At 36.4% G+C, this 262,242-nt stretch overlaps 7 protein-coding genes and 1 pseudogene across 17 annotated transcripts; 5 read left to right on the forward strand and 3 right to left on the reverse strand.

The window, feature by feature from the left end:
* Window positions 1–17,469: 17,469 nt before the first annotated feature.
* LOC129237332 (hypoxia up-regulated protein 1) lies at window positions 17,470–21,704 on the forward strand. Its single transcript, XM_054872006.1, has 3 exons — window positions 17,470–17,615; window positions 17,762–18,241; window positions 18,551–21,704. Exons 2-3 carry the CDS (start codon window positions 17,850–17,852, stop codon window positions 21,093–21,095), a joined length of 2,937 nt encoding a protein of 978 aa, XP_054727981.1. The 5' UTR covers window positions 17,470–17,615; window positions 17,762–17,849; the 3' UTR covers window positions 21,096–21,704.
* Window positions 21,705–23,280: 1,576 nt separating this feature from the next.
* Window positions 23,281–75,403, forward strand: LOC129237238 (ubiquitin-conjugating enzyme E2 Q2). Of its 5 annotated transcripts, none has more exons than XM_054871827.1 (9): window positions 23,281–23,391; window positions 23,878–24,816; window positions 59,102–59,218; window positions 59,605–59,868; window positions 59,979–60,053; window positions 67,887–68,178; window positions 68,238–68,386; window positions 74,086–74,164; window positions 74,219–75,403. In XM_054871827.1, exons 2-9 carry the CDS (start codon window positions 24,655–24,657, stop codon window positions 74,248–74,250), a joined length of 1,170 nt encoding a protein of 389 aa, XP_054727802.1. In that variant the 5' UTR covers window positions 23,281–23,391; window positions 23,878–24,654; the 3' UTR covers window positions 74,251–75,403. The 5 variants fall into 5 exon arrangements, with proteins under 5 accessions (XP_054727802.1, XP_054727801.1, XP_054727800.1 ...); XM_054871826.1 differs by lacking the exon at window positions 23,281–23,391 and adding an exon at window positions 23,468–23,731 and having other exon boundaries at window positions 23,976–24,816; XM_054871825.1 differs by lacking the exon at window positions 23,281–23,391 and adding an exon at window positions 23,468–23,668.
* A 14,490-nt stretch (window positions 75,404–89,893) lies between these two features.
* Window positions 89,894–91,778, reverse strand: LOC129239187 (U3 small nucleolar RNA-associated protein 15 homolog). Its single transcript, XM_054874523.1, has 2 exons — window positions 91,555–91,778; window positions 89,894–91,496 (listed from the first exon to the last, which is right to left on the reverse strand). Exons 1-2 carry the CDS (start codon window positions 91,642–91,644, stop codon window positions 90,012–90,014), a joined length of 1,575 nt encoding a protein of 524 aa, XP_054730498.1. The 5' UTR covers window positions 91,645–91,778; the 3' UTR covers window positions 89,894–90,011.
* A 766-nt stretch (window positions 91,779–92,544) lies between these two features.
* LOC129238483 (protein kish) lies at window positions 92,545–93,101 on the forward strand. Its single transcript, XM_054873512.1, has 3 exons — window positions 92,545–92,672; window positions 92,736–92,845; window positions 92,911–93,101. Exons 1-3 carry the CDS (start codon window positions 92,670–92,672, stop codon window positions 93,014–93,016), a joined length of 219 nt encoding a protein of 72 aa, XP_054729487.1. The 5' UTR covers window positions 92,545–92,669; the 3' UTR covers window positions 93,017–93,101.
* A 4,903-nt stretch (window positions 93,102–98,004) lies between these two features.
* On the forward strand, window positions 98,005–169,877 carry LOC129239541 (6-phosphofructo-2-kinase/fructose-2,6-bisphosphatase 1). 6 transcript variants are annotated; one of them, XM_054875096.1, is made up of 2 exons: window positions 98,005–98,144; window positions 166,306–169,877. In XM_054875096.1, exon 2 carries the CDS (start codon window positions 166,757–166,759, stop codon window positions 168,992–168,994), a length of 2,238 nt encoding a protein of 745 aa, XP_054731071.1. In that variant the 5' UTR covers window positions 98,005–98,144; window positions 166,306–166,756; the 3' UTR covers window positions 168,995–169,877. The 6 variants fall into 6 exon arrangements, with proteins under 6 accessions (XP_054731071.1, XP_054731070.1, XP_054731075.1 ...); XM_054875095.1 differs by lacking the exon at window positions 98,005–98,144 and adding an exon at window positions 137,141–137,278; XM_054875100.1 differs by lacking the exon at window positions 98,005–98,144 and adding an exon at window positions 164,799–164,906 and having other exon boundaries at window positions 167,265–169,877.
* LOC129239540 (uncharacterized) lies at window positions 158,887–226,789 on the forward strand. The gene is made up of 8 exons (XM_054875093.1): window positions 158,887–158,905; window positions 197,863–198,190; window positions 198,278–198,354; window positions 198,433–198,662; window positions 203,127–208,813; window positions 210,330–212,172; window positions 216,459–217,757; window positions 226,330–226,789. The coding sequence occupies exons 2-7, from the start codon at window positions 198,024–198,026 to the stop codon at window positions 217,566–217,568; spliced, it is 9,114 nt and encodes a 3,037-aa protein (XP_054731068.1). The 5' UTR covers window positions 158,887–158,905; window positions 197,863–198,023; the 3' UTR covers window positions 217,569–217,757; window positions 226,330–226,789.
* LOC129238329 (jerky protein homolog-like) lies at window positions 179,557–182,782 on the reverse strand (annotated as a pseudogene).
* A 4,057-nt stretch (window positions 226,790–230,846) lies between the features above and the next one.
* LOC129239542 (probable isocitrate dehydrogenase [NAD] subunit alpha, mitochondrial) lies at window positions 230,847–243,509 on the reverse strand. Of its 2 annotated transcripts, XM_054875101.1 has the most exons (7): window positions 243,353–243,509; window positions 243,150–243,221; window positions 242,213–242,380; window positions 233,624–234,018; window positions 233,409–233,544; window positions 232,164–232,277; window positions 230,847–231,892 (listed from the first exon to the last, which is right to left on the reverse strand). In XM_054875101.1, the coding sequence occupies exons 1-7, from the start codon at window positions 243,377–243,379 to the stop codon at window positions 231,668–231,670; spliced, it is 1,137 nt and encodes a 378-aa protein (XP_054731076.1). In that variant the 5' UTR covers window positions 243,380–243,509; the 3' UTR covers window positions 230,847–231,667. The 2 variants fall into 2 exon arrangements, with proteins under 2 accessions (XP_054731076.1, XP_054731077.1); XM_054875102.1 differs by lacking the exon at window positions 243,150–243,221 and having other exon boundaries at window positions 243,353–243,504.
* Window positions 243,510–262,242: the final 18,733 nt, after the last annotated feature.

Below are 262,242 nucleotides of genomic sequence, written 5' to 3' on the forward strand. Positions count from 1 at the left end.
CAAGCATGGTGGTTCAGCCGGTTCGAATCTATCCCAATCTATTCCATTAAAATATTTGTCACTCTCGAAATTTATAAAATTATCCTCTTTCGGACCAAACATTTGACGAACACATCCATTAGCTTCTCTGCGGGATGCTAAGATCTTCGTGTATCCATCTGAACGTACGAATGGATCTGTAAGGGTTATCATCGATATCAAAATATTTTCTTAGTGCAGAAAGTATGAGTTATTTTTTATAATCGGACGGACAATATTTTGAATGTCTTGTGGCAATTGGCGAATCCATGTGATGTATTTGAAAACGTGACGACATCCGTGAATTGCAAGTGGTTGGTTTTTAACCACCAACCAGAAAGGAACATAAACTTTTACAATAAAGTCAGCAAGTGTTTTTAGTGTTATTGAGGGTTGCTCGCACGTTATATAATAGCGAAGAATTCGAGACGCTGTTGTCAGCCAACGGGCTGTACTCATAGCACCGAACTTCTCGCTTGTTAAACTCTCGTCACACTCTCCTGTATGAACAGCCCGGACCATACGATATATATAAATATAATTGGTAGCCCCGAATATTGAAGTCCTCAATATTATCTGGCATCTCTCGCATTGGAATGCGTTGGAAATTTTGTTTAACCTAACAAAACAAGTTAGAAAATATATTGATAACACTGTTATAGTTGAAAAATCCAACAGACGTGGTATGGATCATTTCTATATCATTTCGATACGATGAATTCAATGGCTTTAACCGGTCTGCAAAGTAAGCGAATAATAATAAATGTTTCCTTTGCGAATATTGAGGCACCTCCATGCTTATAAGGAAAAAATATTTTGTTTGACCTAACTTTGCAAAACAAATAACACCAATGAATTCAGCGCATCGATATGATATAGAAATGACCTATCGTCCGTCTGCGGACAAAAAAACTCAAAAAACTATAACAGTGTAATTTTAATGGTCTTATACGAATCACTTCTATGACGAAGATATAACCCGAAATTAATAATATCGCGTTTAGTTGGCAGTTGGTTTTTTAAATCACAATCAACAAAACGCATTTTTAAAGTTTTTGCAGTTTTTAACACGCACCAAGTAAAATGACAATTGATTATGATGTCAAGGGCAAAACATAAAACAGAAAAAAGTAGATAAACAATAGTCTAGTTAATTTATAAAAAATTAGGGGGAGCATGCCGAAAAATGTATAAAGAAAATAAGGCACCTAATGTATGGCTTTCAACTAAAAACAAAATTGGTTTTATTTCGAGTTCTACTGAATTAATTGAAGTACTTTTTTCGCAAAAGATTAACGATTTTTTATGGTCTTTAAATTGCTGTTATTAGATCGGTACATTAGGGTGGTAGCAACTGAGATATGGTGGGTAGGTACCACAACGGAGCGCCTGTGATCAATAAGCTTTTTTAGGAAAAAACCACTCCTTGAGGCAAAAAAATTGGTGTATCACACTTTAAAATCCGACAATAAATGCCAAAGATATGAAGAAAAATACAATTGGGCGGCATCTGGGGTTGCAGAAAAAAAATTTTTTTTTTTAAATGTTTTTCAAAAACACTTCATATGAGAGGAGGTACGGGCGACTTTTTTTTTTGCCTGTAGGGCGAGACGCTCTAATGTACACACATACCTACCTATATGAAGGTTATACAATTTACTAAAGTTTTCGTGTGTCATTTTTACTAGACATAATTATTAATTAAGTAGCTGTAAAGTTAAGCTAACATTTTACAAGTATATGTGTAGATGCATACATACATGCATACATTATAGTATATTACATTAGGGTGTCACACTTTTAGTGAATGAAAAAATTAACAAGTAAATAATATTTATTAAGTATGTAAACAAAGTATGTGCAATGAATCGATCAAAAATAAAAATTCAAATATATTATTAAATAAAAATAGTGGAGTAAATGTTAATGTAATTTGATTTGTGCTTGTTTTTATAACACTGTTCAACAGGGTTTTTTGAACAGAAAAGTAACCCTATTATACTGAAAGTACTTAAATCATAAATAGACCACTTTTGTGGAACAAAGCTATAATCTAGCACGCGTCAGTTAATATTTTACAGTGGCTCAAAGCTTCCCATGCAAAAGGTGTTATAAATCGATTTCTGGTAGGAAAATTACACTGCGTTTCAAAAACGAACTTTATTTCTGGCCTATGAACCAAATATACTTTTTCGGAAAGGGAAGAAAAAATAAAAATACACGTGTATCGGCGATTTTCATGTACACGTCAGAATTTTTTTTTATGTATAAAATATAGAGCTCGTAGTCCGTCTGTGTGAAAAACTTTGGATCAATTTTTAACCCTTTTTCCGTGATCCAATCGCGCTGAATTTCTGCAGGCAGACTCGTGGAAATGTTTTTACTATGTAAAATTAAAAAAAAAAAAAATTTTATCAATTCTCAGATTTTCTTGAATTTTTTTTTTCTAAAAAAAAAAATGTTTTCTAAATTTTCGGCATAACTTGAAGGGACTCCAAATTTTTAAACAACTTATTAACCTTTAATTTATTGTTTCATACAACACACTCTGTGCCGTTTGTGTGTTTGTCACAGTTCCGGAAGTTCCGATCATCTGACAGTTGCGCTACTAGGAGACGTATACTTTGACAATTGTTTTAAGTTCTGTTGCGCGAAAATGTCTTTCTGTATATTTCATCTTACGAAAAATGCAGTGCCCGAAACAGTGGTTAATTCGTTTCAGAAAATATTCAAGACTGCTTATGTTCCTTACTTGTGGTATACTCCGGAAGTGGTGTGCGACTATTGCTATAGAAATTTATGCAAGTTTGCTGATGGAAGATCAACAATAAAGTACTCTGTACCAACAATTTGGCTACCACGTATGGAGCACTGCAGTGAACTGTGCTACTTTTGCGTAACTTTTACTCAAACTAAAGGGTACCAATACTTTCGCCGCAACAAAATTCGCTACGCTATGTAGAATCGGTTATTCCAGCGGTTCTGTACTCACCAGAAGAACGTATAGCGGCTTCAATGGAGATTTTTGATGATGTTCCCGCAAAAATAAAAGGCCTAAGTTTCTTTAAAAGCATTAAAATTTTTAATGTAACAATTTTTAATTTTAATATAAAAAAATTAATAAAAAAATTCGGGGTTTTATATCTCTATTGTAATGTGGAGTGAAATACCTTTCTTTTGATACCCACATCGGCATATCTCATGCAATTTTTTTTTTAATTTCGAACAGGTGGCAACCCTGTGAAACATTGTCAGTGGCAACACATAGGTGAAAAGTTTAGAAATGTAATACACTATCTGTGTGCCCAATTTCATTCAAATATGTTAAGCTAATCCTGAGATCGTGTGGCTATACAGATATACATACAAGAATTGCTCGTTTAATGTTATAGAATACAAAAAAAAAATTCTGACGTGTACATGAAAATCGCCGATACATGTTTATTTTTATTTTTTATCCCCTTTCCGAAAAGTATATTTGGTTCATAGGACAGAATGTGTATAACGCGGTGTTATTGTCAATGTTTCACAGTAGAAATTCACAAGGATCATTTTTGTGAAACATTTTAACAACCTAACTGCCCTTTTTACGAATCCATTTTACACCTGTTCTAAGAAATGGCCAAAAAGTCCTTTTCGTCCTTCTCATCCGTCGGGGCGTGGACGCAAATGAGCGAGATTTTAAAAAATCGGGCTTTGATGCGGCCTATTGCGAAACGCTCGTCCACCGTAGTGAACGACAGTACTTGGCGACGAAGTCTCTCTCCCACAACAAATCCAACACCAAATTCCTGTTCCTTCACATGGCAGCTGTAGTAGACGTCGGAAGGTCCTATGTTTTTCTTGCCTTGCGCCGTCCATCACATCTCGTGAAGGGCAGAAGCTACCCAGAGGATACTTGGGATAACCCCGGAAGTTGTGAGCTGCTTGAACCATACATATACTTTGCCCACTTGCGTGGACTTTTGCATATGGAACCATCCTCCAGTTAGCTCCTAAGTGACAAAAATGGAAGGAAGAAAAATTTGTCTAGAGATATGGTCTAGGCTGGTGGTGCTCTTAGAATATTTATCGAACTCATTTTGCTTTAGAAGTTCTAGTCCGCAGCAAAGTACTTAGACTTGCCATAAATTCTGTGACAAATTTTACAATGCATACGGCGAGAACAAATTCGCGGAAAAAAATTCCGTTATTTATGCTTTTGTTCCTATACATTGTCCATTCATAAATTATACTCAGTTTCATGGCAAATTTTGCTTGTTAATAATGGAGTGGGGAGCTAAGTGGTCGTCCTCGCGTGATTCGACCAGTGCAGCCATAAAAGCCATTCGAGAAAGAATTCGCAGAAATCTCCTTAGGAAGCAGAAAATCATGAGCAGGGAAATAAATGTATCAACCAGATCCATGTCAAAGCATGAAAGCCTTCCGTCGCTCAACTGGTCATCTTTTGACAACGCGCATGAAGAAACTTATACTCGACAGATGCCAGCAGCTTCTTCAGTGGCGCGCGGTCGACGGCCATGAAAATATTCCTTTTGCAGATGAGAAAATTTTCACTGTTGAAGAAGTTTTTAATTAACTTCTCAAGACGCAAAAAATGTTGTTTCAAGTGTTCAGCGTGGCCACCATCCAGCCTCCGTAGTGGTTTGGTGGGGAGTGTCCTGTAAAGGCGTTACATCTCTTCATTTCTGCGAAAAAAGGGTTAAGACCAGGGCAAAAGAGTACTCGGAGGATGTCTTAGAAGGCATGGGGAAGCAGTTGACCAGTCAGTACTCTCTTCAATGGAGAGCGTTGGATCTTCCAGCAAGATTCCGCTCCAGCCCATAAGACAAAAACCACCCAGCAGTGGCTAAAAAACAATATTCCTTGGTTCATAGCCGCAGAAGGTTAGCCGTTCGGAAGTCCGGATCTGAAACCATTGGACCACAGTTTGTGGTCAGAATTGGAGAACATCGAATACCTCACAGAAATTTGAAGAGCCTCGCACAATGTTTGGTGCGAGCAGCGATGTCAACATCCATGGAAACCGTGCGTGCTGCCATAGCTGAATGGCCTAATCGTTTGAAGGCTTGTGTAAAAGAAAGTTTAAATATTTTTTCTTTAAGGGGGGGGTAAGGGATAAACGCTAAAAAAAAACACTTTTTTCATGAATTTATTGTAGCGAAACGGTTCAAGTCAGTTTATTAAAAGTTGTTGAATATTATAAAGTAACATTTCAAGAATATTTGATAAAATTTTCATGTAAAAATATTGCAAAATGAGCGAATGAGAGCACATTTACTGTACGTCTTTTCAAAAATACATTTTGCAGCAGTCAGCATATCTCAGCGTAGAATCATCTGAAATCAAAAAAATCGAATAATTTAGTTAAAGTATGAGTTAAACTTCCCCCCAACGTTTATTTTGACGATTTATTTTCATTTTCAGCCATTTGGTAGTCGTTTGAAGTAAAAAGTGATTTTTGACGAAAAAATGCCGCCATTTTGTAGGTGTAAAACCACCTTAATATAAAAAAAAAATGGAAAAAAACGTTGGGAGGAGGTTTTTTATATGTAAAATATGTGTGCAAAATTTCAAAAGGATCGGTTGAGTAGTTTTCAAATGCCAATGACTACGCACTTTAAAAAAAAAGGTTCGAGAAAACCGCGTTTAAAGTTTGTAACGGACTACGCGCGCAACTGCTGCGTCTCGGCAGATGTTTGAGGCGGCTCGGCTTTATGCTCTATAACTTAAAAAGTTTTGCTCGGATTGACTTAAAATTTTAACACGGTATTTTTGAAATGTTTTACTACAATAACATGCAAAAAAAAATCGATTTTTATAACTTCCCCGAAGTTCCTTTGGAACCATTTACCTATTGATGGAATAACTTTCGCAGTCCATCTGCCACTCAGTTTAGTGTCCTATCGGTGGTGCCAAAGGATGGTTTGGCATCTCCGTTCCGCGACGTTGGAGACCCACGCATCCATTCATTCCCGGGCCATGAGGTCAACAGGTATCTTCCCACTGATCACAAAGACTGCAGCGCCAGAGACAGTTCGGTGCGTTGAGCCAACTCTGAGTTCTAAGTAAGGGAACCCAACGATTGTTTTATTGCCAATAGGTTGCATGATAAGTAGATGATGGATAAGTAGAGAATATGCCAATGCCAGAAAATAGGATTCTCTGTAAGAGAATTAAAAAAGTATTTATCTAGACAACCTGCTCTGATTTTAGCTAGGGCTGGACAATTGCAAAGGAAGTGCTGAAGTGTGTCTTCTTTAACTCTGCAACTTCTGCAATATTCATGGGAGACAACTCCTAGTCTCGAGGAATGCCTGCCAAACAGCCAGTGACCGGTTAAACAAGCCACGACCTTCGAGATATTATCTCTTGAGAGGCTAAGGAATTCCTTTGTTCTTTTCTTGTTTATTTGCGGTCATAGTAGCCTAGCTGTTACGCATGTATCTTCATCTGACCTATTGGCCTCTTGAATAATGTGGTTTTTTATTATTAGTTTACTCGTGGTCATCGGTATTCCAATGGTACTTTTATCACTGAGCAGTTGGAGAGCAGTGCCTTTTCTGGCTAGCTCTACAGCTCAGCTTTACAGTTTTCCTCAATATCTCTGTGCTCTGGAACCCAAATAAGGCTGACCTTAAATACGACACTAATATCATTTAGGGCTGCCCGGCATTCCTGTGCAACCTTCGATCTTAGTAAAGCCGCATTCATTGATTTGTTGGCCGCTTGGCTATTCGCGAATATATTTATAGTCGTTTTTGTTACGACGTGCGTATTTAGATATGTCGCCCACTTCTTTTATAGCTAGTACCTCTGCCTGATAGACGCTGCAGTAGTCTGGTAGTCGAACGGATAGTTCCAGTCCTAATTCTTTCGAGAAAACTCCATAGGCAACCTTATCGTCTAGCTTGGAACCATCTGTATAAAAGTTTAATTCCCCCCTTCTCCGTGGTCTTGGTGTCTGCCACTCCCTTCTTGATGGCATACTCGTCTTGAAGAGCCTTTCAAAGGTGAGTCTAGGGATAGAGTAGTCTATTTCTTGTTTGTGACTATTCAGAGAGTGCAAAATAGAAGCGTGGCCAAACCACCGGTCTTACCATAGCGCCATACTTTTAAGTCTGAGCGCCGAGGCGGCGCACAGTGATTTAAACAATAGACAAAAATCAAAAAATTAAAAGCAATATTTTAGAAAAACTAAAATGGAAATAAAACCTTCATTATATTGCTCAAATAAAATCACCTTAAGTTTATTTTTATTTTTTGTTTCCTAATCAGTACCATAAAATTATGATAAAGTCTACCTAAATAAAATCCTGTTTTGTTTTTTTTTTTAGATTTGATCAACATTTATTATTATATGGTAGTTCGTTCTGAACGTTTCGATATTTTATAGTTCGACTCGTTTATTATGGCAAATATTCAGCAAGGTATGTAAATATTTTAATATATGTTTGGTATTTTTCTTAATTTTTTTTGTAAAGTAGTCATTATTTTTAGAAAACTTTATTTTTGGTAAAAGGTCCCAAAAGATGCCTTTCCAAATTTGTTGTTATTTGATATTTTAAACTATTCTGTTTTTAAAGGTATAGGTCCTTTTTTGCGCAAAGTTGGACTTTATTCCGAATTTTTATTTTTTAGGTACTTTGTCAAATATAAAAAATAAAGATTTGGTGGATACATGGATTTCATTGCCCAAAAAACAAAGGAAAAATAAGTTAGTTGAAAAGGTTCTATACCTAATGAGACTTCAGACTGTCACCAAAGCAACTAAGCGGGAATTTGAAAAATTTGTTGGCACTTTTGTGGAAAAATAAATATTAAATGGCAAAAAAATTTTCGCAGAAAAGAACAGTTTTTAGCCAAAGAAAGCAAATGGCTGAACTCTGAAATATATATGACTTCATCACTAAAAGCTATTTTAAGAAAACCAGCTGTTCCAGGTAACACTTTTGCTGAACAAAGCACTTCGCGTGGAAGACCTTATGTAGCTTTTGGGGAGTCAAGTGAGAAGACTAAAAAGAGGCGAATTGAAGAACTCGTCTCATAATACACCTTGGAGGAGCTTTCTTTTGCGGTAAAGGAATTATCTAAAAAAAAGTAATAGTCAGGTTGAGTTTAAGGAATTCAAAAAACATTCATTGACTTTACAGGAAACTTTAGCGCTTTATCTTCAGTTAGATCTTTCTCAGAGAAAATATAACTTACTTAGATCAATTATTAATAGTGTGCATTCAGAATTTTTGCCTAGCATCTATAAACTGCGACAGTTTCGAGACAGTTTATTACCAAAAGATATTATAACCACAGAACAAGGATCTGAAATAAATCTACAACAACTTCTTGATTATACATTTAAAAGCATTTTAAGGGTTTAGGGGTAGTCAGAGGCCCGAAAAAATGATGATTTTCACGAATTTTTTTTGCTACTTAATTAATTTATTTAACAAAAATAAAAACATAGCATAAAAACATCATGTTTTAACTTGACTTCACCAAAATTTCAAAAAAAAAATTAATAATTGCAAAAGTTATCGCTGTTTATGTGAAGCCCGTTTCTCCAGAAGTCCCTTGCGGTGAACATCACAAGTCCTTGCAGATTCATCTAAAACCAATCGGACAAGAAAAATTAGTTTTATTAATAGATAATCTTGTGCCTGATCGAAGCTTTTTTTTCAAAATGAACAAAATGGCGGCCTCAGAAAATTTTTTCCAGATTTTAGAAAAAAAACCAACAGTTAATTGTTAAAAAAAAAATCGAAATTTTTGAAAAAAAAAATCCTTCGATCAGGCACAAGTTTTTTATGTTTTTCAAAAGCTGTATAAATTTTATTGAAATCTACGTAGCGGTTTTTAAGTTACAGTGTTCACCAGTTTGAAAAACATAGTTTTGAGAAAAACGCATTTAAAGTTTTGCTATCGGCTCCGGAGCGGCCGAGCGCCCTTTGTTAATTGTTGAATAACTTGAAAAGTATTTGTCGGATTCACTTCAAATTTTTACACAATATTTTTAAAACATTATAATATACTTTAAGAAAATGCAAAAAAAATCGATTTTTTGAAAATTCTGACTACCCCTAACCCCTTAAAATCAATATTAGAAAAAGAATAAATAAAAAGTGAAACTTTAACTCTGTCATGTAAATACGGATTCGATGGAAGCTCTGGGCATAGCACCTACAAACAAGTATTTAGCTGAACAGAAATGACTGACGAATATTTATTTTTAGTTGCTATGTCACCCCTTAACTTGTCAGATGAAAAAGGTTATATTTTTTGGAATAATCCTCGCTCTTCGTCAACATTTTTCTGTCGACCAATTAAATTTATTTTTGTTAAAGAAAATTCCGATTTAGTTAAAACAGAAGGCTTGAGACTGCAGCAAGAAACAAACGATTTAAAACCTATAATTATAAATTAAAAAAAAAAACAAAAATTACACTGTAAGTTTTAAATTTCACTTTACAATGCTTGATGGAAGTTGCATTAACACCTTATCAGAGACTAATTCTACTCAAACTTGCTTCATTTGTGGAGCTACACCAAAACAAATGAATACAAAAGAAATTCTTAAACAACCAGTTAAAATCGAAAATTTTAATTTTGGGATGTCATCTGTCAACATGTTTATTACATATTGCTTATAGGCTTCCTTTTAGAAGCTGGCAAGTAAAAGAAAAAAATTCAAGACGACTTTAAAAGAAAATTAGGCTTAGTTGTGGATAAACCTAAGCCAGGTTATGGGTCCACTAATGATGGGAATACGGCAAGAAGGTTATTTCAAAATCCCAAAATAAGCTCTGAAATAACGGGCATTGATGAGAATTTGATTTTTAAATTTTCTCAAATATTACGTGTTGTGTCTTCTGGAAAGCAAATTAACATCGACAACTTTCGAGAACTTTTAAATAATACCAGAGAGCTTTACATTGAATTATATGACTGGTTTTATATGCCTTCCAGTGTCCATAAATTATTAGTTCATGGCGAAGAGATCATTAAACATTTTGATTTACCAATAGGGCAACAGGCAGAAGACGCACTTGAATCTAGGCATAAGGAGGTACGAAATAGTCGTCTTTATCATACACGAAAAAAAATAGAATAAACACTAATAAAGATATTATGACATATTTACTAGGAACATCAGACCCTTTTATATCTTCTCTGAGAAAGACTACCACTTCGCATTCTTTTAATTTTTCAGATATTAAAACCTATATTTTAGAGGAAAATGTAAATCAATTTGATTTAAAAAATATTTCAGATAGTGACTAACTAAATAATTTTCTTTTTCTTCCTTTCCTATGTTAAGTATATTTTTTTGTACTACTGAAAAATATTTTTTTTTTTTTATTATTTAAAGTTTATTATATTGTATAAAGTTGGTGAATGCGTTAAAAATATTCCTAGCTAATTAAAGAGGAAACATAATTTTGATTTTTTGAAATGTATAGCAAAAATTATTGTTTTAAATAAAAAAATAAATTAATATTATTAAAAGTTCAATTTTTAATATACTAAAATTATTCGTTTATACTTCCTGCCTCCTAACTTAGTCCAGAACTTTTTTTCATGCTACAGTTGTAACTCTATACATCGCACCCTAAATACAAAAGAGTCACAACTCAAAATTTTCCACACTCGAGCTTGACTTGTTTACAGTAGCACAGAAAACAAACTATGTGACATATCACGCTGAAATTTGCCATGTAAGCTTATAACAGTCCTACCAAAAAACAAAAAATTTATTTTTTCCATATGTCATCCGCGGACCGTTTTATTGATAACGTCTCGTTCATATTTGAGCAGAAGTACATTTTGAGTTGTGACCCTTTTGTATTTAGGGTGCGACATGAGCTACACAACTGCTTTTATTAAATTAAAATCGGTAAATTAATACAGGAGTAGTGATTTTTGCCCGATTAGCCCATATACCTGAATCACTGTGCGGCGGCCACGTGGTTATCACTTTCAGCGCTTTGTTTGGGGTAGTCCTTAAAGCGTCAGAGATACATAAAAAAGCTGTTCTTTGGACCTTACTCATGATTTTAGCGTAGGTCGCCTTTTGAGCAGACGGCAACCATGCAAGTATTCCATACATTAAGATTGGCCTAACTACAGAAGTATAGAGCCAGTGCGTAATACGAGGTGTTAGTCTCCATTTAATACGGAACGCTTTTTTGCAAGTATATAATGCAATGTTCGCCTTCTTTACTCTTTCTTCAATATCAGGTTTCCATGTGAGTTTCCTATGAGTCCTAGGTACTTGACATTCTCTTTCAAAGGAATTTCCACACCCTTAAAATTAGCGGGGAGATTATAGGGAGCCTATGTTTCTTTGTGAAGAGAATTATTTCAGTTTTTGAGGGGTTTATATCGAGTCTCCTGCTCTCAGTCCAGCTTCTAAGAGTGGCCGTGTTAGAGCGCAGAATATTCATAAGGGTGTTAGGATATTTGCCTTTAACGGCAATTGCTAAGTCATCTGTGTAAGCTGTGACGTGGCAACCCCCTATTTCCAGGCTCAGCAATAGGAAGTTTACTGCCAAATCCAAAGAAGAGGGGAGAGGACTCCGCCTTGCGGTGTGCCTCTGCAGACCTGTCTGCTTAGAGTAGTGCTGCCTAATTTAGCCGTTACCTTTCTTTTGACGAGTATATCTTCTATCAGGACTACTACGTATGGTTCAACTCCAAAATCTTCCATTCAATCTACTATAGCGTTTGCATTTATATTGTTGAAGGCGCCTCCTATGTCTACGAAAGCAACCAATGCAAACTCTTTGTCTGATAAACTTTTTTCCACCAACCCGACGAGTGAGTATAAGGCGGTTTCTGTAGACTTCCCTTTAGTATAAGCATGTTGCGCGGAGGGGAGCCTATTTAAAGGCACAATGCCCCGTATATATTTCTCCATTATTCTCTCCAGGATCTTCAGCAGAAAATACCATAGACTAATGGGTCTGAAGTCTTTGGGGCTAGTGTGTGATTACATACCTGCCTTGGGTATGAAGGAAACTTTTGCCTCCCTCCAGCCTAGCGGAATGTGGCCCATGTTAAGACAACTTCTAATGACAACTTTGATAAACGGTAATATAATGGCCCGTAATTGCTGCAGTTCAGCATTGTAGATACCATCTAGTCCTGGTGATTTATAAGGACCAAAAGTGTTAATAGCCCACTCGATCTTTGCGTTTGTGACTAAGAGACTTCCTAGGTCGGATTGCCTTTCATTTCGGCTTGTTTCCTGGGAAGTGTGTGTCTAGGAGAAGACCTAACGATTCCTCACTTGACGTAGTCCGTGCATTCCCTTGACCTTGTAGATAGCCTAGGTTGCATGGCGCCCTTGAGAGAATTGTTCTTAATCTGCCCGCTTCTGAAGTTTCTTCAATTTCTTTGCAATAATTTTGCCAAGATTCACGCTGCGCAGTTCTAACTACATAGGGGAGGGGGCCCAGTTGTGACGCGGGTTTTGAAAAAAATTAAAATTTTTTTCTCAGTTTCGCAAATTGAAAAATGAAGAAGTTTAACATTTAACTATTAACCAAACGCAACTTTTCTCCAAAGAAAGTATGTTTATTTGAGTTACTCAAAAAATTTTGGAACAAATTTTTTCAGGATAACTTTTTTTAATATAGGACAAAAAAAAAGTGGCCCAGTTGTGACGCACCTCAAGAAATTTACTGGAAATGAGAAAATATGAAAGGAATGTCACACCAATTGTTGTGATTTAATGATTTATTTATTTTGAAGGCTTTCAATGGCAAAAATAATGAAAAATACAAAAGAAAATGTCCTTCAATGGCCATAAATGACAACGATTTTTATTCATCATCGTCATCTAAATATTCCTAGTCGTCGTCCACGTCACTTTCCCAGTGTTTGCAAGTGAAATAACTTGCCTGCATGTTGGCGCACTTCAAATGAACTGGACGCTTGCATACGTTGCAATTGATCGAGTTGGCAGCGGTCAATTTCAGCGGCAACAGCTTTAAGCAAATGATGATATGATCGTAGTGCAAAAAAAAGGTGCGTCATAACTGGGCCACCCGCTGAGTCACAACCGGGTCACGATGCTATTTTGTGTATGACAAGCAAGTTTTTTATAGACACCACATAATCACATAAATCCATATAGAATCACAAAATATACGGCAAATACAATATTTTGATGCATTAAACTCGCCTTTTCACTGTTAATTTCACAAAATTTTGGTACTTTGAAAAAAATCAAAATAACTTTTTCGCACGATTTTCAACACGATGTTTGGTGCGTGTATACACAATGCGACTACTACCGTTGGTGTCTGCACAAAAACTGCTGAACGTCAAACGAACATGATTGGCAGGGCTCAAACTGTCATTTTCATACCGCATGTCAAAAATATTTAGCTGCGTCACAACTGGGCCCCCTCCCCTACTTTTTTATAGTTTTTTAATTCAGCCTTATAGGCTTGCCAGTCCTCTGACCTTCTCGTGGCCTTGCCCAGATTGAACAATTTTCTATGGAATTCTCGTGGCGGGGTTAGATGCATAGACCACCAAGATAGTTTAGACTTCTCTCTGAGTCGGAAAACCGGACAGCTAGCTGCTAAGGAGCTGTTCATTACTTTTTAGTTACCTGATTAACCAGTTTATCCAGCTCCCAACATGTAGTGGGCTCTTTGGGGGCTCTCTTTGGCAGTAGAGGGGTTAGAAAACATGTCGGAAGCCAGGATGATATCCAGAACTTCCTCTCTGTTTATAGTAATAAAAGTCGGCTCTGAGCCTAAATTCAAAACACTAATTTTATTTTCTAGAATAAAGTCAAGTAGCGACTCATCTCTAGCGTTAATGTCGCCAACCCTTCTGCAGTATCGCTGCGCAAGCTGACCTTATCACTCTCTTCATCTGAGTCCAAAGCTGGATCGTCGCTGCGATAGATTCGAATGGTTGCGTCAACAAACACGAACCTCACGACGTTATTTTTCTGCGCCAGTGGGGCGAGCGATTGTCCATTGAAGATGAGCATCACCTGTTGCCTACCTTCTACTGGCTCCTCTATTCTACCTACCTTCCAATTATGGGTTGGATTTGCAGGATTTGAAAATCTACTCAATTTTATTAGGCTCTGCCGGCTTAGCCGGAATCCAAGCTCGAGCTCGAGGCCTGTTTGGAATTTCATACTTACTGACCGCTTCGAGTTTGGCTCCCGACCTAACCTCTCCTACCTTACTTACGGCCAACTTGCAGAGCGTGGCTGATCTAGTGTCCTCGCAGGCGATGCGTTTAGTTCTATTAGGGGAGGAGATTCGGGGTTTTCCTCTAGGACCTGGATGTACACTTCGGCGATAGCTTCCTCAATCCACCTCCATTTTACTATAAGAATAACTCCTTCCTCTTCTCCGTGTCGATGATGGCCAGTATCTCACCTTTTGTCTTTTGGCGACCCTTTCTATTGTCTGCTCTGCAGACTGTTATCTTTTAGGAGTAGTACCCGCTGGTTTTCCCAAGTCGGATATTACTCCCTTTTCCTAATCTAGCTATTTAGCCTGGTCTAAATAAGACCCTATGGGCCGCCTTCTTCTCATAATAGTTCTGCTTGGAGGGACGGACATGTTAAGCCGGTCGAAACCACCTTTGTTGGTTTTTTGGGAGGACCGACCTCCTTGTAAATAATGTTTTTCCTGTTCGAATTCATTTTTGGTCCCACGATTGTCGGACAAGGGAGGTCCGCCTGTGCAGAGGTCCGTGTGCACAGGTAAGGCTAGATAGAACCGGAGGTCGCCAGGTATCCGGAGCACTCCTTTCGAGGCTGGGCTATTTTTGGTCTGGGACCACAGCTAGGCTGAACCTCGGCACGGGTCGTATAACAACTTGTTCCGACCCAGAGCAGAGCTTGGCCATCGTTCAAAAAGCAGCCCGAACCAAGGGAATGAGTGCATTCGGTCCATACTAAAATGTATTCAAGCGACTCCACTACCTTCCCATCCATTGGTAAAGTCTGATTAGTGATTCGACTAAGCCTCCGCACCAAGGCAAGGTGTCTGCCTTCATCTATGGCAGTATACTGGCAGGCCATAAAATGCATTCATCGGGTGTACCGCTCCCGAGTGTCGTCTTCAGAGTCTTTTTCCTGTGCCTACTATTAAATGGGATAAACGAAAGCGACCAATGACTTCACCGCGCTTAGCAGGACTCGGTAAACTACTAAAACAACAACCTGCACTGATACCACATTGAGGGACTTCGACATACGATGGCAATAGATAGACATTTGCCCCATGGTTACAATTCAAATATATTTAGTACTTATTGAAACATAAAATCAGCACGGTATTAAGGGGGGAAGCTGGTCTAGAATTTTGAAAAAATCGAAAAATTTTTTTTTGTCTTAAAAGGTGCTTTAGGGTCTTAGAAATAATATACCAAATGAGGGATGCCAGCAAAAATGTCTAAATGCCCAAATTTTTCATTCGACGGCAGTGCCTCGCAGGTATGCCCCGAACGCTATTTACAACTTTAAACGCGTTTTTCTCGAAATAACTTTTTTTAAACTGGCCGAAGACATAACTCGAACAAATCTTTACCGATTCTTACGAAATTTTGACAATACATTCGAAATACCTTTCTCCGGAGACGTACGTAGGATTTTTTATTTATATTACATAGTTTTTTTTTTAATCAACAATTTTATGTCGTTCTTTATAGTGAAAATTGTAACTTTTTGTTCAAACGTGCACCATTTCGCGAAAAAACAAAATATCGAAAAAATCCTACGTACGTCTCTTTCTGTTGTTATATAGAAACTAAAAAAATTTTATTTTTTGATCCAGGACAAAAATTAAGGAGTTTACATCTTCGGCAATGGACCCACTAGAAAAAAAGGCGCCTTAGGAGAACTGCTGGACAGCGGCCATTTTGAAATTAATTCAGACGAAAAATTTTGTATTTGCACCATGAAAGCTATATTATTAAACCTATTTCACAGATTTTCGATTGATTCCTTTGTTGAGTCAAAATAAATTCATAAAATATGCCCATTTTTTTGCGCTCTAGACCAGCTTCCCCCCTTAAACGCGTGCGTGCAGCAAACTCTTTCTTTATTTCTCATTAAAAATCCGCATTTGTGGCGTTAGAGTAACGGCATAGATAACTAGATGTGAAACTTCTTCATTTTGAGAGAGAGCGCGCCCATGAGGACGTTTAAAAACTTGGCAGCACTCACACATTATGGGATTTTGAACAGCTGATAGGCGAAATGGCAGACTGCCAGAAGAAACGCGCCGAAAATAACTGACGAAAACAGTTCGTTTTTGCTTAATGGAGAAATGACGTGTTGAAATGTTTATAATTATTTGTCTTAATATTAATTCAATTGCAATGTAATAATTTGAATTTAAGGGAGTTTGTAGAATCCAAAGCTCATTATATACTTTTCGACTTCTACTTTTAATTAGTCTTATGTGCATACATGTACTTTTATTGAAATCTGTATGTTGGTTTATGTCTGTAAATTTGTATATACGTAAATATTCTATGAGTGAAAAGCGTAGGTAAGGGAATTTAATTTAAGTTTGAGATATTTTATAAAGATTAAAAGTAATCTGCTTTAACTTATTCTGTTCGTTGTTTGAGAATTTTTTTTTTTTGTTACCCACTTTCTGTGTTATATTAAAAAATCGGAATAAGTCATGTTTTTAATTATAACTTATGTTTTTCGCGTTCATTACTTTATTATTATTAAATTACTTTTGAATTTCAGTTTTAAATAATTTCATTTACATATAAATTTTTAAATTTTTTGCTTATTTATGTACATATTTCATACGGATTGTGCTTATTTTTAGTATATGTAGGTGTTTACGAGTGATATAAGGCTATTGGGCAACCGCACACTAAATACTAACCTCAATGGTGGTATGGAAACTAAAAATTCCAGACCTTTGGTTCAAAAATACCCAACTCATGTTTCTACCGGTGTGGCAATATTGGAAAATGTTATAAAAAATGCACATTTTTCAGCGCTCTCACGAGAAAAAGAGTTTCACATCTAGTCATCTATGGTAACGGCTTATAACAATCCTTTGTTTTTTAAACGCCGACCAGAGAGGGAAATTTCTTGACAGCACTCGTGGCGAAGCCTGCGGTCAAACTCCTAGAGTAGATGACGGTGTTGCCACCCTCCCCCATACACAGCGGCATCTACATCTAAAATCATTAACATCTTATCAACTAGACGAGAACTGCATTATCTACCAATGCATCAACCGCAAAATTACAAAATAAAAAAATTATTAGCAAAGAAGTATTAATATTTTTTCATTAGTTATTAGATGCTACTCATATTGAATTTGTAAATAATTAACTTATTTCTACAAAATTCAAAGAAACGCATAAATTGTATGTCGTTCAATTTACAAACACCACAGCAACCCTATCAGTTGCGAAGAGCGGCAAACTCAGCTGAAAACCGAAAGCCTATAGAACACGTCAGTTATTTCGCCTGCTGTCACTTTTCTGATATATCCGTTCATATATAAAAGTGGGCGAAAGTTCTGGGGTTTTTTGCTACAATTTTACTTTTCTGCCCTCAGCATTTCAATAAAAAGAATAATAAGGTAACTTCCATTGTGTTGGTAAAAAGAAATGTGTTAATATTTATTACAAAAAATGTATTCGTTAAAACTAACCTAACTTGTTTTTTTTTTATTTTGTGCGGTACTGACAACAATTATTTATTGAAAACCACTAATTGATTATCCAGCTGGTAGGAAGCAGGATTACAAAAACCATCACAGTAGATTTTTAGCTACTGAAAGTAAATTGTCCATAAGCATTGACAACACGTCAACATGTTCGCCGACAAGCCTAACAAACAAAATACAACACACCGACGGCGGTGGAGTACCACGTCATTGGCATTTGTCTTACCCCTACTCACCACTGCCTGCCTACTATTTGTAGGCAGCCAAATACCAGGCACCAATGCTGCAGTTGTAATGTCTGTCGATTTAGGTACGGAATGGATGAAAGTTGGTGTAGTGTCTCCTGGTGTACCAATGGAAATTGCGCTTAACCGTGAATCGAAACGTAAAACGCCGGTAATACTCGCTTTCCGTGATGGTTTGCGTACATTTGGAGAAGATGCTGTGACAGTGGGTATACGCGAACCATCTGCCGCTTATGGGTACTTACTGGATTTGCTGGGCAAAACAATTGACAACCCAATTGTGGATTTATACAGGTGAGCGAGCCAGAAATTGTTATTACTGAAGACAATTCGCTTTCTTTATCAGCATACATACACGTGTATGTACATAGATGTGTATTGTTCGGTTAATTGAAAATTCATTATCTCTAGAAATATATGCCGTAATATAGGACGACTATGGCTATAAAATAAGATTAATCTCTTAATCCGACATATACGTGGATTTATAAATTAAAGAATTATTTTGCTCAATTTGGAATATCTGCGTGGTGTATTGAGGGATTGCGCAAATTTTACACTTCCATTTTTATATAATGAATCTCCTTCACTTTTTTATTTCAGAAAACGTTTTCCATATTATGAAATAATTGCCGACCCAGAGCGGAATACAGTTATTTTCAAGAAAAGCGATGCGGAACAGTTTTCTGTTGAAGAACTTGTCGCACAAATCCTCGTTAAAGCTAAAGAATTCGCACAGGAATCCACTTCACAACCCGTAACGGAATGCATTATTACTGTTCCCGGTTACTTTGCACAAGCGGAGCGTGAAGCTTTGCTAGCAGCTGCTGAATTGGCTAATCTAAAAGTTTTGCAGCTGATTAATGATTACACTGCCGTTGCACTTAACTATGGCGTATTCCATCGCGCAGAGATCAATGAGACCGCACAGTATTTCATTTTCTACGACATGGGTGCTTATAAAACTTCGGCAGCTGTGGTTAGTTATCAGCTAATGAAGGATAAGGTGACGAAAGAAACGAACCCTGTAGTACAGGTTCTCGGAGTGGCTTACGATCGCACTTTGGGTGGCCTAGAACTTCAACTGCGTCTGCGTGATTATTTAGCGGCCGAATTCAATGCCATGAAAAAAACTAAAACTGATGTGACCACCAGCCCACGCGCCCTTGCCAAGCTATTCAAGGAGGCTGGCCGTGTAAAGAATGTGCTTTCAGCCAACAACGATCACTTTGCGCAAATAGAGAACTTGCTAGAAGATCAGGATTTCAAATTACAGGTGACACGTGAAAAATTGGAAGAATTAGGTGCAGACTTGTGGCCAAGAGTTGTTAAGCCACTTGAACAAGCTCTAGCGGCATCTGGTCTTTCATTGGACACCATTTCTCAAGTTATATTGTTTGGTGGTGGCACCCGTGTGCCTAAAGTGCAAGAAATCCTTAAGCAAGCCATCAAACAAGAATTGGGTAAGAGTCTGAACGCGGATGAGGCGGCAACAATGGGCGCTGTATACAAGGCAGCAGATTTGGCAACAGGTTTTAAGGTGAAAAAATTTGTTGTGAAGGATGCTGTCATCTTTCCAATTCAAGTTACCTTTGAGCGCGATCCGGGTGATGGCGGCGCTGTGCGTCAAGTGAAACGAGTGCTCTTCGGGCAAATGAACTCATATCCGCAAAAGAAAGTCATCACATTCAATAAACATACGGAAGACTTTAATTTCGATGTCCATTACGGTGATCTGAGTCACCTGTCCGCTGAAGAGATTTCCTATATTGGTTCATTGAATATTTTACATGTGGAATTGACGAAAGTAAAAGAGTTGCTTGAGCAACACCAAAACGATGTGGTCGAATCCAAGGGTATCAAAGCTTACTTTACCTTGGACGACTCAGGTATTTTCCATTGCGTGGGTGTGGAGTATGTTTATGAAAAACAAAAAGAGGATGAGGGAACTCTTGCTAAGTTGGGAAGCACCATTAGTAAGCTTTTTACAAAGGATGAAGCCAAAGCTAATCTTGATAACGAAAGCGAGGGAGAGCACTCGGACTACGAGAAAATAGATCCTTCAAAGCCTGAGGCCGAAACAAGCGAGAAAAAGGTCAAAAAAGATACTAAAACCTCCAACAAAACTGAGGAAACTAAATCAGCAGATGAGAAAGACAAATTACTCGCTAAAAATGATACCATCAAACTAGTTACCGTTAAAGAGCCAGTGGCGCATATAGTAACGGAATTATTCACACGCACACTTGCGGGCGAATCTTATGAAAAATCTGTAGAAAAATTAACATCCATCAATGCTGCCGAATCTGACCGTAACCGCTTGGAATCCAGTTTGAATGCACTTGAATCACATGTCGTTGAAATACAACAAAAATTAGATGAAGATGAGTATGCCTCCTGTGCTTCGCCCGAGGAAAAGGAAAAGATTCTTGAATTGTGCGCTGCTATATCCGATTGGCTTTATGAAGACCACGAAAATCCTACACCTGAAATGTATGAACAGCGTTTAAAGGAACTAAAAAAACTGACAAACGTTTTTCTGTCACGTCATTGGGAACACGCTGAGCGACCAGATGCAATAAAGGCTTTGAATGGTTTGATTGATAGTGCGAAGACATTCTTGAAAAGCGCTAAAAATCTGACTAAAGAGTCCAACCCGGAAAAGGATATATTCACAGAAGTAGAAATCGAAACGCTCAGCAAAGTAATTGATGAGACCAGCGATTGGAAGAAGACTGAAAATAAGGCACAGCAGCAACTTAAACGCCACGAAGAAGTGCGCTTATCCGTAAAGGATATTACCGACAAGATGATGTTGCTCGACCGAGAAGTAAAGTATATGGTAAACAAATTAAAGATTTGGAAACCCAAAGTTAAGCCGACTAAGAAACCTAAGAAAGCAGCCAAAACTGAGGGCACTGATGAAAATAGTGAAGGAGGCAGCGGTTCAGAAGTTAACGCTGATGAGCCGTTAAAAGACGAGCAGTCAGAAGCAGAAAAATCTAGCAATGAGGGAGGTGAGCAAGTTAATATACCAGCTACTGATGGCAACAGTTTAGATGATAACGCTGACGCTGATGAATCTACAAAAGAAGAGCAGTCAACACCATCGGCAACGAATGATCACACTCCGCGCTCTGATTTGTAAGACTGTTGGAGCTGAGCAGTATGTGATAATTCATATAACACAGACCGTTAATTGGTCTCATAGTAATAAGCTAATGACTGCATTAACCGTATAAACAACGTAGTTTAAAATCCAGCTACTCGCATCAAGGTATATATAGCCAGAAAATAGAATGCAAGCATTTTCCATTCCACCACACACTCCTTTAAAATGCCAATATTACGTCTCTCTCTCTAGAACTCTAGAACTGAGCTATTTAGATCATCTTTAACAATCTTACGTCTAATATTTATCTCAGCAGAATTTCGTAATGTAATCAATATCAACCCTTCGGTAAATATAATACGTATCCATTAGTCCAACGCATTTTTTTGTATGCAGAAAGAGTCTATGTACTATAAAATAATTTTTTATAAAGAGAAATTTAGTTGATTTTTTATATTTCCCAAACAGGTATTTATGTACTATGTATCTAATTTATTTGAAAATATTTTTCAAAGAAAAATAAATAAATCAGCATGGCCTGAGCAAATTGAGTATGTACGAATACTTTTAACAGACAACTGTAATTTGGATTATAAGGATATAGCAACAAATTAAAAATTATATCTGTACATACAAAAACTTAAATCCGTAATTTTAATCAGTTTCTTGAAAAGAGACACAACAGAAGTTTAGAAAAAAACCCCGTCTTCGATTTGCCAATTCTCTGCTCGCTTGACGAAGTTATCGGGCAATACTTGCTATTAGCGAGTATGGTGATGCCTCATGAAACTGGTATTACTCACTATTATCAATGCTGCCAACACTCCTTTCTGACATTAGGCAAGTTTCATAACTACTCTCATTAAGTGCTTACAAACAAAGGCCAGTTTTGGGAGCTGTTGCAGCAGCATAAATATTCCTCATGTATGTCGTTACCGAAACCAGTAATATTCCCCAAAGATTTATTGGAAGTGTTTATGCTGTTACAACAAGAAAATAAGATATGCTCTCAATGACTCGGATTGATATTTTGTCAATGACTGTCCCAACAGCAGTGCTGCCCATAAATGAAAGTGTGCTTCCAAGTTTTGAGGATATTCTAAGTCGCATCAAGCCGTTGAACTTTATGTGAAGAATACAAAAAAAATGTTTTCTAACAAATTTGAATTTTTTTCAATAATCTTTAGATCTATTTCGTTTTTTTACGTACTTTAGATAATCTTAAAAGAATTACATTTCATCTTATTTCGAACACATTAAAACCATGATTCGATGATTTTCCTAAGTGGCAACAGTTGCAGCAGGCGTAAGTGTGCGTGTGTGCTCTGATTGTTTGACGCTTAAATTATTAGAGGAAAAAAATGGCAGTAAAGAAATAAAATATATATACAATGTTTTAACCATTTGGTTAGCGACGATATAATCCCATAATATATTGACAGCGGTGGTTTAAGTGTTGTGAAAAAATAATCTGCCAGCTTGAATTTGCTAGTGGATCTTGCACTGCATTACCCACATTTACTAATTGTTGGAACTTGCCTGCATAAAAACAAATGTGAATATATAATCGAGTGAATCCATGTTGCCATATTTCAAGTGAACAGCTGTTAAAATTTATCGATTAATTCATTATGAGTACATAAGTGTTTTCTATTATTAATTTCAATTAAAAGCTATAACTTAAAAAGGAGTTTGGCTTGCATTGAATACAAATATAGAAACGATTGAAAACACGTGTGTGACTGCATTTTTTATGAATTGAAGTGGAGTTCAGAACAAAATATAGCATAATGTGCCCAACTGTAGCGAAGTTGCTGAAGGCATTTTGAAGGCAAATTGAAATACTATAATTTATGGTATATTGGGTGCTATAAATTTGTTCAGACCCTTCCCAAGTTTCATTAAACAAATCATTATTCTTTGTCTAAAATTGCTCATGCGGTATTTCAATAAACCCAATACTTGAATTTGTCAAAAGATTCGCGTCAACAAAAGAGCAATGTTTTTGCGTGAATTACACCTATATGTTTGAAGTTTTATTTTAGGCATTATCCAATAGATTATTTTCTATTTTTATGATCTGCAAATAGTAGTCAATACATAATTACAAATTGTTAGGATGCGCAATGGCAGTGTTTAAAGAAATCAGTTAATTCGCTTTGGTTCCAATATGGCAAGGCCAATATCGCATCGCAATTGTCTTCATTTTCGTCTTTTGCTTTTGATTAATGTTTGCCTTCTGTTTCACTTTGCTTCTTGTATTTGTTGGCGAAAGTGATTTTTCGGTTTGGTTAATTTTCACAACTCTGCGAATTATTTGTGCTCTTATTAGGTAGAAACTTTGAGTGCGTGTGTGAATAATTAAAAGCGAATAAGAATTTTCAAGAAACAATAGTTAATCTGCAAATGAAAGAACTAAAACGAATTGGAATTTCGATAAATGTACGACAGAAAAGAAATCTTATTTCAATACTTTTATGAACAATGGAGATAGGATCCCGGACGGTGTGTGAGGGATAGACGTTGGGACTGTGGTTAAAGTCATCGTCAGCGGTATTGAAGTGCAAGGGACTGGTAGACCGCTGTGGCCAATTCCAAGTTTGTGCTCGGTAAATTTCTTCGATTCGGTTCGATTTCTTCACTGCAGATTATTTTTCCTCTGTTGTTGCAATGTAAATTTCATGTCGTCGTTTGTCGTTTCTCATTCTAATTTTGTGGCCGATTTTGAGTTTTCGATTTTATTTTATTCACTCCATACAATTTTGTAACTACAAATATGTACGTATTTTGCATTTTCCTGATCAAATTTGTCTATTAGAACAAGAAGCGATAAAAAACTGGAATTTTAGTAGAAAAAAAGCCTAGTTTACAATTTGCTAAATGTTAAAAGTGTGAATTATATATGTAAAATTATAGTGGTGTCAATGTGTTTAAAAGAACAAAGTTGTGAAAACTTAAAAGCGATAAACTAAATTTAAAAAAGTGAAATCCGCCCCAATTCGGCCTGTAACACCGATTTTTGACGACTCTTACTGCGCAGTCAGCAGAGATATCAGCGTTAAAGTTGGCGTTGCTGGTAACAACGGTTACCATTTCGGTGGAAAAAGTGCCGTGTACCTGGTTGCCCTTTACACCCGCACTACCAGTCAATCCATTGCTGCGTCCTTTCCTGTCTGATTTTGACAACTGATTTCGTGCGTTCGGTTAGTAAATTGAAGCGTCGGTGCGCCACTGCGTAGTGCTCGATAAGCGAGCAAAGCCGAGCATCCCAGCATCATCGCGTTCGCAATTTAACAGTTAATGCACCCAAAGTAACAAAACGGAATCAAAAGCACACATAAAACGACTGGGAAAAATTCGTCACTGCTGCAAAATAAAATAACTAACTGTGACAGCAAGTCTCTGTAGGCCTAGCATCAGCAGAATCATCCATATTGACGACAACGCCAACGCCAACGCCAATAAAGGGTAGACGAAGTGATTTTGTGGAAGGAAAGTGACTAAACACCCCCCTCTGTGGTGTGCTCCGTAGTGGGGACCATCACTTGATTTACCCAACTGCACAATAATACAAAGCTGACGCTGAAGTTTCGAGATGGCTTGTTTGAACACATTAAAATTGGAAATAAAAACGCTGGAAAAGATATTTACCAAGAATCACGAGCGATTTCAAATATTGAATTCGAGTGTTGACGAGCTGACATGTCGCTTCATCGGCAAAAATGGCAAGCGTTATGATATCCATGCTAACATTACGGTGAGTAGGGCAGGCAAATAGTTGTATTTATTTAAAACACTTGAGCCTGTACATACATATGTACATATGTCATTGCATTAGTAACGTAAGAAAATCTCTTATGCAAGTTAAGAATTTGAAAAATACAAGTTCTAAAAAAATTTTTTGTTATCGGTCCAACTGACCGCACTTTATTCACTCACAGCTCCATAACCAAAAAGCCGCTTAAACAAGTAAACTACTTAATTTATATTAAGGGGGGAAGCTGGTCTAGAATTTTGAAAAAATCGAAAAATTTTTTTTTGTCTTAAAAGGTGCTTTAGGGTCTTAGAAATAATTTTACCAAATGAGGGATGCCAGCAAAAATGTCTAAATGCCCAAATTTTTCATTCGACGGCAGTGGCTCGCAGGTATGCCCCGAACGCTACTTACAACTTTAAACGCGTTTTTCTCGAAATCACTTTTTTTAAACTGGCCGAAGACATAACTCGAACAAATCTTTACCGATTCTTACGAAATTTTGGCAATACATTCGAAATACTTTTCTCCGGAGACGTACGTAGGATTTTTTATTTATATTACATAGTTTTTTTTTAATCAACAATTTTATGTCGTTCTTTATAGTGAAAATTGTAACTTTTTGTTCAAACGTGCACCATTTCGCGAAAAAACAAAATACCGAAAAAATCCTACGTACGTCTCTTTCTGTTGTTATATAGAAACTAAAAAAATTTTATTTTTTGATCCAGGACAAAAGTTAAGGAGTTTACGTCTTCGGCAATAGACCCACTAGAAAAAAAGGCGCCTTAGGAGAACTGCTGGACAGCGGCCATTTTGAAATTAATTCAGACGAAAAATTTTGTATTTGTACCATGAAAGCTATATTATTACCTATTTCACAGATTTTCGATTGATTCCTTTGTTGAGTCAAATTAAATTCATAAAATATGCTCATTTTTTGCGCCCTAGACCAGCTTTCCCCCTTAATAAAAATAGTGGCGTGACTTAATTCTAGGAACTTAAATAAGCAATTTTATAATACATTCTGTTTTTATGCGGTTTTTAAAAAAATTCAAAAATTCATGTCGACCTATCGGGAGTTGTATAAACAAGATTCTAAACTAGCTAAGCAAAAACTCATCACGGATTACATCAGAAATGTTAACCCTACAAGTGTGGAATCGCCTGCATCACCATCTAGATCAGACGTGTACATTTCCTCAAGTGACGGAAGTGATTTTACGCCAAATCCTAAACGAATGCGCAACATGCGGGTATTGTCTGATTCTATTTCAGACGATGTTTTTCGATTCTGACGTTTCTTAACACGTTGAGTGCCATGTGAGTCCAGGTTGGTCTCACAGTGCGAAGAGACTTTCAGGCCTCGTGGTGACACTTGGTCTCGCGGTATAATGTGTGAGATTTTGGTTTGTGCTGATGCAGCTGCTTCATAGAGGCTATTAGTAGTAGTGTATTCACGCCATACTAGAGCCATTGCATTGTTTATGCTGCTTGGTCTATGGGTATGAGACCAATGTGGCATCATATGGCCTATTGAAAAATTCAAATATTCTATTGTATTATGTAAAAAAAAAGCGTGGCCGGACGAACCCCATTTTTTTTGTTGTATGGTGGCATTCAACGTGTTAAATAAAGATATAATTTTCAAAAATACAATTTTTTGTTTATGCGATTTTATTTAATTATTTCAAATTCATGCGGTCTATGGAACGTATCTATAGTTATAATATGGGACTAGTACCCTTTTTTATGCGATTTTATTACATTATTTCAGATTTATGCGGTTCTTAGCACTTTTGAAACCTATCTATAGTTTTACTATAGAACTGGTAGCTTTTTTTATGCTGTTTCTTGTGGACTGTATGTACCGCATAAAAACAGAATCTTCTGTACTTGCATTATAAGCTTATTGCAGAAATCAGTATGAAATTTGAATAAGCAATTTAATTAAAAAGAATAAATGAAAAATATAAGAAGCAAAGAGTTTGTTAACTTGGTTTGGGTTAACTCTTCCCTTCTCAAATCGATTGTCCGCAATCGAGTATTGAATTATGGTGTTTTAATTTCAAGAAATGGCCCAGCTTGGGTGTTTGGCATATGTTCGGTAGTTATTATTGATTGAGGTGATAAATACAGTTTTTGTCTATACTTAATATTGCAAGCGAGAATAAAAGTTGCAATAATAACTGAAAGTACAATAGATATATCTGAACTTAAGCTAATTACATCCATATTTTTTATTTTCATCTACTAAATTTCTAATGGTATCTTCATGTTGTATTTGTTTTAAGTATAGATTTTCAGTTTGTAAGTCCAATTTTGTAACATTTTTAGTTTCTTTGATTTTTGTGACTAAATTTGGTAATACAAATGTTTCGTACATTTTTAAGTTTACATTTGTATATGTTGTATTCAGAACATTAATATTACAATTTTCAAATTTAATGAGGAAGGTTCCTTCTTGTCTTATTTCTAATTTGTTACAATCGTGAGTTATTTTTCCTTTAAAATTCTTAAATATGAGTGTTCCTTGTACCATTTCTACTACTTCAGATTTTACTGAAATTTCCATTTTACATTGTGCTTCCTTAAGGGGTAACACCACTGTAGAAATTTCAAAAAATTGATTTTTTTTTATAAGCTTAAAAACGCTAAAAAAAACACTTTTTTCATGAATTTATTGTAGCGAAACGGTTCAAGTCAGTTTATTAAAAGTTGTTGCATATTATAAAGTAACATTTCAAGAATATTTGATAAAATTTTCATGTAAAAATATTGCAAAATGAGCGAATGAGACCACATTTACGTAGACGTTTTTCAAAAATGCATTTTGCAGTAGTCAGCATATCTCAGCGTAGAATCATCTGAAATCAAAAAAATCGAATAATTTAGTTAAAGTATGAGTTAAACTCCCCCCCAACGTTTATTTTGACGATTTATTTTCATTTTGAGCCATTTGGTAGTCGTTTGAAGTAAAAAGTGATTTTTGACGAAAAAATGCCGCCATTTTGTAGGTGTAAAACCACCTTAATATAAAAAAAAAATGGCGAAAAAAAAAACGTTGGGAGGAGGTTTTTTATATGTAAAATATGTGTGCAAAATTTCAAAAGGATCGGTTGAGTAGTTTTCAAATGCCAATGACTACGCACTTTAAAAAAAAGGTTCGAGAAAAGTTTGTAACGGACTACGCGCGCAACTGCTGCGTCTCGGCAGATGTTTGAGGCGGCTCGGCTTTATGCTCTATAACTTAAAAAGTTTTGTTCGGATTGACTTAAAATTTTAACACGGTATTTTTGAATGTTTTACTACAGTAACATGCAAAAAAAAATCGATTTTTATCCCTTACCGATCAAACTTTGTAGTTTTGTATTTTAGTATATAAGTAATAACTTCCCAAATCAGAGTGATTGTTTCTCCTTTCCTTCTATACAAAAAAATTCTTTAAAAATCGTGTTTATTTTACGCGTGTACAGTGGTGTTATCCCTTAAATTTTAAAATGTTTGCAATACATTCATTATCTAATGAAATCTAGTTTTTTTCTAATTTGTCTTTCACATTTATACTATAAATTTTATTAGAGTTATCTGTTAATATTTCTGATGGGTTCAAAAACACTGATTTGTTTGCAATATTTGGTAATGGTTCAAATTGGATTTTGGCTAGAGGACTAGGAGAGAATTGAGGTATTAGTAAAGTTAGGATAATGTTATTTTCCTGGAAAAGTACTACAATTTTCGTATTGCTATAGCTATCGTAGTCGTTAATCAAACTAAGTTCCTTTTGCATCAAAATGTCCGTGGGTATAACTCCCAGTTTGTTGGAAAATATAATTTGTCCTATGTTATCAACATGGTTATTCAAAAGCGATATGTCATTGTTTATACTATAAGTCTGTTCGATAAATCGGACTTCGTCTTCCAGCGTTTTGATTTTATTTTGTAATTTGTCATTTAGGTCTTGTATCCTCTTCAAGTTTTTTAATTTTTAATAATTTCGTGAATTTTTATTCCGAAATTAAACACCTCAATTTTTATATTTCTTTTTAATTTTTTTATTTCTCTTTAATTTTACAATTCGTAGGATCCACTCACAAATCTTTAATGCTTTACAATTTTTCGCTTAATATTTTAACTTATTTTTACACATTTGTGCGGCCCGTCGGCATAACCAACGATCAACAGTGGCGATCTTGCACTAACGCATGCTCTTTAATGTTCACAGTTTCACAAATATATACGCAAATTTCTTTCCTCTTTGAATGAAACCGCGATAAGAGTTCTTCTTATTTAAATTCAATTGCAAAAATTCCAGTGAGCCGTTTTTAGTTTATCAAATACCAACTACTGCGCGTATTGAATTCCATTCAATTTCACAGGCTATCGTGCGCCCACAATACGCACACAATTTATCGCGTAAATGAAAAAAAACATCGTCTTAAGCAATTTCACGCCATTCAGCCGCGAATAATTCTCGCGGTGTGTTATTTTAGTATTTAAACTTGTTTGCCATTATACTTTTGCTCTTTTGGTACTTTCACAGTACTTCCAAATTCGTTGCAATTTATGAATATCCAATAAATTTCAATATTTGCGCTCGCAAGTCCTTATTGATCACAATAACTCTCGCGGGCAATCGAATGTTTCGCGATTTAAATTTTATTTCAGTTAATTTTAGTTGATGAGTAATTTTATTTCTACAATTGTACGCATAAATCTTTGTGCTTTTGTGTTTTCTTATTTTTATTTTTTTTTAGAGATTTCCTGACATAATCACTTGTCGGTAGCGATCACTTGTGCCTTAAAAATTTATAGTCGCATAAATTAAACTATTTCCCATTCACGATTCCGATACTACTGAAATCATTCACCAATTACGATTTACTTTTGTTTTTGTTTTCTTTATTTCTTACTTTTCAAACTGATCGTAGACTTAGGGTAAATTCACACTATGGTGCCGATCACGGTTCGTTCTCGGTCTAGTCTCGGTTCGGTAAAATCTTTCGACATCTACATTTGTGTTCTTACATCGGTCCAGTCGCGATTCATCGTTCGTTGCGTGAACACGTAAAACAGATCTTGTGCATTTTTTCGCCAAAAAATGGCATTCAATTTTGATCTTGAAGACTTAGCCGTTATGGCTATCCTGCTCGACGAAGAAGACAAAGCAAATGTAAATAAATGGAATTTTCATTCACGTCATATTGATTACTTTATTATCTTGAATACTGATATTGATCGTTATTTTTTAGTTATTCACCATTTGAATAAAACTTCAAAATTTATAATAAATCCTGTATGCAATTACTTACCTTTTTCAAAAGACCAAGATTTTTCAGCTGTCATTGTAAAAACTTCGATCTGCACTCCTTTGCTATTGTCGAAAGACTGAACCGAGAACGCAACGTTATTCACACTATCAGTACAAGTCGCGGCAAGTTCGATCACGCTCCAGCAAAATATTCTTCGAACTTGATCGATGCTGGAGTGTGACTGTACCGAAACTTGAACAGCACGGATAGTGTGAATACAGTCATTGTTTTTCGTTTGTGAATATTTTACCGGACCGAGAGCGGACCGTGATCGGCATCATAGTGTGAATCCGGCCTTAGTATGCAGTGCTTTGTATATATACTACGTTTTACGCTTTTGTCCGTTGAAGTTTGTCCGTTCCAAACCTCTACAACATTCGACATCCGTTTTACTTAAAGTTCTAGAGATAAATGATATTGGTCCATCATTTTGTGAAAGGACTGCACCGATAGCAAAGTTTGAGGCATCTGTTACTAGCTCAAAATCTTTACTAAAATCTGGGTAAGCAAGTACTATTGTAAATCTTCTGAGGTGAGTGCATTCTTTATTTTGGCAAAAGATTCCTTAGCATCATCATTTAAACTTATTCGTAATTTTGCGGATTTATTTTTGGAAGCACGTAGGCTCGAATCTACTTGCATGAAACATCAAATAATAGAAAGATTTTTTTTAATATCTATATCAGGAAGGAAAATAGTCGGTCGCACTGCAGCCGGCATATTTTACTTTGCACGTTTTTAACCAAAAATTATATGATGTTTTTATTTTTTCGCAATAATATTGCATCAGAGCTGGAAAGTCTCGTGTTATTTTTCTCAAATTATGGCATTTTCTGCCCACTACAGCAGGAGAAGGCCAGCTTTATTATTTTATTTTTATTATATAATTTGTGAACAGGACGGAAAAAGACCAGACCGGGGTACCCAACCAGAGGCTTTAAAAAAGGTGTCAAAGGAGGGTTAAAATATTCAAATAATTTGTCCGTCCATATTACTTTCAATAAAAGTTAAATTTCCGATTCCTTCAGATGACGACCATTTCCATACCATTACGTATGCTCTTACGCCTGTGCTGCGCAGATTTTATGGTCGTAGCTCTGCATTTAGTTTTCTCCAAACAAGATTTTTGATGTCTGATCTAAAAAGGTTAAACTTACTTTCGAATTTAAAATTTGGCACCGTGATTGATTTTATTACCTAGGGATAAATATAATTTTTTTTTTTCGAAAATACATAATTATTTGATCGTCCAACCACAAATCGCAAGAAAAAAAGGGCGTGTAGCGTAGTCCACATAACAGAAGTGAAACTTTCAAGGCAGGCAAAGAGGGAGGGACCCGAGAAAGAATGAGAGAGAGAGAGGGAGAGAGAGAGAAAAGGAATATTTATCTAAATAAATTCACAACATTTGCAGAGAATACAATTAGACAAAATTTACAAAAAACGGAGAAGGGTCGATCGGTGTAGGTAAACGCCGGACACAAACCGTGACAACAACGCGCATTACTCCGAGCGTTTATTACCCGCACAAACGCAGCGATTCCAGGACTGCAGCAACGGCACAAATTATCGCAAGGCAATACCAATAAATCCGACGCCAGAATGGATAGCACTTTATAGTACGCACAAGCACTAGCCAGGAAACGGAAATAAGCGCCAAAAATTAGGCACCAAAAAAATTGGGACCAAAAAACGCCCCTAACAGTAGGCACCAAGGAAATATAACGCCAGAAAGTAGTCACCAAAGATATATTTCCTACAAGTTTGCACCAACAAACAAACGCCAAAAAGTAGGCAGTATTATTTCTCACTAGAAATTAGCAACCACAAGGAAAAAGTGTATCTAAAATATATATAAGGTAAAGCTCTCTCTCTCTCTCCTTTTCCTCTACGTTATATCTTATTTTCTCTCTCGTGGAACGAAAATGCCCAAAACGTTGCATGGCCTTGAAATTTTACTCTCCGTTCTCGCTCGGCCATCGACGCCTAAGAAGTTTCACTTCAAAAATAAAACAGCTGCTACAGCGAATTCACCTTATGTGAATTCGCCTTGGTCTGTGCTGTGCTATGGCTCTTAGAGCCACCAAATTTATCAGCAGTGTAGCCACTTGATTAATTTTTTACGTTTTTCTCAAGGTTTAGCAAAAATACCAATTCTTTGAACACAAATTTATATAAACAGATAACTTTCAAGCTTAATAAAATAATAATAATGTGAAATTCAAAATGAAAAAGTCGATTTTTGATATGAAAAGAAAAAATGAGTGATTTCAAAATTTACAAAAATTCCGAAAATGATGATTAAGCAAATGATCCTTTTGTTTTGTTTTATTAATTTTTGAACATCCCTAACATTATTTATACATACATATTTATGCATTTAAAAGAGATGCTATTTTTTTGAAAATATAAATGAACGCGTGAGCCAAGAAAGAGAGCTGTAATATGTAAATTTGAAAAATAGATCATAATAAGCATTAAGTTTTTTAGCAACAATCTGATATTTAAGATATTTACTGTTGAGTTAGATGAAAAAACAGAAATTACGCAAGTGTGCAACAAAACATTTTTCGTTTTAATTGAGGCAGCATTTTGTTAGTGCAGTTGACAATATTCGCCAGTTTGTGCAAAAATCATTGGGTTTCCCAGAAAAATATGCATAGATTATTCCATGCTTCTATCCAATAAATATTTAATTACTCAGCGAGAAAAATCGTTCAAGACTAATAACCTTAATTTAAAATAAATCTGGATGAATAGCTTGGATGATTAAGAGCAATACTGAAGGTAAAGTTGCATACACTGGATGCAACCCCCAATTTTTTAAACTAGTTTTCATGAGCTCCCACAAAAATACTATTTTGCGCCGGCATAGAATGCAATCTCGGACAATGACTTGTAGTTTTTACCACCACTAAAGTCACCAATTCACCAAAATCGGTACGACACTAAAACTTATATATATATAGGTATATATGTATAATTGGCGCGTACACCCTTTTTTGGTTTTTTGGCCGAGCTCCTCCTCCTATTTGTGGTGTGCGTCTTGATGTTGTTCCACAAATGGAGAGACCTACAGTTTCAAGCCGACTCCGAACGGCAGAAAAAATGTTTTTTTTAATTTTGGGGTTTCACCGAGATTCGAACCAACGTTCTCTCTGTGGCCTTATAAATATTACCCCAGCTTGATTTATTTGTATTCCCGCGAATAGCTGCAAGTTATAAAACTCCTCGTTGACTGTCAGATAGAAGTTTATATTTTCCCTATTGATATATACACTCATATTTATTTATTTTAATTTTATTTGCTGTGGCCACCTTCAAAAAATGGTCTTCCAAACAAAGGTAAGTCGCTGGTAGCACGGATGCCGGGAATCACAGGCATCTGAAGGCAAAAAGGTTCTGGTTCAATATGAATGCCGTTATCGTTATCGTGTGAACTATGGTCTTTAAAAAAAATTGACAAAATGGCGGACGTTCAACGATGAAAAACCGTTGCTTGATTGACTTAAAGGTCCGAAAAAATACTAAAAAATGTTTTTCCGAGGGATCGTAGTTCATACGACAACGACATCAATTCTACGTCATTTAAATTTTATTTCATCAAAATCGGTTCAGTTCTGTGTCCATTGTCCATGTGAAGACCATTTTTTGAAGACTGACAACTTTTTGAACGAACCTCGTATGGCCAAAAAAAAATTTATTTTTTAACAATGGATCAAGAAATAAAATACTGAAAACAAAAATAAAAAATCTTTTTTCGATACCGTTTTACACGCTTTTAAAGAAACACCCAAAAAACACCATTTCAAATGAGGCCAGGGCCTTTATACAAAGTTTGAGAATTTGAGTTATATGGTTTTTGTTCTAATATGAACTATATTTTTATAACAAAAGATTTGTTCTGAGTAATATAACTATTAGAAACTTTACAATATGTCGCGCGTCTATTATTTTGACCACTGGTGTATATGCGATAGTCCAACTACTTACATATGTTTGTAACATCCATATGTACATACATATACATATACATGAAGATTTTAACAAAACAACTCATTTGACTTTCACAATTTTAGCTTCTGAAAAATTTTAATATTTTAATTTAGTTCTCATTATAATACGTTCCTAATCCAAAGCAATGAATGATTAATATGTTTGAATATTGCATTAAAATACACCAGTGCAATGTTTAACTTATAGAAAGTGCTAAGTCGGCTTAAGTTGTTTTGTCAGATATGTAAATCTGTACAAACGTTGGCCTTATCAAAAAGGGATGTTACAACTAGCTGCTTACGTGTAAAGCTGCACGTCACGGCTACAATATATAAGTATTTGTGTGTAAGTTGTTGTACCTATGCACGTACATACAAAGCGGGCCGTTACATTCATGCATGCACTTGTTTGTGCACTGCCATGTATATTTTCCCGTTTTTATGGTATTGCATTCATAATAAAAAAACGCTAACAGTTTAATCATTTATTGATTTGTTGTAGTCTAGGAAGTATAATTTTGCTTATATTCTACATAGGCGAAGATAATTTGATTGGATATTATTTTAACATAGCGAGTTAACAACAATTTCAAATTATACAATAGTATTTTCTTCTTGGGAAGAAAATATAATTTCTTTATTAAGTGATATTTCGAAAATATTGCAGTACCTAAAGAGCCCTAAAGAACCCGAAATATCCAATACCTTCACAAATAATTTTATGGAATAATTAAAGTTCTCGCATAACTAACTGACTGATAAATGCAAATGAGGTGGACAATGCTCACCCTCAGAAATGGGGAGAATGCTGCACTTTTATCAAATCGAAGTGCAGAGCAGAATGAATACCAAATTATTAAGAGAAAAGAAACGCTATTGAATATATTTATTCTCTGAAAGATTCGGAGATTTATACTATTTATTTGTAGATTTATAATATTTTTTGGAGATTCATATATTTATTATAGCTCTCTGTTTACCTCTAATAAAAAAATTAATAATTCCGTAGGCTTCTTTGTAGAATATTAAAATAATGAGGAGTGAAAAATTAATGAATCAATCAGTAAATATTGAACAAAAACAGCGAATGAAAGCAAGTATTTGCAGTTCGGCTTTTTGCTTTTTGGGCAGGATATTTGCGTGCGGAATATGTCTGAACTGAACGTTTTGCACCATTCTTCGGAATAATTCGTTAACAAAAACTGTCTCTTATCACCAAGAACGAAATTATCCGCAATAAGTTTTTTTTTTTTTGTTTTGTTAAATTTTGAGAAAATAAATAATTTTGGTAATCATTAGAACAAACAGTAAAAGTCTTATCGACGTATTATGAACGCAAAGTATTTTGGGTACATCGCGCATTTCGAGCGGTGATGCAAAAGAGTAAAAGTAAATGTTTGTTTTAAAAACTACATCCGTTAAGTGACGTCGGATCGAGAATAAGAGATAAAATATCGTGAAGTTGTTTAAAACTGAAAAAAAATTTACAAGAAATCAAATAAGTGACGTTAATTTTTAACACATTTTTTATTGATAATTCGGTCATTTTTTTCATATAAAACCCATTTTTTATATGGATGAAAAGTTTAACAGAAAGCAAAAAAAAATCTACGTAATTTTCGATTCAAGGTGGAAAATTTTGATGACAATTTAATAAAGTTTTTTGAATTTCGTGCAAATTTTGGAACTTTTATTCGTATACCATTTGTTAAAGAATGAACTATACTTTTATTGTAAATTTGTTAAAATTAATAAATATTAAGAAAATGCAATGTTTAATAAAATTTTGTCGACGATGTATATCCTACTAATATTAAAAATTTGAAAGTTTTGGGTGTTGAGGCTCAATTACGCGAAAACAACTGAACGGATTTGCATGAGCGACGGTTGGATGGAACGATCCGGATTTATATCCGGCCAAGGATCTTCCCCCTTGGGGGGGGAGGGGGAAGACGACCGAGCCATGACTGACTTACGGTGATGTTACCGGCTTTGCACTGCTATATCAGCGTTCGTAGCAAAGAAATGAGAGCCAAGATACTTAAATCTTAGCCCTTCGAAAGGGTAGTTAAGGAGAAGGTGCTGATATGATTCCACCTCATCCTTCATACAACTGACGCAAAAAGGACTCAAAGTAAGGCCAAGTCACTCAGCATGTATACCTTACGGCCAATGTCCTGCAAGGGCACCCACGAAATTCGAGAGCTGAAATTTTGCTAACCTCAAGATAACCCGCGAGTGCCTCCGATTCACCCGTGGCCAGAAAGATTTCGCAACCTTACAAGTGTGTATACTTGCCCAGCGTTCGCTGAGTTGATGCAAAGCCCACCGCTCTAGGAGCAGACCGCAAATAGGCAACGCGATCCTAATCCTCTCGTTTCGTGGGTAACTACCTAACACATCCTCTGTCTAGTCAGCTCATCCGCCACGCAGTTTCCTGCAATGTCGCTATGACCAACTACCCAGATGAGTCTTATATTGAAGAATTCGGATGGGATCGAAATTGAAGTCAGGCATTCCCCAACCAGTTTCGAGTGCAGCATTATCAAGCTCAGGGCCCTGATTGCCGCTGGGCGTTCGGAGTAAATATTAACCTCCGTGACAGCTATTACACAAGTAAGGCTGCTTAATCAGCTGATTCTAAATTCGAGCCATTCGTTAACAGGTTCACCAGACCCTGCCTCCCAATGCTGAGCATTAATACAATTCAAAATACATAAGCATGGAATGAAACTTATTGTGTTTTGCAAATTTTATTATTATTCTACAAACTTCAGGGACTCCAAAACTCCGCCATAATTACAACCATTCAGAACTAAGGTTTGGGGAATGCTGCTAGATTGACAGTCTTTGGTGGGATATAGTACAACCGGGTCGTGGGTCGTTCGGATAACGTAGAATCGACTGCCATTTTTTGTTTTGGTTGGTTGATTCATTTTGACTTTTATTCAAATGAGCCATATAAACTATTTTTATAAGAAAAAATTTACATATACATTTTTTGGAGGCTTTGAATATGAAATTTAATAAGAACTAAAAATTCGGTAACAATTTTTTCTCACTGTTTAAATTTTCGTAATTAACCTACACCCGTCATATTGTTTCAGCTTTAATAGAAAAAATTGCTGTATTGTGTGTTTATTTATTTTTCTAAATATCCTTTTTGTTTTATTACGCGAGTCTGTTTTTGTATTTTTTAATTTTAACTATGCCGCGGAAAACAAAAATCTAAATCGAAAACAGTTAAAGCAGCGAGAGCTACGAAGATATTATAGTTACAAGTCAAGGATGATAGATTAACTATGGTGAATAAGAAAATTGTGCGGGGAACTTTGGCTGCCACTCACTTGGGGATTTGGCAGCCGAAATCTGCACGATAATTTCTCATGTATTCACACACTCATCAAATCAGTCGTTATTCAGACGGCATCGATGGGTCATTGGTTAATTTCTTTCGTATATCACCAAACAAATCTCAGTTTTTTTTTTTGTAAACACATCTCAAGTGACGTTAGCTCATCAGCTGGTTCTGTCAAATTCGCTCAGAGCCGAATAATAATAATTATGTTAAAGAGCTCACCTTAGAAGTGAAGAGATTTCCGCTTTCAGCGCAGCTGGGAAGGATTTAGCAAGTTAGACACCAAGCAATTGAAGCAGGCGGATGGCCAATGCCACCGATATACTGTGTCTATGACGTCCGGCTGTTGTGAAATGCCGTATCAATTACAGGTAAGGCGCGAGGAACAAGTTCAACGGTCGGTCAGTCTCAGAGTATTGAAATCTCAGAGCAAAAGAAACAATTCAAAAAGTTGGTGCTTGTGTGCAAGCACCAAACTGCCCTAAGCAGATTAGGAGGCAAAGCATAAATGAAAAATTTATGCCTTCTGTGGCTCACTACTGTTTCGTATATTCTGCTAGTATGTATGTGCGAGCGGAACTTTTTCCATTCATATTCCTTCAAGGGAAGAGTGGGTAGGGTGCAATATTTGGAGGCAGGGCATGGCAAACATGTTTACGGATGGCTCGAAGTTGGACGGTAGAGTTGGTGGGGAGTATTCTTCGAAGAGCTCCCCATCAAACACAAATTTAGGTTTCCGAACTACTGTAGTGTTTTCCATTTCATCCGAATACTTCAATATTAGGCTCATTTGGCTAGGCAGGAGGCTAGACAAGAAACCCTTGAGACGGCTTCGTCGCGATGGGAGAGGATTGGAAAGATAGGCCTCGCGTCAACTCAGCGAGTAGTAGATCCTTCTGGCCGCGGGTAGATCGGGGGCGCTCGAGAAGACTTCTAAGGCCAACAAAGCCACAGCTATCGAATGTGGTAGGTATCCTCACCGGACACAGTCCTTTAGGTATCCACGCGGTGAGGCTTGGGATTGCTTAAAGCCCTTTCTGCAGAAACTGTATGTAGGACGAGGTGGAATCATCTCAGCACCTTCTTCTCAGCTGTTCTCCACTCGTCGGGCTAAGGTTTAAACATCTGGGCTCTCACTTTTTCGCTACACCGGCGGATAATGATGGTTTAATATCACACATCTGATGAAATTCATCAGTAGTTTGAAGCGATTAATATAAACGTAAATCGCCACTGTTGGTCGTCATCCTCTAATCCAAGCCCCTTCTTCCTTTTTGTTTGTCCACCTGCCTGGTTCCTTCCCCACTCCTTTTCTCCTCCCCTCTTCTTGTACGGTATAACAACGGACAAATTTTAATTTTTTATCCAACTGAATTGACAGTTGGTTCGAGTCGTTCTGGTAGCCTAGAACCGAATGTTAGGGAAGGAGGACCCGATTTGCCTGTCTTGCTTAGAGGAGGCGGATAGCACTGAACATTTTCTCTGTGAGTGTCCTGCCTTTGCTAGAGCAAGGCTATGAATTTTCTGTTCCGATGTCATGAGAATGAGTAAAATTCGTTCTCTCAAACTGGAGGATATTTTGAGATGCGGAAAATTCTCCCAGGATTAGCTATCTCTGTCTCAATTCTATCCAAAATCGTTCTCTTTGTCACTTCTCTCTTTCCTCCTTGACTATCAAAGCTTTTACTTTCCAGAGCTTCGAATGCAATGGAAGTTTAAGGAGTTCCTATTCTCTCGGTGCTTCTTGCCTCGCCTTTTTCAAATTTCCATTTCAATTTTCAAGGGAAGCTATTTGGTCATTTGGAGCGCCGAAACTTCTCAGGTTGGGCTTTACAGAAGTTATGTCATGTCTTTAATGAAAACACCTTTAGAATAAACGCAGTTTATACTTTTAGCAGTTTTGTTTCCATTTTATCGCATTGAAGAATGGTGGTGTCAATTTAAGCCTTCCAAACGCATGAACGCATAAAAAAATCGATTTCCTTTCAATGCTTATTTTTTTATATTAATGCCATTTAATTTTAGATATTTTTAATGGCATTTCATTATATGCTTAAATCTATTCACACAATTTTGATTCACACTTGCTTTTATTTATTTTGTTTTTGTTTTTGTTTAACCTAACCTAGATTACGTTCGCACAGTTCTAACAATAACACATATGCATCCATCTAGGTAAATAGTGATATACACAAATTCTTGAAAAATGTGTTAAAAATGCGATATCTGTATAGATATGTGTGCATGTATGTGTGTGTGGAATGGACTGTAGACTAAAGCATGTGTGAGGTTGTCTGCAAGAATAAAAGCCTTTTTTTTATTTTATAAAACACTCGTTTTGTACGGGACATCAGTAAATAGCAGACATTCACCCAATTGCGTACATATACACGCACGCACACAAGTGTATAAATGTATGCATGTGCAAAAGTGCATAGGTGTGCTATGATATCGCAATGCCAAACGAAACAAATTGTATTATACGAAGGAAGTAGCATCCCTCAAACCAGCAGACTCAGTAGCCGCAACACTTGAAATGCATCAAACATCCACTTGGTTCGTCAACGACCTGACCACAAGCGTTTGCCTTGTTATTACACGCAGTACTCTCAAGCCCTTCCTACTAAGTTTTAGGAGAAAGGTGGCTAGTTTCCTTTCACTAACCAGTTACACTCAGCTGGAGACCAACTCTCAGACCAACGTCGTAGGCCTCATGAAGCCGTCAATCCATAGTTGAATCGATGCAGAATTGACACGTAGAAAGTGTTCATGGCCATACCACTAGGCTTGCAGAGCATTCATTAGCCAATTTATCAGCTAACTTGTTACCTGTAAAACCACAATGTCCAGGCACCCACATAAGACTAACTTTGTTGTGTTTTGCAACACTGTTCAGTTTTGTCTTACATTCACCGACTAATTTCGAGGAGCAGCGTAGGTTAGCAAGGGCTCTTAGAGCAGCTTGACTGTCACTACAAATTCCAATACTGCTGCCCCACCACTTTTTCTCAAATAGCCAGTATGGTACATTAAAGATGGCATAGACTTCCGTTAAGAAAACAGCTACCACCACTGGTTTTGAATCTGTCGGTGTAGAAAGTGTGCTGGAATAGGTTAATAGGTTCTCTGGACTTAATCATTATCAAAACAACATACTTCCTAACGAAGCTAACGTAAGGCAGCCGATTGTCCGCTGGTATCGAGAACGGTGTGAACCGCTCCGACAACTGGTGGTATATCTGACAGTATCCAGTGCTTTTATCATTTCTCCAGACTACCATTAGCTTGAACCTGTAAGTCGCCTTCATCACTTCCTTTCGGATTTGAAAATCTAGAGGTTGCAAGTTCAGGATGTCATTCAGGGCATCGCCAGATGTCGTACACATAGTGATACCCAAGCACACACTTCTCTGTAGTGTGGTTAGGGGTTTTACTCTGGAGTTAACCATAGTAGCCTTCCACCAGACTACAGAGGCGTATGTGATAATAGAACTAATCAGGGTGATGTACAACCAGTGTACTATCGCCGGTCTTTGACAGCATGTCTTATACTACCAGAAGATTTTCAGTGTTCGAGAGACCTTCTGCTCGACGTGCGTCTTCCAAGTCATCTTACTATCTAGGATTGCCCCTAAGTATTTGACTTCACAGTTGCAGTGTTACTCATTTCAAAGTGGGTAGTAATAGGCCTTCCATATTGCTCTTCCTAGTGAAAAGTTCGATGGTCCTTTTTATAAGATTCACCAAATGGTCAATCATGTTTAGAGCTATCTGCATTTTATTGCATATAGCTTCTAGTGACCGCATAAGCTTGGATGTGTGCAATTTCCTGCAGATTATTAAGGAAAGAGTCCACCACAAAGCATCAAAATAGGGGAGAGAGTACACCGTCTTGGAGGCAGTGTTGGCAAGTCAGTCCAATTAAATACAACTCTGCTCGAAAGCATAACCTCAGCAAGTCAGCGGAATGTAACTCTACGCAACAATCATTTTAATATTGGTCAGTTAAGAGTAGAGAAAGCACCAAATTTGTAACGCGCAGTGAAGAACAAAGTAAAGTAAAAATTAAAATGGCTTTATTGATTTCCAAAATATTCTCCATCCATCTAAGTAATAAAATACACTTCGGCATTCGCTTCAACCCCTATTCAAAGCCATTTTGCAACTCAGAAGTGGATACCTCCAAAACGAGCCGCTTAAAGATTCATCGGCTTCTTTAAGCGTTGAAAACGTTGACTTGACTTCTTCTTCTTGATTGGCGCGATAACCGTTTACACGATTTTGGCCGAGTTGAACAAAGGGCGCCAGTCGTTTCTTTCATGTGCTAACCGGCATCAGTTGGATACACCAAGTGAGGCCTAATTCTTAGCCACCTGATCTTTCCAACGCTGAGGACACCTTCCTCTTCCTCTGCTACAACCAGCTGGTGCCGCATCGGATAATTTCAGAGTCGGAGCCTTCGTCCACAGGCCGACGACAAGACCCATCCAATGAGAATCCGCTAGATCTTTATTTGCTGCACTATGTCTATGTCGTCGTAAAGTGCATACTCGCGTCGCCAACATCCAAAGTTCCGAAAAATATTCCGCAGAATCTCTCTCTCTCTCTCAAGCACTCCAAGGGATGCTTCATTGGATGACTCATTAATGAGATCTTTTAAGAGCTCAACAACTCTGTCTGAGTCCATAACTTTTCAAAAATAAAATAAAGGGGAGAAATATCAGGTCAGTCCATAAGTTCGTGCGTTTTTTAAAGGTGGTTTTAAAATTAATAAAAAAGATGTTTAAAGTATTTATTAATCAATAATTATATTTTCCTTCATTATTTACAATGTCTTCCTAACGTTTAGGAAAATTTTTAATTCCCTGCTCAAAAAATGTTTAGCCCATGGAGTCAAAATACGCTTCGATAACCCTTTTTATAGCTTCTTTTGAGGAGTAGTTCTTGTTACTCATATGGGATCGAAGTCCACGGAAAAGGTGCAATATCCGGAGAGTATGGTGGATGCGGCATTAGCTCCCATCCGAGCTAGTTCAGCTTGCCTAATGTTTGCCTTGCGGAATGAGGTCTTGCGTTGTCGTGGTGAAACAAAACTTTGCGTCTATTCACTAAAGACGGTCGATTTTTGTTAAGTGCCTCATACCGGCCATAACCCACCAAATAGACAGGAGAATCTTCTTGGGGTGAAGGCCATCTCTAGGGGCCGGTTCTGGTGTTTCATCTTTATCTAACCATTGGCGTTTGCGAACAAGATTCTTGTAAACAACCCATTTTTCATCACCAGGAACGATACGGTTCAAAAAACTTTCATTTTCAAGCCGTTGCAGCAGCTGAGTACACACATTCACTCTCTGCTGAAGGTTGACAACGGAAAGTCTATGCGGAACCCATTTCCCCAGCTTTGAAACCTTTTCCAACTGAACCAGGTGCCTGTGAACTGTTCCATGCGATGGTTTTAACCTCTGAGCTATTATCGACTGTCAAATTTGGCTCAGCTTCCACGAGTTCGAGCAAGGCGTCGGAGTTAAAGACTTCAGGACGACCAGCGCGCGGGGCATCCTCCACGTCGCAGTTACCACTTCGGAATTTTGAAAACCACTTTTGCACAGTCCTTACACTCACGGTATCCTCTCCGTGTTTATATCTGCAGCAGCAGTTGTTGTATTTTTACCACTTTTATAAAAAAAATACAAAATATGCCTCTTATACGCTTTCGAAGATTCCATTTTATTTTTTAACAACACGTGCTTTTATCCGCGATTAAAATCACTTGTTGAAGGCACAATATATCAAAGAAAATATACCTAAATAGTTCCGTTATATTCCGCGAATAGTTGTTTGTATGCAAAAATCGTACAAAAGTGATATCATGGGTAAAGTACGCACCAACTTATGGACTGACCTGATATCTGTAAGGAGTAACAAAATAACGAGTTCGGTACCACTAATGCGAAAAATTCAGTCTTGCCTTTGATCGAAATATCAAAAATTGTTAAATTTTGAGGTCTTAATGAGGTTTCTTGATTTCAATCTATTTATTTTCACTAGGTTAGCAGTACTTTTGTGAAATTTTGTATATTTAGTCTGTGGTTTGACCTTCCACTTATCCATTTATGTCAAATGGTTGTCACGATTCAGCTCATACTGGTACAAATCGTTTAAAAAATTCAAACACATATAGTTTTTTATTCCCTTGGCTATGGCTATGGCTCGACCCATGGTTTTCTAACTCCAAAGTTTTTCCAAATCATTCAATTAAATCGAACAAAAACTATTTTTTTTACATTTTTGAGAGAAAAAAAATCGTAGAACCGAAAATATTAACTAGAGAACGACCGAATATCAATGTTTAATGCTCAAACGAACATTTTTACGGGCTAAAGCAGTAAAAAAGCAATGACTTTTTAACTCTTCAATGGACACCTTCATTGACACCATTATCTATAATAGAAATATGTTAAATTCACGTCCAAAGTCGAAAAAGTCTGGCCAGTGTCCTTAAGAATCCATCTAACATCATAAAGCTGACGTGTAGCATGAACATCAAATAATAGAAAAAGTTATTCCCAATAGCGGTCGCCCCTCGACAGAAGTGTACGCGCCAATTATTTATTTTATCAGTATTTCGTTGTGAGCTCAATCGTTTTTTTTTCTATTTCGTTCTGAGAGCAGATGTCGTTTCTCCCAAAAAATGTTGCCCTTTCATTTCCATCTACTTGTTTCGTGTTGGAATCTAAAATAAGTATACTCCGGCGAGACAATTGCCAAAAATGCAACGCTCAACGACGGGAAAGATTTGTGAGGGGAGTTGGTTGCCCTGAAAATCAGCTGACTACTTAAAACGTTAATATTAAAAAATGCGTATGTCAGACAAAGATAGATGCATACTCGCAGCGTTTTGTGTTCTTTCTTGAGTAGGCAAAAACATGCATTTTACAGGGTTAAGTGCAACATGGAATAATTTGGGCAACACCATAAATTTGCGTGCGTCGGCGCTTTTCTGTGTAATTTTTTTACTTTTTTTTACAAAAAATTTCCTCGCTTTTTTTTTTTACATAGAACTGCTGGACCATCATAGGTCTAAAATGTACTGATGACATGTTGCGGAATTGCCATTAGGAAGTGCGAAATAATGAGAAATTTAACCATCCATAAAAAAAAATCAGACGTAAACTTTCAAATCGCCGATGCGGCTATCTATTTCTTTTTTTGCTTTTTGTTTCTACCAGGATTCACTGCAGAACCTTCTTATCTACGTAAATGAATTAAATATTGGTCAATATGCAGCGAAAATCCTGAGGAAACCAACTGCAAGGGCCACAAAATAAGAGAAGGGTATTAGACTTCGAACCGCAATAAGAGAGACTATAAAATCTTAAACGTGAATGGATTTTTGAAATGCAAATAGTGACGTCTAGCGGTTGCAAGCACAGCAGAACGGATAAATATAATATACAACATTTGATACTTAATCAAAAGGCACAAAAACACATACTGAGAGTGACATATGATCCGCTCAGTGCACACATCGATTAACTTCATAAAACGAAAAGTTGAGAAACGCGATGTATATTGTTTTTAAAAATTCCTCTGATAATATGAATTCAAATATATAATGTGGAATGCATAATTGCAGATATAGCTTTCATCTAACGGTATATAAAATTAATAAGAAAGAATAGCCAACAAACAATCGTCAGTAATGCTACAATTTTTATGTGACTGATGGAATTAATCGATTTGGCAACTGAAAAAAGTAATAAAGTTAAATTTAGTCTTTTCATTTTTAAGTTTTAATTACAGAAAAAGTTAGTTATTATAAATTTTTATCATAGCTTTTCCATAAATATGAATGTTGGAAGTTCGGTTATAAAAAAATTTTCGTAATTAATTTATAGCAGCTTTATGTCAGCGGCATTATTCTTTGGGATGATTCAGCAATATTATAAATAATGTCTTCTTCATCAGCTGTATGCGAGGATTTATTTCGATTTGTTGACAAGTTCTTATAGTAATCGTGTTTAACAGGAGGAATGAATTTTAGCAGGTCCATCATCAGTGTTGCCAGTCTATTACAATTGTAATAGATCTATTACATTTGTTCTCAGTTTATTACGCTATTACACTTCATATGAAATCTATTACAATTTCCAATTCTAAGAGGAAACAGGAAAAAAATTGTTCATGTTTTAAATTACAATTTCAGCCAAATTTTGAAAAAAAAATGTTTTATAAAAGACGTATTGGGAAACCTTCTTTATCCATCGCTGCTTATGTAAGTCCCATTGTTAACGAGAGAGGGCGAGCAGCAGCCATAAAAGTAAACATGATGTATACTAAAAGGACATACATATGTCTGGAGATATTTTTGTTTCATTCGCCCTTTTGACAATAATTTCTCCGCTACTGCACATCGTCAATTTTGAATATGTATAACAACACGATACAACACGTTGCAACTTGCAACGTGCGCATTGGCCATAAAGGCTTAAAATATTAAACCCGCTAATGTTGAAAGAATATATGTTAATTAGTGATATCCTGTGTTACTGACTGTGTTATGACGTTTATTTGACTTTGCCTTTCTGAATGAGCTTTACTGCTTTGTTAGAAGTTTATTCAGTTCGAGAATTGTCTCTGTGATGATAGTGAGTGTTTTGTTTTCGTTTTAGTGAATTAAATCCTGATACATCAGTATGGAAAGGTGAGTGTTTCTGAACATTTTCTCACGTGAAATAATTGCGGATTATTTTTTCAATGGACCATGAACAAGAATTTAATATAAAAGAATATCTACATGTATGTATAAGAAGGAATCCGTATTTTATCTTGCAGATTCATTATTAAACGAAAATTAGACTTCTGTTAGGTGTTTGGCCGAGCTCCTTTTCCTATTTGTGGTGTGCGTCTTGATGTTGTTCCACAAATGGAGGGACCCACAGTTTCAAGCCGACTCCGAACGGCAGATATTTTTTATGAGGAGCTTTTTCATGGCTGAAATACACTCGGCGGTTTGCCAAAAAATGTGCCATTTAACGGTGCTAATATTTATTATTCAGGAAAGTTATTATAAATATAAAAAGTTATGACCATACCAAGGGCTTTGACACCTAAATTTAAGATTTTTCAAAAAGTAGAGTTAATCGATGTGTGCATTGAGCGGTTCATATGTAAATATATGCATATGCACATAGGTACTTACTAGGGCGGGTCGATTTAAAAATCGCTCATTGCTCTGTGAAAATCGTATTCTAGGGATCAAAATAAGAAACTTTGCCGAAGGAACCATACCTCTAAAACGAATTCTGATGTCCCCCAATTTGGGTCGAACTTTTGGGCAGGGGCAAATTTTGAAAAATCCCACTTTGACCCATTTAGAGTGCTCCAATCGAGTCCAAATGTATGACCGACTCCCACTAACTTTGGACGGCCGATCCACCCATGCCAGTGGCACACCCCCTGGAACTCCCCTCGGGGGTTTCCCCATACAATCATTTCAAAATATCACCATTTTTGGCCTTTACATGAGAAAAGAAACTAAAAAGTTCGACCCAAATTAGGGGACATCAGAATTCGTTTTAGAGGTATGGTTTCTTCGGCAAAGTTTCTTATTTTGATCCCTAGAATATGATTTTCACAGAGCAATGGGCGATTTTTTTGCCTCCCCACAAATCGACCCGGCCTAGTACTTATACATGTATGTATGTATGTGCATACCTACGTATTTTAGTCTTTATGTTATTTGCCTACTGCACTGGCATTAAAATGTCGAGACAACGTTGCCCTTTATGGTGCCCCCTTTTCTTACACTTGCTTTCGCATCTCTTTTCATTTTCAAGCTCTTTCTAGTACAAACTTTTGCTGCTCACGCTCCTTGACATTGTACCCCAATATTTAGGTGTATGCGACCTGCATGCGACATATCCAATCCGCCCCGAAACCAAATCATCTGTCAAAGTGTGTGCTTAGCAATATTTTTTCACTCACTCAGTTGCCAACTCACTTTTGTAGGCCGCTCAGTTTGCTTTCTTCTTTCTTCATTTAATTGTTTTTATATATACATATATTGTTTTTTTTTCGCAATTCAATGCATGCGGGTCGGTCTCTCCATTGTGTAGGGCATTTGGTGCCATTCCAAGCGGCGTTTCATTTATTAGGTACGCAAGAAATGTAGGTGGCATTGCTTGTATTGCCACTTATCCCTCTCGCATACATCCTGCTCACAGCAAATAATACCAACCTGGGGCTGTCTCTTTTGAACTATTCGCATATACTCACAATTTTATGTTCTCCTGCCGCGTTCTCGGTTCGGTTGCCTGTCTCCCCCTCTGGCGCTGTTTTTTTTTTTTTGTTGTTTTTTTTTGCTTTGTTTTGTTTGCAATACAGTGCAATGTGCGTATTTGTATTGTTTTGTTGCTATTTATCTTGAACCCTTGTTTTGTTCGCACATTTCTTTTTAGCTCTTTTTTTGCTTTTGTTGTTTATTTATATGAATGATTCTCTTTTGTATGTCGATTTTTTCGCTCACCTTTCACAGTTCATATTCTCACTAACAGTTGTGTCATTGTATTGTCATTTTTGTTGCTACTTCTGCATTTGTTGTTGCGGCTTGTGTTTTTTATTTTTATTTTTTGTGTGTTCGTTTAATAAATTATGATTCGTTGCACTTTCTGCCTCGGCCCGGTTCAATGCTCCAATTAAAGGTTAAATTACTTTACACGTTTTTTTTCACTTTTGTTTTTCCCTCTGGTTCTGGTTTGTTGTGTGTGTCCTCATTCCTGTCTGCCAAATACAGAGCGCCATGTTTCATCTGAATTTTCTGAGCTTGGTCTCGTTGTTGAACTTTAAACATTTACATATGTATATAGGTACACGTGCATACATACATATATGAGTATAAACATACATGCATACATATTTTGACAGCTTTTGGGTATTAAGCTGGAATTTTGTAACTTAAGTAGAGTATTCAAGTTGACCAATCAGATGTGGTGACATTCCTTACCTCCAGCTGAAAGAGTTTTTGTGCATTGCAAAGATGTTGCGGATAGCGTTTTGTATTAGTGCGAAGGAAGCACTTTAAGGACTTTTTAAAAAAAAGTGTGATATTTAATATTCCTTTTGATGGCGTTCAGCTAGAAGAAGTTGAGAAAACTAAATTTTGATTGATGTGGTGGCGTAATAACCGCAACAGATGCCTACGAAAACCGTAAAGTTCTAAGCGTTTTGATATAGCCATTGGAACAAAGACTTTCTCAACTGGTTAGCCAACCGGCCCAATAAATGTCAGAAATTTGACTGAAGGTTAGCCATTTACAAAATTGATCGCTTTTGGCTTGAAGAAATGAAGTAAAGTGTGTTTGATTGAAGATGAGCTTTTTTTTTTTACCGAAAAATCATCATTTTACATGGAACTCTTTCACCTCGACGGCATTTACATTGAGCCCGAGTGTACCATTCGGGCGAGAGAAATGAAAAGTGAAGCCAAAACACGCATTTCAACGCATTCAAACAGAATCACAAAGCAAATGCGTGCCAAAGTGACATTTTTTTTTTGAACGCATCAAAAAACCAAAAGCTCTGCCTAAAGCTTTTGTTTACCTCATACATATGTATGTAACACATAGGCTAAAAGTCCCGGGCCGAACAAAGAAAACAACGTCATTTCCATTTTCCATTTCAACAGCTGGCTTAGTCCCAACTGAAAAAAGATGAATGCAATAAAACTAGTGCCATCTATGTGTTAGGCCTGGGTATTTTTATTTATTTACTTCAGTCTACAGAAAATGTTCTTACAGACTAATACACTTAACTAAATATGGTAAACAGATTAAGCTTAAATTTTACAATATTATCATTAAAATTAATGATGTTATAATAATTGTTACACAATCGCGCAGATTGCACAAGAGGTTGATTAAAGGCATAATTAGTGGTATTATTAGAAATGTTGAATAAGCGATTAATTCTTAGACTATAAAAAGAAATATGGCTTTGAATTTGACTTAATAACTCCTTACAATCGATATTACCATTAATGACAAATATTATTGAGAAGTATATTCGTGTATCATATAATGACTGTAAACCAGGTAATTTGCGGCGACTTATATAGGGTCCGCCATATAACTTTACGGAATTAAAATTAAAAATGCTATAAAAAAGAAACTACTCAATATTTTTCCAAACCGTTTTTTTTTATTTTGAAGTACAATCCTTCCGGTCAATGCTGGAACACAACTTCATTCATATGGCTGCCTGGCTGGTTTTTGTACGGCGTCATACCAAGGTCTTTACGCAAAATTCGTCTCAATGATGTCTCCGAAATGTCCAATTGTTGAGAACGACGGTGAACTGATGTTCCTGGTGATTCACGAACACTCTCGGCCACAGCAGCAATATTTTCGGGTGTACGCACGGGTTTTGGTCGGTCACGCGTTGATTTGTCAATAAGCAACCCAGTTTCTCTTACTTTTTTCGCAAAGTAACGCACATACGCTTCATTCGGTGCTTTTCTTCTTCCCATTGCCGTACGTAATTTTCGTACACATTCTGCAACATTACCATGATTTTCAAAGTAATGTCGCAATATTTCCCAGCGTTCTTTGAGCGTATACACAACCACTTTCGTTCAGCGGAAGAATAAAACTAATTTTCTGTCAAATCAGATGACAGCTAAGTGTTACCATTCTTCAAATAATACCTAGTTCAAATCCGTAACGATAGGTGGCGGGCCCTGTATAAGGGGCAGAATAATCTTGACATGGCCTGATGGGCGGAACTTCTGAAGGGTCTATCTCGTAGAATTTTATTCGGATCAATTTGAAATTTTAGGAGAATATTTTAAACATATTATACTATTTAATAAGACAAAAAAAATCGATTTTTTGAAATTTTCAAACCCACCTAACCCCTTAAGTTTAGAAATCGCTAGAAGCACTTCAACGTTACTAATCTCAAAGGAGCTGATAGTTTGCAAAGGTGAAGCTGGTAGGGTAGGAAATAACGTGATGTTATATCTATCATACATTTTCTGAAAAAATTGAGCAAATAAGTCACATGAACTGTGGGTATTATCAGAAACATTTCTATCAAATTCTAAACTAGCAGGATAACCCGTAGTTCTTCTTTTGGTTTTAATGTAATGCCAGAAACTCGATGGATTGGATTTTAGTCTCGTTTCAATAGAAAGCATACAGTTAGTAACATAAATAAGTATACAGGAGCCTGATTTATGGAATTGTTTGACGCTAACGCTTTCCTTAGTATATAATCAAAATATTTTACACATGGTAATTGAGTACTGGGATAAGCTTTCATATGCGCCTTAATTTAGCTGTAAATTTTAGGTACAGTTATCCACGCTTTGCTTTGTCTTTGATGCCAGCGAAATTTATGTCGCAAAAGTTAGTATACAGCAAACGATTGTTCATATAGCATAGCATTTATTTTTACGTATTGATTAAAAATGTTAAAGCTATTAAAAGCAAATAATTAAAGTGAGTATAAAAATTTAGGGAAGTACGTTTTGTATTAATTTTTGCGACATTTTTAGTAATGGTACCAAGAGGAAAAGAGCTTTCTGATGATTTAAAAAAGAAATCGCTCGTTTGATAGATAGGAGTTTTGTTACAGTTCAAAAGATTGTGAATAAATATAAAAGTGCGGGAAGCACCACTAATAAAGAGCGTTGTGGGCGTCCGCCGCTCTTAAGTCCCAGAGAAAAAAGCTTAGTCGTACGGAAAATCGGGACAAACCCCAAAATGAGCGCCCCCAAATTGAAAGCTGAAGTTGAAAATGAGACTGGAAAACAATTAAGCACCCAAACTATTCGCCGGGTTTTGCATAGTTATCATGGGTGCAGTGTTAGGAAAAAGTCCTTCGTGAGTAGTATCAATCGGAGTAAACGGATTTCATTCTCAAAAGATCATGAAAAATATGACGAAACGTTTTGGAACCAAGTCATATTTTCTGATGAGTGCAAGTTCAGTATCTGTGGATGTGATGGCCGTAAAAAAGTTTGGAGAAAAGTTAACGCGGAATTGGATCCAAACAATATGACCGACACTGTGAAGCATGGAGGGGCTCTGTGATGGTTTGGGGATGTATGTCTGCGAACGGGGTTGGAAACTTGGTATTTATCGAAAATATGGTTACTTAAATATTTTGAAAATATTTTAAAAGAAAGCGCTACGAAATTGGGCCTTGGAGGAACGTTTATCTTCCAGCAGGATAATGACCCCAAGTACACATCCAACATTGTACGAGAGTGGCTGTTATACAATGTCCGCAAACAGCTGAAAACACCCCCACAGTCCCCGGAAACCAACCCAATCAAACATTTATGGGAACATTTGAAGCGGAAAATACGTTAAGGGGGGATTCTACTGTAAAAATCAAATTTTCATGGATTTTGTTTTCATACTTGTATTAATTTAATTAGTAAAAAAAAGTTTAGGGTTACATAAACACAGGTCTTGAGTGTACAAAAAAATTTTTTAAATTTATTTTCATTTCAAAATGGCAGCTGTACAGCCGCTCCCCCGAAACGCCTTTTGAAATCTGCCCACACTGTCGCGCATTTAAAAAAAATCTGAAATGAAAAAAACCATTTTTTTTTTATTATATATCATTATTTTTAGTTGTTAAGCCTATTACTTTCAAAAAAAAAAAATTTTTGTAAAATTTTTGAAGTTTTTTAAAAAATCGACATTTTTTTGTTGTCATTTTGTTATTAAAAAAGGGGTTATAAATAATAAATTTTTTTCCACCATAGCTTTAAAAACTAGTAAATATTGTTAAAAATATACTATCAAAGTTTGAGCTTGATATGTTAATTTTTCACGGAGCTGTGATGTGGGCAATTTTGAAAACGTGGTTTCGAGAAAAACACGCTTAAACAAGCGCATTATCAAGCGCATATGACCGTAAACCGCTCGAGCGCTCAGTTTATACCTGGTTTGCTAAAACTTTTATAACTTGAAAACTATTCAAGATTTCTTTTTAAGATTTTCATGGAACATTCTGGAGTTGTTTCTGAGTATGTTTCAACAAAAAGTAAAAAATCGATTTTTTTTTAGTTTTACAGTAGAGTCCCCCCTTAACATCCCATTAGAAATAAGGAACAACTGAAAAACGTCCTTCAAGAGGAATGGAATAAAATACCACCAGCTGTAACTGAAAACTGGGTGAAATCAATGCCATCACGACTTAAAGCGATTGTAAAGTCTAATGGTTATCCTACCAAATACTAGGATTTGATTTTAATTATGTTTTTGATTTCACAAATTAATAATACGATGAACTGTATACTTACTTTTGAGACATGAATTTTTATAAAGTTTAATATAAAAAGCTATAATTTTGTTCCTTTTTAAAATTGTGTCATTATTTGGATTAAATATGATTTTTGCGTATCATTCATGTAAATAAAACACAATTTTGTTATAACTTAGGTTGTTTGAAGGAATCGATTGGGGGAAAATTGAAAACGTATCCGGTGTATACTTACTTCTGTTACTAACTGTATATTGCGTGAATAAAAAATTATTTGAAATTGAACTCCTTCCTCAACTTTAGAAATTGTGCGTAGTCGTCTTTTGAATTACTAGCCGTGGACTTTTTAAAAGCTTTGCTTTTTCTGTTTTTTAAGTTCACTAAACTAGGATTAAACCATGGTGGTTTATTATTGGTTACTGATTTCTTTAAAGGAATACGTTTTGAAACTGCATTTGAAAGTTTTCGACATAAAATCTGAAAGGAATCAGGAGGATCAAAAAGTTCCAATCGGTTTCATCAAAGAAACTCCTATAATCGGTCTTTAAATAATTGTGTTCTGCCACATCAACAGCTGTTTCAGTATCAAAATTATAAAATTTAAAATTAATACATAAAGCTATGTGATGGAGAGTATTCTTTGAAATTAGAGTGACACACTCCGTGCAAGTAATCTTCAAGTCATTGGAAGCAAGTACAAGGTCTAAAACTTGTTATGTGTTATGTAAGTTGAATTTGTTATCAAATTGTTTAACTTACTTCTACAGGGTGGGCCATGTAAAATTTGCTTTTTGAATCGGCTATAAAAACAAAAACTAATCAATATTTTTTCAAACTTTTTTTTTTATTTTGAAGACTGAACATTGTCATTTATGAATGAAAAATAATATCGTTCAAATGACTGCCATGACTGGCTTTACAGTAGGCCATTCGATCAACCCAATTTTTAAGCACATTTTCCATTGTTTGGGCTCCAATTTCATGAACGGCAACTTCGATTTCGTGTTTTAAGGGGGTCCTCTAGTTTCTCGTCTGTTTTTTTTCGGGTTTTTCAATAATTTTTAACGGGCAAACGATCAAAATAATAAATCTCATTGTGTTCACATAATCTTTAGTAACATTTAAATGAGCTTTACAAATTTTTTGAAGACAAAATATATAATAGAATAAAAGTTATAGTGGCCGACAAGAAGACATAAAGTAAAAGAGGTGCTTGACGGTGACCAAGATTGCGGCTGTTTGGCTTATCTGAAATCGAAAAACCAAACGACATTTTAATCTTCATATTTAAGACTAGCGATTGAACTAGAATGAATTCTTAATTACAAAAATTAATTTTTGTATACACTTTTGAAAATTAAATTCTATTTTTTACTTATTTTTTCTTAATTTTTTCGCTCATAGGAAAAAAACTATCGAAGCAATCATGATAATCCTAGTTCAATCGCTGGCTTATAATATATTAAAGATGAGATATATATTTGAACAAGATCGGTTCAGTAGTTTTTGAAATATCGTGGTCACTATTTTGAAAAATAGTGTTTCGAGAAAAGCGCGCTAAGTATACCTGCTCCGTTCAAGGCCGTAACTTGTGAGCCACTTCGAATATCGAAAAATCCTTCAGCACAAAAGTATCACACATGTTGTAAATGTGATTTATGAAAAAAAAAAAATTCGATATTTTCGACCCAAGAAACTAGAGGACCCCCTTAAAGCATCAATCGTCTCTGGATGGTTCGCAGAGCATTTGTCCTTAACGGTTCCCAACAAAAAATAGTCCAACGGGCTTAAATCACAACTCCGAGGCGGCCAATTGATATCGGAATTTCGCCTGATTATTCAGTTTTCAAAAACGGTAGCCAAAAGTTCGAGTGTAACTTTGGCAGTGTGACAAGTTGCACCGTCCTGTTGAAACCAAATGTCGTCCATGTCATCCTCTTCAATTTTTGGAAACAAAAACTCGTTGAGCATGTCACGGTAACGCTCGCCATTTACTGTAACCGCGGAAGAAGAAGAAGACTCACCACTTTGGAAATAGGTTTTCAATATTTCCCAATTTTGTTCAAGCGTATAGTGTCCCATTTCGTAAATGTCAAACCTTTAAGTAAATTGTGAACACATTTGACATGTCATTTGTGTTACCATTCTCAAAAAAATAGGTGATTCAAAAAGCAAACGCTATATGGCCCACCCTGTATATTCAAACTTCTTAAATTATTTGCTAGAAAAGTAAGGAAACTCAATGGTACAAAAGAGATTCAAAAATGAAATGTCAACTTAAATACGAATAAGGCCGTGTAAACCCTTTTAAATGAGTCACTTCAAATTACGCATTTATAATATTGAGTATTTTACCTTACCTGCTCCTTCCATATTGTGTGTGCCTCTTGATGTTATCGTACAGTTTTAAATCGCATCTGAGGGTTTACGCCTATTAGAAAACACCTTCTCTTTCATTTAGTGTTTCATGTCCACAATAGTTTTTTGCTGCTTTAGGATTTTATATTAAGTGGAATCGAGAATTAAAAAAACACCTGTGTTCCGGTTTAGTTATCCAAAGAGAAGTGAGTTAATTCCAACAAACCTAAGTTAGCTGCTCTGAAACACAATTTCAAAGGAAATTGGACGGAGGCCATCATTGGAGCATTTTTTCCATGCGAGCACGTTAACTGATTTTCTGTTTGGCGGAAGTAAAGACAGAAACTAGAGAATGGACACGAAAAAAAATAGGCGATTGTGTTTGCTCATCAGTTACGTAAAATTAACTGTAAATAAAAGTCTGTCTACATATTCATAGTGTTTGTTGTCATTATTATTAGTTTAGTGTATTAAATTTTTGTAACTAAATAACTACGTATTTTTCAAAATGTGTTCTCTTAATGGGGGGGAAATTGTGCCCAAAAAGCAAAAAAAGGTTATTTGTGGCCAAGGAAAAAGCTTTAAATTGCCCGAAAGGTACGGTAACTTATGTGTTAAAGCAGTTTGGAATGAAAGTTTGGTCTGGTAGTGGAAGAAAAAAAGGTTTGCATTGGAAACAAAAACCAAAGATTCGTGTCTTTATTTCGAAAAAAGCTGACCTTTCACTTCGAGATGCTGCAAAACAGGTCCATATGTCGAAATGTTACGTTCAAAAAGTGCGCACAAGTGAAGGTTCACGATTATGTAACAAAATTGTAGCACCCAATCGAAATGATGAACAAAATAAGAGTGCTAAAACACGTGAGCGAAAATTATACAGCCAAGACATCCATAAATATGTCGTTATGAATGAGGAAACTTGACGTATGTTTAGCCTTAACTCGACTTTAAGCAGATTCAGGGTGTTGCGTCTTATACTATGTACAATAAAGAGAGGAGGAGTCCTAGGTGCCTTTATGTTAAAAATATTGGACAAGTTCCCTAAAAAATATTTGGTTTGGCAAACCATCTGCGCCAGTGTAGTATGGAAAGCAAAACGTTCATTACCACGGACACTACTCGTATAAATCACGAAATTTATATGAATGACTGTTTGCAAAAACGCTTGCTGTCATTCATAAACCAACATCCGACCTCAGTTCTGTTCTGGTGCGATTTAGCATGGGGTCATTATAGCCGTCTTGCTATGAACTGGTATGAAAACCACGGCGTAAATATTGTTCAAAAGCACCACAACCCACGAAGCTGTTCCCAACTGTGACCCATTGAAAAATATTGGGCAATTGTTAAAAACGAAAAAGAAATTAAAAATGAGCAGCAGTTAAAAATGAACTGGCAGAGAGCATCCCAAAAACTGATGTCAATCGCCACATAATAAAAGTAGTAGTAGCCCAATAAAGAAGAAAATAAAATAAAAATTGTTTTGATCAAAATTCAAATTAAGGCTGGAAAAATGTTTCGTTATAAGAAAAAATTCGATAGCGAATGCAAATTCGTTATAAGAAGAACAAAATAACATAAAAGTAAAACGAAAAAGCAACATTCTTAAGATTGATTCGCAAGAGAGAAGATTTCGTTATTCAATAGCTCCTTATAAGATGCTTTCAATTCACCAGCCGCCAAACGAGTAGGGAATAAAACAAAAAATGTCCTTGAATGCAACGGTGCATATGATTTGGCAGCACTGCATTATATTCGTTTTGACAAACTGTTATGTGTAATCCCTGAAAGTATGCAAAATGATTTTATTCCGCCGTAGAATGATCAAAAGACTAGCGTCCTGCTCCTCACTATATACCGCTCAAACTGTTATGGAATTCCTTCAAAACATCCTGCCTGAATGTATGCAAAATATAAGGAAATATCGCTGCTTATATTTGGCAGTACTGGTCTAAGCATGTCGCTGGTAAGAGCTATAAACAAAGTCGCGTCATCATCGCTTAACTGTTGCTGCTTTCACATACAAATTTTTCGGTTGACAAGCGGTAGGATTTTATAGCAAGCAGGGAAGTGGTGAATCGAAAGCGGCAGTAGAGAAGTTTGACTATGTAAAGGGTGCGCAATTTAGAGGTATCAAATTTTAAATTGAAATAAAACAACGAAAATTCAAATTGATTGGACAATCTTTATTATTTTTCTCTAGAATCATTCAAGACATTTATTTTAAAAAGATTTTTTTTCCCTGTTCACTCCACTCGGAAGCATAGGGCCTCGACAAGACTCACTCTTGCGTTGTTTAATCTATTTTGATTTCTGAGAAGGTAGGTGATTAACCTACCGCTACCAGTCTTAAATAGTGGGAATGCCTACATGTCGTTGCTTAGGGATGACGCCTTCTAACTGTTTAGAACGCCATCTGTGTTTCACATTTTTCTGTCAGAAAGATAGCACAAATGGTTGAGGGCTTCGCTATGTCTACGCTATTACACCTCGGTTGCCACAATGCACAATGCAAATGCAATGCGCTAACTATTGTGCGGGAGCAAGGATGGAAAGGATAAGGTTTGGGGTCGAGATTTTTGGGGAGAAAATTTGGAAAAGTACGAGGACCGTGCTTTACGTGGGATTCGAACCCATAACCTTTGGGATGGCAGGCTAGTGACCTTACGCTAGACTACCGAGGCCGGTAGATAATGCCTTTTAAATGTTGCCCGCAACTGCGCCGTAATTCGGTCATCCGTAAACACCAATTTTGAATGCCTTGCTGAAGGACTTCGGTCGGTATCTCGTGAATAACTTTAATAATGCTGGCTTCCAGTGCCTCAATCGAAGCTGGTTTATCCACAAAGCATTTAGACTTTACATACCCCACAAACAAAAGTCCAAAGGTGTAATGACACACGATCTTGGTGACCAAACCATTGGTCCGAGACGAGAGATAAATTGGACACCGAAACGACGAGGCAGTAAATCCATTGTTTTGCGGGCTGTATGGCAAGCGCAAGTACCGTTGTTGTTGTTGGAACTAATTGGAACCAAATATTGTGAAGATCAATTGTTTGAATTTCTGGCATCAAAAAGTCATTCATCATGGCGCGATAACGTTCGCCATTCACTGTTGCATTGGCGCCAGCCTCGTCTTTGAAGAAATATGAGCCAATGATTGCTCCTGCCCAAACGGTTGTTTGCAATGGATGTAATGGCTGTTCTCGAATGGCTTCGAGTGACTCTTGCCAAATATGGCAATTTTGCTTATTGGTGTAGACAACAAGACAAAAATGGACCACCATAAGTTGGACTGAGTTCGCGATGAACACTTTTCACAAAGCGTCGATTTTGGTAATACAATTTAACGATTTGTAAAGGTTGTTGACGCGTAAGTCTTTCCATGATGAAATGTCAATGAATACTGAAAAAAATTATGTATATAGTTTAGTAGTAGTCACGCGTGATCTGTCATAAAAACCCTATTGGAAAAAGTTCCACCAATCTGATCATCAATAATTGGCGCGTATACTTCTCTTAGGTGTTTGGCCGAGCTCCTCCTCCAATTTGTGGCGCACATCTTGATGTTGTTCCACAAATGCAGGGACTTACAGTTTTAAACCGACTCTGAACGGCAGATATTTTTTTAACACGAGCTTTTTTGTGGCAGAAATACACTCAGAGGTTTGCCATTGCCTGCCGAGGAGCGACCGCGATGAGAAAAAACGTTTTCTATTATTTGATGTTCATGCGCAGAGATTCGAACCTACGCATTCCCAAATGATAGTCACGCACAAACGCATTCAGCTACAGCGGCCGTCTAATCTGAAAATTAGAAAAAAAAAAATTTCGTATTGAGTAATTTTACCGACATCCTGCCGCATCCTGTGGGGATATCTGCTGCTTAATGATAATTAACATTTATTATTAGCATTTCTTTAGTAGTTAAATTTCATTTTCGCATTACATATTTACAAGTGAATATTTTTTTTTTTCATTTCCAGGAAACGTATCCATCCTCACCGCCCGTTTGGTTTGCAGAGAGTGAAGAGACAAGCGTAACAAATGCCGTACAAATACTCAGCAATACGAATGGACGTGATAATCATGTTATAAATCAGGTGAGTGAACTTATCAGCAAATTCACACAGACCACCAGTAGCGCCTAGTTCACATCACGGCCATAGTGACAGCTCCGACCGCACACCGCCGATTGAAACCTACATTCATACAGGCACATGCATACGTACTTGACGTACGTCGATGTATATAAAATGAAAAAAAAAATAATAATAATAAACACCGAAACAGCAGCTGTGCTGGGTAGCGACCATTTATAACAGCGCAACAACAACAACAGCAATACTATGTACATTTTTGCTTTGGTGTTTATTTTTATTTTGTTCGTTCGTTTGTTTTATCAGTTCGGTATACTCTTCGCTTGACGTTTTCATAATGCAGTTATGCACTTGTTGTTTATGCTTGTTTGTTGTTGGTTCGTTCATAGGTTGGCATATTGTTACGTGAACTGTGCCGCCTGCACAATGTCCCACTGCCACCCGATATTGATAACCTCACCATACCGTTTCAATTGCCACCCCCAAGTGCGTCACCATTGCATCAACAGCCCGCAGCGCAGCACCAGATCGAGGACATCGATTCGGACCAAGATGAGGTGGAAGATCTGATTTGTGAGAGTGAACAAGAGAGTGAGGGCGATGAAGATCTGCCATTGGAAATGGACGACGGACGTAGCGCGAATAAAGTTGAGGTAACTATATTTAGTTTTATATCGCTTGCATATTTGTATGTATGCGTTTTTGGTTTGGATGTACATACATACATATTTGATTTTTTGTTTTTCTTTTTTGCATTTCACAGAAGGATGAAATGGAAGTTGAACACCTGGCCACATTAGAAAGACTGCGACAAAGTCAAAGGCAAGACTATTTAAAGGTGAGTTGAGTGGTTGCATCGGAATTGGTATTCTATTTTTAAATCTGGGGATGTATACAATTAAATCAAAAGAAATGGGGAAATGCAGTGATACAAATTTTATTAATGGAGTACGAATAATATTGAAATTGCCTGCTCACATTGCTTCGACCTTGAAAATGAAATAAGTACGTAAAATCGTGTTAAATTTATTTACATATCTTCATTCATGACATAAGACATTTACATTTAAGCTCGCATTGTGTGGCATTAGCCACATTTTATACTAAGTCAATGACTTCTATAATTAACTGAAATTCAAAAAACCGCTTTCAGGTTTTAATATTTCACGAGAAACAGTTCTGCCATTTTATATTTTCCTTGAGCAGGTTTTACGTTTAAAATGTGAGAATGCAAATTTTGAACTTCGAAACAGTTATAACTCAATTAGTGAAGGCTTAACTTAAGAAATTTGCAATAATTACTCAACACGCTTTTGTTTCTTCTGTTACGTCCATAGTTGCCAACTTGGGGCTTTATATAGATTAGTTAGGTTGGGTTTGGCAGCCGCATCGCACATAGAGACAGCGATGTCACTTACACCACGAAATGGGTCCGTTGTGAACCGCAGGTGCTGGGCTACATTTCCCCTTTCATATTAAAATGTATAGATTATATTATACACAGTAAAAATTTTAGTTTAATATTAATACCAATTTGGTGTTTATATATAACAATTCCAGAAAGTATAAGATTAAAACCATTCCGGTTTCAGAAAAGAGAGAGAGAAGTTAATTAAAATATTCTCTTTAAAAAACCAAGAATGAGACTAAATTATATACTTTTAAGGATTTAAAAATAAAGCTAAAATGGTTTTGACTTTATACGAGAATTGAAATAAATTTAATAATAATTAGAATTAAAGTTAATCCAAAATTGAATTGAATGTAGAACTTTCTTGGAATTGAAAGTAAACCCTTGAATGATATTTTAATTCCAAAAAGGAATTGAATCCAAACCAAAATTGTAGTAGATTTAGTACATTGTTGACGAATCCTCAAAACAAAATAAATTTTTTAAATAAAAATTTACGTTTTATTTAAAATGACATAAATTTATATACATAAGTGAAATAATAATACATATTTAAATTTTATTCTATAATTTCACATGGAATTAATAAAAACATTTTTGAACCTATTATATAAAGTACACTTCAAATGGTTTTACATTTTTAATGCTATTAACTTTAATTAGTTCTGAAAGATCTGTTGAAATAATTTCATAACACTGCAAAATGGAATTAAATTCCTTAGTGACAAAGATTTCTAAACTTAAGTAAATTTCGTTATCGACAACATATATTATATATAAGTGACCTCAAACTGTATATTAAATACGTAAAATGCTTTAAAATACAGGTCAAAAACTTGCCTAAATTCATAATGCTCGGGAACTGCTACCTTCTTACCATCAATTGTTATAAAATATTGGCAAATTGTGGCTTTGTATATTAAATACGTAAAATGCTTTAAAATACAAGTCAAAAGCTTGCCTAAATTCATAATGCTCGGGAACTACTATCTTCTTACCATCAATTGTTATAAAATATTGGCAAATTGTGGCTTTGTCTTGTCCAACTGCAACGATTGTGGGCTGACCAGACGTTATTTTATATTCTTCTAAGCTGTAAAAACAAATTTTTTTATTTATGCCCATTAAGAACAAAAAATTTATAGTAATTACGTTTTCAAAAATAAAACTGTCGACAGATTTTTGGAATTTTGCTTTTTTTTGTTCGCGTCCACTGGCAGTGGATGGCAGCAACTTTAAGAAAATCAAATAAGGTATTACTTCAAACGTCCATTCTGTACAGTTTCCCAAATTAGAACCGCCACTCGCAGCAATAAAAATTTGTTCCACACTGCTTTCATATTTCCAAAACATTCCACGCAGTTGCGATAAATTTTTGTCTCGATTTTAACGTTTCTCGCAATTTCTGCTGCACCAGATTCAGTTCGTCTTTAACTATGCAGTTTTGAAAAAAACGAAGATCTTCTTCAGAAATTACCTCGCTATCATCGCTTTCCTTCCGCGTGGTATTTCACTTTTAAAAACATGCTTCTAGAATAGTGGAAAAAATGACATTGAGAGTGAGTGAGTGACAGAGAGTGAGAGAATTTTTTAATACTTTCTTGGTTTTACTTTTAAACCAATAAATTTTAAATTGAATATAATTGAAACTTAAACTGAAACCAAAATAGCTTGAAACATTAAAGAGAGCATTTTAATGTTTTTTTGGTCTTACGTTAAATCTAATAGGTATTAAATTTCAAAAACGCAACGCTCAGCACCAATTAAAGTTTTGTTTTAAACCCATTTTGGATTTAAAATAATTGCAAGAATATTTCATCGTCTTAAAATAAAACTTTTTAGAATTAAAAATCAAATTTAATTTCAAAATTGTATAAATTCAATAGCAACTGGTATTAAATATAAACCATCATTTTTTACTGTGTATGTATTCATTAAGAAGTAGGATTTAGAGCCAGGCACGTGCAAAAAAGGTGTTGAATTGTTTCCAACTCCTCCTCTTTTCTGCAGCGACGACTGAAATCATGCATGTAACCGCCTAATCTCCTTGCATTATTTCTTATGAGACAATGTCCTGTGAGGGCCCCTACTAAGACCCTAATTTGAAGTCTACTCAATTGTAATATTCTTGAACAGACGTAGATTTAGCCTTGGCCATGTTTGCCTAGCAATTTCATAGGTATTGGCACTAATCCATCTTTGATTTACCGAACTGATTAGTGCGTCCATAACAAGAAGCTTACAAGTTGCGAGAGGTACCTCCATAAAATTACTTATGTTTGGCATACAAGTACCTTTTCTTACAAGTTAGTCAGCCCTACAGTTCCCTGGTATATCTCTGTGGCGTGAAACCCAGCATTAGATTGGCGTCAATGTAAGACACTTACTTCTTGATGTTATTTGGAATGCATTCAGGACTCATAGGGCAGCTTGGCCGTCTGAATGAATGCAGATATCTGTTGATGAGCCATTTTAAGGCTTCATGAATAGCGTTTATTTCCGCTTGAAAAACACTAAAGTGATCCGGTAGTTTAAAGAATTCACTGATAAAAAGCTCTTCGCAATATAACCCTGATCCTACACCGGTGTCCATTTTAGATCCGTCCGTGTAAATCGGAACGGGTGTGTTGGGTGATAGATTTTCTTGAAGCCATTCCAGTCTAGAAAGGATTGTCATTAAGAAATTTCTTTCGAAGCAGAGAATGGGAGGGTGATAGTCACAATCAGTGGGTATATCCGTATAGGAGTCTAGGATGGTTGAATGTCCATGTGTGAGAGTCTTCCATTGTGAGCTCGCTCTGAGTCTTAAAGCGGAACAGGCCGCTGAGTATTTTCAGAAGAGATCTAGGAGTGGCAGATGTAATATGATATCCAAAACCATGGATGGCGTGGTTTTCATGACGCCACATATTAATATACTAATTCCGCTGATCTCTGCACCGTATTCAATAAATTAGAATAGGTTTTTTTCTGCATAACACACCACCAGACAACGTTTCCATATAGAAGAATGCCAGTAAGCAACCTTAGGCACTAAATTTAGTTCTTTTTAAAAATTAGACGCCAAAAGAAAAAACGGTTTAGTGCATAGTGCCCTTTTTAGTGCTTGTTTTCAGAACACGAAGGCAATATACAGTGGCGGACACTGAAATCTATATACTCAAAAAGTCAATGTGTTTTATTATCGATATTTCTATTCGCCCACGTTTGGCTCCACCATGCTTGTAGCCAGCTTCATGCTATAGGCTCGTCTTCTTATGTCTCTGTTTGTAAGTTCTCGCTTTGTTGTACTGCCTCGAGGTCTATCTTTTTTCTCCGTAATACGCCTTCAACGTATCTTTTAACCGCATTCCAGTTATCCTCGCGCTGAAGCATCTTGCATCAGAGCATCTCTTTCCACGAGCCAGTCGTTGCAACTAAAGAACATGTGTTCGGCGTCATCGTTTGGTGCTTCGCAATATATGCATCTGGGGTCGATTACCTTATGCGGCAGTTAATTTTTCTATTTTGTGCCCAATATGTTGAGGTGTGATCAAGATCAGACCGTTAACTGGCTCTCAGCGAATTCGGAAGAATCCGTTGATGGGCTGACCTAACCGAGGTCATGGCAACGATTGGTTTAAAAAAACTGAGATTGTGTTGGTGATATAAGAAAAACATCAACACAGTCTTCGCTCACCTAGTTTCGTTGTCGTCTGAACAACGACTGACGGGCGATTGTGTGAATGCATGTGAATTCTGCTGGCGAATCGCCGATGAGGTGACAGCCGAAGTTACTCACTCAATTTCGTCTTTCCCCATAGATGATGGGTGATCTGTCATCCGTGATACAAATATACGTGCATTAGAAAGGGATGTAAAATCACACGTGCAGGATGGAATCCATCAGATTCGTTATATTGAGCTTTAGAACCTATTTTGATTTGATTTTCAAGATTTCTGTCAAATATCCTTTTTATGTGGTTTCTCCTATAACGAGGAGTGTTCTTGTAGGGTCGTAACATATCTGCAGTACCAGATTTATATTTGACAAAAAATTGCTACTCCAGCAGCAAACCCCAAAATTCTTTTTGGAGTGTTTTATGTTGTTGCAACAATAACTACAACACCAATTTTTTCAATACTATTTAAACTTCCCATCTTGTGGTTGTTGATTTGGTTGCGATTTTAGGTGGCTGCTGAAAATTATCCTCTATCAGGAGTTGAACTTCTACAACGATCTGTTACTGATAATTCGTTCACTAAAAACTTCCACATCCTCTGAAGTGAATCAATGGGTGCATCCCATTTTTTCTTTTATTCCCATAAATCAGGTAGTACGAGGGGTGCCTTTTATATTTCGGGATTTGGCAACCCTGGTGTTGCAATCTGCCAACTGACAGTTGTATCGCAAAGTTTGACATTTTTTGGCTTTTACGTACTCAGAATGTTTTGAAATACCAGCGCTATTTGTGTTGTTTACAGTAACTTAAAAGATTCATCTCGGTCCAAAAATGGAATTAAATCGTGAACATTTTCGTGCGATTATTTTTTACAACTTTCGACGTGGATTACTCGTAACTCAGCAACATTGCATGGATGAACTTAATTCATTTTTTGGCGATGAAGCTCCAACAAGGACCAGTGTTTATCGATGGTATGGTGAATTCAATCGTGGTCGTAGTTCACTCCAAGACGAATTTCGTGAAGATCGTCCAAAATCAGTTGTTGTTCCGAAAACCATTGATGCTGTGCGCGAACTGATATTGCAAGATCGTCATGTGACCTATCGTGAGATTGAGACAATCTTAGGCATTAGTGGGACCAGCATACATTCAATATTGCATAAACATTTGACTGTCAAAAAAATTTGTTCGCGTTGGATTCGACACAATTCGTCAATCGCTCAAAAAAAGGCTCGTGTCGATTGGTCGAAGGAAATGCTCAAAAATACGATCGCGGGGCTTCGAAACACGTCTATGACATCGTGACAGGTGATGAATCATGGATTTACGCGTATGAGCCCGAAATTAAACAGCCGTCAACTGTCGCCGGTTAGCACGAGAAAGAAACGACTGACGCGCTTTGTTAAACTCGGCCAAAATCGCGTAAGCGGTTATAGCGCCAATTAAGAAGAAGAACTGTATGGGTGTTTCAAGATGAGCCAAATCCAACAAAAGTTGTTCGCGCACGAAGCACTTCCAAGCAAATGGTCGCCTGTTTTTTTCGGAAAAACTGGACATGTCGCAACCGTACCACTAGAACAACGCAGAACAGTAAATTCTGAGTGGTAAACAACCATTTGTTTGCCAGTTGTCTTCCAAGAAATTAGGAAAACCAATCGCCAAAGACGGATCTCTCTTCACCAGGACAATGCGAGCTCTCACACATCCGCTCAAACAACTGCATTTTTGAACACCCAAAACATCGAATTAATGGGTCATCCGCCGTATAGTCCTGACTTGGCCCCGAATGACTTCTTTTTATTCCCGTACGTAAAAAACAAACTGAGAGATCAACGTTTTTCAACACCTGAAGAAGCGGTTGCGGCATTCAGAATGCATGTTTTGGAGGTACCTCATTCAGGCGGCAAAGTGCTTCGACAATTGGTTCAAACGCATGCAAAAGTGTGTAGATCTTCATGGAGAATATTTTGAAAAACAATAAAGTGATTTTCGATGATTAAAATTTGTTTTTGTTCTCTAATCCCGACATATAAAAAGCACCCCTCGTATTGGCTTTTGAGTGAACTGCGTAGTGCTAGCCAGCTGAAGCTCTTCGTCTGTAATGGATGGTAATTGGACTCCGATAACGACATTCGTTGAGCGAGACTTCTTTTCTCTGAAATTGAATTTTATTGAACCAAAAGAAAAAAATCTGTGAGAACTAAAACGCTTTTCTAAATTCTTTCGATTTTCTAATATACCGCCTTGAGCGCGGATTACACATCCGTTGAATTTTGGAAACTATTGAGTTTTTATTTACTATCGAAGGCTTTGCATATTTCAAGAATGAAATTTGTTTAATTATAATTTAAAGCAGATAATTATTTTTGAAAAAATTCAAAGAACTGTTTTTGGCTGTGCTTTCCATTTCTACCACGATATATTTGCTTATAATGTCTAAGTGCGTGGACCGATTTTAAAAATTATAACACGCAAATGTAGTCACTATATCAGCCTTTTGATTTATATTACTTTTTATAAATTAAAATCAAGAATTAATAGCAATATTTAACGTTAAAAATGCATCTTTTTTGCATAAGCTTGAAAAAATGCCCTATTACAATCGCTTATTTCACTTAAATATAAACACAGAAAAGTAACAAAATCACTTATAAACATTCTTTATTACATTAAGATTCGATTTAAAGCTATTTTTACTAAATAATACTCCAAATACTCTATTAAAATTCTATTATTACAAATGGTCTTCTAACCGTTTGTAATACCGTGCAGAATAAATTTGAGGAGCGAACTGTCAAACCAACGATGAGAGAGAGAAGAACAAAGCGAAATAAGAAAAACCCAGTCAACCAAAAGGGAACAATTCTTGTAGTATTATTTTTATTATTTATAAGGGCGCTTTTTTGATTTCAAATATACATATATATTACAAAAACAAATATTTTTAAAAATACTGAAAATTTGGAATAAAAATCGCGCGATTTTTAGTCCAAATTTTCGCCTGCGGCGCTTTTTTGATTTCAAATATTCATATATATTACAAAAACAAATATTTTTACAAAAAAAAAAAATTTATAAATAGTGAAATAATGAAAAATCGGACAATTTTGGCCTAAATTTTCGCCATTGGCACTCATAACTTTTACGATAAAGCAACGTTTTCATAAGTGCTATGAATTATAAAACCTAAATTAAATGCTTGCTGGGTTGACGACTGCTGTATACTCTTCTCTTGAACTGTATTTCAGTACAAACTGCAAACGCGGTCGGAAAAAACCTAATTTTTAAACTACTCCTGGGGGTTCTATAGGGACACTAGGAGGTTGGGACTTTCACAGTTATAATGGTGTGACCTTGCTCTTTCTAATGGGCCTAGTGGGTGGTGCCACGCCCCCTCCCCCTCCGCCCCCCATTCAAATATTATATATCGTGGTAGTAAAGGAAAGTTTTGCCCTGTTTTTTACTCTAATATCTTCATACTATTTTTGAAATGACTAGAAAGCTAAGGAAAATTGACTAGAAAACTAAAACTAAACTGTTTTTTTCTAATCTAGTAATATTCTCATTTTTTCTTCTAATTTCTTGAATTCTGCAGGGTTCAGTTTCCGGTTCCGTTCAAGCGACCGATCGTCTCATGAAAGAGCTGCGTGACATTTACCGTTCCGATTCGTTTAAGAGTAATATGTACTCAATAGATCTGGTAAACGATTCGATATACGAATGGAATATACGCCTGAAATCGGTGGATCCCGACAGCCCGCTACACAACGACTTGGTCATGCTCAAGGAGAAGGAAGGCAAAGACAGCATATTGCTGAATATTATTTTCAAAGAAACCTATCCATTCGAACCGCCATTCGTACGCGTCGTGCATCCGATAATATCAGGTGTGTGCGAATATAAATTAAAATTGAATATTTTACTTAAAATTGTGAACGTTTCTTAGGGGGTTACGTACTTGTGGGCGGTGCCATTTGTATGGAGTTGCTCACAAAACAGGGCTGGAGTTCTGCTTACACCGTAGAAGCTGTAATCATGCAAATTGCGGCAACACTAGTAAAGGGCAAAGCCAGAATACAATTTGGCGCCACGAAGGTAAGTCTCATGAGCAGTGGGTAGCCATTTTAATAGGGGCAGTACTCAGATTTGTATATTTTCTAGTTCAAGATTTTTGTCTAACATATGTATAACTGATACTCGAAGTGTATTCAGTTAAGCGGTGAGGGGCTACAAAGGAAAAAAATTTGAACTCCGAGTGGTTTTGGGAATAAAATTTCGTCTAGCCGGCAAATTCTGATTTATTTCATATCTTTAAATAACACAGTGATACGACATTGAGGCTCATGCCTCCGAATACATACAATTTAATGTTGTATAGTAGAATTATTTTCTATATAGATTCGATTATGGCATATTACTTTGAATTCTTTTTTTGTTTTTTGTAGCAGAACACTTTACTAATGCCTTCTAATATTTGATCCAGTAAACAAAATTAGTTATTTAAACGAACAACAACAAAACCAAAATGCATCATATTTTGCGCTGTCTCAACTCGACGAAACGTAAACAAAAACCAGAAACTTAACGGTACACTATGTATGTTTTTTGTATAATGTTGGTTGCTGCTGCACTTATGTACATTCGATGTGCCAGGTAGTAACAAGCATTCATACAGGGTGGCTGATGAATTTTGCTACATTAAGAAACTCAAATAACTTTTTTTTAGTGTATGGAATTCATTTTTTTTTTTTCAAGTTGAAGGGCATTAAATTTTATTAAATGTAGCTTAACTAGTTTTAAAAATAATTTAATTTAAATTCCCCCCATGCTCGTTGACACAAGTGCGGCATCTTAGTAAAAAGTTGTTCATTGCTGCTTTGAGAGTTGCGACAGGAATAGCCGCAATTGTTGCCCGAATGGATTGTTTTAGTTCATCCAAATTTGTTGGCTTTGTTTTATAAACTTCTTGTTTACATAAACCCCACAAGAAAAAGTCAGGTGCAGTAAGGTCAGGCGACCTGGGGGGCCAACGAAATTCGGAGTTTCTTGAAATCAGTTTATTGGGAAATTTTCGTCGCAACTCTGTCATAACAGTCTGGGCTATGTGAGACGTTGCCCCATCTTGTTGAAACCACACAGAGTTGAAAGGAATTCTCTTTCGGCGTAGTTCTGGATAGAAAAATTCTTTCAGCATTTTCAAATAACGGTCTCCAGTAACCGTAACGGTGTGACCATTTTCTTCAAAAAAATAAGGCCCGGCAATACAGCGTGAAGAAACCGCACACCAGACTGTCACGCGAAGAGGATGCAATTCCGTCTCGTGGAGTATCTGTGGGTTAGAAGTACTCCATATTCGACAATTTTGTTTGTTCACATTGCCGTTTAAATCGAAATGGGCCTCATCAGACATGAAAAGGCAGTTTAACATGTTTTGGTCTTTTTCCACCATTTGCAGGATCTTCTGGCAAAATTCCAAGCGAATCGGCAAGTCTGCTGCATTCAGTTTGTTAACCATTTGAATTTTGTAGGGAAATAAGTCTAAATCTTTGTGCATTATTGTTTGCAAAGACTGTCGGCTGACACCAAGTTGAGCAGATAAGCTTCTTGTTGAAACCCTTGGATTGCTTTGTATAGCTGCAGCTACAGCAGCGATCGTTTCCTCCGTCCGAACTGGTGGGTTTCGATGATAAGGCCTTCTTGCGACTGTTCCTTGCTCAGCAAAATTATTCACTAGTCTCATTATGGTCCATCTGCTCGGGGGATCGCCGCCAAACATCCGCCTGTACTCTCTCTGTACCAAAACTACGGACTCCAGTGCGTGATAGCGGCGGACTATCCAAATTCTTGTTTGCGTGTCCCAGTTATCCATTTTAATAAATTTTAAAGATCAATCTGCAAATTAAAACAAAAATGGAACAGATAACTTAAAAAGAAAAAAAGTTATTCAATTTTTTTTTGGTAGCGGCTTTCATCAGCCACCCTGTACTATTCATTACATCGCATAAATAAAAAAAAGTTTTTGCAATAATGCTGGGTTATCATGCGAGTGAAAATATTATACAATTGGTTTATTATAATTACCTAAATCCGCAAAACAAATGCCTGAAATGTTTTCTATTAATGCAAGGACAGTTACAGCATTAAAAACCGCCTAGAAAACGAAAATCGGTTAGAGTTAAAACTCTCCAGTGGCAGACCAGAAAAGCTCACACCAATAGTGGAAAGGTCAATAATGAAACAAAATTGACGAAAAACTACAGTGCAGCCTTAGAATGTTAGTCGCAGATTTGGCAGGCCACCAGGGTGTGAAAGTAGGGCACGAAACAAGAGTTCTCGTAAAACTAAAATTTTGTGGATTTCGAACGGTGACTAATTTGCGGTTGCGTTAGCCGCTTTATGTTGAAGTTCATCAGATTTTTGATATCAAGGCCTGCTATGACAGCAGGCGTAGGAAAGAAGTGAGAGCTGAGATTCTGTCACCCACCCTCAGAATATCCCTCTAACGCCTCCGATCCACATGCGGCTAGAAGGATTGCAGCGACCTTGCAAGTTGTGTATTTGCCCAGCATTCGCTGAGTTAACGCGAAGCCCATCTTTCCAGGAGTCAAGTGCAGGATGTCAAGGGCATCCCGATCCTCTCCTTTCGCGGGGGCACTACCTCACAGGTCCCTTGTCTGCCCAGCTCGTTCGCTTCTCAGTTTCAGGCGATGTCACTATGACCAGGTACCCAGATTAGCCTTATGTCAGAGAATTTTGCTGCAATTGTAAGTGAAACCAGGTATTCCCTGACTAGTTACGAGTGCACCATAATAGAGCCCAGGGCCCTAATCGCCGCTTGGCGCTCAGAGTAAATATTTACCTTCTTAAAAGTTATTACGCAAGTAAGTAACCAATCAGCTGCTTCTTTGATTGCGACTACTTCTGCTTAGAACACACTGCAGTGATCCGTTAACCTGAATTTGAGTGTGTTGGGGAGCTTTTTGCAGAATACTCCTCCTCCGACCCCATCGTCCAACTTCGAGCCATCCGTGAACAGGTTCGTTCACCAAACCCTAACGCCAAGTGTTGCACTTGCACCCAGTCCACTCCTCCCTTGATGGAATATAAGTGGAGAAAGTTGCGGGTTTCTAAGGATACTTGAGTGTCCGTAAGTGAGGTCGAGCCTGAAGCCCGAACCTCTCAACCTGATTGCAGTACGTGCAGCGGCAGTTTTGCGCGCGATGTCAGCTAACTCACGCAAGTTCACTTTTCGATAAATAAAACCGATTTTGTGGATTTTTTGTGAATTTTTCTAGTGTTACCGCCTCATTTGGACGTTCACTGCGTTGTGCATCTCAGGTGTCTACGACCACGTTTGGAGTTAGCAAACCATCGTTTTATTGTTGTTTCTCATGAAGCGGAGTCCCCATAACACTTTTCTAGCCATTGTTTCGCCAGAACGGTATTTTTCTCCATGAAGAAACAGTGTAAAATTAAAACGCGAAATTATTTTCGGTTCATTGTTTTGAAAATAACAAAGTTAGTACAATAACTCACGAACTAATGAATAGAATAACATGAAATTTTAACAGCTGTTTTTTTAAGGTTAGTACAGGGTGGGCCATATAGCGTTTGCTTTTTGAACCACCTATTTTTTTGAGAATGGTAATACAAATGGCATGTCAAATGTGTTCATAATTTACTTAAAGGTTTGACATTTACGAAATGGGACGCTATACGCTTGAATAAAATTGTGAAATATTGAAAACCTATTTTCAAGGTGGTGAGTCTTCTTCTTCTTCCGCGGTTACAGTAAATGGCGAGCGTTACCGTGACATGCTCAACGAGTTTTTGTTTCCAAAAATTGAAGAGTATGACATGGACGACATTTGGTTTCAACAGGACAGTGCAACTTGTCACACTGCCAAAGTTACACTCGAACTTTTGGCTACCGTTTTTGAATTCCGATATCAATTGGCCGCCTCGGAGCTGTGATTTAAGCCCGTTGGACTATTGATGCTTTAAAACACGAAATCGAAGTTGCCATTCATGAAATTGGAGCCCAAACAATCGAAAATTTGCTTAAAAATTGGATTGATCGAGTGGCCTTTACAGCCAGTCGTGGCAGTCATTTTAACGATATTATTTTTCAATGTTCAATCTTCAAAATAAAAAAAAAAAAGTTTGAAAAAATATTGATTGGTTTTTTTTTTTATAGCCGATTCAAAAAGCAAATTTTACATGGCCCACCATATATTAACTGAGCGCCTTAGCTTAGCAACCGCCGTAGCCGAATGGGTTGATGCGTGGCTACCATTCGGAGCACGTAGGTTCGAATCTCCGTGAAACATCAAAATGAAGAAAACGTTTTTTCTAATAGCGGTCGCCCCTCGGCAGGTAATGGCAAACCTCTGAGTGTAATTGTGCCATGAAAAAGCTCTTCATAAAAAATATCTGCCGTTCAGAGTCGGTTGAGAATTGTAGGTCCCTCCATTTATGGAGCAATAACACGACGCACGCCACAAATTGGAGGAGGAGCTCGACCAAAGTGAATGCAATAAAACTAGTGCCATCTATGTGTTAGGCCCGGGACTTTTCAGCCCATGTGTTATGAGACAAACTGTATTAAGGGGACTCGGTGGTCTAGAAATTTCACAAAAATCTTTTTTTTTTGTTTTTCGATATTTCGAAAGTATAGAGCATTAAGAATATACTGTGAAATTTTCATACGGAAATTCCCAATATTATAGCTTGTACAACCCATTAACTACATAGAGAGCGATCTGCGCGCTCCTGTACCTGAAATTTTAAACTCATCTCGAAACGACTTTTTTCGACACGGCGGGGATGAAAACAAAAAAACTATTCAACCGAATCACTTAAAATTTGGATATGTTGTTCACAACATGTATCGCTATCGTCGAAACTAGAATCATAATTTTATTTAAAAAATTTCCTATTTTTTAAACTAAAACACTAGTGAAAAAAACCCGATTTTACGAACTTTTTAAAATTTGGATATGTTGTTCACAACATGTATCGCTATCGTCGAAACTAGAATCATAATTTTATTTAAAAAATTTCCTATTTTTTAAACTAAAACACTAGTGAAAAACACCCGATTTTACGAACTTTTTTTTCAAAAGTGCGCCATTTTGTAAATTTTTTCATTTTTTCGATTTGTTCTAGTTCCGACCATAACTGCACTCTTTCTGATTAAGAATCTTGAATTTTGTGTTTCAGATGAGTAGAAGTCTCGAAATCATCTACGCCGTCCGGGTTCGATTTTTCGAGAGGGTCATCTTCAGCGTCATTTTTATAATAATAAATATTGTTTCAAAAGTAAAAAAAAAATTTTTTTGTATGCTCAATAAACGTGCAAAAAAAAAATCGTGAAAATAGGTGAAATTTTCGTGCTCTAGACCACCGGGTACCCTTAAAAGCCCAGATCTATGGGCTAAAAAATCTCTTAGGTTTTTTTATGCGAGATGTAAACTTTCATTAGATTTTGCTTGTTGTGGTTTCATCAAATACATAGAATCTGTTGTACTGCGTAATTAAATATATTTACGAAATATTTCATAGAATAATTTCGTTATTTTTGACTCGACTGTCTTGGGAACAAATAATAGTTGGTAATAAAATTTTCTAGTAGTAAATTACCCGAGCGTTACTTGAAACCGAACGTAAAACAGCCAATATACAAATATGAGTGCTGTCCCTAATAATTTGGCCACCCACTGCAGAGTTTTAAGTTATTAGTGAGATTTTGCTATTTTGTTCTTTGTTTTGGAATTTCTAAATCCCAACTTTAGGCCTTATCACAGGGTCAGTACAGCTTGGCACGTGCACAGCAGAGCTTCAAATCACTGGTGCAAATACACGAGAAAAATGGTAGGTTCAATGTGCTTGCATAATTCTATAAAAATTATTACATTTCTTTTACAGGTTGGTTCACCCCGCCAAAAGAAGATGGCTAAGCAGCAAACGTCATGGATGATTTTTTCTCTACCCTACATAAATAGAGTAGTTCGTCATACATATTAATACACGTTTTTATCATTTCCTTGGTTAAAAAAAAAAAACAAAAAAAACTTAACATAAAATATAAACCTTATAAATATACTTAAATTATAGTTGATATAAAACGCAAACAAATCTATCCATGTATACATAAAAGGCACTAAGCATGTAAGAAAACTAGAAAATATTAGTAAACACAACATTGAGGTGTAAGCAAATAATCATAAAAATGAAAACTCTTGGCAGGAAAGCGCAAATATTACATACACACATAATTTTTAAAATTACTTTATAAATAAATATTGTGCATAAATACAGTTGGAAGCATGTGACCACAAGACACGAAAACGAAAATAGCGTACAACATTTTTTACATAGAAATTTTCCGTTTATCATTTGTGAAAAGGCCAATATTCTTAAAAAAACTTCTATAAAAATGCATGTTGTTTAACTAAAATGTCATTAATTGTATTTTTAGTAGTAGAAATCACTGTTTGAAAAAAATCAACAACAAAAAACCATAACCATTTTGTTAGGCATTGATAAAAAAATTATAATTATAATAATTAAACATATTTTGTATAACTGTTGCATTGGTCATGAAATGAAGAAATTTTTCACGTATGTGCGAAAATAAACTACACATTTCATTTTGTTTCTATGCTTGTAGGTATTTTATTTTAGCAATTTCACGCAGCCCCAAATGTGGACTTTATGTTTTGCAAATTTTCTCGTACTAGCGTAAATTAGTGGAGTTGTGTGTGTTGTAATGCAGAACGAACGTAGTATGTGGGAATGTTTATTTACAAAAACAAAGCAAAAAATATATTAAAAATATTAAATGAAAAAATAAATAGGCAAGAAAATGAGAGTACGAAAACCAAGTTGTAATAAACGCAAAGCTTCTACTACTAATTTAATTAAAATATTAATTGTGCTTAAATTTCATTTAAAAGTGAATTGCGAAATCTAATTTTAAGGCTGTATATTTATAAAATTCACATAATATTAATTTTAAATAAAACGTGTAAGCATATAATCTCGCAACGGCAAAGCGTACATATAAATGTATAAATAATAAAGAGAGAAGGGAATATTGCGAAAGAGAAATCTGTGTTTAAACGAGTTTTTGAAGAGCGATAGGGAAATAGAAATAAATATCTTTATAATAACTTCTGCTCAAATATGAACTAGACGGTATCAATAAAACGGTCGGCAGATGACATATGGCAAAAATAAATTTTTTGTTTTTTGGTAGGACTGTTATAAGCTTACATGGCAAATTTCAGCGTGATATGTCATACAGTTTGTTTTCTGTGCTACTGTAAACAAGTCAAGCTCGAGTGTGTTCTTCGAATTTAACGATGGAAATTCAAAGAATTTGTTTGAAATTTTGTTATTCCAACAAAATTTCGGCTTCAGACGCCTTAAAAATGTTGCAGACAACCTATGGGGACTCTGCTCTATCGCGTGCACGTGTTTTCCAGTGGTACAAATCGTTCAAAGAGGGCCGTACATCAGTTGAAAACTTGCCTCATGAACGTCGTCTAGCAACATCAGTAAACGACGAAAACATCGGAAAAGTAAAGGAAATTGTGCTTGAAAATCGCACAAATCGCAAAATCGGTTAACGCTGAATATTATTTAGACGTTTTAAAGCGTTTGTGCGAGAACATTCCTCTTAAAAGGAAGGAATTGTGGGACAACAAGTCATGGTTCTTGCATCACGATAATGCACCAGCTCACACATCACGTCTTGTTCGCGATTATTTGAACAAAAATAATGTTAATGTCGTTCCGCAAGCACCGTATTCGCCTGATATGGCTCCACGTGACTTTTTCCTGTTTCCCAAGCTCAAGTTGCCGCTCCGTGGAAAACATTTTGAGACAATTGAAGTCATAAAAGAGAATTCGAAGAACACACTCGAGCTTGACTTGTTTACAGTAGCACAGAAAACAAACTATGTGACATATCACGCTGAAATTTGCCATGTAAGCTTATAACAGTCCTACCAAAAAACAAAAAATTTATTTTTGCCATATGTCATCCGTGGAACGTTTTATTGATACCGTCTCGTTCATATTTGAGCAGAAGATACAAGTTTTTCTATTTTTTTTAAAGCGATATGAAAAAAATATCTTTATGCAATAAAAAAAAATTAAATTTTTTTTTTGAAAATAAGGAAAGAAAAATGTCTGTAATACAATATTTTCTATTCTTTTTTAAAGTGATTGGAAAAAAAATATCTTTAAAAAAAATGTCAAATTCTTATTTGATAAAGGGAAATGTCTTTATAATACAAGATTTTCAATTTCTTTTTTTTTCGAAGCGATGGGGAAAAACAATATCTTTAGGAAAAAAAATTCAAAATTTTTTTGAAAAAGAAAAACCGATAGGGAAGTAGAAATATCTTTTTAATACAAGAATTTATATTTTTTCAAAACGATAGGGGAAAAAATATCTTTATGCAACAAAAAAAATTAAATTTGTTTTGAAAAACAATGGGGAGAGAGAAATATTTTTGCAAACAAAACCACTTTCTTTAAAAGGCAACTTTAACAGGAGAAACAGGAAAATGATAAGGTTGGAAAAAAGCAACTTTTGTATTAAAAAAAGCTGACAGTGAATTTTGAAAAACCTAAGGAAAAAGATGTTGAAAAAACATGGTGAAATTTATGTTTTTTTTTTGTTTTTTATTATTATTATTATTATTATATTATTATTATTTTTTTTTTTTTTTAGATATAAACATAAACTTTAAGATATAAAATGTGTTTCTTTCCCTTGGTTGTTTGGTTAGAGTGGAGATTCATCCAGAATCCAACTAGCGCTTCCGCACCATTTTGTTGCCACATCCTCGTTACCAACTTGTTTGCCAGTTTTTTACGGCATGTCAGTGCGGTTTAAGAACCTTATTATTAGGTTGTTGACATCTAAGCCAGACAGTTGTTCGAGACACTCGAACAGCGGTTTGACCCGGGTTTACATTCAGGGTTTCTTGCCTTTAAAAGCGTTATTTATAAATTACGAAATCGGATCGCCATTGTTTTTTTTTGTTTTTTGTAACCATTGGACGTTCTCTACTTGGCAACTTCTACAGGAGAAACAGGAAAAAGATAAGGTTGGGAAAAGAGAAATTTTTGTATGAGAAAAGGTTGACAGCGCCTTTTTAATGACCCAAGGGAAAAAGTGTTGAAAAGACGACGGTGAACTTTAGATGTTAATTTTTTTTTTTTTTTACTTTTAATTTTTTTTTTCTTTAAATATTTTTTAAAAACAATAGGAAAAGGAAATATCTTTACAAGCGAAACCACTTTGAACTGAACTTTCTTTAAATGGCAACTTTAACAGGAGGAACAGGAAAATGATAAGGATAATGAATAAATAATAATGAAAAAAGCAACTTTTGTATGAAAAAAAGCTGACAGTGAATTTTGAAAACCCAAGAAAAAAAGTTGAAAAAACAACGGTGAAATTTGTGTTTTTTTCAGATATAGACATAAACTTTGAGACATAAAATTTGCGTTTTACGCTTAAAAGCGTTATTTATAAATTACGACCTCGGATTACCATTGTTGTTTTTTTTTTTTTTTGTATTTGTATCTATAGAACTTAACTTTCTATAAATGGCAACTTCTAAGGTTGGGGAAGCGATTTTTTTGTAGGAGAAAAAGCTGACAGCGTCTTTTTAATGACTCAAGAGAAAAAGTGTCGAAAAGTGAACTTTAGATTTTTTTTAACTTTTTTTAATTTTTTTTTTTTTTTTTATTTGTTTTTTATTTTAAAATAAATTTGTATACCAACTAGTGAACTTTGGTAAAAATTTGTTTCTTACCCTTAAAAGAGTTATTTTGCAATTAACAATTACAAATTACAGTCAAGCATCGAACTCGAATTATGACAGGGGGAAAAAACTATGTTTATACTAAAAACAAAAAAAAAACATAGAACTTTCTTTAAATGGCAACTTTAGTAGGAAACACATAAAATAACATCTGACAGCGCATTTTTAATAACTCAAGGGGAAAAGTGTTGTAAAAGCAAAGGTGAACTTCAGATTATTATTATTATTATTATTTTTTTAAGATATTGACATAAGTAAATTTGATACCAACTAGTGAATTTTAATAAAAATTTGAATAAGAATTTCTTACGCTTAAAAGAGTTATTTATAAATTGCAGTGAAACTTCTATAATCGGAGCACTATTATCCCAGGAAAGTGTTCGACTTATGGAGACTGCCAGTTGTAGAAAATCATTATGTTTTTTTTTTTAAGAAACTGCAACCAAAAGTAAAAGTTACAATGCATACGTTAACATAATCTGAAATGAGTGGCTGAAAACCGAATTTGCTTTTGTAGTTTTCATTTAAAATAGTTCCTAATTTATTCAAAGCCTTATAGGAACAGGGACCGTTAGTTGTCATTCGTTTGCAAATATAAATAATTTCCTCCACTCAACTCTCATCATCACTTTCCCAACCACTGCTAAGGTACTTAATAATGTCGTCGTCTGTGGGAAAACCTGCTATTAAAACTGATTGGCGAATGTTACACAAAAAAGAAATATCAAAAAGCCAAAAAAGAAATTTTCGAATACCTTGAAAAAAAAATAAATAAATAAACAAGTATATAATTTGGAATGTTCCATAAATAATTCGACTTAGAGAAGCGTTTGCTCAAATTTTTATTCGCGTTAGAGAGAAATTCGGGTTAGAGAAGTTCTAGTTATGGGACTAAAATTTAGTCTTTATTGCTCACTAAAAGCTGTTGCCACTCGATTTAGTTCGAGTTATAGAAAATTCGAGTGATAGACGTTTGACTGTATATGAAAGAAAATTCAGACAATTTTTTCAAGATAAAATTGAAAATAAGTTTTTAAAAACTTAAAAGAAACAGATTTGAGTATATTTCTGTAACTTTCTACATAAATTTTCTACCAAATGGTTGGATTTGCAAGAAATTTTATTCTAAGGATAAACAAAAATAGGTTATAAATTATGTGAAAAAGTGTTGAACAAAAATTTTTTAGAATAAAATTTAAAGTGAGTTTTTTAAAAGCTGAATAGAAAAAAAATTGAGTGAATTTCTGAAACTTTCAACATGAATTTTGTACAAAATTGTTTGATTTGTAAGAAATTTCATTCTAACGATTAAAAAAGTTGGTTATAAATTATGAGAAAGAAAGTAAAAAAAAATGTTTAGGATAAAATTAAAAATCAATTTTTTATAAACTTGATAGAAAAAGAGTTGAGTAAATTTCTGTAACTTTCAACATAAATTTTATACCAAATTGCTAGATTCGCAAGAAATTTCATTCTAAGAGGGAAAAAAAAGTTTAAAAAAGTTGGTTATAAATTATGTATGTAAAAGGAAGTTGCGGAAAAATTAACAAAATTTAGCGGGTTTTTAAAAATTTTAAGGAAAAGCGTAGAGCAATTTTGTAATTAAAACAAAATAACCATATAACGGTACTAAATTTATATATAAGTTATATAAAAAAAATATGAGAAATTTTTTGTTTCAAGAAATAAACAATAATCTCGAAACGAAAATAAAGCAGTTAATATAAATTCTATACTAAAATTTTAACCTCGGCAAGAGAATTTGTAGCAAGGAGAAATAAAAAAATATTGGGAAAATACTTTGATAGGGCACTCTTATAAGATCAGTTTCTCTGCATAATGGCAAGAATAATAAGGTGGCGCGGATCGTGGTACCGCTACGTTACTCTCAACGAATTTGACAGTTGTACCAATTGTGCAATTTATTCGTGTGTTGTTTGTGTAATTTCTTCTTCTTGCATTCTTATTCGCGTTTTCACATCTCTCTCATGCACCATTATGACGTCATGCTCTCTCTGATGGGCGCAATCTTATTTCTATTATTCTTGATTTCCCTGCTACTCCCTCAAGAAAACAATGCAGAAGAGAAAAAACATAGAAACGTAGGAGATACTGCACATTCGTAAAACAAAGATAGATAGATAGATAATTGGCGCGTACACTCTTTCTGGGTGTTTGGCCGAGCTCCTCCTCCTATTTGTGGTGTGCGTCTTGATGTTGTTCCACAAATGGAGGGACCTACAGTTTCAAGCCGACTCCGAACGACAGATATTTTTATGAAAGAGCTTTTTCATGGCAGAAATACACTCGGAGGTTTGCCATTGGATGCCGAGGGGCGACCGCTATTAGAAAAATGTTTTTCTTAATTTTGGTGTTTCAGTGAGATTCGAACCTACGTTCTCTCTGTGAATTCCGAATGGTAGTCACGCACCAACCCATTCGGCTACGGCGGCCGCCCGTAAAACAAAGAAGTCGAGTCAAAATTGTGAGAGTAACTTTGGTTGTTACGTCATAGAGGCTTAGACACCGAGAGAGGCGACTGAAATGAAAATAAAATATGGAAAGTGAGGTTAGTTGAATACAATCAGTCTTCCAATCAACCGTTGTTCAGACGGCAACGAGGTAACATGAGCAGTGGTAGCCTTGATTTTTTTTTTATATCACCAACACAAACTCAGTTTAGCCGACGTTCGCTGCCACATCTCTTATTACGTCAGCAAATCAGCTGATTCCTTCAAACTCGCTGAGAACCGATTAAAACGAACTTTCCGTATTTTCACCAACGTGCCCATAAAGTGTAGACGATAAACATAGAAAAAGAAGGGTGAAAACTGAATATTAGTACAAATTTGCAAGAAAACTTCGTTTAAATGTTAATTAAGAATATAAAATGAACATTTGAAACAGGAAATTTCCCAAACTCATTCTGTTATATATATTTTTTTTTTAATAATAATTAATACTTGCAACATATATTTCGTTTTCTTTGAATTATTTAATTCAATTACATATTATATTTCCACAACTTTTAAAAGCTCAATTTAGCTCAAAATTATTTTTCGTGGTTTTTTTGGTCGAAAAAATTCTTTGTTAAGTGGCAACAATAATCAAATATGTAAAAAAAAACCATATAATATATTTGCTGGGAGCAAATTAATTTTGTTGCTTTAACACCACTTAATTTTTTTTATTATTCTTTTTCGATTTTGTTTTTAAATAGCTGAAATAATTTTTTTTTTTTTTTGATTTGAAGGATGGGTAGCACCACTTAATTTTTTTTTATTATTATTTTTATAGTTTTTTTTTCCTCAGAAAACCGTATTCCGTTGTAGGAAGTAGGAAGTCAGAATCCACTCTGAACTGAAATATTTTTAGGAATGCGTACCATAATTTAGGGGAAAATTTTTTTTTATTAGAAAAGAAATGCCTTTTCTCTCAACAGTAACCATTTTTATCTTTAAACTTTTTTATAGTAACTTCTAAAAACAGAAGAATAAGATGAGGATGAGGATTACTTACAATAGCTAAGTTAATTTAAAAATGGATTTTTTTATTAATTTAAGAATAAATACCTTTGTTTTTGCTGAAAATTTAAAGTTTGTGCTTGGTACTGGTCAGCCACACAAAATTGATTAACAATTTTTTTTTTTTTTTTTTCAATTTAAATTTTTAATTTTTTTTTTTCAACATTCAAATATGTCCCAATTACTCAGAGTGGCCGCAGAGCTCCTTCAATTTAATATGCCTCGCGTGTATGACTTTAGTAATACCATTTTTTAAAATTGATTTGACAATTGGATTATTTTTAAACTAATTTTTGATTTATAAGTACTTCAATATCGCTACTATAATTAAAAACAAACAAAAAATAAATAATTGGCGCATAAACTTCTGTTAGGTGTTTGGCCGAGCTCCTCCTATTTGTGGCATGCGCCTTGAAGTTGTTCCACAAATGAAGGGACCTACAGTTTTAAGCCCACTCCGAACGGCAGATGGTTTTTTATGAGTAGCTTTTCCATGGCAGAAATACACTCGGGGGCTTGCCATTGCCTGCTGATAATTACTATAATTACTTGGGCACATATTTTTCTATTTTTGTCCTTCCAAATTTTATTTATTGGATATGGGAATAAGTTTCCGCCCTCATAAAAGATAAAAGAGGGGTCGCTGCTGATACTATTTTTGTGTTTGCTCTAATAATATACTGGGGATTTGAAGGTGTGTATGTGAGGTCTCGATCGCAGTAGTTCACATTCGTTTGAAGCGTGAAAATCCTTTTTTATCTGACGTCAACTGTCTATGTTCGTCCCGAAAACACAAAATTTGCGGAAAGTCATGCTTCATTATTACCTTTACAGAAAAGTGCAGCTGAAATGTGTCGTATATTGATCAACATTTACGGTAATCACGCTCCATCAAATACAACTTTAAAGAGTGGCTTCGACGCTTCCAAAGTGGCAATTTCGACGTGAGTGATAAAGCTCGCGAAGGGCCGCGGAAAAAAAAAAAATCGAAGATACTCAACTACAACAATTATTAGATAAAGACGCATGCCGAACCCTTGATGATATATCTAAACAGTGGGATGTTGACAGATCAACCGTCGGTAAACGTTTGCACGCGATGGGAATGGTCCATAAAGCAGGTAACTGGATGCCACATCAATTGAAGGAGAGGGATATCGAAAGACGTTTGGTGACGTGTGAGATGCTTCTTGAACGGCAGAAAAGAAAAGGTTTTCTGCATCGCATCGTCACTGGCGATGAAAAATAGGTCTATTATGATGAACAAGGTCCATCGACAGCGAAAAAAAATATTCATGCTTCAAAGGTTATGTTGTGCATCTGGTTGAATCAGAAGGGTGTTATCTATTAAGAACTCCTTAAACCATCTGAAACCATCATTGCCGATCGTTATCGACTTACCGACTGCAGCTAATGCGTTGCTCTTTAAGATAAGCGCCCGGAATGGGACGGTAGACATGACAAAGTGATTTTGCTGCATGACAACGCGAGGCCACACGTAGCTAAATCGGTCCAGAATTATTTAGAGGGATGGAATTGGGAAATCTTGCCCCACCCGCCATTATTCCCCAGCACCTTCCGATCAATGCAGTCAGCAGTCAGCCCTTATTAGAGAGCGGTTCGCTTCTTACGAGAGCATCGCAAACTGGCTCAATGAGTGGGTCAAGTAAAAGGAGCTCGAATTTTTCGTCAAAGAAAACCATATGCTGCCTAAAAGATGGAGTAAAGTTGCAGCTTCCAAAGGCACATACTTCACATCATATCATGTATTATTTAATTGCTTAAATAATTCGTAATTTTGACTAAGAAAGGACGGAAACTTCTTATTCCCATACCCAATAATTATAATATTTTTTTTTTAAACGTTTTTTTTACTTATAATATTTTTTTTAAATATAATATTTTTTTTAATTTCATTATTTTTTAAATATAATATTTTTTTACTATAATATTTTTTTAATTGTAATAGTTTTTTTTTTACTTATATTAATATTTTTTAGTTATAATAATATTTCTTTTAATTATAATATTTTTATTTAATTAATTATAAATTATATTTATTTTTAATTACATTATTGTTTTTCTTAATTATAATATTTTTTTATTATAATATTTTTTTTATATTATTATTTTTTTTTTTATATTAATTATAATATTATTTTTTTAATTTCTTTTTTTTTATTATATATTTTATAATTATAATAATATTATTTTTTTAATTATAATGGGTTGGTTGGTTGGTTTAAGGGTGACCCCGCATCGGAGTGCCACATAGACCGCAAGTTGGGTCCGTTGTGTTGCCCTAGAGCTCATTATATTATATGATTTCCCCACCTAACCGAGATTTTTACTATAGATTTTGGTCCAAGATATTGATTCGTTTCGAGAATTTAATGAGAGATTTGATTTTCAGGTCCGAGAGTACTGAAAGATTGTCAATTGTTGGAGAGCCTAGAAGAGCGAGTCGACTTCTGGCTAGACCGGGACAACTGCACAGCAAATGCCTGCTTGATACTTCCTCATCTTCGTCCTCGCAGTATCTGCACAGGTCGTTTTGAGGAACCCCGAGCCGACGTGCGTGAGTGCCCAAAAGGCAGTGGCCGGTGATAAGAGATATTATATGCCTAAGTTCGTGTTTCGAAAGACTTATAAGGGTTTTTGTCTGTTTCAGATTGTAGGATGGCCAGATTTGTCTGGTCGTAACGCAAGTAGTTTCCACTCGCCACCTTCGAACAGCAATGCTGTGAAATTCTCGATCAATGAGCATTTTACATGTTGAGAGCGGAATGTGGATTGTGGGTAAGTTACTAACACTTGATTGCGCAGCTCCAGCTCTTGCGAGCTCATCAGCTTTGCAGTTACCTTCGAATCCACTGTGACCCAGTATCCAGATAACTGGGACAGAATTCTGAACACTTATCTCGTTAAGAGATAAGAGACAAGATCGAACCACATCTGAGTGGGTATAAGAGGAGCTGAGTGCTCGAACGGCCGCTTGACTGTCGGTGAAAAAGCTGATATCCTCTAGTGATATTCTATTTTCTAAGAGAGTTTTCGCAGCATACCAGATAGCGCATACTTCCGCTTGGAATACGCTACAGTAGTCGGGTAATCTAAATGATAGATTGATGTGAGGGGAATTGGAAAAGATTCCAAATCCCACTTTGCCGTCTTGTTTTGAACCATCTGTATATATAATCAGAGGGCCATCGATTTCGGTACTATTTTTTTAATTATAATATTTTTTTTTACTTATAATAATATTTTTTTAATTATATTTTTTTAATATTATTATAATTATTTTTTTTTTTAATTAATATATAATATTTTTTTTTATTATAATAATATTTTTTTAATTATAAATTTTTTTAATTATAATAATGTTTTTTTAATTATATATTTTTTTTTTAATTATAATATTTTTTAATTATAATAATATTTCTTTTAATTAAAATATTTTTTTTAATTTCTTTTTTTTTTATTATATATTTTTTAATTATCATAATATTATTTTTTTAATTATAATAATATTTTTTAAATTATATTTTTTCTAATTTTATTTTTTTTTTTAATTATAATATTTTTTTTTTTTAATTATAATATTTTTTTTTATTTTAATAATATTTTTTTGTAATTGTAATAAAAACTCGCTTAAATGCAAATTTCTCTCTTCCAAAAAACATCAATATTGAATATGTGCAACTAAGGTGTCCATATTTAAAAAAAGAAGTAAACAAATAAATAAATAATTCATTTAAGTTCATCGCACCTTAAATATAAATATAAATACTTACAACAACAGCAATGCAATAAAGAGTGTATTTTTAAGTGAAATATTTAATATAGTAGAATAAAGTGATTCAATTTGCGCCAATACGAAATGTAAAATTCATAAAACAAAACAAAACAAAAAAACAAAAACAAATCGATAAAAAACAGTTAGCGTTAATTCTTAATGTATAGTATTGCACTTTCTTTTGTCGAGCCCACATGCATATGCACGTACCGTGTGCTCTGTGTGTGTGTGTAATTGCTGGCAAATGCTTGTGCGGTACGTAAACTGAGAAGTGCTGTACATACACCTACAATAAATGTAGTTAAAACTAACAATTATGAAATTTTGCTAAATAATGCTTAAATTACTTGGAATAATAAACGAAAATTTTATTCAGTTCAGGTTAAAGGTAGTGAGAGTAATGAGTAATTGAGAATAAGTTAAAAACAAAAGGCAAAAAGCAAAAGGCAAAAGGCAAAAAAGTTACAGGCATACAACTATGTAGCTACGTAAATTGTGTACTATATGCAAATGGTATTAAGAGCGTAGAATGAGCGAAAGATATATATATATATATATATATAAATATACATATACATACTGTATTTTAAATTGTCGAAGTGTAATTATATATACACATATACATAAATAATAATAAACTGCATACCTAAATATGAGTAATGTAACTGCATTATAATTATTACAACTACGATTATAGCTGCATTATTATTATAAACTACAGGTATACTATATTTTACATTATTATATGGTATGTGACTCATTTCATTGATAAAAGATGTAAATGCGACAACACTACTTAAGTTCAAGTACATCAACGTGAATAAATCGGAATATCCAATTAAAATGGCAAATTCAGTTTTTTTGATATTTCTATGCTGGGTTGGGTTTTAGGTATAAGCAGCTTACTAGGTGCGCAACTAAGTTCCTAGATTTGACACATACCGCCTTGAGCAAAAAGTTCTCGGCACAACCGCCAGGTGACGTACTAAGTCAATTGATTTGAGTTCTGTTTTTGGTTTTGTTATGTTCCATGTTAACGCACGCTCACAAATACAAAAGCAGACTCTCTCAAATTCTTTCCAAAGCGAATTAAAATTAAGCAATTTAGTTAAAAGCTGGGTTAATGGGCCTTAGGGCCACCGAGCGTCTCGTCTTAGACAAGCAACCTGGCTAACTTAACCTAACGCTCTAGAAGACCAAAAAAAAATGTTCCTATTCTCATGACAGCCGGTTCTACGTATTGGAACAACTCGGATTTTTCCTATCCAAGGGCTGCAACCCCAGTAAATTAGCCGTGTTCAGTGCGCTGAACATCACCTCACGTTTATGGTCACTGGAGCAAAGCTGCGCCATAAATTTCTTTTAAGAGCTGGCATCGAGCCAAACCCTGAATGAGAAGTTTACTTCTGTTGCGTTTGCCAAAGGCGACTCAACTTCAGTTAGATGTAATCAGTCCAACGGGTGGTGCCATCTTAAGACAGTGAGTGAGCCACACGACTTGTGGCTACAGACTGCTCTCGTTATTAGACGCCTCAAGCCTTTAAGGTCCCCAAAGAGGTGTTCTTTCCCCGCTGCTGTGGTGCTTCGTCGTAGACTCTCTACTAGCGGAGATGCAGGAACTCGGTTTTCATGTCTAAGCGGACGATGTTTGTGCGCTAACTTCGGATAAATCCCTAAGGAGACTTTATTTCTGGCACGAAGACGGAACTTCGGGACACAGAGAAATCTTTAGGTTGCTATCTGAGCAGTATCCACTTTTTTTGGCACTTAAAGACGACCTGATACCCACAACTTCATTTGGGAGGAAATTTGATGTCAGATTTCCATTGCGTGAGCAATGGAGCAGTCCAGAATACATGCAGGGAGGTTTGACGGATATTTACTTTACCGATGGGTCCAAGAATGAAATAGGGTCTGGAGCCGGATGGTAGGTACTTAAACGTTAGTAATAAGTATCACTATGCTATGGGGGAAATGGCGACTGTTTTCCAAACGGAAGTTGTTGCCATCCTGAAATCCCACAAGGGCCAGAGCCAATAATCGGAATCAGTTCCGCAGGAATTTAAAATTGGATCAGCGATTATGTAGGCAATCTACATAAAGAGCGATGGTCCGGTGTAGAACGCTGCAAAATGTTTTGTGACAAGTCCGAACTGAAAACTTTCAAACTTTGTACTAAAACTTAGAGGGAAAGACGTTCGGTTGATGGTCGGTATCATTACAGGACACAACCCATTGGGTCAGCATATGACCACCATTGGAATCATTGAGGGCTCAATGTGCCTGTCGTGCTTGGAGGAGGCGGACAGCACTGAGCACTTTCTCTGTAAGTGTCCTGCCTTCGCTAGAGCACCGCTGCGAGTTTTGGGTTCCGATGTCATGAGAATGAGTAATATTTGTTCTCTAAAACTGCAGGATATTTACAGATTTGCCAAAGAAACTGGAAAATTCTCACAAGACTAGCTCTATCTGCACAGTATGACGAAGCACAATGACATCGGACCCGAGGCGATGCGCGACCTATTTTAGCCGACAATTTATACTGCGTCCTTCGGTTGACAGATGCAAACGTCGTGTTACCAAATGGCTGTACAAACTGCCAAACATAAGTGGACCGCTTGCTTTCTCCAGAGATGAGGTCCAAGTGACTATCAAAAAAACTGCATCTTTCAATGCCATTGGTTCCAACGGAATCTAATCCTGATGTTGGAAACACAAGAGTATTCATCCCATCCCATTGTCACTCCTATCATCCATGAAAAGTGGAAATTAGGGAAAGTAGTCCCACTCCTGAAACCTGGGAGACCAGCCAATTAAGAGGAATCTTATCGCCAAAAACATATCCTTTCCGCAGGAGTGAAGACACTTGAAGTCCTACTCCCGTTCTTCACAAAACATCTGAATCCAGTTACACATCAGCAAAGTGCAGAGTACCACCACAGCACTTAATGCAATTAATCCCTGGGAGTGAACGGTTCTAGTAGCGATGGTCCTATCGAGCTTTCGATGCAGTTAGCCATTCCCGCCGGGACTGAAGAGGTGGCCACCCGTCATCGGAGTTCAGCCACCACCCATCACTATAGCCGTCGTTTCCACGACAGTCGGTTCTACGTTACCGAAACGACCCGGTTTATATCCGGCCAAGGACTGTTACTCCGTATGTAAATATGGGGAATGTTTATGCTGCTACAACAACTACAGCCGTCTTCTTAGCACAATTACGTCAGGTTAAACCCCAGCCTAACCAGAATCGACATACTAATCATAAGTCCGACTAATGAAGGTACCCCGCACGATTCTAACCAAGTACCCCTTAAATCCACTCACCTAACAGCGCTCGCTCGTTGGACCCACCTAGTCGAAACAATATGTTTCTTGCGCCTATCGTAGTTGTTGTTGTTATTGGAGTCGCATAAAAATCGCCATACTTGTGCCGGGAATGCTGCTGAAGTGACAGTCCTTGGCCGGGTCGTTCCGGCAACGAAGAACCGACTGTCATGGGAACGTACGCCTACTGTCGTTAGGCGTCTTCACCGGCAAGCACAGGTGACTTCATCGTGCCTGGCAGGAACTGCTAGAACAACAACATCAAGAAGCTTCGGTTCTGTGCAGTTCCTTTAACAAAACTAGGGTGGCAAGCAGCACTAGGGTGGGTAGTGAACTATCCAAAAGGGCCAGTTTTTTAGTGCAATTTACTTCTGCTTTAGTTAAAATACTCAACTTTCCTACCTGACTCTTATTAGCAGATACGAGGTGCGATTGCAGCTACTTGTTGTTGTTGTTGTAGCAGCATAAACATTCCCCCTACCTACATACGGGGAATGCTGCTGGAGTGACAGTCCTTGACCGGATATAAATCCGGGTCGTTTCGGTAACGTAGAACCGACTGTCGTGGAGACAGCTACTTGTCTTTATGCGCTCTTTCTATTTTGTCGCTTAGCCGCCTTAAAAAAAAAAAAAAAGATTTATAAAGGAATTATTTGCTTTGGCCAACGCCTTCGAGGCAAAAGATTGTTTCTAAAAACAGAAATAATAAATAAATAATTGGCGCGTTCACCCTTTTTGCGTGTTTAACCGAGCACCTCCTCCTATTTGCGGTGTGCGTATTGATGTTGTTGCACACAGTTTTGAGTGCCGACTCCGGGAGCCAAATGGTTTTTATAAGGAACTTTTTCGTAACAGAAATATACTGAGAGGTTTTCCGATGCCTTACGAGAGCTACCGGCATGAGAAAAACGTTTTCTATTATTTGATGTTCATGCACGGAAATTCGATCCTACGCACTTCCCAATGGTAGTCACGCACCAAGCCATTCTGCTACGGCGGTCGCCGTACTGTTTCTACTTCCACGAATTTCGTTACAAATGGAATAAACATTTCCTCCTCGCGACTATCCGCAGCATAGTTAAAAATATGTTGATCGTAGCTTTGCGAGTGAATTTAAAATACTTATCTATTTATTTAAAATACATTTGTACAATATTAGAAAAATAATTGAAGCTTTAATCTATATTATTATAAGACACCTCTCACTTTTTGAACGAATCCAGTTGCTATACAGTTAAAATAGAGGACTCCTTTGCTTGAGCAGATTGTTTTAGTTGGTCACTTTCACCTTTCACAAATCGATGATAATCGTCATTGCTTTCCCCTCCTGCGGCAGCAGTTTCGAGTAGTTCTAAACCGCCTTGTAATTCCAGCAAATCGTATGTCAGGTTAATTTCACGTCGCAACACACCCGCAAGTCTTATGAAATCTTTTCCCAATTCACCCGTAAATTCATGGAAGGTTGCCGCATAGATATCCAGTAACGCCGCTGCAACATCAATCAGTATACGCATAAATCGATATTCGCCGATGTAGCGACATATAAACGAAATTAGTTGCGAAAGAAATTTATGGCTGCGTCCCGCCAACGCACGATGTAAACCCTTGCGGTGTATCAGCTCTTGCATAACACTGATTGTTATTTCCGGATTGGACTGCGCGTAAAACCGGGACATCACAAGATCCATGCATCTTACGTATTCATATTTACGCAAAAGCTGATCATATTTCTCTAATTTGGGCAGCCGTGTATCACTTACCACATGATCTATTTTCAGCGAAGTCACTCGTCGCCGACTGAGGTCAGTCGGCCCTTTGCCTTTTCCACTCTTTTTGCGGTGGATTTCCATGTTCTGTATTGAAACTAGGCCGTCAACCATGCCAGCCACAACAGTTTGATCACCCGGCGCCACAGCAAGACTTAGTACGGCATTGGGAAAGTCAAGTGTGTGTACAGTTTTGTATGTTGCAACATCATAAATCTTTACATGACGATCCAAGCTGCCAGACAATATACGTTTGCCTTTGGAACCAAGTCGCAAGCTTGTTATTGTTTTGTGGTGTTGTGATACTTTTGTTAAAAGCCGGCAACCAGCAAAGGCATCCCAAACACGCATTTCGGTACCGCCTGCGCTAATGAATATACCGCCCGTTGGCAGAAAAAGCAATGACTCAACTGGACTGCCATGATCAATGCTAAATGACACTTCTTTTGTACGTATGTCATACATCTTAATTTTTCCATCATAACCACCCGATATTAGTGTATCTGTGGACTTGGGGTTTATGGCACCTGCACGCACATAATCCTCATGTTCGGCAAATGTATGTAAAGTTTTCTCGGTGGCAATGTCCCATATTTTCACGCTACGATCGTCCGAAAAACTGGCAATATGCACGAGATCTTGTGTAAATTGTGCGCGATGTACTGGCGCCTTGTGCCCTTTAAATAAACGCAGCACGTTTTTGCTGGACGGGTCGAAGAGTTTCACCAAACCTTGCTCATCGCCAGCTACCAGCAAACTTCCATCTTGTCTGTATGTGCCTCCGTAAGCAGTCTCTTGAAAGCGCGACAAATTTTTCACCACCAATTTTGTGATAGGATTGTAAATCTGTACACGCACCGAGCAGGTCACAGCAAAGTAATGGGGCTCTATAGGACTGAAGTCTACATAGTCAATGGCACCAAATTCTTTTACTAGGGTTGGCACCTGCAAAAGCGAATTACTTTGATTAGTGTATCCGTGCGATAGTTTATTTAGAACTTACACTTAATTGCTTCCAGTATAGGGTGTCGGGTGTGACAACCTTCCCGGTCTTAATGTACTTTTTCGTATTTAGAGATTTAAACTGTGTCATTTTTTGTTGTTAATAAGATCTTGAGACAAATTTTAAGGAAATTGCTAGGCAGAAATGTAAACTAAATGCAATGTGATAAAAGCCGCATTCAAATGTTTTGACTTTTCTGGCACGTGTTGTCATCTCACAAACAGTGTTGCCTCAATTATATAAAAAAAAATAAAAATAAAACAAATTTAAAGGCCTTTTTATTCGCCACTTCTCTGCTCGACTGCCTTGACGAAAAATTGCATGTAAAAGCAACAATAAAGTTATCGAGTAAGATTCGCCGCTAGCGAGTATGGTTATACCCAAGGCGAATTTATTACAGGTGACAGCAAACACATATAAGCAAAACCCTACATGTATTTGTTGTTGCGTTTGGTCCAAGCATCACGTCAAAATCAGTAATCAAATGTAAACATACGAATGTGAACATACCAATACATACAAACAAAGCATATCATTTTGACGTAAGCCATACCTACGGCGAAAAATTCAGCTGGGTGAATGCTGTCACCTTAATAGATCCACCTTGGTTATACCTCATTAAACTGATATAACACACTATTTTACAAATACGTATTCCAGCGTTGCCAAGATATGTTATAAGAGCATACATATTCCCCACACATGTACGGGGCTATTGAAGTGACAGTCCTTGGCCGGATATAAGTCCGGGTCGTTCCGGTAGCGTGCAAGCGCCTGTCGTGGGAACGCGAAGATATATTCATTGATACCAGTTGCTTCATCTATTCGCCAGTTGCTAACGCTTGGCGAAAAGAAGAGCTCTAAAAATTCACAAATTTTGAGAGCAATATTGTTATTCAGCATAATAAAAATTTATCCCTCTTGGGTTCTCTTACAAACAATGAAATGGCACTATTGTGAATGCCTACTTTCTTCCTTTGCATTGAATTTGACATTTCAGCAACTAAACAAATTTTATCTTGTTACCCATGTAGGCACGTACGTCATCCTACAACAAACCATTATTTGCGTTTTTATTTTATTGTTATTAATTTAAGGAGATATAAAAACCCGAAATGGTAAGTTAAACATAAATTACACAATTGAACGCGATGACAATGTGGTAAATTTCTGTTTTATAGAGTGCGCTATTCAACTTTCAAAGTTTGCTATCAGTGATACTTCTATTGATTTGCACTTGTGCTTATTTACGTTCACTTTTCCCAAGTATAATAGACCGAAACAAGACGGGGTAAGTTTGGTTTATTGTTTTGAAATATTTGATTATTTAATTTAAAAATTATTCCCTGCTCGCAGGTTACTTGGGGTGTTTTGGAAACTAGCACGAATAGGAGAGAGAAAGTCACCATATGTGGCTGTGGCATGTGTGGTCATGGCGATATCGATATTATTCTGGACGTGATACTAAGAGTTTGTTTACTACTCAAGTTTGAATTGAATTGTGTTTCTGGTGTGAAATAAAACTGCATTTTTATAATTCTGTGAAATATTGTATTGTATTTTATGAAAATGTGCATACAATTGTTTGCATTTGAATACATGGAATGTTGAGGTGTTATTGGTGGCGGCAGTTTGAAGTGCCGGTACTGAGGGAGATAGCGCCGTTGAGGCAGCGGCCGCCAGATGGCGGGAGCAACACGTGGCCACATACCTTGTGGACCACTCCCTATGAGTCTTAAGGCCTAAACAGGTCTTAAGATGGCACCACCCGTTGCACTTAACCGAGGTGGAGTTCGGGTGGAGCCGTTTGCGGCAGATGCAGAAGTAAAATACCTCTGGTCCGGGGTTGGGTTCAACGCCAGCCCTTAAGAGAAGTATTCGGAGCAAACGTGCTGCAAGGGATTGCTCCTGTGACGAAAGATTGTGGGTGTGATACGGTACACTAGACAGGGCTAGTTTACTGGGGCGGCAGCCCTTGGTCGGGAAAAACCCGAGTTATTCCGGTAACGTAGAACCGGCTGCCATGGGAATGATTTCGGCAAAGTCTTACTCTATGATTGCATTCGTTCGACCCTTTAGCTTAGATTTCACTGATCCATATACACTTAAACTACTATTTACATCTCTGGAACGATTGAAATTATATTTCATATTATATTTGTCATATAAAACGGCTTGAGCGTGTTCAAAAAGAGGTTGTCTGTAAAGTCGGTTTACTGACGATAATTTAACGTGACAACGTCATAAGAAACTACTGATGGAATGGTTGCATTTTTTCAAAAGAAAATTTTAATTTTATTTGTTTGATACATATTTTGTATGGATATAGAGAAGGAGGTAAATGGAATCGCAATGGAATTGATCCAGTTACACTTACACAAAATTACGAAACATTTATAAAATTCATGAAAGAAATGTTCAATTTCGATTGTGCATCAGACGTTAAGAGGTCAACAACACTAAGAAGCACCATCATCGATTTGCCTTTTTCAAGACACTTTACACTCGAAACACTCCCTTTCATTTCCTACTTCTTCTATCGTCGTCCTATTCTCAACAGAGAAATGGTTCATTACCATGCACACAGGAAGAAGGCATATACAAACACAAATATGTGAATTTATATACATATGCGCATATACATACATATGTATATATGCTCACTCAAGTAGGAGAGAGCCAGATGTCGATCGTTGCCGAACGCGGGGGCCGATTGTGCCTCTTTGTCGATCGTTCCGCGCTCTGGCTTGCAGTTCAAGCAAGGTAACGACGCATGAGCAAGATAACGACGCATTTTTTGGTGCGTGCAGGCGGCTACATCGAATTATAAAAACTTATATATTCTTTGATCTTCGGTCGCTACTAGAATTATTCTATAACTGGCATTTATTTTTGATATAATAAGTGGTGAGATTTTTTCGCCATTCTTACTTGAATACATTCGTTTTAATACTCCATTTTGATATTTTTGTATAACATCGAGTAAAAGCAAAGGTGGAGCCAATAACAGACTATTCGGCTCTCAGCGAATTTGACAAAATCAGTTGAGGGACTGACGTAACTGGGGTCACGAAGTGGTTTGCTTACGAAAAAAGTACGATTGTGTTGGTGATATGCGAAAAAAATCAACACAATGACACTCCGGCCACATCTTTTCACCATCACTTATCAGTTAGCGAATCCCAGTGACGTGAAAGCCGAAGTTCCTCTCACAATTTTGTTTTTCACCATAGTTATTGGTAAAACCTTTGAGTAAGAGCAAAGAGCATTGCTAGAGCGATAATTATTATAAGATGTTACCAAATTCTTTTGACATAGATTTTTCTCTACCAAAATCTAGATTTCAGCAATTGCTGACCTATTTTAATTAGTAATTATTTCGCATTTGTTAACTATAAATAGTCTGGTAGGAAATTTTTATATTTTCTTAACTAAATCTAAATAAATAAACTTAAATTTAAAAGCCAAATGCCCGTTTCCGAAGGCAGAAAATACTCACGTCCCCCCAACTTTGCAAGTTGAACGTAGTAATTTTTATTAGCAATGGAAAATATCCTTGATCTCAAATGGTTTTGAAGTACTTAGTTGCTGCAATACCATTTCTCCATGTGTATATATGTAATAATTAAAATTATAGAAGTTTTATTCACTAATTAAATATAAATATAAACTATATACAATATGACCGGAGAAATTTTAGCTTGGGAGTCCAAACTGTATCGTCATGCATCTCTGGCCAAATAACAAAAATTCACAATAGCCTTTTTGGAAGTTGGGAACCTTTTCATCCATCAAGCGATTACTCTCCAACTTCCATAACATCATACCAGTCATCTCTTTTACGTGTAGAATGCAATTGCAAAGCGGTAAATTGAGTACATAACTGCTTTGCAATGATTTCATTCATTAAATTTAATCAAGTGTTCTGCAAACGTACACAAATGTGATTTCAAAGTACCAGAATAGGGCATATAGAATGAATAGTGAATATTTTATTGCTTTGTATGCGGCATATGAAAATGGTACTCAAATTAATTAGGCAACATTGTGGTCCCGAAAAGCTGCCGAGTGCGAAATGCATCGACATCAACGAACGGGCGTGTTAAAGTGTTGTCTTGCTTATGCTTATTGAGTTATATAGTCCCCTGGCGGGTCGTTGAGCCGATGAACGCGTTTTGACAGCACTGCTCTAGTATAGAAAAGTTTCGTATTTCGTGTTGGTCGTCAACAATTTTTCACAATGCAAAGACAATAAAATCGCCCACAAATTACAAGTGAATATTTACAGAATTGATGAAAAACTATCGTTGAATTGCATTTTATCGAATGATAATTAAAATTGGATGTGGTGATATAAATTAAAGTGTGAATTTATAATTTTCAAAAGTTGCTTAGTAAAATTGTGTCAATAGTGAGTTTTCATTTGATTGCCTTTTGTAAATGGAGTGAATGAAGGTCTGCGGGATCTTGTGTTCGCACTGTCGGGGATTGAATTCGAGTCCGCGATAGTAGCTTCTGTTGTGTTTGATCTGTGCGCGGAAGCTTGCTGCTGACAAGTTCTTTGGATGATAATAAAAACATTGTACGCAGAATGTAACGAGAATAGACAAAATGTTAAGATTAAAGTAATTAAAATAGCAATTGTGTGTCCATAGTGGTAAATTGAGTAGACGAAAATTCTTTGTATGCCTATAAAAAAAGAAAAAAAAAAAAAAGTTGCAACAGAGAAGTGGATAAAGTCTACTGTGAATGAGAACTGTGAAGACGGTGCGTTCTAATGTTGAATAAACGCGGCTGTTCAAAATAGAGATCGCTTGCTAGCGACAAAATTGAGGAAAATGTTTATCTAATGCCATTACGGTAAGTTTAAATATTTTATTTATTTACTTAGGTGCATTAGAAAGCACCGAAATTGTTTCCAATAAAATAGCAACTAATGGTTGGGATGGGTGTGTGTATGATGCACCATGCGCTTTTTTATGAGAACTGTTAAGAATTCTCCAATGAAAATCGGAGGAAATGTTGGTTAGTGTTTATTTTTTTTATAAATTTAACATCACCACTATTCCGGTAATAATAGATTTTTAAGTTATTTGTTCGTAAAATTTGTTATATATCTACAACAAATTTTGATATAGGACGTGCACTTGTCTCTTATCACATATCTTTATATCATTGATAGATCTTTTGAACACACACACGTTTCAAACACTTTGTGTTTGTATGTACAATAAATGAATCAGCTAGCAGAATTAACAGTTAGCTGACAAGCATGGCTGCAATGGTTTGCAGCGAGAGGTAAACAAAACAAATTGAATGCGAATAAAAACAAAGCAAAATTAAACACAATTTACGTGTACACTTTTTTGTTAGAAGTTTGATAACAACAAGAGGATAGGGCTTACAACCCCTAAATTATAATATTTATTTATTTATTAGAAATATAATTATGAATTATACGCCTTTCCAGCTAGAATATATATGTATATTGTTTATATATATTTGAATATAATATTAACTTTAATATAGATATCAAGATATACAAAATCTATCAAAACGTGATCAATCAAAACACGGGAAATTTAAATATTAATATATACATATATATATATATATATATACATATTTATTTATACAGTGGAGCTTCCTTGGGCGGACATTCACCGTCAGCCAGCTTATGTCCATCCAAGAGAGGTATAAGGTAACTTCTTCCGATACATAAGATTTGCTATAGAAAAAAATTGCCGCTCATGGGGAGTCGTCCGGCTAATAGAGGAGTCCGGTAGGAAAGGTTACACTGTATATGTATATATTATATGATGCAAAAAATATTAATAACATAAATATTAATAACATAACTTTGATATTTTTATTCATTTATTATCTTCTACTGTGTTTTTTTTTTATTGTGCTGGTTTTTGCGCTGCATATCAGCACTTCTTCTTGGTGAATTTATAGCTTTTTTTTTCAAATTGTGGGTCATTAATTTAAAATTTGCTCTAATTGTATTTCAAATTATTAATTTGTTATCCCAAACATGTGTGTTTTGTGTAAAAAACTGTGAATGCCCCAAAATATTGCCCCATGCTTAGTTGTATGAAGTATTTGACATGACTAAATGTCTCCACTAGCCATTCACAATGGGTTGGTTAGATACACTTGATTCTATTTTAATGATGTCTAGCACAATCACATTTTTTTATACTTTGCCACAAGACAACATACAGTATTTGCACCATACGGCCTGTTATTTTGTTTTTTTTTATTGGATTATCAAATGCATCACTGTCCTTTTTGACCTGCCCGCTTGATGGTCCATTCACAATTCCTTGACGTGTTTGTTTATTGTCTCTTTTATACACAGCCCGCAAAATAATCGCGTGCGAAGGAGACAGTAATATAGTTTTTCATTGCTCTTCGCCATTTCCTTCTGGTAATAGGAATATTTTCTCGTCTTGAGCTGAAGGAAGATTTTACCTTGCAGACTTAAAAAATTGTGTTTCATTGAGTTAAAAGTACAGAAGTAATTTTAATTAAACTAAATTGCGTTGATAGGAAAAGGTGCGTTCTCGTTGTCATAAAAAAGAAAGGTGAGACACCGATTATTGGAACTATTTTCATTACTAAATGGACAACCAAAATTTTCCCATTTATTCTGCTACCTCTTTTGTTGGCTTTTATATTTTTCTGTTTCTTGTCATGCCATGCAGTGTAGATAATGCAGTAATATTAAAGCAGAAATCAGCCCTTCCTAGGGTGTTCATTTGATATCATGTTTAGTACACGTTTCTGTTGTATGCCTCGCTGTTGCTTTGTCCGCATTTAACAGCACATGTATTTCGTGATATTCTGGCACAGCTTTCGCTATGGTGTCGCCGTCATACCAAAGCAGCGATGAAAACGAGAATAAAAAAACAATTTTGTTTTGCTCGCGGTATGCTTTAAATAACATCAATCATACAAATTGGGGTTTTGTCGATAAAAGAGTGCGCTCCTTAGTATAGAGTGAATGAGTTGTTGTTTGAGTAAGAGTGGCATACCAACAAGTTCGTTTGCGGAAAATTTCCCACAATAAGAGTATTGTTGGCGGTGATAGAGGATAAAAATGAGAGAGTAGGGTCGGTCGGTTGGTGGTGATTTGTCATTTTTTCAGCCGATACAACACAATTGCACTAAAGACCAATCGACCTGTGGTTTATTTGCTGAACCGTAATGTTATTTATATTTTGACTTTCTTTTGCTTTTTCAATTTGAAGCATTGCTGCATTGGGTACACTGAGAGATCTTTTTTTATTTTTAACTAGCAAATATATTCGTACGAGTGATAAAAAATGTTGTTGGTACTTTTGTAAGCATTAGCGTAGTTGTTGGTGCTACTTTTGTAAGCATACATTAGCGGAACAAACTGGATTGATATCCGGTCACAGCGTAGTATTGGCCAAAACGTGTGTGTTCTGAGTAAGGATTATGGCCTGCTACAACAACAACAACAATACCTATCTAAGCGCTCGTGGAGTGTTTTAGAAAGAAAGATTTTGCGATAGACTTATGCATAGACTTAAGGCGTTGGGCGTTGTCGAGGGCAAATATCATACTCCTGTTCGGTGCTTTAAAATCGTATTTGAGTTCCGTCTGTCGAGTTGTTGCGCCTTAATTTTTTAGTAACACTGACTAACACTGTTCTTCACTTGTCTGTCTACACGGTGTCTGCGAAGTTCTAGTGGGATGTAATACTTGAATTCTCAACCACAATTCACGTTGGAAAATTTGCGATTTTTAACCTTTTGGTGGAAATGATATCTTCCACTAGTTCACAAGCGGTGAAAGTTCGGATTATGCACAGGAGAGTTAAAAATGTCGAAATTTTGTTTTCATAAACAAAGTCAGTCTTGCACTAAGCGCGAAGAGTGTGCTAGATCATTTCCTCAGCAGTCTATTCTATGTTACCGCATGTATATATGTTTATATATATTTTTTATATATATTTTATTATATATATTTTTTATATATATTTTATTATATATATTTTTTATATATATTTTATTATATATATTTTTTTATATAATTTTTCTTTTTTTACATACATACAGTGTTAGAAAAAATAATAGAAGCTATGTGAATTTTTCTTTCTTTTGGGTATATTTCTTGCAAAATAATTTTTGCTGTTGAAGTTCATATCTTTTTATAAAGAAACAGTTTTATATATAAAAATAGAAGTACTCAACTCTTGCTTTATTTTTGTAAAAAAGAAATCATGAAGTTCATTTTATTGTCCTTGGAAAAAATAATAGAAACGACGTCCTTAAAGCTAATAAACATAAGTATTTTTCTTTAAGATAATTAAACAAAACTTTTAAAATTGTAAACAAATTAATATTTGGTTGTTGCACCCTTGGCTTTAATGACTGCGGTGCAACGCCGGCTCATTGAGTCCACTAACTTGGCACAAACTGATGGGTTTATAAATACTAAACCATTCTAAAAAAAAAAAAATAAATAATTGGCGCGTACACTTCTGTTAGGTGTTTGGCCGAGCTCCTCCTCCTATTTGTGGTGTGCGTCTTGATGTTGTTCCACAAATGGAGGGACCTACAGTTTCAAGCCGACTCCAAACGGCAGATATTTTTATGAGGAGCTTTTTCATGGCAGAAATACACTCGGAGGTTTGCCATTGCCTGCCGAGGGGCGACCGCTATTAGAAAAATGTTTTTATTAATTTTGCTTTCACCGAGATTCGAACCAACGACCTCTCAGTGAATTCCGAATGGTGATCACGCACCAACCCATTCGGCTACGGCGGCCGCTAAACCATTCTGCCTGGACTTTTTCCCACAAATCTGCTTTATTTTTTGCCTTATAGGCGGCAATTCTCTTCTTCAGAATGCCCTAAAGGTGCTCTATTGGATTCAAGTCCGGGGATTGTGAAGGCCGTTCTACTAACTTTACATTGTTATCCTCGAACCATTTCTTCGCCAGTTTAGAGGAGTGTTTTGGGTCGTTATCTTGTTGAAACTCCCAAATCAATGGCATTTCTTCTTTAGCATATGGAAGCATAACATTATTTAAAATATATACGTAGTCCGCAGCGCACATCTTATCTTTAATCCAGAATAAAGGACCAACTCCTGCCGACGAAAAACATCCCCAAAGTAGTATGTTACCACCTCCCTGCTTCACGGTCTTAAACGTGAGCTTTGAATCGTATGCAGAGTTTTTAGGTCGTCTTACATGTACCTTGCCATCAGACCCAAACAAATTAATCTTTGTTTCATCTGACCATAATACGTTTTTCCAATTTGCACGCAGTAGATGTTTCTTTGTAAACGATAATCTGCAGGTTATGTTTTTTCTGCTAAGGTATGGTACTTTTCTTGCACTATAGGCCTTTAATCCCCCAGATATTAATCTATTTCGGATTGTTCGACTGCTTACTGGCGCTTGTAAAACATTTTTCAATTCTTCTGAGGATAAAAATGGTTTTTTCTTCGATTCTCGTATAAGCAGTTGGTCAAACTTCTTTGATGTTGCGCGCTTTCGTCCTCATTTTTCCTCTGTAATTTTAAAATTAATCGCAGGAAACACCTTTTTTTTGAGCATTTCATTAAATCGGCAATCCGTGACATAGAAAGGCCATCACTTTTTAGTTTTTTTATAATTTCTCTTTCATTAACAGTACAGTGTTTACCACGTCCCATTCTGAATGCAATATTCATAAGATAAGAAATATTTTATGAACAAGACAATAATAAATATAATTTTTTACATACTTTTCCAACAAAATATCAAACAGTTTAAAAATAACAGTATATTATTAATTTTAACTGTAGCTATTCAAATTTTTCCGAAACGTTTCTATTTTTTTTTTCCAACTAAAACACGCGGTTCTGTACCAAAAAGAATATTGAGCCTAAATATTTGTGATTATGCACATAAAAACAAGACAAAATAAAGTACCGTTATCAAACAGTATTACACAGTGTGTATCTCCATAAATAGGTACATACTTACAAACTAAAAAATTTATATGAAATATGGAGTGATTGTCGTTTCTATTATTTTTTCCAACACTGTATATAATTTTTTTTACTTATTTTCTTATTTCTTAATATTTCATACTTCATATTTTTTTTATTTCTTAAATAATTTTTTCTTTTTTTTTCTTTTGTTTATGTGTTTTTTCTTTTTTTATATATTTTTAAATACAAATATTTTAATTATTTATGTGTTTGAAACTAGTAATATAGTAATTCTATTTTTGAAAATTCCACGCCATTAAAAAATTTTTTCATTTGTGGCTTTTATTTTGACTTCAAAATTTATATTAGAATCGTATGCTTCTCGGCAAGTCCATATAAATACAAAAAAGTTGCTAGAGAAACGAGTTCTGCGTTGAAATACTGCGCGTGACAGGGTTGAACAACTACCGCCATCTATTGTTAATTTGTTTCACCGGTACAATTACTACTACTTATCCTACTAGTCCAGAGTTGACCTCGCCTGCTTGATACGCCTGCTTGAAGCCACTTATCTAACAACATCCTCCCTGTCAGGACTCCCAGAAGGCAGGACTCTCTATATAGCCCATTTCCTGGGCCTCTCGTTAGATGAGATTACCGACGACTAACGCTCTAAACAGGGGTCTGTAAGCTGCTACAAGAACAACAACCTTTTATTCGTAAAATTTGGGGAATTATGGCGCTATTGCCATTCACTCGAAATATCTACGCCAAGCGCATGTACTTGGCGCTTGGCACAAATGGTCATTGAAATAGGACCATTCAAGTTTAATCAATAACCACTGAGTCCACCATGATTACCAATGACCTTTTGTATTCGATGTGGCGTAGCGTTGATAATCCTACGGCAGGTTTCTGAGGGAATGGAATACCATAGTTCTTGATTTTTTTGCCATAAATCCTGCTTATTTTTGAATGTTTCCTGCCCGATTCGCTTCTTTCAATCTCTGCAAAGTTTTTAATGGGGTTTAGCTCGGGTGACTGGCTTGGCCGATCCATAAATTTAACATTATTTTGTCACGTTTCACGTATTAACATTGATGAGTGTTTTGGGTAATTCTTCTTCTTCTTGGCGCGATTGCCTTTTATGCGATTTTGGCCGAGTTTAACAAAGCGCGGCCGTCGCTTCTTTCCCGTACTAACCGGCGCCAATTGGACACACCAAGAGAAGCGAAGTCCTCCACCTGATCTTTCCAACGCAGAGGAGGCTTTCTTCTTCGTCTGCTGCCACAAGCTGGTACCGCTGCGTGTTTTGGATCATTATCTTGCATAAAAAGCCATCGAAGTGGCATATTCTCTAGCAAATCTAGCATCACTTCTTGAAGTCCTTGTAAATAAATTTGTCCATTTTAGTGGTTATCAGATGAATAGGTCCTACTCCATACCAAGAGAAGCATCCCCAAATCATTATGCTGCCGCCATCGTGCCTGATTTTTTTCTTCTTATTATTATTATTTTTTAACTGCGGTAAGAAGTCTTGTCCTTTAGGACGTCTGACATTTCGCCCAGCATCATTTCCAAATAAATTTATTTTTGTTACATCGCTCCAAAGTTGTGATACCATTTTTTCAAACCCTCTGATCCACACCATGACTTGTGCTCTTGAGCAAAACTTTTCATCTTCCTTAAATTAGCCTGTTTCAACAGAGGAACTTTACGGGCTATTCCGCCTGGTGGGTTCAAGTTGAACAATCGACGCCGTACAGTTCTCGCTGATACTACGTTGTTGATTTCAGTGGCAATTCAGAATAACTATGTTCAGCAGGAGGGGTATTCTGAAGTCATTCAATTGATGAACTTAGTTGTATAGGGTAAATAACTTGTCGTTGGGAAATTATACTTTCTCAAATAATAAATAAGAAAAATAAAATTCCTAATAGTGAAATAGAAGATCCAATAGTTGAGATAATATTTCATGTTGTATATGCATCTGGATAATCTGAATATCGACTTAAAAGAATCCCTCTTGGCAAAAGTCACAATAAAATTATCGGCAGTGCAAGTCGTTTTCTTTTTGTTTTGTCGATTTTTTTGGGCTTAAGGGCATTTTCAATAAAATCTAAAAACATAAATTATAATAAATAAAAAAGAAAAAATAATAATATTGTATACATACTATATAAAAACAAAAAAAATGAAATTAAAACAAAAAATAAAATTAAAAATCACATGTGCTGCGCAAGTTATAGGGGCATGTTGATATCAATTTCTCGAGCTTCTCAAAATACCCCTTTTTTAGATTAAGATATCATTAAAATTTCTTATTGTTTAAAATAAAACACAGATTGCAATTAATTTGGAGTAAAACAAAAAAATTTTTTCAAAATTATAAACTGAAGGAATCATAACTACTATGTTTTGTCCGGCACTGTATGTAAACACAGTTGTGGAAAAATTTGCTTTGACACAAAAGTTACTAAGTGACTCGGTAACAAATTTGTATGATTTATTTTTTTTGAAAGAATTGAAAGTGTTAGTTATTAAATCAACTCTCAAATTCGTTACTTGCGTGACATTCAATATTTTTCACTTAATTAAAGGGTGTTTTTTTTAGAGGTTACGTTTTCAAGTTGGCACTACTTTTTTCGTAGATGGTCTTTTTGACAGCTGTCACTTGATTTATGCTCAGTTTGGTTTGACATTTCATAATGAATAGACTTACACCTGAACAACGTTTGCAAATCGTGCAAATTTATTACGACGCATCGAAGAAAATTTTGTTCAGCGATGAAGCTCACTTTTGGTTGAATGGGTATGTCAATAAGCAAAATTGTCGCATTTGGAGTGAACATAATCCACAAGCCATTGCTGAGACGCCGTTACATCCTCAAAAAGTCACTGTTTGGTGTGCTCTATGGGCAGAGGGAATCATTGGTCCATATTTCTTTAAAAATGAAGCCGGCCATAATGTTACAGTCAATGGAGAGCGCTATAGAGTCATGATTAATGACTTTTTCGTGCCTGAATTGGACGATGTTGATGTGGACGACCTTTGGTTCCAAGAAGACGGCGCTACATGCCATACAGCCAACGCAACAATCGATTTATTGAAGGAAACTTTTGGTGAGCGCATTATCTCGCGCCGTGGACCTGTGGCGTGGCCTCCAAGATCGTGCGATATAACACCGCTGGACTATTTCCTGTGGGGCTATGTGAAGTCGCTTGTCTACGCAGATAAGCCCGAGACGATTGACGTCTTGGAAGAGAATATTCGGCGCGTTATTGCTGACATACGGCCCCAATTGCTGCAAAAAGTGGTCGAAAATTGGGCCTCTCGGCTGGAATTTATTCGAGCCAGCCGCGGCGGCCACTTGCCCGAAATCATTTTTAAAACATAATGGCAAACCCTTATCTTTATAATAAAGCTAAATACTTGGCCATAACATTAAATTATATACGTTTTATTTCATCTTGAAAACCTAACCTCTAAAAAAAACACCCTTTAGTTAAAATGTAAGAATTATTCGCAAAGTAACTATTTTAGCTTAAATTGCATAGCTTTACATTTTTCTGAGCGACACAAGGAAATCGATACGTAAAGGCAGAGTACCTACTTTAATTACCATATGTGTACATACATATTTCAGAGTGAAAAGTGAATCAATATTTTCTGACCCCTTTTCTGGTGTCTTTTTCGAATGGGATTTCCATTTACTATGCTATAGAACGAGGTGAAGAGCTTTGCACGCAATCTTTTTATGTGTATGAAGACTTCAAGTATTAATCACTAGAATTCAAAATATTAAAGCTACTAAGTTATTCAAACTTATCAAATTATGAATACATACTATTTTTTTTAAAGAAGAATAAACTTTTTTTCAAATGAAAATGAAATGAAAGTTTTGTAACAAATGTGCCACAAATAATCTACAATTAATGATGTACATGTTTTTTTCTTTTAAGGTCTAGCGCTAACTTGATAGCGGCAATTTTTTTAACAGATTACTTAAAAGTCAAGAGATGTTATAAATTCGTTTACTCTACCATTTAAATATGTGAAATTTCAATGAATTTTCAGTCTCGCTAATCGCTTAAGATCGCTATAAAAAAGGGAGAACCAGCAGCAATACTTGAATATTACAGGAAACTATCAAATTTATGTGTTACAGTGTAAATCGTAAAACTAGCTTATAGACACATACTGTAAAATTTTGTGTCAAAGCAAATTTTACCACAACTGTATTTAGATACAGTGCCAGACAAAACATCATACCTACATGATTACTTCAGTCTATAATTTTGAAAAAAAAACTATATTTTTCGCCAAATTTATTGCAATCTGATTTTATTTTTAAAAGGTAATCAATTTGAATAATATCTTAATCTAAAAACCTGGAGAAGGTGATGTCGACACTGATTTGAGGTGTGATTTTTTATTTAATTTTTTCAATTTTAATTGTTTTTTTTTTTTTAATTTTTTAATGTAATTTTTTCTTTATTTTGGTTTTGTTTTAAATTTTTTTTTTTTTTTTATTTAATTGTTTTATTTAGTTTTTATTTCTTAATTTTTTTAAGATTTTTTTGTTTAATTTTTTAAATATTTTTTTGTTTAATTCTTTTAATTTAACTTTATTTTTTTATATATTATAGTTTTTTTAATATAAAATTACCGAATTTAATATTTACATGAGGTATGATTTTTTATTTTATTTGGTTGGTTGGTTGGTTGGTTTAAGGGTGACCCCGCATCGGAGTGCCACATAGACCGCAAGTTGGGTCCGTTGTGTTGCCCTAGAGCTCATTATTTTAAATGATTTCCCCACCTAACCGAGATTTTTATTGTAGATTTTGGTCAAAGATATTAATTCGTTTCGAAAATTTGATGAGAGATTCGATTTTCAGGTCCGAGAGTACTGAAAGATTGTCAATTGTTGGAGAGCCTAGAAGAGCGAGTCGACTTCTGGCTAGACCCGGACAACTGCACAGCAAATGTCTGCTCGATACTTCCTCATCTTCGTCCTCGCAGTATCTGCACAGGTCGTGTTGAGGAACCCCGAGCCGACGTGCGTGAGTGCCCAAAAGGCAGTGGCCGGTGATAAGAGATGTTATATGCCTTAGTTCGTGTTTCGAAAGACTTATAAGGGTTTTTGTCTGTTTCAGATTGTAGGATGGCCAGATTTGTCTGGTCGTAACGCAAGTAGTTTCCACTCGCCACCTCCGATCAGCAATGCTGTGAAATTCTCGATCGATGAGCATTTTACATGTTGAGAGCGGAATGTGGATTGTGGGTAAGTTACTAACATTTGATTGCGCAGCTCCAGCTCTTGCGAGCTCATCAGCTTTGCAGTTACCTTCGAATCCACTGTGACCCGGTATCCAGATAACTTGGACAGAATTCTGAACACTTATCTCGTTAAGAGATAAGAGACAGGATCGAACCACATCTGAGTGGGTATAAGAGGAGCTGAGTGCTCGAACGGCCGCTTGACTGTCGGTGAAAAAGCGGATATCCTCTAGTGATATTCTATTTTCTAAGAGAGTTTTCGCAGCATACCAGATAGCGCATACTTCCGCTTGGAATACGCTACAGTAGTCGGGTAATCTAAATGATAGATTGATGTGAGGGGAATTGGAAAAGATTCCAAATCCCACTTTGCCGTCTTGTTTTGAACCATCTGTATATATAGTCAGAGGGCCATCGATTTCGGTAAGATTTGTCTTCCATTCTTCCCTAGTTGGGAGTGAACAGGAGAATAGCAAGGGTGGTGATGGAAGACTTACATGATAGTCTATGTCGGAAGAGATAACAGTGTTCCTGTTCAGTATGGCCGAATGGCCAAGATACTTATTCCATTTCGATATAGCATTCATGCGTGTCGCTGCTTTCGCTGCAATCGCTTTGCCAGCCAGATCGATAGGGAACAAGTGAAGCAGCGTGTTTAGAGCCTTAGTAGGTGTTGTACTTAAGCATCCTGTTATCAGAAGGCAGGCTGTTCTTTGAACTCGATCAATTGTGGCTACTCTACACCGTTTTTCGTTATTTAGTTTTTTTAATTTTAATTTGTTGTTGTTTAATTTTTTTAATGTATTGTTTTTTGGTTTTTTGTTTTTAATTTTTTATTTCTTTTTTGTTTTATTTTTTTAATTTAACTTGATTTTTTTATTTTTTTTTTTAATATAATATTACCAAATTTAGTTATTACACGATTTTTTATTTTATTTAGTTTTTTTTTATTTTATATTAATTTAAATTTTTGGTTTTTTAATTTTGTTAATGTAATTTTTTCTTTTTGTTTATTTCGTTTTTGTTTTTTTTTTATTTTTTTTTTCTTTCTTAATTTTATTGTTTTAACTTTTATTTTTTTAATTTAACTTTATTTTTCATATTTGGTTTTTTAAATATATTACCGAATTAAATTTTTATAATACATGAGGTATGATTTTTTATTTTATTTAGTTTTTTTTAATTTTAATTTGTGGTTTTTTTAATTTTTTTTAATGGATTTTTTGTTTTTTTTTTTTTAATTTGTTTAGTGGATTTTTTGTTTTTTTAATTTTTTTTAGTGGATTTTTAGTTTTTTTTTTAATTTTTTTTAATGGATTTTTTGTTTGTTTTTTTTTTTTAATTTTTTTGTTTTGTTTTAATTTTTTTTAATTTAATTTTTTTGTTTTGTTTTAATTTTTTTTTATTTAATTTTTTTGTTAATTTTGTATTTCGTAATTTTTTTATTTTTTGTTTTATTTTTTAATTTAACTTTAATTTTACCCTCATTGAGCTCATGCAACGCTCAATTAATATTCTGTCAAAATGGTGCACCGAATGCGGACTAAATGCGAATCCAGCAAAGACAGATCTTGTTCTCTTCAATAGGAAACAACAATCTCCTCCACTGCAAACAATAACTTTAAAAGGGGAATCATTGGAGTTATTCTAGATAGGAAGTTGAGTTGGAAATTAAACATCGAAAACAGATGTAAAAAAGCTTTCATAGCTCTTTATACTTGTAAGAAAGCTATAGGCAAAACCTGGGGTTTTTCACTCTTCATACCGATACTCTTCTACGGTGTGGTTGTATGGTGGACAGCACTCGAAAAACGGTGTAGAGTAGCCACAATTGATCGAGTCCAAAGAACAGCCTGCCTCCTGATAACAGGATGCTTAAGTACAACACCTACTAAGGCTCTAAATACGTTGCTTCACTTGTTCCCTATCGATCTGGCTGGCAAAGCGATTGCAGCGAAAGCAGCGACACGCATGAATGATATATCGAAATGAAATAAGTATTTTGGCCATTGGGCCATACTGAACAGGAACACTGTTATCTCTTCCGACATAGACTATCATGTAAGTCTTCCATCACCACCCTTGCTATTCTCCTGTTCACTCCCAACCAGGGAAAAATGGAAGACAAATCTAACCGCAATCGATGGCCCTCTGATTATATATACAGATGGTTCAAAACAAGACGGCAAAGTGGGAGTTGGAATCTTTTCCAATTCCCCTCACATCAATCTATCATTTAGATTACCCGACTACTGTAGTGTATTCCAAGCGGAAGTATGCGCTATCTGGTATGCTGCGAAAACTCTCTTAGAAAATAGAATATCATTAGAGGATATCCGCTTTTTCACCGACAGTCAAGCGGCCGTTCGAGCACTCAGCTCCTCTTATACCCACTCAGATGTGGTTCGATCCTGTCTCTTATCTCTTAACGAGGTAAGTGTTCAGAATTCTGTCCAAGTTATCTGGATACCGGGTCACAGTGGATTCGAAGGTAACTGCAAAGCTGATGAGCTCGCAAGAGCTGGAGCTGCGCAATCAAATGTTAGTAACTTACCCACAATCCACATTCCGCTCTCAACATGTAAATTGCTCATTGATCGAGAATTTCACAGCATTGCTGATCGGAGGTGGCGAGTGGAAACTACTTGCGTTACGACCAGACAAATCTGGACCATCCTATAATCTGAAACAGACAAAAACCCTTATAAGTCTTTCGAAACACGAACTAAGGCATATAATATCTCTTATCACCGGCCACTAGGATGTCCCGAAATATTTTTTTTTAGTTTTTCTAAACATAAGACCTCTTAAAATTTGTGTAATTAATTGTAGATTCCAAAAATAATTTTTAAATAAAAATTAAATTATATCTTCAGGTCTCTACCGATCTTCAAACTTTAGAATATTTTACCTTTTTTTGTAATTTTTCGCATTTTTTAATTTCGCTGAACTGAATTGAATATACAAAAATATTAACTTTTTTATTACATTCAAGTATAATGTAAACATAATATTTTAATTCACATGCATTGACAAGTTCCCAATCACTAAATCTTTGCTAGGTTTCAACCTGCAAATACCCTCAATTTTCAACATAATTCGAAGTGTTTCTTACCTTAACTAGGGAGTGTTTTCTTCAAAGCCACTCAGTTTCTTGTGTCGTTAAAGTGCAGTTGCGATTGTTTTATTTTTAAAAGTGGATTAAATAATGAGTTTGAGGCGTAGTGAAACTACTTGTGCTATATTGGGACCTTACGAAGAAGTTGGCGATAGACAGCTACCAACCATAAAGGACGTCATTAAATATATTTTATTCGTAAAACACGATCTAAAATTGAAGTACAATGGAAAAGATCCATCAAATTCAGATACATTTGCGATTGTTTCTGAAAAAATATGCGATATTTGGACCAAAGCTTCGATTCCAATCGTAACAAAAGAACGAATTATTCAATTACAAAAACAACATTTCGAAAAATATCTCCATTTAAAAAGATACCCCAAAAACAAAAGAAGTGATAGCTATGAAAATAAACTGAAATGTTTCTCAGTGTTATCAGAAAAACTCTTCGACGTTGCTGCTTGTAAATGCACTTCTTTCAAATTTTGTTCATGTTTAAAACCTAAAAAAGTTCCCATCAATGAAAGAAATTTTATGTTGGATCAGAGAAATGACAGGAAAATGGCTATTGGCGGAATTGATAAGAAGGAAACGACTAGATTAATGAAACGACAGCAGACAAATAGAAGAATCAACAAGGGCAACAAAAGTTCTGTTCTACTCAAGAAACCTATTCGGACTCAGCCTGTTATGAAGATGCGATGAGTGAATCTTGTCTGGAAATAAATCCGATATTAGAGGGATCATCGACCAGCATGCCCTCAGTAGAGGCGCCATCAACTTCAACGGCAAATCGAAACACACTGCCGTTGCCTACCGTGGCTAAGGTCTGTGACAGATACGGCTTATCGTTGCGATCTGCTGCGGCTGTAACTTCGGCGGTTTTGGCAGACGTTGGCTTGGTTTCTACCAAAGAGTTAACTCTGGTTATTGATAAAAACAAGATCCACAGAGCGGTATCTAAAGCCCGGACCGAAGCCTCAAAAGATATTGGAAGCACCGTTATAAAAAGCATTTACTTTGATGGACGTAAGGACAAGACTCTGATAAATGAGAAAATAGGGAATCGCTACCGTCGCAAAGAAGTTTTAGAAGAACACGTCTCAGTTTTGGCTGAACCTGGATCAATTTATTTAGGTCACACAACGCCGAATCGTGGGACTGGGAAGGAAATTCAGATTTCGATCACAACTTTATTAGAAGGACAACGTTGGAAGTTAGATGACCTGATTTGCGTGGGATGTGACGGAACTGCAACTAATACCGGTTGGAAGGGTGGCGTGATTCAAAATGTAGAGCAATATTTAAAACGGCCACTCCAATGGTGTGTTTGTTTACTTCATGCTAACGAATTACCGCTTCGTCATCTATTTTCTACTTTAGATGGCCCCACTTCTGGGCCTAAAGAATATTCTGGACCTATCGGAAAACAATTAGTTGGCTGTGAAACTAAAACCCCCGTGTCTTTCTGTGCGGTGGCTGGTAATTTGCCTGACTTGCCGAGAAATGTGATCGATGATCTTAGTACAGATCAAAAATACCTTTATCAGATGAGTAATGCTGTATCAACTGGTTTCTGTGCTCCTGAGCTGGCAAACCGTCAACCTGGAAAAATGGCGCACTCGAGATGGCTTACTACTGCTAATCGTATACTCAGACTTTATATAAGTACTCTTCATCCAACAGAAAATTTGAAACTGCTTGTCAATTATGTTGTTAAAGCATACGCCCCGATGTGGTTCCTTATCAAGCAACAAAGTTCTTTTAAGGATGGCGCGAAGCATACTTACCAATTGACTCAGTACTCTCGATTTCTGCCAGAAAATTTGAAATCTGTTGTGGATCCTGTTATCGAAAGAAACGCCTTTTATGCGCACCCAGAAAACCTACTTGTCAGTATGTTATTTGATGAGAGGGATCACATTCGGGAGCTGGCATTACAGAAAATAATAACAGCTAGAGAAAATGAATCTTCAACAAAACTCAGAATATTCAGGCCACCAAAACTTAACTTCTCGGCCCGAGATTACACTGAAATGATTCTATGGGACGAATGCCTAACTACAACACCCTCTGTTCTTCGTCACATTTCAGACGAGGAGCTAAAAAACATGGCAAAAGATAAGATCTTGGAAATCGATGACTTTCCTTGTCATACACAATCAGTGGAAAGGTGTGTAAAACTGGTAACAGAGGCCTCACAACGTGTAACTGCCGCAAGCTCTAGAGATGGTTTCATTAGAACCAGGCTACAATCTCGAGCAGAAATGCCAAATTTTGGGCACAAAAATCTTTTTAAATATTAAGATTCTTTTATTAATTGACCGCTTTACTTCGTTTATTTTATTTTATTGTTCTGTAGTTCACTAATTTGCATAATAAACCAGCTTATGAATTTAACTTTTGTTTTATTTTCGGCATATGGTTTATTCTTGTAAAAATGTAAGATTTAATAAACTTTAACGTTCTGTAGAGCCCTCAAGATAATATGTAATTCAAATTTTCTTATGATATTCGTAATCTGTGTAAAATTACGCAAATTTTGACAACTCTTGCGTTTGGATATCTTGAAAAATAAAAAATTTCATACATTGACGGGACACCCTACCGGCCACTGCCTTTTGGGCACTCACGCACGTCGGCTCGGGGTTTTCAAAACGACCTGTGCAGATACTGCTAGGACGAAGATGAGGAAGTATCGAGCAGACATTTGCTGTGCAGTTGTCCCGGTCTAGCCAGAAGTCGACTCGCTCTTCTAGGCTCTCCAACAATTGACAATCTTTCAGTGCTCTCGAACCTGAAAATCGAATCTCTCATCAAATTCTCGAAACGAATTAATATCTTTGCCCAAAATCTACAATAAAAATCTCGGTTAGGTGGGGAAATCATATAACATAATGAGCTCTAGGGCAACACAACGGACCCAACTTGCGGTCTATGTGGCACTCCGATGCGGGGTCACCCTTAAACCAACCAACCAACCAACTTTAATTTTGTATGTTTTTTTTTTAAATATAACATTACCAAATTTAATTTTTACTTATTATAAAATACGTGTATGTATGTATGTATGTAAAAATATAAATGCGAGTGGGGAATAAATCCCCAATATTCCATGAGATTTGGTGTCTGTGCATTATTTTTGTTTTGTCAAACTGTTAAGGAATTTCTTTGCTTTTCGAAACATCTCGTGTGATAGGATGTGAAAAGATTTGATTCCGTCGCAGCACGGGTTTCTTGGCTAGTAAGAATATAAAGAAAAATATCCCCACTTATACTGTAAGCGCCCAAAAACGAAGTTACTTGCCCGTCGCTAAACTGTTGCCTTTACATACAAATTTTTCAATTTGTGGGTGCCGGAACTCTCTAGCGAGCCAAAAAATGGTGAATTGGTAGCAACTTATGAATTCTTTGCTGGCCTATGAATTTGGCAGCATTGAAAACTTTCGTTGACAGTTGACAAAGACTAGAGGTGTAAAGAAACTCGAAGCTCAAACTCAAGAAAAATAAAAAAAAAATAATAATATATCATATAAAGGGTGATCAATTTAGAAGTATTGGTTTTTAAATTGAAATAAAACAACGAAAATTTGAATTGATTGGGCAATTTTTATTATTTTTGTGTAGAACCATTCAATACTTTTATATTTTAAAGATAATCCTTTTCAAATGTTAGCCGCAACTGCGCCGTAATTCCGCCATCCGTAAACACCAATTTTGAATGACTCGCTGTAGGATTTCGGTCGATTATCTCGTGAATAACTTTAGTAATGTTGGCTTCCAATGCCACAAACGAATCTGGTTTATCCACAAAGCTGTTAGACTTTACATATTCCCACAAATAAAAGTCCAAAGGTGTGATATCACACGTCAGTCAACTGGTCCGAGACGAGAAATAAATTGCTCACCGAAACGATGACGCGGTAAATCCATTGTTTCAGGGACTCTATGGCAAGTAGCGCCGTCTCGTTGTGGAGATCATGGGCTTAAATTTCCAGCATTAAAAAGTCGTCTATCATGGGGCAATAGCGTACGCCATTCACTGTTACATTGGCGCCAGTCTCGTCTTTGAAGAAATATGGGGCGATGATTCCTCCAGGCCATAGTCCGCATCAAACGGTTGTTTTCAATGGGTGTAATGGCTGTTCTTGAATGGTTTCGGGTTGCTCTTCAGCCCAAATACGGCAATTTTGCTTGTTGAGGTAGCCATTAAGCCATAAATGGGCCTGATAGCTATACTCCATAAGTTGGACTGAGTGCGCCATGAACACTTTTCACAGAGCGTCGATTTTCGTAATACAATTGTACAATTTTAGTAGTACGCGTGATGTGTGAAAAACCAAAACCCTATTGGAAAAAGTACCTCCAATCTGATTACCCTTTATAAATGTCTGTAGTGCAATTATTAGTAAATAAATAAAGTAATATCATATACATATTTTATGCAGCTTAAAATAATAAAAAATAATTTTTCTACGAATTTTAGTTTTTCTGTTTTAACTGAATTTAGGCCATTATTATTCGGGCCGACACTGTACCTATGAGTATTTTATTATATTTTCATTCAAGTATGTGAACAATAAACTGTACGCACATCAAAAATTAAAAAAAAAAATCGACAACAACAATTTCAAATATGATACTAAGTAATTGTGTCGCCAATGTAGTAGTCAATGAATGGAAAAAAATGCAAAACAAAATCAGTAAAATAATCAAAAACGCGCAAAAAAGAACTACGCATAATAAGCATAATGAATAGGCGACAATATAATCAGTCGTAGCTACGCATTTTATTTAAAACACACCCTCTTTACATCTACATACATATCATACATACATGAAAATTTAATTCTGCAGTAAAAAGTGTAAGAACCGCCAATAGGTAAGTAGTTACATTTCGTTAATTGTCTGCAAATTTTTGCAAAAAATTTCCTGAGTATAACAGTAGACTCAGACAGTCACCATACAAAAAGTTTTAAAAGCCCATGTATTAAAATTTACTTTGAGGGAATTTCGGCACGATCAGCAAAATTTTATTTTAGATCCGTCCAAAAAGCATCGAAAAGTTTTTATTTCTTTTTTATGTTCTGTTTTTATTTGTTTTTATTTTTTATTTATTCTTTTTTACTTTATTTATTTATTGTTTTTTTTTTTACCTTTTTGCTTTTTTATTTTATTTTATTTTGTTTAATTTAATTTTATTTTATTTTATTTATTTTTGATATTTTATTTTATTTATTTTTTTATTTTATTTCCTTTTTTTGTTTAATTTAATTTTTTAATTAAATTTTTTTTTTAATTTAACCTTATTTTTTTATATTAATTTTTTTAAATTTTATTTCTTTGTTTTATTTTATTTTTATTATAATTTGGTTATTTGACAGGCGATTAAAAAAATGTCCATTATTCCAGACTTTTTTAGTTTATTTTATTTTGTTTAATTTATTTAATAATTTTTATGTTTTATTTTATTTATTTTATTTTTTTATGTTATTTTATTTATTTAATTTAATTTAATTTTATTTTCTGTTTTTATTTAATTTAATTTTTTTTTATTTAATTTTGTTTTTTTAACTTAACCTTATTTTTTTTATATAATTTTGTTTTTATTTTATTTTTTTTTTTTATTTTTTTTTATTTTTTTTTTTTATTTTTTTATTATTTTTTTTATTATTATAACTTGGGTATTTGACAGGCGATTAAAAAATGTCCATTATTCTAGACTTGAGCAGTTCTACATTTCATTTGTATGTCCTTTTCCGTGCCTCTGTTCACATAGTTTTCACATAGTTGAGTCAACTCACACGAGCGAGGTTGCCAGTGATTCAACCAGCTCATAAAGTTTTCAGATAGATAACTCCGAGCTTTGCATTTCGATCTCATCGTCTTTGGTGCCCTATATCATCCCTGTGTCATCAAACGGTGATTTTTTCTGGATGTAATGGTGTTTCGATGAGGTTTTTTACAATGTCCAAAACATTGCTCTGATGACTGCCAAATCCCAACTAGCCTCAAAAGAACTGAAAACTCGTATCAACTATCAGAGAAAATACTGTCTCCTGTTTAAAGTCTTCCGCCTCTAGAGTTCAACACATTTTACAACTCTGCAATTAAGATATATACTCTTATTAATTCTTATTGTTCCGCGGGGGAGCATAGGGCACCACAAGTAGTTTCCTCCATTTGTTTCTGCCAAGCGCCTACACATCAAATTCGATTTACTGTGCATATCAGCCGTCGTAGCCGAACGGGTTGGTGCGTGACTACCATTCGGAATTCAAAGAGAACGTAGGTTCAAATCTCGGTGAAAGACTAAATCGAAGAAAAAGTGTTTTCTAATAGCGGTCGCCCTCGGCAGGCAATGGCAAACGTCCGAGTGTATTTCTACCATGAAAAAGCTCCTCATAAAAATATCTGCCGTTCGGAGTCGGCTTAAAGCAGTAGGTCCCTCCATTTGTGAAACAACATCAAATAGGAGGAGGAGCTCGGCTAAACATCCAAAAAGGGTGTAAGCTCCAATTATATATATGTATATGTGCATATCTATGAATATTTAGCGCGGACTAGTACTGTTCCAACATCTATTACAATCGGACTAGTTGCGAGACAAACTGATTTACTGTGTGCATATTGTTGCTACTTGCAAATGTGTGCGTATACGTTCAAAATGTGTGAAAATTCAGTGCAAATAATTAAATACACAATTTTGAAAATGTACGAGAATATATAATATGTAAGTCAATTGTACCTCGAATATGGTAGTGTATAATTATGTGTGTACTTATCTATGGATGTGTGGACTATGTGTGTTGTACATGGGTTCATGCACGAGTACTGATGGTTGAATGAATTGGCTTCACACGGCGATCTGTAGATCATAAGCCATAACGTTGTTGTTTTAACACTGTATTTTCTCTTGGAATGCCACAGACAAAAATATTTTGTTTACTGATTTCTTTTTTGTTTAACCCTTAACTGGTATCGTGGGGGCCGCGCAGACCCCACGCGTTTTATTTTTTTGAATTTCTTAAAAACTACGCATAGTACGCGGCTGCCATTTTGAGTAATCTCATTACGTCGCGACACGCGGCGGGTGTCGGACGTTCGGCGCTGACGCTTTTACCAGAGCGGAGCTACGTACGTTTCGGGGGCCGTGCGGACCCCACTATACCCCCACTAAACGTTGAAATACTTATGTTTTAGTTTATTTTTTCAAAGTTGATTTTATAAGAAATAAGAAAACATACATATGTTAGCTAAAGACTTTCGAAATAATAGTTTTTTTTATTTTCATAGTGGTAAGAAAAAAATACCAAAAAATTGTCCAAATTTTGTGATCTCTTGTAGTAAACAAGTTAAAAGAAGTATATGAATAAAAACTTATTAATTTCATAAAACAAGCTTGTTATTTGTCCTATCAAAATAATTCTTGAAAAAATTGTAGACATTTGTCTCCTAGAATCTAGTTTCGTTAGTAAAATTTACGATACCAGTTAAGGGTTAAGTGTGCATTTTTAAAAATCTTGTCATTTGTTTTTAAAAATAATGATATATGTAAATACATTAGGGCGGGTCAACTTGTTCTTAAAACATATAAACGAGTTTTTTTCGGCTACTAACACTATTCCACTGGCAATTTTGAACAAAATTGTTTTTGTTTGGCAATTTCGATCTAAAAAGTTCAGGCAAGTTTAGCCCAAAATCGGATTTCGAGCCACTTTCTTTTTAATTTTAGTTATTAACCCCCAATAAATTTTCTTTTATTTATTTATTTAGCTATATTTTTTTGGAAGAAAATATTTGTATTTGGGTTTTGGATAGGAGAAATTCAATTTCTGATATTTACTTTGTTGAAAACCTTTCGCTATTGATTATTTCCAAAGGACGAGACCCGATTTTCTCTACTTTTAAATAAAGAAAAAAATATTCATTGCAATTATTTTATTTGAAATTATGAAAAAAATATATAAAAAGCATAAACGTATTTGATAATAAAGCAGACTCTAGGAGTATAATGCTTCAGAAAGAGTTATATTCATCATAATTCACTATAATTGACCTTCTCAACGATTGAGATTTTTCAAGTCGAGTTAAGGCTCCTGAGCAACCACTGAGCGCTTAATTGATGAGAAAATTTTCAAATCATTCGCGAAAAGCGAGACATTTGAAAAGGAAAAACATTTGCGTATGCCATTAATAAAAATAGCAAAAAGATGTCGCCCTAAGATGCTCCCCAAGGCGACACCTTAAGTAGCAACAAAGTGGTTCGATAAAACTCCATCGATTTTTACCGCGCACCCTCTGCCCGTCAAATATGACTTAAGCCATGGCAGAAAGTTGGAGTGACAGTCCAAGGGAGCCAGCTTGTTTACTAGAATCTCGTGCGACGTCTGGAATTTCGTGCGACAAGTTTAGTAGCTGTAGTGCAGCCAGTTACAAAACCACGTTGGTTTACGTTAATTGAAGACTTAACCGAAAAATAAATTTTCTGTTTTACAATGCATTCAAACATCGACTTGGAAATCAGCCTACAATGTGAACATAATTTTTTCTTCCGCTTTTAAAAATGGTGTGACGATTGTAAATTTCCTTTCATTTAAGAAAGTGCCTGTATATAAGGATTTTTTTTATAGATAATCTGAAGAGGAATTTCCAACGTTGGTCAATTCTTGAGCAAGATAGCTGAAAAACTGTCAGCATCTGTATGTGACGAAGGTTTGAGGGAAGACATCTCCTTGAAAATGCTATCAAATGAAATGTGGAAATTGCCAAAATTTAGAAACGAAGCCGTCATAATTTGACAGTATGCAAATAAGTATCATACTTGTAAATTTATCATCTAACATCATCGAAGCAGGTTTACTTGAACTCGACTTTTTAGATTTGACAAAATTCTAAAATGATTTCGGATTTGCTTTGATGTTCTGCCTCAGTGCTAAAAATATAGTTTTTGACAATCAGATTATCAACGGATTTACATTTCTTTCGAAATGCTTCTATTTTACGTAAGAAATCGCCGAAAAAGCCGAATTTAACCCACCCTAGTGCACATATTTCTGCGTATATTATATGAATGTATTGTATTTGCAAGTATGCACCTCTGGCCATCTGAAATTTAAAAATTTTAAGTGTTTATGCGTGGGAAAAAATTTATTTTGATGCATTTATGTTTATTTTTTATTTTCTTTTCAATTTTTTTTATTTGTTTTTCGGTTTTTTTTCTTTTTCTTGGTATTTACTTTTATGTTTACTAATGTTCATATTTAAATTTTGTATAAACAGTACAGCTATAGTATTTAGCAATTTAAATGTATCCATTTTTTATGTGGGTTAGTCGACTGGGGTCGTACATTACTTTATATATTTATATACATACTAACATGGCTGGTTTATTTTTTAAAATGCTATAGAATAACACTATTCAAAACAAAAAAAGGAGACCTTCCGATTAATTGTCCACTCCAAACAGTCAATTGGCTTCTCTGCTACTGCGTGGGTCTCCAAACCGCTGAAATTAAACAATGTGGCGCTTGAAAAAAATATAATTTTTGAGAAAAAAATGTATGATTTGCCAGGTGGCTTCACTTGTTTCCTATCGATCTGGCTGGCAAAGCGATTGCAGCAAAAGCAGCGACACGCATGAATGCCATATCGAAATGGAAAAAGTATCTTGGCCATTCGGCCATACTGAACAGGAACAGTATTATCTCTTCCGACATAGGCTATCATGTAAGTCTTCCATCACCACCCTTGCTATTTTCCTGTTCACTCCCAACCAGGGAAGAATGGAAGACAAATCTTACCGAAATCGATGGCCCTTTGATTATATATACAGATGGTTCAAAAAAAGACGGTAAAGTGGGATTTGGAATATTTTCCAATTCCCCTCACATCAATCTATCATTTAGATTACTCGACTACTGTAGTGTATTCCAAGCGGAAGTATGCGCTATCTGGTATGCTGCGAAAACTATCTCAGAGCAGATACTGCGAGGACGAAGATGAGGAAGTATCGAGCAGACATTTGCTGTGCAGTTGTCCCGGCCTAGCCAGAAGTCGACTCGCTCTTCTAGGCTCTCCAACAATTGACAATCTTCCTGTACTCTCTGACCTGAAAATCGAATCTCTCATTAAATTTTCGAAACGAATTAATCTATAATAAAAATCTCGGTTAGGTGGGGAAATCATATAATATAATGAGCTCTAGGGCAACACAACGGACCCAACTTGCGGTCTATGTGGCACTCCGATGCGGCGTCACCCTTAAACCAACCAACCAACCAACCAGGTGGTTGCCCCAAAACCTATACAGAGAAGAAATGAATGGTTATTTCCTTTCGTTTTCTCAGTTACTTGAAGCTTATTAGTGAACAGGGTGTGGTGTTTGTGCAAAATTATTCTCATATAAAAAACTGTCGTGCATTCGTTATATGAAGAAAATATGCAACACCGTCAGGGAAAAAAATTATCAAGAATCAACAAATTTGGCCCACTTAAAACTGACACTTTATTATACCAAAATTTATTGAGCTATAAAACTGTGTTAAAATGTTCGACATTTTGATGAAAATTTGTCGAACTTTTATAAGGCTTGAACAAAGCTTGAAACATTCATTTGTATGTTATTTGTTGTAGAATTAACTATATTTAAAAATTAATCACACAATCATCACAAAAAAATAAAATAAAATAAAAAAAAATTAATAAAGAGAAAATTAATACAAAACATTAAAAAAAAATTAACAAAGAAAAAAAATGAATGGAAAAAAAATTTATAAAAGAAAAATTAATAAAAACAATTAATAAAGAAAAAATGAATATGGGTGTTTCCAAACTGGCGTGACGTGACATTTGTATGACTAAATGTCAAAAAAAAAAAATGCTTTACTTAACGTTTTGAAACATTTTATATGAATAGTTGCATTGTAATAAAGGGGACTTCATTTTAGTAAACAAGTTACCGAAATTTATTAACAACACTCAATAATATAAGCTAATATATAGGCTGGCGTGACGTTACAAAAAACGGAAGTCCCCCTTACCTTGAATTTTGAAAAAGCATAATTCTTCGAATTTTGTAGAACTATTCGAGTGAAACTTTTTGTCAGGATATTTAAATATTTAAGGTTCACATTCCAATTTCCTATGTTAAAAAAATGGTTTCAGTTTTTTTTTTACCACACAAAGTCTCTGGCGTGACGTTACCTGGCGTTATGTTACTGAAATTTATATAAATTATTTTTTTTGTTGATATACCAATTTTTACATTTTTTGTAGAAATTTCAAATAGAGGGGGTGTATGTAGATATTCAATTCGGGTTAGCGCTGTGATTTTGATGTTTTGAGAAAATAAACGAAATAAATAGGCACATAACTTTTGACGTTTAAAAATAAAACATGAATTTTATTTCAAAAACACGATTTTGTTTATTTAAATATTCCAAGTTAATTTTATTATTATACAACACTTTTATGTGAAAACGCAGTCTCGGCTGCTTTTATTTGCCTGTCTTCGCTGCTTGATAAATGATGAATTTTATGTATTCCAGAAATTTTCGGCAACTCATTCCACTTTTCTATTAGCAAAACAGAAAACTCTTCTATTTGCTGTGTGGGAATGTAAACTAAGTTAACTCCAAATATATGATTTCGAGCACATTGGTAAAAAGAAACTGCAGTATCCAAAATTATATTTTTCGTTTTTGTTACCTGCCAAACTTTTCGTTTTATCGTTGCTCCTACGCCATCGACCGCACCTTTCCCATGAGAAGTTGCAAAATAATTCCACTCTAAAACTTTGCAACCAAATTCAAAAACAAAATCTGGCAGGCTTCGCGCAATATACTTATTTTTAAACTGAGAGCTATTCCATCCGAAAAAATATAAATATTTTGAAATTGCCCATGCTCTTTTTTGATTATGTCTACAAGTTTTGTTAAAAAACAGCACACGTCGAATTTATTGTGAGTGAGTTTGTCACTGATTATAGAGTACGATTTTACTTCGCCAACTAGCCAAGCAACGCAAGTGAAAATGGTAACTTGACGGTAGCTAAAATGTGCGCTTTGCACCTCATTTTGACAAGTTAACCTATAATTCTCTGCGAAGTCAATTTGAAGAATTAGATCGTCGGAGCTAATGTCATTTTTTTTGCTTTCGAAATAGTTTTGTTGGGAACGTTTAATAAAAAAGTGGCGTTTAAACAAAGGTAACTGGGCATCTAGTTCGTACAAAAGATCAGACAAAGATCCTTCGGTGTATGTCAAAGCAATGCGGTCTTCAACTTTGCGCCAATGTTTCCATTTAACAGATTCATCCATCAATGGCCAATATTTTAAGGGCACTAATTCATTTCTTACATCCTGAACACAATGTTTGCACTTGTTCATCATACACTGTTCGTTTTTAATGTTGCAACAAGCAGATTCGAGAAATTTTTCAAAGTTGGATGAAAAAGATTTTATAAAATCTGCACTGCTTTCCAAAACAAACGCAAAATTGGCGTGATGCTTACAAGCACACATATTATGTGGTATCTTGCACGATAGTTGCACATGTTTTGGTCGCAATTCGTAAAATGCAGACTTGCTAACGAAGTTAGTAGTTTTCTCCAATTTGTAGAGTTCGTACGACTCAGCAACAGACAGCACCATAAAACGCTTGGCCACTACTTCCCCATCGACAATCAATGTGTCCTTTCTACCGGCGGCTTGGACACTAATATCATCTCTTGAGTAAAAGTCTACGACAAACTGTTTTTTTTCTTGTATTGCCGATTTAGATTCGTTCTTCAATGATAATGTACCATATTTTTTGTATAACAAATCAACAATATACCTTCTTTTCTGTGGGTCCGCCGGCAAAGCAGTTTTGGCTTTTTTTAATGCCTTTCCTATTGTTTGCCTGCATTTATAGGGCCGATTGGCTTCTGGGCTATATTCTTTGGCACATTCATTTTTCTTTCTCAGGCGAAATGCTTGTTGTCTTTTACAATTTTGTTTTCTTATTGCATCACTTTTATGCTTGCTGGATTCTAACCTTTTTCTGTACTTTGATGCCCTCTCTTTTGCTTTTAAACGGCTTCTCTCCAGCCTCAGTGGGTCAGTTTTTAGTTTTTCCCTATAGCACTTTGAGTATTTTTTACAGTTACTCGAAGAATCCATCTACATAAGATATGATTGAATTATAATTTATCATCTATCGAGAAAATTACTTACAATATGGCGTGACGTTACGAAACTTTGAAGCTAAATACGACAGAAATTCCTTGCTTAAATGGCGTAATTTTTAATTTAATTTGTAATCTTTATTAACTTTTATTAAAATACCAAATTATTTGCATCTACAATCGCCAGCGCAGTTATAATAAGACTAAATAGCATTTGTATGGCGTGACGTTATTGATGAATATCTTTTAAAAGTAAATGCAAAATTTACCGTTAATTGAATTGAATTAATTGAAATTTACCGCTCTTTTACATTGGTTTTACGCCTAGTTGTTGTTATTGCCAAATTGTAGCTATTAGAGTTGAGTTGTAGAGTTACTCTTAGAAATTTAAACAGCAAAGAAAAACGCTCTTGTAAATAAAAAAACTGATCACCAAGTGAACATGAAATTTGTGTTCCGATAACTCAAGAACGCAATTAAGGAAAATTTTGAAAATATTACTTTTATGATATTTGAATAGTTTTCTTTAATAAATCAAGCAATTTTTTTTGTTTAATCATAGTCTAGGTTTTCGGTTAAGGTAGACTTTTCTGTGGAAGTTCCCATATACAAAAAAATTAATAAACAAAAAATTATAAAAAAATGAATAAGCAAAAACTAATAAACAAAATGAATAAACAAAAATAATAAAAAAATGAATAAAAAAATAAAGAAAAAATGTATAAAAAAATTAAAAAAAAAAATATTATAAAGAAAATTAATAAAATAAATATTTATCAAAAAATAAAATAAAAAACTAGTCAAAACTAACAAAAAAACATAACAAAAGAAAATAATAAAAAATAATAACAAAAAAAAATTAATAAACAAAAAATAAAAAAAAAACTAAAATTAATGTACAAAAAATAAAAAAGTTAAAATAATAAAGAAAATTCGTGAACAAAAAATAATAAACAAAAAATAATAAAAAAAATTAATAAAGATTAATAAAAAAAAATTAATAAAAAATTTATCAAAAAAAAAAAATTATCAAAAAATAAAAATAAAAAACCTGTCAAAACTGGTAAAAATATCGCGTATCCAATATTTTGTTCATGAAAAAAACAATAGTCACAATATCGCGTACCTAATATTTTGCTCATGGGTGTACATATGATTTCTGTCTGTATAAAATAAATATAAAGAAATGAAAAAAAATTAATACAAAAAAACGAATAAAGACAAAAATGAATAAAAATTAATTTATAAACAAAAAAATAAAATAAAATAATAATAAAAAAACTAAAACAAAAAAAATAATAAAATAATAATAAAAACTAAAACAAAAAAAAAATAATAAAGAAAAAAATTATTAATTAACAAAAAATAAAAAAATTAAATTAATAACCCGAAAAAAAAATAAAAAAATTAGTAAACAAAAAATAATAAAAAAATTAAATTAAAAATTAAATAAAAAATTAATAAAGAAGACAGTTTGTAAAAAATTAATCAAAAAATAAAAATCAAACACTAGTCAAAAATTCGCCTATCCAATATTTTGTTCATAAAAATAAATAGTCACAATATCGCGTATCTAGCATTTTACTCATGGATGTGCCTATGATACTGAGTTTCTATTTGTATAAAGTAAATAAATAAATAAATAAATATGAAGAAATGAATAAAAATAATAATTAGTAATAAAAAAAAACTAATAAAGAAGAAAATTTATAATAAAATAAAAAACTAGTCAAAACTGTTCAAAATATCGCGCATGTATATTAATATTTTGTTCATAAAAATTAAAATACTCACAAATACTGGGTGTACGTGTGATACTGAGTTTCTGTTTGTATAAGCTTAGATTTAACAGCCCATTTTGGGGATATACATATCTGCAATAGTCCGCAATTTATTTAGCAGTAATCATTTAATTTGTATAAAATAATGAATAAAGTACAACAAAGTTAAATTTTAATTCCAGTCTAATTCAACCAGCTCTTTAATTTTTCATTTCTTTGCTCTCCCTATTGACACGCGCATTCATAATTAGTAAACAATTGACGTCAGAAGATTCTAATAAGTGTTATAATTGATTTTACTGCCACTGATTAACATCTAACTCACAAGGTTTCTACTCGTAAAAGGAAGTTTTTGTGCACTTGTGTGGTTGTAGTGAATAAACAGCAAAAATCGAGTGAAAAATATTTAACACTAATTGACTATTACGAGTACATGAAGATTCTCGCCTGATGTTTAGCAGCCACACTGGTTTCGACCGTAAAATACCGAATAGCGAAAATAGGAAAACTGTAGGAGGATACATAGTGCGTATTTATGTGCATATCCACTTCATACTTCGTGCAACAAAAATACAGTAGACTTATTAATCGAATCTTAGTTACCACTCCAAACGCTTTGAAATCAAATGGCATCTTAGACAAAGCGTTACACTGTTGATGGCCTACTGCTGAAATATTATGGCTGTCAAGTGGTATTCAATGGCTAGCATATGAGAACCATAAGCAGGAAAACGGCATTTAAGGGCAAAATTAAGTAGCTTTACCAATAAAACTAAAACAAGATCGCATTTCGAGCGAATCATGTATCGAATTCGGAGCATTGAAGAACTTTGGCACTTAAGAGAAAATCGTAGAACAACTTTTTCTACTGCATTTTTTATTAAAATTAAATTGAATTATTTTAATTTTGTTCAATTATTTACACTGTAAATACCGTCGCCGGAGCTTACTTATGCTACGGCGACTAAGTGCCTTTTTAAGATAATTTACAATGAACCCTGAAATATCCCATTCCATTACGGAGACTAAGTGCTTTTTAAAGGTAATCTACAACGGAGCCTGAAATATCCCATTACATGAATCAGCTCTTCAAATGTGTCTCGTTGTTAATACTTTAAGCAGGATTTAGCAAGGTTACTACAGCAAGCACAACAATGTGTTGAGGTCAGAGCGAAAATGTAAATTTCATTTTAATGGAAATTTCATTTTCATTTTTTCCTTTTTATTTTATCTATGACTGGAGATACAAAATGATTTAAAGATAAGACCTACAAGTAGTTGTCCATGTAAAAAAATAAAATGGCCCACAAAAGGATACCATAAACTATATAGCAGTACAAAGCAAAATCAATCTTTTTTTTTTATTTTTTAGATTTTATTATGTTCCAAAAACGGTCTAAGTATAGGTGCTTGCGAAAGATAACGAGCTGTTAGCACATGGATATAAAGTTGATTTTGAATACGAATTGTTTTAATATATCCCGCAAATATTAAAACTAATCAGACCGAGAGATTCAGTACAGTCAATGAAAAAAATAGTAATGGTGTAGTATGGGTTAGGCTAAGGCCTTTATGCACTGCGACCAGATTGAGTTGTTGTGCGCCTCTAAGTGTTTCATTTTAACTATTTAGTATTCCGTGGAATCGAACGAGCTCCTTAAGAGGGAGCATTTGTAAGTCTTCATCCTCTAGTAGGTACGAGCCCAGGATTCTGTGCCTTCTGTGACCTAAAACTTCACAATTGGTGGTTAAGTGTTTCATGGTCTCAACTGCATCACAGCAGAACTTGCATAAGCGAGTGCTTCACAGTCCTATTGTACGAGTATTGAACTGTTTATTGCAGGCAAAGTGGGGTAAGTGGTCCACAGCGCAATCTGAGGTCCTTTTTGTCTAGTGTTAGATGACATTTTGCTCCGTTGGTATTAAAATTTAAGACTTTTTTGGAGTGATTATGACCGTTTGTGCCATTCCAGTATTCCTTGGTTTTTTATTTGGATTCATTTTTTGGTTGTAAAGAAAGAGAAGATAGGATTATCCTTCTGCTTTCAAATGTAAGAGCGTAGCAGTTCTTCAAATTTTATCGATTGGATTTTATCAAATTTATATCGATTTACGTTGCACTATTTCACTTCTAGTAGCCTAGCAAATAGTGAACGGATTCTATATATTAGGGGCATACGCGAGTTTTGAAAGAACTAAAGAGTTGTAGAGCAGCTCCCTTTGATTAAACCTTTGGAAGGAGAAAACAGGTATGATTTTCGAACGTAAAATGACTATCGAACACAACTTCAAAATCAACAAAATCTTTTACCCAAACAAGTTTGTGATTAAACATGGAATCGGGTGTTTTTTAAGAGCTTCTGAACTTAAAATGCTAATACGAAACAGAAATATTTTTGGAATTTATTTTTTTTATTAATTATTTTTGGAATCTATAATCCGGCAATGTCCGCCGCTGCTACAAGTTGCATGGTCCATTCGATGAGTGCAATAAATCCATTGATAAGCGCGCTGTATGCAAACTGCATCGTTTTTTTTGTTTTTTGAAAAAAACTGTCGTCTATGTTGAGCTGTTTAATCAGTCAGCATGGCTCGATTGCGCTCTCCTTTTACCGTAACGGCAGCTCCTTCCTCATTTCGAAATAAATAAGGACCTATGATTCCGTCAGTGCACTCTGAACTTCGCAAAATTCGGACAAAGGTCAACACCTTGAGAGCGACGACGAATCGACTTTTCGGCGTCTTCTTCAACACTTGCCTCTATGAACTTCGCGAGCAGATTTAATTCTTTCAAAGTAAATTCCCACAATTTGGAAACGTTGTTCTGGCATTAAACGATTAATGATTCGTAATTTGGCCGAGTTTAACAAAGTGCGCCAGTCGTTTCTTTCTCGTGCTAAATGGCGCCAGTTGGATACACCAAGTGAAGTCAAGTCCTTCTCCACCTGATCTTTTCAACGCAAAGGAGACCTTTCTCTTCCTCTGCTACCACCAGCTGGTACCGCATCGAAGCGTTTGTATCCATTCGGACGACATGGCCCAGCCAACGAAGCCGCTAGACCTTTATTCACTACACTGTGCCTCTATCGTTGTAAATCTCATACAGCTCATTATTCCATCTTCCACGGTACACACCGACACCAACGTGCAAAGGTCCAAAAATCTCCCGCAGAATCTTTCTCTCAAACACTCCAAGCGACGCTTCATCGGATTTTGTCATCGTCCAAGCTTCTGCGCCATACGTTAGGAAGGGCATCATGAGAGCCTTGTAGAGTGTTAGTTTTGTTCGTCGAGAGAGGACTTTACTGCTCAGTTGCCTACTTAGTCCAAAGTAGCACTTGTTGGCAAGAGAGATTCTTCTTTGGATTTCAAGGCTGACATTGTTATCGGTGTTAATGCTGGTTCCTAAATAAACGCAGTCTTTGACAACTTCGAAATTATAACTGTTAACAGTGACGTGGGTGCCGATACGCGAGTGCGCCGACTGTTTGTTTGAAGACAGGAGTTACTTCGTTTTGTCCTAGTTCACTACCAGACCCATTCGCTTTGCCTCTTTATCCAGTTTGGAGAAGGCAGAACTAACAGCGAGGTTGTTAAGGTCGATGATGTCAATATCCTCATGATTCCTGCTACCCGATTTAAAAATAGGAATTGATGGAAGCGACTTTCCAACGATCTATAAACACACCTGAAGAAAGAGATAGATTTCATATACGTCCCCACGGCAGTCGGTTCTACATTACCGGAACGAACCGGATTTACATATATTCACCCAGGGACTGTGACGCCAGCAGCATTCGTCAAATATTTGTGCTGTTACAACAACAAAAACATAGATTAAATACTCATTACTTAAGAAAATGCGAGAAAAAACCACAATATAACTTTTCATTGAAGTCTTTGCGGCAGTAATACCATTTAAGACATCAATTTCAGCGACAGACAAAGACCCAAGTTGCAATGATTGGGTAGAGCCGACGCAAACGGAGGTATAAACAGGGTCAGCATACACTACGAAATTTGACTTGAAGTGGTCTGCAACAAAAATTGACAGAATCCGTAAGGGATTATGAAAATAACCCATGGAAATTCACACCGGCTGGAATATTGGTACAACCCTGTTTGGCAAGTATGCCAAGGTCAGTTTCAAATTTGGCAATATATTAACACTTTATCGACCGGTTGTGGTTGAGGCTGCCACTCAGTAAGTACCGGCTAAGTCGCGCCCGAATTTACTCCCAGTACCGGCTAAATTTTCACTATGCATTGTGTTGTGCTTATTCCTTTTGTTTTAAAGTAATCGAATTTTATTGATATTTATACTTTATTTTGTATTTGTTTTATACAATTTATTGCCTGTTTAACTTACATTCATGAAATAAATTCAAGGTAACAGTAATTAAATTTTTTAATATATATTTAGAGTGTGGTATCTCTCGTAACAGTCTCCCTTATGTAAGGGAATATTACAAAATTTACATACGAAACATGTTCGACTTCTTATCTTTTTCGATGCACATACTCTACATTATTTTTGGGGGTTTTTGCATTTACTTACCACTTGTCTCTATTCTTATCAGTTTGTGCTTCTTTATGCATGATAATATTTCTGGATGATCTGATTTTGGTGCTCTTCTTGTAGGCTCTGAAGTATTTTTGTGGTTATTTGAGTCTGTTTCGTCACTTTGAAAATTAGTTGATGATACATCAGATATCCACAAAAGTGCCACTTGGTGTAAGAATTTCTTGTATGTCATTTTCGTTAAATGTTGTGTACGTTTTAAATGAATAAAAAAGCGCACAATTGATTAAAAACATTACAACTCGTTTGGTGCACTTCTTAGTTTTTCTAAAAATGGAGTAATACGACAGATATTGATCTGCGCGATCTACGCCCTTCATACATATACTTGTTGTAACTAATTATCGACTCAGGCTTTTGAATTGATATATGTGATTTTCTATTTACACTTCCAGATTCCATTATTCGCGCCGAATGTATCGGCGATATCATGTTTACATTTCGTTTACCGTTATTCCATATCGTTTTTTCTACGAAATGTAGCTTGATCATTTGAAAGGGTTATGTTTTGAAGACATTGTGGAAGACCTCTATTTTTCCGAATGGTCCCACATACCCGTACTTTGTTTTGCAGGAGTACTTCAGCTATATGGACACTGTTATAATAATTGCCCTGATAAACGCGATGCCAAAGATTTTTATACGGATGAATAGCTTCTAGAATAGTGTTTTCTAGTTTCATTCCTTGGCCAGCATACACTTGAAAATTACAAATGTATCCTGTGTGTGCTTCACAGACTGCTCTCACAAGTATGCCGTTACAATTTTCGCAGGATTGTAGGTTCGGAATGATAGTGTTCCTCGCCACGGAATAATACATTCATCTAATGATAACTGTTGACAAGGTTTATATACATCAACAAACCTTTTCTTTAAATAATTTATAACTGGCTGAACTTTTACAAGTCTGTTTGAATTTGTGGATACATCTTCATTATTACAAAAGTGCCAGCTCTACCATATCTGCATAAATTTATTTCTGCTCATTACTTTGCAAAAAACGGAGTTTCGATGCTTTGATCGGTCGACCAATAATCATGAAGTCTATCTTCTTTACTTGGCCCATTAGAACAATTAGACCTAAAAGTCGTTTCATTTCGGGAAACGTAATATCCACCCATTTTTTCGTCTTTGAGATATTTTTATATTTATTGATTACTTGATAGTGATATCTATTCGATTCTGTAATCAAATATTCCAAAAGGTCATCTCCAATAAATAAATTGAGAATGTCCCTTACACTTGCTTCAGATTTTGTTAGAATTTTTATGCCTGGGTTGCCTTCGAAAGGTTCCAAAATAATTGATTTGTCATTTGTTGACCATGTATCTATGTTTACGTCATCAGTGTCATCATTATCTTCTGAATCGCTATATTGCAGTGGCAATAATTTTCGCGGCTTCCGAGTGTTGATAGAAGAATCACTGCTATCATCATTATCATCATAACTGCTATCACCATCACTGTCGCTTTCTGAATAACTGCTATAGTCTGACAAAGCATCTAAGCAAAACTCTTCATCTGCACTTTCTGTATCCATTAGAAACGGTAAAAAACTATTATAATTGATAAAAAATTGGAGAGGTCAGTACAAAGCTGCAAATAATTAACGACGTTGGCGCTGCGAAGTTATAAAAAGAGCAGCCCACTGACAAAAACCGTCGATAACCAAAAGCCGATAAATAGGCTACCGGTCGATAAAGTGTTAATTATATAGAAACTTATCAAGATGGTTGAACTGGTTCAATAATAATAAATATATGTATTTATTGTTTAAATTTTAAGGGGTTAGGGGTAGTCAGAATTTTCAAAAAATCGATTTTTTTTTTGCATTTTCTTAAAGTATAATGTTTTAAAAATATTGTGTAAAAATTTGAAGTGAATCCGACAAATACTTTTCAAGTTATTCAACAATTAACAAAGGGCTCTCGGCCGCTCCGGAGCCGATAGCAAAACTTTAAATGCGTTTTTCTCAAAACTAATATATGTTTTTCAAACTGGTGAACACTGTAACTTAAAAACCGCTACGTAGATTTCAATAAAATTTATACAGCTTTTGAAAAACATAAAAAACTTGTGCCTGATCGAAGGATTTTTTTTTTTCAAAAATTTCGATTTTTTTTAACAATTAACTGTTGGTTTTTTTTTCTAAAATCTGGAAAAAATTTTCTGAGGCCGCCATTTTGTTCATTTTGAAAAAAAAAAGCTTCGATCAGGCACAAGATTATCTATTAATAAAACTAATTTTTCTTGTCCGATTGGTTTTAGATGAATCTGCAAGGACTTGTGATGTTCACCGCAAGGGACTTCTGGAGAAACGGGCTTCACACAAACAGCGATAACTTTTGCAATTATTAATTTTTTTTTTTTGAAATTTTGGTGAAGTCAAGTTAAAACATGATGTTTTTATGCTATGTTTTTATTTTTGTTAAATAAATTAATTAAGGGGGTCCTCTAGTTTCTTGGGTCGAAAATATCGAATTTTTTTTTTTTCATAAATCACATTTACAACATGTGTTAAAAGTATGTGCTGAAGGATTTTTCGATATTCGAAGTGGCTCACAAGTTACGGCCTTGAACGGAGCAGGTATACTTAGCGCGCTCAACGCTGCGCGAACTTTGAAACGCGTTTTTCTCGAGACACTATTTTTCAAAATAGTGACCACGATATTTCAAAAACTACTGAACCGATCTTGTTCAAATATATACCTCATCTTTAATATATTATAAGCCAGCGATTGAACTAGGATTATCATGATTGCTTCGATAGTTTTTTTCCTATGAGCGAAAAAATTAAGAAAAAATAAGTAAAAAATAGAATTTAATTTTCAAAAGTGTATACAAAACCCCTAACCCCTTAATTATTACATTGACTTTTACATTACTTAATTCTTTGATTTTCAACCTTTTTATGTTTCTAACATGGTTGCCATGGTAATGGTAAATTTTACACCGGAAAGTTTCAAAACAACCAGCTAAATCGCTTGAATTAAAAATGAAGTCCCAATTTAAATTCGATAACGCAGCGTTTAGTTTTTCATAATAAGCATTGCGAAAATAATTAAAAGAAAATGTATTTATCATTTCGCAACATTTCTTTAATTTAAGTCTGTTGGCTTGGGCCGTACCTAAAGTAATTTTATATTTCACCTTATAAGGGAGGTTATATATACATATATATGTATATATATATAATATAATTGGCGCGTACGAGAGAGAGGTTTTACCCTGCGATATTTTTCCCTGTTTGAGACCTGAACACATTCGGTAAAGTATGCAGTTCCAGAGTCTATAAGAAACATTCAAATAAATACCAATTTTTTTTAGGTATATATAGAAATCTCAAGCACAGTGTTCCTTTGCGTGTAACAAATATTCATTTATTTTGAATCAAAATAAAAAAAGTCGGATCATAAATACGATTTCTCAAAATGTCTCGCCCATTGCGCCGTCTAGCGGCCCACATGAGGAAATCTCGAAGTCAGCTCTATCAGTGGAAATCGCGTAAAAATTGATAGACAACCCAAAAATGGCAACCAATTGGTTTTTTAATACAGCCATTTGTATGCCATCATAATTTAAATCACCTATACTCGCAATTATCGTGCTTTTAAGTACCTACTGCAAAAATATTACACGGCGCTGTTGATGTCAAAAACAAATTTTACGATTGTAAATACCGCCACTATTTGCAGCTACACAACCCTTGTAGCATATCATGGCTGGCATACCCCACAAAAGACCAAATTCCATTGTGTCAACTAGAAAAGTAATTTGATTGCATTAGTTTCGGTCAGTCGGAAAACGCGTCTGCCTGCTTGTAGCGTATAAATTCCTAACATTTTAGTCATAAGCGCAAAAAATTGATACAAAATCAACAACGATTTTTTATAATAACAACAAACAATATTAAATGTGCGCCGCAACTCTCAATCTAAACCTAAAATCACCGACGTTACACACGTGTTACAACAACACATCAAAAGTTTTAACAGCCTCTTGTAATTATCAACATGTGATCGCGAATAAAATGAATCGTAACGAGCTCGTAATAATGTATGCGTATATAATTTCAAAGCATACAACGAATGTAAGCTGTCTTCAGCTATCAACTATCCGCTATCCACCGAAGAAAGACACAAAGAGAGAATGAGAGGGTGAGCAACAAGTGGAATTTTGTGTTTGCAAATACAAACATAATTACATAAAAGTAGACAGAGCAAAAATAACAAAATCGCTTTATGTATTACAATACATTTGTATGTAGATATGTGTGGCATTTAGCTGTTGCTGTCAATCAGCTATTTGTCTAACCGACCAATCCTCACCATTCGTTTCGTCGTACGAAAACTTACCACTTGTCGCTCGGTGCTCATGCAATGCTGCCATTTTTGTGCATTTCCCAACGAAATTAGTAGGTTTTTGTTTTTTATCTGATTGGTTGAAATGAATGCATGTTTAGCAATATCAACACAGAAAAATACTGACTATATTTTGACAATACGTTTTTGCTTAAATCACGGCAGCTGCCGTAGCCGAATACACGTTTTTTTCAAAAGTTGGTGACCGCAATGGCAAACCTCCTGTGAAGCTCCTGGAAAAAACTTCAAAACGTACACCACAAATCGGGGGAGGCGCAAGAGATGTAAGCGCGAATTATCTATAAAAATATATAAGTAGTATAATGTATTAATTAAAATCATGCATGAAATCTTAGACTAAATTAAATTGCAATTTGATTATCAGCGGAATGATATCAAACCTTCACAAATGATGAACTTTACAAAAGTCGTACTAGGAGAATATATTTCCGGTAGAATGCTTGATTACTCCGAAAAAAATTCCAATTATGCTAGAAAAAAACTTTTGAGTGGTAACACTGCTTCGCACTCACCTGTCTGGCGCTACAACAGCAGAGCAGCATATTGTCAGTAGTTTCCTGTCATTTTTTCGCTGCTTTGCAAATACCTAAATGTTGACACATACGGTCACTGAACTAAGTACGAGTGCTTAAGAGCGCCACATTTTTGTACTTTCTCTTCACATATTTACAAGTTTTAAGCAAAGTTTGAATAATTATCTATTTAAATACTCATAATAATTAAAAATTTCCTCAAGAGGAGGAGGCTACGAGTTTTGTATTTATCGTACCATGGCCTAAATATTACTGGCCATCAAAATATAAAAGGATTTTGCTAATAAATTCTTCTTTAAAATAATTCTTCGACCTAAAATCTCGATTTCTTCCTAAAACTGAAGGCATCTGTAGCTTATCGGTGGTCTTTTCGACCTCTTCATATGTTCTTAAACGTGCTTAGGTCGAGTTTCTCGCTCTTTTTTGGTGCGCCCTTATGTTGTCCCAGATATAAGTACGCCGCTTTACAAGAAAAAATGTTCAGTAATCCCAACATGGGATAAATAAATTTGCAAATTGGACAAAATAGAGTTTTAATCCTCACAGAAACTGCACGTTAATTAAAACAAAGTGTCTACTAAGTGTGGCATGAGTTGCCTCAAAACATAATTTTTGAGGTAATAGAGCTCTTCAGATGAGAGAAAGTAGAGTACCGGTGCCAAAATGTATTAATTTAATTTAATAGCTGCCGGGGTGACTACTAAAACCATTGGGAAACACTTTGGCGGCCGCCGTAGTCGAATGGTTTGATGTGTAACTACCATTCGGGAAAGCGTAGGTTCGAATACCCATTAATGAAACAACAAAATGAATTGAAAGTGAAAAGTTTTTTTCTAATAGCGGTCGCCCCTCGGCAGGCAATGGCAAACCTCTGAGTGTATTTCTACCATGGAAAAGATACGCATAAAAACCATTTGCTGCCCGGAGTCGGCATAAAACTGTATGCCCCTCCATTTGTGGAACAACATCAAGGCAAGCGCACCATAAATTTGGATTCCCACCTCGGAAAAGTTGTAAGTCATACAGCTGAAAGCAGATCTGAGAATTGAGACGCACAATTTGTTTACGACTTGGTTCATAGTGAAGGTGAATGCAAGCTAAGCGTATTTTGCGGGTCAGTACAATAGTTCTGGAGCGCCCATGGCGGGAGTCCGGCTAGGATTTGCAAGATACGGCTCTGTCATCTAAGTACTTCATAATACAATTGCGAATTTATGGAAAGCGCTTTTAAGGAAAATGGAGGGTTAGATGTTGTGCAATAATAGGGAAATAATAACACGTAGCTATTTCTATAGTCATATGTGAAATATTTGGGAAATAACAGAGCGTAGCTATTTCTATAGCCATATTTGTATTTGAGCCGCAAACGTCAACGCTGTATAACAATAGCAAAATTGCGATACGTATAGGATATTGACCAACGGAAAAGAGTTTCAGATAAGGAGACAAGTCAATGTGGTGGGAGTAAAAGTGCGCAGCAGAAGAAGAATAACCAAAGTGCTTGTAAGTTTTACACTGTGAATGTCTGGCTACTGACTGATTAACTGCCTCTTACGCGCACTTACCTTAAGTACTTTCATGCTGTTTATGTCCCAAGCAGGTATTCCATACGAATTCGTGTATACTAGGCCACTTAACAAAATCTAAAGAAAAAAGCAAACAGACTCGACACGAATACAAATACATACAACTAAGTTAATTATTATCAATGCATTTTTTTTTTTAATTTAAGTTTAGCCCAATAGGAGTGAAGTGCTTAATACGTATATAATTACTGAAGGACTACTTCGCGTTAGGAGTTTAATATTTTGCAATAGCACTTTTTTGCGGCTCAGTTATCCGCTGTGACAATCTTCGAACGCCCATAAATCTCGATCTTATCGGTAACGTCGTAGCGACAGCTGGTTTTCTTGATTCACACTCTTCGCTTCTTATACGTTTCCACCATCGACAAATCCAGAATTTGCAGGTTTTTTTGGTTTGCGCGAATTGTAAACTGTTTGCACTGCGTCTTTGATGGAATTGTGGTTAAATTGTGATTCGCCTGTTTGATTTTTTTGTATGTATGTATATTTAAATTTTAGGTATGACATAAGAAATAAAAAAAAAATGCGAAAGAAACTGTGTATGTGTATGGTTTTACAAGTCTTCATCAAATTACTCTTCTATTGATATTCCTGCAGGTCTACGTAAGCCCACTCATCTACTCGCATGTGCAGTTAATTTGCACACTTCCAGTGGTGAGAATCGATTTACGAATGGGCAGCACCGCTACTTTGTTCCCCCTTTTTACTTGACCGATGGCGCCTGGAATTACATTTCCCTTTCATTGTTAGTGTTGTTATCTCAGTTTTATTGGTGGTGTCGACATTATTATCGGCATCGTTGCTGTCACCACTAGGAGTCCACATTCAACATTCAACACTGTGCGCTCCCATACTTTATTGCTTGCTTGCGTGCGAGCTTCGCTTGTTTCCGCTCATTCTTGTCTTGAACGTCAAGGCGAGCGAACACAGTACTAGTTAGTAGTCAGTTAATAGTGAGTCGCAGATTCTTGTGCGCTAATTGGTATTAACCACTGATATTGTAGTGGTAGTACATTTAGCCACTTGGAGCATTGGCATTAGCAGGAAGCCAATTAACTATAAAAGTAACGAGTAAAAGTGCGGAGACCGGTCGCCTACGAATTGTGCTGAAAGTTGAGTGACCAACTAAAAGTGCTGACATCAGTTTTGCTTATTTTATTGCCTGACACCGCATTACTGCACTGTGGTTTTGCTCGCATATGCCGTTATTTGATATACTGGCGCGCAGTCAAAAGCATTTTGGATTACTCGCTGTGACTTTTTTGGCGCCGCAGTCGCTGTGCGCTTTGGCCACCAACGGCATTTTAGTTGATGGATTTATTTATTAAGCGGTAAAAAAGAATAAAAATAAAAGTTACATATGTTTTTTTTTTGTAAACGCCATGAAGAGAGAAGGAAAATCGAAAGTGAATTTTGAAATTATTGTTTATAAGTTAATATTACCAACAACGTTGTAAGAATTGCTAAATTGCTAGGAGCGACGTATAATTGTATTATACCATTTTGCTTTTGGGCGTCAATCGCTGCCGCCGCTAGAGCTGCGAAATCGCCGATTGTGTTTTGTCTGCAGATTTCTTTTATTATTATTTTGATATTCTGTTGTCAGCCGAACGGTTTTTGCAAATGTCGAGTTGATTTTTGTTGCTACAAAAATACGTACATATGTTGTATGCTGCCTGCCAGCTGGTTATTCAGAGTGGACATTTTTATGCATACACTTTTGTACGCATACATTTTGATTTGATTTAATTTTTTTGATTTTTGTTATTTAAATTTTTATTTTTTTCCCCACTTTTTTTTATTTTCATTCTCATTTTTTATTTAAAGTTTTTTTTCTGTTTTCATTCTCATTTTTTTATTTACATTTTTTTTTTATTTATTTCATTATATTCTCTTTGTGACTTTGAAACAACACAAACTACACATCTACGCAGCGACAAACATCCATAAAATTATTTGCGATAAAATCTTCTGCTTGATATTCGCTGCCTATTTTTGGGCCATTTTCGTCGACACTTCGACCATTCACGTGTGACATTTTTGTCTCCGCTTTAGTGTGACTTGTTAGCTTGTTGGCATTGTATCGTTGTTTATGGTGCTGCAGTATTCTCTTTATCGCATAGTAAAAAAAAAGAAAACCACAAAAAAAAAAAAACAAATACCAATTGCTCAGCGTATAGTAAAACAACTCGAGCTCTATTTGATTCTTCCATTGTTGGCCGTTTCTTCTCAACCGGCTACTGTAACTCCAAGCAGGGGTTCAAAAGTGAGATTTTCAAACCCAAAATGGTGAAAAATTATAGTATATAAATTTAACTGTGACTTCGGGTGCTAAAATGTTACCAAATTAATAAACTAGCGCCAATTATAGACGATGTGATGTGCGTCAGCTGTGTTATCAAAACCAGATTATTCAACCTCAACGAAAAGCTTATTTTATTACTTTGGTGCATTATGTGATGAGCGGTCTAAAGTGCCAAGGGGCACTTAACAAGCAAAAAAAATAAGACAAAAATATTGAAAAAAAAATTACGATAAGAATTATTCTAAGCACACTCACTTTGGTGCACAGTGGCGCAATAAAGAAGTCGGACAAAATAGAAATCGAATATCAGAAATTTAATATTTCCGTTTTAGAATTCAAATAGAAAGCAAATTTAGCTCAACTCCTGTCAAAAAGGATGAAAAAACAGTTAAAGAAAATAATAAATAATTAAAAAAAAATGGGGTGTGTGTATTGTGTCGGAAAATTTTTTTAAATTATTATTATTATGTTTTTATTTTATTGTTATTATTATTTTTGTTTATTGTTATTATTATTAAGTTTTTATTTTATTGTTATTATTATTATGTTTTTATTATTTAAAAAAAAAAATTTTTTATTTATTTATTTATTTAAAAATTTTTTTTACTATTTGAATTTTTGTTGTTATTTTTTTAATTTTTGTTTTAATTTTTTTAATATTTAAAAAAAAAAGTTTTTTAATTTTTTTAATATATTTTTTTTTAATTTAAAAACATTTTTTGTTTTTTATATTTATTTTTTTAATTTTTTTTAATTTTTTCTAAATGTTGTTTTTTTTTAATTTTTTTAAATGTTTTTTTTTTTTTAATTTTTTTTTAAATTTTTTTTTTAATTTTTTTTTTTAATTTTTTTAAAATTTTTTTTTTTTTTAATTTTTTTTTTTAATTTTTTTTCAATAATTCAATTAAATTTTTATAAGTTTCTCTAGTAACTCAAGTTAACAATTTTGTGTTTCACTAATAACGCACGCCCTTTACCTCCCCTATATGATCTGACTATTATTATTATTTTGCTGGCGTGCCAATTGGGGGTGCAATGTTCCGAAACAAATAAATTACATTGGAATCGATTTCTGGTTTATTTGACTTTATTTGCGGCCCTGCCAGCGAGTTGTAAGCTGTCGTGAATTCATCGTATAGGCTTCGTCTCCAAGAACCTTTCGCTCGACCTCTACTGTGTGAGTCTGAGAGCCTGATCCCAGTCGCAAATTTTCGCAAAGTATGACCAATCCGTCTCCATTTATGTTTGCGCATCTGGCCTTTGCCTACTTCGTGAGAGGAGCTCATCATTTGACACCCTGTTATCGACCACGCAGGATGACTCTAAGGCAGGGATTTCTGAAGGTCTTAAGCTTTTTTGTTGTTACAACGGCCACAGGATGACTTTAAGGCAGCGATTTATGAAGGTCTTAAGCTTTTTTATTTTTGCAGCGGTCACATACCATGTTTCACAGCCCATATAGGACCACTGATTTATGATCTAACTTTGTCAAATTGATTTTTTATTGATGACTAACATTTTTATCATCGTTAAGTTAACGAACGCGCAAAGTTTATGAATTATTAAAAATAAGACCAATATCCTATCCGAAATAAATTATGAATTACTGCCGAAATGCTGAGTGCTTACGCCGTTGAGCATCTCTCTAAGTCCACCTTACGGCGAATTTTGTGCATAGCCGTTTTGGCCTACACCCTTACAAGACCAAATTAGCTCAAACAGTGAAGCCGCTTGATCATTTTAAGCACCAAATCTTCGCTAGCAGAGCTTTGCCCTTTTGCATCATTCGGCGAAATAATCCGCAAAGCAAAACTTTCTTTATCACCAAGAACGCAATAATCTGCAATGATTTTTTTTTGTTAAAATGTGAGTAAAATAGATCATTTCGGTAATCCTGTAACATTCTTTTTCAGTAGAACAAACAGTAAAAGTCTTGCCGATGCAAGGCATCCATACATACATTTCAGTCCTATGTCTCGGTTACTTATTTTAATTAAATTGTAAAGTTTTTAACGAAAATCCGCTTCGCCTCACCCTTCCTTGGTCGCAATTTCCAAGACGCTTACACCCTTTTTGAGTGTCTGTTCCGAGCTCCTCCTCATATTTGTGGCGTGCGTCTTGATGTTGTTCAACAAATGAAGGGACTTATAGTTTGCCTTGCCTACCGAGGGGCGACTGCTGGAAAAACTTTCTATTATTTGATGTTTCATGCACGGAAATTCGAACCTGCGCGCTTCCGAACAGTATTCATCAACCCATTCGGCTGTGCGTTTTTCAACAGTAAAGGTTTTAAATATATTTCCCAAACCAGCCTAATTACATACATAATTGTAGCTATCTTTATTTTGATATGAAAAAAAATGTTAGGAGTTTTTGGCAAAAAATTACATTTTCATAAAAAAATATGAAAAAGTTACATAAAACAATTTTGTTTCTTTCGAAAACTACAATTTAATTAAAAATTATATACAGTAAAAGGTTCTGGCAAAACACCGCGAGCCTTCCACTTTTACTTTCGATATCTCCTCTATTTTTAATCATAAAACTTTAGTATCGTTGCGATCAGCTTAAAAAGTGCTAATTTTTGATATTTTTTCTAGCAAAACCGTGCATAATTCATACTTATACCTAATTGAACCCTCTAACTAACTTTAACTTGTTTGAGAAAGGGTCAAAAATGCGCATTTAGGTTGGAGATAGAGGGCTAAAATGATCTGATGCAAGAAAGATCCCCTACTCTACTGTAGCCGTCTACGGACAAACATCTTTCATATTTCAAGCTGTTTTATTTATAATACTTTCGATAAACTATTCGTACTTTCGTCGCGTAATAAAAATCAGACTCTCTGGATTAGCAATATTGATCTTGGATACCTCATCTTTCATAATTACTAGCGTCTGTTCATGTTGAGTAACATTTTAGGGAAACTCTTGGACAGAGTAATTAATTTTGAAAATAAAATTAACTTCAATTGAATGATTCTATTTTGTCGCACATTTGTTTTTAGGTATGCTTTTAATACTTCGAAGTTTAAATTTAGTACAGATTATAACTCTTTTAGTTTTTACTTTACAAAAAAAAGTGTGTTGTTGTTTTGCCAGTAGAAAAATTTACCGGTAATGTTAGAGGAATGCTGCTTAACTGGCAGTTCTTGGCCAAATATAAAACACGGTCCTTCTGGTAACGTAGAACCGACTCTTCCTACATGAAATTCAACGTGAAGATTTATACTTGTATTTCCATAAGTACGATTAATTTTTTTTTAAATGTTTTTGGGATTTTTTTTTTTTTCTATTTTTGTTTTTTAATTTTTTTAAGGTTTTTTTTTTATTTTTGTTTCTTATTTTTGTTTATTTGGTTTTTTTTTTCAAATGTTTTTTTATTTTTGGTTCTTATTTTTATTTATTTGGTTTTTTTTTTTCAAATGTTTTTCTATTTCTATTTAATTTTTTTTTTATTTTTATTTTTTATTTCAGTATTTTTGCTCTTATTTTTTATATAATTTTTAATTTTTTTTTTTAGTTTTTTTATGTTTTAGGGATTTTTATTTTGTTTTTTATTTTTTAATATTCTTTGTAATATGTTTTTTTATTTTATTTTAATTTTTTGTATATTTTTTTAATAATTTTTTATATATATTTTTTATATTTTTGTGAATATTTTTTTATATCTTTTTTATATTTTTCTTATATATGTATATTAGGGCGGGTCGATTTAAAAATCGCTCATTGCTCTGTGAAAATCGTATTCTAGGGATCAAAATAAGAAACTTTGCCAAAGGAACCATACCTCTAAAACGAATTCTGATGTCCCCCAATTTAAAAATATCACTAGTTTTGGGCTTTATATGAAAAAATCAACTGAATGGCTATGTTTTATAATAATATTTATTATTTATTTATAATAATATCTATTTTTTCTCTTAAGAAATTTATTTAGTCAGAACATATGTAAATGAAAAAATTAATTTAAGTGAGTTATAGAAAAGAAACTAAAAAGTTCGACCCAAGTTGGGGGACATCAGAATTCGTTTTAGAGGTATGGTTCCTTCGGCGAAGTTTCTTATTATATGATTTTCACAGAGCAATGAGCGATTTTTTTGCCTCCCCACAAATCGACTCGGCCTAATGTATATATAACCGACTCCGCTGTCATGAAATTGAGCGTGAGGAAGTATACTTGGATTTCCATAAGTCCTATTTATTTTTTTTTAAATGTTTTTGGGATTTTTTTATCTTTTTGATTTTTCTTTTAAATTTTTTTATTTTTGTTTTTTAAGGTTTTTTTTATTTTTAATATATAAAATTTTTTTTTTTAATTTTTTGTTTATGTTCTTTGTTTTTGTATATATTGTATATTTTTTATATATATTTTTTATTTTTTATATATATTTTTTATATTTTTTTATATACTTTTTTACATATTTTTTATATTTTTATATATTTTTCATATGTTTTATGTATATTTTTTATTTATTTAATATATTTGATTTTTTTTTTATTTCTTTTTAATATTTTTATTTTATATGTATATTTTTTATTTCTGTTTTTGTATTTTGTAATTTTGTTTTAGATATGTTTTTGGGGTTTTTCATTTTATTTTTTGTGTTACTCGAAAATTGAAGGTTTTCCAAATTATTGCGAATATTAGTTAGACCACATTAAGGCATCTTTAGAAAAATATAAAACACAAAATGGCGCAAGCTCATCATTTTTCACCGTATGTAATTTTTTTTTATTTAAATTTTTTTTTAATGTCTTTTTTTTAATGTTTTTTCTATTTTTTTGAAATATGTTTTGTTTTTTCTTTTTTTAATTTTTTATTCTTATTTAATTTTTTGTTACTTAATTTTTATTTAGTTTTTGTTTTTATGTTTAAGGGATTTGTTTTGTGTTACAAGAAAATTAAACCTTTTCAAAATTATTGCGAGTATTATTTATGCCACATTTAGGCATCTTTAGAAAAATATAAAATAAAAAGTAGCGCAAGTTCATCATTTATGTATATTTTTCATCGCGAAACTTCGACCCACACTTTGTTCGACTTCTTTATCGAGCCACTGTATTTGCATGTGCACTAATCTCGCGTTGGTAATATTTTTTATGAGTTTTTTTCCCCCTTCGTTTTCATTTGTATTTGTGTCAGATTTTGTGTTGTTTACGTTTGTTTTCAGCTTTTTGGAATATTTTGGCATATTGACTAACGAATAACGACTGGGTTCGCGTAGCTGATCACGCTTGGCATCCGTGTTTTTCTACCAGGTTTGTTTCGCCTCAAACCGCAATTGAGCGACGCCGTGTGTAGATGAATTTCTCACACTTGAAACTAATTAAATTTCACTTGGATACTTTTTAGCGCCAACAAACCGCAACCGGTTCGAACTAATGCCATTTGCTGAATATACACGCGCATATGTACGCATGTGTGTATGTGCAGGTTTCGAAATTTGGCCATTCTCAATTAGAATTTCGCACAATTCAAAATTTTTTAGTATTTAGAGGTTCAATGAAGATTTACGCTTATCTGTGATAAGAATTTTGATATTTCGTTACAGTTGTAGCTAAAATAATAAGACGTAAATTATTAGCGCTGAGCATTTCCATCAACCTAAGCCTTACATTTTTTGTCACTACGAAATTTAACAGATTTTTATTAATGTACTTATGTATGTATGCATGTATACCTATGGTCACAAACAATAACAGCTTAAGTCGACCTATGAAAGAATTTTGTTATGAAAGCTAACGAATTTTTATAAAAATAAAATCCGGGTTTATGTGAAATTCTTATCTCGCTGGCATTGCATAAAAAAATATTTATGTATTTTGCTGTGAAACTTCTTCACCAATAGGAATTTCAGCGCGAGTGACGTCATTACTTTGAACTGAATCTATTTTTGTTAAAAAGTATTGTATGTGCATGGGAGAGATTTAACTTTTGCAATTTGTGTACGAAATCGTATTTTGCCTTCCAAATTTACTCTGCTCCGGAAATGTAAAAGAAGAGGGGGAAGAAACATAAACTCTCTAGCGAATTTTTTATGTATAATTTTTGTTTTGAAAGCCTCTATTGTGAATAATACTCACATGGAACACAATTGCGCAAATATACAAGCTTTATACGAGTAGGCTATGCCACTGTCAGGAATTTGTTTTTGAGGAATGCTGCTAAAATGACAACTCTTGGGCGTATATAAATCCTTGTCGCTCCGGTAACGTAGACCCGACTGTCGTGGAAGCAAGTTATCACGTAGTTGAGAGCGATTATTTCGCAATGGCTGAAGTTAAAAAATAAATAATTGGCGCGCACACTTCGTCAGGTGTTTGGCCTCCTATTTGTGGCGTGCGTCTTGAGGTTGTCCTACAAACGGATGGACCTACAGTTAAGACATTTTTATGAGGAGCTTTTTATGGCAGAATTGCTATTGCCTGCCGATGGCTGAAGTTAGGTGGATGAAATACATACAGTCGACGCCAAAAGAAAGTGTACACCACATATTGATAAGTTTTGAGGCACAAAAGATAAAGAGATGGGAGTGCAAACCTCCAATAAATCTTAAATATAAATTTTGACTATTTTTTCTTTATTTCATAATTTCAATTATTTTTTTATAAAAATGTAGTTCACACTACAGCAAAAATCATATAAAGCAAAGTTTGAAATTTTGTATAAAATTTGTGTAAATTTGACAAATTTTCATCAAAATTTCAAACTTTTTACTCAGAATTTTTAGAAAAAGTTCGGGTATTTCGGGTGAATTTTGTGCAATTTTGAATAAAGGGCAACAAGTTTCGAGTAGATCAGAAATCACTCTGATTTTTCAGATTTTTTTTGTTGCGGTCTAGTGCACTTTTCTATTTAACGGCTACTCCACATTTTTTTATATGGAAGAAAACACCCAACACCGTGAACAGAAAAAATTGTCAAATGTAATGATTCAATTAAAATGTCTCATTGGAAAAAGTTTAATATTTTTCTTAATATTTTCAGAATTATCCATTGACTTTTGAACTGCTGGCCGAAATCGATAGCAATAGGGAAACAAACAAGAATATAAATATTTATGATCCGTTTAAAGTTTGCTTCATTGAAAATTGCGCTTCCAAAGGTCATTGACCGATTTCACAAATTAGCGAAAAAAAACGCGAATGAAAAAAAAACGTGTATCTGTACAACAAATTCTTTTCGCAAATATTTATCAGAAAAAGATAAAAGCCATAACAAAGCCGTATACTGCATTTTGTTGTTGTCTGAATGCTTGCAGGGTTGTATTAGGTGTTGCACGTTGGAAAGATCAGGTGAAGAAGGACATTGCTTCACTGGGTGTTTCCAACTTGCGAAAAAACGACTGGTTAAATTCAGTAAAAATCGCATAAGCTAAGCGGTTTTCGCGCCAATCTAGAAGATGAAGATACAAGTAGATCAAAATATTGGGTATGGGAATATGTTTCTGTCCTTTCCTAGCCAAAGTGACGAATTATTTAAACATTTAAATAATACCTGATATGATGTGAAGTATGTGCCATTGGAAGCTACAACTTAACTCCAACTTTCAGGCAGCATACGGATTCCTCTGACGAAAAATTCGAGTTCTTTTGACTTGATCCTTTCATTGAGTCAGTTTGCGATGCTCTCGTAAGAAGCGAACCGCTCTCTAATAAGGGCTGACTGCTGACTGCATTGATCGGAACAGATGGTAATCCGAAGGTGCCATATCTGGGGAATATGGCGGGTGGGATAAGATTTCGCAATTCAGTCCCTCTAAATATTTCTGGACCGATTTAACAACGTTCCATTCCATACCGTCCCATTCCAGCCGCTTTTCATTGACGCCTCGATTCAAACGCATTAGCTGCAGTCGGTAACGATCGCCAGTGATTGTTTCAGATGGTTTAAGGAGTTCATAATAGATGACACCCTTCTGATTCAACCAGATGCACAACATACCCTTGAAAAATACATTTTTTTTCGCTGTCGATGGACCTGGTTCAACTGGCTGGCAACATTTTCGACGCTTAGGGTTATCATAATAGATCAATTTTTCGTCGTCAGTGACAACGCGATGCAGTAAACCTTTTCTTTTCTGCCGTTCAAGAAACATCTCACACGTCACCAAACGTCTCTCGATATCCCTCTCCTTCAATTGATGTGGCATCCAGTTATCTGCTTTCTGGACCATTTTCATTGCGTTTCAGCTGCAATTTTCTTTAAAAGATAATAATTGAAGCATGACTTCCCTCAAATGCTGTTTTTTCGGAACGATCGTAGACATTTTTGACGCGCTCGGAAAAATCATCAACATTTTTGTACACCTTGTACCACTTATTCCACATCCCAACAAACTTTTTTTGATTTTTTAATCACTTTTGCAGCCACGGCGTAAGATATTTTCGGCTCTTTCGAATGCGCGCATAAAAATACCGCCTCAAAACGCTTCGCGTACTTCTCACTCAGTTTCGAACGACACTAACCTGAGTTAGCACCAGCGTCGTAGCCCTTGAGGGGGACTATACTCATTATGCAGCAACAAGTAGAACGAAATATATATTGAAGTTACAAAAAAAAAACGGTTCTTTTTTTCTGACACTGTAGCTTACTAGCATAAAACTCCATTGTTGACTTCCTCTTCAGTCTCTTACCAGAGATGGCATTGAGTGATGGCATTCTGTGATTAAAGGGTTGGGTGGGTGTGATTGAAGTCTCCCGTGGTGTGATTATACTCGTGAGAAAAGAGATTCCTCAATCGGGCAATTGTTTGAGTAGTTCCCCAGTGACGTGATCATATTCTGAACCTTTCTTTGTTTTGAGCCTTATTGCTATTTTTACTTCGTTTGAATGAGTTCCAGGGTGTCTTTGACTTTTTGAGCAGTGCTTAGCGCGGGTGCGATTTTATGTGGTGTAAGGGCGCGGGATCAGTGACGAGCAAATGTACATAGAGGGTGTTTTTTTTAGAGGTTAGGTTTTCAAGATGAAATAAAACGTATATAATTTAATGTTATGGCCAAGAATTTAGCTTTATTATAAAGATAAGGGTTTGCCATTATGTTTTAAAAATGATTTCGGGCAAGTGGCCGCCGCGGCTGGCTCGAATAAATTCCAGCCGAGAGGCCCAATTTTCGACCACTTTTTGCAGCAATTGGGGCCGTATGTCAGCAATAACACGCCGAATATTCTCTTCCAAGATGTCAATCGTCTCGGGCTTATCTGCGTAGACAAGCGACTTCACATAGCCCCACAAGAAATAGTCCAGCGGTGCTATATCGCACGATCTTGGAGGCCACGCCACAGGTCCACGGCGCGAGATAATGCGCTCACCAAAAGTTTCCTTCAATAAATCGATTGTTGCGTTGGCTGTATGGCATGTAGCGCCGTCTTGTTGGAACCAAAGGTCGTCCACATCAACATCGTCCAATTCAGGCACGAAAAAGTCGTTAATCATGGCTCTATAGCGCTCTCCATTGACTGTAACATTATGGCCGGCTTCATTTTTAAAGAAATATGGACCAATGATTCCCTCTGCCCATAGAGCACACCAAACAGTGACTTTTTGAGGATGTAACGGCGTCTCAGCAATGACTTGTGGATTACTACTATGGGCAAAAAGTAAGGTGAATTTATTTGTTAAACTTCGCACGACTAAAATTTCGCTATAGTTATTTTTTTCATGAGTTGGCAGCACTGTTAATAATATCTGGGCCAACTTTCATGTGAATGTCATTATCAGTAATATATTTACGCTTGTGTTTACCAAACGACCAAGAGTGCATTTTTCGATTTTTACAATGTCTGATTTGATTGAGCAGAGAAGTGCCATCAAATTTTGTTTGCGGAATGAAATTTCGGCTGCGGAAACGCTTAGCATGTTGCAGAAGGCATTTGGTGATTCGATCATGTCGCAGAAAAATGTTTATAAGTGGTACAAAGACTTCAAAGAGGGTCGAGAACGTGTTGATGACTTGGAGCGCTCCGGATGACCATCGACGTCAACAGATGACCAACACGTCAATAAAGTGAAGGAGTTAGTCCTCAAAAATCGTCGGTTGACTATTAAAGACCTTACAGATATGATCGGAATATCAGAAGAATCTGTGAAAACTATTTTGAAAGACCATTTGGGCCTACGAAAAGTCAAATCTCGTTTGGTACCGAAAACTCTCAATTTCTTGGAAAAAAGTCGTCGCGTTGATGTGTGTGAAACAATGCTTTCAGACTATCAGGACAAGCTCAAATGCATCATTACGGGAGATGAGACTTGGATTTATGCTTATGACCTGAAACAACCGACCAATCAAGCCAATATCGTGCTAAAGGCGAGTCCAGACCGAAAAGAGCACGTCAAAGTCGTTCAAAAATAAAGGTCATGATGACAGTTTTTTTCGGTTTTCGTGGTGTGGTGCACTATGAATTCCTTCCATCTGGCCAAACTGTTAATAAGGAATATTATTTGAGCGTTATGCGTCGTTTACGTGAAGCAATTCGTCTAAAAAGACCAGAATTATGGGCCAACAACTCTTAGTTTTTGCATCACGATAATGCACCGTCTGATTTGGCTCCGTGTGACTTCTGGCTATTCCCAAAACTCAAGAGATCACTCCGGGGAACGCGTTTCGAGTCGATTGAGGAGATAAAAGCTGAATCGAAGAAGGTGCTGATGGCTATACCGGAAATGGACTATTTGGCATGTTTCGGGGATTGGAAAAATCGTTGGCATAAGTGTATTTCATCGAGAGGGGATTATTTTGAAAGGGATGAAATTGATTTACAAGAATAAATAAAGATTTTTCATTTTACAACCAAATTCACCTTACTTTTTGCCCACAGTAGTATGTTCACTCCAAATGCGACAATTTTGCTTATTGACATGTCCATTCAACCAAAAGTGAGCTTCATCGCGGAACAAAATTTTCTTCGATGCGTCGCACGAACCGAACCATTATTTTCGTAATAAATTTGCACGATTTGCAAACGTTGTTCAGGTGTAAGTCTATTCATTATGAAATGGCAAACCAAACTGAGCATAAATCAAGTGACAGCTGTCAAAAAGACCATCTACGAAAAAAGTAGTGCCAACTTGAAAACCTAACCTCTAAAAAAAACACCCTTTATGTGCTTTTTCAAGTTCCGGTTTAGCCCACTTTTGATGGCTGACTGCTAATATTGGTCTTTTGAATTTTTTGTGCTGAGGTGAGTTGTGTGGCATATGCGCCGTGGGTCCGAATCAACTGCGCACAAAGCTAATTGAATTATATAAAGAAGCAGCTGTTTATAAAAATTATTTGCCATTCTAAGACGTAGCAAAATGTCAAGCCTTACACTATACAGGATTACAGGAGACACTCGCCAAGTTTGTGAGCATCTTTCCCTTATGCTGTCTAAACTTATACGGTTACCAGTGCACAGCAATAATCTAGTCTCAGTTAAGAATCGAAAAAGTGCCAGTTAGGAACACTCGCGAAGTGGATTTCTTAAATTGGGGATTTGTTATTTGTCTTACCTTGCAAGCTGCGCCTGGTTAGGTGTGTTTTAGCTTTGCTCGGAATTGCCAGATGGTCAGCTGTACATGAAAGGTCGTGAGGTCTTTCTAGCCATGAGTTGGCGTTAAAATGACGTACGCTCGGTGAGGCTGACAAAGCCACTGCCTTCAACAGTGATGGTGGTCGCAATATGACGCTGTTCAATGGTAATTCACGCGCTGCGGCTCAATGTAAACACTAAACATTCGGGCATGTTCTGTGATTCACTTACGACTGAATTTCAATGCAATCGCCAGAAATTTTCATTGGGATAAATGAAAGTGGTTAAAGCGGCTGTTCTTCTTAAAGGATGGCAAGCTGAAATCATCTTCTCAGCTGAGCTGTTTATGTGCGATTGAGTTATGAATATTTGATGCGCACTTCATTAATTCTCCAGAGGATATTTTGTGACAAGTAAAGATCAGTCGGCTGTCTAATTTTCTTATCGACACTTATCAATGCAATAGCAGACGAGGTGGTTAATTATTTCTCAAATAAATTCTAATCACAATTATCTGCCCGCGCCCATATTTTATATTTCGCTATCATAATTTTAAAATGAAATCTAGAGTGTTCCACTCCATTCAATTTATGTGCTTCAGTATAGCTTAAAAAGAAAAAAAATTGAAAATTTCGTATTGTAAGCGAAGTAGAAAGTAATCAAGGCACTCGCCGTTTACCATCAGTCATAATTTAAAGTTGAGTTATTAGTACAACCCGAATTTTATTTGGTAATTTTTTATGTCAACATTCAAAACAACAAAAAAAGAAAAACAAAAAAATTTTATTCCTGCCTTTTTTCTGCTTTTGTTCGCACGCCACGCATATGCGCAGCAAAAAATTACTAGATAAAATTATGATACGCAAAAAAATCAAATAAAAAGATTAAAGGGTTTATAAAATGTTATTTAGATTGTTCGTCAACAGCTTGTGCATACACTAGGCACTAAAAATATGCGTTCAGTTCTTCTTTCCACAATATTTTTCGCTAATTTTTTAAAGAAATATATATATTTCTTATTATAAAAACAGTTTAAATCGAAATTTAAAATTATGTTCAAAATTCACAAAAATTTCAACAAATTCGTAAACATTTCAACGAATTCCAAAAATTGTCATCATAATTTCTGCTTTTACCAGATTTTTTAGCAACTTTTAGGCATGCAATTCTATAGGAACAACAATAATATCCTAAAATTGTCATCATAATTTCAGGTCTACCAGATTTTTTAGCAACTTTCAGTTATGCAATTTTGTAGCTCATTCAATTTCAGTGTAATTAAGTGTAAGTTTGAAGGCGTTGAAAATTGGCGTTGATTTTTGCAAATTTTTTGAGGATTTTTTTTCAAAATAAAAGATCTCCGTTGCATAAGAAATTTAATTATGAGAAAAACTTTTGTTTAATCTTGAATTTACGGTGTGCTAGTAAATTTTACACTTTCTTCTTTTTCTATGCTTTTAGTTTTTTTGTTTGCCGAAAAAAGCCTTGTTGAAATAAACTGCCATAAACTCGAAAAAGTTGTATATTTTCGTTTACGAATACTGTAATTGGAACGAATCTAGATTCGTTTATTCAAATATCTGATGATTATAATTAAAAGCAAAAAAATGGTGTCAAATTTACTACCTCCTCTCCATACAGCTACATCGAATAATTTTACCTCATAAGTTTCAGTTTTCAATTCACATTTATTTGAAGCAGAACCCGACTTCCTTTTAAATTGTATACCTTTTTCATTAACTTTTCCGCGGATCAACATAAACATTTGTAAGCATCACATGCTTGAAAAATCGATTTATTGAAAGGCTGTGAAGGCATACAGCGAATTCGTTTTGCGTGATGCGAATTCGAATTGCTGAATTCATTTGTTTTCCATCTAATTTGAGTGTTCATAAACTAGCGATTTCACGTTGTTCACAAAACTAGCGTGAAACGTTTAATTTTTTCACAAATCAGAAAAAGCATGCATGCAAAATTAAGGTGACTGTTGTTGAGGAATATAGCTAATAAAAAAGTAAATATTTTTTCGTAACACAGGAAGTTTCAAAATTTATCATCTACTCTTCATGAGAGAAGGAGTGGTGAAATGGTGAATTTCACGAGCGCTACGCCTAGCAGAGATAGTGTGGTGAAAAGTTTTGAGCGTATTTTCAAATGCATGGAGAATATCTCCATGCATGAAGAAAAACAATAGAGGCTTAATGCAGTTGAACCAGTAGAGAGCTTGTGATTGTAGCTTCATAAATATGATAAGTAAATAGGTTTATAATTAGAGCCTGGTTTTCATTATGTCACACTTTTGATGGCGAAATTTGAAAGAAAATGACAGCTTTCTGACATTTGAGAATTTGTATACTGCGTCGAACCGAAATGACTCAAAATCCCAGATGTTCCTACAACAATGGCACGCTTTGTCCTAAATAATGACATAATGAGAACCAGACATACGAAAGAAACATTTAAATAAGTATAAAAGTTGTTTGATACAATTTTCTATTCATTAATTTCGTGTACTTATACAGGGGATTTATTACAATTAATTTCGTTATCCGAAAGCGGAACGTCGGTACTTAGCTCAGCGATAAATCGAAATTTCCTGATTCGCATCGTTCGTCGCTCGTTTCGTTGAAACACGACCAATTGTGGTTGATATGCAAGAATGATAGATCGAAATCCTTGAGAGTATTCCTGGCTGTGACGCAACAAGTGGCAAACAAGAAAGGGATTAGCGTAGTACGATAAATTCGCTCGTTAATAATAATAAAAATGAAAAGCAATGCTACAATAAAATGAAAAACAAATGCTCCGCTGCGGACATATGCCGGGTATCGCATTCGAAAAATAAATGCCGTGGGATTATCTACCCAACTAAAACAAAACTAGAAAAAAAATTCATTCCAACAATATTTCTGTTTTGTATTATCATTTTAAGTTCCCAAGCTCTTAAAAAATCACCCGATAATTTCAAGTTAGGCAAAAAATTCGATATTTTGAAAATTTCAGGGCGGTTTTGCATCTTAAGCTCTCGGTGGAGAGAATACAGAAGGTGGCAATCACTCAGTCAAGCTATTGAGCTGACGTAATTATTGTAAATTAAGATTTTTATTTTTTTATAAATGCATTTAATTGTGGGTTTTATAAATTTATTTATTTATATGTAAGAGTAATAGTTATAAATAACCAATACACTAAAATTTAACAAGAACTCTGGCTACTAAGGCCTTCTGCTCGTTAAATTTATTTAATTGTGTGTTTTATAAATTTATTTAATTTTTTAATTTTATGTTTTATAAATTTATTTAATTTTTTAATTTTATGTTTTATAAATCTATTTAATTTTTTTATTTAATTTTATAATATTTTTTTTATTTTTTTATTTACTTTTATAATATTTTTTTTTTTATTTTTTTTATAATATTTTGTTTTTTTTTATAATTTATTTTTGTATTTTTGTTTTTATAAATATTTTTTTAATATTTTTTTTGTTTTGTTAATTTCCGTGTTTTGATATTTTTTTATAACTTTTTTTTATATATATAGTTTTTTATATTTTTATTTTTATATATCTTTTTATTTTATTTTATATATTGTTTTTGGAATTTTTTTATGTCCTTTTAAATTTTTTTTATGAATGTTTTTTGTTTTTGTTAATTTTTCCTTTTTTGTTGTAATTCATTAGTGAATTTCCTGCACAACGTCGTTTCCATTATTGCTTATTCAATTGCTACGTCACAGCCAGAAATATTCTCACGGATGTCGCATTCATGAAATCTATCACCTTGCCTTAAGCCTAATCTCTCGTTATTTCCAAATAGTGGGAAAGCTCACTTTGTTCGTATATATTTTTTTGTTTAAAGAATTTATTAGAGTTGTAAAATAAAGTATGATGAATGTTTTCAAACTCCAATTAATTTCAAAATTAAAATTTTTTTAACGTTTTCATTAAAATTTTTTTCATTTAATTTATTTGTTTTTTTGTTTTTTTCAATAGATTTTTTTTTGCAATTAAATTGTTTTTTTGTTTTCAATTTATATTCTTTTTTTTTCAATAACATTTTTTTTTGTGCAATTTACATTTACATTTTTTTCATTTAATTTAATTGATTTTTTGTTTTTTTCAATTTATATTTTTTTGTTTCAATTTAATTTTTTTGTTTTCAATTTATATTTTTTTCAATTAAAATTTGTTTTTTTAATATACATTTCTTTGTTCAATTTCACATTTTTTTGTTTTTCAAATTAATTTTTTTTAATTTAAAATTTTTTCAATTTGAAATGAGTTTTGCTTTGAGTTAAATTTTTTTGTAAAAAATATTTTTTTTTTCAATAAAATTTTTTTTTTCAATTAAATTTTTTTCCACTAAACAAAATTTCAGCTTACAAATGCGTCATAGTGTGACCAGATGCAAGTGTATACCACACGAAAAATTCAAGTCATCGACCTGCAATTTGTTTCCGCACTTTTTAGATAACCCAATATACGAGTATGTGAACTAAGCGCTATATTTACAAAAAAAAAATAAAATTGTCTTTGGCAATTAAGCGGCATTTACAAATGATTTTTAAATCACCATAAAAATGAAATATGAATGAGCAATTTAATTAAATTGCAGGTGTTTATGAAGGGGCTTTAACTTTGATACCCACTAAAGCAAATTCTTTGCTTAGTTTTGTTTATGTTATTTTTTATTTTATGTAATTATTTTATTAATAACGCACACAGACACACACATTTTCGCAGGCGCTGTGTCAGTAATTGCCATGAGCAAATAAAAACTATTGCAAGAAAATAATCAACCTAAGGTTGGTTATTAAAAGTGTTTTTATTATTAACAGTTTTGTTTTGTTGTTATGAACTTTTATTTAATTTTGAACTTGGATATCTTATTTTTTTGTTATGAATATGTTTTTGTGATTATGAACTTTGCTCGTTTATTATGAACTTTTTTTATTATAAATATTTTTTTATTATAAATATTTTTTTATTGTAAATATTTTTTTCTGTTATGAATATTTTTGGTTTGTTATTATGAATATTTTTTTTGTTTTTATGAATATTTTTTTTTGTTATTTTAATTTTAATTTTTTTATTTTTATTTTTAATCTGAATATTTACCCCACAATGTACGTTAGTACTCGTATACATAGATGATAAAAGGTTAAGAACTCGATAGTCCACACTCACTTCATGCACCTAATAAGCTATTGATACATTCCTCGGTACATTTCCCAAATAATAATATACTTTTCTTTGTTTTTGTTGTGCAGCCTGCATTTACTCTCTCTTTTCATCGCATCGTAAATTACGACTTGGCCATATTTTCCATTGGATTCTTTTTTATTTAGGTTTTGATTATATATGATTTATGGGGCTATAAAAAGTGTCAACATCAACAATTTTAATCTCACCATGTGAATGGTACGTGGCTCATGCTATATACAGTGGGTTCTTAAATTCTGCGAACACTCGTTTCATCCAAAGTGATTATAACTCTTACAAAAAAGAAAAACACCAAGACACTACACGGGAACAGGTGGTAGTGAAAGGGCAACAGCAACAACAACAACTGCGCTAACGAATGGTAGTAGTTTGATTGCCAATTTTCAAAAGTGCCAACATACAAGGTTGCCATCTGCCAACCCTGTATCTTTTAACAGAGACGTCAGATCGCTTAATAACATACCGCGTTGGAAGCGTCAGTCCAATCAGATTTTTACTATGGAACAGTACACGCCACACGAGCGCTCCCAAATTGTTGAAATTTACATTCAACAAAAGAAGTCAATTGTGAAAACTCAACGTGCGTATAAAAAATTAAATAATGTGAAAAGTGCGCCTTATAAGAGCACCATTAAACGTTTGTACGAAAGGTTTTCGACTGGTGATGCTCTTTCCAATCCAAAGAGGCCAAATCAAAACCGACCAAGGCGTCGCCAAGGACATTCCAAAAACGCCGTTCTCAGTAGTTGGGCATTGCTCGGACCACTCTACAACGAATTATCCGCATTGATTTGCATTTATTCCGGTATAAGATTCAATTGACGCAAAGATTGTAGCCTGCGGACAAGCCTCGTCGATTGGAATGGGTCCAAAGAGTCATCGAAAACCGTCGGGTCCGTCGAATATGGGCAACCCTGTAAAATTCTGTTAACGAGTTAGTCGGCCATGTTGCAGAATACATACTTTCGAGTGGGTAAACTGCTGGCAAATCGTATGAGTTTTATATAGAGAGTTTCATGGCATCTCATTTTGGGTGAGAATAATAAGGTGGTGCCGCTACTTTGCTCTCAGCGAATTCCACAGAATTATCGCAATTTGCAATTTACTCGTGTGTTGCTTGTGTAATTTCTTCTTCTTGCATTCTTGTTCGCATTTTCACATCTCTCTCATGCAAGTGCACCAATGAGACTTCACACACTCTCTGATAGGTGCAATCTTGTTTCTATCATTCTTGGGCATTTATTTAGGAGTTTAGTGATTTCGTTAAAGTATTTTTAGTGTTTGAAACACTGGCATTTTGTTAAAATTTTTGCTATGAATAAAATATCGTTCGTTTGTTACCGGATTGGCGTAATCCCAACAAGTAAAATTTTCTAGACAAGCATATGGCGACTACCACCAGCTCTTCTTTTATGTTATGCAAATGCATGGCGATATTTATTAAGAATACCTCATTTGATGAAAATTCAATTGACAATTGTAAATCATTTTTCTAATATAGAATTTTTTATTTTTGACTTATGGCGATTTGCCAGCAAATAAGATGTGTTAAACTTCATATGATTCAAGATGATATCGATTTTATAAATGCAAACATTTGGTGGTCTAATGCAAATTTCAGCTGAAGGAAGAAAGGAAAAGAAGATACAACTGCTCTCACTTTAACAATAGGTCACCAATTAGCTAATGAAGCAACACCATTGTGTTTAGATTCGCCTTGCAATTGGTGACAAAGATGATTGATTACGAGGTTTGGCCATCCGAAGCAAAATAGTGAGAGTAACTACGGCTGCCACGTCGCCGGAGATTCAGCAACACAATTCTGCTCGCTCATTTCACACGTATTCTTGCACTCGCCCAATCAGTATTTTTTCAGACGGCAACAAAGAAACATAAGCGAAGACTGATTTGATTTTTTTCGTATATCACCAACACAATCTCAGTTTTTTTGTAAACGAACCGCTGTCATGACCTCGGTGACGTCAGCCAATCACCAGATTCTTTCAAATTCGCTAGGAGCACCTTCTAAATTCTTTGCAACATAAAAAAATATGTTCTAAAAATTTAGGTAGTCATTAAAATATTTTTTTTAAATCGAACAAATGCGTTCGTAGATTTTACTAACCTACTGTACATGAGTTTACTATATGAAATTTTGAAAGAACAACAAAGCGTTTACAAATACCTCGTTAAAGCTAGTCAAATAATCAATTCCTGTAAGTAATTTTGTAAGGTACTTTTTTTTTTTTAAGTAATATCTTTCTGGTATAAAACAGATAGCGTAGAGAGCCTGTAGCAAAGAGGCGAGAATTGGGGTTGGTATTAGAGTGGTGGGCTCACAATTAAGCTCTTCTTTCCGTGTTTATAAATAATTAATTTCAACTTGACAGCTGAAGTACGGCGGGTACGGTGCTACTTGATAACCTGATTAAAGCTAGTGGGATTATACCATGGCATACGTGTAAGCCGAACTGAGCTCATATTGTTCGTAGACACACGCCCTTATGGCGCAGTTCACCACTATTTTTTTCCCTCAACTGATAGGCTTTCGACTCGAGAACCTTGTGAAAGGTCTTGTTCTCAAGTGGCAAGCGCATTATCATAATATGCCGGCAGTGTACGCAATTTACCATTTCATAAACCGGTTGAGGTGAGGGGTGCATACTTTGTAAGGCGGAGCATAAAAAGTTCAAATGAACATCTTTTTTTCTAGCAAAACGGGTGTATTTTGTACTTTTTCCAGCTATGCGTAGTTACAAATTGCGGAACGTGAACTGAAGCACCATTGATGGTAAAAACGCAACAGGATTGTTCTGAACAGGTCCATTTGAGACCAGGACAACAATGTTATATATTTTTTTTATCGATTCTGATACTTAATTAACGGGGCATACTGATGTGTGTAATACGTTCACCCCTTAAATACTTTCCCGCCGGGGCAGATTTTAATATTTTTCGCAAGGAGGTGGCGTGCGAATCCATCTGCACTTCATCTGTCGCCGCATTGTTGTGAAAAATAAATGTTTTTAATGAACATAAATGAAATTTTCATTATTTTCTTTTTTTAATGGCACAATCGAATGCGCACCACTGATAAAACGCACCGCCGTTGAGACAGTTTAGTGCGGGTCACCGGTGGTATGCGTCGGCGTGAAGTTTTAATGCAGCTGAAGTGATTGTAATTGCGGAATATAAATCTGGTTCGTTTTGCCAACGTAGAGCCGACTGCCGAGTAATATAATATTTTACAGCATCAGTCTCGTTATTCAATAGCCACACCTCTTATCTATCATTTTTATATGTTATACCATGCCTATCTGTGCAAATTTCTATGCGTTTTTCATTAAATTATGCAAATAATGCGATTATAGCCTCTCAGTAATCGTGAGCTTGCCAGCAGCCGCACGGGTGTGGTGGCTCCGTATGTAAATCCCCTGCTATCGTATTTGCATACAAACTTCTCAAGAAAGAACAGAAATCGCACACAAACAAGAGCCATTTAAATATTTATGAACAACATTCATATTTTTACGATAAAAAAAATCATTATTGGTTTAATTAATAGTGCATTTCTCCTTCGAAAAAACACTGAACCATAGACACTTTCAAATGGCACTTGCTGGCATTCTCGTATTGAAAATTCGCATGTAAATTTTGTACGATTATTTTTCGATTGCGTGCGTATGTGTGCCTGTATGTTACATACCTTCAGTCGTCATTAAAGTAAATAGTTTTCAATTATTGCAATTCCATTAAAAGAAAACAATTTATATTTGCTCATGTTTTTGTTTTTGTTATTGTTAGTTTTTATTTACTCGAATTACGAATGCATTACCTTCCGATTGCTGTAACCGATTGGCTGGCCAATATCGGCCGATGACGTTTGAAGCGTAATACTCGTGTTTGGATGTGTGTATGTATGTATGAATATGTGAATATGGAAAATATCAGTATTTTATGATATATTTTTCGCTTGCTGCAGCTTTGTGTATTTGTGCATAGCGTACAAATAGTAGTAGGTCGTTTGTTCGTTGCCTATTACGGAGATTAGATATTAAAAGGTTTTTCTATAGTAATGGCGCGCGCTCCTTGGTAGACAATTGGTAACCTCTGAGTGTGTTTCTGCCATACAAATTCCTCTCATAAAAACAGTTGCGAGATTGTATCAACGTACCTATTGGTGCGCTCATCTATGTGAAGATATCAAAATGCGCGCCACAATTTAGAGCGCAGCTTGGCATTAAACCATTTCGAGGGTGTATTATTTTTACCTCTTCCTTTAAGCGTGCGCATACATACGCACATATGCATATGTGATCGCACGTATGTAATAGTACACTCAACCTGTTGCACTTCAACGCAATGTTCAACGTAATCACACGGACCACTATACCCAGCAGGGAAATTCATTAGCACTGCGCTGATGCGTTGCTAGTGATTTTAGTACCAAGATTAGTTCGCTTAGAATAAATGCAGGCAAAACTAAATATTTGGAGATCTCGCGCAGCGAAGATAGACGAAATCCTGAATGTTCCGAATTGGTGAAACTGGTATTAGTGCTGAGCAACTTTGTAGTTTAAATTTTCCCGATTGGGTGCTCATAAAACGTGTGTACATGTGTGTGTAGAGAATGGACAATAGAGATGCATACAAAAAGGTGAACATTGACTATAGATGGGCTTACACCTATGTGTTGTTAGAAAAGTGCCGCGCATTTAAGACGAAGCAAAAAATAAGTTTTTTATCAATATTTGAAAACATATTTAATATTTACGTTCTTCGCTGTGCATATGACACTTGTTTTATTAGTAGCTCAAATAAACTCTTAATTAAGAGCATACGAAACAAATTTGGTCGCTTAGCTTAAGGCGAGTTCACATTTAGGCGCATTTGTTTTAATTTAAAAAAATATATTTTTAGGTTCTTTACAGTGTAGATGTATTTTTTTTATAAATGGAAATTGAATAAATTTAGGTTGCTTAGCTTAAGGCGAATTTACATTTTGCGGCATTTGTCTTAATTTATTACAAAAAAAATATGTTTTTAGGTTCTTTACAGTGTAGCTGTATTTTGTTTTTATCAATAGCTCAAATAAATTCAAGGAATGATATACGAAGAAATTTAGGTTGCTTAGCTTAAGGCGAATTTACATTTAGCGGCATTTGTCTTAATTTATTGTAAAAAAAAATTATTTTTGGGTTCTTATTTTGTTTTTTATCATTAGCTCTACGAAATTCAAGAATGACATACGAAGAGATTTAGGTTTCAACTTAAGGCGAATTTACATTTAGCGGCATTTAGGTTGCTTAGCTTAAGGCGAATTTACATTTTGCGGCATTTGTCTTAATTTATTACAAAAAAAAATATGTTTTTAGGTTCTATACAGTGTAGCTGTATTTTTTTTATCAATAGCTCAAATAAATTCAAGGAATGATATACGAAGAAATTTAGGTTGCTTAGCTTACGGCGAATTTACATTTAGCCGCTTTAGTCTCAATTTTAAAAAAAATTATATTTTTAGGTTCTTTACAGAGGAGATGTTTTTTTTTATCAATAATACAAAGCAACTCAAGGAATGCCAGTTGAACAAATTTGGTCGCTTAGCTTAAGGCATCTTTACATTTAGCGGCATTTTTATTAGCTTAGGAAAACACTTAGTTCGCTTAGCTCGATCGATATGCTGTGCAGATCACGTTATTTATATATGACAGCCATAAACTGAAATAAACATAGATCATTTATGGTTAGTTTTCATACAATTTACATTAACGGGTAAAATAAAAAAATAAAAATATAAAAAAAAATGACAAAAAGTTTTAGCAACACAACTCTGTTTGGGATTTGGTGATTAGCTGATGTAACTCGAATTATCTTTCATTCATTAAACTATTTTGCTCTCACTTTTCCCACAAATTTTGACACATTGCATTGAAAGCAGTAATAAACTCGCATTAGACTTGTTTATATATTAATATTACTTTGGGGAAAAAGAAATCCATTATTTTTGCGGAAGTGGTTTAAAACTGTTTTATGGTGCATCTTTAGCTCCTAGGCGATGCTACGGCAACATAAACACCATTCACAATTGCGGCCTGGCGTGCATTTTCGCTTTTATTAAAGAAATACTGTAAAATGTACCAAATTTTCTCTTTTTTGACTTCCATTGCTAACACCCTGTAACTCACATCTGAATGAAAAAAAAGAAAAAAATCTTGGCGTTCTTTAAATGCGTCTGGTCAATGATTTTTGTATAAAGAATAAATATGCTCTCAGAATTTCCATTGCCTGTTGTTAAGGTTCGACCGCTGTGAGAAACATTTTTGATGCTGAAGCCTTCTTTGGGAGTCTTCTTTGAGTTGCGCATAAATGCATTGGGCCACTAATTAAATTTACTTATTTATTAACTTTTTTGTTTGTTTTTCAATAAAATCTATAAACCAAAAGCTATCTAGCTCAGCTATTTAAGTTATTTACGGTGATCACTAACACCTCTTTCTGCCGGTTAAATGCTTAGCATTTGGAAATGTGTCTACAGTGGCGTCCTAAAGTATATTTTTTGTATAAAGGCTACTTTCACTGAGCATTTCTATATTAATAACTTCTTAGGGTGGCTTAGAATTAACAAACTCTTCTCTCTTCTTCTTACTTGTGTGATAGAAATATGCGCATATTTCAATATATAAAAAATTTATTTTTGTCGTTAATCGATCAGTTAGCGCAGGGTATATGTGGCATGATAGTAGAAAATTCTATTCTTAGACACATATATATGTATGTATGTATATAAGTGAATTTATTGTCAGATTACCCTACTCGTTACAAGATTTCATGCTCATCATACAATATTTCTATCATGCGATATATAAGTAGTGTCGTTTTAGTTGTTTATAGCATGTAATTGTACCCTCAGCTGATAGTAATAAGTACATACATACATACATATGTACGTATGTTATGTGTTTCGTTTGAAAGTATGCCAGTTGAGTGTAACATACGTGATTATTTTTAATTCTCAAACTGTTTAATGTTTCGCTAAATCTTCTGCATACATACATACATACATGGAACTTACTAATAAAATAATAAAATATTTTTTTCGTGTCTGATACACTTGAATAAATATATTATTATATTCATTTTTAAAATAATTGTTGTTGCTTGGCGACCTGTTAGGTTTAATTGATAAATATTGAGTGCAAAAGTCATTTATATTTAATATTTATAAAAATACGATGACGATTTCGGCCCGAGCTTCAACTCTAAGTCGCCAAGCTGTTCTCTTACAAATGGGTGATCCCTCAAGTTTTATGCCGGCTTCGCACGATAGCTAGTACGAGTATAGACTCGGATGTTTGTTTTTTCATGTTGTTTCATGAAAAGCGAACCCGTTCGTCGAACAAACGAGTCTGTAATGAATTATTTTTCATTTCACGTTTTTCACTTCATATGAAGTGCATAATTTTTCGCGTGTCTGGTGTTGCGAAGTCAAAATCTCCAAAACACGTTTTTAACTAGTGACTCGTTTGGAACATCTGCTGTCAAGTATTACACGGAACCTCTTTTGGATTTGTCAGCAGATCGCGCACCTACTCCACTTCTGAACAGCTTGGATTACTGACAGTTTTGAAAGAGCCTCTACACTTGTTTTTTGGCATTTGTTGAAACTTTCTTTGTTAAAACAGAAAAGTAATTTTTTAATGATGTTTTTTATTTAAATCATGTTTTTTTGTTGAACCGAAAACTATTTTTTATGGGCGGGCACCGTAGCTGTATGGTTGGTGCGCGATTACCATTCGGAGTGCGAAGCTTTGAATCTCCATGAAACACCAAAAGGGGAGGCAATGGCAAACTCTGAGTGCATTTCTTCCATGAAAAAACTCCTCATAAAAACCAGTTAGCGTTCGGAGTCGGCTTAAAACTGTAGGTCGCTCTATTTGTGGAACAACATCCAAACGCACGTCACAAATAGGAAGAGCTCTGCCAAACGCCTAACAGAAGTGTTTGTTCCAATTATTATTTTTTTTTTAATACTAGTTTTTGCAAAGTAAACAAAGTACTCCATAAAGTATATTCCGTATTCGCGCTGAAATGCTGTTTACAATTATGTCATATGCCGCCACATGTATTCCTTGGTTTTCACCCAAAATAAACATGTCGTTTTCTAATTCTTTCAAACTATTTAATATTTTTTATACTTTATTTAATAGGATAAAAAATTAATAAAATATACATTTTTTATATTTTATTTGAAGACAAAAATAAAAAAAATATAAAAATAAAATGTAAAAAAAAAATATTATTGTTAAATAAAATAAATAATTATTTAATAATAATAATAATAAAAAATACTATTAAATTTATTTATTTTATTTAAAATAATTTATTTTGTTTTTGGCCGTCAAATTTTAAATAATGTAGTGTGTAAATTTTTTTAAATTATTTATATTTATTGAAACTGTGTTTTGTAATTTTATTTTCTTTATTCCGACCAGGCACAGCCAATTGCTCAAAATTATTGTTGAACCCTCACAAAAATTTAATTTTTTTTTTTTTTTTTCAAAGTGTTTCAATTTCTTAAAATTATATTATATTTGTCTTTATTTTTGTTTTTAATTTTGTTTATATTTCTTTTAATTCTTTAAATACTTTTTTTGTTTTAATTTTTTGAACATATTGTATACAATTTTTTTTTAATATTTTTATGTATGTAATATTTTTTGTATAATATATATTTTTTTAAATATATAATTATTTTATGTACAGTAGGTTCTGTTTTTATGCGGTAGATACGTTCCCCAAGAAACAGCATAAAAAAAACAGCATAAAAAAAGCTACTAGTTCTATAGTAAAACTATAGATACGTTCCATAGACCGCATGAATCTGAAATAATTAAATAAAATCGCATAAACAAAATATTGTATTTTTGAAAATTATATCTTTATTTAAGAAACGTCAGAATCGAAAAATAAATTTAAGTCAGAAATAGAATCAGACAATACTCACATGTTGCGCGTTCGTTTAGGATTTGGCGTAAAATCACTTTCGTCACTTTAGGAAATTTGCACGTCTGATCTAGATGGTGATGCAGGCGGTTCCATACTTGTAGGGTTAGCATTTCTGATGTAATCTGTGATGAGTTTTTGCTTAGCTGGTTTAGAATCTTGTTTATATGTACAATTCCCGATAGGTCGACATGCATTTTGTAATTTAAAAAAAAAACCGCACTATTTCAAAACCGCATAAAAAAAGCCGCATAAAAACAGAACCTACTGTATACTATTTTTTATTTTTTTTATATATGCTATTTTTTTTTTAAATTTATATTAATGTATTTAATATTTGTATAATTATTTTTTTTATATAATTATTTTTTTTAATGTATACTATTTTTTTTAATTTTTTTCCTATGTAATTATTTTTTAAATTTTTTTCATATAGAATATGTTTTTTTTTTAATTTTTTAATATTATATAAATTTTTTTAAATACATTTTTTTTTATTTTGTTTTTTGATATTTTTCGGTTTTAAATATTTTGGTTTTTTAATTGTTTTTGTTTTTTTTCTTTTAATCGTTTTGTTTTTTTAGTTTAAATTACCCTTTTATAGTTTTCATATATGTATATAGTTTATTTTTATTTAATTGTTTTTTTTTATTTTTATATATTTTCTTTTTATTTCCATAAAATATTTATTTAATTCAAATCTACTTCACAATTTCTCACAGTGAATTTTATTGCAAAAACGATTTGTGCGCATTTTGGTTTTGTTGCTGTGTAGTGGAATAGAATAGTTTTTATTGCTGAAACTAAAGACAGTGTGCAAATAAACATTTCACAGACAACACGTGTTCTTCGTTCCTCGATAGTCAAGTCGGTTCATTTGTTGGACTATTCTCATAGAAAAGAATTGTGAGAATTGTACGTTCTTTGGTTTTCTTCTTAATTTGTGAAAATATAAAATGAAAGAAATGGTGGTGCATACTCGTTTAAACCAAATAAACAGATCCTTGTGAATGCCATATGGCTAAAGTTTGTGTGTTTGTGTGTGGCATTTGAATATTTATATTTCATCTGCACGTTCTGCTACTAATGATGCCATTTTTCGCAACTGTAACTAGTTTTGTGTAGTAGGTTTTGCATTCGTAAAGTTTTAGGCCACATTTCATAAAAAATAATTTCTGCATTTGGTGCGTGAATGATCTTGCAAAAACTAACTGTTACTGGCTTTTATTTTCGCTCGCTCTGTGCATTCTTATCGGCATGAATCGACTATTCATAAGTGAATCCATCGCTTTCGCACAACATGAAAGTCAACGGCATTTATATAACGTAGTTTGCCTAGACTACTTGGAAAATGCTTTTTAACCTTTGCTAACTCCTACGTCAATGCTTCTCTCACTGTTTACTTCGTTCGCTAATTTTCGCAAAATCGCTGTATTTATTAGTGACCCCAGAATTAATAAGTCTTTCCTTCGATGCGCTTTTTAGCATAGACTATTGATTAGGTTTGACTTTTTTCCGACCTTAGCTTGTTTAGTTGATAAGCTATCAGGCCATATGGGCATGTAAAAATTGTATAAAATGGCTTGGCTAACCGGTAAACTGTTTTACACGGTCTTTTTGAAAGTTCTATTCAAGGTTTCGTTTTTACAAAGTTACGCTTGGCAAGTACCCGAATTCGTTGTAATTATGCAGAGAAGGAAATCGGACATTACGGGCGCAGGGGGCAGGTGGCGGTTTGAGACAATTGACGAGGATAGTTTCAGTACTTCACAGAAGGAGCGAAGGAAATCAGACATAACTAATCAAGGTAGCAAGGGGCTTAAAAAAATAGTTTGTGCTAAAGTTTTAAGTGCGACTTCATAAAATTATTCGATATTTTTCAATAAACGTGAGGACAGACGCTACGGTTTTTGTTGTTGTTGCAGCAGTTCACACTACATTACGGTCGTTTTACCCTACTTCTATTATAGTTTGGCGTGAATATAAAACAAAAAATCTAAATAACTAATATTTGTACTCTGCTTTCTGTTTTTTATTTCAGATTTATTTGATGCTTTTCTAGTTTCTCAATTCTCTCAACTTACTTCTTTATTTAATCCTATATTTAAAAAAAATTAAGAATTAGTCAAATCTCACTTTCGATTTCATTCCTTAATAATCGACAAAGAAAAAAAATCGATTGTATTCGTATTGTGTAGCAGAACTTTTAATTGGAAATATACGAATACTCTCATTCTTTACCTTCTGGCGTTGTATATGTGAATTTTGTGGTGTTTAAAAAGAATTTTCTTTTTGTTCTGAATTTTATTTGCAGCAAGCAAATCACACAAGAAAAAAGTCTTACCAAACTGAACTCGAAACGAAACGAAAGCAGTGAAAATTTTGTACAGAAAATTTTGATCATAACAACTTCCTTTCAACAACGAAAGCGCTTCGCGGCTGCACTACAATAGGCCTGGCCAAGAGGCCCGCAGGCAGGCAGGCAGACAGGCAGGGTGTAGTTAAATTTGTGCTTTACTCACTGGGCTGAGCAACTTTAATAATTCACCACAACGTCCAACAACTTCGCTTGAAACGAAATACAACTTCGTTGATTGATATTGAAAAAGCTTGAGAAAAAGCTGTCTCGTTGGTCTTTACAGACTTGAAATTCCACAATTAAAATTGTCGTAGCGTTATAGACGACTGCAGCTAGCTAGTGTTTTAAAAATAAATCAATATTTTCTGAATTTTATTGCCTAAGTTTATGTAAAAAAGGATTACTTATGAATAATATTGAACGTATCAATGTAGTCGCGTCATCATCATCATCAACATCACCATCATCATCATCTTCATATTCATCATCATCCACGCCAGTAGCGATTACTTCATTCAACGCGCTGGCTTCATTAAACTCATCCGTTTCGTCAACGACGACTACGGCGACAGCGCCACTTTCATCCACTACATACACATCGTCGCCAAATGCACTGACAACATCATTTTCGCCATCTTACAGCCAATCTAGCGCTGAAACTCGCATTGAAGACCAACAAACGCTACAACCGGTATTGGTGACTTCACCAACTCCGCCACCAACACCACCACCATCCATAATCGATTCATTTTCATCGTCATCATCATCGTCATCGTCGTCGTTAGCTTCATCGTCACCTCGTTCATCGAACTCCACTTCACCTTCCTTTCCCAAATCGTCCATTGAAAAATTCAAGAATCAAGAGACACAAACCCAATTGACCCTCATAAATTCCCTACTGCTCTCCTCCACAGCATCCGCCGTTGCCGCTGCAATCAAGCAACAGTCCCTTGTACGCTCTGTGACCGCCACTAGCATAATGGATATGCCTTTCAACACGTCACCCTCGCTCCGCGTGCGTACCACCTCGCTCAATCAACTTAAGAAAACGGCCGATCTTGCCATCGAGAACGAACTGCATGTTTGTCCGAGCGTCATGTCTGACGAGTTGCGTAAACTACTGCCGCCCACGTCCGAAACGGTGATGACTAAACCCTTTCCGGTGCGTGGTGAACGCGCCATAACCGATGTGACTACACCGCACGTCATCGCCATGGTGGGTTTACCGGCACGCGGTAAAACCTTTATATCGAAGAAATTGGCACGCTACCTAAACTGGATAGGCATAGCGACGCGCGTTTTCAATTTGGGTGAATATCGTCGTTGTGCGACCACCGCCTACAAGTCGCATGAGTTTTTCCGTGCCGACAACGAGGCTGCCATGGCAATACGGGCGCGCTGTGCAAATCAGGCACTTCACGATTCCTGTGAATGGCTGTTGAGCGGCTTGGGTAGTGTCGCAGTTTTTGATGCGACAAACTCGACAAGCGATCGTCGGCAGCTGATCTACGATACTGTAGTGAAGCAGCACAACTTCCGTTTGTTCTTTGTCGAATCGATTTGTGACGATCCTAGCATTATTGAACAAAATATTAAGGAGGTAAAGGTGAGCTCACCCGACTATATCAATATGAATACGGAACTTGTGGTGCGGGACTTCCTGCAGCGCATCGAACACTACGAGGAACGCTACCAACCGATTGACGAGGAGACAGAATCCCATCTAAGTTTTATGAAAATCTATAACGCCGGCAAGAAAACCGTAGTGTACAACAACGAGGGGCATGTAGAATCGCGTATCGTCTACTACTTAATGAACACGCACATAACACCTCGTACTATTTATTTGACGCGTCATGGCGAAAGTGAACATAATCTTAAGGGATTGATTGGTGGCGATTCAAATCTGAGTGAACGAGGACGGCACTACGCCGCGGCATTGTCCTCATACATCGAGCAGCAGCATATTGATGGGCTGCGTGTGTGGACTTCATGGATGAAGCGTGCCATACAAACGGTAGCGGATGTGAAAGCACCACAGGAACGTTGGAAGGCGCTCAATGAAATTGATGCTGGTCATTGCGAGGAGATGAGCTATGAGCAGATAAAAGAGAAATTCCCCGAGGAGTTCAAAGCGCGCGATATCAACAAATTTGCATATCGTTATCCACGCGGCGAGAGTTATGAGGATTTGGTAGCACGTCTCGAGCCGGTCATAATGGAATTGGAACGTCAAGGTAATGTGTTGGTAGTGTCACATCAAGCTGTGTTGCGCTGCTTGTTTGCCTACTTCCTCGACAAGTCTGCCGATGAGTTGCCATACCTATTTGTGCCATTGCATACGGTTATCAAGTTGACACCGGTAGCTTATGGCTGTAAGGTGGAGCATATTAAGCTGCCCATCGACGCGGTCGATACACATCGTCCAAAACCGAAGATACCCGGCGATGTGTCCTTAGGTATGGACGGATTGAGTGGTGAATTGGTGGCACCCGATGGCGTGGGTAAGGTTTTGATTGTAGGTGACGATGTCACCACGGCAAATGGCAGTACCAGAGCTGTGGGCAATGGATTGGCGGTGGTCACGGAGGGTGTAGTTGTGGGCTCGAACGATGCGGCCCCGAACAACAACGCCCACCTCTGACGGCAACCCGGCGCACCACTAAAGAGAGGACTGCTAGCACACCTTCAAAGGTTCAATACGTTATAAGATTAAACTGAGCGTAAGGAAGCATATACATAACACATAAATATGCATAGCACTCGAACTGAAATTAAGTGATGATTTTGATTGAAATGTAAATGATAGTTGATGGTGAATTTGCATAGGTACTTTTTTAACACAACTTAGTAGGGATGTCGAATGTTCTAAAAAGTTTATGACACGAAAGTTTACTATTTGCAACTTGGATATGACTGGACTCGATTTTGTAATAATTTTAGCTAAATGCCAATATTTCTATTGATATGTACTTATGTATGTCGTAGTATGCATTTGTGAAAGGATGTTTTTCGTCTACTTTACGAGCTATTTAAAAAGCAAAAAATATATAAAAATAAAAAAAATAAAAATAACACACACACTCACACAAACACATGCACACATATTTTAAAATATATTATCGTATTCAATATATTTACGTGAAGCGTTAAAACTAAGAAGATCTGTTAGTCGTAAACTTAAATGTATGTACTAAAATGATTGTAAAACACATTAGTTTGTTTACTGTTTTAAATATATTTTCCATAACAGCTATTTTGTTAATGCTTGTTATTTTATTAAAGCTATTACAATTTTATTCTACTTTAATTAAATAATATTTGCAGAGGTAAGAAGACTTTAGGCTGAAACTGTTTAGTAGCAAGCAACCGAACACTACGAACACAAACATACCCTTCATAAAATTTATTGTTGTAAACTAATACAAACTTAAATTAACTTTGTAAGTATACTTTTTGTCATTAAATAAACTCAAAGCTTCATGTACTGAATCCCAAATAAACTATCAAATGATTAAGACACAACACACCGTTTATGGTTTTATTTATTTACCCCTCACCTGAAATGTTGTCCATCTAAAAGTTAGTCTGATATTTAAAAGTTAGCTTAAGGGGTTATATACCTTGTGTTTTTCAAAAAAATCAAAATAAATTTTATTTCTTTATCGTAAAGTACAATCCCTTGAGAACATTTTCCAAAAATTTCATAGAGATCTGAGCAATAGATCGAAAGTTACAGCGTTTTAAATTGTGCGTCGTCACGTCCTGAGCGTACGGCCTCATGCGGCGCTTGAAACTTTAAACGCGATTATCTCAAAAACGTGTTTTTCCAAAAATGCTTTTGCGGTGGACGCGATTGCAAAAAAAGTATTCAACCGATTTTTATAATTTTTTTTTTAAATTGTTCGTAATTGATGTCGCCTCTTAGTGAACGATCAACTTTTTATGTATAAATTTTTATTTTGCAGATATGAATTTTTTAATGCCAATTTTAGGACTGTAGAAGTGGAGTTTTTTAAAAACATGTTCCTATTTTCACAAAAATCAAAATATTTAATATATTGATCGTTCACTAAGAAGATATAACCCTATACTAATGAAATCTTTTCGATTTTTTGATTTCAGTTGACTTGGTGGACTTGAATCGCGTCCACCGCAAGCCTCTTCCAAAAAAGGGTCTTGGGGGAAAACGCCATAACTCCGCCATTTTTAAATATTTTTACACAAACAAAGCCTTTTTTTTTCTTTAAACATAGTAATATCCAATAATAAAAACTTTTATACAATAAAATTATTGCTACATATCTTTAAAAAAAAACCCAACTTTCGCTAATTTCACCGGACCACAAGGTATATAACCCCTTAAGTTGATTTGCTTCTTCCAATGGGCGACCGCTTTCAATTACAAAAATAAGGGAAAAATGCAAAGCGATGTTAAAGATAACTCTAATTATATCGGGTGAGAACTCAAAATGATGAACTAAAAATCATATATATCGGGTGTTTTTTTTAAGAGCTTGAGAACTTAAAATGATTATATCGGGTGTTTTTTAAGAGCTTGAGCACATTAAATGATATATATCGGGGGCTTTTTAAGAGCTTGAGAACTTTAAATAATATATATCGGGTGTTTTTTTAATAGCTTGAAAACTTAAAATTGTATATATCGGGTGTTTTTTAAGAGCTTGAGAGATTTAAATAATATATATCGGGTATTTTTTAAAGCTTGAGAACATTAAATGATATGTATCGGGTGTTTTTAAGAGCATGAAAACTTAAAATTATATGGTATATATGTATCGGATGTTTTTTAAGTGCTTGCGAACTTTAAATGATCTATATCAGGTGTTTTTGTAAGAGCTTGAGAACTTTAAATGGTAGATATCGGGTGTTTTTTAAGAGCTTGAGATCTTAAAATGATATGTATGTGTGGATGTTTTTTTAAGAACTTCACAACTTTAAATGATATATATCGGGTGTTTTTTAAGAACTTCAGAACTTTAAATGATATATATCAGGTTTTTTTTAAAAGCTTGAAAACTTAAAATGATATATATCGGGTGTTTTTCAAGAGCTTCAGAACGTTAAGTGGTAGATATCGGATGTTTTTTTAAAGCTTGAGAACTGAAAATTTTATATAATGTATCGGGTGCTTTTTAGGAGCTTGAGATTTCTAAATGATATATATTGGCTGTTTGTTAAGCGCTTGTAAACTTAAAATGATAATACAAAACAAAAATATTGTTGCCATGAACTTTTTTTATTGTAAAGTTTTTTATGGCAAGGGTTTTTTTTGTTGTTATAACAATCTGGTAGATAATTTCAAGGCATTTATTTTTTGAATATGATATCCGATATATGTTCGTCGCGGCTGCGAGTTGCATATTCCATTCGATCAGTCCAATTTTTGACTAAATCTGTCCGTATGGCGTCAATAGCGGCTTGAATATTGCAACAAATCGAATTTTAAACGCGCTATATGGCGAGATACCCCGTCTTGTTGGAATCAAATGTCGGTGATGTTTAGCTAATTAATTTTTGGAAACATAAACTCGGTCAGTATGGCCCGATAGCACTCGCCATTCCGCGTTACGGTAGCTCCTTCCTCATTTCGAAATAAATAAGGACCGGTGATGCCGCCAGTGTTCTATGAACTTCGCCAAAATTTGGACCTCGAATCGACATTTTTTTGGCGTCTTCTTTCAACAATTCGTTCTATGAACTTCGCGAACAGATTTATTAATACTATTTTTTTTTAAGTAAATTTCTACAAGTTGAACTTGGAAGCGTTGTTCTGGCGTTAAACGATTAATAATGAGTTGCCATACTTTACTGGACAGAAATGTCTACACAATGCAATTGCAATTCTCAGCTGTCAAACTAGAGTTATCGATATCGATAGTTCTCATGCAGCTAAAACAACACCCGATATATATTTAAGTAGTTGAAGAAACACTGCGTATCATTTGAACAAGACCGCAGGCAACAGGAATACACCGCCGCAAAATCCTCAGAAGTGTCATTATTTCTATGATTGTATCGACCTCTCAGATCTTTTGCGTCCTGTGCTCTTCACAAGTGTTACTGCAGTGAGAACTAACTAAAACTAAACTTGAAGCAAGAGCTGAGACGCAAATATTAAGAAGGTTTTAACTCATCGTTCAATACATTATTACCCCTTCGGACCTTGTAACGTTGCATGTACAACTGCTGACTACAGGAAGCTAAAGAACACCTAAATTCTTTTGGGTTGGAGAAATCATCTCATCATCAATCAGCACAACATTACAAGCAGTTGCTGCCTCTCGCCGCTGGACTTCAGTCGATTGATAACGGGTTATGGCCCTCCTAATATATACCACTCATCATCGTTTCTGTTGTTGTAACAGCGTAAAATATTCCCCATATACCATATTTTTAAGAAGTACTGCTGAAGTGATAGTCAGCAGACTCTGACGGGATTCTTCTTCTGCAGTAATTCTTAATATGTTCATGTATTCAGCATATATTTTGGAAAAAACAAAATGTATATTCTTATATTGTAAAAAATCGAGACACATAGCTCCCTGATCTCTTAGACTGACGTTTGATCGGTATTACTGCTCAGCAGTTACATTGATGACTTGTGTTCCCAAGTAGTTGGCTATTCTTCTGATCTTTCTCGCTTCTTCACTACGAAGAGCTTAGCACCTTCTTTCACTAAATCCGTGGCGAGCCTTGCAACAACCTGAGCTAGGAAACACAAACTACAACTGGAAGTAAATCTGGTTTGTAAACAATCAAAAGCTAATATATTTAATATAACCTTCGATTGTTTGTTCTCCTTCTCAGCTCATAAAAACATGATCGCTACTACGATTCGAAACGACAACGAGGTTGGCCGATTTTAAATTATGCAACGCGCATTTGGGCGCCGGGCAGGGCCGTGGAGAGAGTATTCGGGCCCCGGGGGAAACTTGAGATGCGGGCCCCTTCAAATTTTTTTTATTTATCAAAATGCATATTATGTTATAGTGAGCCTCGATTCCGGGCCCCTCTGAAAACTCCGGGCCCGGGGGAAAAAGTACCCGATGGCCCCCCCCCCCCCCCCCCCCCCCCCCCCTCTCTTCGGGTCTGGCGCCGGGAACTAGGACACTCAAGACAGCGACTGGATGTCTCCTGAAGTCGACATCTTCACAGTGAGGTGTGTATGTTTCTTGTTAAGGAGTTGTGGGTAACACTCTCACCCGTGGGTCTCACTTGATGGAGGCTGTGTCACCTCCTAGGCGCTTCAGACATTTGAATAAAAACCACTGAACCCTATAGCATATAGGCCGGCCATCAACAACATCCATCGAGCCTCCTTCACCACCTTCACCACCTTCATGAACTCTCGCTTGTCGAAAGCTGTTATCGTAGTCCAATCACCAACTAACTATAGCAGACCAAGAGCTTCAGCTACCCCGTGAGACCCGCGTTAATCCACTTACGTGCTGGATACTGTAGCAGGTTGAACTTTTACCTATAAAGATTTGACTCGAGCATACTCTTAAACTATGTCCTGAATATAGAGACACTAACACCCACCACAACCTACTCATGTGACATCCCTTCCCCTATGTTCGCTCCATATCGAAGCAGTCTTCTTCTTGGGTCTACCATTACATAAGATAGACGACGACGACTGATGACTCCACCGTACTTGATAGGGTTTTATAAACTGCTACAACAACAACACACAAATCCCCTTAGATATATTTCTCGGAGTTGATATCAACTTAAAAAAAATACATATTCAAGATCAAAATAAATACTGATGCAAATTGAATGTGTCTTCCCTAGAAGCCAATACCTAAGGCATTTTCTGCCATAGGTATTACATTTTTTATTGACGCTGGTAAACCGTTTTCGACCAGTCATGTTAAATGAGGAAAGGCGGCATATGTAGATAGTAAATTTTTTGGAATTTGGAATTGGAAAAGGAACTCAAAACAAAATTTGAAAATTCCCCTATAGAAATTCTGTTTTAATATCAAACAAATTAAGTATAAATATTTTGGTCGATCGTTTCGTAATATTATCCTATAAGGTAAGTAAATTCTATAATTTTATAAGAAATGTTTTTTTAAAATTTTAATCAAATGAGACAGTAAAATATGCTTTATAATTATTTTATTAGTTAGTTGTTACAAGTAAAGTATTCAATAAAGATCCAAACTTAAAAAACAAAAACTATTTTTTATTGTTTAATTTTAGTATTTAATGCACGAGAAGGTAAAATTTTTCTTGAAATCAGTGAAGAGTTAGCTCACTATAGCGGCGCAAAAAATGAGCATATTATTGTATATAAAAAAAAAATTTAATTAAAACAAATAAACAAAACAACAAAACCAAAAAAAAAAAATTATCAAAATACCGAAAAAATCCATCCGCACTTCCATGCAATGCGTAAGCAAATAGTTACTAAAATTGGAGTTACAGCGTCTGTTCATCCTGAAAATGTAGTAGTTGCATCGGACTGAGAAGATCTGCGCTTAACAGGTCTTTGCTGGGTTTGAACTACGAATGTCTCGTGTAAACCCGCTATATACTTATTGCACTATCGAAAGTAATTTTTCTGATTCCCGGGATAATATTTGTTTTTAAGTTAAAATTTAAGAATCAGTAAACCATTATTTTCCGAATTTTCAGATTCTTATTACTGGTGTTAGTAAAAAAAAAAAAATTTTCAGCGAGTTATATTTGCTTCATGTGGGTAGGTAGGTTAGATATCAAGAGTACCAGGAGTACACTACAAGTAGCACTGGAGTGCCGTTTTGATAACCTAATGCAGACCACTACCTGCAAAAAATTTCAAAACTTAAAGGAAGAAAATCTATCTATACCCATCCAGTACTGATGATGTAGTGGAGGAGGGAAGAGGAATCTAGGATGGATAACTGCACCAGGTTATCCAGAAAAGACACACTAAGGAACCTCAAACGCCTAGTCGCCAGACCCGGACCTTTGCAAAGAAAGTGTTCAACAGTCTCCTTCTCTGCAGCTTCTGCAATGGGAGTTGTACGGGAGTCCAAACTTCCTCGCATGAATTCCGATCACCCGGTGACCGGTGGCCACCGCTAAGTGTTTGGAAATTGAATGGCGGGGGATCCCCAGCACTTTAAGCGACCTGCTTCTGTCGTACTGTTTTTGAGATAGCACACGATAAAATAGAACTCCATCTGTGTGCGCTGTTTGAAGAAATAAATTGTGCAGTTCCCCTTTAACAACGGTCAAGTGGGCACCGATGTCTGAGATGGGCACAACTAAAACTGGTTCTGGCGATCCTTTCCTGTCAAGCACATCGGAAATTTCATTTCTCTCTATGTTCCTATGCCCTGGAACCCAGATAAGATAAATGTTTCCTGCACGCTCGAGGTGTTTGATCTCCTCAACACAGGAGTTGACCTGAAAAGAGCTACAGCATGGCGACGACAGGGCCGTGGTCTCAGGTTGACTATCGGTAAAAAATATTTATGTCTCCCTCTCAACAGCGATCCCTAAGCTTTTGGTATGCCTGCAGGATCGCAAAGACCTCTGCTTGAAAAACTCTACTAGTTTTCGGCAGTTTAAGGGAAACTGAAATATTGGCTGATTTAGAGAAAACCCGCGCATCAACTCCAGATGCCGTTTTGGATCCATCGGTGAACACAGAGGTACCTATGTCCATGCAAACTCTACCCTCTTTTGCTTTCTGGAGTGCGTCTTGATGTTGTTGATGTTGTTCCACAAATGGAGGGTCCTACAGTTTTAAGCCAACGCCGAACACCAGATATTTTTTCTGAGAAGCTTTTGCAAGGGAAAAATATACTCGGAGGTTTGCCATTGTGTGCCAAGAGGCGACCGCTATTATAATAGAAAAAAAATCATTTAGGGGTCTCATGCACGGAGATTCGAACCTACGCACTTTCGAGTCGTAGTCACGCACCAACTCATTCGGCTACGGCGGCCGTTTTTATAAAATACTTTTTGAAACTTCAAGAATGAAAAAATATCGGGGTCGCGAGAATATCCCGACATCCCGGGATTAACAATACCCACTGATATCGGTATCACTAGGTTTAGTATTAGACTGAATTTTGGAAGATATATGTATATATATCAGGATACCGGCGATATCCCGAAATCATGGGACTAACAATATTCGCTGATATAGATACCCCTAGTTTTAAGATTTGACTTATTAAATTTTTAAAGATGGCTCGCGATCAACAATATCCACTCATATTGGCTACGAATGCCAATAGCACTGATCCAATAGTAACCGAAAAATCCAACCTCTTAGCACAACTCTGATCATTTCTGTAAAAGACACAAAACAGGTAATCAACAGCCGACCAGTGAGGGAAATTGCTCCGCTAATTTCTAGTTTTCATTTTGACTGTCGCTACCGCTCTGAACTTGAACAGATGAGTGGTGTAGCAGGGAACGCAAAACGCGGTAGCGAGAGCGGATATGAGGCCTCTAAACGGCACATATAGTATTTTTTGGATTCGATCTCAAACGCGGCCATTTAAAGTCCAAAACGTTTTTTTAAGCGGTTGCTTCATGGCAGGCAATGGAGAACCTCCCGAGGTAATTCTGCCATGAAAAAATTATCATAAAATACATCAACCGTTTGAAGGTGGCATACAACTGTAGGACTCTCCATTTGTATGACAGCGTCAAGATACACACCACGAATGGAAGCAGAAGCTTTACCAAACTTCTAACAAGGGACGCACACTGGGGATTTTTGTACAGAGATGCGGAAAAAAGTATACATCCCAAAAAATATTTACATTTTTACTACTAACGAAGTTGTATATATTTGTGTATGAAAAGAACATGTTTAAAAACTATTTTTTTTTAAATTTAAAAAAAAAAATTGTTTTTTAAAATTGATACATTTTTTTTTTTTTTTTTTTTTTTTTTTTTTTTTTTTTTTTTTTTTTTTTTATTATTATTAATATAAGCCAGCAAATATTTACGCACAGGATACTTGTAAGTTCATAATTCTGAATTACCCTCAAAATGTCAAAATGTCAAAACAAGAAAGCGTTTAGTTATTATCATTGCCAAAAAATAATCAGTGGCGCCTGGTGGCACCTGCAATTGATTAAAACTGAAAGAGACGCTATTAAGAAACACGTTGATACTAGTTTCTAACCGTAGGTAAATGTAGCTCAACTTGCAGATCCAAGAATATGAAGGAATATGATTTTTTTTTTTTTTTTTTTCGTAAAATTAATTATAAATAGATAATCAAATGCTTCACAGCCTTTGTTCTTCCGGCTAAAATATATAAAAATATCGTACCCTAAATGAAAAATAAAAAATTGGAAGTCGGCTCAAGCAAAAGGAAAAAAAAAGCACCTTGGGCTTTGAAGTTTTTTCTTAGTCAGTTCAATACTATAAAAAAATTATACTTTTGACATATCTATAAAAAAAAAAACTGTAAGTCGGAGTTTAGTAATTCTTTTTGATTTTATTGTTGGTTCTATTCTGGAATTTAGAAATACCATTAAACATTGCGTAGGTGGTATGTTGCAAATTTGACTTTTTTCCGCTAAATCCCCAGTGTGGGACGTAAGTGCGAATTTTTTTTCCATATGTTTGTATTTTTTTTGTTTTTTTTTTACCACATTGTCTGCCCCACAATGAACTGATAATCTGCTTGCTCACTTTGTTGGACATATGTATGTATATATGTATATATGTATTGATAATGAAACAAATAAATGAGCTATACTTCAAGCATGGAAAATTTCATTGAAATTGAATACCCACATCCCACATACAAAAATATGTACACAAGATTAGTGCCGAATTATATTTTCGATGGAAAATTTGGATATTGGCTCTGTAAGGCAAAAGATACATGCACAAATAGTGTTAATAATGTTTACTAACATATTTTTGTCTATGTTATTAATAAGGGTTCCTTTATTGTCTCCCTCGCCAATACGATACAATGAAATTCTCAATAGCAGGTTGCGCTATTCACAGTCTGATTGATAGTCCGCATGACTTACTATCATGCGGTGATAATCTGGGGGACTACAGTTGGCGTTAATCAGCCAAGAAGTGGCAGACTATTCCGCATTAGCATCGAGCCCACCGATAAAGTAAATAAACACACACACTAACTCATAAAACCCATCTTTTACCTCCTCACCCACTCTCTCTCTCTCGCTCGCTCTTTCCCAAGCTGTTCGAAGACTTCAGTAGGCGTCACTCGGAATGAAAGTTCTGGCCATAGCACCTGACTTTTATTGATAACAATTGCAGATAATGAAAAATTGTGGAATTTCGATAATAGGTTAGCAACAATTCAAAACAGAAATAAAGCAATAAAAATCGATTTATGGACACACAAACTATTGTAATAATAAAGCAATTTATCGTATACATCTTTGTTGGGTTTTTAGAGCGAACTTTTTCTCTTTACTTGCAGTGTATGTATTGATATCGTTCAACAGGTGAAGGAAGGGCCTTACAGTCTGTACAGTCAGTCCTCGGAATGGGAGATGGTTTTTATGAGAAATCTTTTCATGACTGAAATACGGTTAAAAGTTGGCCCTTTGTCAGGTGTGGGGCGAAAGTTATTAGAAACTATTTTTCTATCATTTGATTTTTTTATGCCCGCGGTTGGTGTTCAACTATAGGAAGATAATAAACGGTAAGGGTGTATTTTTGCTCATTTGGATGCCATCGTGCCATAAACCGCACAATTAGTTAATCTTTGTGGATGCATTGATGCTGGGTCGCACTCTTGTGGCAATTTGCCTTTTTTACTTAGTCGCTGAGCCAACATTGGCATATGATTTTTTGCTGGCTGGTTGCAATTGGTCGTTTCCCAGTTGCTGCAACATAATACAGCGCACGCTCGATAACGTGAACTAATTCAAACCAAGGCAATTCACGTTAACAAAAGTGTTCACGTTTTGGAATGCCCAAAAAGACTAAGTAAATATATTTTTTCACATTTAAATTCACATTTTATTCTTATTTTCGTTACATATTAATTGAAAATTAAGTCATACGATGGTTTTATTTAAAAAATCAGTCATCTTTTTTTGTATCTTCTGTTTTTCTAAAACTTGAAGCACAGCTTTCTCCCTTAACCGTCTTAGCACACTCATATCATTTTGATCGACGTCTTCATAACCAGCCCATATTAACGCCTTGTTGAAAATTTCAACTGCTTCAGTCGGCTGCATTGCCCTCCTCGATATCTTCGTTCCATTCGTGAATGGCTGGCAACGTGAATTCAATCTGAAATTTTTAATAAAAAAAGTTTTTTCAATAACCCACATACATATCTTTGAGCATATCTGCGAACACGAACAAACCTCAGGATTTAAAATATGATACTAAGGAGATCGACGGTGTTGCTCATCAAGGTGCGAAGTTCAACTTCCCATTTTTCTTTTAAAACCGCCAACGGAACATTATCTTCGGGATCATCATTGTTTATCGCAAAATTTAAAATACTGTTCCAGCATTTAGCTAATGTTGCTTCACCAACGCGAATCCAAGCCGCATCTAAAAGATTTATAGCTGTTTTTAAGTTAATTTTTTTCAACGGCTCGAGCAAATCAGACTTTTTCGCTGCTATTGAAGCTAGAAGGCTGTTTCTGTAATGCAACTTAGTGATTTTTATTGCATTCTGATCCATAGGTTGAATGAGGGGACTAACGTTTGGTGGCATAAACATTGCCGAAATTTGCCCATTTTCCGTTGTCAGTTCAGCTTCATATGGGTGAGAAGGAGCGTTGTCGATTAGGAGGAAAGCTTTAATTGGTAAGGCTTTCTCCTGTAAAAACGATGTAGCCATAAAAAACAACCAGTTGACCTTAAAAACGGACAAAACTTAAAAGGAATATTCCTCTGTGGAACAAGTGACTCATGAAACCATTGCTTGAAAATAGCCGACGTCATCCAGGCGGATTTCGAGCTCTTATAGTCGGTGGGACACTGAAAGTTTTTAAAGCAGCGTGGATTCTTCGCCTTTCCAATTACCAAAAGCTCAAGCTTGTGGGATCCAGTGGCGTTTGAACAGCATAAAACGTGATTTGCTGTTTCTCGGCCTTTACCTTTGGGGCTCTCTTCTCCAAACTTGACGCGTACGTTTTCTCTGGCAAAAGCCTCCACAATAACCCCGACTCATCAGCATTGTATAACTGATCGTTGCACAACTGCAATTAGGCCATTTTAGCTTTAAGTTCTTCTTTCAACGGATTCACTAGCGGAGGTTGCAAAGACAGTTTTTCGCCTGATATTTTAAGAAGACGAACACCGTATCTCTTCTTGAATCCTTGGAGTCATCCATCACTACGAAGAAGTTTGCTTCATTTTCTTTAAATTTTGCATGCAGTGTTTTTGCCTTTTCTGTCAACATTAGAGCACTTACTGGCCAGTTTTTATCTCGCATTCGGATAAACCAACGATAAAGAGCTCTCTCCACAAAACATAAGACGGAAACACTCTTTGCAACACCAAAACCGCGACTGAAATATTTTACTCCTTACATGCAATTACGAATAAAATGCCTATTTTATAATTAGGGGATTTCCCGATTTCAGAATTACTTGAGATCAATGTAAACTACATTCAAAATGGCTGATTTATCGTACTCCTTAGACATTGGATCATCCTCCACAGTCACCGGACTAAAATCCTATTGAACATTTGTGGGAGCATTTAGACCGCCGAATCCGGAAAAGGACAATCACCAATATGGACATGCTGAAACTCGTTATAAAGGAAGAGTGGGATAAAATTTCATCTGACGTGACAAAAAAACTAGTTCAGTAGATGCCCCGAAGACTGTCTTCCGTTATCAAAGCAAAAGGGAAATCCACAAAATACTAAATCGATATCATTTTTGTAAAATATATCTCTGTACACTTTATTTTGACGCGTAAAATATGCACTAAATTTTGTTTTTGTTTTAAAACTTTTGTTGTTGTAATTAATTTTTTTGTTGTTTTCTAGTATTAAGTAGAGAATCAAATACTAATTTAAAAAACATGAAATTAAAATATATTATTTTGTTATAAAAGATTTTATTTCAGATCCATATTATAACAAAATGCTTTGCACACTTTATTTTGAGGCTCACAGTATATATTTTTTAAATGTTTTTATTTTATTTTAAATTGCTTCCATAAAATATTTTACCAAGAGATGGAATGAGAATGATATTGAAGGGTCAATGCCTTCAAGCTCATATCTAACTCCTTTTGTATATTTTGTTTTGCGAGTTTTGTAACTTTATGAGATAGCATTACGACTGTGCCGCAAATGTTGCAATTATGCTATTTTCTGACTTCCGAACGGGTAGATCAGCCGTTATAAGAGCTACAACTTTGGTCCTAAGACACTGCCTTGGGTAATGCCCGCGTTCATAGGTTGGATGTCTAAACAGGCGTCATTCTATTTAACATATCATAGAATTTCCTGTCTTGAACGTGAGTTTATTTTAAATACTACTTTTTGTTTTAAATTGAAATTCTTTATTTGCAATCTATCTTAGAATACAGATATTCAGCAAAAGAGATCTTATTACCTAATGACAGCATAGTATTTACACTGGTGCAAAACTACATAGAAAACTATAGAATTTTTTCTTTTTACAATTCTTATGCATATTTTATGTTATTAGATTTAATTTTTACTCGATTTTTTTTTTATTATTATTAAATTGACAAATTTAAGGGAATGGCAAGTCTAAGACATGATTGCGCTTTAATCGTCTAATTTCATTGGTTGTGTCCAACAAGCAAATAGCATTTGTGTTTACATGATTTGACAATCGTTCAATGTATCTGTTAGAATATACTGAGATTTCTCTCTTAACACATGGAATACTTAGATCCATGTGTATGGCTTCGTTTGTGATAAACCAAGGTGCATTAACAAGTGTTTGTAAGGTCTTTGACTGGTAGCGTTGCAAAATCTCCACATTGGACTTACTAGCAGTTCCCCAAAGCTGTATACTGTAGGTCCATATAGGCTTCAATATAGCTTTATACAATCTAACCTTGTTTTCTAGACTAAGTTGAGATTTGCCACCAAGTAGCCAGTACATTCTTTTGGTTTTATTTGTAAGCTGTTGATGCTTAGCTTTAATATGATTTTTCCATGTGAGGCGTCGATCAAGATGCATTCCCAAGTACTTGACTGTGTCGCTAGTAGGAATTTGATGACCATTTAAATACACTGGAGGACATTGTTCTCTTCTTAGTGTAAATGTAACATGAATATACTTTTCATGGTTAATATTAATTTTCCATTTATTGAGCCAAGTTTCCAAAGTGTGTAAGTGATTTTGTAGCAGGGAGGAGGCCTCTGCAGGGGACTCACTAGATGCGATGAAGGCTGTATCATCAGCAAAAGTCACCACTTCTACCTTTTCTGTTGTCGGCATGTCGTAAGTAAATATCGTATACAAGACGGCCTAAAACGCTACCTTGAGGCACACCTGCGTTGATACTATATATTTCAGATGACGCATCTTGGTGCTTTACATAAAAGTGCCTGTCGCTTAGATAAGATTTAAGCACTAAGTAAGAATGTGCTGGTAAAAGTTTTTTAATTTTAAAGAGTAGTCCCATATGCCAAACTCTGTCGAATGCTTGTTGTACGTCAAGAAAGGTTGCAGAACAGTATTCTTTTCTTTCAATCGCATCTGTAATAACATTCACAATTCTTTGGCATTGTTTTGGTGTGCCATGCCCAACTCTAAACCCAAACTGATGTTCAGGAATGATATTTTGATCCTCAATTACAGGTAACATTCTTTTCAAAAATATTCTTTCGAATATCTTCGAGAATGTTAGGAGCAAACTAATGGGGCGGTAGGACTTGACGTTATTTTCAGGTTTGTTTGGTTTTGGGACCATTACTACGACAGCACACTTCCACTGTGTGGGGTAATGATTTACATTCAAGATATCATTATATATTTGTGTGAGTAACTTTATAGCATTTTGTGGTAAAGCCTTCACAACTCTACTATCAATACAGTCATATCCAGGACTTTTACAGTTATTCAGTCGGGAAACTTCTTTAGTAACTTCGTCATCTGATATTTGTGTGAACGGGAGATCCATTTGGCACGGAGATTCGATGAAGTTTAGAGTATCTGTATTGTAATCGTAATTTAAGGGGAAATGGAAAAAACTGAATTTCGTGTGCTTATTAAGCCGATTCACCCTTAAAAACCCACTGTTTCGACTGTTGTTTGGTCTCAGGTGTGTGGTGATGGATCCATGTTTCGTCCACGGTTACAAAACGGTGCAAAAACTCCTCCATATTGCGATTAAACAACGCCAAACCTTCCTGTGAAGTTGTTACACGATTGCGTTTGTGGTCGACTGTGAATTACTGGGTAGTCTGATAAAGGTAGCTGTAAAACACAAACTAACTGGCGCAGCACGTTCAAATTTTGACAGGAGCAGTATTTCTTTTTCAGTAAAGAGATCAGAAATACAAAAAGTCACGAACTTATTGATCCGCCCTCGTACATTCGGCTTGAAGAACTTAACCTTCAAACTGGAACTCAGGTTGTTGTTTCGCCATACAGAGTACAAATATAGCAAGTGAAAGCATTTCACTACAAAATTCATTTTATTGTAACCACAAAATGTTAGCTCGTAACCGTTCCGTCGCAATTGTGTTTACCCGACTGAATTTTCCGACGGAAGTGGATCTGCTAATCACCACCCGCCAGCTCTTTACCCGCTGTCCCGCAGCAATTCCGTCTCGGACCTAATAGATAATGATTTATTTGGTTGTCCGGAAAGTAATTGCCGATTTTACATATAGACAGCGTTGATAATTGTTTTGAACAGCTTTTGACTATTTACTTTAATTTTCTCTTTTGACAGTAATTAGCTGTCACTTTTAACTTGCTTTAGAAAAAAAAGTGGGCGTAATTTTTTTGTTTATATTTGTTTGTTTGGCGTCAATTTTAATATGGAGCCCGCAAAAGAGCATTTTCGTCATATTTTACTTTATTATTTCCATAAAGGAAAATGCGCAGAGAAGGTTGCTAAAAAGTTGCGTGATTTGTATGGTGATGAAGTCTTAAAAGAAAGACAGTGTCGCAATTGGTTTATCAAATTCCGTTCTGGAGATTTTCCACTTAAAGATGAGCCACGTTCAGGTCGGCCAAGTGATGTCGATGAAGATGTTATCAAGGCTTTAATCGAATTGGATCGTTATGTAACTTTGCGATTGAAGAATACCAAAATCAACCGTTCATGAGCATATAAAGAGTCTTGGAGTGGTAAAAAAGCTTGATGTTTGGGTACCACATGAAATGAAAGAAATGCATTTAACAAACCGAATCAACGCGGATTATCAGTGGTGATGAAAAATGGATTGTTTACAATAACGTCAATCGAAAACGATCATGGTCCAAGCATGATGAAGCGCCACAAACGACTTCAAATGCTGATATATTCACCAAACGAATATTATGTTGTCAGTTTCGTGGGACTGGAGGGGTGTGGTATATTTTGAGCTGCTTCAGAGGAACCAAACGATTAATTCGGTTGTCTACTACCAACAATTACACAAATTGAATACAGCCATCAACGAGAAGCGACCAGAATTGAGCAATCGTAAAGGTGTCATATTTCATCAGGACAACGCTACACCGCATACATCTTTGGTCACTCGCCAAAAACTGAGAGTGCTTGACTGGGAACTTTTGATGCATCCACCATATAGCCCTGACATTGCAGCATCAGACTACCATTTGTTTCGGTCTTTGTAGACCTCCTTAAATGGTAAAACTTTCGGCAATGACGAGGCTATAAAATCGCACTTGGTTCAGTTTTTTGCAAATAAAGGTCAAAAGTTCTATGAACTCGGAGTAATAAATTTGCCGGAAAGTTGGCAAAAGGTTATCGAGCAAAATGGAAAATATATAATTGATTAAAGTTCATTTTAAATTTTAATAAAAATGTATTTACTTTCTTTTAAAAAATCGGCAATTTCTTTCCGGACAACCCAATGGTTTAAACCCTAAATGTTCTCCTAGATCAAAAGGGCGAGAGTAGTATGGCTGAGTATCATCAGAGGCGCAAAGTTGTATAGAGGCATTTTGGCAGCAATGGGCTTTAAGGGGTAACACCACTGTAAAAATTTCAAAAAATTGATTTTTTTTTTATAAGCTTAAAAAATTCTTTGAACCTTTTAAAATACAGAACAAAAAGTTTTATACGTTACCGAAGTCTATTTCATAAATATTTTAAGCTTTTAACCAAGCGTTAGTGATTGCTACCTAACGACTTCTCCAAATTTCCAAACTTTAAACGCGTTTTTCTCAAAACACGTTTTCTGAAATTGGCACGCAGCATAACTCAAACAATTTTAAATATTTTTAATCAGGTTTTTCACTACGTCTGTATAATAACCTTCTTAAGAGAAGAGCGTAGGGGATTTTCGATAGATTAATTTAAACGATTGTTATAATTATTTAAGTGCCGTTTTTTTAGTCCAAAATAGAGTTTTTTCCTTCAAATGCTTGCTAATTCCACAAAAATAAATATTTTTTAAATCCCCTACGTGTTTCTCTAGCTATTCTTATCTAGATTAAGAAAAAAAATGTTTCTTTGTTCCAGATTAAAATTTGCACCCTCTGTGCTGCGTGCCGCGGAGCTCCTTCAAGAGAAACCACATTACAAAAATGTCTCCAATGCCGCCATTTTGTAAAATTTTTCGATCAAACTTTGTAGTTTTGTATTTTAGTATATAAGTAATAACTTCTCAAATCAGAGTGATTGTTTTCCCTTTCCTTCTATACAAAAAAATTCTTTAAAAATCGTGTTTATTTTACGCGTGTACAGTGGTGTTACCCCTTAAATTAACCCGAAATAGTGGTGTAGTTTGAAGAAACTCATTAGAAAAATCTACAATTACTAAAGGCAGCGCGAAAATCGTATATTTTTCTTTTAATTGGGAGTATGCATTGGTCGTTTTGTATTATGTATATTATTTTTTATTACTTATACTTGTTTGTGATGGTGCAGATGTTTCAGTGAGTTTCCAGTCATTATCATCCAAATGCATTTAAAGAATTTATTATGGGCGCAGACACAAAGAAAACAATAAATTAATAAATATGTATTGAAATCGACATTCTATAAATTCCATAAACTTTAACCTATGTTATCAAGTGCAGACGTCCTTGTTCTATATATGGCCTTTCTTGTCCTATTAAATTCATATACGAGATGTAGGTATGTATGCATTCTCTGTTGGGTGTTTTCGAAAATAATAATCAAGGTTGAACTTGAAAATATTAATTCTTAAATATACAGTAGCGGACACTGAAATTCGGATACTCAAAAATCCACACGATTTTTTGTATTGTTGGACACCTGAAACCTAATTCCAAAAAAAAAAAAATGTAGAACGCATGTGGGAAACTGTAATTTTTTTTATTAAATGTGAAGTAGAGTTTTTAAAAGCCTTCAATTAGACACTTTTTTTTGTTGACGCTCCTATATTTTATTTATTTATTTTCAGTACAAAAACAATATAAGGGGAATAAAAATAAGATGTACCTGAAAATCCATAGAACAAGTGGAAAGCAAAAAGCAACGCAAGATACAGAACAGAACAGACATTCCTTCGCCCCTTCCGCTTGACAACTTCTACAGATAGGATTGAAGGGTAGATTGAGTCTAGCTGCATGATCCCCTACTTTCCAATGTCCTCTAAGGGTTGCAGTGATACGTGAAATGTTTGGCCGAGAACAACCCACAACCTTTGGATTTTATATGACGGCCATGTGTTTTTTGTTGTAATACATGTAGGTATTTGCTTCCATCTTCTTTCGGCTAAAGCAAGATAATGTAAAGCAATGTACGCTTTTAATGTGTTCAGTGGGGTGGAGACTGCCACCGCCTCTGCTATGTCTAGTGTCGAGCCCTTTCTTGTTAGCTCATCCGCTATCTCATTGCCCCGTATGTTCCTATGACCGGGAACCCATATCAGGGTAATTTCAAGCCAATGGCTGAGCAGTTTCAGCTCCTCTCTACACTGTAGGACCAGTTTGGATGAAATGTAGTTGGAGTCTAAGGCCTTAATAGCTGCTTGACTGTCTGAGAAGATAGCTACTCTTGCACCAACTACCTTGTAGAGTTCTAGGGATTTGCATGCTTCTCTGATCGCTAAAAGTTCTGCCTGGAACACGCTGGCATAATCAGGAAGACGAATTGATTGAGATAGGTTGAGTGGCTCCGAATGGAAGCCAGCTCCCACACCACAGTTCATCTTAGAACCATCGGTATAAATTTCGATGTCGTGTCTTCCAATCACCTCTTCTTTGCTCCACTCGGCTCTCGGTGGAAAACGTACCGTAAAGCCTTTCTTGAAGTTGAGGTCGGGGACTGTGTAGTCTGATCCGTTTTTGAGCAGCGGGGGTCCCTGTAGGAGGATCTTGCTGTGACCGTACGGCCTTGTTGTCCAGCTTCCTATGTCTCTGAGTCTCACCGCGCTGCAAGTAGCTATTGTTTTAATGTGTAAATCTAATGGCAATAGATGTGTTAGTACATTGAGCGCTTCAGTAGGACTGGTGCTAAGCGCTCCTGTAGTTAAGATACACGCTGTTCTTTGTATCTTGTTCAGCTTAGTTTTGTTGTATTTCCTTTCTGTTGCAGGCCACCAAACTAGTGCCGCATATGTTAGTATTGGCCTTACAATGGCTGTGTAGGACCAGTTGGATAATTTTGGTTGGAGACCCCATTTTTTTCCCAACATTCTCTTACACGTGTAAAATGCTATATTCGCTTTCTTTACCCTGTACTCTACGTTGGACTTCCAGCTGAGTTTGGGGTCCAGGATAACCCCTAGGTATTTTGCCTGTTTGGTTAGCGTGAGGCTGACGCCGTTTAGTTTTGGGAGATTAAAGTTTGGCACCTTGGTTTTCTTGGTGAATAGCATCAGTTCAGTTTTTCTCGGGCTTACACTTAAACCACAGTTCGTGGCCCAATTGCTGAGTAATACCAGAGCTCCTTCCATAATCTCACTGATTGTGGTTGGAAACATTCCTGAAACCATAAGCACTATGTCGTCCGCGTACGCTACCACTTTAATTCCCTTTCGGTTAAATTTGGTGAGGATGTTGTTGGCGACTAGTAACCACAGCAGAGGGGATAAGACTCCTCCCTGTTGACAGAGCGTTTTATCGTGCTGCAGCATAGTCGTACAGCTACACAATATTTTTTTGTCATTCATATCGTTCAGTATTTTGTTGACAATTCTGTGGATTTGTTGGACTGTTGAGTGTTGAGATTTAAATCCGAATTGATGGCTTGGTATCACTTGTTTCGCTGTCAGAATTAATTCTAGTCGTTCGAACAATATTTTTTCGAACACTTTTGAAAGTATTGCAAATACGTAAGCTGATGGGTCGATATGAGGCAATTTCGTGGGCATCTTTTCCCGGTTTGGGTATGGCGGTAATTTGAGCAATTTTCCATGGTCGTGAGAAGTATTTAGTCTCTAGCATGCGGTAAAATATATTTCTTATGAATTGCAATGCTATTTCAGGTAACTTTTTTAAAAATTTTCCATTTAGTAGATCATAACTGGAGCTTATTTATCGGAAGAACTTTTTTATGGAAAGCATAAAAATGGAATATGATTATGCTTATATATTAGACTAGGACTGGTGACTCGCTGTCGTGTGACTTCTGTAACTTGATGTTGGAGAGGATCGTACGAGCCGCAGAACTTAATCGCTCAGGCACAATTTTTTATAAGAGCGTACAATTGTTGGCGTATGCCGATGATATTGATATCATCGGCCTTAACAACCGCGCTGTTAGTTCTGCCTTCTCCAAAATGGATGAAGAGGCAAAGCGAATGGGTCTAGTGGTGAACGAGGACAAAACGAAGTACGAGTACCTCCTGTCATCAAACAAAGAGTCGGCGCACTCGCGTATCGGCACCCACGTCACTGTTGACAGTTATGATTTCGAGGCTGTCAAGGACTTCGCATACTTAGGAACCAGCATTAACACCGATAACAATGTCAGCCTTGAAATTCGACGTAGAATCTCTCTTGCCAACAAGTGCTACTTTGGACTAAGTAGGCAATTGAGTAGTAAAGTCCTCTCTTGACGAACAAAATTAACACTCTACAAGACTCTCATCATGCCCTTCCTAACGTATGGCGCAGAAGCTTGGACGATGACAACATCCGATGAAGCGACGCTTGTAGTGTTTGAGAGAAAGATTCTGCGCATGGATGGATACAAACGCTCCAACTCTGAAAGTATTTGATGCGGTACCAGATGGTGGTAGTATAGGAAGAGGAAGGCCTCCTCTGCGTTGGAAAGACCAGTTGGAGAAGAATTTGGCTTCACTTGGTGTTTCCAATTGGCGCCGGTTAGCATGAGAATGAAACGACTGGCGCGCTTTGTTAAACTCGGTCAAAATCGCGAAAGCGGTTATCGCGCCAATTAAGAAGAAGAAGATGTGCAGAGGAAGGTTACAGGTCTGATTATGCAAGCACGCGTAATTCAAATTTGTCAGATGTTAGAAATAAAAAAAAAACAAAGCCGGGTACTTTTTTAACAGAACTCGTGTGACTAATTTCAGGGCATCAAACCAAAACAAAAAGGAAACAGTTTAATTATATAAACACTAGGTTGTTCAGTAACTTTTACTCTTAATTATTCAGTATAGCCTCCCCGAACATCAATACAATTGTTCCAACGAGATTCCAATTCATGAATTCCATCCCTGAAGTGAGAATCTGAGAGGGTTGTAAAATACGCTTCCACAGCTATTATAACCTCACCGTTTCATGGAAAACGTTTGCCACGTATGGTTTTTTTTAGGTCTGGAAACATATGGAAGTTGCTAGGGGCCAAATCTAGCGAATACGGTGGATGCTCCAACAATTCGAACTTTAATTGATGGATTTTAGCCATTGTCCTATGAGAAAAATAATTTTTTTCTTTTGCAAATTGCATCTTTTTTTACGACTTTTTTTTATTCAGCTGGTCAAAAAAATTTGAATAATATTCAGAATCTATTGTTATACCAGTTTGCAATAAGCCACTATTGAACAAATTTCATTCGCCTCCCAAAAATCTGGTGCTCACACCTTCTTGGCGGATTTCTGGACACGAACTCGTTTCGGAGCGGAAGAACCAGGTTCAAACCACTCCTTAGCCTCTTGTTTGTGATTTAGGATCATGGTGATAGACCCAAGACACTAGTAAAAGCAGCCATGAACCGAATGATCACAACCTGAGACTCCACGTCATAGTTGGCAAATAACCTGCATATTATTTATTACATTTGCTTCGCATGAGTTATTGTGCACAAATCTCTCGTTAAGTTTATTTGATAAGTTAATACGACCAGATTTATGTTATTTGCGTGTTTTCAGTTAATTCTTTGCAAATATGTCATCGCGTTCTCGCTTGTTCATCTGCACTTTCACTTTTCACTTAGAAATGGAAGCTGTTTTGCTTATGATACTCGTATAGGGCCTTGGGGGTGTTGACGAAAATTAGGAAGCCTAGAGTTTGCTTTTGTTAGGTTAGGTTAGATTGAAGCGGTTGTCCTGTGGGACACACTCAGGCTCATAGCCCATTGTGATGCCGCGTGGGGAGCTTGTCCCTATCACTCCTAAAACCAGTGTGTGATTTTCAAAAATTTTAAAATATCTCTGATTTCTATAGAACTGAGGTCTTTTGACTCATTAAAAAATTGTCTACCCAGAATAGTAAACCTGCGTCTGGATAGAGCAGGGCAGTGGCACAGTAGGTGCGAGATTATCTCTTCCTCGTCCTCATCTAGACAACTTCTACAGAAGTCATGTGTTTGCACACCCATCCTTTGGGCGTGTCTGCCTATTAGGCAGTGCCCCGTTATGACTGAGATCAATGTGCTAAGACTGTGTTTATTTTGGCTTAGCAGAGATTCTGTGCGTTTAGCATTTAGAGTCGGCCAAAGTTGACGGGCGATTTTGCAGGTTGCTTCATTTCACCATCTTTCGTTTGCTTTCTTTACAATTTCTTCAAGGGTGAGTAGCTTACATGTTTGTAAGAGTATTCCTATGTCATTATCTATGTACTCATCAGGCAATTTAGTGCCAAGTCTCGCTAGTTCATCGGCTCTACAGTTACCCTCAATGTCGCGATGGCCAGGAACCCATGTTACCTTTAGGTGAAATGACTCAGCCATCTCGTTAAGAGATGTGCGGCATTTCATGGCTACCTTGGAGGTTGTCGACTGTTTTGTGAGGTATTTTATCGCCGCTTGGCTATCAGTGAAAATGTAGATATCATTTCCGGATATCGCATCACACTGTATCAGTGTCGCGGCTTTTATTATTACCATCAGTTTACCCTGAAAGACACTTCAGTAGTCGGGGAGCCGAAAACTGAAGGAGATCCCCAGATGTTCAGAATATACACCTCCGCCCACCCTGCCCTCGAGCTTTGAGCCATCTGTGTATACATGGATGGACTCGCCCTGTCTCACGTCGTTCCGTTCCCACTCTTCTCTTGAGGGTAGGAGGGTCGTAAACGATGTAATGACAAGTATAGGCGGGAGTGCATAGTCCACCAGTCCGGGAAGCCCCAAAGTGCCAGCCAGGATTTTACCGTGGCCATAATCCGTGTTTCACCACTTGTTTAGAGTGTTCAGCCTTATTGCCGCACTGCGTGCGTTATATATTGCCTGCAGATCTTTTGTTGCTTTATAGGTAATTAATTTGAGCTGCTTCTCCTTGCTTTTGTGTCAAGCTTAATGTTGTCCTCATAGAGAGATTTATGAAGATTTCGAACAGCAGTTGGTTTTTTTTCAGAGTCTGCTTGAGCAGTTGCAATTGCTACTGGAAAAACTTTTCCTATCGCTTCACGTAGGCATTAAGCCCGAAATCAACCTAAGGGTTGTTACGAAAAGTCCCCTCAGCTACATCTGATAGTACCGTGCATTTTTTCTGATTTTTAGATTCACACATTTTATTTGTTTTAATGCACCTCGTCAGAAAATATGATTTCGGAAGTCGAATTCGAGTTACTTTGAGACTCAAACTGAAAAGCGATGTTTTCAGACCTTCTAATGAAATAATTCAAAATTCTCTTTAGATTAGTGCGTGAAATATACAGTTATTAAGATCGATAGCGAGTTGATCTGGATCTTAGCCAGGGTAGCTACATTCTCGTCGATACACGCCATACGACGATGACGACTCTAAGTCTGATTCGCTAGTGAGTCATTCTCCCGAACCTTTCGCAAAACTTGAGTAAAATTTTTTCGATGGGCCCGCTGTTTGTATAAAATAGCACTTATTTTGGAAATAATAAATTTTGGGAATAATTCTTTTTGAAATTTCGGTCCGAGGTTGTGTGTTGTATAATTTTAGTCTAGATGTATGATTACGAGTGGCCGGTAGCAAAAAATCCTCAAGGCTGGTTTAACGCTATTGGGCTCAAAAACCAGTCTTACTCACACACTTTTGAGGATTGTTGTTTGCTATTACAACAAAAGCATTATATATATTGTATTATATTTATATTATATATATTTTGAATAAAAATAGTGAAACTGGAAATAATCAAAATTTTTACATTTTTTATTTTACAATAACATCTAGGCGCGTTTTTCAAAGTCCCTTTATGACGGATTTATTAATATAACTTTTGTATCTTTAGTGTGCCCAATGACCGACAGTTTGACCTAAAAGATCTTTTGCGTCTAAACTATTGGTATAGTGAAATACTTATTCATCCCTTAAGCTTCGTTTTGGGGGGGCTTAAGCCACAGGTCGTGCTTTGGATGTACAACGCACTGGCTCTATAGCATTTATTGACATCAACGGAGCGTGTAGAACTTGCGTCTGTGCTGCCCTGAATGTCGTATTGCACTTATTTTCTTTTGATTTTTACGTTATTTCCATCGCTGCTCAAAGTGGAATCAGGTTAAAGGTGGTTGGCCTCTGGAGGTAATCTCTTAAGGAACATGGTAGCATTTTTGCGCAGTTAACACCGTATTTCTCTGAACTTCGGACTGATCTCTCTATCCGCAAAGTGGAGTCGTGCCAGGACAATCTTTCCAAGTAGACAGGATTGGAACGAAGGGGAAATCTGCACCGCAGCTGGTACCTCTGTCTTCACTGACGGCTCCAAGATGGAATCGGGAGGTGGAGCAGGGGTTTTCTCTAAATTAGCCAATTTATCGATTTCCTTAAAATTGCCGAATGCTGCTGATGTTTTTCAGGCAGAAGTTTTTGCAATACTGCAGGTATGCAAAATGCTTAGGGAAAGTGGGAGCGAGGAAGATATTAACATTTTTTCCGATAGTCAAGTCGCGATTAAGGCTCTGATGACGTCATGGTGCAGAACCAAATCAAGTCCCTTAGGTATACAAGTAACATTTTTCTGATCTGGGTTCCAGGACATAGGAGCATAGAGGGAAATGAAATTGCTGATGAGCTTGCCAGGAAGGTGACTGAATTGATCTCAGAGTCCTCATACCCAAGCGCAGAAAAGATGGAGCTCCATTTCTTCATGTGCTATTTCGAAAACCCTTTGACCCCAGTGCAAAGGAGAGGACTCAAAAAGTTCAAAGAACCCATTCAATTTCCAAACTCGTGGCTGTGTTTACCCGTCATTGGATGATCGGTACTCACGCAGAAAAGCTCAATTTACCATTTAACCTCCATTGCAGAAGCTGTGGGGGCGTTTCAGAGAGAGACACTGTTGAGCACTTTTTCTGTAAATATCCGGTTTTGGCAGCTAGATGATTAAGGTCACTGGGTGATCCTTTCTTCGACAGCCTGGGGTAGTGCCTAAATCACATCTATCTTCTCCTTAAAATCAACATCTCTGACTGGCTGTAGATATCATATTTGCCTGTTGGAGGCCTAATAATGGTATGAAAATTACGCTTTAGTGCTACTTGGGGAGTGTCAGAGTGGTACTTCAACCATTTTACCTAAGCTTCGTTATACTCTGATTTCAGTGTATTATTACTATACTTATGAAAAAATTGTTCCATTAAAAATTAGTTTTATTCTTAAACTAAAAAAAAAGAAAACTACTTAGTCTTGCCATAAATTCTGTGACAAATTTTACAATGCATACGGCGAGAAGAAATTCTCAGAAAAAAGTTTCGTTATTTTGCTTTTGTTCGTATGTATTGTCTACTCGTAAATTATACTGAGTTTCGTGGCAAGTTTCGCTTTTTAACAATGGAGTGCGGAGCTAAGGAAAATGGCATTGCAGTGATTGCATTACAGAAGTGAGATAAAAGTGCAAGTGAAATTTACAATTTGCTGAAAAAAACTTAATATTTCGAGAATGTTTCTTAACCGCACGATCAATCGTTTTACCCAAATGTCTGAAGTGACAGACAGAGCATAAAGCGGTCGTCCTCGCAGGGTTCGACCGGTGCAGCCATAAAAGCCATCCGAGAAAGAATTCGCAGAAATCTCCTTAGGAAGCAGAATATCATGTGCAGGGAAATGAATGTATCGACCAGTTCCATGTCGAGACTAATTAGACATGATCTCCACATGAAAACCTTCCGTCGCTCAATTGGTCATCTTTTAACAACGCGCTTGAACTAAATTAGACTCGACAGGTGCGAGCAGCTTCTTCGGTGGCACGCGGTCGACGGCCATGAAAATATTCCTTTTACAGATGAGAAAATTTTCACTGTTGAAGAAGCTTTAAATAGGCAAAACGACAAAAAAGGGTTCAGGGCGGCCACCAACCAGCCTCCGTAATGGTTTGGTGGGGAGTGTCTTGTAAAGGCGTTACATCTCCTCATTTCTGCGTAAAAAGAGTTAAGACCGGGGCAAAAGTCTAGCAGGCGTGGTGAAGCAGTTGGGCAATACTTTCTTCAATGGACAGCGTTGGATCTTACAGCAAGATTTCGTTCCAACCCATAAGGCAAAAACCACGCAGCAGTGGCTAAAAAACAATATTCCTGTGTTCATAGCAGCAGAAGATTGGCCATCTGGAAGTTCAGATCTGAATGCATTGGACTACAGTTTGTGGTTGGAATTGGAGAACAAAGCCCGTCGAAGACTTCAATTGGGAGAGTCTCAAACAATTTCAGTCAGAGTCTCAAATGCTGCAATCGAATGAAAAACAAAACTTTTTGCAATATTTACGTGATTAACACGTTGGCTGCCACGTCGCACGTTTTCATGCGACACCTAAATGTTACCCTGAGGCCACGTCGCACATTTGCGTGCGACACCTAAATGTTACCCTGAGGCCACGTCGCACAATTTCATGCGACACGTAAATGTTACCCTGAGGCCACGTCACACATTTTTGTACATTTTAATATGGAATTTTACATAGAATTTGGATTCTCTGGCCTGTGGTGAACATTTTGGTGTATTTCCCATGGCCGTTGTGTATTTTTAATGGTATTTTTGTGGATAATAAAAAAGTTGTAAATTAAAATTTGTCTTTTTATTAATTCTTTTAAAAATTAATTCATTTATGAACAAAACAAATATAAAAATATATATGGGGCATTCTTCGCCAACCGGACACCCCCATCTGCCCAGAACAGTTTTTATAAAAAAAATTTTTCCCTATGCCGAAATAAAAGCTTATGTCATGTACTTTAATTTGTCATGTGGCACTTTTTAAATATTCAAGATGGACCTACTTTTCTAAAGGGATTAATGCATCGATCTCTTCTCGATTTTCCCGACATTTTTTAGGCGATAATAGTTCTGAAAAGAACTGTTTGACAGGTATTAAATATTAATTTATTCTTTCAGAATTTTTTATAATAATCTCCAGACAGTTTAACGATTAAGACATATACAGAACTTGTGCTGTCAATAAAACTGTTAAACAATGTTTTACGAAGTTCAGCGATATCGACAACAGATGCGATAATAGTTCTAAATAGAACTGTTTGACAGATTTATTTTTAATAGTTTATTCGTTTAGACTTTTCTATAATTTGTTCAAATTATTTCTGTACCGTTTGACATGTGAAATACATCAAGAACTAGTGCTGTTAATGAAACAGTCGAACGTTGCACCAGAATCTCTCTCTCTACTTTTCTTAACAAACTACTTCATTTTTTTTGGTGTTTTCCAACATATTTGTCAATATTCGTCGTCCATCTTGAATATTTAAAAAGTGCCACATGACAAATTAAAGTACATGACATAAGCTTTTATTTCGGCATAGGGAAAAATTTTTTTTATAAAAACTGTTCTGGGCAGATGGGGGTGTCCGGTTGGCGAAGGCGAAGAATGCCCCATATGTATGTAAATTCAAATGGAAATCAGTAGAAAAACAATAAACTTAAAATTAAAAATTCAATTTTTTAATGGAGATCAGTGCAAAAATTAATTTTTCTGGTGGGAATATTTAGGAAAACATTCTACACATAGTTGCGGTTTATTGGGCAATAGGTGGTGGTCCTTTTCAAGCTCTTTCTGGCTGTTACTCTATCAGCAGATTTTTTTGACATGGCATAGCATAATACACAAGCACGCCTTATTGATTTTCCGTTGTCGTCCTTTCTTTTTTCTATAAAATGTTTTCCTTTTGTTATGGGTTCTGGAGACATGAAGTCCAACAAAGCATTTGAAGTCTCCTGCCGGAACTTGGTTATTGAAATTTGTTTGTTTGTAGCCTTTTTATATATTATAAAGGCATTTACGACAGATATTCCTAGTAAAAGTTCAAAAGCCACTTTGCGGTACCTCTTAACACCTCTACTGAGAGTGGTGGCGTAGGCGGTCATTTGATCGGATATATCAACACCTAATTTGGCTTTGTTGTAATCAATAACAGCAAGAGGTTTTTCAAAAGCTCGTTGCCTTCGCTTCCTCGGGGAAAACTAAGTAAATTAAACCAAAAATATCAAATGCAACTCAAAATATGATCTCCCAGGCCATGTCGCACGAAAATGTGCGACACAAAAAAACCATTATAACTACAAATTAGCGACCAAAATAAAGTCGCGAGTAGTCAAAACTTATTTTTAGTCACTAAGAAACAAAAAAGAACATAAATAAATTGTTGGCCTCAGGTGACCAAAATTGTTAAATGACACTGCTATTGAACGATCAAAATTCTAAAAAGGCTTTGGCAGCCAACGTGTTAAATAAAACTAAATTCATTGAAAAAGTATTATAATTTCATATCTATAATAGACTTAACTTGTAACAATATATTTGTTCTAAGAAAATAAAAAACGATTTTAAAAGAGGAAGTCCGACTTTGTAATTTTGGAAACCATGCCTCAAAACCTCTCTCAGACAATGTCTAGATTTATCAGATTTGATTTATAGAAACAGAATTGAATCTTTTTAAAAATTTAAAACTTAGAAGCTATAATTAGATTTTACACCTTATACGAGTATGCACACATACACACATACTCGTGCACACTGCTATACATAAATTTAAGTAGCTGATCAATCAATATCAGTCTAGGTAAATTACATTGAGACTTATTTTCTCGTTTTATCGTTTCAGAACATCTAACCATGTGAAACATTGAAATCCTGCTCTAAGGGGTCTCCTAAGGACAGTGGCGCTTTAAATAAATTGCAACATATAATCAGCAAATTAAGAGTACGCAAGTGGGAAGTGCTTTGACTGATTGACCGATTGAGATAAGCGCCTTCGCTGCAAAGATGTCAGACGATCGCGTTTATAAAGATGGCGACATCGTTTGGGTGAAGCTGGGCAACAACTGGTGGCCTGGTGAGGTGACCGGCGTGCAGCGCCAACCAGAAGGTCTCCTCAAACACCTGAAAAAGAAGCCATATTGCGTTGTGAAATTTTTCCAAGAAGATGCCTAGTAAGTGGAAATGATTTGTTAGATAAAGCGAAAGGTTCTATAAATAATTTTGCATTTCTCTTTCTCTTTTTTTTTGTGTATTTTTAGCGAATATATAAAGAGTGCAAAGCAAATTTTTCCTTTCCAATGCAGCAAAAAAGATGAATTCATCAAAAAGGGTACTGGTAAGTGTATAATACATACATACATATGTACGTACGTATATATTATTAACATTTATATTTTCATTTCTCATTGCATAGCATTATATAATGCCAAAAATAAGTTCATGGAGAAGTTCCCCTCCGATGTGGAGATCGCTGAGCGTTTAACGCGCAAAGCTACAGATTTGCTAATCATCAACGATCGTCCGGATAGTATTGTCAAAGCTATACTGGGTCCAACGTATACCCGATGCAGTAGCGATTACTACGACACTGAGTACAACAATAGTAGTTGTAATACTGACTATAACAATAAGCGCAGAAGTGGGGTAGGTTGAAAATATTTGCATTGCTAATTCATTTTGTAAGAAATAATGTTTATTGCTTATTTTATTAGGTGAAGCAAAAAGTTTTGTCACGTTTCTTCACTTTAACCCATTCGACCTCAACGTTCCCTGAGCGCAATTTCGCGTATTTAAGGGGGGGTAGGGTCACAAAATCGATTTTTTTTTTCTTCACTCATCTTATATTATAGTAAATCATTTCAAGAATGTTGTGTCAAAATTTTAAGTGGATCGGAGCAGAACTCTCAAAGTTATAGCCTTTGTAGGCACTCTACCTCGAATGCGGAGCATCGATAATTTTTCAGTCATTTTTTCAAACGCGTTTTTCCCGAAACGACTTCTTAAAAGTCGGTGCCAATCACTTTATCGTCATACTTTAACTGAAAAATTCGACTTTTTTAGCTTCAGATGATTCTACGACGAATGCCGATTGGCACCGCAGAGCACCTCTCGAAAAACATATCTCCAAAAAAACTCTGTCATGGGCTTATTTGTCAATATTTTATTATTAATATTTTTTAAAAACTTATTGAAAAGATGTACAATAACATGCAACTGATTTTATTAAAGTATCTTAAGCCATATTTCTGTAAAAAATTAAAAAAAAAAGTGTTTTTTTTTAGCGCTAAACCCTACCACCCCCTTAAGGCCCTCGTCTCATTTGAAATGGTGTTTTCTGTATGTTTCTTGAAAGGCGTGTAAAACGAAAACGAAAAAATAATTTTTATATTTAGTGTCAGTATTTTGTTTTTTGATCCATTGTTAAAAAATAAAAAATTTTTTTTTGCCTATACGAGATTCGTTCAAAAAGTTGTCAGCCTTCCAAAAATGGTCTTCACATGGGCAATGGACCCAGATATAGCCAGTTCTACTGAACCGATTTTGATGAAATAAAATTTAAAGGACGTAGAATGTCGTTATCGTGTGAGCTACGATCATCCGGAGAAAACAATTTTTTTAGTATTTATTTCGGACCTTTAAAGTCAAAAAAGAAAGGGTCAACAAATAGGTTTTCACCTTTGAACGTCCGCCATTTTGTCAAATTTTTGTTTTGTTTTAAAGATCGTCGTTCACAGGATAACTACATTTATACTGAAAAAGAAGGTGATTTCAGACAACTGTGAGTCGCGGAATCCTGTTTTGGGAAACCATTTTTTGAGAACTGAACTTTTGAACGAACTTCTTATGGTCAAAATAGAAATTTTATTTTTTCTTACGCGATTTTTTCGCATTTGCCCTGATCGGCGCTGCGTATGTTATCACGTATACGTTGACAATTGAAAGCAGCAACCCAGAGCTATGCACGCTCACAGAAAGTGTTCTGCAGTCTCTTCTTTTTCAATGTCGTTACAGCTTTTGCAGTAGTCGTTATAGGGTGCTTCCAGTCTGCTGACATGCCTGCCTATAAGACAATGCCCTGTTAAATCCCCAAAAATATTTCTTCCGTTCTTCCTGTTAAGTTGCAACAGTCGGTTTGTGCGGCCCATATTCCATTCTGGCTACGTCACACAAATCAGGGACTGAGTTCAGAATTAAAAATTGGCACTTGTCTTCTCAGAATGAAAGCGTCCGTCTACGTGTTCATTGAGCTTGGAATCATCTGTATAGAACCTGAATACTCTTCCATAATCCATTAGCTCATTGCTCCAATCTTCTTTCGTTGGGAAAGTTGTGGTAAAGGATGTATTTAAGTGTAGCTCTGCTGAGTTACAAAGGCCTGTTGTTTGGGGTATCAAGTGGTATTCGTCTAGTATTTTAGAGCAGATAACTTGTATTTCCTTGTAAACAAGATTCGTTCTGTTTTGTTGGGATTTACCCCGAGACTACGATTCCGCAAACGGCTTACATTGTTCAAGGCATTTTGCATTATATTGCAGATGGTACTTGGAAATTTTCCGCTTATTAATGTTGCTACATCATCTGCGTAGGCCACCACATGTGCCCTTCACTCCTATAAAAAATAAAAAAAATAAATAATTGGCGCGTATACTTCTGTTAGGTGTTTGGCCGAGCTCCTCCTCCTATTTGTGGTGTGCGTCTTGATGTTGTTCCACAAATGGAGGGACCTACAGTTTCAAGCCGACTCCGAACGGCAGATATTTTTATGAGGAGCTTTTTCATGGCAGAAATACACTCGGAAGTTTGCCATTGCCTGCCGAGGGGCGACCGCTATTAGAAAATTTTTTTATTAATTTTTGCTTTCGCCGAGATTCGAACTAACGACCTCTCTGTGAATTCCGAATGGTAATCACGCACCAACCCATTCGGCTACGGCGGCCGCTTCACTCCTATAGATCCTTTAATAATCAGTTTATTGCCAGGATCCACAGCAGAGGAGAACGTACACTGCCCTGAGGGGTACTCCTCCTGACGGATCTGCGTATCGTCGAGAGACTCAACGTCGTAGTGTATGCCCTAAGTGTGAACGATAATAACTCTTTAGCGAGGCAAATGATATTAAAAAAAACCAGTTGCAGTAGTGTTAGCAAAGAATTTCTTTTTTTTTTTTCAAAATTCAACACCCCTTAAGTACCCCAGTTAGCACTAAAGCACCATTTTGGTACCGTTATAAGACCTCCCAGAGGCAGATATCTACAGTCAACCATAGTTGTTGATGTATGTAGATGGTGAAGATTGATGGGATTTAGATTGGCTCACTGCTCCAGGCTGTCGATGAAAGGAGCACCCAGTCACCTTAATCGTCTAGCTACAACACTCGGACTTTTACAGAGAAAGTACTCAGCAGTCTCCGTATCTGAAAGATTCCTACAGCTTCTTTAATGGGCGTTGAATGGTAAGCCTAGCTTTTCTGCGTGTGTACCGATCGTTCAATGATCGGCAAAAACAGCTACAAGTTTGGGAATTGAATGGCGTGGAGTCCCCATAACTTTCTAAATCATCTGTCTATTGTATTGGGGGCCAAAAGGTTTTTGAAAAATCACATGAAGAAAGGGAGCTCCATCTTTTCTGCGCTTTCCTGAGAAATAAGTTGTGCAATTCCACTTTAGGGGCATGCCGATGACCGGGTAGAAGGTCTCTGATACCAATTTAGTCACCTTCCTGGTAAGTTCATCAGCATTTTCATTTCTCTCTATGTTCCTATGTCCTGAAACCCAGATCTGACAAATGCATCCGCACACCCAAGAGATTTGATCTCCTCCTTACAGGAGTTGATTAAGGGGGTAGTATGGTTAATTCGGTGTAAAACAAGCATATTTTTCGAAATTTTTTTTGTCGACACAGTTGATTTATTCAAAATTTTAAAATTACTTCATTATAAAGTCATATTTAAAGAATATTGTGTGAAATTTTCATTGATTTTTATGAAGAAATGAGTTGGTGGCAGCGAATCTTCGCGGACGTCTCATAAAAAAGTTGTCCCTCAGAACTCATTACTGGATCAACTAAAATCAAAAAACCAAATTGATTTCATCAGCTAATAAAGTTTCGCAGGTAACAACGTCGAATTTTTTTTTTTTTTTTTTTAAATTTTTTAAAGCGCTTTGAAGTCAAAACACCGATTTTTCATAAAAAAAACTTGAAAACTTTGTTGTTTTAAAATATGACAAAATTTAAAAAAAAAAAAACTCGACGTCATTACCTCGTGAATAAAGTAAAGAAACAAAAAAACCAAATTTGAAAAGAATCGGTGCAGTAGATATGAATCTGCAGTGGACACCGACCGTAAAAAAGGCAAGTGTGAGAAAAACGCGTTTAAAGATTTTCGGCAGCGTGAAATCAGGTTGGAGAGGTAGATACTTAATCCTTTGTGTCTTTGTCAATTTTACTCTAATGCACTTCAAACTTTCACACAATAATCTTAAGATGTTATAAAATAATTTAAAAAAAAAAAAAAAAAAAATGAAAAAAAAATACCATACTACCCCCTTAATTTGGTTCTGCAGCATGGCGTCGTCAGAACCTTGATCGCAGCTTGACTACGGAAAAAATATTAATATCTCACTCGCTCCCACTTTCCCTAAGCATTTTGCAGGCCTGCAGGATCGCAAAGACTTCTGCCTGAAAAGCACTAGCAGCATTCCGGCAATTTTAAGAAATAGATAAATTGACTGATTTAGAAAAAAAGCCCCCGCTTCACCTTCCGTCAGTGAAGACAGAGGTATCAGCTTCGGATTTCATGTACAGATTTCAGTTTTTATGTACAAATGTTGAATTCCATATTTATTTAAGGCAAAACCGAAATACGTTTCCAAATATGCTCGCAAGTGACTTTCTAAAGCGCCCAAACAGATGGACAAGTCAACTTGAGATTTTGTCTGGAATAAATACACGGGGGCGAACATAATGCGGGTCACAGTATTTTTACAAACTTTTACAATATTTGTAAAAAAATAATCTCATTTCATAATTTACAGCTATTTTCAATTTAATCAAATTAAATTTTCGGTTTTCTGATTTCATCAACTTTTCTCTGCCATGTTTTTGCAGGATTCTGTAACGAAAATCCTCAACATTACACCACAACGTACATCAACAGCAACTACAACAGCCATGCGCACTCCAGAAACTGTGAAATCATTAACATCACCGCTAATCACACCAAACTATACAAACACAACGAATTCGATTGCTGCGAGTAGCGCCAATACAAACTTTTATCGGTGTAATTTGTGCAATTTCTCCAGCCAGCGGCAGAATGTCATGATAATGCATCGCCGTACGCACAGTGGAACTGGCACACCAGCATCCGCTGCGATACTTTCACGGAAAACCACTTCTGCTACCATTACGACAACGAGTGCAGCTAAGCTGTCTACTAATAGTACTGCCTGCACCACACCACCGCCTACAACATCATCTAAAGATACAAGCAATTTCCTGAGCGTACATGTTGAACGTAAATGCCAAGAGACAATCCGCACCGGCGCAGCCCCTATACCAAAGTCAGCGAACAGTGCAGCTCCGGTGAATAGTCGAAGTGCTAGTGCTGTCAAAAATAGACCACAACTGACGACGGTCGAAGGCGAGGGAATAGGTCGTGGCGTTGCTGGTTCATCGCGCTCGAAACTACGTTCATCGTTGCGCATAGATGCCGATGTGACAGAAATTACTCTGCCAGATGGTATGCCGGTAGGTGCATCAAAAGAAGATCTTAAACTTACTGATGACGACACCACCGATAACTCATCATCACCTACAACGGAGGAGTTGCTGAGGGCATGCAGTCCGCGCAAGCACAATATTGATGTTAGCGACACCGCTAGTAACGCGATTGTGTTGAACAGTACAGCTGAGGAAATCCGACAACGCCTACTGGCTGATTGGAGTGACGGTGAGAAGGAAGATGAGATGGTGAACGACTTTAAGAAACTAGCGACTCGAGGCGCTACAACTCCAACAAATGCACATGAATCTGAAATAAACAAGTTAACGCTACAGGCAGACGTCATTAGAAAGGATGAGCCGATTGTATATGGCATGGCAACACCAATAAGTTCAGCGATATGTAATAACGGGCCACAAACTTCGAATCAGAATCGTATTCGAAACATACCGAAAAAGGATCGACGCGATGCGGTATTGAAAGAATTCATAAATGACTACACCGTCGAGTCGCCAGCGGCCGTCGTGAATCTGGAGAGTATCAACTGCAGCAGCAGCAACAGCTCCGATTCAGTGGTTGTAGTGGCGGTGGTTCCGCCAAATAGTGAAACCATTGTCGTTGATGACAACGGCGGCACCGATGGTGAAGCGGAAACTTCAGGAGGCGAAATCGTAGTAAAAGGTAGTGAGATACCAGCGTCCGATTTGCCATTTAACGTTACAAAAGGAGATCAAAATCGCACTTTGGGCGAGGACAATGCAGAAGTCGTGTTGCAGAATCCAACAAGAGAGCCTCGTAGAGAAATAGAATTACAGGAAATAGTTCAGGCTAAAGTAGAGCAGGAACTTGTGGAATATATACAGAGGGACGCTAGGAATGACGAACGGCGGAATGAAGAATTTCATGCGGAGCGCCTTAAAAATGGAGAACAGTTTATTTTAATGTCCGGTGAGTTAGCAAAAGATGAAGTTGTAAGCAGAGAAGAAATGGTGCGAAGTTCGTCGAGTGAAGAAAGCGATAGAGCCGATTTGAAGGAGGAAAGTAAAGTGAACGACATCGACTCAGAAATACGCAAACAATCGACAAAACAAAGAAGCCGCGAAAAAGCAGCAAAATTTAAAAGAAGACAGAAAGCTACAAATGAAGCGCCAAAATATAGCCTGGAAACCCCAACAAAAGAAGAGCATTTGTCAAATGAACAGTTTTCACTGGGAGCGGAGGAATCGATTATGCCTAGGTCGCCACAGCGTTTGAAAGAAGAAGAACGCCCGTTAACCAGCTTGGCAGCTGCGCAGCAACAACTTCCCACAGATTGTTTTGATTTTCAAGAGGAAGAGGATGATACATGCAGCGATGCTTTAAAGTCGATAGCCGATTTCAAAAAGAAATATCTCTCTCCGGAAAAATCACAAGACAAAGCGCAAGCGGATAACGGCTTGCCGTCCGAAAGCGAAAGACGACGTTCCACCGAACAGAAGGATCAGCAGTTGGCATACGACATTGAAAAGCTGCTCGAACAAGCGACGGCACCAAGCATTGTCGATGCCGCAATACCTGCTGCAGTAGCGCGCACGCACTCATTCGGCAGCAGCAAGGAGGAGCTGCCTGTGAAGGGGTTGCCAATCAAGGAACGAGGCAAGCGTATATTCAAGTCGCGTAACCGTTCCCGTATCGATGAGACATCACCATTAGCGGGAGTTGGAATGGAAAATGTGGTGCCCGCACAAATAATGGATATTGTTGAACCAAATGTGACTGTGGAAAACCAACTGCAGCAACATACAAAAATTATTGGGGAAAGGGACCATGAAGAAAAAGTTGGTCCATATAAAGAATTTGCGCGCGTGGAAAGAGCTGATGAATATGAAAATGCACAACCCTCTGATGCACCACCGGCACCTGCTGTACAAACTACTGCTGAAAAAATGGAGGGCGTGGAAACACTTGAAATACAGAAAGAAAACGAAGGAAATGCAGAAATTGTTAAAAAACAGTTCGACGAGGAACCAACCGTTTTAAAAGTAAAAACCGTTAATAATGGTGTGCTCAGTACGCCAACTGCAAAGGATGCTGCAGGTCATGCAAGTGCGGAAGATAAACAATGCGAGAGTAGAGGACTGAATGGCGAAAATTTAGGTCTGCCGGCGGCAAATATTGACAATGAGGAGAAATCAGAACAAACTGTTACAGATGAAGCACCAAGTAATGGAAATGATTTTGAGTCTACAACGCAAATTGCAGAAGAAAAAGATGATGAAAACAATCCGCAGACACAAGAAGGTCTCAGTGACCAAATTGCCAATGCCGTTCAACCAGAGAGTGAACAAGAAAACGGTGATGAAAACAGCAACAGGAATGCAAGTGAAGGGGATAACTTAGTAGTTGTGCAGGAAGATCTGATGGAACAAATACAGGAAAATGCTGCTCACGAAATGGAACTCTCAAATGAAAGTGTTTCAAATGAGATTCCAGGCATGCCACTAGCAAGCAATGAAACTACTGCTGAAACTAATTTTATAAATACACAAGCGGCTATAGACAAAGAAGAATCAGAAGTGGAATTAACAGAGCTGCCGGCACGCACCGCTGATCCGGAACTGGTGCACGAAGCTGAGGATTCTTTAGCTGCTACGCTGAAAAATGACATGGCGGAGGAGCAGCACGATATCGCTTTGATAAGCGAAGAAATACCACAAAGTCGACTCACTTCGCCCACTGACGACAACAGTTCGATATGTATCTCGGAGGCTGGCGCAGAATTCGGTTCGCCCACCTCAATGCTGGATGATGAACGTTTACCAACCATAACTGGTAGATTGATGACTCCCACCGATGCATTGATTGATGCAATGCCAGCCGGTAGTGAAGATGCAAAAGCATTAGAAGTTGCACAACAAACAGAAATCATAGACGAGCTACAAAATGGCAGTGGAGTACAAAACGATGTTGCGGAATTAGCACAGGAAACTACTTCGGTTGATGTGGATGATAAAACAGGCGAAATAGAATGTGTAGAAGGAATACCAATGGGTGAAATAACGACTGAGACTTTTACTGCAGAAGAAGACGTCAATCCCACGGAAAATAAAGGTAATGAGTTGATAGCAACAATCGCTGAGCAAGAGGATACCGAAAGTCAGGAGGCGTCGAAAGAACTTCTTTTGGAGGAAGCAAAGCATGTGGAAAAAGCGGATGAAAGCAGTTTCCAAGATGCATGTGACATTACAGGCGTTGCGGAGCCATGCAGTGGTGACGAAAATAATCGAGATAATAACCAACAAGATAGCGCAGAAAATGAAGCAGGCGTAGATGGTGCACACAACATTGGAGATGGCGAATTAGTAAACACAGAAAGTGAGGCGCCAGAAATGCAAAATGAAACCGCAATTCCTGCAGAGGCGTCGGGTGAAGTAGGTGAAAGTGAGGCAAACAATAAGAAACCCGCGAGCGAACTTGTGCACAAAATCATGGAGGAGCAAGTGGAAGACATTGGAAATGTGCAAAATGCGCAAGTGGGAAATGCGCCAGCAAATATGCAAGTTGAAGATCAGTCGCTTACAGATAACACTGAGCAGCGAGCAGTGGACGAAGTAGCGAGCACCGCAAAGCAGTTAAATAGCATAGAAGAAGTCGTGCCTACAGAAGAATCAGTTACAGAAATTATTGAGCATGTGGAAAATGAGGAATCTGACATGGACGACGATTTTATCGAGAGTCCGCCGCATGAACCGCTTTCTGGGCACGAAGGCGATGCAGAACTATTGTCTGCAAAAACTAAAGTGTTGACCAAAACTCAAAAGCGGCGTACGATTACTGCAATCGATAATACAAACACTGAAGAGAGCACACAAAGTGAAGATAGCGTTGAGCGGCGAAGGCCCACTCCAACGCATTCAGAACATTCAAACGTTTCACCAAAACACATAACCGAATTTACCAAAGAAACGAGTAGCAGAAGACGCCAGACCCGAGCTACAAAGCAGCAACAATCAAAGTCTAACGATTTTATGAAAGAATTAGATTTATCCGATTTGCACGAAGCAGCCACCAAAGAGGAAAGTGAAGAGAAAGTGTTGACGAAGCCATTAAAAACGACAGCACGCCAACGAAAAGCAACGAAAATCTCTAAATTAACAGCAAAAGTGAACGAACAAAATGAAAAGCCTGACATGGACGTTGTGGCAACTGAAGTTGTTGCCACAGAGCAACAAGTAGTGAACGAAGAGTTAGCGACTGCAGAGGTATTGAACGAGCGCACGCAAACACCAAATGAAGCTGAGCTCACTGAACCGCTAGATCTACTACAGTGTGGCGAGCAAGCGAATGACGCAATTGTAGCTGCTATAAAATCTGGAGGATCCTCACGTAAACGGCGTAGCGCAACTATAATAACGCCCCGTCGAAATGCCAGCGGCACACCAAATACTAATACTCGTGAGAGTGAATTAGCAGACAAAGACGAGCCAATGCAGCGAGCAAAAAGTAGAAAATTGGAAGAGAGCTCAATTATAGACAACACTGCAAATGTTGAAACATTTCAAACAACGGAAGAATTGAATGCCTCAATCGATATGGAAAACTGTGAAAGTTTAATTGAAGAAGTGGACGAATCCGAATTGATTGTTGAAGACAATGAAGGCGCCAATATGGCTAGTCCGCAATTACAATTACAAAGTAATGACGCAATTAATCCGCTTGTCGTAGAGGAGGAGCAATGCATCATTCAAGAAGTGTACCTAAACGATACAATGTCCATGCAACAAATAGCAATTGAAAACTCTGCAAACGACAATATCGCAACTGTGGAAGATGCTGCAGAAGCAACAGTCTCGGAGATAAATTCATTTCGTCCACACGATGTACCCAATGCAGTGGAGTATGTCGATTACGCCTCAATTGAGCATCAGCAGCCGATAGAAGAGGTGATTGTCAGTGATGCCAACACAGTAGAAGCGGCGACGGAATGCGACACGCTGCAGAGCCTAAACACCAGCACGAATAACGCAAATGTGACCTTGAATCAGCGACGAGCCTCAACACGTGATGCTCAGCCAACGGCAGATAATGTGTGGTGAGTAAAAGAATACTGAGAAACGTCAGTGAACTGCATGTAAAAAGTGATGTTGAATACTAATGAGTGTCCATTAGGCCGGGTCGATTTGTGGGGAGGCAAAAAAATCGCCCATTGCTCTGTGAAAATCATATTCTAGGGATCAAAATAAGAAACTTTGCCGAAGGAACCATACCTCTAAAACGAATTCTGATGTCCCCCAATTTGGGTCGAACTTTTAGTGTCTTTTGTGTGGAGGCAAAAAAATCGCCCATTGCTCTGTGAAAATCATATTCTAGGGATCAAAATAAGAAACTTTGCCGAAGGAACCATACCTCTAAAACGAATTCTGATGTCCCCCAATTTGGGTCGAACTTTTAGTGTCTTTTGTGTGGAGGCAAAAAAATCGCCCATTGCTCTGTGAAAATCATATTCTAGGGATCAAAATAAGAAACTTTGCCGAAGGAACCATACCTCTAAAACGAATTCTGATGTCCCCCAATTTGGGTCGAACTTTTAGTGTCTTTTGTGGGGAGGCAAAAAAATCGCCCATTGCTCTGTGAAAATCATATTCTAGGGATCAAAATAAGAAACTTTGCCGAAGGGACCATACCTCTAAAACGAATTCTGATGGCCCCCCATTTGGGTCAATTTTAAGTCTATGAAAATATATACCAGCTCCAACAACTCAATGAATTTTCAAATCATCTGTGTAGACTGTTCCTTCCCACGTCAGTCGGTTCTACGTAACGGAAACGACCCAGATTTATATCCGGCCAAGTACTGTCACTTCAGCTGCCCTCCCCGTATACTCGTATGTATGGGAATTTTTATGCTGCTACAACAACAACAACTTCGTCACATTGTATAGTAAAAGGGTCTTACTCCATTTCTTCCGAGATGGACAGATAGTGGCAAAATTCCTATTGAATGTCCAGTCCTCCCCAAGGTTAATCGAGTTTGTAGCAATAATAGACGGCAATAATACCATACGTTTTTTCCCTCCAGCGACCTGCTTCATTTAACCAAAATGCACTCATGGCAGCCCTCTTCTTGATATGGAGATCTACCGGAGTAATATGTGTCAGTGCATTAAGAGTCTCCCTAGGACATGATCTAAATGCACCGACCGTAATTGCACAGGCTGATATTTGTATTGTGCTAAATAGTTTGATATTGCAATCTCTTCCAAGAGCTTTCCACCAAACTATCGATCCGTATGAAAAAATTGGTCGTATAATCGCCTTATACAGCCATAAAGTACGAGTATACTTCGGTTGAAGACCCCATCTCCTTCCTAGCATACGTTTGCAGGCATACAGAACAATTTCTGATATTTCAACTGTTTTTTTCTGGTTTAAAAATGGTTGAAACCTCTGGTAAAAATAAAGTAAAAAAAAAAAAATTCTGATGCTTTGGAGTGATGAACTTATAAGTAGGGGAGAAGCTTATCACGGAATAAGATTAGAAAAAAAAATGTTTAAATTTTTTCTCTTTATTGTATTTGTAATTATTGTAATTTTTTTCTTTTTTGCAGCATCAACATTTCTCCTATGGAGAAGGTCCGCATCAACGTGGACGTCGCCAATCCACTATCGACGCAAATAGCTAATATTTTGGCCACAAAATCAGCAGGTGGTGCAGCATCAACGGCCGTAAAACACAGAAAGGCAAATCTTGAAGAGTCCATCCCATCATTCATCATTGAGAGGCCAGGACAGGCCGGCAATGCACATCAACAACATGCGTCGACTTCAGGCCTTGAATTTACCATTGGCGAACAGGATGCCGTTGCGCACGTACAGCAAATGTGTCCACAGGTGAAAATCACACGCAAAGAGAAATTTATTGAAGAACCACTCACTGCTGATAATGTAGTGCAACAGGACACAATTGTGGCCACTTCTGGCGCCATGTTCGACATCAGCAATATGCCCATTGTGCTGGGCAATGAGCACTTCATGTCGGCACAGGGCGACATGCAAATCGTATTGACATCGTCCGCGGAGGCAGAGACGAGTTTGCGTACAGATGGTCCACAAATCCTACAACAGCAAATTCTGCAACCTGCTTACAGATCATCACTGCAAGCTGCACAACAGCGACAGCGCAAACGTTCCACGAATCAACAGCAGCAGCAGCAGCAGCAGCAGCAGCAGGTGCAGCAAACAGGCGGCGCAAATTGCCAAGTGGGTAGTAATAAGCATGGCATTATTATAATCAAGGCGGCGCCGAGTGATTTGATCATTCAACAGTCGCCGACGCTGCAAGTGACACAACAGCAGGCGCAAGCGATTGCCGCTGGAGGCACGCAGCAATTGTCTACATCTCCTGCAGATGCAACGACCATGTACAATCTGGGCTCGGGTGTTACTTTGCGTCCGATAGCTGAGCCAAAACAAAAACAGCAACAACGCCAACAGCAGCAAAAGCAACAAATCGCTGCAAACAAACCGAAGTCGCCGGCAGCAGCAGCTACCGGTGGACGCAAACAGGCTGGCAATACAATAACTTTGCCCAGCAGCATAACCGTAAAGCAGCGGCAACAAAAAGTAACGGATGGGCTGACAAGTGCAGCCGCTACAGGAACGACCACAAAGGCTACAACTAGTGAACAACAACAATTAACCCAGTCCGCCTCTGTAAGTGGTAATAAAGCGCAAAAGCGTAATCACCCAACGAATTCACGTCGTTCACAAACGCAGATCGTTCAGCAACGGCGACTAACTGCCACAGCCAGCAGTTTAGTAGAGCTGCAGCGTCAGCAAGAACAACAACATGTTGTTGACGGAGTTACTACGCTTTTGAATCGACGCCTCAGCTATACAGAAGCGCACGCACCGTCGCCTGCCAAAATTTCCCGAAGTGCCGACAAACACAGTGAGTCAACATTTGCGGCGACGGCTGAGCAACAATTGTTACAGTTGCAGCAACAGCAACAGCAACATCTTCAACAGCAACGACAAAAAGTACAATCCCCAACGACGAGTGTGTCTATCAGTGCAACGCAGCCACCTCCACTGCATCCGCTACACAATCGCAAACGTCATTCGTCGCAACAACAACGAAGAATGAGCACAAAATCTGAGGTGACGCATTCGCAAACGCAGTCATGCGCACAAGAACAACAACAACAACAACAACAACTGCAGCGGCTGCAGCCAACGCAAATGGTGTTATTGGAACAACAGCAACATCAGTGTTTAGAACAAGCCCAACAACAAGAACAACACGTAACTGCTGTGCATATAGCGGAGTTGGCTGCGTCACCGTCAACATCCGACGTTATACCAGCGGAGTATGAAGCGGTACAGCTGCAAGAGGAAGCACCGGAGGTTTACACTGAAGAAATTTTAGCTGAAGAGTTTGAAGCGAATGAAGTAAGTACAAGATTTTTCTCAAATGTGGAATGCCTGTGGCATACTAAATGTGAGAAAGGAGAACTGAGAGCTAAATCTTTTAATTTTTTGAAACTTTAGATGCTTCGCGACGCAGCTCTCAGTGAATTTGAAAGAATTAGTTGTTGAATAGACGAAATTTTAGAAGTTTACTTAAAATTGTTTGATTACAAGCAAATCTGCTTTGTATTCTCTTCGATGTTTACACTAACCCCAACTTTTTCTTATGGGCGTTATGGTAGCGCGGTACTCTCAAGTGGCCTTCTGAAACCAGGATAAACCTCTTGTTTGTCGTTTCCGCTGCCCACGGGACTACCGCCAAGCATTACTTCGTGGGGGAAGCGAATTAGTCGCCGCTGCCACGCCTAAGCCTTTCTAGCATCCTCAGCCTCTTCATATTGTCGGCTATAACGCCGCTTGCCAATCTCCAATTTTCGCTGCTTGCCTGCATACTTTGAACGAGTGATTAGGGGGTGGAATTTTCTCCGAATATACCCCGAGGCACATCTTCAATGGCGTACCCTCCTCCGCAGTGGCCGCATACAGGATCAAGTTCGCGTTTGAGTCGAACATCCGTGTCCAGTGAAGAACTAGATTACTAAAACTGGGTAGCTGAGTAGTTGTGTTTACAGCATGCTTTTCATGTTTGCTTGAAACAGCTCATCTATAGTTACGCCATGGCAAAATTACTTTCGAAATTCCACATCAAACCGCGTAATCTTGTATTCCATCATTCTTTACAGTTAGTAATTTCATATGCCATGCACTTGTCTACACTAAATCAAAGTGTAGTATAACCACTGAGACTAAGTAAGACTCGGCTGTCGAAATTTGACTAATTAAAATTATCGGGGTTTGTTTTTAGCTAATGAGAATTATCGATATCGACAGCTATCGGTTTGACAGCTGAGAATGGCGAACTGTGTTGACATTTCTCCTCGGTAAAATTTGGCAAGCCATCATGAATAGTGTAATGCCAGAACAACGATTCCAAATTGTGGAAATTTATTTTGAAAAAAATAAAAATAAAAGAAATAAAATAAATCTGTTCGTGAAATTCATAGAGCGAAATGTTAAAGAAGTCGCCGAAATGTCGATTCGTCATCATTCTCAACTGGTTGGCCTTTGTTCTTTGGCTACGTGGAACATTTTATGTAAGGATCTTGGCTTATATACAGGGCCCGCCATCTATCGTTACGGATTTGAACTAGGTATTATTTGAAGAATGGTAACACTTAGCTGTCATCTGATTTGGCAGAAAATTAGTTTTATTCTTCCGCTGAACGAAAATGATTGTGTATACGCTCTAAGAACGCTGGGAAATATTGCGATATTACTTTGAAAATCATGGTAATGTTGTAAAGCGTTTTTCAGTAAGAGCGCTTCAACTTTTTTTTTTTTGAATAAAACACAAACGGTTAGACTTTTTTAACTATTTTTTTTTTATTATCGAGTTTGAACATATACATTTAAGTATAAAATTCGATTTCTTTTGCATGACCACCGCGTGCACGTTTTACGAAGCCCAATCGTTGAACCCAATTTTCGACCACTCTTTTGCATAAATCGGCCGAAATTCCAGCAATTTCGTGTTCAATATTGGCTCTGAGCTCACAAATCGTCGCCGGCTTGTTACTGTAGACCAATGACTTCACATAACCCTAAAGAAAGTAGTCTAGAGGCGTCAAATCACACGAGCGCGGCGGCCATTCGACCGGTCCATTTCTGGAAATAATGCGCTCATCGAACTTACTCTTCAACAAATCAATTGTAGCGTGTGCTGTGTGGCTTGTGGCCCCGTCCTGTTGAAACCACATGGCGTCTAAGTCCATACCATTCAATTGCGGCCAAAAATAATCGTTTATCATGTCGCGGTATCGATTTCCATTCACAATAACGTAGCGATCGTTCTCGTCAACGAAAAAATATGGGCCAATTACGCCGCCGGCATGTAAACCGCACCAAACAGTGATTTTTTCGGGATACAACGGTGCCTAATGAATCACGTGTGGATTGCTTTCTGCCCAGTAACGCATATTTTGCTTGTTGACAAAGCCATTGAGCCAAAAGTGAGCTTCATCACTGAAGATGATTTTTTGGAAAATTTATAAATTTTCATAAAAAATTTGCACGATTATTTTCATAAAAAATTTTCACGATTTGCAATCGTTGCTCAAGTGTGTAGCGTTCCATGATGAAATGTATACTAATGAAGTTTACAAATGACAAGCGAAAAATAAAAAATATTGCGTCGTTCGCCCTCCCTATCGGAAGAAAGTTGAAGCGCACCTATTGAAAAACGCTGTAGAATGTGCACGAAAATTACGTACGGCAATGGGAAGAAGAAAAGCACCGAATGAAGCGTATGTGCGTTACTTTGCGAAAAAAGTAAGAGAAACTGGGTTGCCTATTGACAAACCAACGAGTGACCGACCAAAAACCGTGCGTACACCCGAAAATATTGCTGCTGTGGCCGAGAGTGTTCGTGAATCACCAGGAACATCAGTTCACCGTCGTTCTCAACAATTGGACATTTCGGAGACATCATTGAGACGAATTTTGCGTAAAGACCTTGGTATGGTAGCCGAGGCAGCCATAAGAATGAAGTTGTGTTCCATCATTAACCGGAAGGATTGTACTTCAAAATAAAAAAAACAGTTTGGAAAAATATTGAGTAGTTTCTTTTTAATAGCATTTTTAATTCCGTAAAGTTATATGGCAGACCCTATATAAGGCGCTTACACCCTGACACCCTTTTTGGGTGTTTGGCCAAGCTCCTCCCTCTACTTGTGGTGTGCGTCTTGATGCTGTTCCACAAATGGTGGGACCTACAGTTTTAAATCGACTCCGAACGGCAGATTTGCTTTATGAGAAGCTTCTTCGAGGCAGAAAATAAAGGGTGTTTTGTTTAGAGGTTAGGTTTTCAAGTTGGCACTACTTTTTTCGTAGATGGTCTTTTTGACAGCTGTCACTTGATTTATGCTCAGTTTGGTTTGCCATTTCATAATGAATAGACTTACACCTGAATAACGTTTGCAAATCGTGCAAATTTATTACGAAAATAATGGTTCGGTTCGCGCGACGCATCGAAGAAAATTTTGTTCAGCGATGAAGCTCACTTTTGGTTGAATGGGTATGTCAGTAAGCAAAATTGTCGCATTTGGAGTGAACATAATCCACAAGCCATTGCTGAGACGCCGTTACATCCTCAAAAAGTCACTGTTTGGTGTGCTCTATGGGCAGAGGGAATCATTGGTCCATATTTCTTTAAAAATGAAGCCGGCCATAATGTTACAGTCAATGGAGAGCGCTATAGAGCCATGATTAATGACTTTTTCGTGCCTGAATTGGACGATGTTGATGTGGACGACCTTTGGTTCCAACAAGACGGCGCTACATGCCATACAGCCAACGCAACAATCGATTTATTGAAGGAAACTTTTGGTGAGCGCATTATCTCGCGCCGTGGACCTGTGGCGTGGCCTCCAAGATCGTGCGATATAACACCGCTGGACTATTTCTTGTGGGGCTATGTGAAGTCGCTTGTCTACGCAGATAAGCCCAAGACGATTGACGTCTTGGAAGAGAATATTCGGCGCGTTATTGCTGACATACGGCCCCAATTGCTGCAAAAAGTGGTCGAAAATTGGGCCTCTCGGCTGGAATTTATTCGAGCCAGCCGCGGCGGCCACTTGCCCGAAATCATTTTTAAAACATAATGGCAAACCCTTATCTTTATAATAAAGCTAAATTCTTGGCCATAACATTAAATTATATACGTTTTATTTCATCTTGAAAACCTAACCTCTAAAAAAAACACCCTTTAGTTAAAAATAGGGCTGATCAAATAAACCATGTAACGGTAGCCGCTGCGGACATATGCCGGATATTATATTAAAAAAAAAAAAATACCATGAAATTACTATAATTACCAGATTATAATAAAGAAAAATTCATTTCAACAATATTTCTGTTTTGTATTTATTATCATTTTAAGTTCTCTAGCTTTTAAAAAAACACCCGAAACATTATTGTTTTTAAACTCAAAATTTCTTTTCCACCCCTTACGCGAAAGCAAAACAAGTTCCAAAATGCATTTTCGTCTTCATTTAAATGAAAAAGAAGAGTAAAGGGGCGTTCACACTCTGAAAAGTCTACCGAGTTACCAAAAAACAAATACAACTTTAACAAATTCGATCTCTATGGATTTCTTAACCTGTATTTTACCTTTTTTTACTCACAATTTCTATTGTTTTTGTGCATTGCAGCATACTCCCTCGGTAATAGCCGTGCCATCACAACCAGTACCAGGCTACCCGGATACATTGCTGCTATGCCGTAGGGTTGACGAAGAGTGGATACCGGTGGTAGCGCAGCCTTTTTACTATACTCGAAGTGATCAACAATTGAGACCTATACCGAAAGAAGTGCTGATCGGACGACCGATATTGACGCCGAGCACAGACAAAGCAACAGAGTTCCCAGTTGAAACCGAAGAAGTGCAGACGGTTTCCGCTAATGACGCTTACAAAGAGGAGACAGGAGTCACCATACTAATTGGTAATAATTACGTGCACATGGAATGGGATCAGTTTTTGGAAGTGATGCGCTCCAATGATGACGTGTACAATCTGCGCGCCGAAAACGGGCATGTCTTCCAGCTGACACGAGACGCATTAGTAACACTGCAGCAAGATGCTAATCTGCAGGAAAAATACCGTCAGCTGCAGCAGCTGTTGGAGGAACAGCAATTGGAAGAGCAACAACAACTGGAGCAGCAAGAATTGATGCAACAACAGTTCATACAACAGCTGCAAACAGTTACAGTTACCGGTGAAGAGGGCCTCGAAACGGATATCATACCATTGCTGCATATAGACACAACTCAGACGTTGCAATTGATTGGCACCGATGATGGTAATCTAATATTGCAACCGGCCCTGGCACAGCCACCACTTTCTCCACCTTGCACGCGGCCTGCGCTCACAAATGCCACCAATGCGCTACTCAATCAAACACCCATTATGTCACCACTTGAGAAGCCATCCACCGCAGCGGCAGCGACCACTTTGCTAGCCGATAGTTCTGGACAGCACATCAATTTGGCAACCGCAACATCACCCGAGCAACTGGTTGCAGCCGGTTTCATAGCGGCCGACACAGGTAGTGCTATGCCAGCCTGTCGACCCACATTGGGCGATAGTTTGGCTGTTATAGGCGTTGTGCCGACACAACCCACACTGCTGCCCACCACCGTTACCAATCCGGCAATTGCGCCGCCCAAATCCGATCTAATACCAAACATGACGACGGCTGCTCAAATGCATGCGCAATATCGTCATGCACAACGTGCAATTTACAACGATCCTGGGAGTTAATATTGTCCGAACGTGCTTTATTTAGACAATCTGCCCAGTGGCTTGGAGGATGAGGTGCACGGTGCGGAGGGTGCAATGGGGGACGATGTTGGCGCTGGTAATGCGGTGGAAGATGTGGGAGCTGGTGTTGTCAGCATGGGCATGGGCGTGAGTGAGGTGGATGAGGTGACTGATATGGATGCAAATGTGGTAGGTTTCAACGAACATTACTTTTTCAATTAGACGCCATCACACAATCACCTACCACGTATAATCAACCCTCCACCCTATGCCCTAGACATTTCCCCCACATGCTCCCAAATATTTCTTTATGTATTAGTAGTTACATTTAGTATGATTTAGTTATAGTCCATATGTACGAGTAGTAGTTGCATTACATTTATTGCTAGTATGTAGCTGTGTACAGGTGTAATGCGAGTAACTGTAAAATCGTGTTAAATAAACAACAACAATTAGTTAAGTTTAATGTATGTAAATATGGCCCAGCAGCAAAACGTACCGCTTCAGAAGTAGTGAGGGACTGACACCCTTTGAGGCCATCTTGTGCCGCCACCCAAACGTTGCTTTCAACTGTGTAATCTTTGCTTCCGAAATGGCCTAGTTTTTTATGTATAAGTAGAATCTTTTATATCCTTAAAATAAGCTTCACTGTCAATATCCACTTTACACTATTTCTGCCAGTACTCACAGCCCATTGAACGTTGTAACTTAGCCAAGTTTGGCGCTGCTGGTAAAAAATTCTTGTCACAAGTGACCAGCAGCAGTTTCTAGATGGTCGCGATTTGAGTTTTTTTGCCTCTAGTTTCTTCAAAGTGTTCTGAATGTTTACTGCTGGGAATCTAGATGACCATAAAAACGGACACATGCATACATATGTAGTAATAATTGAGCTTAAGTATGACTGCTTTAGCGTTAAAGTGTCTTAGAATAGAAATACCTGTTCGAAAAAACTGGCAAATTTATGCTGCACAGTAGTCCAAACACGATGTCTTTTTTTACAATAAAATGAAACGAACAAAAATCAGTGTTTTGGTATATACAGTGCCAGCTCGCTAATCCGAAGGTGTGTAATCCGAATTATCCAGTAATCCGAATTGAATTTATGACGCATTACGTGCTCTATAGTCCGCATTCGTTGCAAGCTCGCTAAACCGAATTTTTGTTTTTTTATTTTTGAGTCTGTTTTTTTACAAAACCATGAACGAAATTTTAAATGTAACGGGACATTATTGAAATACAGAGCCTTCTATGTATAATATGTAAGTGTGTATTTATCTTGTTGCGAATAGTTTAGTTGTGGTATTAGTCGCGAAAACACCAATTTAAATAACATGGCAAAAAAATGAGCGCATAAAAAAAACACTGTCATTAGCTGATAAGCTTAAAATAATAGAAGAAGTAAATCGTGGACAATCAGGAAAAGTTTTAGCAAAGAAATTTGGTTAATAGCTTCAACAATTTGCGACATAAAAAGAAATGCTGAAAATATTAAAAGGTAATAGGACTATGAATAAGTTCGTGCGGATGGTTACAAATTTAATATTCAAAGTATTGTCCATCGCTTACTACTACTTTTTCCCATCTTTCTGGCAATTTACGGATTCCCTTTGTGAAAAATTCGGTCGGTTTTGCCGCAATCCACGAATCGATCCATTTTTTGACTTCATCGTAATTACGGAAGTGCTGGTCAGCCAGGCCATGTTGCATCGATCGGAAGAGATAGTAATCGGATGGCGCAAGGTCTGGACTATACGGCGGGTGGGGTAGGACATCCCATTTGAGCGTTTCTAAGTATGTTTTGACCACTTGTGCAACATGTGGCCGAGCATTGTCATGTTGCAAAATAACTTTGTCGTGTCTATCGGCGTATTGCGGCCGTTTTTCTCGCAGTGCTCGGCTCAAACGCATCAATTGTCGTCGGTAGACATCCCCCGTAATCGTTTCATTCGGTTTCAGTAGCTCATAATACACAACACCCAGCTGGTCCCACCAGATACACACCATAACCTTCAGGCCATGAATATTCTGCGCCGACGTCGATGTTGAAGCATGGCCAGGGTATCCATACGTTGCCCGACGTTTTGGATTGTCGTAATGGACCCACTTTTCATCGCCAGTCACAATTCGATGCAAAAAACCCTTTCTTTTGTGCCGTTGAAGCAGTTGTTCGCATGCCATAAAACGGCGTTCAACGTCTCTTGGCTTCAATTCATACGGCACCCAATGGCCTACCTTTCGGATCATTCCCATGGCTTTTAAACGTTTGGAAATGGTTGATTGATCAACTCCCAAAGTTTTTGCCACCTCTTCTTGCGTTTGAGCCGGATCTTGATCGAGCAATTCCTCCAATTCGGTATCCATGAACTTTGGCGGCGCACCCTCGCGTTCTTCGTCTTCCAAGCCAAAATCACCACTTTTAAAGCGTGCAAACCACTTCTGGCACGTTCGCTCAGCTAGAGCATGCTCACCATAAACTTCCACCAAGATACGATGACTTTCGGCTGCTTTTTTCTTCATATTAAAATAATGAAGAAGAATTCCCCGCAAAAACACATTATTTGGCACGAAATTCGACATTTTCAAGTGTGGTAAAAATATTGTTGTTTACGCTTCAAATAAAAAACTTATACTGACGTTTGTGCCTTACGACAGTAGCTCTCCAATGAATGTTTGGAAATGTGGATCGATGGAATAATAATCAAGTTACGCCATCTGTTGTAAAACCGCACGAACTTATTCATAGTCCTATTAAAAAACCTGTGTAAAAAATGTATGCTTGGTTTGAAGAGAAGCGGTCACGGCATCAAACCATTTCAGCAGAAATTTTACGACAAAATGTATCCGAATCAATCATTTCACGCTAGTGACGGATGGTTGCAAAATTTTAAGAAGCGATTTTCTGTGCGAACTTTGAAAATATGCGGCGAACCCTTATCTGCTAGACCTGATCTTGTACCTGATTTTCAAAATAAGCTCTATGACATTATCGAGACTGAAAATCTGATGGACGACCAAATTTACAATGCTGATGAGTTTGGACTCTTTTGGAAAATGTTTCCAGAAAAAACTTTAGTGCAATCAAAAAAATCGAATAACTTAGTTAAAGTATGAGTTAAACTTCCCCCCGACGTTTATTTTGACGATTTATTTTCATTTTCAGCCATTTGGTAGTCGTTTGAAGTAAAAAGTGATTTTCGACGAAAAAATGCCGCCATTTTGTAGGTGTAAAACCACCTTAATATAAAAAAAAATGGCGAAAAAAAAACGTTGGGGGGAGGTTTTTTATATGTAAAATATGTGTGCAAAATTTCAAAAGGATCGGTTGAGTAGTTTTCAAATGCCAATGACTACGCACTTTAAAAAAAAAGGTTCGAGAAAACCGCGTTTAAAGTTTGTAACGGACTACGCGCGCAACTGCTGCGTCTCGGCAGATGTTTGAGGTGCTCGGCTTTATGCTCTATAACTTAAAAAGTTTTGCTCGGATTGACTTAAAATTTTAACACGGTATTTTTGAAATGTTTTACTACAATAACATGCAAAAAAAAAATCGATTTTTATCCCTTACCGCCCCCCTTAAAAAACAACATATTGTTGAATATTACGCGTCGAAAAATGCATGGATGACAACATATATTTTTACTGAATGGTTTTTTACCATAAATCGTTTATACCACAGGTAAAAGACTATCAAATTGAAAATAATTTGCCCAAAAAAGCTTTATTGTTACTGGAAAATGCGAAGTGTCATGGAGAGCCGCTGGTATCTGAATGTGGGCAATATAAAACTATGTTTTTACCCCCAAATTGTACTAGTATTATTCAACCCATGGATCAGAACGCGATACAACTAACTAAGCTGTTTTACAAAAAAGATCTCTTGTGTGAACTGGTAAGCTCTGTAGCGGATGATTCAGACATTTTTTTGAAACAATTCAGTTTAAAGGACGCTTGTAAATTGCTTAAACGTTCTTGGGACAGGGTGCCCAATTCTTCTATAAAGTCTTGTTGGAAGCATATTCTTTCTCAGAGGTGGGCTTCAGATGATAACATTCCTCTATCATTGTTACAACAAGAGTTGCCAGAGAATGATCGTGTTGAAGAAACAGAAGAATTTCGCACAATAACCAACTTATTTCACCGCAACAATGACGTGCATATTTCTGAAGATGAAGTTCTTAGCTGGATTATTAACTCTGACAATACTTCGTGTAGTAGTTCAGAGTCAGACACAAAAAATCGTGAAGCTCTGCAGGCCTTAAATATTTCAATAGATTGGGCAAAGGAACGAGGTCTGCAATCAGATTACATATTAATGCTAAAAGAATTGCGGAACAAGGTTTTAGAAGCATGTGCACTGAAAGACAAGCAAACCTACATCACTAACTACCTACGTTAAAAAAAAAACGTAATATGTAAATACATGCATACATATGTACATATGTATTTATAAAAATCTTTAATTTTTTCATTGTTGATTAATAAAAATAAAATAAATTTGTTTTGAAATCCTGGCTTTTGTTTTATTTTCGAATATAGTGAATTATAAGCATAATAACAGCACATCCAGTAATCCGAATATCTCGTTAATCCGAATCAGGGTCTGCAATCATTAATTCGGACTAGCGAGCTGGCACTGTACATAGCGGCTTTATTAGAAAGACTAAAATATTAGGTTGGGAAATAAGTCCGTAGCGTTTTTACCGAAGACACTTATTTAAACACAAAACCATAAATTTTATCATATCAATAAGTTAATCAATTAAATATTCGCCGGTGGTGTTTACAACCTCTTGCCACCTCTCGACCAATTTGTTGATGCCGTTCCGCCAAAAATCGTCTGGTTTGGTCTGTCAAAGCAGTTGTTGAGCCAGTTTTTAAGGGCCTCTTTGACAGGGAGTGGAAAAGATGGTAATCGCTCGGTGTAAGGTCCAGAGAAACGGCGGATGCTGAAGGACCTCCCACTCCTGGTGTGCGGCTTTGACGACTTGTGCAACATGGGACTCGATATTGTCATGAAGGAGTACGGTTTGACCATGTCAATCAGGTATTTTCAGTCAAACAGCCTCATTCATGCGGTGTACGCGATGTAGCTGGGCAATGTAGAGGTCCTTGTTGACCATAGCATTCTTTTCGAACATTTTCCGGTGCATGATGCCCTCCCAGTCCCACCAAATACATATCATGATCTTATTTGGAGGAAGATCCGGTTGACTCTCGGCTTTGGCGTATCTCGTGGAGCCACCCACTCCTTTCTTTGCTTCATATTGAAATACGAGTATAGGCACCATTCCTCAGCTCCTGTGACGATTCGGTGTAAAAAGCGCGGGCGAGATGCTGAGAAGAAGGCGACTTTCTTTGTTGACGACTTTTCGTTGAGCTCCTGAGGCACCCATTCACCCGATCTTTCGGTAAATCCCATTGAATGAAAGTGATTGAGAATCGTTTTATGATCGCAGTTCATTTTTTCCGCCAATTCACTACTGGTTTGGCGACCGTTCTCCTTCAAGAGTGATTTGAGACGTTCTTCATCGAATTCAGAAGGCTTTCTGTTGCGGGATGTGTCATCGACATCAAAGTCGCCATATCCGTGCTGTAGACTCGCCTATGACATCTTTTCCGTACACGTCGCAAAGGCCCCAGGCGGCTTTGACAAAATTTTTGACCTCGATGAAAAGCAAAGAAGAGCAGGTGTCGAAAATGTTCCATTTCTAAGCGTCAAAACAAATAAAAAATTAAATCACTTAGAAATACAATTAACATAGTTTTGTAGAGCAGAAGGAGTTCTATCGAATGGATTACTTACCCTTTGCCAAACAGCAAACAAATTGTTGTAAAATAAAAGAAAATATAAAAACGCTATAAACTTCTTCCCCAACCGAATAAATTGTTTCCCGCAAGCGATTTCTTCATGTTAGGGAATAAGAAAAAGTCGCAGGGAGCCAGATCGGGAATAGGGGGGTGCGGCAGCAATTCATAACGCAATTCATGCAGTTTGGTGGCGACAACTCCGGTTGAATGTGCGGGTGCGTTATCGTGGTGGAACAGCAACTTCTTTTTCGCCAAATGCGGCCGTGTCTCCTTCAAATTTTTGTAACTCACCGTAGCATTGTCCAGTGATCGTTCTTCCTTTTTCTAAAAAATCCACGAGGATGAAGCCGTTCGCATCCAAAAAAAATCGTCGCCATTACCTTTCCGGAAGATGGGACTGTCTTCGCCTTTTTTGAAGCAGATTCGCCGGGAGAAATCAATTGTTTTGGGTGTTGCTTTGTTTCGGATGTGTAATGATGAATTGAGGTTTCATCAACGCTGACAACTCAACGCAAAAATTCACAAAATCGAAATTTTTTTTCTTCACTCATCTTATAGTAAATCATTTCAAGAATGTTGTGTCAAAATTTGAAGCTGATCGGAGCAGAACTCTCAAAGTTATAGCCTTTGTAGGCACTCTACCTCGAATGCGGAGCATCGATAATTTTTCAGAGTCATTTTTTCAAACGCGTTTTTCCCGAAACGACTTCTTAAAAGTCGGTGCCAATCACAACTCCGAAACTATTCAACCGATTCTTTTCAAATTTGGCACACGTTTTCTAAATCGTTTTACGTTTTTTTGCCACCAAAACTACAAAAATGAAAAAAAAAATTTTATTAATGGGGGGGGAGCATTACGTCATACTTTAACTGAAAAATTCGACTTTTTTAGTTTCAGATGATTCTACGACGAATGCCGATTGGCACCGCAGAGCACCTCTCGAAAAACATATCTCCAAAAAAACTCTGTCATGGGCTTATTTGTCAATATTTTATTATTAATATTTTTTAAAAACTTATTGAAAAGATATACAATAACATGCAACTGATTTTATTAAAGTATCTTAAGCCATATTTCTGTAAAAAATTCAAAAAAAAGTGTTTTTTTTTAGCGCTAAACCCTACCACCCCCTTAAAGGGACTGCTGGCAACTCCACCAGCACAAAACCTGGTCTTAGTTGAACAAAATATTTGCTATTATTTTCGAATAAGAGACTTACACTTTTTATTAAACAATTCCGGTTTCATAGGTATACATCTGACGCGAGTAAACTTGTGGACTTTTAACAAAGCAACTTATTTCACTTTAGCTCTTCTTGCCTTTGTACCAATAAATACTGAGGTTGGTAGGTTAGATGGTAAGATTGCCATGGGTACACTGCAAGTAGCACTTTAGTGCTGTTTTGATACCCTAATGTTTTTAGTTTTTCTTGCTTGTTTACTCTTCTTGGGAGCATAGGGCCTTGACAAGACTCTTCCATCGTACACGGTTCTCTGCTGTTATTTTTGCAACGTCCCATGAGATGTCGGCATCTGCTAGTTCGCGCAACATCGACCTTCTCCAAGTATTTTTTGATCGACCGCGACCTCTGCTCCCTTGCGGTTTCCAGCCCAGTGCCATTCTCGTGATGAAGAAACTGCGAAAAAGACCCTAATGAAGACCTGTGAAAAATTACAAAACCTAAAGGAAGAAAGACCACCTTCAACCATCCAGTGCTGCTGATGTAGTGGAGGAGCGAAAGGGGATCTAGGCTGGAGAACTGCCTCAGGCGCACTAAGGAACTTCATGCGTCTAGTCGCCAGACCCGGACATTTGCAAAGAAAGTGTTTAACAGTCGCTTTCTCGGCTCGGCATTCACACAGCTTCTGCAGTGGGGGATAAATATTGAATTTTCCTGAAAATAACTTGTTTGGCAAAAAATGCACTAAGTCGGTGCTTCTGTCAAAAGTGCACAGCAACTTACTGTTGTTAGGAAACTGTAGCTCTGCTCTTATTTGAGGGAGGAGCCTGGTTTATAAGGTCAAAAAAAATCAATTTTTTTTTTTCGTTTTAAGCGATTCCTAATATATTTCAGAATATTCACACAAAGTTACACAGCCTAATTCTCAATATTTCCGTAGATACAAAGCCAAAGGTAGGCGAGCGTTAGGCAGTTACGCTGTGACCGGACAGCTATAGTACAAACTTTATCTTCTTTTCTCGACTTTTCATTTTTATAATTTCTTTGAATTGGCGTACATGAATGAAAAAAAAACGAATGAACCTTTTGAAATGAATCATAGCTTGTTCCCTTCAGTATTAAATTCTCTTCTATTTGAACTACAAAATAGATAAAAAAAATTTTTTCAAGATTTTTATACCAAGTTGAAGTGAATTTTTTTTTATAGAAAGGCATTTTTTTCTTTAAAACCTCCAAAAAGTTGAAATTTTGGAATTTCTCTCAGTTTTCTTAGTTCATCTAGAATAAAAAATCATGATAATTAGAAATCCATTTGAATTGTTCGCTTTCGATAATAATTACGAGCTGTATCTTGTACGCCAGTTGGAAACTCCAGCGTTGCAGCGCTCTACTAATTTCTATGTTAAACATTTTTTTCAACTTATTTTAACCAGTACAAAAATTTTTTATACTTTTTAAATGTTCATTAAAAGATAGAAAAAACTTATCAGTGCTAAATTAATTTTTTCCTCAAAAAAAAAAAAACGCAAAGAGATGCAATTTTTAGATCTCATGAACCAGGCTCCCCCCTTAAAGTGCATATGCATGTGTGTAGTCCATTTGTTTGTCTAGCTATATGTCTTCTTCTTCTTTCGTTTCTTAAGATTAACTTTTATTTATTTTATACAATATTTTATAAATATTTTAGAAACCAAATTTAATTTGCTTCTTTTTCTCTTTTTTTCTCTTGCTGCTTGCTTGTCTCTCTCACTCACCTACTCATTCACAACCAGCTTTACACGTAGCCTTGCTTAGCTGAGAATATCGAGGTGTTAATCATTGCATAAGTACATTAAAAAAAAAATAAAAAAAAAATAAAAAAATACAAAAACAACAAAATACAAAAATAAAAAATGCAAAAAAAAAACTAAGAAAGCTAAGATGCAAAATAATCAATAAATCTGTATCTGCGCATACATACGCATAAGTCTATATATTTTTTTAAGATATGCTTATTGAATTTGTGCTAAAAATTGCGCAAAACTGTTAGAACTTTGGCTAGCAATTACACTCATTGAATTTTGGCAAAATACAAAAAACAAACAAAGAAAAAAAATTATAAAAATAAAATCAAAACAATATTTCATTTAAGCGCAAAAAATATTCACTTGGAGCTGATGCCTCAAGCGAAAAATTATAAAAAAGTAAAAATAATAATAATAATAAATTAAAAAAAAAAAAATTAAAAAATAATAGCAATTAGAAAGTATATTTAAGCACATACGAGTAAAGTTATTAAAAAGTAAAAAATAGTAAAGCAAATATACTGCAAATATTTTTACTTACTATAACTAGTTTTTAAGTAAAAAATGGGTTACTCCTTTAATTATATGTACATTTAAAGAAAAATTAGCAATCGTTAAGAGCATGCATACATACACATACATACAAAAAAAATTGATGTATGCAAATTTTGATAAAAAGTAAGGTGAAAAACCACAAAAAAATTTAAAAATAAAACACACAACGAAAAAAAAATTATAAAAAATAAAAAAAAAAAATGTTTAAATATAAAAAACATCAACTGTGTGTTAATTGTAACATAAAAAACGTGAATCGACGTTGAACGTTCACATGAAATTGGTCATAATTGCCCATTATTGTTGTGCTTGGTAATTCTCATACCCTCTATGCTGTTCCATTTGTTTTGACACACACACATACACACACATGCTTAAATATATACGTATGTATGTAAATATTTAAAAGAAGGCGCATGTGTACACGCAAATTAAGTGCAGCGGCCACAGCAGCAATGATGATGGGGGCGGGCACTAGCAGCAAAAAAAATAATAATTAATAAAAAAACAAAAAATACTATAAAAACAGATGATATGTATGTGTAAAAGTATGTAGTTTTAGTAAGATAAATATTTAAAGAAAATTATATAATTAATATGCATACATATAAACATATAAGCACATACAAATGCATCGGTATGTAAATTCTAAAAATGTATAACTCTCAACTTACTACCGTAAAACGATAATAAAACGATATTAATAAAATGCAAATGCAAATGTATACATATGTATGTATATAAATGTGGTTTTTAATTGCACGTTAATTAATATTTATTTCTTCGCTTGCATAGCCACAGCCAAAAGCAATAGCCACAAATGTCATTCAGTTTTTTTTTTTTTTTTTTTGTTGGGGGGTGAGGTTGTATATAGGTATAGTAAACAACGTAGCTACTATGTGTGTGGGGATTCCACTAAAAATATCCCTGCTCTTCTCTTTTTTTCCCCCCAACAATGAAGGAGCTTTCGACAATACTACCTTTGACTCCATGTGCTCTTCTATCAGAAGTTATGGAGTGGAAGAAATCATTGTCAGATGGATTGAATAGAGAAAGCGATGAAAGAGTCAGGGTTGAGGTTAAGAAGGTCTGCCCACAAGGCGGTGTACTCTCTCCCCTACTTTGGTGCTTTGTGGTGGACTCTCTCCTTAATGATCTGCAGGAAATGGGACACATCCAAGCCTACGCAGACGATGGTACGTATTAATATCAGGACGATCACTTGAAGCTATATGCAATAAAATGCAGGTAGCTCTAAATAAGATTGAGTTTTGGTGCGAATTGTATGGTCTTTCGGTGAATCCTACAAAAAGTACCTTTGTGCTTTTCACTAGGAAACGCAATATGAAAGGCCTGTTACTACCCACATTGAAAGGGGTAACACTGCAACTGCCTTCTGAGGTTAAATATTTAGGAGTAATCCTAGATAGTAAACTTACCTGGAAGCAGCACGTCGAGCAGAAGGTCTCTCGAATACTAAAAGTCTTCTGGCAGTGTAAGAGAACCTTTGGCAAGATATGGGGTCTAAGACCGGCGATAGTACACGGCTGCACATCACCCTGATTAGACCCATTATTACATACGCCTCTGTAGTATGATGGAAAGCCACAATGGTTAATTCCATAGTAAAACCCCTAAACAGGCTGCAGAGAAGTGTGTGCTTGGTTATCACAGGTGCCATGAGTACGACATCTGGTGATGCTCTTAATGCCATTCTGAACTTGCAACCTCTGGATCTTCAAATTCGAAAGGAAGCAATGAAGGCGGCGTACAGGCTCAAGTTAAACGGAGTCTGGGAAAATGAAGTAAGCACTGGACACTGTCAGGTATACCACCAGTTGTCGGAGCTGTGCACACTGTTCTCGATGCCAGTGGACAATCGGGTGCCTGTCGTTAGCTTCGGTAGGAAGTATGATACTTTATCCCAGATAGAGATCAATGGTTAAGTTCAGAGAACCTATTAACGGGATATCAGCACACGACGGATCCGAAACCAGTGATGGAAGCGGATCTGGATGGTACTTAGACGAAGACACTAAGTACTCCTTTGCTACAGGACAGATGGCCACGGTATACCTAACGGAAGTCTATGCCATCTTGAAGTCTACGCCTAATTGAGAAAAAGTGGCGGGGCAACAGTATTGGAATTTGTAGTGACAGTCAAGCTACACTGAAAGCCCTTGCTAACCCACGCTGCTCTTCGAAGTTAGTCGGTGAATGTAAAACAAAACTGAACGAAACGAAATCCGATTTCTTCTTCGGCGGCGGTACTTAAAGAAAGGAAAATGTTGTTCCATTGCTCGTGCATGCCGAATTGTTAGGCAGTACTCTCCGAGAATAGGAGTGAGAGTCGAGTGGTGAATCTTCTGGCTGTCTGCTTTCCGATGTCGAACATTCTTTGCGTAGTTAGATGTACGTTTTTTGTTGCACAAAGGCGTGTGCGTATTTTGGCTGCAACAAGTTAATGATTCGAGTTGATGTTGGATCCGAGTTGTTGTTGTAGCAGTAACTTTGTCCTGTCAGTGTAGTGTAATCACCGGTCGTCTTCGTCTAGCTCATCTAATGGTAGGCTCAGGAAACTAGCTGTTTCGACAGGTTGGGTCCTGAGGGAGAGGGGTGTTAGATGAGTGGGTTTAATGGGGCATGTGAAAAGGTGGTTAGTGTCGCGCCGGGTGAAAGTTGTAAGTTCCTCGCAGTGAAGAAGCGAGAAAGCCAGGCGAGGTAGTCGTTTACCTTGGAGCATAGGCCATCAATGTCATTGCCCGACGCCATTATCGTGCAGTCGTCAGCGTAGAAGACCAGGGAGACAGTCGGTTCTACGTAACCGGAACGACCCGGATTTATATCCGGCCAAGGACTGTCACTTCAGCAGCATTCCTCGTATATGCACGGGGAATGTTTATGCTGCTACAACAACAACAACCAGGGAGACCCTCTCTGGTGGCTGGGGGAGTTTCGAGATATGGAAATTGAAAAGCAAGGGTGAAAGGACATCACCCTGCGGAACTCCTTGCTTTATTTTCCTCTGTTTGGATGTTTGGTCTCGAAATATTACTGACGAATAACGACCACTCAGATAGTTCGCGGTCCACCTCTTCAGCCCTAGCGGGAGTGTCGACTGTAAAATGTCATCTAGTAGCGTGGCGTGGCTGTTTCGAAAGCCTTTTTTAGGCCCAACATTACTAGGACAGTCCTCTCGCAGAGGCGGTTTTGGTTGAGACCGCGGTTTACCTGGGTGCTAATGACGGTGAGTGCCGTGGTGGTGCTATGCACTCTTCGGAAACCATGCTGATGTGAGGTTGGGGTGTTTCGTAAAGAGTGGAAGTAGAAGGGCTTCAAAAGTCTTCACTACTGGGGAAAGGAGAGTTATCGGACGATCCGAGTCCGAGTCCTCGGATCGTATGTGCATCTAAAACACGGGAAGCTGTCTTTCATCTATCGCAACATGATCGATCTGGTTTCGCCTTTTTCGATCAGGAGACAGTCACGTAGCTTTAAGGTGGAATCTGGTGCTGCAGACTACCATGTTTCGGACCCCAACGAAGTCGATCAGCCTCTGTTCGTTACCGGATGTTTCGTTGTGCAGCCTGAATTTTTCGGCTGTTGGACCAAAGATTTCCTCCTTACCCACCCTAACATTAAGTTGCTAAGCACGATTTTTATGTCGTAGCGGGGGCAGCGTTCTAGCCGCTCATAGAAGTAATCTTCGGCCGCATTGTTCTTCCCATCCGACCCACATACCAGAATGACTCGCGTAAACTAGTCGTGTCCAGTGCGTTGAATCTCATCCTCACCGCATCACTTCAATTTCTCAGTTGTAATTCAAGTAATCAGAAATAATTTTAGAAACTTAGAAAACGCAACGTTTATTTGAAAATTAGCTCACTCATAAATGCACCAGATTTGTTTCACGAACTCAGTTATATCACCTTACAAAATCAAACTCACTATTTTTAGTTGTTTACAATTTTTAATAACTGTTTATTGGTGTATCTTAATATTCAACACTTTGTAGTATTCATAATAACTGTTGTTGAAGTCTGAACATTTCTCTATTGTTGAATATTGTTCTGACAAAAATAATAATTTTAATTCATCACTGCTTTTCAATGAAAATTTACGATATTGTGTGCTTTGCAAGCACGCGCCTCTTCATCCAATACTATTGAATATCGTCAAAAGGCAAATAAATAAATGTTTACGCTTTTGAGTTTACTAAAAACTATTGTAAGGGTACACAGCAGGTAAATGACCCTTGGCGATAACTAAACATAAAATTAAATCAAATATCTTTACATAAATATTGACTAATAAACGTAATCTAATTACTAAATACCTGATTGGCAATTTTAACATGAAAGAAATCATAAAAATTTAAATGAATACTTCTATAGTACGATGATAGACGCATTAACAAGTGAACTAAATGTGTATGGATAGCTAACGTAATTTATAGCTTGGCTTGTTTCTGTTTTGTTTCTTGCTATCTCATTTTTAGGTGAGCAACTCGTGTACGTATTAAATTTCCTACACATTATGGCATATGTGTGTATATTTTTCTATTCGAACGCACAATACTTTCATTTCAAGCAGTTTGTTTTTACATACATACTTAAGTTTTAGTTAGTTATTATAGGTTTTTATATTTCCTTTTAGTTATTATATTGGGTAAAGCAGCAGTGGGTAAAATTTATTGTTCTGGCCGAATGAGAAACTGGCGAATATACACGACACGGCGTACACGTTCACCTTAAGCGTTTGGCTCACCACTTCACAGTTTAGCACAAATTTCATTTGTAAACTCGGAGCATTTAGCCTTGCCACCCAAATCACCGGTTAAATATTTGCTCTCTTTGATCACCTCGAAACAAGCATGCTGAATTTTGTCGGCATGTTCATTCAACTCCATGTGTCGCAACATCATAACAGCCGACAGCAGTAAAGCAGTGGGATTGGCCAAATCTTTGCCAGCAATATCGGGGGCAGTACCGTGAACCTGCATGACAAAAATATACAATTCAAATGTGTGTTTTCTTTAACTCTCCGTTGGACACCCGGGTCTGTCCATACTATTTCGGCCTTGGACGTGAATTTAACATATTTCTATAAGAGCTAACGACTTGAGCTTCCAAAAATTTTATTTTCTATCGATTTATGGATATAATCTTTTAAAAAGGATGCTCGAACAGGATGAAAAAAGGTCAGACCCGGGTGCCCAGCTGAAGGTTTTAAAAAAGGTATCCAATGGAGGGTTAACAGTCACTTACAGATTCGAATAATGCGCCGTTAAGACCCATGTTGCCGGATGGTGTGAGACCCAACCCACCGACCAGGCCAGCGCACATATCAGACAGAATATCACCGTACAAGTTGGGCATCACCTGAAATGTACAATAAAATTAATTGTAATTGTAACTGTTGTTGTTGTTATACAAGCATAAACATTCCCCATATACCTTCTGCTCAAATATGAACGAGACGGTATCAATAAAACGGTCCGCGGATGACATATGGCAAAAATAAATTTTTTGTTTTTTGGTAGGACTGTTATAAGCTTTCATGGCAAATTTCAGCGTGATATGTCACATAGTTTGTTTTCTGTGCTACTGTAAACAAGTCAAGCTCGAGTGTGTTCTTTGAATTCTCTTTTATGACTTCAATTGTCTCAAAATGTTTTCCACGGAGCGGCAACTTGAGCTTGGGAAACAGGAAAAAGTCACATGGAGCCATATCAGGCGAATACGGTGCTTGCGGAACGATATTAACATTATTTTTGTTCAAATAATCGCGAACAAGACGTGATGTGTGAGCTGGTGCATTATCGTGATGCAAGAACCATGACTTTTTGTCCCACAATTCCTTCCGTTTAAGACGAATGTTCTCGCGCAAACGCTTTAAAGCGTCTAAATAATATTCAGCGTTAACCAATCGGCCTTGCGGAAGGAACTCCGAGTGCACCACACCTTCGTAATCGAAAAAACAGTCAGCATAACCTTAATTTTTGAGCGACTTTGGCGTGGTTTTTTGGGTTGATGTACGGCCCTCTTTGAACGATTTGTACCACTGGAAAACAGGTGCACGCGATAGAGCAGAGTCCCCATAGGTTGTCTGCAACATTTTTAAGGCGTCTGAAGCCGAAATTTTGTTGGAATAACAAAATTTCAAACAAATTCTTTGAATTTCCATCGTTAAATTCGAAGAACACACTCGAGCTTGACTTGTTTACGGTAGCACAGAAAACAAACTATGTGACATATCACGCTGAAATTTGCTATGTAAGCTCCTACCAAAAAACAAAAAATTTATTTTTGCCATATGTCATCCGCGGACCGTTTTATTGATGCCGTCTCGTTCATATTTGAGCAGAAGGTATGTACGGGGAATGCTGATGCAGTGACAGTCCTTGGCCAGATATTAATACGGGTCGTGGGAATGTAATTAGAATTGTCGAAGCGGTTGACACATGGAATGCTAAAATTTCATACAAATATCTGGATTATTTTTAAACATACCAGCACATCGTATTTTTTAGGATCTTGCACCATATTCAAACACACGGTGTCCAAGTAACGTTCTTCGAACTGAATTTCCGGATATTTCTCGGCCATGTCACGCGCGCAACGCAAGAACAAACCGTCCGACATGCGCCTGTAACAACATAAAATCGCTAGTTAATTATTTGGCATTTCTATATATTTTCATAGATACATATATGGATTTTGCTTACATGATATTGGCTTTGTGCACTACGGTCACCTTCTTCCTGTTGTTGGCCTTGGCATATTGGAAGGCATATTCGGCGACACGTTTCGACGCCTCCTCGGTGATCAGCTTAATACTCTGCACAACGCCATCAACAATTTCATGCTCAATGCCAGAGTATTCACCTTCGGTGTTCTCACGAATGGTCACCACATTGACATCGTCGTAGAGGGTTTTGTAGCCCTCAAGGCTGCGGCAGGGCCTCACGTTGGCGTACAAATTGAACTCCTTACGCAGAGCTAAATTTAACGAGCGATGACCTTTGCCGACGGGTGTCATCAAGGGACCTTTCAAGCCAATTTTGTTTGTGTTCACCGAATCGATGGCAGCTTGTGGGATACCGTACTTGCCATCGGGGCCCTATAAGAGACAGAGAGAGAGAGAGAGAGAGAGAGAACAATTATTAATAAGGATTTACTTCGCTCTTTATCATTACTGCAATATGTTTTTATTTCGAAATATAAATAAATGCAAAACAAATTAAGCTGAAAGATGTATCGATAGGCTTTCGTTAAAAAACAGCTTATTTCTGCTTAACACTTCCCGCCTGTCAGGCACTAAATTTCAGAATTTTAAGCAGTATTTCCACTATTAATTCTTTAATGCCATTCAGCCTTAGCTTTAGAACACAACATGAAGAGTATTTTTACGAGCTCGAGGGAAGTTGAGGGCAGTTGAAGTAAAATTTTATATTTTTTTGTGATATCAGAATTCATTGATCTAAAACACGTATGTAGATGAAGAGTATAGATTTCTAACTCTACGACTAATTTTCCATTCATGTATGGAAAAGCGTAACAGCGCGAAGCGAACAATGACCTGTTGCGTCAAACGATGGCTTAAAACACTAAGCAACACTCAGTAATAATAAAGCTTCAACTAATAATTATACGTACAACAATAACAATAATAATAATAGAATTTATAACAACTAAGATAACGCCTAACAGTAGCCATAATTTTGAATTTATCATTGCCAAGTGTTCCCTGCCAAAGCCTGTCTAGGTGTACCTACTATTGAAATAATTTCTTTTTTTATCACATTTTGTTAATTTATGCCAGCAGCTGTTATCAAAGCAACAAATTGCACATTATTTACTATTATGCCACATACAACACATTCGGCTAAAGGGACTGCTCCTCGAGTATACACCACCAGAGGGGTGTGAGGTTCAGCGCACTAGACAGGGCTAGTTTACAGGGTGCGGCAGCGCCTGGTTGGGAGAAGCCGGAGTCATTCCGGTACATAGAACCGGCTGCCTTGCCCCTTTAAACCCACTAATTTAACACCCCTCCTCTTCCTCGGGCCCAACCTGTTCAAACGGCATGTTTACTGAGACTACCGTTAGATGCGATAGACGATGACGCCGGTGACTACGCCGTCCTGGCAGAACTGCTTCAGTAACCACAACAACAACGGTACCAGAGGTATCGAAAGAGTTTTACACGCGGCTACATTACTTAAAACCGTATGCGTGATGAATGTTTTATGCAACACACAACACACACTTTATTACATATGCTACAACAACGACAATTTTATGATATAGCAGCAACATCAACAACCACTTTATGATGCTGCAACAACAAGAATAACAACCATTTTGTGAACTTACAACAACAATTTTATGATATTACAACAACAACAACCATTTTGATGTTGCAACAATAACAACAACCATGTTGATGTCACAACAACAATAACAAGAACCATTTTATATTACAAGAACAACCATTTTATGTTGTTTACAACAATAAAACGTTTTCAGATATATCTACTTGGTGTTGTTTACAACAACAACAGCAAACCGTTTTCTGATATTACAACAAAAACAAGTAAAATGAACAACATCTACTAAGAGAACACTACCCCAAGATATCAAATGGACCATTCGGAATTCACAGAGAGAACGTAGCTTCAAATCTCGGTCGCCCCTCGGCAGGCAATGGCAAACCTTCGAGTGTATTTCTGCCATGAAAAAGCTCCTAATAAAAATATCTGCCGTTCGGAGTCGGCTTGAAACTGTAGGACCCTCCATTTGTGGAACAACATCAAGACGGACGTCACAAATAGGAGGAGGAGCTCGGCCAAACACCCAAAAAGGGTGTACGCGCCAATTATATACAGTGGTGGTCACGATTTTAGCACACTATACACAACCTTGACACTGTCCCACTTTCCTCTTTGTTTTTCGACAATTCACTACGAATATTGTTCTCTGGGTGTTGTTTACAATTAAAATAAAAAGAACCGTTATAATCCGTAGCATTTGTTTTGCAATTTTTTTCTTAAAATTCAGTTGAGTGCAAGAGCTGCTTGTTTGAGCTGGACACGAAGTTAGCACATAAATAATTCCTCCCACTAAATTTTTTCTAAGTATTTGAACTTTATGGTAAGTTTTTATATTTTAGCTATTATGTTGATTGTAATTAATGTGAAAAAAAAAATATGTGAGACATGGCGAAAGGTTCTTGGTGCTCCGAAGCGCAGCGGGAAGTAATTCAACGTATGAATTCTTCTGGGAGCTCTGTGTCTGAGATATCCCGACTTTTAAGGTGTTCACGCAAAATGATTTATAATGCTCTTGCTCATATTAAGCGCCATAAGACATTTAAGAAGGTAGAACAACGCCCCCGCCGCCGAAAGACAACAGCTAGGGAGGATTTACTAATATGCAAAGCCTCGCGAACAGACCCTTTTAAGAGTTCTAATGCCATAAAATCGCAAGTTTTATCGGAATATGGAATAAATGTTTCTTCCAAAACCATTAGAAGGCGTTTAAATGAAAACGGGTTGCTTGGGTGCATAGCTCAACACAAACCTTTGGTGTAAAAAAAAAATTTGGAGGCCAGGCTGAACTTTACAAGGGAACATATCCATAAACCAATAAATTTCTGGAAAAATATTTTCTGGAGCGATGAATCGAAGTTCTGTCGTCTCGGATCTGACGGGAAACAATATGTTTGGAGACCGCAAAATAAGGAACATGGTCCTCGCTACACATTAAAAACGGTGAGGCATGGTGGTGGAAGCGTCATGGTTTGGGCATCATTTTCCTGGCGAGGTGTTGCACCCATACACAAAATAGATTCGCGTATGGATCAATATGTTTACAAAAACATACTAACTGATGTCATGATTCCTTATGCGAAGGAAAATATGCCCTTAATATTGCGTTTCATGCATGACAATGATCCTAAGCACAAAATTAGTGTTTTAAAGTGGCCAGCTCAATCACCGGATCTCAATCCGATTGAGAATTTATGGAATGATGTTGAGAAGCATATTCGAGCCGTGAAACCGAGGAATTTGAACGATTTGTGGTCGGAGGTTAAAACTGCTTGGTATGGAATACCCCAGACGAAATGTGCTGCCCTAGTGGAAAGTCTACCACGCCGATGCGATGCTGTTCTCAAGAGTGGTGGATATCCAACTAAATAATAAGTTTTTCTTTCACTAAAGCGTTGTTCTCTGAAAATATCCATATGTGTGCTAAATTCGTGTCCTCCATTATTTTAGGGTGCTTGTATTTAAACCAGTTTTAATAAGTAAGGAGAAAAAAACAAGGTTCTGATTATAAGGCCTCTCTTTCTCCTTTCTACAAAGACCCGCCAGGGATAAATATTGCCGCTAGATTATTTGAATGCAATAAACGCAAAATGAATGTTACTGCATTATAGTGTGCTAAAATCGTGACCACCACTGTATATACAATCGGAGGCCTTGCAATACTAAATTAATCAGAATTAAAAGTTGAGAATATGTAACCCGTAGGTTTGATGGGGCATGTGAAAAAGTGGTTAGTATCGTGCGGAGTGCCTTCACATGCTGGACAAAAGTTGGGTATGTCGGGGTCGATCCTGGATAGGTAGGACATTAGTCTGCTAAAGTACGCGGGTCACCCGGGGTAGGTGAAGCTCTTCATCTGCAATAGGTGGTGTGTTGGACTCCGATTCAGACTCCATCATACAGATGTCGGGAGTGTTAGAAGGTGGTGAGGGTCTCCCGATGAATGTCAATGAGCGTTTTTCTATATACTGTTCGATCCAGTAGTTCTAGGTTCGTTTTGTGCACGATCTCGTCAGAATAGTTAAAGAGATGCCTCCTGACGCGCATGGGAGGCGGCTAAGGTTCTAGTAGGTGTCTACAGGGGTGAAACCTTCGGTACCACTCAAGCAGAAACTGTTTGGTGAGCATTTTACTGTGCTCCTTGACGAGAAGCATTAGTATCTAAGGTGTTTTAGGAGGGAGGGACATCAGGAGGAATTCCGTGACTGTCCTGAATGCAGTATTTTGATATGTCTGCAGCTTAATACACTGCAAATCACTAGTTTCAGGCGACCAGACAGGCGCAGCATAGTTCAGAACCGGCCGGCCAGTTGCTTTAAATGTCGCCAGCAACATTTCTTTGCCTTTGCCCGAAGTATCAGGTCAGTCCATAAGTTCGTGCGTATTTTACCCATAATTTCACTTTTATACGATTTTTACATAAAAAAAATTATTCGCACGTGTTGTTAAAAAATAAAATGGAATCTTCGAACGCGTATAAAAGTGGTAAAAATGCAACAACTGCTGCTGCAGAAATAAACACTGTTCACGGAGAGGATACCGTGAGTGTAAGGACTGCGCAAAGGGGTTTTCAAAATTCAGAAGTGATAACTGCGACGTGGAGGATGCCCCGCGCGCTGGTCGTCCTGAAGCCTTTAACTCCGACGCTTTGCTCGAACTCGTGGAAGCTGAGCCAAATTTGGCAGTCGATATGATAGCTCAGAGGTTAAATTCTTCGCATGGAACCGTTCACAGGCACCTGGCTCAGTTGGGAAAGGTTTAAAAACTGGGAAAATGGGTTCCGCATAGACTTTCCGTTGCCAACCTTCAGCAGAGAGTGAATGTGTGTTCTCAGCTGCTGCAACGGCTTGAAGATGAAAGTTTTTTGAACCGAATCGTTACTGGTGATGAAAAATGGGTCCTTTGCAATAATCCAGTTCTTAAACGCCAATGGTTAGATAAAGATGAAACACCAGAACCGATCCCTAGAGATGACCTTCACCCCAAGAAGATTCTCCCGTCTATTTGGTGGAATATGGCCGGTATTGTTTATTATGAACTTCTGGAACCAAGCCAGATGAGGATGCTGATTATTATTCACACCAGCTATCAAACCCGAATGAGGCACTTAACAAAAATCGACCGTCTTTAGTGAATATACGCAAAGTTTGGTTTCACCACGACAACGCAAGACCTCATACCGCAAGGCAAACATTAGGCAAGCTGAACGAGCTCGGATGGGAGCTAATGCCGCATCGACCATACTCTCCGGATATTGCACCTTGTGATTATCACTTTTTCCGTGGACTTCAATCCCATATGAGTAACAAGAACTATTCCTCAAAAGAAGCTATAAAAAGGGATATCGAAGCGTATTCTGGCTCCAAGGACAAAAAATTTTTTGAGCAGGGAATTAAAAATTTGCCTAAACGTTGGGAAGACATTGTAAATAATGAAGGAAAATATATTATTGATTAATAAATACTTTAAACATCTGTTTTATTATTATAATTTTAAAACCACCTTTAAAAAACGCACGAACTTATGGACTGACCTGATACTACCGGCAAGCGATTTGAAGACCTTGTTGCGGTTTTGGACTTCAGTAGCAATTGCCTAGCCTCTGTAGTACATTTCAATTTCTCTAGGTCACAAGTGCATATAATAAACAACTATGCATCAGTGCTTGGAAAAATACCTGTTGTTTTGCGATCCATTTCAAATCAAAGTTTAATCATCTCTCTAATAAAAAGTCTGGTTTATTAGACCATTATTTGAAAAAATTCGTAATTTTTAAAGCAAAAAAAAAGTAATTAAAATCTCTACTAATCAAACCGTAAATAAATAAAGAAACACAAAAATTGGATTAATGACCCCAAACACAACAAGAAAATTACTATTCAACAGCAGCTCACGCTGGTCCGAGCTTATCAAGAAGTGATGCACTTATTACCGTTTATGTGTTTGCAAACTTTCCGTCTGCCAAATCTACATTTTTGCACACTTACGCATGCACACATATGCGCATATAAAAATTTATAAGCTGAAAGAAGTAAAAAAAAATTGTGAAAACAAATTTAGCCTTGAAATAAAATCAAATATAATTACCCATTAGGCGGCATACATATATACGCGTATACATATATACGTACATATATTTAATCAACTACAAAAACAGACGCACTGTCTGGTAATAGCAGATACATAAAGAAGGAACCTTTTTCTGACAGCGCTCGGTTTGCTTTGGGCAATGAATAAAGAAACCAAAGAGCACTTCTGCCCGGAACGACCCGGATTTACATCCGGCCAAGGACTGTCACTTCAGCAGCATTCTTCGGTTGTTGTAACAACAAGCACTTCTGTCATAAAAATGTCATAAAAAAAGACTTCTAAACGAACCAATGCGACATTTGGAGGCAGTACAATACTGCAGGATTCTCAATTTGCAGTAAAAGGGAAATTGCAAATGAAGTTCGGCATAAAATCTTGCATTTACTCTGGCGAGCAGCGTCAGTTACTTTTATGTTTTTTCCTCTAAAATTCTAATTGAATAAAAAAATCGTATTAATGGACTTTGACCAAAAGAACTTAGGTAATTTTTTTAAATCTTTTGAAGTTAACAAATCCTTATGGCTACCTAAATCATAAATTAACTTCACTTAATATTGCGAATGATATAAGAAGGATATCCCCGCCATAACCTCAAATGAAAAGTAACAGTATGATTCAAATGAAAAATAATAAAAAATCTCAGTACGACCGTTGTTGTTGTTGTTGGCTTACTAAGTGGTGTGGGCCGTAAAGTGGTGTGCTTATCTTAACTTTTGCTTAGGTTGACTCAAGAAATTTCCAGTTTCACCAGATATCTCTTTGCTTTCAAGTGTGTGCAAAAACATTTCGTAGCTACTTAGTAAACCTTCTTATATGCATACATTCATATAGATCTGATCAAATGCCAACAAGCAAAATTGCTTTTCAAAATCACACAAACCCGGGTGAGTTTATATGCGAATATGTGCTTAAAATAATTGCTAGATATCTTATTTCAAATAATAAAAAATCCCACTTATTGTCATATTTTTAAGTTAAGAAACCAAAGCAATAAAAAGCGGCATTGTGCATCATGATTCAATTATTAAAGGTTTGCTCACTTATGACATTAGAATTCTGACACTCCCTTACAAAAGGTCGCATTTAAAAAGGATGAAGAAAATGGAAATATTAAATAACTTTTTGCTTAAAATGGTAGTAAAATAGTCCTTTTTTAGTCAAATTAAAAAAAATATAAAGTATAAACGGAAATTGCCAAGTATGATATTAAAAAAAAATGGTTTAACTTAATGCCAAAATTATATTTTGTGAATTAATTTTTAAATTCAAAACTGATCAGATACTTCGTGATTACCTAAGTATTAAGACCTTGAATTATTATTATATCGACGGCAATTGCCGTAGTCAAATAGTTTGCTGCGTGACTACCATTTGGAAGTGCAAGGATTCAAAGCCCCGGTCATGAAACTCCAAACGATAGGAAATGTTGTTTGTAATAGCGTCCGCTCTTCGGCGGGCAAGGGCAAACCTCCGAGTGTATTTCTGCCATAAAAAAGCTCCTCATAAAAATCATCTACCATCCGGAATCTATGATTAATTACGTATTGCTAAATGAGCTCTTGTTGGTAACTTATGCATTTTTAAAGTAACCTAGTAGGTACTTTCCCAACCTTTATTTAAAAGGCATCTGGCTCAAATTGTCAAAACGTCCATCTTTCACGTTCATTGCCCCAAAAAGATGAGCTATCATATCCTGATTTAAGCTGTATGTCAGGATGTTTTCCATAACGTTTTGGTTATGGACATACCGAGCAAGTTCTTGTGTTTAAAAACCCTTTTCAAAGCACAATTTTTTTACTACAAATTTTACATTTCTTCCACTTTTGATAAAAATTTCTAGAGTTAGCAACCCAGTGTCTTGCTAAGGGAGCCGATTTGTCAAGAGGAAATGAGAAAGCTGCTTACTGAGCAAACCTTTTATTATTGAATCATGATTGTGCATATGATTTATACATATGGGCGGGCATACATTTGCTAAGAGCAGCTAAAATGTTTTTATCTAACTTCTCTACATCAAACTGATACCCATTTTATTTGCGCAAGTTATTGTAAAATATCTGCCCCTTTGTTTTTTCTAGAATATAAGAATATATCGTCCCCTTAGTATTAAAATAGCCTATACATTTTTTGATGTTTTGAGAAAATGAATTTCAAACTTTTTGTCGAAAGTAGCTCTCACTCAAATCTCGTTATGTCTGTAAATATTTATTATTTTTTGACTGACGTTTTGACCCACTTTGTGGAACTAGAATTTGAGAAAATTTTGACCACATATAAAATCGACGATGGAGAATCCAAAAATTCAATAAAAAAAAAAATAATAGCCTATGAGCACATAGGCTATTGTTATACTGAGGGGACGATATATGACTATCATACAAAGTTTTTACTTACCATAACAGGATTGACATCGACACTTTCCCATTCAATGGGCACATTGGCAGCTGTAAAGATTTTCTGCACAGCAGCTGAGATTTCTGGTCCAATGCCATCACCGGGAATTAGAGTGACCTTTCTGGCGCCTGATGCATAACCGCGTGCAGATGTGGGTGCAGTGCTAACCTGCAATTGCAAAAGTAAAAGTTTAATTAAAACTAACTATAAATATTTAGCTAATATAAAAAAAAGCACACATCTGCTAATCAAATATTTACATGCTCTATAAATGTTTAACAATGAATGAAAAAAAAAACAAAACTCTTTTACTAATTAAATACTGACATGCAAATAGTGACGCTTTTATCATTAGACGCTTAGTTTAGCTTATCAATGAAAATAGGCACGCGCACTCTCATATCTGATTTGATACGCTCATTCAAACAGCAACTGATATTACATAAGTGAGTGCCTCCAAACGGTCTGTCGTATTTGCCGTCCGTCTGTCTGTCTCCCGCCTATCTATGTCCACCACGCAAGCTGCAACGTTCGCTCTGCTTGTTGGCAAAACCGAACCGCATATGCTTCGTTGCAGTACGACAATACCGAACTGATGCAGGTGCTGTGGGGTTGATTCTTATTAGCCACGGTAACGTATATCATCGGTACTTTGTTGAGGTTATAAAATTTTCTAGTTCGTAAAATATAGCTAGTCAACATTTTTGTACAAATTTAGTAGTTAATATATAAGGACATAAACTGGTTGGGACACTGCAAAAACATGCAAACTTATTTGCAGTTGTCCTAAATTGGCAGAAAAAAATTTTGTTATGGCACATACATATTTGCTAAATTTTGAATTCAATTTGGTGTTATGTAAAAATCTGACAGCGATGCAGCATCGACTTCGCTGGACGTCGCTAATTTAAAGAGCTAGACGCTCTAGAGGACGAACCTTGACGTTGGTCGCTGCATCGGTCAGTTGCTCCTGTCCATAACGCGCGGTATTAATTCCAAAACTTTTCAACTAAAATACAGCACGCAAAAAAAAGATGCAAAGGGAATTTCAACAAATAAACATCCATATATGGTTAGAGGGAGTAAATGAGTATTAAAGTTTCCTTAGTTTGGATTGCTAATGGCAACACGCTCACTCACAATCTTTTGAATAAATCTTGCAGCCATTTCTTTTTTATTTCACGTAAATTCGCACGAAATTGATTTTAAGATATTCGCAACTTAAATCGACAGCAGCACAAACACCTTTCACACTTCCCAAGAAATTCGTCGGAAAACTAAAAACTCCTAAAAATTCTTAACAACGAACTTGGCTGCGATTGGCGATTGCCATTTGTCAAACAAATTTGCAGTCTCCTTTTTGTTTTATCAAATCACGTGCAAGGCGATTCACGATAGCATACAAGAAAATTATCATCATTCACAATCGATAATATTTGAAAATTATGAAATATTTACGCAAAGTAATTGTTGGAGTGGGCACCTTAGCCGAATATTTGGCGCGTGAGTACCTTTCGGAAATGCGTAGGTTGTTGTTGTTGTTGTTGTAGCAGCATAAACATTCCCCATTCTTACATACGGGGAATGCTGTTGGAGTGGCAATCCTTGGCCGGATATAAATCCGGGTCGTTTCTGTAACGTAGAACCGACTGCCGTGGAAACGGAAATGCGTAGGCTCGAATCTCTGTGTAAGAACATCAAATAATGGAAAAAGTTTTTTTCTAATAGCGGCCGCCCCTCGGCAAGCAATGGCAAACCTCCAAGTGTATTTCTGTCATGAAAAAGTTCTTCATAAAACCATTTGGCGTTCGGAGTTCTTGTAGGTCCCTCTATTCGTGGAACAGCAGCAAGGCGCATGCCACAAATGGGAGAAGGAGCTCGGGCAAACACCTAACAGAGGTGTACGCCACAATTATTTATTTATTTATTCATTGTTATTTCAAAATATTTTATTAAATATTAAAAACAGACCCTTATTCTATTCTGTTACAATAAAAATACTCTATAAATCGAATTGACAATTTTATTCTGTTTCAAACCAACCGTAACTTAAAGTACGTTCACGTATGCAGTGATTATAAATAAATTCACAAGAAATAATCTACCGGTTCATATATGGCAGATTAGCTGCAAAATTGACAATCAGCTGTCAAGGCTATTTTCAAAGATATTTCATTTTATAATAAGCAATAACTGGTCGAAGCGTCTATGCACACAGGATTTTTTCTGTAATATGACTGCGTAATTAATAATATTTAACAAAAATTGTATTAGAAATATGTCTACAACCTCTTTCCCTTGTCGAACTGTACTGCAAAAAGTATATTTATAATCTGCGATTATTTAATAATCTTTTTAATTTTTTTATTGTATTTTGTGTTATTAGTGTTTTTGACGTGATAACGTCTTATAATTCGATTTAACAGGCTGCACGCACGAAAAAATGTGTCGTTACCTTGCTCATTGTCGTTACCTTGAATGAACTGCAAGCGAAAGCGCGGAACGCACGACAAAGCAAACAAAGCAAACGAACGGCAACGTTCGATATCTTGCTCTCTCCTACTTAAGTGAGCGTATATGTGTATGTATATGCGCATATGTACATATATAAATTCACGTATTTGTATTTGCATATGCCTTTGATTATTGATTATTATTAATTTAATTTACTTGAAGAATTTAAAATAAAACAAAGTTTGTTAATAATACCTGTTGTTTTAATGTTATTATTATTTTTTGACGTGATAACGTCTTATAATTCTATGTAGCCGGCTGCACGCACCAAAAAGTGCTTCGTTACCTTGCTTGAACAGCATGTTATGTTATGTTATATGTTATGTTATGTTACGTTATATGTTATGTTATGTTATGTTATGTTATGCTATGTTATGTTATGTTATGTTATGTTATGTTATGTTATGTTATGTTATGTTATGTTATGTTATGTTATGTTATGTTATGTTATGTTATGTTATGTTATGTTATGTTATGTTATGTTATGTTATGTTATGTTATGTTATGTTATGTTATGTTATGTTATGTTATGTTATGTTATGTTATGTTATGTTATGTTATGTTATGTTATGTTATGTTATGTTATGTTATGTTATGTTATGTTATGTTATGTTATGTTATGTTATGTTATGTTATGTTATGTTATGTTATGTTATGTTATGTTATGTTATGTTATGTTATGTTATGTTATGTTATGTTATGTTATGTTATGTTATGTTATGTTATGTTATGTTATGTTATGTTATGTTATGTTATGTTATGTTATGTTATGTTATGTTATGTTATGTTATGTTATGTTATGTTATGTTATGTTAAAGTATATTATGTTATGTTAATGTTACCTCATTCTCTATATCCATACAAAATATCTATCAAACAAATAAAATTAAAATTTTCTTTTGAAAAATGCAACCATTCAATCAGTATTTTCTTATGACATTATCACGTTAAACTATCGTCAGTAAACCGACTTTACAGACAACCTCTTTTTAATTTTTTTATTGTATTTTGTGTTATTAGTTTTTTTTTGATGATTCTAGTTGTTACTGAAATTATTCCCCGAATTATAAATAAGTAAATATATTTAAATTTTTACAAATATATAGGTATAAATTTAATTTAAAATCAATACTTCGTCATTCCTAAAAAATACTTTTTATTTCTATTATTTTACTACTCGCAATCAATTTCCCTCCTCTACTTACACTCGCTAACCCAGCGCAATCAATTCACCCAATCCAAAGGAAGGCGAAGAAAATTCAAAATGAAAAAATATGCGCGTTGGAGGGTGGAGCTACGTTGACATTTTCTATTTTCTACTACACTTTTTGCTACTAAAGTGCAAATATTTGCGCTGCAGTGATTCGATGGACACCTTTGTTTTTGCATTGTGGCACAGTGATTGGTTGCAAGAAATATGAAGACACAATTAAATTTTTTTAAACAGCATAACTAGGGATCCTATATTTTCATAAAATAATTAAAAATGTTAAAAACTATTGAGAGTTCAATTAAAGAGTTAAGCGTTGAGATCTAAGTCTGTTCAGCCGCAGAAAAAATGCATCAGCTGAAAAAAATGGAGCTAAATCGTCAATCACTTATTGAGCGAAGAGTGTATCGCTGGTGTATGGAGCTAAGTCCGCTTGGTAAAACCTATTTTTATACCATATAGTCTGTGACACTTCCATTTACATAATGACGACCGATAGTGGTTGTTGGGCGTAATTAGAAAAATTGGTCTCAGGGTTCGATTAGAGACTGGGGAAGAGACAGGGGACTGAAGTATTGGAACGAAAACACATTCGAATGCGACTTTCTCAGCAACACCAGCATCATCACTATAGATGAGACTTAGGTCTATCAGCTTGATCTAAACTCTATCACCAAGATGATTATACTCCAAGCAAACATGCACAGGAGTAAAAATGCAGACCTGTGACTGGAGCATATGGTCTTAGAAAAGGGAGTTCAAGTAGTATTGACAAGCGAACAATATGCTCGATCCGAGAAAGCTTGGATCGAAGACGAGTCGGGAACCGCCGCCATCTGGCTGTCGCAGTAACTGCGAAAGGTTCAGGCGATGGTTTCGTCTAATTTCAAAATAGCCAATTCACAATCATAAGCTGTTACCTTACACCAAACGACAATATAGATGAATTCTCCCGGAAACTGGAAAGCATTGAAGACAAAGCCCTTAGTTTAGAGGGACGATTAATCATAGCGGGAGACTTCAACTCAAAAAAGGGTTCGGCGACAACGAACTCAAGAGGTAGACGAGTGCTGGACATGGCAGCCAGACTAGGTTTAGTGGTGCTCAACACAGGAACGACTACGTACCGAAAGCCAGGTTGTGAAGGCACCACACCTGAAATAACCCTAGCATCGGAAAACATAGTAACAAAACTAACACTCTACAATACTCTCATCATGCCCGTCCTAACGTATGGCGCAGAAGCTTGGACGATGACAACATCCGATGAAGCGACGCTTGGAGTGTTTGAGAGAAAGATTCTGCGTAAGATTTTTGGACCTTTGCACGTTGGCAACGGCGAATATCGCAGACGATGGAACGATGAGCTGTATGAGCTTTACGACGACATAGACATAGCGCAGCGAATAAAGATCCAGCGGCTTCGTTGGCTGGGTCATGTCGTCCGAATGGATACAAACGCTCCGGCTTTGAAAGTATTTGATGCGGTACCAGCTGGTGGTAGTAGAGGAAGCGGAAGGCCTCCTCTGCGTTGGAAAGATCAGGTGGAGAAGGACTTGGCTTCACTTGGTGTGTCCAATTGGCGCCGGCTAGCACGAGAAAGAAACGACTGGTGCACTTTGTTAAGCTCGGCCAAAATCGCGTAAGCGTTTATCGCGCCAATTAAGAAGAAGAATCTTGGATAAGAAACTGACTTGAAAGACATATGTTTCGTTGAAGGTGGATAGCGCATTAAATATTTTTCAACCATGCCGTAGATTCTTTGACAAAATCTCTGTATTGTGCATTGGTAAGGTCAAGACTGGAGTATGCCGCGTTTATTTGGAGGCCTTACACTACAATTCTATTTAACAGATGATCTATTTTAGCGTGCTCATTTGTCATTAATATCATAGCTGGCTTTATGGACTGCCCAAACTTCAAAATTAGGCTTCATTGCTTTAGATTTTGATTTCACGCAGTCAAGACCTTATTTTTTAGCTCAATATATATATATTATAGTATTTGCGAATGCTTCTCTTTGTGCCACTTAAATAAATGTTTCAAAGATGTGAAAAAATAAATACAGGGTGGCTGATGAATTTTGCTACATTAAGAAACTCAAATAACTTTTTTTTAGTGTATGGAATTCATTTTTTTTTTTTTCAAGTTGAAGGTCATTAAATTTTATTAAATGTAGCTTAACTAGTTTTAAAAATAATTGAATTTAAATGCCCGCCATGCTCGTTGACACAAGTGCGGCATCTTAGTAAAAAGTTGTTCATTGCTGCTTTGAGAGTTGCGACAGGAATAGCCGCAATTGTTGCCCGAATGGATTGTTTTAGTTCATCCAAATTTGTTGGCTTTGTTTTATAAACTTCTTGTTCACATAAACCCCACAAGAAAAAGTCAGGTGCAGTAAGGTCAGGCGACCTGGGGGGCCAACGAAATTCGGAGTTTCTTGAAATCAGTTTATTGGGAAATTTTCGTCGCAACTCTGTCATAACAGTCTGGGCTATGTGAGACGTTGCCCCATCTTGTTGAAACCACACAGAGTTGAAAGGAATTCTCTTTCGGCGTAGTTCTGGATAGAAAAATTCTTTCAGCATTTTCAAATAACGGTCTCCAGTAACCGTAACGGTGTGACCATTTTCTTCAAAAAAATAAGGCCCGACAATACAGCGTGAAGAAACCGCACACCACACTGTCACGCGAAGAGGATGCAATTCCGTCTCGTGGAGTATCTGTGGGTTAGAAGTACTCCATATTCGACAATTTTGTTTGTTCACATTGCCGTTTAAATCGAAATGGGCCTCATCAGACATGAAAAGGCAGTTTAACATGTTTTGGTCTTCTTCCACCATTTGCAGGATCTTCTGGCAAAATTCCAAGCGAATCGGCAAGTCTGCTGCATTCAGTTTGTTAACCATTTGAATTTTGTAGGGAAATAAGTCTAAATCTTTGTGCATTATTGTTTGCAAAGACTGTCGGCTGACACCAAGTTGAGCAGATAAGCTTCTTGTTGAAACCCTTGGATTGCTTTGTATAGCTGCAGCTACAGCAGCGATCGTTTCCTCCGTCCGAACTGGTGGGTTTCGATGATGAGGCCTTCTTGCGACTGTTCCTTGCTCAGCAAAATTATTCACCAGTCTCATTATGGTCCATCTGCTCGGGGGATCGCCGCCAAACATCCGCCTGTACTCTCTCTGTACCAAAACTACGGACTCCAGTGCGTGATAGCGGCGGACTATCCAAATTCTTGTTTGCGTGTCCCAGTTATCCATTTTAATAAACTTTAAAGATCAATCTGCAAATTAAAACAAAAATGGAACAGATAACTTAAAAAGAAAAAAAGTTATTCAATTTTTTTTTGGTAGCGGCTTTCATCAGCCACCCTGTACAAGTAAATATATGTATCTAGTCTTTAAGGCTCTGGCAATCATAGACTTCAATAAATAAATAAATAATTCCATAATATTAAGGACGATCGCCTAACCGTAACCAGTAATGGTAAATGGTTTTTTGAAAAATCCCTACACAGCCCAAAAAAATTCCCTACTTTTCCCTACGCTTACAACAAATTTTCCCTACGAAATTCCCTACATTTTTTTCTCCTGTCTTTACACTGTAATGAGGCAATTGCAATGTCAAAATTGAATTGTTTGCTTAAGATTTTTTAAAAATTCCGTACAGAGCTTCTGCAGTGCAATCAGTTCTTATTGGAATTAGATCCAGCAGCTTAACCACAAGCCGCTCGCTTTCCTCGTCGAAAAATCTCACCATAAGATACATATGCTTATTGAGTCCGATGTCTCTCATCGATCATTATGGAAAATTAGTTTACTTTTAATTCTTTTAACTAAATTGTCTTTCTCCTCTTTTGCCAATTCATTTTTTATTATGCTGGTGCACTTCTTTCTTCCGAGCTCAGAGTTTTTTATTATTTCAGAATCGGGCACGATTTCTTTTAAGAGTGGGATTAAATGGTCCACCACTTGCAGCGCAACATTATGCTCAGCGAAGAACATGCTAAGTCTTATTTCGAAATTTCTGGAACTATTTGGTTTACTCGCTTTATTTTAGATATCTTTTTAATTGCCTTCATATTTTTTAGTGCATTTTTGTTTCGGCCTGCTTCGGTAAATCAGACTTGCCACAGCTCAAAACTTTGTTGCACGCAGAGCATTTGCATTTGAATGGATTGTTAGCCAGAGCTTCAAACTAGCCACTAAAATTTCGCCGTCAAGCCTTTTGTTATTGAACTTTTGTTTCCGATACTTGCATTGTTTTTCCTGGTGTTCCTCCGAAGAGTCAGTCGAAGAGGAGGAGCTCATTTCTGTAAAATATATGCATTTAAAATTTTTTTTTTTTTTTTTTTATAACTTACTTTATTTGCAATCTATCTACTATAAGACATTCAGAAAATTAGATAAATATAAAAAAGCTAAAACTAAAATAATTGCAAACTTACTTCAAAAGTGAAAAGCACCAGAAACGTGGGACAACTAACAATTTTCGCGCAAAGAAAAAATCGTGCTAGCGTTAACGAAGAAAAAAACAGGCAATGTTGCCATATTAACGCTTTTAAAAGTATGCTGCCATAAGGAAAAGAAGTCTGACATGAAATCTTACCGCAGATTTTTATTGCACCTTTTTAATTTTACCCCACTATTTTAAACATTTTTTTGTCCTTCTTGAAAATTCCCTACATTTACAGAATTTAAAAAAATCTGTCCCTCTTTTCCCTACACCCACATTTTTCGACAAAAATCCCTACATGTAGAGAATTTTCCCTACATTTACCATCACTAACCGTAACACATTTTTTGTTTATTTATTCAATATTTTCCTCATACCATCCAAAAAGCAAGCAAATTAATTGTCATTCACCAATTTCCAGGCAATTATTTTAAAAGCATATTTTCCATTGTTATCACAATAGCAAAGTGGGTGGTGACCATCAAGCTTATTTTGTGTGCTTACCCCATCACTCCTTTAGTTTAGCTGTGCAAGTCCTTTGGGACTTGCGGTTGTTACAAATAACAAAAACAAAAACAAAAAAAAAATACAATGAACAAAGATTTTCGAATTGACGCAAACAAAGCGCGACCGAGTAGAAGAAGCCCAAGAAGATATTGAGTGGCTTCTAAAAAACAAACAATCAAACACACACACGCACACATACATAGGCACTTAAATCAGGAGTATGTGAGTATAACATCAACGCGCTGTGAGAAAGCGCTCAAGGAGGTATTCGCAAGTACTCGTATCAAATAGAAAAAATGTGGTGGGTGAATTATGAGACTTGCTGAAGATTTATGATTAGCAAAAGTAACGTTTTAAATTCTTCAGTGACAACAACCAACATAAGCGCATCTTTGCTAACACTTCACAAAAACTCCTTCCGCACTAGCGCTTTGCTTGGATCCTAATGTAGGTATGAAAGTTTGTATAAAGCCAACAAAAGAAAGTTGAATAGGATAGTCGGTCGGCAGCGAAATCTGTCGAGCGTGCCGTGCTCGAATATGAATTTCCTGCAATTAGGTTGAATTTCAATTTACTACGCCACTCGCTACGCAAATTATGGTAATAATTTTGCATGCTTTAGGGAAGGCGTGACAGCTCAATTGTCAACTTTAGGTAACAAAATAAATCAAAATTTTCATTGAACAAATAATAATGAATAAGAAGTCCATACCTGACAACTAGTGCTCCTTTTTTTGGTAAAATAATAATTTATTGTTATTTTGCATATCCCTACTAATATTATAAATGTGAATGTAAGTTTGTTTGTTACGCTTTCACGCCAAAACTACTTAACCGATTATTATGAAACTTTGTACACATGTTTTTGGAGGTCTTAGAAGTAACATAGGATACTTCTTATTAAAATTTTTTTTTCCTTAAAATTTCAGCTGTTTGAAAATTTTCTATATTTATTGTTTTTTTTATCAAACAATTTTACGAGTATTCAGTATTGATATTTGGTTTTCTTCTGTCATTTTTATATTTTTATATAAAATATATAAAATTTTGATTTTTGAGGTTAGGTGTCTTTTTTGTGGTTAGATGTCACTTGATTATTTTAAATCTTACCACTGATTTTAATTCTTACTCTGTTCTTCTTTAAAAATGCCTCGGAAACGGAAATCTGATCTATCCAAAAATTCGTCGCGGCTCCGTGCGGCAAAAGTTGCACGAAATCAAGAGTCTTCGATTCACGCAGAGCTGAGAAAACAACAACATCACAGCGACAAAGGATTTTGAGAGCAACTGAAACGCCTTTTCAAGCACAAGTTCGCTCAGAAAGACAAGCTGAGCTGCAGGCAGCTAGAAGAGCAATAGAAATCCCAGAGCAATCGCAGGTGAGAAGAATTCATAATGCAGAAATGCAGAGCACGAGCCGTAGAAATTTTATAAGTAAGGAGTGGTGTGTATTTAATGGTACTGGATCTCAATATGATCCTTCAATTGAATATCATAATCATCCTTTAATTGTTATTGGCACAATAGGTAAAAAATGTCAGTATTGCGATGCTTTCAAGTGGAAAGATGAAACTGCTGGAATGTGTTGTTCCAGTGGTAAAGTTTCACTTCCAGTACTTGGTGAACCAGAAGAGCCTTTAAAATCTTTATTGTTAAATGTTACAAATGAGTCAATGCAATTCTTAAGCAAAATAAGAAAGTCTAACTCTTGCTTTCAAATGACATCCTTTGGAGTTGATAAAGTGATAAGAATGCCCGCAATTTCACCAACTTTTACTGTACAAGGGCAGATATATCTATCATCAAATTGGATCACTATTTCCGGAAGAAAATTATTAGCATAAATTTTTGCAAGTTTATTTTATGGGTGGTGAACAGGAAGATTCACCCATCTGTAATTTCAGTAAAAATAGTTCGCGAGGTAGGATGCTGCGAGAATGTAAACTTTTAGTGTGGAATGAAAGTACAATGTCTCACAAGAAGGCTATGGAAGCTTTAAACCGGACTCTCCAGGACTTGCGAGATAGTTCAGATATAATGGGAGGAATGGTAGTTTTATTGGCTGGTGATTTCCGACAAACCCTCCCAGTCATTCAGAGAGGGACACCAGCAGATGAAATTCAAGCATGTATTAAATCATCATGCTTATGGTCGAAAGTTGAAAAACTCAGCCTGAAAACGAGTATGAGAGTTCATCTTCATAATGACGTGGACTCGGGACTTTATGCAGAAATGTTGTTGAAAATTGGTGACGGTTGTTTAGACGTTGACAAAGAAGGTTATATATCACTATCAAGAGAATTTTCCAATTAAGTAGAAAATGATGTGGATCTCATCGCTCATGTTTTTCCGGAATTGCAACAAAATTTGAGTTGTGATCAGTGGTTGTGCGCAAGAGCAATATTAACGCCAAAAAATGAAGTAGTTTCTAGGATCAACACTGACATTTTAAAAGAGGTGCAAGGAGAAATGAAGGAATATTTGTCAATGGATACAATTATGGATACGGAACTAAGTACTTCATATCCTATGGAATTTTTAAACTCACTTGAACCGTCGGGTGTACCGTCACATAAAATTCAATTAAAATTGAATGTACCAGTGATGCTTATGCGAAATCTAAATGCTCCTCTGCTATGTAATGGAACAAGACTTCGGATAACAAAATCGGGGCAAAATATACTTGGTGCTACTATTTTAACAGGTATGGGTAAGGGAAAAAGTGTTATCATACCTCGCATTCCAATTTTTCCCACTGACCTTCCATTCCAATTCAAAAGGGTTCAGTTTCCCGTCAAGCTTAGCTTTGCTGTTACCATAAATAAAGCACAAGGGCTGCAATGTCTGCGGGAGCGCATTTAGAAAAGCCATGCTTCTCTCACGGTCAACTATATGTAGCATGTTCGCGAGTGTCTAATGCCCGGAATTTATACATACCAGGACTATGTTGATGAATAAAAACGAATTTTGGCAAAAAAATGTGTTTTAATTAATTAGGCACACGCATTATTGAACGAAGTGTTATTTGCAAAAGACGGAAAAACTTATAATATAGTCTACAAAAATATCCTAGATTAATACTCTTCATTATATCTTTTTGAATTATAAGAATTTAAAATTATTTATTTTTGTTACAGTGAAATAAATTTTAACATTTGTTGTTGTAATTAAATAAAGCATATTTGAAGTTTTTGAAACTCATTGCATGTAGTAATTTTTAAATACTAAATCACATTGATTCAGTCCTATTGAAATGTAATGATCTTTGATATTTATTTAAGGGCTTCAACGCGAGCGAAGCCGCGGGTAACAGCTAGTGTTTAAATAAAATTGGCAAAAAGTTATGAAAATACGTGTTTAAAAGGAAAATGGAAAATTTATTTTGAAATGAGTGCCGTTTCTAATTAGCTGTCAACAGCTGTATGTATATATACAGTGCACTCGCGGTAACTCGAATAGCCGCTAAGTCGAACGACGTGCTAACTCGAACACATTTTTTTCCCTATTGACTAGTTTGTAACTCGAACAATATTAAAGCGCTATAACTCGAACAAAAAAGCAAATTTATTTGTACACACATTCTTTTCAAACATGTACATTTTGTACATACATACATATGTAATAGTATATGTATATAAATTATATGTATACTAGTGTATTGTCCATATGAATATTTCGGGGTTAATATCCCGTTAGTTTTCTGGGAACAACATCTTGCATTGACCAAATTGCTTTAAATTTGTCATTTGTAGTGTATCAGTGCATGTGAGTAATGGATCATAAAAGGTTGAAGTGTTTAACATTAAAAGAGAAGGCTGAAGTCCTTAACAAAATTAAACGTGGATGTAGTGTTACTTCTCTAGCGAAGGAATATGGGGTAGCCAAGTCCACCATAAGTCTTATAAAAAAGAAAGACAAGGCAATTTTAAAAGCAGTAAACAACACGTTTTTGGGTCCTGGGAAGAGGAGAACTTTAAAAGCTTCTGAGTTTCCTAAAATGAAAGCCGCTTTATACAAATGGTTTCTGTCCCAAAGAAAAAATAATTACCCAATAAGTGGACTCATCTTGAAAGAACATAACATGAAAAACATAATTTACAGGTCGAATTTACGCTTTATGATGTTAACAAATGGAATGATGGTGCCGAATTTACCGACACAGAAGTAATAATTGAAACTAGTGATTCTGAGTCTGAGTTTAACAACACAACTGAGACATGTGAGCGGATATCATCTGAGGGGGCAGTTAGCTCTATCAATAAGGTAATTCAGTGGGCCACAACTGAACAAGTAAGCCCCGCAAAGGTTAACACTCTTCAACATTGCTGCAGGCAAGAAAAGACAAACACACATTACAACTTTCTTTTCGGCCTAACTTTTCTGTTAAAGCTGACTTTTTTTGTGTAACTGACACAAAGACTGCCAAATATTTGATGAAAAATATTGAAACGAATTAATTATTTTAAACATATTCATGTTCATATCCATATGTAAATAAATAAATAAATTTAATTGAAAAAAAATCGATATCGATGACTGTTTTTTTAACATAGCACACTCAATTGATAAGTCGAACAAATTCGATAAATGGAACAGCGCCTGTTTTAATTAGTTCGAGTTATCGCGAGTGCACTGTATGTTCATAATGGCAAAAAATATTAATACACATGAGAATTCCATGAGCTAGCAACGTTTTCGCAAATAACGCCAGACTTCGTTATCAGAATTGTCGGCCTTTGCAATTTTTCTGCATCAATAGTTCTGTATTTTTTGCGAACAAACAGAAGTAAAAAAATTCTACCAATAAATGAAATCAATCTGCTTGATAAGAAAATAAAAGCAAACAAAAAACAAACAGTAACCAAACGCCGAAACGCATTTGGTGTTAAAACCGGAAACGACTTTTCCAGCGACAATGACATTAACGGCAAAAGCACCGACTTTGCATAGCAAAAATCAATGAATGGTGTAAAAATTAATATCCTGAAAAAATCATCAACATCCAAGAGTTATATCCTACCTACGACGACGCTATGCCAACGACACTTCACGTCACTTGTCGCAGGCAGTTGCCACACCGCCGGCAGACAAAATCACCGCCAGCAATTTTTTATGCATATTTAACTTTTCTTTTTATTGTTTTCGTATAATTTTGATATCGTCGCTGCTTTAACAGCAATTTCCGTGCCCAACTCCAGCGTGTATCGCCAGCCATCTGACTTCAATGCGACAAACAAAATTTCATCGCTCACTGCAGTAAATGATTTATGAAATTGTTGCTTTCAGATCTTCATCGTCAATTAAGCACAGACCGCGCACCGCCTACATACATGCACACACACTTATACATACATACTCACTCTTTTTTTTTTTTTTTAGTTAAGTGAAAAGAAATTTTCAATCTTGTTCATCATTATTACACTTCCTCCGCATCGTTTGCACTCCTTGTTCACTACCGTTGCTTACTCTGTTGTCTGTTGTTGCCAGCAAGGGCGAACGAGATGCCGACGGCGGTTGCACGAGTGTTGATTGCATGACGAATACGCGATGGTTCATTGACAACACCTGTCCCCAACTGTGCATACTTTTGAGCGGTTTATTGTCTTACCGTTACCCCCACTATTTTGTTGATTGCGTGAATTTATAGAATTGCTTGAGTAATAATTTAACGGAAAATTGCTTACTTTCAGATTGCGGTGGATTTTTTCATCTCCAGAATATGACTGATAGCCTTGGTCAAAAAATGGCATTAAATCGTGAATATTTTCGCTCTTTGATTTGGTATGACTCTAGAGCTAAGCTAAAAACTATTCGCCGATCTACTCACTTCGACTTTTCGTGATGATAAGTACATTTTCTCGAGATACCGTATTTCGCAGTCGAGGTGGTGTTTCATTGCAAGGCGAATTTCGTAAGTCTTCTAAAATCGCTTGGTGAGTTAGAAAAAAACGGTGATTTGTATGAACTGATATTGTAAGATCGTTATTTGGCCTACCGTGAGATTTAGGCGTACTTGTCGATGGGTCTGCGCTATTTCTATTATATTTATAATGCCAGCAGAAAATTAGAAAAAATACATAGGGTACCTTCTAAGCTTTAACTAAACATATCCGAAGAGATTTATTCAAAAAATTTATTTTAATAATATAGGTTGTCAAAAAAGTTTTGCGGTATTTCCGCAATCTTGTCTTTGCAAGCGCGTAGTTCTAGTTGTATTCGTCGCATCGGTTCACGCTAGAGCTTTTTGGAAAGCTCTTTTCACGTGCTAACACGTGTTTGATTAATTGTTGTTTGCTTTTAGTCGTTCATGAGTTATAGCGTCGCAAACATGGAGCAAAATAAAGAGAAAATACGGCATATTTTACAGTACTAATACGATAAAGGCAAAAATGCATCTCATGCTGTCCATAAAATTTGTGCAATTTATGGACCCGATACAGTTTCCATTTCCACCGCACAACGATGGTTTCAACGTTTTCGTTCTGGTGCAAAGGTGATCGAAGATGCGCCACGGTCCGGAAGGCCTGTCGTCGAAAATTGCGATACAAACGCTGAATTATCGAAAGAGACCGGCATAGTAGCAGCCGTAGCATCGGCCAAGAGCTGGGCATGAGTCATCAAACCGTTATAAACCATTTGATGAAGCTTGGATTCAAAAAGAAGCTCGATGTATGGGTGCCACACGACTTGACGCAAAAAAACATTTTTGCCCGTATGGATGCATGCGAATCGCTTCTGAATCGCAACAAAATCGACCCGTTTTTGAAGCGGATGGTGACTGGCGATGAAAAGTCGGCCACTTACGACAACGTGAAGCGCAAACGGTCGTGGTCGAAAAGCGGTGAAGCTGCCCAGACGGTGGCCAAGCCTGGATTGACGGCCAGGAAGGTTCTTCTGTTGGTGGAATTGGCAGGGAATCATCCACTATGAGCTGCTCTCCTATGGCCAAACGCTCAAATCGGACCTGTACTGCCAACAACTGGACCGTTTGAATGCAGCACTCATGCAGAAGAGGCCATCTTTGATCAACAGAGGCCGAATTGTCTTCCATCAGGACAACGCCAGGCCACACACATCTTTGGTGACGCGCCAGAAGCTCCGGGAGCTCGGATGGGAGGTTCGTTTGCATCCACCGTATAGTCCGGATCTCGCACCAAGTGATTACCACCTATTTCTGTCCATGGCGAACGAGCTTGGTAGTCGGAAGTTGTCCTCAAGAGAGTCCTGTGAAAATTGGGTCTCCGAGTTTTTTGACAATAGGCAAGCGAGCTTCTATAAGAAGGGCATTATGAAGTTGGCATCTCGTTGGGAACTCGTTATCGAACAAAACGGCGCATATTTGACTTAAATCGCATTATTATAACCAATTTTATGAACAATTGAAAATTCAATAAAAATACCGCAAGACTTTTTTGACAACCTTTATTGTATCATAAACAAATGGTATTAAACATGCGCCGTGCAGTAGTTTCATAAAAAACGGGCCGTACACGAACGACCATCGACATGGGATTAGGGTTATTAGACCGAGTCGAGCGCCATACAAAAAAGAAAATGGAAAATTCTCCCTCTGTATTTAAATCTTATGTTGAGAGAATTTCACCACCGTAAAATACAAGTTTTTGTTTGGTTTGGAGTTTAACAAAGTGCGCCAGTCCTTTCTTACTCATGTTAACCAACGCCAGTTGGACAAACCAAATGAAGCCAAGTCCTTCTCCACCTTTTCTTTTTCTTCCTCTGCTACCCCCAGCTACCCCCAGGACGACATGACATGGATCTTTATTCCTTTCGTTATGTCTATGTCGCTTTAAAGTCCATACAACTCATTGTTCCAGCTCCTACGATACTCGAAGTCGCCAACGTGCAAAGCTCCAAAAATCTTCCGCAGAATCTTTCTCTCGAACACTTTAAGGGACGTCTCTTTGGATATTGTCATCGAAAGAATACTTTACTACTCGATTGCCTACTTAGTCCAAAGTAGCACTTGGACTAAGGCTGACATTGTTATTGGTGTTAGATAAACGAAGTCTGTTACAACCTCTAAATCATAACTGTCAATAGTGACGTGGCCGGTACCGATTCGTGGGCTCTGAAAATTGATTTATGTGCATCCACGCACAATATTAAGGGGGTTTTAGAAAATTGAGGAAGCAGCTATCAGCATTCTATAACCTCAATTCCTACTCGCACCTCCTCATGGTACACCCTGGTAGCCTGAGCAACCATATCTGAAGACGAAATATCCGAATTGCGTTAGAGGCACGGTCAGGGGCTACCTTGATACACCCTATGGTAAAAAGTACCAGGAAGGTGATGTTGGCTGTTTTTTTCGATTGCCAAGGTGTTGTGAACCATCGGGCCAGACAGTCAAGAGTAATATTTATTCAAGAATAATATTTATCCGTAGTGAAGCGTTTGAAAGATACTGTACGTCGCAAACGACCGGAAATGTGGGCAAACAATTCGTTGATTTTTCATGATAACGCGCCATCGAACCGAGCCCAAATTGTGATGTACTACAGGGTGGCTGATGAATTTTGCTACATTAAGAAACTCAAATAACTTTTTTTTTAGTGTATGGAATTCATTTATTTTTTTTTCAAGTTGAAGGTCATTAAATTTTATTAAATGTAGCTTAACTAGTTTTAAAAATAATTGAATTTAAATGCCCCCACGGCTCGTTGACACAAGTGCGGCATCTTAGTAAAAAGTTGTTCATTGCTGCTTTGAGAGTTGCGACAGGAATAGCCGCAATTGTTGCCCGAATGGATTGTTTTAGTTCATCCAAATTTGTTGGCTTTGTTTTATAAACTTCTTGTTCACATAAACCCCACAAGAAAAAGTCAGGTGCAGTAAGGTCAGGCGACCTGGGGACCAACGAAATTCGGAGTTTCTTGAAATCAGTTTATTGGGAAATTTTCGTCGCAACTCTGTCATAACAGTCTGGGCTATGTGAGACGTTGCCCCATCTTGTTGAAACCACACAGAGTTGAAAGGAATTCTCTTTCGGCGTAGTTCTGGATAGAAAAATTCTTTCAGCATTTTCAAATAACGGTCTCCAGTAACCATAACGGTGTGACCATTTTCTTCAAAAAAATAAGGCCCGACAATACAGCGTGAAGAAACCGCCCACCACACTGTCACGCGAAGAGGATGCAATTCCGTCTCGTGGAGTATCTGTGGGTTAGAAGTACTCCATATTCGACAATTTTGTTTGTTCACATTGCCGTTTAAATCGAAATGGGCCTCATCAGACATGAAAAGGCAGTTTAACATGTTTTGGTTTTCTTCCACCATTTGCAGGATCTTCTGGCAAAATTCCAAGCGAATCGGCAAGTCTGCTGCATTCAGTTTGTTAACCATTTGAATTTTGTAGGGAAATAAGTCTAAATCTTTGTGCATTATTGTTTGCAAAGACTGTCGGCTGACACCAAGTTGAGCAGATAAGCTTCTTGTTGAAACCCTTGGATTGCTTTGTATAGCTGCAGCTACAGCAGCGATCGTTTCCTCCGTCCGAACTGGTGGGTTTCGATGATAAGGCCTTCTTGCGACTTTTCCTTGCTCAGCAAAATTATTCACCAGTCTCATTATGGTCCATCTGCTCGGGGAATCGCCGCCAAACATCCGCCTGTACTCTCTCTGTACCAAAACTACGGACTCCAGTGCGTGATAGCGGCGGACTATCCAAATTCTTGTTTGCGTGTCCCAGTTATCCATTTTAATAAATTTTAAAGATCAATCTGCAAATTAAAACAAAAATGGAACAGATAACTTAAAAAGAAAAAAAGTTATTCAATTTTTTTTTGGTAGCGGCTTTCATCAGCCACCCTGTATTTGACCAAACACCAAGTAAATACCATCGTGTCAGCACCGTATTCACCTGATATGGCTCCGTGCGACTTCTTTTTGTTTCCCAAGTTGTAGTTACCACTTCGTGGAAGGAGATTTTAGTCAATAGAGGAGATCCAAGAGAATGCGACGAAGGAGCTGAGGGCCATCCCTTCGTCGGTCTACCAGGGGCATGGAGGACTGAGTTAAACGTTGGCACATGTGTATTCCTTGTCATATTTTGAAGGAGATAAATTAAATTTGCCTGAAATTTAACTTTGTTTTGTTTTATTTAAACATTCCCGGTATTTTCTGATCATAGGGTACAATTTAAAGGCCTCGAAGTTCGCAGCGTTTGCCACGGAAGCGGTCTCTTGCAAGTTAGAAGCGGTCTCTTGCTATTGAGTAACTGGTCATCTTACCCGTGGAGCTCATTAAATTTTGCTTAGGCTTTTAACCTTCGGATGTACTCCACGTGTTTTTTGAGCTACATATATAAAAACTAGCAAACCCGGCCCGCTTCGCTGGGCAAAGACACGGCGGATCCACGTTTTGGCATATATGTCGAGACCCTAGTCATCCATAAGTATGAAAATTACCCTGTATTAAAGCACTTATGAACAGCTTTCATTTGATACCCATATTGTACATACACAACCAAAGGTTACCCGGGTCCACGTTTTGACTTATATCTCGAGATCCCAGTCACGGAGCGGCATGAAAAATACTCTGTACTAAAGCATTCACCAACAGCTTCCATTTGATACCCATAAATTTGATATCCATATTGTACAAACACATTCTAGGGCCCACGTTTTGGTCTCTATCTCGAGACCCTAGTCACGGAGCGGCATGAAAAATACTCTGAACTAAAGCATTCACCAATAGCTTCCATTTGATACCCATAAATTTGATATCCATATTATACAAACACATTCTAGGGCCCACGTTTTGGTCTCTATCTCGAGACCCTGGTCACGGGGCGGCATGAAAAATACTCTGTACTAAAGTATTCACCAACAGCTTCCATTTGATACCCATAAATTTGATATCCATATTGTACAAACACATTCTAGGGCCCACGTTTTGGTCTCTATCTCGAGACCCTAGTCACGGAGCGGCATGAAAAATACTCTGAACTAAAGCATTCACCAATAGCTTCCATTTGATACCCATAAATTTGATATCCATATTGTACAAACACATTCTAGGGCCCACGTTTTGGTCTCTATCTCGAGACCCTAGTCACGGGGCGGCATGAAAAATACTCTGTACTAAAGTATTCACCAACAGCTTCCATTTGATACCCATATTGTACCCGGGTCCACGTTTTGACCTATATCTCGAGCTCTATCCACCAATAGGTATCCAAACTATACGTAAACCATCTTCAATACCTACTTAACAATGTGTGTAAGTTTGGTTTAATTCGGTGCAAAGACACTGCCGGTTAGCGAACACACACAAAAAGTTGACTTTATTTTATATATAAGATATGAATTTAAGCCCGCAC

The sequence above is a fragment of the Anastrepha obliqua genome, chromosome 2 (assembly GCF_027943255.1).
Source record: "Anastrepha obliqua isolate idAnaObli1 chromosome 2, idAnaObli1_1.0, whole genome shotgun sequence".
NCBI classification, from domain to species: domain Eukaryota; kingdom Metazoa; phylum Arthropoda; class Insecta; order Diptera; family Tephritidae; genus Anastrepha; species Anastrepha obliqua.

Coding starts and splice junctions, on each gene's coding strand:
- LOC129237332 (XM_054872006.1), top strand. CDS start 17,850: ATGTTCGCCGACAAGCCTAACAAACAAAATACAACACACCGACGGCGG. Junction 18,242..18,550: donor CCAATTGTGGATTTATACAG/GTGAGCGAGCCA, acceptor TTTTTATTTCAG/AAAACGTTTTCCATATTATG.
- LOC129239540 (XM_054875093.1), top strand. CDS start 198,024: ATGTCAGACGATCGCGTTTATAAAGATGGCGACATCGTTTGGGTGAAG. Junction 198,355..198,432: donor ATTCATCAAAAAGGGTACTG/GTAAGTGTATAA, acceptor CTCATTGCATAG/CATTATATAATGCCAAAAAT. Junction 212,173..216,458: donor AAGAGTTTGAAGCGAATGAA/GTAAGTACAAGA, acceptor TGTGCATTGCAG/CATACTCCCTCGGTAATAGC.
- LOC129238483 (XM_054873512.1), top strand. Junction 92,846..92,910: donor ATAGACCGAAACAAGACGGG/GTAAGTTTGGTT, acceptor CCCTGCTCGCAG/GTTACTTGGGGTGTTTTGGA.
- LOC129239187 (XM_054874523.1), bottom strand. CDS start 91,644: ATGACACAGTTTAAATCTCTAAATACGAAAAAGTACATTAAGACCGGG. Junction 91,497..91,554: donor TATACTGGAAGCAATTAAGT/GTAAGTTCTAAA, acceptor TCGCTTTTGCAG/GTGCCAACCCTAGTAAAAGA.
- LOC129237238 (XM_054871827.1), top strand. CDS start 24,655: ATGGCTTGTTTGAACACATTAAAATTGGAAATAAAAACGCTGGAAAAG. Junction 59,869..59,978: donor GTAGCGCGAATAAAGTTGAG/GTAACTATATTT, acceptor TGCATTTCACAG/AAGGATGAAATGGAAGTTGA. Junction 60,054..67,886: donor AAAGGCAAGACTATTTAAAG/GTGAGTTGAGTG, acceptor TGAATTCTGCAG/GGTTCAGTTTCCGGTTCCGT.
- LOC129239541 (XM_054875096.1), top strand. CDS start 166,757: ATGAATAATATTGAACGTATCAATGTAGTCGCGTCATCATCATCATCA.
- LOC129239542 (XM_054875101.1), bottom strand. CDS start 243,379: ATGGCTGCAAGATTTATTCAAAAGATT. Junction 243,222..243,352: donor CAAGATTTATTCAAAAGATT/GTGAGTGAGCGT, acceptor GCTGTATTTTAG/TTGAAAAGTTTTGGAATTAA. Junction 234,019..242,212: donor TCGATGTCAATCCTGTTATG/GTAAGTAAAAAC, acceptor TGTCTCTTATAG/GGCCCCGATGGCAAGTACGG.